Below are 246957 nucleotides of genomic sequence, written 5' to 3' on the forward strand. Positions count from 1 at the left end.
GACTGATGCCTCCCAATCCTGCTGGTCTCCGCTCACTCTGGAAAGGAATCCGGCTCCTCCTCCGACGTTTAAATGAAGAGACTATAAGAGATTTATAATTGAGAACATACTGTAAGCCAAAAGGCGGAAGACTGTTCATGGCAGTCAAAGGTTTCTCCAGCTGCAGCTGCATATATGTCATAACCCTGGTATGACTATCGGTTGGCACGATCTCATGATGAGAAGGAAATGGTTGCCCCCCTTTCTTGTCACGGAACACTCATAGCTGTCCACCTGGAAGAGAAAACAGATGCCAGACATTCAGAAATGCGATGCCAAGCACGCCGTCCAATCATACAAAACCAGACTTGCCCAAAATTTATCACCTTTCGCTTACAAAGATAACACAGGAGTTAGGAGTAGGATAATTAAAGAGTTTTACAACACGAGCTAAGGCCCTCCCTCAGTTTGTTCTACAGGGTTTGATTATACAGCAAAGGAAACAGCCAAGATTGAGCTCGAGTTCAGTGTTAGCTATCCTTAACTAATACCTCCTGTAGTTGTTGCGCTTGGCCAACAACATTGTATCATAAAACAGGGCATAATTGCATTGGGTTTCTTTTCCAGAAACGGGATATGCTGCAATATATTTGCAATTAAGGAATTATTAGTACACTAACCATAAGGGCACCTTTCACCTCAGCCAATTGATCTTTATCTTGTCCTTGTAGCTGTTTCCCATTAGCACAAAAAACAGTGACATCAGCATCGAGCCAACAACCATCTGCTAGCTTAGTTTTTTCAATCTGTGATGGACATTGAAATCAAGGTGCATTAATATTTGTCCAGGTCCTCTAACAAAGATACTGCTTAAAAGGAGGAGAAACAAAATAAAACTAAAAACTAAAGAACTCACATCGGCATCAGCACTATCTTCAAAACCAGTTGTAGCTACAGTATGCTTTTCAGTTTCATTTACTAGTTTAGAATAGCATATATTGTGGGCACCCTTCAAATAACAAAAAATTAAGGTACACACTGGTTAAGGTTCAAACAATGAAGAGGCTACAGAAGATTCACAATTCAGAACATACATTAAGGCAAAAGGCAGAACATCGTTCATGACAGTCAAAGGTTTCCGAAGCTGGACAAGTCATAACCCTGGTATGACAATCAGTTGAGAAGATGTCAAAATCAGGAGGAATTGCTTGCCCCTTTCTCTTCACAAAACACTCATAGCTGTCCACTTGGAAGAAAATTAGTTGCCATAATTCAGAGTAGCGATGACAAGCATGTCGTCCAATCATACAAAACAAAGACTTGCTTGAAACTATCAATGTTTGCTTGTAGAAATAGCACAGGAATCAGAAGTAGAATATATAGTATAGGAATCAGAATTAGAAATAGCACATGACTAAAGAAGAGAGACGACATAGACTGGATCACTGGGCCAACCAATGCCTGCTCTCTCTCGTCCGTTTACGGGCCATGGACACGATGGGCTCAGGTAGGCCCACCGAAATTTTTTCCAAAAAAATAGAGAGAATGAGCCAAAAAAGTAATCCTCGATGGAGAATGTCCCAAAATATTGTGGCCTAAAGACACTGAGATCGTACAAGCAGATGTGGACTTCCCTAAGAAAGAAAGAATTCCTAAGCAAAAAAGAAGGCAGATGTGGACACATAAACATGAATTCCTTATCCATCATTTCCAAAGAATTTGGTGTTAGTAAATCTTGAGATTAACAAAGTCAGCATAGGCAACTCGCTATCGATGGGCATGTTATCTGGCACTAACGAAAACCACTATAAATCCAACAAAATACGAGAACTACAATTTCACCTATTGTTGTTATATGCATGATAATGTGACGATTAGCATAATGATTAGCATGATATAACTAGGTAGATGGAGAGCTTGTATTGCATGTATGTAGATGATAAATAAAGCTAGGGAGCCATGCTCGCTGATCTACATAACCAAACATATACAATAGTACGAAACAAATATTGTGGATGGAGGTGTTCATTCCTATGGTGGTTTCTTTAAGCTACATGGTTGGATCATGCGGGCGTGTGCTTTACTTTATCCTTTGGTAATCATAATTATATATAATCCTTATGCTATATGATTTATCTTTTATCCATACATATGTCAATTATTGTTATTGTTTGATATATCCTGATACAGAAAGCCTACTGATCATATATATGATGGATATGGATCGACATGTCTCAAATACCCCAAGTCTCAAATATCGAAGGATTTTTTTTAATTGACTATCTCTCAGCTAGCTGACTGTCTGGTCTTTATTAATTATACTACGTTCTGCATGTATATGCTAATAATTGGCCTCGCTCACTATTGAGAAATTGGCTAGGAGGGAGGGGAGCACCTCTATTTATAGGTGCTCATGATCATTGTGGTATTGCTATGTGGCAATTTTCACACTCTTCAATATAAAATATCCTAACTCACCCTCCTCGTCCTTATCTAATTTCTTATATTTCTACCATGCTAAGATATCTAGAACTAAAACTTATCTAGATATTGTCCATGTGATGCTACAGTAAATATGTGCTAATCATGGATTAATTAGACTTAATAGATATATCTCATGAATTAGCCACGACTTATGCAATTAGTTTTATAATTAGCTCACATTTTCTTCTAATTTGTATCAAATATCTGATGTGACCGGACTAAAAATTAGTCTCTGTATCCAAACGGGGTATTAGTCCCAGGGTTTTTACCCGAGCCTAAAAACCTCCTTTAGTCGCGGTTGGTAACACCAACCGGGACTAAAGGTGTCTCCACGGACTACAAAATTTTGATCCAGGACTATCTTTAGCCTCGGTTCCAAAATATCCGAGATTTTTGTTGAGGATGGAAGATCATTTTTCTACTAGTGCAACTCTTGCTCATCATGCACACGACATACTTGCTTGTTAGCAGACTACCACTGGCCCATTCGTGTGGGCTTTTTCTGATACAATGCTTTGAATTGCCCCGTTTGTTTATTGCGTTGTACTGCATGCAAAGAAAGTATGCATGCGCAGCAAGCGTGGGCTGCTGGATCGGATAGTGGTGCACGCATTGGAGTTTAGGGAGTGCAAATCTCTAGAATTTTATTTTTTCTCCTGTGCAACTTAGCAAGATTAACGTGGCTTCGCCTGCATGTGCATGCATGGCAGGTAGCATGGGTTCCAAGAACAAGGCGGTGCTTTGCAATTCCCCGTGTTCCACAGGAAGCATCCCTGCTTGGAGTCATCGTCATCGTCCTCCGGGAATTCAATCCATCAAGCTGCATACTTGCTACCGGAGGCGAGCCCTATCGTCGCGAACGATGTGATCCACAAGGACAAGTGGTCATCAGCCTGGGCACCCCTGCCGTCTTCAACCTCGTGACCATCGACACCGGCTCCACCTTCTCGTGGGGGTGCAGTGCCGGAGCTGCCAGACCCAGTGCCACACGCACCTTCCGGAGGTCGGGCCTATCTTCGACTACCTCAACTCCACCACGTACAGCGCGTCGCCTGCTCGACTGCGCCGCCGTCCACGACCGCCTCGGCGTCCTCTCCGGCTGCGTCGAGGAGACGGACACCTGCCTCTACAGCCTCCGCTACGGGTCCGGTCCCCTGGCGCAGTCTCCGTGGGCAGGCTGGGCAAGGACAGGCTCAGGCTCGCCCTCTCCGACGACTACGGCGTCGTCGACGGCTTCGTCTTCGGGTGCAGCGAGGACGTCAGGTTCAACGGCCTTGAAGCTGGCATCGTCGGCTTCGGGAACGAGACCTCCTCCTTCTTCAACCAGGTGATGGCCGCGCAGACCAACGGCTACAATCCCTTCTCCTACTGCTAGCTTCCCCGGCAACCATGGCGCGCAGGGGTTCCTGTCCATTGGCCTGTACGCCAGGGACGGCGGCGACCTAAGCTTCACCAACCTCATCTTTGGATACGACGACGACCGCAGACGATTCGTGTACCCATCTGTCTACGCGAGCCAGATGATGATCGTTGACTCTGGGACTCCGGTCACCTTCCTTTTGGCTCCGCCTTCCCCCGCGCCACGACGGCCAGCGGGGTCGAGGCCGGAGGCGTCGGCGATGATGGCGATGGAGTAGCGCGGCGGGTCCCGGCCGTTATCGACAGAAACAGCGTGGTTGGCGTGATGGGCCGAAGTGGGCCCCCCCAAAGGCCCCGCTTTGGGTCCTGTTCCGGTTCCTGTTGGCACATCGGCCTTGTTTACTCCGCAAAATTAGGAGGTGCCAAATTACTGTTACAGCACTGTAGCACACTGTAGCGTTTCGTTTGTATTTGTGAATTATTATCCAAATATTGACTAATTAGGCTCAAAGATTCGTCTCGCAAAGTACAACAAAACTGTGCAATTAATTTTTAATTTCGTCTACATTTAGTACTCCATGTATGTACCGCAAGTTTGATGTGATAGGGAATCTTCTTTTTGCATAGTGTTAAAGTTGGGAGTTGGAGGTGATCATCCCGCTTCGCGTGGTGAGGCGGACGCTGTGCGATCGTGGCAGGTCCTGTGCTGCCCGTGGCGGTTGTCCCGTTCGTCAACTCCTATAGCATAGAGGGCCTGCGACATGTGGCGCACGGGGGTTCGGTACGCCACCGCCTGGCTAGGTGGCTAGGTCGGGAGGCCTCCTCCGGTCGGGGCATGACCCGACATGGGCTGATGTTGAGGTCGCACGGCCTGCTCCTTGATGAGGACGTGACGGTGAGCAGATGCCACTTGGGGAGCGGTAAGCGCCGTGGGTCCGTAGCAGTTGCCCCTGGGCTCCTGCGCAGCACCAGGCGTGGGCGCGTGGCTGAGGGTCGTGCGTGGTGTGCACGAGGGCACGTTCAACCAGGCGTGTTTACCACCTATCGATGTTTTGATACTATTAAATATAGTTTAATTACAAAATTAATTGTAGGAGTCTAATTCGCGAGGGGAATCTATTAAACCATAATTTGATAACGTGGTGCTACAGTAATCATTTACTAATGATGGATTAATTAGTATTAATAGATTCATCTCGCGAATTAGACTCCATTTGTGCAATTAGTTTTCAAATTAGTTCATGTTTAGTCATCCGAATATCCGATGTAACACTGCTAAGGTTTAGATTGCTGCCATTTGCAAGCACTGGAAATGTCACGTGGAAACAATAATACATCCAACTTATACAAGAGTTGTCTGTTAGGCTATCTGTAGTCTAATAGTTGTGTTTGGTAGCCTGAGCCCCGCCGTCGCCCTTTCGTGAGGAGACCGACGCGAGGCGGTTCCACTTGCTTCATGTTTCGCCATTGCAGACACACCTTCTACAGACTACACATACAGTTTCTTCATTCGCTACTGTCTGTCTCGCCTACGACGTCACTTTTACTGTAATGTCACGTTCATCGACTGCCACGTACTGGCAATTAGCAATTAGCAAAGGTACACAAAAAGCATCCATGGATATTTCTGATATATATACATATATTTGCATTAAACAACCGGATATTAAAAAGTTCATGGACAAGATGGAACTGTAACACTAAACTAAAAGGAACTGATGTTAATGACTCTGCAGAGGCAGGAACTAATGTTACTGGAGGATCTCGTTCAGAACAAGATGACGACACAGCTACGAATTGTAACACTACCAAAAGGAACTTGTAAGCTAGTTCCATGGGCAGGCTTGGAGTTGGAATCCTCGCCTTTTCTGATCAGTAGACGACAGGGCACATACTATCATACACATGGTCGTCGACTGATGCCTCCCAATCCTGCTGGTCTCCGCTCACTCTTTCTATGAATCCGACGAACCGACCCCAACCCCCGTGCTCGTGCTCCGGCTCCTCCGACGCTTCGCTCGTCGCAGACCGCACGTCGTCGTCGGAATACCCGGCCTCCGACTCATCATCCTGATCTGCCACGTGCACGGCGGCACGGCGGCGGAGGTGCACGCCGAGGCGGCACGAGATATATGCGTCGATGGCGGCGTAACGGACCTGCTCCCTGGACAGCTTCGCCCCGTCCCACCTGCTCCTGCTGAGCTTCATCGGCTTGCCCACCCCGTGACGGATCCCCAGCAGCCTGTCCGTCATGTCCGCCATGGACGCTCTGCCCGTGCTGCCGGCGCCGCAGAGTTCCAGCGTGGACTCCACCTCCAGGCCGTGGTGCGCGCGCAGCTTCCGGCAGTCGGACGCTACGTAGTAGGCCGCGAACGTGACGCGGGCATCCGCCAGGAACCGGCGGAGGATCTGGGGCACCGCGCCGCCGCCGCCGCCGACGCGCGCGAGCTGGAAGACGAGGCAGCGGTTGCCGCAGCAGAGCTGCAGCGTGCCCGGCCGCGGCTCGACGCCGGCGGGGAGGCGGCGGGAGGGCGGCGTCCACTGCACGCCCAGGCCCACGGTGAGACCGCCGGCGGGGTGGTGGAGGCGGCGGCGCTGGCGCCACAGGGTGGTGTACAGCCAGCGACGCGCCACAGCCGGGCGCGCGGTCACCGTCGTCTGGACGGGGCAGCCGGCGACGCTCACCGTGCGCCTGGGCACGACGGGGTTGCGGCGGGCAACCATGGGCAAACTGTGACTGGTAGGAGTTGGATGGTCCTCGCGCGGCAGCAGATAGGCGATGGAAGGAGGAGATCGACGAAGAATCGGCGAGGACGAGAGAGAGCTTTTGGCGAGGTGTTTACAACTGAGCCTGCTTGGCCATGTACTTGTAGGCGCGAGCAGAGTCCCGCGTATCCCGATCGAAAAATAGCGATCCCAAAAAAAAATTTTATTAAAATTCCTAATTACCTCCACCAATCCCGAATTAACTACCCCATTACCTCCACTAACACCGAATTACGGGGCCCATAATGCATGCATGTTCACCCACCGGCGCGCGACGGCCGGGTGCGCAGTCAACGTGGCCGGGACATCGACGGGCGCGGCGGCGCTGCGGCCGGCAACCATGGCCAGTGCCTGGTCACTGATACATGATGACAGAGCAACGGCGGTAATAATGTGCGGTATTAATAAAAAGCACGGCGTATAAACTATTCACTAGCACTGAATCATGCAGCTCATCATGATGCTTGCATGCTTTGCAAATCGTGCTCACGAACCAAACAGCCCACATCATCATCATCTAACCGTAGCCTACCATCATCAAGGTAAATGATCACAAAGACCCCAACTTTGATCACTGACCTAAACCAAAGCAAAGCTCAGAATCATAACTGAACAAGTTCATCGTCAGAGATACACTGACTGTGCTGGTATCCTGCATTGTTCAGCTCATCTTCCATCCAAACTCTCACCCAACATCAGAGTGATTTTATATGTGTCGAGCATTGCAGCACCAAAAAAATAAGCATACTCCGTATGCATCAGTGCCAAATGCAAAGCAAGTAACACAAAAACGAGCAAATTTCAAAGGCTAATTACACACAAAAGGAAAAAGAACCAAAATTTCAGGAACCGTGCTGCGAATTTGGTCAACAAGCGTACTTCTGATCATGCATCAATTACAGAGATGAAATGATGTACAACTTGCTCATATATGACCCCACGCATATAGATGCACTGATATCATCAAATAACATGTCATCATAAACCAAACTTCCAATCCTGATATACAAGTGGAACGATGCCAACTAGACTTTGATCGTCGATCGATGAGCTCAAGCACTGAGCTAAGCAAAATTTCATCGTCACGATTTCGCAAATTCATCACACGTAGACCTAATGTGGTATCCTACATGTGTTTATCTCTGAAATTCAATGTGTCACCAACAACAGGCAGACTGATAGTAGTAATAGTAATAAATAGTCTTCAGTACGAAACTCAAAGTAAGTTGCATAAAAAGGACGTAAATAAAAGTGGCATATTTCCAGAAATATTGCAACCACCGATTGAGTTCGGCCGACACCAGTACTCCTTGATGATCAGCATCAGAGATCACAGCAAGTAGAACTCTTCGAACTCATCTTCGTCGTCTTGATCACACCCATAGTCGACCCCCTGATCATACCGATCATCTTGTGCAAGTGCATCCTCCACATTGTCAGGCACCACCTCGTTGTAGCCCAGGTACTCGAATGCTTGATAGCCACCACCGTACTCTTTCTCCATGTTGGTAGTGGTCATTCCCTTGCTGACAAACTCTGCATATCCATCCATATTGCTGGCATCAGTGAGAATTCCAGTCCCAGTGTACTCCTGGTAGCCTTCCTCATCCTCTAGATCATCCCCATCACAGCCTTCCTCACCTTCTTGATCATCCCCATTGCAGCCTTCCTCATTCTCATGACCAAGAGACCCAGTCCCACTGTAGCTCATATAGCCATCGTCCTCGCCTTCCTCATCATCAGTGAACGCTCCAAGCCTGACGTGCTCGAACCCATCTGAAGAGTCCACAATGCCGTCCGAGTCTGAAGCATGTACTCGAATGGGCAGACCATGGGTAGCAGTGATGCCCACGTCGTCGTCGTAGTAGTCAGTCTCGCTGTACATGTCCGACTCAGTTAGGCCGGCGAGCTTGCTGCTGGTGATGGCCGCGCCGACACCCACCACGGCCGGCGCTGAACGTCCAGAGAACGCCCGAGGAGACCACTCGAAGCGAGGCGCCGCGGGAGCAACCACGGGGGCGCGCTGCTGGAAGGGAGGTGCCGCGCGGACATGGGCGGGAGCGCGCCGCTGGACGGGAGGTGCCTGGCGGAAGGCGGCGGGAGCGCGCTGCTGGGCCGGAGGCGCCTGGCGGACGAGGACGGGAGGACGCTGGTAGGCGGGAGGTGGCGCGCGGGGGAGGACCGGCCGGCGAGGCGGTTCGGCGGCGGCGGGGCAGAGGACGAGGCCGAGGTGGAAGGCGAGGTAGGCGTCGACGCAGGCGTACTGGACCTGGTCCGGCGAGAGGCGCGGCGCGTGCCAGGCACTCATGGCGACGTCCCTGGGCTTGTGGATCCCGGGGTAGCCGAGGAAGCGATCGGCCATGTCTTCGAGGGAGGCGTTCCCCATGCCCGCGACGGCGCGCAGCTCGCACCCGCGCGCGACGTGGAGGCCGTAGTGCGCCCAGAGCATGCGGCGGTCGTTGTCGGAGCCGGAGCCGACGAAGGTGACCCTGGGGTCGGCGAGGAAGCGGCGCAGTATCTCCGGGACGGCGCCGCCGGCGTGGGCGAGGTGGAAGAGGAGGCAGCGGTGGCCGACGCAGATCTGGAGCGTGGCGGGGACAGGGGGCACGCCGTGGAGAGGGAGGCGGGTCGGTGTCCACTGGACGCCGAGGCCGACGACGAGGCGGCCCCGGTGGTGGAGGGACCAGTGGAGCCAGCGCGTGGTGGCGACCCAGCGGCGCGCGTCGGCGGGGCGTGCGGTGGCGAGGGCGGCGAAGCTGCGGTCGTAGACGCGGACGGTGTAGGCGTCGTGGGAGGGCGTGGAGCGGCGGAGGCGGATGGAGACGGCGGCGCCGTCCATGGCGGCGGCGGGGGGTGGGGTTTCTCTCTTGGAGTTGGGGTTTTAGACGGGGAAAGAAACGAACGAGAGGGTTGATTTGGACGGTGGGCTAAGATGAGAAACAGCCCAGCCCAACCCAACCCAACACAAAGGATTCGGTAATGGGAATCGTTATGTTTTGTTGCGCATTGGGTTTGGATTTGGTAATTTTCTTAGTACGTAATTTTAAAACCTAAGGATATATTGATTCTTTTATTTCTCAATTATAGATTAATCGCTTCAGTGTATCACGGTCACTCAAGGCATGCTGCACGTGAATGTAAATAGTACTTCTTCCATCCAAAAATAAGTATCCATTTAGAATATTTCATATACATTCATATTTGTAAGAAATGTCTATGTTACTCCTAATAACTCATAATCACTACAAGGAACCTTCTAGTCTATGACGAACCGAAAAATGTCATAAATATATTTTTTGCTTCATAAACCGTCATTTATGATGCTCGAAATACGTTCATCATTAATTGTCAATCGAGCATCACAAACCCGTGATTAGTGACGTTCATTATTTCAATGTGTTGTTGTATCTATGATGCCTACAAAACGTCAACAGAATTGTCATAAATTGGCTCATACGGTTTTTCCACAGTGGACAAGATCTGACGTGGCATCCGATAGCATGACAATTGTGACAAATTATTTCACCATAAAATGAATTTGACCCATTTGTTATTGGATCGAGCTCAAATTTGTTCCCACCGACCAATGTTGTTTCAATAGCCAAAAAACTACGTGATTATCTTGAGGTTTTTATATAAGCCGGCCTATGTGGCTAGAAAAAAAAATTTGTTTATAGTAATTATTGAACTCATAAATAAGCTGGTGAAAAAAGGGAGAAAAACACATATCGTTGGTTGTTAAGAATTTTGACCTCTACGGTCCATAATCTCGCACGCTATAATTGGTGATACTTCCAAAAAAAAACTTTTGATGGTTTTACTATAAGGAACGGTGCTGGCACTCAGTCGACCTACTCATTCTCGAGGCTAGGGTTTGGGAGAGAAATGGGTACATTTTGAGGATATGGTCGATGTTGAAATAAATAAATGGCTTATAACTTAAGGTCAACACAAAGATAAAGGACCAAGAGAAAAATATCGTTTGAGTCATCAAAGGCAGTGAGCATTCGTTGCACCCCCAGTCGGAGCTCGGCCTAGAGGCCCTAATGGTTACAGACTAGCTAGAAGACATCATCAAAGCCCGTTACATTCTCACTTTACCAAGTAAATATTGAATATGGTATTTCAAAAAAAAAATGACAGAATCCAGCCGGCTCACGCAACAACCGATGACTACCGACAGAGATACTAACAACTGTAGCTTCATGCAGTTAAGATACTCCACAACAGAAAATAAAAACAAATATGCACAAGAGATAAAGCTCTCCGTACGTAATCCCTAACTTTATTTGATGCTGGGCTATAAATAAGCCGTACGTGTTCCCTCCCCTAGCACGCAGAGCCAAACTTCTCTCTCGATCAGCTCCTTTCTCAAAGAATAAGTTCACTTTATCAAAGAATAAGTTCATGATAATTAGTTACATTGAACATCACAATGGCATACTTTTCTATGATAGACACTTGATTAGAAACAACTTCATGATATATTAGAGGCCATAACCATTCAAGTATTTGTAACAAAAATAAACATGGGTAGTTAATGGGTTCCTAAGCTAAAGCTGATTAAATATCATTAGAGTTCTCCTAGATTCAATGCTCTCTCTAATCACAAATAAGTTTCGTTTAGCATAGCAACGTGGTCACTAGATACACTACTTTGACTACCAATTACATTAACGTATGCAAAATGTTGAAATATGTAATGCATACTTGGAACATTATAGAAGATTGTGAAGATCTCAAGAGACTAACTTTGCCATATATAAGAATAAGATCATGGTAAGGTAAGAAAGTTCTAGAAAATTGGAGAGAATGCATGAATACTTTAGAACTAGATATTTTAATATGGTAGAAATATAAGAAACTAGATTAGGATGAGGAGGGTTCTAGAGTTAGGATATTTTGTATGGAACAATGTAAAAGTTATCACATGGCAACACCACAATAATCATGAGCACCTATAAATAGAGATGCTCCCCTACCTCCTAGTCATACCATGGCATAAGAGGTTTCAAGTAGAAGATTGCAAGGTAGCCATGTAGTGTAGTGGTGTCATGTTAGTATAGCCACACAAAGAGTGTGCAAGCGAGCAATGTGCTGTCTACATGCCTGATGAAACGGAAGATTTAACACCAGTGACACTGAGTCAGTGTACAGGTCAATTTTGATTGAAAATTTCAGAGAATTCCTACAACCAGATGATAGGAAACAACACCCAAAATGGGATGTGTGAGCTATGGTTGACAGATTACATTAGTTCTTGAGCAAGGAAAAGTTGGTTTGAATGTTAATAAAACCCAAAGTTTGAATCGAGCGCTGCTGAACTCTACTGACGAAACTGAATGACCAAGTTATTGGCCATCCATGTTCAGTAATAAACAACCAACTTTGGCTCAATATTCAGGAAAGTTTAACAAAAGAATGTTGTATGACAACAGGCAAAATGGAATCTCCAGTCTATGGTTAACAAGTTATGCTGGTTTTTGAATTTAGAAAAGTGAATTTGGATATTCAAATCTGAGCTCCAAGTTTGAAAACGGCACTGTTTCAGTCAGGTTCAGAGAGAGCTCGAGTTTTGGGCCCAAATTGAGAAAGTTGTACCTCCAAATCTCTTGATCGATGGAACAAAAGTGATATGAATCACTTGTAGTTGCAGTTGATTCAACCCTCTACAAGTTTTATTGAAGGTTTGAGACAGATAGGTGATCGGTTTGGATGGTTGAACAGACCGGTTTTGAAGATGACCGGTTGAACCCTCGGAGTCTCCAACCTCGAGCACTTATGATGGCCATCGATCGATTGGAACAATAGAAATGGACGAGAAGATTTGGATTAGATAGTTTCGGTTAGTCAGTTCGGATTAGGTGCCTAGCTAGCTAGTAGTTTAGGGAATAAATAATTCTTCGTCCATGCTTATTGGTGGTCTAGGTTTTGGTGTCAAGTGTGTTGACAATGCTGTACTTTATCATCATCGATCAGTTAGAAGAATGGCACACCATCTAAATATATCTTGTTCGTTTGGTTGGTCATCATATACCCACGGGCCAATCTCTTTGTTCAACTATCTTTTCCCTGACCCACCTTAGACCCACACTAGCCAAGCCACTTCAGCTTCCAATCGGCCGACCTTCACCGACCCCTTTTGTCAATCGGCTGAAATAATGTTACTTCAATCGACCAATTCCCAACTGTAGCTTTTAGCTTCCCGTATCGGCTAGTCTTTTCCTTCCTTGACGCCGATTCAAAACACATGTCAAAATCTAGCGTCAACAGAGAGCTAATAGGAAGATTGGTGCAAACGACTACACCGCAAAACACTCACAATTACCACTATGGGTAGCCTCCCTAGATTAACTACAATCAGAGCAACTTCAACAGTCTTCCAAAAAATTCTCCCTCAAAATTATGAAATGGAGGCTCTTCCAAAAAAAATTTTCCCCAAAATATTATCATCCCGCAGCAAATCTTCAAAAACTAGCCTCCCCAATATTTCAAAACAGACCACATCATCACGAATGGGTCCAATCCAGTTAGGCTGCCCTCACCTTCCCCTCACGATCTCTCCCTCCCCTCACGACCTCCAAGAAAAGAGCTCCTCCGCCATGATCAGGCAGCCGGACCAAGCATATCATCAGCTCTTGCATCTCCTGTTCCACGAAGCAAGCAAGCAGCAGCGTGTCCTCCTTCCGTGTCTAATCGAGCAATCATCATGCAATTTTCAGCTCACAAATTCAACCGATACACCAAATCCAACACAATGTGTTACTACTCAATTTAATCAAGCCAACTTGCAACCTTATCTCTCCCGTCAGCACCAAGACCTCTGCACACTCAAGCACCAGCAGTAGCTGCCGCTATCTACGAGCACTCCTTGGCAACCGCCTCACACCCGCGGCACAGACACAAGTGCCGGCACCACAACAGCAGCACGCACCCATCCTCTGCACTGCATGCCCTGCGCCCCCTGGCCATCCCATGCGGCTTGCCAAATACCCTTCCACAATCTCCAAACTTGGCAAGCAGGTTTGGCTTACCAAATGTGCAAAATGGAGAGTGCGAAATGGAAAGTCTGTTGTAGTGCGAAATGAAGAGACTGTTGAAGTGGATGGATAGTGTAGATTTCTAGAGAGGAAACTAACTATTAGGATTTGGAGGGTGGGAAATGGATAGTTTGTTTAAGGGAGTAACTCAATATGAAGAGAAATTTTTTTGACAACTTGGATAGAGAGTTAAACGGAGAGTCAAAAATGGATAGTGTTACGTGATATGTAAAAAAAATCCTACTTAGTACTGTGCAAAAAAAAAATCTCATTTCTTGGAATCCACATCGAACGGAATCAGAATATCTCTAACCGCGTTGGACGGTGGCGTCTCAGTTAATGTAGCGATCGCTGACAGGTGGGCCGGCTCCAGCTCCAGCTCGATTGCTCCGCGTCATCCTCGGTCCACCTCACAGCGTCGCCGCCCCGAGAGAAAGGGACCTATGGAAGGGGAGAAAGGGAAGGCGAATCTTGATACTAATAGCTGTAGCTGCATACAGTTAAGATACTCCGCAACAGGAAATAAAAATAAATACGCGCAACAGATAAAGCTCTATATGTAGTTAAGATACTCTGCAACATTAAATAAAAACAAATACGTGTAATTCAATTTGCTTGAACAAATACGTGCAAGAGATAAACCTCTCCGCAATCTCTAATTCAATTTGCTTGATGCTGGGCTATAAATAGATAAGCCGTACGTCGTTCCCACGCAGGCCCAAACTAGCTTCTCTCTCGAGCAGCTCCTTTCCCATAAGGAAAAAAAAAATCCGATCTGTTCATTCACCTCTCACCATGAATTCTTTGGCCATTAGCTGCTTCGTCCTCTTCTTGCTGCTCAACGGTAAGCTACTCTATTGTCAACATTAGCATTCGCACTGTTGTATCTCATGCATATGTGTATGTGGTGTTGCATCTACTTACCTACGGCTGCATATGCATGCAGGCGCAAGCCGTGTGGCGGAGTCCCGAGCGGTGGCCGCCGGCGACGTGTCGTCCCAGCGGCGCCACCGTCACCACGGCCACCATCATGATATCGATAGCCCCCCTACTGATGATGATGGTGATACCGATAGCCCCCCTTCTGATGATGATGATGATGCCGATAGGCCCCCTGCTGATGCCAAGCCCAAGAAGCTGTTGGTGTTCGGGGACGACTTCGCCGACACCGGCAACGGCGACTCGGACCCCAAACGCGGCGTACTCTCCCGCTCGTGGCGCTCCCCCTTCGGCATGTCGGACACGGCGCACGGCAGGCAGCCGAGCGGCCGCTTCTCCGACGGCCTGGTGCAGCCGGACTTTCTGGCCAAGATCTTGGGCCACAGCGAGTCACCCCCGCCCTACACGTACGACGACTGGGACGACGGCATCGACGCCGCCGGCCTGAACTTCGCCGTCGGCTTCTCCGTCGCGCTGGATACGCCGGCGGGCGTGCCCGCGCCGGAGGGCGTGCCCAAGCTCAGGGCGCAGGTCCAGCAGCTGAGGAACCTGATTAGGGACGGCGTGGTCGAGCGCAAGGACCTGAGGGACTCGGTGGCGCTCCTCACCTACTCCGGCGGCGACTACGCATACGTCGATAACGACGTGAGTAGTATCCTGGGTATTCTTAGATGTAGCTGCTATATGTATATATACATCTACGCTGTAGTACAATATTGATGGATCCCATGCATTTGCAGGCGATGAACGATACGATATCGAAGGTGATCGATGAGGTGGCGAGCATCGTGTCGGATCTGCAGGACCTGGGCGTCCCCAAGGTCCTGGTGAACACGGTGATCTCGTACGGCTGCACGCCGTGGCTGACGAGGCGATCCAGCAACCCCTACAGCTCCTGTGACGACGGCCGCAGCTGGGTCTCCGACGAGCACAACACGGCCCTCCGTGACCGGCTGGGCGGCGAGGAGGACGTGATGCTCCTGGACGTGAACAGCGTGGTGAGGGATCTGGTGGAGCCCAAGGAAGGGTCGACGCTCTACGGGAAGCAGTTCAAGGAGCGCCTCCGGCCCTGCTGCGAGGCCGCCGACGATGACGCCGGCGACTACTGCGGCCTCGACGGGCGCTACTCGCTCTGCGAACACCCGGAGGAGTACTTCTTCTGGGACATTGAGCACCCCACGCAGGCCGGATGGAGGGCCGTCATGCAGCTGCTCCAGGGCCCAATCATGGCGTTCCTCGGAATCTCCAACCTCGAGCACTTCTGATGGCCGTCGATCGATTGGAATAACAGAAATGGACGAGAAGATTTGGATTAGATAGTTTCGGTTAGTCAGTTCGGATTAGGTGCCTAGCTAGCTAGTAGTTAAGGGAATAAACAATTCTTCATCCATGCTTATTGGTGGTCTAGGTTTTGGTGTCAACTGTGTTGACAATGCTATAGTTTGTCATCATCGATCACTTAGAAGAATGTCGCTTCGTTTGGTTGCATACTACATAGTAGATCATCTTTTATTTGCTCAATTTAATTACTTCTGCAATCCTATAATCTTCTTTTTTTTGTTTATTTGCACAAAATACAAAGGACGAACCGCGACGACTTGTTACGAAACAGAACTTTTCTTTGTGAGAGAGATAAGCCAAACCAACGCCATCGAAGAAGTGATTTCTTAATTGCATTCATAGTGCCGCAACAAAAGTCTCTACTTTTCCCGGTATGCCCAGGGGCAACCTTGCAATAGGATTTGCTCCCTTCCTTCCTCCTGTCAGCGTTCATCCCCGCACCAATTAATTAGTAGACCACAAAAACAAAGCAAAGATACAGGAGCTTTGTACGGCTAAACTTTTTGGTATGAACGTCATTAATTTAAAAAGGAACGGGGGTAGTATATAATTTGAGCATTAGCAAAAACTTTAAGGTTGTAAAAGTAATAACTCAGCACATGGAAAAGGAAGATCCTATGGTTTGAACATAGAAGTAAGCTCAAAATATTGTGATGATACAAAGAACACATATCAAAAACTACAAGGAAGTAAGGAACAAGTATTATTGCGTATCAGATTTTGGCTGGGTGGCTAGCTGTGTTCGCGTACCACCACTTACCATCTGCATTACAAGTAGAGAAAACTGTGCCGTCACAACAAGAGCAGCTAAGAACAAAAAAACTATACTATGCTTCTTGACACGCGACATGATCTGATGATATGGAGAGCAATGACTACGTATTGCTTTGTCGTCTGGACCAACGACTTACCTAGTTTGGATTTGTTGTGCTATCTCCTACGTCCTAGTTGTTTATATAGAACTAGAAGAAGGCAGTAGCTAAATAAAATCAGCTATTCGTAAATGACAAAGATATGGTTTGATCTCTCCCGAATAATAGAATTAATAAATGGCAGCCGAAGATATACCGTATCTTTTGTTCACATTTATTAGGAGAGTGTTGGCGCTAAAAATTGACCGATGATCCTTAGCGTCGGACACACGACCCGGGAGAATCTGCTTAACTCCTATTCGGGTTATCGTCCGGGTGCGGTTCACGCGGCGTGCCAGTCAATCTGACCTGTTGATTGACAAGGAAATAAAAGGAATAAATTCTAGGGGTTGCGATCGGCTAGAATTCCGATCTATCTTCAAAAGCGTGTCGGCGAATCGGCCGATTCACTGTAGGGGTAACCTGCTATAAAATAGCCAATACCGCGTAGCGATTGTAAAGAAAAGCTACTAGAGCACACTAAACAACGCTAGAGAAACACCACTTAGGATAGATCTAATCGGCTATATGATAACAGAGAAGGAAAGCAATAAAAGCCGACAGTTCGTATCTCAAGCTGGATAACTGGTGATAAACTAAAATAACAGGTAGAACCTACGATTCTAGTTAGTATCGATAACTAGTGAATAAATCTAAATGAAACAACAGCGATGTGCCCGAAGTTAAAGCTTAGATATTACTCGGTAAACGAAACTTACGGAATCGGTCGGAGATCATGTCGATGCAGCCCTGCCAACCCATACGAACTCGTGAAAGAAAAAGTATTTTGGCAAAGTCGCCGACTTGAAAGTAAATTACGAGGAAAAAGTAGATTGGTTGTATTGATTGATGTGTGTTTACAAATCTCCAGAGGCAGCTATTTATAGCCTGTTACAACTGATTTCCTAACCGACTAGGATCTATCTCTAATTTTAAATGATAACACAACTCGTATCGGAATTGGTCATCATATACCCATGGGCCAATCTCTTTCTTCAGCAATCTTTTTCCCTGGCCCACCTTAGACCCACACTAGCCAAGCCGCTCCAGCTTCCAATCGGCCGACCTTCACCGACCCCTTTTGCCAATCGGCCAAAACAATGTTACTTCAATCGGCCGATTCCCAACTGTGGCAACTGTGTTGACAATGCTATATTTTGTCATCATCGATCAGTTAGAAGAATGACGCTTCATTTGGTTGCATACTATGTGTAGATCATCTTTTATCTGCTCAATTTAATTACTTCTGCAATCTCATAAACTTCATTTTTTTTATTTGCAAAGGACGAACTGCGACGACTAGCTACAAAACAAAACTTTTCTTTGTGAGAGAGAAACTAATATTAAGCTAGAGGTAGAATTATAATACGACGAGAGAGTCTCTAGCCTAGTAGCACCTAGCAGGCTCAGGTTGGATTGTCCGTGGGAGCGAAATAAACGGGTTTGGAATAAAAGAATTGTAAAAAAAGGTAGGGTTACCTTATTTCAGTAAAAAAGAAAAAAATATAAAAAAGGGTAGGGTTTCCTAACTTCTTTTTCGGTAAAAAAGAAAAGGGTATAACACGGTGGTCGATGGAGGTAGATCCTGGAAGTGGTAGTTCGGTTGCACACTTGCATTGCACGCAAGGATCACGGATAGTGATGAAAACGGATGGAAATGGGTGGGAAAACCCCTCTCATTTCCGCTCCCGCATTTCGTTGCAGGAGTAGGAGCGGGACAGCCGGGAGCGGGTTATACAGGTGTACACAAACGAACCAATATGATCAAAAATTTGACGGAAATGGATGGGAACCGGAAATTTTAGTCGGGACGCTAGGAAGGTTGCCAGCCTTTGTACAGGTGCAGACGGCGAAAGGGACAGACGCGAAAGGGACAGACTTGCTCCCTATTCTTGAGGCTTTGGCCATTGCGAGCATGGGATGCCACACCAGCTGCAAGTCCCGTCACCTGCCAGACTGAAAGCAAAAGGTGTTTCCATAAGCTCCACATAGCAGCAGATCGAGCTAAACCATTTAGCTAGAGACTCGAAAGTCGAAACTAGAGAAACCTGCAGGCAAGAACCCAGACGATTTTTAGATCATCTCAAGTAGCAATCCTGTTATATCTCCTGTCAATACATCCAATTAATATTTGATCTAAAGTCCACCCACAATTTCATTAACGTGCTCTACTGTCAGACATTTTACAATCACAATGTGCTCTACTGTAAAACTTCTGTGGTCTGCACTGGGACATGCATGCTTTCAAAGTCATTTCCAGAAGTTCTAGTCACAACAAATGCCTTCAAAGTCACTTGCAGAAGCTTTTGCACAAGTGCTAGCGTTACGTTAGTTCCCTGTCAGGATGTGCAATTGTTGTGCCTCCTTCACCTGTGCAGCTGCATGTGTACGTACTCTAGAGAGAAACCTGGGCAAGTAACAATTCCCAAACAATGCAAAGTTCCCAAAGAAGGTGACACGTTTTTGTGCATACCGAGCCGAGAGGGTCCGGTCGATCTCCTGCGTGTCTACGCGGCATGCATCAAGGGCGGGTACGCACAGGACACCTTTCGGAGCCGATCACGGCACGTCCACACACCGATCTCCGGCATATATTCGTATTTCGTAGCCTCAAGGGCGGCCAATCTGAAGCGATCCCTAGCCAGGGCCTAGGCGCGTCGCGATGGAGGGCGACGCCGCTGCCGACCCGTGCGCCATCTGCCTCGGCGACGTCGGCCGGGGCCAGGCCATCTTCACGGCCGAGTGCTCCCACTTCTTCCACCACCGCTGCATCTCCGCAGCGTCGCGCACGGCCACAGGGACTGCCCGATCTGCAAGGCCGCGTGGCAAGACCTGCCGTTCTCCTCCAGTCCTCCTCCCGCAAGGCGACCGTCGTCTTCTCATCGTCATCATAACCATGGCCCGTACGACGACGACGACGACCCGCCGGTGGCGGATCAGACCGTCGAGGCGTCGCGAGATGCGGCCGACCACGCGGTGGTGGCAGTTAAGACGCACTGCGAGCGACCGGCCGTGGCCAGGGGCGCGTCCAGGGGCAGCTTCGCGGTGCTCGTGCACGCCGTGGCGCCGGGGGCGGCGGCCGCGGGCGCGCGGCGCGCGCCGCTCGACCTCGTGACGGTGATCGACGTCAGCGGCAGCATGCGCGGCGAGAAGCTGCGCCTGGTGAAGCAGGCCGTGGGGTTCGTCATCGACAACCTCGGCCCGACCGACCGCCTCAGCGTCGTCTCCTTCTCGAACGACGCGACCCGCGTGGTCCGGCTCGCGCGCATGGCGGCCGACGGGAAGGCCTCGGCGAAGCGCGCCGTGGAGGCCCTCGCCGCGGGCGGCGGCACCAACATCGGCGAGGGCCTCCGCGTGGCCACCAGGGTGCTCGACGACCGCCGGCACAGTAACGCCGTCACCAGCGTCATCCTCCTCTCCGACGGGCGGGATGGGTACGTGCCGCGTCGGCACGTCGATCTCGTGCCACCTTCTTTCAGGGGCCGCGCGGCGCCCATCCACACGTTCGGCTTCGGCACCGACCACGACGCGGCGGCGATGCACACCGTCGCGGAGGAGACGGGCGGCACGTTCTCCTTCGTCGAGAACCAGGCGGCCATCCAGGACTCGTTCGCGCAGTGCGTCGGCGGGCTCCTCTCGGTCGCCATGCAGGACGTGCGCGTCGCCGTGGCGTGCGTGCACCCGGGCGTGCGAGTCCTGGGCGTCAAGTCGGGCCGCTACGAGAACCGCGTCGACGCGGACCGCCGGGCCGCCTCGGTGGACGTCGGCGAGCTCTACGCGGACGAGGAGAGGCGCTTCTTGGTGTTCGTGCGCGTGCCGGCAGCCGAAGCTACGGAAGAGGTCACCCAACTGATCAAAGTGAGATGCTCGTACCAAGACGCGGTGAGAGGGTGCTGCGAAGACGTTGCCGGCGACGACGCCGTGGTGCTGAGGCCATTGTCCCAAGTGCCCGACGGACTGTCCATGGAAGTGGTGCGGGAGCGCGTCCGCGTGACAGCGACGGAGGACATGGCCGCCGCACGGGCGGCGGCCGAGCGCGGCGAGCACGCGAAGGCGGCGCGCATACTCGAGGGCGGGCAGGAGGCCGTGCGGCGCTCGGCGCCGGGGATGGCCGGGGACCCGACGCGCTGGAGGACGAGCTGAGCGACCTCGCCGCCCGCGTGGCGAGCCGGAGGGAGTACGAGCAAACGCGGGCCGCGCGGCCATGCTTTCCGGCATGAGCTCGCACAGGCAGCAACACGCCTTGTCGGTGGCAGTGCGGCCGCCAACACACTTTGTACGTCCGGGCCGCGGTGCTGGACGTGGGGGTATACTCCGGCTAGGAGGCGGAGCTGCACCGCGGCCGTACGCGACTCCGGCGATGCAGAACATGGTGAAGATTTCGCGGAGCGCGCGCCAGCAGCAACATACGTCGTCGTCCCCGCCGCCGGCCAAGAGGATGCATTTACGATTTGCAGAGTGATCAGCTAACAGATTTTGCCAGATTACAAGCTTTTGAGTAGTTTAATTTGCTGCTGCGACGATTGTCATATACAGTCCATCAGCGTTCGAGAAATCTATTGTTTTGGTACTTCATTTTTTTCGATAATGTTATGCTTTCAGTTTTTCGATATATAATTTCTTATTATATTATCTTCGATCGGGAAAATTCTGATGAAGTCCGCAACAAATTAAAAATGGGACTATGGATGCATCTTCCGAGTGAGGACTAAAAAAGTCCGTTTCCGTGAATGAGTCTAGATTATAATTTTTATATTTGCTAGACAACACCTATGGATTTTTTTTCTCCAAAAAGCTCAAAAAAGGTGTATTCACGGATGTAATTTTGTGCCAACTAAAACTCTAGGGTGCTCAAAAACCTCTCCCCGCAATCTCTAATTCAATTTGCTTGATGCTGGACTATAAATAGATAAGCCGTACGTTGTTCCCACGCAGGCCCAAACTAGCTTCTCTCTCGAGCAGCTCCTTTCCCATAAGAAAAAAAAATCCGATCTGTTCATTCACCTCTCACCATGAATTCTTTGGCCATTAGCTGCTTCGTCCTCTTCTTGCTGCTCAACGGTAAGCTACTCTATTGTCAACATTAGCATTCGCACTGTTGTATCTCATGCATATGTGTATGTGGTGTTGCATCTACTTACCTACGGCTGCATATGCATGCAGGCGCAAGCCGTGTGGCGGAGTCCCGAGCGGTGGCCGCCGGCGACGTGTCGTCCCAGCGGCGCCACCGTCACCACGGCCACCATCATGATATCGATAGCCCCCCTACTGATGATGATGGTGATACCGATAGCCCCCCTTCTGATGATGATGATGATACCGATAGCCCCACTGCTGATGCCAAGCCCAAGAAGCTGTTGGTGTTCGGGGACGACTTCGCCGACACCGGCAACGGCGACTCGGACCCCCAACTCGGCTACGGCTCCCGCTCGTGGCGCTCCCCCTTCGGCATGTCGGACACGGCGCACGGCAGGCAGCCGAGCGGCCGCTTCTCCGACGGCCTGGTGCAGCCGGACTTTCTGGCCAAGATCATGGGCCGCAGCGAGTCACCCCCGCCCTACACGTACGACGACTGGGACGACGGCATCGACGCCGCCGGCCTGAACTTCGCCGTCGGCGGCTCCGTCGCGCTGGATACGTCGGCGGGCGTGCCCAAGCTCAGGGCGCAGGTCCAGCAGCTGAGGAACCTGATCAGGGACGGCGTGGTCGAGCGCAAGGACCTGAGGGACTCGGTGGCGCTCCTCGCCTACTCCGGCGACGACTACGCATACGCCAATAACGACGTGAGTAGTACCTGGGTATTTGCTATATGTATTTCGCCAATATACACATCTACGTATAGTAGTATTGATGGATCATTATATTTAATCCCATTGCATTTGCAGGCGATGAACGATACGATATCGAAGGTGATCGATGAGTTGGCGAGCATCGTGTCGGATCTGCAGGACCTGGGCGTCCCCAAGGTCCTGGTGAACACGGTGATCTCGTACGGCTGCACGCCGTGGCTGACGAGGCAATCCAGCGACCCCTACAGCTCCTGCGACGACAGCCGCAACTGGGTCTCCGATGTGCACAACACGGCGCTCCGTGACCGGCTGGGCGGCGAGGAGAACGTGATGCTCCTGGACGTGAACAGCGTGGTGAGGGACCTGGTGGAGCCCAAGGAAGGGTCGACGCTCTACGGGAAGCAGTTCAAGGAGCGCCTCCGGCCCTGCTGCGAGGTCGACGACGAAGACGCCGGCGACTACTGCGGCCTCGACGGGCGCTACTCGCTCTGCGAACACCCGGAGGAGTACTTCTTCTGGGACAACGAGCACCCCACGCAGGCCGGATGGAGGGCCGTCATGCAGCTGCTCCAGGGCCCAATCATGGCGTTCCTCGGAGTCTCCAACCTCGAGCACTTCTGATGGCCATCGATCGATTGGAATAACAGAAATGGACGAGAAGATTTGGATTAGATAGTTTCGGTTAGTCAGTTCAGATTAGGCACTCCAACCTCGAGCACTTCTGATGGCCATCGATCGATTGGAATAACAGAAATGGACGAGAAAATTTGGATTAGATAGTTTCGGTTAGTCAGTTCGGATTAGGTGCCTAGCTAGCTAGTAGTTTACGGAATAAACAATTCTTCGTCCATGCTTATTGGTGGTCTAGGTTTTGGTGTCAACTGTGTTGACAATGCTATAGTTTGTCATCATCGATCAACTGTGCTGACAATGCTGGCACACCATCTTAATATATCTTGTTCGTTTGGTTGCATACTATGTGTAGATCATCTTTTATCTGCTCAATTTAATTACTTCTGCAATTCCATAATCTTTTTTTTTGTTTATTTGCGCAAAATACAAATTAAGGACGAACCGCGACGACTTGTTACGAAACAAAACTTTTCTTTGTGAGAGAGATAAGCGTTCATCCCCGCACCAATTAATTAGTAGACCACAAAAACAAAGCAAAGATACAGGAGCTTTGTACGGCTAAACTTTTTGGTCTGAACGTCATTAATTTAAAAAGGAACGGGGGTAGTATATAATTTGAGCATTAGCAAAAACTTTAAGATTGTAAAAGTAATAACTCAGCACATGGAAAAGGAAGATCCTATAGTTTGAACATAGAAGTCAGCTCAAAATATTGTGATGATACAAAGAACACATATCAAAAACTACAAGGAAGTAAGGAACAAGTATTATTGCGTATCAGATTTTGGCTGGGTGGCTAGTTCGCGTACCACGACTTACCATCTGCATTACAAGTAGAGAAAACTGTGCCATCACAACAAGAGCAGCTAAGAACAAAAAACACTATACTATGCTTCTTGACGCGCGACATGATCTGATGATATGGAGAGCAATGGCTACGTATTGCTTTGTCGTCTGGACCAACGACTTACCTAGTTTGGATTTGTTGTGCTATCTCCTACGTCCTAGTTGTTTACATAGAACTAGAAGAAGGCAGTAGCAAAATAAAATCAGCTATTCGTAAATGACAAAGATATGGTTTGATCTCTCCCGAATAATAGAATTAATAAATGGCAGCTGAAGATATACCGTATCTATATCTTCGGCTGCCATTTATTAGGAGAGCTAATAGGAAGATTGGTGCAAACGACTACACCGCAAAACACTCACAATTACCACTATGGGTAGCCTCCCTAGATTAACTACAATAAGAGCAGCTTCAAGAGTCTCCCAAAAAATTCTCCCTCAAAATTATATATTGGAGGCTCTTCTAAATTTTTTTTTCTAAAATATTATCATCCCGCAGCAAATCTCCAAAAACTAGCCTCCCCAATATTTCAAAACAGACCACATCATCACGAATGGGCCCAATCCAGTTAGGCTGCCCTCACCATCCCCTCACGATCTCTCCCTGTCTCTCACGACCTCCAAGAAAAGAGCTCCTCCGCCATGATCTGAGGTTGCATACTATGTGTCGATCATCTTTTATCTAATTACTTCTGCAATCTCATATACTTCATTTTTTTTGTTTATTTGCACAAAATACAAAGGACGAACCGCCTTATTTGTGCCTACTCCTTGTTGGGCTGCAAGATAAAATTGCACCGCCTTATGGATGATTAAGGGACTGTTTGGTTTGAGTTGCTTATTATAAGCAACTTTAAGTTGCTTAAAGTTGCTTATTTGGAGTTGCTTATTTTTAGTCTAGCTGTTTGGATACCTTGCTTATGAGATGGACATTGTCATATTTGCCCCTTGTGTTGCTACCCCTCCAATTTGCCTCCCCACCCTTCTTCTTCCTGCACACGCTCGATCACGGGGGCCAGTGGCGGCCGGGAGCGGCGGCGGGTCTCCGCGGGGGCAAGCGGCGGCCGGCGGCAGGTCAGCGCGGGGGCGGCGGCGGCGGGCGGCGGCCGGGAGTGGCGGCGGATCTGCGCGGGGGAGCAGCGGCGGCGGGCGGGAGCGGCGGCGGGCGGCGCAGAGGAAGGGGAGCTGGTGAGTGGTGACGGGGGAGGGGGGAGAGAGAGGTAGGGTGCATTGAATGAGGGCAAGAGGCGTAAAGTGTATCTTTTAGTCTGAAGGACCGAAAGAGCGACCAGAGGGGGGGTGAATGGGAGCCTATACTAATTCTTAACGAAAACAAGGTCTATGTCCCAAACGCAACCCCAAAGCACACTGTGCGTTGTATCGTCAAGATGACGCAAGTCAACTCGTGACAGGCTCACCCTAGGAACGATAAGAAATATTCAATTCACAGCGGAAACAAATCATGAATCGACTCCATCATATTTGCACACAAGAGACAAAATAAAGACACTGCTAATTACTTACTTAACTAGCTAATTACTTACTTAACTAGGCATGCATGAAAGGATTGGCAATTAATTAGATAAACTAAGCATGACTAGCGAGTACTAGAAATAGCAAGCCAAGTGTTAAGATTATAACAGTGCTATCACGTAAGAAGTAATGATAGTCCAATCATTGAATACTGTAGCTAGATAGCAACCCTTTCAAAGCACAACAACGCTACCTGATGCTTTCGTCAATTAACTGAACTGCTAGACCAGAGTTGCCTGACCTGCTTGTGTGCTGCGCTGTTGACCTGTGCCAAAACTACCTGGTGACTGTGCCGTGCTACTTGATGGGCCAGGAAGGAAAAATGGCCTGCTGGCCTCCTGTCTCTCACGCCTTGGGCCGCGAGCTGCTTTGGCAGCAAACTGGGCTGCTGGCTCCAGCACGCTGGCCTGGGCCACTGGCTCCTGCTGGGCTGCCGCGATGCACCCAACCTGCTACTGCCTTGCCTGGGCCAAGTTCATGGCTTGGCTCGCCACCCACTGCTGCACTGTCGCGGGCCTGCTCGCTGCTCTGGCTGCTGTGCATGCTTCCTCCTCCCGAGTGACCTGCGCAAGAAACAGAGACCGAACAACGAAGAACAGGGAGAACAGGAAGAACAGTTCTAAGAACGCATGAATTTCAAATCACGAGAACTCCTTCGATACTCCACGGATCAAGATGAAATTTGAGACAAGGATGTAATACCCCGAGGGCAAATAGATCCATGAGACAAATCCTGAAAAGCTCAAGTATTCATCACTAATCTTGGAGAAAACCGAAACCCTAACTCAACAACACGATTTGGAGGAAATTCAAAATCCAAGCCGGATCCGTGAGAGATTTGGAAGAGGAACGAATCAAAAATGCTCCCTAAGGTCCTAGCATCATTTCCCTTCAACCAAGTTCACATGATTCGGCTCAAACACGAAGAACGAAAATTCCCCAAAAATAGCTCCGAAAATAGGGAAAAAGAAAAACGCTCGGGAATCAAAGATTTAGCACGATTTGAGACAACAAACAAAGCTAAATCACGAGAACATCTTCTATACAAGATGAGGACTAGCCTCCTCCCTTCATCCACCCACTAAAGATGAAGAAATCAAGAGAAAAGAGTAATCACTCTCTAATCTCCTTCTCTCCTCTCACTTTAAGCACATGACTAGCCTCTAAGCAAAATAGATAATGAGTTGCTAAGCAAAGAGGTGCTGAAATAACCAGCCCCCCATCCCTATTTATAGTCCAGGACGAAAGACTATACTACCCCTACAGCTACAACTAAGATAACTACCCACGCAGGGGCATTTTGGTCCAAGTTTTTATCCGTGCATCGGACGGACACGCCGCCTTCACGACTTTGCTTCGCCTCGACGCAAGCTTCGCGATGACGCCACGTGCCCTCCTTCTCGAAGCTCCGGCCGCACCGGGCTCGCCCCCGGTTTTGAGGCCCAAACCGGGAAACCTACCTGCACGGTGGTTTTGAGGCCCAAACCACCCAAACCATCCATTGACGCGTGTCCGGCCTCCGCCAAGCCTCCCGCTTGACTCGACCGACGCCGTCTCCAACTTGTCATGCCCTCTCGCCATTCCGTGCACCATGTGGATCGCCGTGACTTCGCCCAGACTCCTCGGGTCCATCGGTCCAAGCATACTCGCGTTCATCCTTCACCGCCCTTGGTCCATCGGCATGAACCTTTCGCTTGACCTTCACCGCACGCCGTCGACCGCCACGTCGCATCCTACACCTGCACATCACAAGCCAAGAGCAACATCAAACCAACACAACGTTGTCAATCACTCATCATCCAAGGGTGACCACCATTGGTCCTCAATCTCCCCCTTGATGAGTGCATTGACAACACCCCACAAATTCATAGTATTGAAACAGAAAAACAAGAAACTCAAAATAGAAAAATCTCAGTCCCCTAAGATAAGGGCAACGGCTCTACACAACTGAGACAAAATCATGTGATCCCTCAAGAAGAGGCAGAAAACGGGCTCAACACCAATCACATGAAAATCCAAAACCGGCTCCTCAAGAAGAGGTAAACAGCTCAACGCGACCGGTACAAGGGCATAAGAGCATAACAAGAGTATAACAACTCATAAATACTCCCCCTGAACATACGCACTCCCCCTGAAATCATGCATACATGCAAAGTCTCCCCCTTGATAGATGAAAGAGTTTGTGTAGATTTCTCTCCCCCTTGTTGACAATGCAACCATCAAGAAAAGCATGAAAGCACAAAGTGCATGCCATGAAAATGCAGAACCTAACAAGCTTCTCAAATATATCACAATGCACTCTCAAAGGCTACTAGGGAGATAAAGCTTGATAGATCATAAGAAACAATAGCCTCGCCAACAAGATGATATCAAGTTACAACAGTGGAGGTGAAGCAGGTATCAAGTTTTAGCAATGTATAAAAAGATCACCACATGAGCATTCTCCTAGTTAAGAATCACCCAAGCAAGAATAGACTAGTCCATCAAGAGCTCATACTAGGAAAAAACCATTCTCAACAAGAGATCATTGCAAACACCCACATATGCATCTCAAGTCATGTTTAAAGCTTGTTGAAACCAAGTGTCTACTTCTTTTGGTAGACATCTTGTAACAACTAAGCAAGCAATAATATCACATTAAGCACAAACACTTGGTGAATTTAAGAAGTTTTCAGCATATTTCTTTTCAGTATTCACACAAAGCAAAATACATGAAGTGCCTTTGCGGCACAAAGAAGCCATGCTTCCCCAAGGGGTGCATCATGGGCTAAACATTTGCAATGATACCTAGATCTTTGACCCAATTGAAAAGAACATGAATTCCAAACATAAGCTAGATATGGAACCAGTATTCAACCAAGGGCAAACCATAACCAAGCATCTACTCATGGGTGATAAGCAAGTTAATAGAGTAGAATTTAGCATTGAATTTCAAAACAGTTATCTCAACAAGTATACAATATCATCAAGAGCATAACTGCACATTGCATCAAAATCACCAACCACAGCACTACCTCACAAGTAGCATAAGGGAGTACACAAGATATATAGGAGAAGCTCATCTAGTGCAACATGATACAAAATGCAATATGATACAAAATGCATGGAAACTAAGCTAAAATGATACAGATGAACAACATGCCATACCCAAATGTGAACTAAGGTAAAGCATGACATGATGTTCATATGTATCATCCACCACAATATATCACAAAAATAGCATGATAAGATATACATGAAGAACTCAAAGCTATCATAAAAAAGTGGCTATCCTACCATGTTTTGTACAAAAATGATACAAGTATAATACAAGAGAAGCTCCAAAAACCCAACTTAGAAAGGAAAGCAAACACCCAACTCCCCCCGCAAACGAGCAAAAGTGGCTTGATCCAGGGGTTTGGTGAAAATGTCCGCGAGTTGGTTTTGGGTAGCAACATAGCCAAGGTCAATATCCCCTTTCTCAACATGATCTCTCAGAAAATGATATCTCACATCAATGTGTTTAGTTTTTGAGTGGAGAACGGGGTTCTTGGCTACACTAATGGCACTCGTGCTGTCACAAAGAAGAGGTACACGAGTAAAATCCAAACCAAAGTCTCTCAAAGTGGAAATCATCCAAAGCAGCTGAGAACAACAGCTAGCAGCAGCAACATACTCAGCTTCGGTGGTAGACTGAGCAACACTAGATTGTTTGCGAGAAGACCAAGAGACCAAAGACGAACCGAGAAACTGGCAAGTACCCGAGGTAGACTTGCGATCCAAGCGACACCCAGCAAAGTCCGCATCGGAGTATCCCCAGAGCGTGAGTGTCGAGGAGGCAGAATACCACAAACCGAAGTCAGGGGTAAAGCGGAGATACCTCATGATCCTCTTCACTGCTTGACGGTGAGATGTCCTCGGTGAAGCCTGAAAACGAGCGCACAGACACACGGCGAAGTGTATGTCCGGCCTCGTCGCCGTCAGGTACAAGAGGGAGCCGATCATGCTTCTGTACTCCTTCTGGTCCACCGGTTCGCCATCTTCATCCGCATCTAGTGCCGTCGTCGTATCCATGGGTGTGGAGAGTGGCTTAGCATCAGCCATGTCAAACTTCCTCAACACGTCCTTCGTGTACTTCCCTTGGTGCACGAAGGTTCCTTCCTTGCTTTGCTTGATTTGTAGTCCGAGGAAGAAGGTCAACTCACCCATCATCGACATCTCGAACTCCCTGCTCATGTCATCTGCAAACTTGGCAACCAAAGCATGAGAAGAACCACCAAAGATAATATCATCCACGTATATCTGAATAATCAATAAGTCATTGCCTTGCCTGAGGAGAAAGAGTGTTTTATCAACTGATCCCATTTCAAACCCATTCCCAATCAAAAAGGATTTCAATCTAGCATACCACGCTCGAGGTGCTTGTTTTAGGCCATAGAGAGCTTTCTGGAGTTTGAAAACACGATCAGGATATTTAGGACTCTCAAAACCAGGGGGTTGTTTCACATACACTTCCTCCTCTATGAAACCATTTAGGAAGGCACTTTTCACATCCATTTGGAAGAGCTTAAAACCTTTAGCCACAGAGAAGGCTAGAAGGATTCTAATTGCTTCCAAACGGGCAACAGGGGCAAAGGTTTCCTCATAATCTATCCCCTCTTTTTGGCTAAAACCTTGGGCAACCAACCTCGCTTTGTTTCTCACAATCAACCCATCCTCACCTTGTTTGTTTTTGAAAACCCATTTTGTTCCTATAGGATGGCAATTTGGAGGTGGTTCAACTAAAACCCAAACCCTGTTTCGCTCAAAGTTCTCCAACTCCTCATGCATGGCATTAACCCAATTTGAATCAGATAAAGCATGTCCAATATCTCGGGGTTCGAAAGAGGCAACAAATGCAGAATGTGCAAAGTGTGAAATATGCCTAGAGCTGTGCCTAGTGGTGCGTTCATGTAAGTTACCGATCATCTGTTGTGGAGGATGACGACGCTGAATGTGCCGTGGAGCCTCTCGCTCTGAAGTCGCCTCCCCCTCAACAGCAGCTGGATCACTCTGATCTTCTTCTTCTTCATCCTGTAGTGGTACTGGTTGATGGCTTGAAGTAGTGGAAGTAGAGGTAGGGCCATCAACTCTCGTAGTCGAAGTAGAAGGTACAGGTGCAACAGCTGGAGCTCGGTCAATCTCATCATCCTCTTCCTCACCACCATCTACACGCTCTTCCTCTTCCTCAAATATGCTTTGCCCCATTTCATGTTCACCTGCAACTTCAAAGACAGGAGTTGTGCAAGGCATAGTTTCATCGAATGTAATCTCACAAGTTTCCACGATCCGGTTAGTTTCAAGGTTAAGCACACGATAAGCACGACTATGAGAAGCATAACCAAGAAAAATACCATCCGTAGAACGAGACTCAAATTTATCCAAATTTCCTTGCTTGAGAATGAAACACTTGCAGCCAAACACTCTCAGATGACTCACTTTGGGGGAACGTCGATGCATCAGCTCATAAGAAGTTTTCTTCAGGAAAGCTCGCAAAAAGATTCGATTGGACACATAGCAAGCAGTGTTGACGGCTTCGGCCCAATATTTTCTAGGAGTCCTATGCTCATCAAGCATCGTCCTAGCCATTTCACAAAGGGTCCGATTCTTCCGTTCAACAACACCATTCTGAGGAGGGACATAAGGCGATGAAAACTGGTGTTCAAGACCAAAATCATTGCAAAAGGCTTTAAAACGAGCGTTCTTGAATTCTGTGCCATTGTCACTGCGGATAGCTCTCATGGCATCTTTTGGTCGCTCGTTTCTCAACCTCAAGATCAAATCTCGAACAAAAGGAAATGCCTCATCCTTAGATTCCATGAAGAAAACCCATGAATACCTCGAAAAATCATCAACGATCACAAGCACATACCACTTCCCACCGACTGAACAAACACGAGCTGGACCAACAGTGTCCATATGCAACAGCTCGCCTGGATGTTCAGTCATCACCTGATTCACAGGTGGATGGGAAGCAGCAACCATCTTCCCATGTCGACAGGGAGCACAAACAAGATCTTTCTCAAATTTTAATTTGGGCAAACCACGAATAAGATCCAAAGTACTCAAGCGAGAAAGCAAATCAAAGCTCAAATGACCCAATCTCCTATGCCATTTCCAAAGTTCAGAAGATGAGCCAGCCACTAAACACCGAGAGAGACCAAATGACTTGGAAAAATCAACTCGAAACACTTGACCCTCGGGGACGATCATACACACAAGATCGCCTTGAGAGTCTAAAATCCTTGAGGTCCCTTGCTTAAAACGGACCTCAAAACCATCATCAAGCAGTTGCGACACAGAGAGCAAATTGAAACCAAGAGAATCAACTAGAGCAACTCGCTTGAGCATGAAATTCTCACTCACCTTGATAACACCTTCAGACAACACCTTACCTTTGCTATTATCCCCGAAAGTGATGTACTCCTTGGTCATCACCGGGGTGAGGCTGGAGAACCATCTGTGATCACCGGTCATGTGTCGAGAGCAACCGGAATCAATAAGCCACGTGTTCTCCAGGCCTCCGACCTGCTCAAACAAAGGGAGACCAAGGATGAGCAAATGACTCAACACTGGGGTTAGAAAAACAAGTAGAATACCAGTGTCGAACCATTTGCTCAAGAGTGGGGTTATCAAAATCAACCATCTCTCGTCTCACAGGAGGACTACGGCCAACGCTAGGGGGAAAACGTGGTCCGTTGTAGCTCCGAGACTCAAAGCCACGACCATATTGTCCTGGACCATATTGATCATGGCGAGGAGCATGCCTAGCAAAAACACGCGAAGGAGCAAAACGCACACTATCCACACGACGAGGTGGACGAGCTGCTCTAGGCGCATGTACACCATGAGAAGGGTGGTACATGTCCCTGTTGCCCCACTCACGCTCACGCCTCAAAGCCTTCTTCTTGCGAAAGCAAAACTCCTCAAGATGACCCCATCTCTTGCAATACTCACAGTGGAATCTAGCAGGCTGTTTTGGCTGAGGATTCACTCTAGGTTGTGGCTTGTCTTGGGGTTTTGGTGGAGGTTTCTTAGGAGCAATATCTGGAAGTGTGTCAAGTTTGTTCTTGAGGTGGTTTGGCTTTTCCACCCAAATGGCTTTCTTGGGTGCTTTAGGTGGTGTCTCAATGAAAATTCCATCTCTCACACACTCAGACAAGTTTTGCTCACAAGCTGGATTGGGTTGCTCTCTATTTTTAGTGGGTGACTCTCGAGGGGTGTAGTCAATTGGTGGCTCACACTGATTGTAGCTTGGTTTCTTTCTCTCACCACTGTTTTGACCCACCTTCTCACACAACCCATCAAAGAACTTGTGCAACCCATTAAAAAGACATCCCTTCATAACCGACCCAAGCCCAAAACCATCAGCCCTTTTGAACTCCTGAATCATCATGCCTAGCTGAGGTTCCCTACTTGACACCCAACTAAGAACAGTGCGCAAGTAGGAGTTTTCATCCTCAACATGTTGCAAATTAAGCTTGAGTTCAGGACAAACAGTGCAGTCAGGAAGTTTAGATCTAGCAATAAACTCAGACTTCTCTAAAGCACTAAGCTTAGCACATGCATCATCCAACTGAACTTGCAAAGCAGGGCAAGACTTGCATGCACGAAGCAAAACAGGCCTATTCTTGATCTCATCTAAAGCAGCCCTAGTCAAATCCAATTCATCTACCAACAAAGCATGCTTAGATTGTAAAGATGCAAGACTAGCCATATGAACACCACATTCAGCACACTCAACAACATCAGAAATAGTAGAAGCAGATTTAAGCATGTCTATCTCAATCAAGGCACTTTCTAACTTAGCCTTAAGCTCAACTCGCTCTTTAGCAGCCTTCTTAAGCAGTTTATCTTGATTGATTAGGCAATCATTAAGTTCTTCTACTTCTAGAGCAAGTTGTTCAGGAGTAGACTTTACCTCAGTTTCTGTGTCGGAGTCACTTTCCTTGTCATCCTTCTTGGAGTTGAGAGCCATGACACAGTACCCATCGCGGTTCTTGTCGGAGTAGAAGCAGAGGCCATTGAAGTTCTTGCCGTCCTTCTTCTTTGCCTTGCGATCGTCGTCCTCCTCGCTTGAGCTTGAGTCGGTGTGGTCGTCGGTGTCGGAGTCGACGTTGCTGAGGGAGGCGATGAAGGCACGTGCTTTGGCCTTCTTGCGATACTCCTTCTTCTCGCGGTCGGTGTACTTCTTCATCTTCTTGGTGCCGTCCTTGTTCTTGTGCTTGTTGTAGTCGTACTTGCTCTTGGTTTTGTTCTTGTCGGGGCAGTCGGCGGCGAAGTGGTCTGGCTTGCCACAATCGAAGCAGTTGTTGTTATTCCTTCGCCTGTTCTTGCGGTTGTCGTTGAAGCGCATGAATCGCCTCGTGATCAAGGCGAGCTCATCATCATCAAGAACCTCCAGCTGCTCCTCTGAAACAGAAACCAAAGAAGACAAGGCAAACGACATAGAAGAAGAGTTACTCAAAGACTTAGGCTGTCCAGAGCCTGACATGAGAGCCATACTATTTGGATCAGTAGGGCCTCCTTGTTTTGCTCGGAGCCTCTTGTCAACCTCCGTGGATTTCAACTTGGCAAAGAGTTCATCAATGGAAAGTGTTTCATAATTCGGTGACTCGATGATAGAATCAACCTTCGTACCCCACACTTCGTGATCCAAGGCATGCAGGAGCTTTAAAGCTCTATCATGATCAGTGTAGGGTAAGACGGTGATATTTGCTTTCATCTTGTTCACAATAGCCAAGAAACGCTGAAACAAAGCATCGGCAGACTCACCAGGCAAATGAACAAAGTTCTCATACTCACGCCTATAAGTCTCAAAGAGTCTAGCCTTCACCTGACTGTTTCCCTCGTGGAAACTCTGAAGTCGAGACCAAATCTCATGAGCAAGAGAGAGATCTTCGACTCGATCGAACTCAGCACGACTCAGACTCGCAAACAGAATATCAACCGCCTTCCTGTTGGCGTGATACTTATCCCTTTCATCCTGAGTCACACGAGTAGCAGGAATCACATAAGTCACATCCTGAGTGATTTCCCAAACCCCTGCTCCCCTACTATTTAGATGGGTTCTCATGCGAGTTTTCCAATACCGATAATCAGAGCCATCAAAGTAGGGTGCAGCGGTCGAGGAAGAACGCTCAGAGGTCGCCATAATAGGTTTCGAAACCGATTAGGGTATGGAGAAACCTTAACCGGCTCTGATACCAATTGAAGGACCGAAAGAGCGACCAGAGGGGGGGTGAATGGGAGCCTATACTAATTCTTAACGAAAACAAGGTCTATGTCCCAAACGCAACCCCAAAGCACACTGTGCGTTGTATCGTCAAGATGACGCAAGTCAACTCGTGACAGGCTCACCCTAGGAACGATAAGAAATATTCAATTCACAGCGGAAACAAATCATGAATCGACTCCATCATATTTGCACACAAGAGACAAAATAAAGACACTGCTAATTACTTACTTAACTAGCTAATTACTTACTTAACTAGGCATGCATGAAAGGATTGGCAATTAATTAGATAAACTAAGCATGACTAGCGAGTACTAGAAATAGCAAGCCAAGTGTTAAGATTATAACAGTGCTATCACGTAAGAAGTAATGATAGTCCAATCATTGAATACTGTAGCTAGATAGCAACCCTTTCAAAGCACAACAACGCTACCTGATGCTTTCGTCAATTAACTGAACTGCTAGACCAGAGTTGCCTGACCTGCTTGTGTGCTGCGCTGTTGACCTGTGCCAAAACTACCTGGTGACTGTGCCGTGCTACTTGATGGGCCAGGAAGGAAAAATGGCCTGCTGGCCTCCTGTCTCTCACGCCTTGGGCCGCGAGCTGCTTTGGCAGCAAACTGGGCTGCTGGCTCCAGCACGCTGGCCTGGGCCACTGGCTCCTGCTGGGCTGCCGCGATGCACCCAACCTGCTACTGCCTTGCCTGGGCCAAGTTCATGGCTTGGCTCGCCACCCACTGCTGCACTGTCGCGGGCCTGCTCGCTGCTCTGGCTGCTGTGCATGCTTCCTCCTCCCGAGTGACCTGCGCAAGAAACAGAGACCGAACAACGAAGAACAGGGAGAACAGGAAGAACAGTTCTAAGAACGCATGAATTTCAAATCACGAGAACTCCTTCGATACTCCACGGATCAAGATGAAATTTGAGACAAGGATGTAATACCCCGAGGGCAAATAGATCCATGAGACAAATCCTGAAAAGCTCAAGTATTCATCACTAATCTTGGAGAAAACCGAAACCCTAACTCAACAACACGATTTGGAGGAAATTCAAAATCCAAGCCGGATCCGTGAGAGATTTGGAAGAGGAACGAATCAAAAATGCTCCCTAAGGTCCTAGCATCATTTCCCTTCAACCAAGTTCACATGATTCGGCTCAAACACGAAGAACGAAAATTCCCCAAAAATAGCTCCGAAAATAGGGAAAAAGAAAAACGCTCGGGAATCAAAGATTTAGCACGATTTGAGACAACAAACAAAGCTAAATCACGAGAACATCTTCTATACAAGATGAGGACTAGCCTCCTCCCTTCATCCACCCACTAAAGATGAAGAAATCAAGAGAAAAGAGTAATCACTCTCTAATCTCCTTCTCTCCTCTCACTTTAAGCACATGACTAGCCTCTAAGCAAAATAGATAATGAGTTGCTAAGCAAAGAGGTGCTGAAATAACCAGCCCCCCATCCCTATTTATAGTCCAGGACGAAAGACTATACTACCCCTACAGCTACAACTAAGATAACTACCCATGCAGGGGCATTTTGGTCCAAGTTTTTATCCGTGCATCGGACGGACACGCCGCCTTCACGACTTTGCTTCGCCTCGACGCAAGCTTCGCGATGACGCCACGTGCCCTCCTTCTCGAAGCTCCGGCCGCACCGGGCTCGCCCCCGGTTTTGAGGCCCAAACCGGGAAACCTACCTGCACGGTGGTTTTGAGGCCCAAACCACCCAAACCATCCATTGACGCGTGTCCGGCCTCCGCCAAGCCTCCCGCTTGACTCGACCGACGCCGTCTCCAACTTGTCATGCCCTCTCGCCATTCCGTGCACCATGTGGATCGCCGTGACTTCGCCCAGACTCCTCGGGTCCATCGGTCCAAGCATACTCGCGTTCATCCTTCACCGCCCTTGGTCCATCGGCATGAACCTTTCGCTTCACCTTCACCGCACGCCGTCGACCGCCACGTCGCATCCTACACCTGCACATCACAAGCCAAGAGCAACATCAAACCAACACAACGTTGTCAATCACTCATCATCCAAGGGTGACCACCATTGGTCCTCATAGTCCCTATAAGCAACCATAAGCAATCCAAAAGTTGTTTATGTGCTAAAAATAAGCAACCCGATAAGCAACTTATTTATTTATTTTAAGTTGCTTATGCATAAACGTGTGAAACTAAACATGCCCTAATACTTAGGGCCTGTTTGGTTTACCTTTGCTTATTTATAAGTTGCTTATTTGCTTATTGTAGTTGCTTATTTATAAGTCTAGGTGTTTGGTTTGGGTTGCTTATTTGCAATAAATGAGACTGCTATTGACACATTTGCCCCTGCCATCCCATTTCCCTCTACCCTCACATTTGCCCCTGCCTTCACCGCGCGATGAGCTCCTGCATCAGCGACGCCCACTGCTCGCCCATGCCGATGTCGAAGTCCAGCATGTGGATGCGCCCGTCAGGTGCGCGAACTGGAGCACGGGGGAGACCTCGGAGAAGGCCGTGTACGCGCCGAGCTTGAGGACCACGTCGTACGGCGTCGCCACCGCCGGCGCGGGGGTCTCGCCGGTTGGGGAGAGCGCAAGGCGCAGAGCCAATATCTCGCGGGCGCCGAACGCGTCACCGGCGTCGGCAAGCTTGGCCGCCTCGAGGAGCTGGTCCACCGCCGCGGCCGCCTCGTCGTTCGCGGCCTCCGCCTTGGGCTTCATGGCGGGCACGAACTCGCCCGCCGGGGCGGCGGGGCCAGGGAAAGACGGCAGCGGCGGGAGGGCGGCGGCGGCGGCGGGCGCGTGCGGGAGCGGCGGCGGCGAGAGCGACGAGAGGGAGCCGGAGATGCGGGAGAGGTTGTTGGAGATGGAGTCGGAGGACTGCTTGATGAGGAGGATGGAGTCCGCGGAGTCGAGCAGGTCGCGGTAGCTGCGGCCGACGAGCTGCCGGAGCTCCTCCTCCTTGGCGGAGATCTCGCGGCGGGTGGCGCCCTCCGCTGCGGCGGCGGCGGATCTCGCGGCGGGCGGCGGCGGCGGGCGGGAGGGGCGGTGGCGGCGGGCGCGAGCGGCGGCGGCGGCGGGGAGGGACCGACGGGCGGGGTGGGAGCGCCGGGCCGGGGGAGAGAGAGAAGGAGAGAAGGAGAGAGAGAGCGCCGGGCCGGGCGGAAAAGAGAAAAGTGGGAGGAGAGAGAAAAGTGGGAAGGGTAGGGGGGTAAAGAGTACCCTATAAGCAAAATAAGCCACTCCAAACTTGCTTATTTGCTTATGCAAAAGCAACTTATAAGCAAGTCTATAAGCAAGGGTGTTTGGGTCATAAGCAACTTATTTGCTTATTTATAAGTTGCTTATTTATAAGCAATGGTAACCAAACAGGCCCTTATGAAGGGAAGGGTATCCAATTCTAGAAGGCTCTAGCGTCGCGGTCATGGTGGGCCCTGCCCGCCGCGGCGGCGATTTCCAGCCACCAGTTTCTGGAAAAGGGCCCATTTATTTCCAGATGCCACCACCGTGGCCCATTTATCACGGGGTTGGATTTTTACTCGGTCCGCACCCAACGTCGACCTGCCCCTGGCCCACCTGCCTGCGTGCATTAAACGCGTCGCGTCGGCGTCCACGCCTCCTTTCCTCTTCTTCTTTCCCCCACACGGCCACACCCCCGGCCCGCACCCCCACGCCAACCCCCCAACCCTCCTCGCAGCCTCGGAGCCGGAAGAGAACCACCACAAGCACCAGCCATGGGCGGCGGCAACGGCCAGAAGGCCAAGATGGCCCGCGAGAGGAACGCCGAGAAGAACAAGGGCCCCAAGGGTAACAACAACCTCTCCTCTCTCTCTCTCTCTCTCTCTCTCTCTCTCTCTACAGATCCCTTTCCTTTCCGCGTGCGCGATTTCCTCGCCACCGCGGCGGCTGCTGCTGCTGCCGCCGCCTCGGATCCGTTCGCTTCCATCTAACCCTATCGATTCGGGCCCCGATTCCTTGCAGGCAGCCAGCTCGAGGCCAACAAGAAGGCCATGAACATCCAGGTGCGTCCGATTCCCCCCCCCCCCCCCCCCCCCCGGTTTCTTCTTCTGCCTGCCTGCGTTTCCCCGCCGATCTGCCACCCAGGAGAGCGCATGTTATCTATCTCTTGCTGCGATGCGATTTTTGTACTGCGCGTATGGGTACCCGACGGGGGAACTGATTTGATTCGATTTGGGGGTACTCCCCCGAATTGGTTACTCATGGTAGTAGAAAACAGCAATAAGGCCTTGATTGCTCATGATTCGCTCGATCCTAACCTCAAAATCGCCGCGCCCCGAAAAAAATCCAACTCCGTTCCACGCAGATCCACTGGTTTCATCACCAATTCCCATCGCCTGTCCTCCTCATCGTGCTCTGCCGCTTTAGGTGCGTGGACCTGTGCTAGGCATGGTAGCAATGGATTACTTACTCCATATCAAACCCAGGGTATCAGTACCTTGCTTGCTAGCTTCTACTACTCAACCTGTCAAATGTCTGCAGCTGCATTTGATTTCTGGGAATTCGTCATGACCTCATTACACAGGGGGATTTAACTTCAACATCAGGGGGATTCACCGCCTCATAGCCTTGCTGCGCTCATCTATGAGTTTTACATCAGTCCAGAAGCCTTTGCTGCAAACATTATTGGCTCACGCCTATAGTGGGTAGGTAGGTTAGTGGGTAGGTAGGTTAGCTTACCACCATCAGGAGATAGATAGCTGCAACCAGATGTCTTAACCCATGCTGCACACATCAACTTGATTAGCTTAGCGGTGTCACATCAACCGTCACTAATGGTTGAGCTTTGTCCAGGAACATCTGAACGTGACCCAACTGTTCTAGCCTAACCTTGACTGTACGTGGTAGGGATGCAAAGGCCAAGTAGTGGAATGGATAACCCTTTTTTTTAATAAAAAATTACCCCTTTGCAATCTGGAAACTCACTACTGCACTGACTACTGAACGTTTTGGTAATTCTCTGTTTTAGATAGCTCTTGCAAATACTGAGGTAGGTACCTGCTGTGTAATTTCCTCAGCTGGCATTTACTATCTGATGTACCATGCCTTTTCTTTCTGAGAATTTCCTTTACCTGCAAAGAAAAGAATAGCCATCCGTCGCGAGCTGATGATCACATCGAAAACTTCTTCCTTGCAGTGCAAGATCTGCATGCAGACTTTCATCTGCACCACCTCTGAGGCCAAGTGCAAAGAGCACGCAGAGGCGAGGCATCCCAAGAACGACCTCTTCCAGTGCTTCCCACACCTCAAGAATTAGTAAGCAGCAGCATATGCCTGCTCTGACAAGAAGCGTATGCTCTTTCATCAAAACCACAGAGAGGAGAAAACTTTCGTGATCCGCAAGTAGTATTGTCATCATCACCATGTATTATGGGTCTGAACTGCTGTTGCAGCTGCTGCTTCGGTTGTGTTTGCCCCATCTATATGTAATCCTTCGCTGTCAGCCTGTTGCGCTACAACATCGATTGTGTGTGGATTTGTGAATGCCCGTGCTTGCTCAGTAATTTTACTGTCTTCTGTGCTGTGGAACCCTGACATCTTGGTGAAACGATTTTAGAATCCATGAAGCGTGCAGCACACTTTGAAGCCAGATTTTACCAGGGAGGCGTCTTTTGCTTACCTAGCTAGCGTAGAAATATTGTAAGAGCAAGGGTGCCCAAAACACGTCATTTCCTAAGGTAATGCGAGGAAATATGCCCACGAGAGCTCGACGGAGTCCAAACAAAAGATTGATATTCTTTACAAGCTCAATAATACAACAGTACAATCTGCGAACAGATGACCTTTTATGGCAAACACATTACATGAATAATGTTCGCAATCATATCTCAAGCTTACAACCTGAATAAAATTTGCGTTCCTTCTCGATGCGGTTAAGGATAGGCTACAACAGAGGCTGCCCTCGCAATTGTTTGTTTCTGCCAAGTGAGTGACCCAACCGCTATTTGTCTCATACATGACTGAAGCAAGTCATCAATGGAGCGCAGCTCCATTGAGGGCAGCTGATGATCGGTTAGCGCATCTTTGCTCTTGCCTGCTTATGCGCGCGTCCTGCTGTTCTCTGCGGCTCTCACTTGTTGGAAGTATGGGTGTAACTGCAACAATACAAGCAACCAGTAAATGACTTGGCAACGTAAATAAATTATCAAAAGTTGATTGGGCAGCATATTATGAGAAAATCAAATAAATGTGTTGGGCCTTATAAATTTGTGCGCAAAAGCTCTGGCTCCGAAACCAAAATGCTTAGTCAAAAATACCATGCACAACTGAGAATCTGTAGACCTTTTTGTTTCAGTGATGCTATACTAGTAAAATTTCAGTTAGGATGTTTAGACTGGCGAGCAGCCAGTTACATTTGAGCTGTCACACCAAAAATAGCATAGGGACAATTACCATTGCTTCACGTGCAGTAAGCCTGTCCTGGTGATCATAACGCAGAAGCTTGTCAAGGAAATCTATGGCCTACAGACAAAGAAATCAAGTTAGAGCCAAGAACTAGGTAAATTTGATATGCAAGTTCCATTTGTACACACCTCAGGAGATACTAGGTGTTGGTTATCTGCATTAATGAACTTTGACCAGGGTTTCCTGCTATGCCTGCATCCCAAAAGGATGTAAATGTACTTCACATGAATGATTATCTTGCATCAAAGGCTTGGTGAGTCATGATATACTGTACCTTCCAACGAGGGCTTCAAGCTGAGGGTCAAGCTCAATTCTGTACTTGTTCAAATAAGCATTCAGCCCATCTGTTCCGAGTACCTGATAATAAAGGAATGTGACAATAATTAGTGCTGATGCTTCAAAAAGTTCTGCAGATATAACAGCACCAAATGGTATCATGACATTAACAGCGGATATAACCAACAATGTAGCAACAAGTAAATGTGCAAGCACATACTAAAAATAAACAACTAAATTTGTCCATAGTTAAATTGAAAAATAATCCAAACTGTTGCTTCTGACTGCAATCAGAACTAGATAGCAACAGATAAAACGAAGTTGATGGCTACATCACATGGAAAACATAAGCAACATATATAGTTAAATGAAAAAATAAACAAACTGAATTAATACCTTGGCAATCTTAACAAGCTGGTCATGGTTGTCATGGCCATAGAAAAATGGCTCCTTACGGAATATCTGCAGTGGCAGCATACGATCAAATCAGTTATGTCAAATAAATCATCTGAAATATATAATGAAGCTATGGACAATAAATAGGTAGAACATTCATGCGAATAATACCATTCCAGCAAACATGCAGCCAAGACTCCACATGTCCAAAGAGTAGTCATAATCTTGCAAGTCCACAAGAAGCTCAGGTCCCTTGAAGTATCTGAGTTCCGATTGAAAATAACAAAAACGTTGAGAAAGAAAGATCGAGGGAGGTCAAAGTTAATAGGTAAACTGTATGCTCTAGAGTCATGCGAAGTAAGCCATATGCTTCACAGAAAATCTTTCAAAGCAAACTTTTTGTAAATTCAAACAAAAAGAGCAGTAATGAACCACAAGTCGCAGAAATGTGAGTTCAATTCAACTGAAGAAGTTTTGTAACAAAGGCATGCATAAGAATTAAGAAATAAATAGTGCATGGAGTATATTATAGTCTCACTAATTGCGACTTCAGAATTCCACATTACAAAGGTTATGCTGTTAATTAGTCAATGCAATAATACTGAACCAGCTATACAATTGTGAAAGTTTATCTGCAGCTACCTTGAGGCAACACGGACATTATATTCCTTGCCAGGATGATAGAATTCAGCAAGGCCCCAATCTATCAGCCGGAGTTTACGGAGCTCATGATCTATCATAACATTATGAGGCTTCACATCTCGGTGCATAATACCTTGTGAATGGCAGTAATCTAATGCCTGTGCACATAAAGCAGAAACAGTGAGATAACCATAGCCAGACTCACTACAAGTTACTTGATAATCAGATCAAAAGTAACTTGGTATGGTCATTTGTTACATATGCAGAGGTGTTCTCATTTCCTTGCTAACATATACATGCCTTGACAATGCACCCCCAAAAAAGAAACTATTGGGACACTGGAACTCAATAATAGATATAGATAATTCTAAATTACCAAGGCTTCTTTACACAAACAACATAAACCAATGCTTAGTCCAAAGTAAATTGGAGTACCAAGGCTTCTTTAGAGAAGAAAATATATTAACTGCTTACAACATAAGAAAAACATGAGAAAAAGAATCAAACCTTGAGTAACTCGTAGATGTAATAGCGAATGTCATAATCGGTCAATGTTGGGTAAAGCACTTTGAAATCAGTGTTGTTGACATATTCAAAGATCAAGCTGGGTGTTTTTGAATGCTGATCTCTAACAATATCAAGCAGCTTCACGATATTAGGGCCTCCACAAAGATTCTGAAGGATTTTAATTTCTCTTTTGATCTGCACCAGCATGCAAAGTGTAGGTTAAAATCTCAATAAAAAGGCCATCAAAATCTAAACATATGTGCAATGAAAACAGTAACCTGTTATTGATAAACTAGTAGGTTCAGGGGATAACTAAAAAAATACAAAAAACAGGATTCATGTCCACCTTCTTTTTCTTCACAGGCTTGAGGATCTTAATGATGCATTTCTCATTGTTGTTAACATTGATGCCCTCAAAGACTTCGCTGTATTTTCCTCTACCAACTTTCCTGACAACTTCATAGTCATCCTGCTCACTGATCAAAGAGAATTATACTTGTCAGAAACCAATAACTTAACGGGTTGGGCAAACATAACAGCACAGTAGGAAAAAAAAAAGGTTAAAAGCTGACAGTCATAGCATGACTGTCCAAAAGATTGGGAGTGATAACTATTGATATAAAGTAGAATGCTGAAGGATGATAATAGAGTTATCTTCGTGAGGCAGAAATCGTGCAACTGCATGCTAAAAAAAAATCCATGTGCTCAAGAAAATTTCAGTTTAGTTCCCTTTGGGGTGGGCACAGTATTGTTCTTCTGTATTTGGGACTTAAGGTGCAGAGAGAAGAGAAACACCAGTCCTTGACATATTCTAAGGGTGGTATTTCTTTGCATATTTGGCATACCCCGCTCCTATTCTACCTACAGCTATTTCAGGCAAGTTCTGATAACTACATATATGAACATTGGTGCAATAATAAACCATACCAGGCTCATCAGGCAATGACAACAACGATAAAGCAGACAACTGTGAAACTCTATTGTCATTATCAATATCAAGTGTTAATTACGATCTTAAATCAACTCGCTGAGCTAAACACGTTTAGTTATCCAGAAACCATGGGTATTGCAGTAGATTCCATGCATGAACTGGATTTTATTTATTGTGAACTGCTCGACAGAGCTATCGATGGGTTGCTCTGTTTTTGCCTTTAAGACTACGCCGAATCAGCATATAGGAAATATCTATATATGGTCTGGGAACCGAGTTAATAACAATGGAAGCTGACTGCAACTCCGAACATCAAAACCAGTTTAATGCTAGCCAAATCAATCGACAAACTGCAAAACTAAGGAAAGGAACACGCCATCACGCAAGGTCAATAAACCAGCTCAGCTTCTTCATTAAGGTAAATGGTGAAAGTAAATACACTCGCAGTATAAGCATGCGAAGAATCTTCCATTGAATCGCTCTTAAATACCTTTTAGCTCATACATAACGCTTCTAACACAGATAATCAGCGGACGATACGGAGATACACTGGAGGTAGCAATTAATGAGGACCTATGCTATCAGGGAGTCCAGCCTAAGTAGCTCATTACGAAGCGCGTTGCCTAGTACTGTATTGGACATGGTTACCTACCAAATCACACGATCCAATCAAGATAAGCACAGGGACAATCACATCTTTGAACTCCACCTGAACAAACTACTGAGCGCAACCTCACGAACCGACCAAACAATTCGCCACGCGGACATACAGCATGCTTGTAGCGCGGCGAAAACGGAAATCCTGAGCTAGGGTTACGCGCGCCAGGGGGGGCGGAGGATTCGAGGAGGGAGCGACGGAGGGAGGGGAGGGTGGAGAAGAGGAGAGGACTGACCCCCATTGGACGGTGAGCGCCTCGTAGTCCCAGTACTCCTTGGGGCGCAGGACGTTGACGTCGGTGTAGACCCTGGCCTTGGACATGGCGGCGGCCGATCCGGGATCCGACGGCGAGCCGATCGGGCGCGGCGTCGGCTCTGGGAGGGAGGGAGCGCGCGGCGGGGAGAGTCGTGTTTGGAGATATACGGCGGCGGGTCGGGGCTGGGCAGGGCGTTGCACCGGCGGCCACCGCCGGCGGCGAGGCGGGGCTAGGGTTTCGACGAGGAGGGGAAGGGGGGAAGGGAGCAGAGGGAAAGGAATCCCCTTCTTCTCTTTCCTCCTCCCCGAAAATGGATATAGGTGGTGGGGGACAGTGGCCCGCGTGGCTGACGGGTGGGCCCTCAAGTCGGCCGGGCCCCATGCCGGCGAGTGGAAGCCAAAAGGGAAAGGGATGTGGCGGCGGGGCTCACCTGTCGTGACCGGCGCTCAGATTCCCTCCCGCCTGCTCGATGACCACGATGCGTCGAGGTCATCTCCGGCCGACCAAGATGCTGACACGTCTCATCCTCCTCTTCCCGGCACGATTTTTTTTTATTTTTATATTTTTTATTTTAGTATTTTGTAAAAATATATACCTAACAGAAAAAATTGCAAATCTATAATATACCGCCGTTTGAAACAGCTATAGTCAAATGAAACGGCAGTAGGCATACTGTAGCCGGTTCCGGAAGCTCCCTCTCCTCCTAGGTAGTACACTTTTAAAAAATTATATGAATGAACTCGAATGAAGATAAACTTTATATGAAAATTGTAGATCTACAACTTTGTTGTTCAAATATTTTTCATTTGCTATCATTTGGTACTCAAATAATCGACACAAGTGGACCTTCCCATATGCCCCATCTTCTTTACACTAAACTAAACAGCAACAGGCCTAAAATTAAGGTCGTGGCCCATAAGTTGGAAATGGTTTATCATGTCGCTTGGCCGGCCCACCGAAAGCCCACAATTAAGCAGCCCATGGTCCAAGTACATGAGGTCCTTCCCCTTCCTCCTCCAACGCATCGCCGCCGCCGCCCGTCTGCTCCAGTCGCTCACTCTTTCCAGGCTGGGCGGCGCTCCTCAAGATCGACCATCTGATCCGCGCGCTTGCACGCTGAGGTACGATCCATCACCTTCTTCCTCTCGTTGTCGCACTTCTCTATCTCCTTGATCTCAATCCCTTAAAAATATGATTTTTTTTTCACCTTTCATTTGTGATTCTGCAGCCAGTTCGTACAAGGCAGAGTAGATAGTTCAGTCAAGCTGAAGGGGAAGTTAGTTCCAGTCTGAGATCGATCGATCGATCGATCGAGAAGATCCGAGTCTCGAAGGGGAGACGATGATCCGGCGGTTCGTGAATATCGTGGCGGAGAACTACAAGAGCGGCATGTATTCGCTGCATCGTCTCGACGTCTCCAAGCATCTCTTCTACCCATGCATCAACGGTCGAAGCACAAGCGCTTCCGGCGGCACCAGAAGCACTGGCGAACATTGGTGCGGGTGGTGATGTGCCACCAATGACGGAGAGGCTGCCGGAGTTGCCTGCACCGTGCATGAGCTTTCAACAGTCCCCCACGAACACTTGGCCCAGCCACTGAGCCACAGGCAGGCGTTCTTCGGCCTCGTGAGCCCCCGCAGCGGCGAGGGCAAGGTCCTCTTCATCAACAAGGACGGGCACACCCTCCACTACGACGCGGACTCGTACTGTGCAAGCCCCATGCCAAGCCTCCAGCATCCAAAGGGAAGCAGCCCCGTCTCAGCCTCTGTCGCCCGGACAGAATCCAAAGGGAAGAAGACCTCTACGTCATGCATCCAAAGGGACAGCATCCAAAGGGAAGGCCTCTACGTCATTCACAGTACCCCTGCAGGGCTGGATTCAGAATCCTGCTTCAATGTCCTCAGATTTGGCAGTCCTGACATGTACACCTCGAGCTTCCTTCATCGCTGGTACTGGCAGCCTCTTCCATTGCCACCGTTTGTCTTCAGTCCCCAGTACAAACCGTCCCTGATCAGCTCCTACACAGTGGTAGAAGGTGGCCGCACCATCTGCTTGTCTTTGGCCACAGAGGGCATTGGCACATACTGCTTCGACACGGTGAATCTTGAATGGAGGCATGCCGGCGACTGGATGATGCTGCCCTTTGATGGCAAAGCTGAGTACTCCCCTGAGCTCAAGCTCTGGCTGGGCTTCTCCCTCGGCAGCCACCACCAGCACCACCTGTGTGCGACATCGGGCCTCTCTTCCATGGTCAACAAACTACCGGTTTTGCATCATGTCTGGCAAGATCACACTCCCAAGGAGTGTATGGCAAAGGATGAAATTCTGTACATTTAAGTGAAAGGAAGGTAAAAACTTCTTGCCTCTGGTTCGTACAGGATACGTTTGGCTCGCAGCTCGTGCACGTCCTCCTCCGGTCCTCCCGGAGCATGAACATGCTGAAGAGGGCGAGGTAGGAGCAGACGGCGCTCCGGTGGGGGTGGTCGCCGTAGCTGCGGCCCGTGGCGGCCTCGAGCGCCGCCATGTTGACGAGCCAGCACGTCCTTCCATGGGAGCTGGTTCTCGAGCAGCATGATATCATTGTCGAATGTCGATGCAGCCATGGTTGGAGAGGAGCAGTCGTTTCAACAGCGCGGCCAGTACCATATTATTTTTGTTGCAATTTACAAAATTTAAGCCCCCTCTGATGAGGAATCACCTGTTCAGATACAACCACATTAGTAACTTTTGATTCACAGGTGAAACAATTCTTTACCATAATTGTATTTGATACATTTGATGAATCGATGTTGCACCATGATGTGTGTTCGTTGTCAATTTCAGAAATCCATACATGGATCAAAAATAGTGTTAAACACACATGGAAGGCATGGAGGACCAAAAAAGTAGATTGGGGACCAAGTCCAAGTATTCCCAACGTCCTCCACCAGGCCACCACGTCACTTTTGGCCCAAGGAAAGAAAGAGATCCAATCCAACACGTTTTGGCGCTGGATTTGGACTGCAGTTCTACCCCAACTTGCAACGGCCGCCACGACCTCAACCGGACTCCGTTTTGGGCGTTCAAGTACTCCTTGGAATCCTTATGAAGTCTATTTTCATATGGATCCGGACTCATGTCTATATCTATTCTGAGGCAGCCGCAATCATCGAAATACTACCGAGAGGTTTTCTGTCCAAAGGTGCTACGTCGTCTTATTTTGGCCCAATGGGCTGTGTATCAACTTGGGTCCATTAGGGACATGTCCTAGGGTTGGAGCACGACCCCAACACCCCCCTGGTCGTCCTCCTAGGTATTAATAAGGATTAGAGCCGCCACGAACAAATTGGGTTTTGTTTTGATGTAAGTTTAGCCATTGCTACTTCCTTGTAGACGCGTGTGTCGACTAGACCATCCGTTCTACTCGATTCGGAACCCCAACTTTGTGTTTTCAGATTTGTTTCCATCTCTATATTTGCAATTGAGTTGCTTGTTATACTTGTTCTTGCTTGTTCTTCGATTGCTTGCAGGACGAGTGCCCTAGTGGCCGGGTGACGCGCTCCACAAGATCGCGGCAGCCATTGGAGGTGGTGTATCGGTTGCTAAGGCGCAGCTTGGAAGGCTGTAGTCGGGCCGTGAACGTCGTCTCCATCCACCAATCGAGTTATCCACGCCTCTCTCATCGAAAGATCGGGAATCAACCCTAGCGGGTTCATATCACCCCCCCATTGTGCACTGCCCTGAGCTTGGAAGGTGCCCCCATTTTGCACCAACCAAAAACTAGATACAACTTCTATGGACAACAGAAATTCGGGAGAAAGATTATTTGTCGTCGCAAAAACCCAACTGAGCTTGGAATGTACCTGCAACACTTTATGTCCAAGTTTGTATCCCGTCGAGCCATGGAGTTACTTTGGCACGGCCTGCGAAATTGCATACACAAAATCTCTTCCCCGATGGGGCATGAAAACATGCGGTGGAGATGCAGAGGAAGGCGGTTACAATGACAATGCCCAGATTGTTTGGCTCCTTTACTTGCAGTATATGTAGTGGTCACGACGAGAACGAAGCACTGGCGTCTTCTGTCGACATCGGAACCGGACACGCACAGCCTGGAGCGCCTAGTGATTCGTATGCCACACGCCTCGTCGTCTCGTCGATCCATGTCGTCTTCTTTCAAAAAATGGCAAAAATGATTGAATGCGTCCTGGCAGGGCATACCCATTCGAATGAGTATTTTTTCGATGACATGCTAACGTGTTCTTCTTTTATTTTTGTTGGTAGGACGTGCACACGTATTAAGATTCAAACTTTATAATATTTGATCAATAATTTAATTATCATAAAAAATCCTAAGAGGAGGAGTGAAAATAGAAGAGAAAGAACCGGTTGGACGGTTTGAGCTAAACCATGGCGTGCGAGAATGGAGCGCTTGTTCCCAACCTCGTACATACTAGTAGTCATGTGTTGGTTGTAGATGCGTAGTGTGTTATTAGTATCCAACACATGTATATGGTTTCCCAATCTTGAATTTTGAACCCAAGCTACAGTTTTATTCAAATCATCCCATGTGATATTCATTTAATGTGTGCATGACTCTATGTATCGGAGTATGAGATTTATCCACTCCCAACCCAAAAACTATATATAGTGGTTTCTATACACTACAATAAATGTTCCGATTTATGATGAAAATTTTATGACATATGTCAAAACGTCATAAATTTATGACGTTTTTGGCTGAAAACGTTATGAAATTTTGCATCTGAGCAAATTTAGTGACGATGTTACGAAATGTCATAAAAGTTGCTAACGAAGCCAAATAGAAAACGTCACTCACTGTTACACGGTTGTTTAGCTGGAAAACGTTCTCCTCCAGTGAGTCGAACCTATGACCAATCGAACGGATAGTCTTTAACCAACAGCTATGCTGTAGCCACTTGTCAATTTGTATCCTCAACTCTTTTATTATAGTAGATAAGCCCTGCTTACTTGGGTCCCACATGTAAGTGTAAGGTGAATTCCTGCAATATATTTTAATACTTGGCGCGAGCCCGATGTTTCTCTTAAGCAAAACGAATGGGCTGGACCGCTAGAGCATGGAGGTGATGGGTGGGGTTGCACAAGGAAGAAAACAGGCCCAAGGGAATATAGTGATATTAGGGTGGTAAAGACTAACAATATTAGCAAAGCGAACAATAAAATTAAAACAAGCAACAAAATTTGTATTAACTATGGCAACGCACCTGCACTAGCACTACTAGATAAACATCTCCTCTTTTATTTCGAAAAATTAGTCCGAATGACTTTTAGAGAGATTTGAGACCTACCAACCGAGACTAAATGTGAGTTTTCCAGTGGTGTGTGCTACTTGAAGTGCTATATAGGCAAGGCACTTTTTTTTCTCTCGAGGGAGTGTAGGCAAGTCCTTTTCAGATTTCCACCAAAAGATGGAAACTTTTAGCAGTGGAGGCGGCATGGAGTGCAAACAAGCCCAGTTAGTGCTCCATATATCTTTGGAGTGAAGGACTGGACCGCTGGTGCCGTATCGCTATGGGCACATTCGTTCACCTCGCCGAAAACTACATCCACCTCGCTCATCTATACGTGTGCCGTGATGGGTGCCTTTCATGATCTCATCTTCTTCCACTACACCTCGCCGGCCGCCGGCGTGTTCTATATCACATCGTCGTCGCGCGTGCCGCGTTGTCACTTCACTACTTGCACTTCACGAGCTCAGCTCGTCCCACCTTTCTTCATTTTCTGCTGACGATCGATCCATCGATCGAGCCCCAGCTGAATTGGAGGACAAACTAATCAATGGCCACCGGCAGCAGCAGCGTAAGCCCCGCGGCGGCGGCGCTCCTGGTGCTGGCAGCGAGCGCCACGGTGTGCGCGGCGCAGCTCCGGCGCGACCACTACGCCGGCGTGTGCCCGGACGTGGAGTCCATCGTGCGCGGCGCCGTGGCCAAGAAGTACCGGGAGACGTTCATCACGGTGGGCGCCACGTTGCACCTCTTCTTCCACGACTGCTTCGTCACCGGCTGCGACGCCTCCGTGCTCGTGGCGTCCACGCCCAACAACACCGCCGAGAAGGACCACCCCGTGAACCTCGCCCTCGCCGGGGACGGCTTCGACACCGTCATCCGCGCCAGGGCCGCCGTCGACGCCGTGCCGCGGTGCCGGGGCCGTGTCTCCTGCGCCGACGTCCTCGCCATGGCCACCCGGGACGCCATCGCGCTCGCCGGCGGGCCCTCGTACGCGGTCGAGCTCGGCCGGCTCGACGGCCTGAGCTCCACGGCGAGCAGCGTCGACGGCAAGCTCGCGCCGCCGTCGTTCAACCTGGACCAGCTCACCGCGCTGTTCGCCACCAACGGGCTGTCGCGGACCGACATGATCGCGCTCTCGGCGGGGCACACGGTGGGGTTCGCGCACTGCAGCACCTTCGCCGGCCGGATCCAGGGGGCGGCGGCGCCGGACCCGACGCTGAACCGGAGCCTTGCGGCGCGGCTGCGGGAGTGGTGCCCGGCGGGGGTGGACCCGCGGATCGCCGTCACCATGGACGTGGTCACGCCGCGGGTGTTCGACAACCAGTACTTCAAGAACCTGCAGGACGGGATGGGCCTGCTCGCGTCCGACCAGGTGCTGTACACGGACCCGAGGTCCAGGCCCACGGTTGATACCTGGGCCAAGAGCAGCGTGGCGTTCAGCCAAGCCTTCGTGACTGCAATCACCAAGATGGGCCGGATCGGGGTCAAGACTGGGGCCCAAGGGAACATCCGCCGCAACTGCGCAGTGCTCAATTGAGTTGAGCATGCAGGTTGCAGAGGTGCTGCAACATTGCTGCTTAACTAATTGTTATGTTTATATAGGAAAAAAAATAATTTCTATATTAATAATTTCTTAAGGTACGTAGAAAACAAAAAAATATCTTATTTGATATGAAAAATATCCTCTAGTTGATTGTTCATCTTCCTGTTGCTTGTTGTTTGATCTCGGCCGTTGATCGCGTGATTGGACAGTGAAGACACTTGGCAATGCCGCTCAACTATCATTGGGCATGGCATGTTCACATCAGGCGATATACCCACTTGTTCTCGATCTAGCCAAGGCATGCAATGGAAGTGTGGTTGGGACCATTGCATTGCTAGGTACGCCTTTGGATCGGATCGGATCGGATATTCTCAAAACCACTGATGGAGTAGCTTTTCGTTGCACCTAGTCTAGTGGATCATCCAGAATCTGGACTGGCCATGAAGGAGCTAGAGCCAGCTGAGTTGAACTCCAAACTGGTCATGTTAAAATTTAACACTAATTTTTTTTGATGCTATTGTTCACCATGTTGGGGCGAGAGGGGTGCTCAATGCAATGGTCAATTCTGGATTTTATTCAGGCATGGGTCTTCCATCACGAACTATGCCACAACTGCGTGGTCTGCCTACGTCGGAGCGTCCAACGAGCATACCTTCTAGCCAGCCAGCTCTGGTGGCGCCTATCTTCATTAGTCCGCGCTGCCGAGTCCATCGTCCATCTCTGAAGCGTTTCCACTGCACCTCTGAATAAACGGGAGCCACATCCCGATCGACAGATAGAGCTCCGGCGAGGTCGAGCAAAGCACAGGGGAACGAGCGGAAAGTAGTTCCCCTGAAAACTAGTGGCTAGGACGAGTTCGATCTGTTCGTTCCAAAAAGAAAAGAAAAAGTGGCTGAGAGCTGTTCTTTTAGTCCGGCGATGCATGATTCCATTCCATATCTGTGGCGAGAAGTTGAGAGTGGGGTGCGAGTGTGATCGATCGGAGGCAGTAGCTGCTTTAGAGAGTGGAAGCATCTAGTTTCAGTGATGGAAGAGCTGCGGTCTGTCTGTCTAACCAGTGACCCTTGACATGAGAAGGATCAAACTAACTGCAGCAAACCGGCCGGTGATGTCATACTTAACCGGCCGGCAAGAATGGAAGTTGACATGCACGCACATTGTTCTTCTCCATCTTCTGTCGATCGAGGAGAGAAAGAAAGGAAAGAGTGATGGCATTGGCAATGGCATCTGTGGCCAAGTGGAATGCAACCATGTAACTGACGGTTGCAAGAATAACTAAAGAGCCAGGAAGCCCGTTCTTTTGTGCTCCCTTTCTTATCCTGAAAATAAAAGACAGAAAAAGGGCGTAAGAATAATTGAGGGATCTTTCTTATCTGATACAATGCAAACAGCCTTGTCAGGAATCCGAGCCACTCGCTCGCTCGCCCGCGTTTCAGCATCGGCTTCAAGAACACTGCAGCGGCATATGCGTATGCTGCGTGCTGTCTGAAAACTCTTAAGATCGATGCTGAAGACTTCCTGTAGACTGACGCTGTTACTGTTAATTACCGGCTTACCGCGTGACCATGATCTACCCTAGGTAAAGACTGAAGAACGGGGTGTTGCATATTCTAATTGTTATTTAGCAGGATATAATAATGAAGCAATCAGTTGGATAATAATCAGACGCTAATTCATGGACTGATTTCGACTCATGGACAAGCTGACAATACTGTCAATTGACAGATCAATCGAATTGGGGGTCTAAATATCTTTGAGTCAATTCAACATCTTTCGTTAACGCTAACGGAGGGAGTACTAGAGAGGTAATCGGTCACTGGTGTGTTGCTGCTGAAAACTGCAGCCGTCGGTTTTGTGTCAAAAACAAACTGTCAACATCAGCTTGCGCTCTCTTCTTATCTGGCACCTACAACAATAGAAAACTCCATGTCAGACCAGACCATATATCTTATTTCTATGTCAGCATAACAACTGTTATCTGACCCAAATCGATAACTACGTGCCTACAAACATGCACACTAATTTTTCTTTTCTTTTCTTTTCTTTTTTTGCTTCATAGAAGACACTATTGAATCGTGGCTCCCTCACGGCCTCAAGTGCATATGCGCTTGACAATTTTTCATTTTTTTTTTGACAATCAAGTATCGTCCATTCCACCTAGCCAACCGTAACTGTCAGTCTGAAAGCCTGAAACATGCTTAAAAACAAAAGAAAAAAAACAACTTTGCTTCAAATTTGTTAGGTCCAATATGTTGATTGTACTTATGAGGGGGGAAAAAGAACAAATGGTAACCAAAATCAAAAGGGGATTTGGACACTAGAGGACAGGAGGAAAAGAAACGAAAAAGGCAAAAAGGAAAGGAAATGGATTCACATTCACAGGCCGTTGGATCCTGAGTTCCTGACGCGGCAAGGCAGTTGAGTTGAGTTGAGTTGGCCACTTGGCCTGGTCCGCCGTTTGTGCCCCCCCGTGCGCCGGGGGAAGGGAAGGGAAGCGGCGACGAAGCGAGGTCCATCCACGTGCGCGCTCGCCGGCGCCCGCCGCGTCCACATCGGGGCGGACGGCAGGCAACGGACGCCGTCGATCGGCTTCCCTGTCTGTCTTGTCCATCACGCGCATCTCACCATTTCCATCTCATCACCTATAAATAAAGGCACCCCAGTTGCCAACGCTGCAGATAGGCTGAGACAGCTTCAACGACTCCCTCCTCTGTCCTCTCCTCTTCTCTCCCAGTGGTCAGCAGAGATAATCAGCTAGCTCCGGCGAGGTCGGCCGAGCAGAGGATCGGAGGTCAGGGGAGCAGAGCAGAGGAACGATGTCGTGCCTGGGCCGCGCGGCGGTGCCGGTGAAGCGGGTGTGGCGGGGTCTCAGCGCGCGGCTCCGGCTCCGGCGAGCCACCGGTAAGTCGTCATCGTCGTCGTCGAGCTACTACACGGCGATGGACCCCGACGGCGAGGCTGACGGTGTGGGTGCTGCAGGTCTGGGGCGGCTGCGGAAGGAGGTGCGCACGTGCGAGTACAGCGACGTGCACGTCATGTGGGAGATGCTCAGCAGCAGCAGCAGCAAGAGCGCCGGAGGTGGGGGAGGAGCCATGGACGGCGCCACCGCCGCCGCCGGGAAGGGCTCGAGGCGGCCAAGGGTCGGGAGGAAGGCCGCCGTCGCTTGGAGGAGCCTCGCCTCCTACTGCTGCGCGCTCTGATCATCCGAGTTGCTCGTCGGATTCAGAGTTTCAGACAGAGAAGGGGTCCTCTTCTTCTTCTTCTTCTTCTGCTGCTGCTGCCGCCGCCGCCGCCTTGTTGATTAGAAGAACAATTGATGAATCGATCGAGCGCCGCCATTGGAGGCAACCACACAATTTTGGGGACGCGGGGATTTCGTTTCAGATGAGATGAGGCAGTTGGATCCCCAAGTTCGTATATGGTATATAGTCATGTCAGAGCTGTACATACAGAGGCTTCTGTGATGTAATTTTGGTCCATGTCTGGCGCTAGCTATACGTGAGTGTAAAGGCCAATTTTGTCTCTGTCTCTGATGGTTGTTCTCGATCATCCGACAGACCAGTTCCTTGCTGCGGCTCTATGTTTCCATGTGTTGTTATGTACAAAGTTACAGTCTTGCGTAAATAAAAGATGATCGATCACATATTCACAATGATATCTGTGGGCAGAAGCTTGGCTATGTTGTTCAAGTGAAATGTTTCTTTTTTCTTTTTGAGGGCAGAATTCAGAGCCGTTTTCCACTGACGTGCTTGCGTTGAAGCTGTACTGTACACAGGGAGGCTGACCGATCGAGAACAGAACTGTGATGGTATCCGATCATGGACTGGACAGCTCTAGATGAACGATGCATGGTTGGCCGTCAGTATCAGAGGCTGAAACCCGTATTATCCTAAGCATTGACAAACAGAGGGTTGGGAGGCGATTTCTGATGATGGAATATAATGGCGCGCTGAGCCTAGTCTAGTCTCAAAAAACAAAAAAAAAACAAACAAAAGATCTCGGTCTCCAATAACACTCTGAACATACACGCAACGTCTTGGTCAGAAAAAACCAGTGCGGCCGATCCATTGCCGACCGTTCAGAAATTCAACGCGGATGGCGAATGGACAGGGACTGCACGATGCTCAGTAGTCGGAGTACATCATCTATCCATCTGTTTGTTGTTGTCTTCATGTCTTTTGTGATGATCTGATATTAGAATATCGGATTGACCAAAGCTGACGTGAGCGAGCTGCTAACCCTGATCATGCATCCATGGTATCTCTGATGAACAAGCGAGCTGGTAACCACACACAAGTAAAATACACCATCGATCACACACACCTTTTTTTTTTTTGTTTTCTAACGGACGGTGAGAGATTTGCTGAATTTTTATTAGACGAAATGATCAAGCACATGTTTGTCTTGTCGACAGTTTTGCTGATGCGACTGGACGTAAGTAATGCAGACAAGGTGGACAGACTGCAGGAGTGAAGCAGCATAAGCAAACCTCACAAGCTTATTAGAAGCTTCGAGAATTCATTAATCCTGCTGCATGGCGTACGTCAGCTAGCTGTTGCTATCAGGTCGATGCATGTAACCATCAACCTCCGTGGGCAGCCGGGCCCGTCCCAACAGGTGGCCGGGTGCACGGCATTCACCGGTTCATTAGTTGCATGATGATCCATGTCAACATTTATCTCGAGTGATTGTCCTCTCTCTCTTCTTCTGCCAAGGAGGAGGCAGGCCCAAGACAAATGTGACCAACTGGAGCCCGACGATCGGCCCAAACAAAGATAGATAATGGGCCGTGACTGACACCGGGGGAGGAGCCCAGTGCCCAGCCAGGAACAGCAAGTGGGCCAGTACAGGCCGTGGAACGGCACCGGCGGCGTTCGGACGGACGGTCACGCACAGTGATTCTGCTGTGCTAACACGCGTCGTGTGTGGTGTGTTACGGCCAAACCTCATACGGTTTTGGTCTGGAATTAACGCACCCACGGCGCATTACCACATGCCAAGCATGTGACTTACGCCGCGTTAATAAACACAGTAAATTATTGGTGGCCTGGACGTGGACCATATATTCTTCGCATGCATGCATGCTGCAACCAATATTGCACGTACGTACGTACGTGCGTGCGTGCATGCATGGGTACGTCGCACTTATGATCGAGTATACAAAGACGGATACTCTGTCTGTACGCTTGACTGCAACCAATATTGTACGTATTTAACAGGTACACTCAGCTTCTACGAAGAATGCGTGCATGGTACCTAGGCAGCTACGCTACTACGTACCTGGATCATCAGCAAGTACGGTATAAAGATGCTGTACTCCATCAGATATTCTTGGACACCTACGGGGAAGGCACGAAACAACCAACCGCATTCCACTGGTCTCAAATGCTGATTTTAGTGTGCACCAACGCCACGCGACCAAGAAGCTGAGTACAGTACAACTGTCATGATTATAGAAAAGCGCGATAGGTTAGAAAACAAACACGAAAGTATTCGCGCTTCGATCAATCAATCAATTAATTTGATTGATAGAGGGTTTTAATATTGAAAGATATTCGACATGATTGGTGATCTGATTGTTTAGGATTGACCATGATCGATCATTAAACAATCAATCAAATTGATTGGTGGGACAATAGGCTCATAATTGGAAGTGTTTCTACGTGATAGGAAGGGATTGTTCAAAAGTTTAGATGAAGAGATTTTATTTTACTATTTCTTATTTATTAGAAGAAAAAGGTCAAAACGGATTTTTGAATCGGAGGCATATATATCTTGTACACATATTCGAAGCAGCGAAAAATCGAAAGGTATACGTACACTGATACACGCAGCAGAGCATAAATAGTAGCATCACTTCACCTAGGCTGTAGACATGCAAAGCCAAAGCTGCTACTCGTCATCGACGACCGTTGGTTTCAGTTGCTTCGGTTCCACCCGGCCGGCCGGCAGCAAGGATGCCATCCGCAATGGTGGACGCCACCGTCGCCACGCCTCCGCTCGACACGACCTGCGGCCGCCACCGCCCCGCCACGCTCTCCAACTCCAATGCTGCCCGTGTCACCGCCGCGCTCTCCAATGCCAACGCCAATGCCGGCGTCGGCGCCGTCGCCGCGGTGCCCAAGTCCAAGTCCAAGACCAAGACCGTCGCCTCCCGCTACCTCAGCCCCTCCTCCAAACCAACCTCCACCTTCTCCTCCGCGGCGTCCCCTGCACCGAGGACGCCAGCCTCCGCCGAGCGGCCGCGTCCGGCGCAGACCAACGCCGTCGCCACAGATGCCGCGGCGTCCTGCGGGAGCGCCACCACGACAACGCGGACGCTTGCGGTCGCGTTCCAGAGCCCGACCTACTCCTTGGAGACCAGCAGCGCGAGGTCGTCCACGTCGCCCGCCGCGGTGCCGGCGGCCACGCCGGAGAAGAAGAGGTCCGGTACCTCAGGCACGGATGCGCGGGCCAAGGTGTCCGACGCGAGCCAGAACACGTACCGGTGGCCCGCGTCGGCGATCGCGCCGCCGTGCGGGCACGGCGGCCGCAGCGCGCTCGCCAAGAGCGCGGAGCACTCTGCTTCGAACAGGAAGGCGAGCGCCGCCGCCGCCGTCTTCAGCGCCGCGCGGTCGGCAGCGTTCCACGGGACGCCGCGGCGCGCGTCGGTGGACGGCGCGAACGAGTACCTGCTGGCTCTGACCTCCGACGACACGGAAACCTCGTCGTCGTCCGGCGGGTCCGGGAACGGCGGCGGCGCGCCCAGACGCAGCGTCTGCTCTGGGCCGCGCCCGTCGCCGAGGAGCGTCATCATGAGCTCCTCCGCGCGGTTCGCGCGGGACGCCATGGGGACGCGCTCCGAACGCTTCGCCTACCCGGCCACACCGTCGCCGTCACGCACCTCTGCAGCATCTCCATCGCCGGCGCCGGTGAAGAAGAAGAAGAAGTCATTGTTCAACGGGTTGCTGTCTTCGCCGTTCAGCAGGCCGTCGCCGAGCAAGCCGGTGGCGAGTTCGTTCGGGAGGACGGCGAGTCAATCCCCGGCCCGGCGGTCCGCCGAGGCGCCTGGCTCTGCCGCGAACATGCAGGGCAGGGCTTCTTCTGCCGGTCGCGGCTTCGATGGTGACACGAAGTTGAAGCCACCTCCGGCGGTTAAGTCCGAGGAGGAGCACCAACTGAGGCTACTCTACACCCAGCATTTGCAATGGCGGCTCGTGAATGCGCAGGCTGGAACTACGCTTTCTTTGCAGAGCACGGCTGCAGAGGTGAGTGACTGAGTAAGCCTCTCTGTTCCGTCAGAAACGTACAGTGGATGGTGGACAAAACTTGAGACTAAGCTGAAAATTATTCAGAGTAATGTACTGAAGACTGTTTTCTCACCTTCAGTCATAAAGCTAATCATCCCCATGTTCATTACAGAAAACCTTAAGTGGTGCATGGATTGCCATCCTGAGGATGCGCAAATCGGTCGCCATTAGAAAGATGCAGCTACAGTTGCTTCGGACCAACTGCAAACTCATGGCAGTTCTAAGAGGGCAGGTAAGAAATTCCTGTTGATCTAACTAGAGTAATGCAATTTTTGGCAGTTGGGCATGAGCAGAGTAGTACACTAGTCACTAGGTCATTTGGAGACAGATTTCCTGACTGTCCAAATGATTAGCACATGGATCTTTATTACATCTGTTGTGAAGTACTAGATAAAATCAGATCATAAGATCACTAATGATATGGACTTATGGCGTTGTACTGGCTTGCGAACTTGAATGTCACGATTTGGCTCATAAGTACTACTTAGATAAGCTTTAATGCTAGCTTAAAGTCTAAAGCTAGTACACCCTGTTTTGCCCTTCGGACCTGCACGAGCAACTAGTTACTTTAAGACACAAAAGTAATCTTTTGAGTACACGTTCTTTTGGTAAAATCTGATAAACTTACAATATGCAGATGAAATACCTGGAAGAATGGTCGTTTTTGGAGAGGGATCATGCTCATTCTTTATCTGGAACAACACAGGCCCTGAATGCTACCATCCTTCGCCTTCCTGTCTCCAATGGAGCAATGGCTAGTATATCATAAAAACAATGATTTTTTTTACCACATTGCTTCAAATCAAAATATTAAGACTTCATATTTGCAGGCAGATATTCAAGGAATAAAAAAAGCTCTTAGCGCTGCAATTGATGTCATGCATCCTATAGGAAACTCAACAAGTGCTCAACTGCCTAAGGTGCTGATTTTGGTACATGAATTCACTTGCTAGTTTTCTTGGAACCATGTAACATTTGCACAATGCTACCACATTTTCTGCAGTTAGCCCGGACGAATGTGTTGGCGTCCCAGCTCTCCAGAGTATTCATTCAAGAACACATTCTAATAGCGCAGTGCAGAGACTTGCTGTCCACACTAGCATCAATGCACGTAAGCAGTACATCCAGACGGATAGAATCGGTTTTAGTCTGCCAGTATTGTTGATGTTCTCACCGCTCTTTAATGTTGCTGGAACAGGTGAAGTACAGCAGCCTACAAGGGCAAAGGATACAGATAAACCAAAGGAGTCAGCATTTTCAGTAGCCTTCATGCAACATTTCCCAGTCTCCAACTCCAGAATGCAACTGTGGTTGGTAAAAATGAAGCTTTGTTAAGTGCAGCAGTAACAGTTATTCAGTTAGGAACAATGTATTGCTTTGTTAAGCTTTGTTCATGCATTTACAGCCTGAAGATGAAGGGGACGCTGGCACATTTACAGCCTTATTATCAGTAGTAGCACGAATCCTAACAAGGCGTAGACTTGTCTCACTGACAAGCCTTTTCTTTCTGAATTCTAATACTCAATGACATGGTAGCTGATAGAAGATTCAGATGGCAGTTGTTCTATCTCACCAGCAAGGCAGCAAATGATTAGTAAACAGAAAAGTCAGATAAAATGAGTACCTTCTTAAAAAGGAACACACACAAGAGCTGTGTATCGATAATTGAGAAGAGAGACACAACACACAAGATACAAAGTATGGCAAACTGGCAATACACATGTCTGAAAGCCATTTAATTTGTCTGAAACAACAGACAAGAAAATGAAAATAACCAATGCTAATATAACAGCAAGCAACCATCTAAAATTCTAAATACATAGCACAAGAAAGAACTAAACCAAAACTGCAAAACGGGAGTCCGGCCACTCCAGCATTCTTCCAGGCACGCACTTGAGTATATAAAACCACTAAAGCATACAACAGAGACAAATTGCGATTATGTAACAGTTTACAAAATGAAGAACTCTGCAGGACAATATGAGGTTCGAGCAAGTATGGATAATTCTGGAATAAAGATGTAGAGCTTTCCTGGAATCTGCAAGTTCGAAAGTAAACAAGCTCAGTAACGATATATATATGTGACTAGACATAAGACATACTTTGATTTTTCCCTTAAAAGATGTTGTTCCTAAGTACATAGATTTTTTTTTGCAAAACATGACGTTCTTCTATGGAAAAGGATTTTGGAAAATTGCCACTTTCAAATGCAATAAATCTGTAGTATACAAAATGCAATACTGTAAAGTTGCAGAGATAGTCACGCAACTTACATTTCACGCACTTTCCACTTTCCACTCGTAGTTGCCTTGAGCAGGCAAACTAGAGAAGCCACCGTTGCCATGAACGTACATGTGCCCCTCTGTCAGCTTCTTCTTCTTCTTCTTCTTCAATCTCGTGATGGTTCACAGGATTTTGTGTATCGTTAGTGTGAGGCTGGTCAGGCTGAAGACCTTGCGCTTGGTCTTGATGTGCCTTTTGCCCTTCTACATTTTGTGTATTTCCTCTTCTTCTTGCACGAAGGTTAGACGAAGCTTCTTCTTCTTCTTCTTCTTCAATCTCGTGATGGTTCACAAGATTTTGTGCATCTTCAGTGTGAGGCTGGTCAGGCTGAAGACCTTGCGCTTGCTCTTGATGTGGCTGCTGCCCTTCTGCATTTTCTATGTTGTTGGGGATCACAATCCTTGGACCCCTCTCCAGGATACCTGCGTGGGTGAGCAACGCCCACAGGTGTGTTATGAACTCCCCTCCTTTTGCAAGGCACTCGATGTGCTCCTTCACATTGTCTGATGGCGCGAGGTAGATCAGCATCTCCGCCCAGAAATCCGCCAGCACATTCCACCGGGTGCCCTCCTCCATTCCCTCCAGCTGCTTCCCCAGCCTCATGCCCTTGTGGAATATCTCCTCTTTATTTGATTCACAATTCTTTATTGATTCCTCTACAACTGCAATAAACACACGTGATGTGTCATAATGGTGCCCAGGAAGAAGCTTTGGTTCGCTCACCACAAGGTATGCACAGTATTTGGACAGTTTTGTGGCGACGTCGAGGTCACGCTGATTGAGGTCTCCCCTCGCCAGCCCCTCGCCATGTCAAGATGATCTGTGTCTGGTTCTCCTTTTGCTCCGAGCTGCCTGTGCCATAGTGCCTACATGCCCACAAGAGCTCATCTGCCCTGTGAGACCTCAGTGATGACTGCCCATTTGTTAGAACACCCTGGGTACATTCAAGAGACTGAACAAGTGCCTCCTTTACTTCTGCAGACAGCTCTACGGGTTTCCCAGGCTTGCAGGCACTCCGTCGAACAAGATGAATGACCTCAGAGTCTTCAATACACTACTAGAAAACTCGGTATTAGTACCGGTTCGTAGGGTGCATATCTCCTAAAAATGTATTCGGGATTAATCCGTCGAGATAAAAGGGGGGTCTTTTATCACGGGTCCCAAACCAGGATATAAGACCCCTTTTAGTCCCGGTTGGTATTATCAACCTGGAGAAAACGGTCGCCCCGCCAGGGGCTACCTCGCGCCCCTTTTATCCCGGTTGGTATTACCAACCGGGACTAAATGGTTTTGCAAAAAAAAATTTGCAAAAATAAAAAAATATCGGGGGGTCGCGATCTGTGAGATTCGAACCCATGACGCAAAGGCGACCATGAACAACAGGATGATAACAGTGAGCACCACAAATACCTCAATGCGGATCACTGTTACCCTGGCACCCTACCAAAGGTCATTTGCACAATTTGATAAGGTCACGTTCACATCCCCAAGATCAAGATGACCCTTTGCCCTCAAAGCGATGCAATAAGGCAGCTGCAATGGGTAGATGTACAGTAAGGTAATATTAATAACGCCAAAATGATGGGGCACCCATCACCATTTTGGCATGGTGGTAGATCGCAGCTATGCTGTTATTGAGGTCATGGCTTTAGAAGAGCTTATATTAATTTTGGTTCTGTTGGTAAAAGTAATCAATTCTAAATATTAGATAAAAGCATAAATGACAGGGACACCTATTAGGTATAGATGCATAGTGGTAGCATAAGGAAAATTTTTTTAGAAGGACGGGAAAGGAGTCTTTAGGCTAATTATCTCGAAGGTATAAACAATGGACCTTGATTTCTATATAAACCCTATTAATGGTAGTTAACAAGGTTGTGATATCAGAAATAACTGTTTTGGGCACTAAAGTGGCATCCCAAATGTATCTCTCCTTATTTTCCCATATGTTCTCTTTCATCTCCGTGAGCAATCAAGCACAGCACTGGCAGCTCTCTCCTTTCTCTTTTCCTCCCAAATCCGGGCGGAGTACACCAGTGCCACGTTAGCTTGGGGAAATCACGAAGGCTTTTTGGAGAAATCAACACACCTCAGTCAATTTTGAAATAATTTTGACAACAGTATTTATCAGAAAGAGGTCTTCCTAGTTTCATGCTAAAGCCTCCATAATTAACATATACAATTTATTTATTCTACATACGGAAGATGATGGCTTTGGTTATAGAATCCAAGAACAAGTACAACTAGAACAACCTCCCTCATCTTGATGCCAAGCTGCACAGCAAAAAGTCTTTGTATTCTAGCTAGATGAATGAAACGAAAAGATGAGACGTAGTACAGCCACGTCCAATTCAGTGAAATCATACGAGCAAACTAAAATCCGATATGATCTGGATATTATACCAACTGTTTCCCTATGCTATCGTTTGGCTGAATCTATTGAGGCCACCAGGACATGGACCTGGAGTGATGTTAATATCTTGGAGTTTGATCTCCACCGACTCGGTCCAACGACCGAGTCGGACCATATCTCGCGCCTTGATCGGGGCGCACAACCAACTCATAATTCCCACTCGTTGCTGCATTTTCCATATCATTGGCAATAATGATCCTGTCCAGAATGCCAGCGTGGGTAAGCAATGCCCACAAATGTGTGATAAACTCCCCTCCGTTTGCCAGGCATTTGACATGCGCCTTCACATTATCCAATGGCGCAAGGTAGAGCAACATCATATCTCGGCCCAGAAAATCTGCCAGCACCTTCCACCGTACCGGGTGCCCTCCAGTTGCTTCAATTCCCCAGCCTCACTGTACGCCGTCATACACTTGATGCTTCCCAGGGCCATGACAAATGGGAAAAGACATGCCCGAAGCAGTTCGCTCGCCGCAAACAGAAGGAGATGACCGAGCAAAACCAAGTGTGTCGATCAGCAGAGGCCAGAGGGGGGTTTATGGTTTATACATTCACCATCTGCTGGCACAGTTGATCTTGATTCATGGAGGGACGACAGGTTCTGCCTGGTATCAGCCTTAATTAATAAAGAATTATGAGATCCTGAACTAAATACGCAAGGGAAAAAAAATAGATTTGACTATGAGCGATGCCATATATTCTGAACTACATAATACTATGTGACAACAGACAACAAGATTGCCGAGGACAATCTTGACCAAATCGACTAAGCAAAGGGAGTGATAGACAGCTGACAAAGTGACAAGCATAAAGCATACCTTGAACAGAGGCATACCGTCGAATCGGGCGCGGATCCATCAAGTGGAGATGAGCACCACCACCAGGCCCTGGACTCTGGAGTGCTTGTGCTTAACTAATTATTAGCTCCATCCATCTGTGCAAATGGCCGTCCAATAATTTTTCCTGCTCGCAACTGGCCAAGGAAGAAGGAACCCTGCCTGCATCAGAAAATCAGACGATGACGCACGAGAAGATGCATTCCAAACAGCCATAGGAATACGCAATTTAAAATGACCCTCCACGAGGACGACTATGCCTCGTAGGAGCATCATGGTGTGAGAGTGAGCTGGGTGCTCGCCGGGAAAGAGACACGGTTGCAGGGCGAGGCATCCGGGTTAAAAGAAGCACGCATATGAGAGTTGTTTATCATTCATCAAGCAGAGAACAAATGATACAAAGTGCGGCAATACACACGACCAGGGGTATTTTGTCTGAAACAAGTTGACGAATACATGAAAAGAACCAATAATGATATATAGTACAGCGGCAAGCACTGTGAGAAATAGATGGCCAAGGCCTCAATGGTAGAGGTCAACAACACCAGCATCCTTCCAATTAGACTTGCAGTAATAAGAAGTCACTAAAGCACACCAGGATAACAATTATATATCTTGAACAATTAAAAAAGTGAACAAGTGGCAGGTCAATATCAGCATAAGTGATCAGGGCTTGCTGAAAGTTTCCTTTGATGAGAATCTGCAAGTTCAAAAGTAAACTATTATGAGTTATGACTAAGGTGAAGATGGGTTGAACCCATTTTTGAAATTGTGTACCGCTTAAATTTCAGTACCTGAGTTCGAATGATGCAACCAGCAGGATATGTGAAGTGCCCAATATAAATTTCAATGACTGACACAGAGCAATTCAATGGTAGCAACAATACTCACTATTATGATTAAATCACTATGATCTCATCGGGAGCTCGTTCCACAATCCGCACAAGACTTTCCTGTTGAAGGACCATCCCTGCTGGTGAAAAGCAAGATCATCATTAGCTAAGACAATTCTATTGATTGGAGCACAGAAGCCTATATAATACTATTTGGAACATATGTTGAGAGAGAGAGAGAGAGAGAGAGACGCTGATTGATTCCCTCCATTATTTTCTATGTCGGCGACGTCGCCAGGGGTATTTTGTCTGAAACAAGTTGAGGAATACATGAGAAGAACCAATAATGATATATAGTACAGCGGCAAGCACTGTGAGAAATAGATGGCCAAAGGCCTCAATGGTAGAGATGAACAACACCGGCATCCTTCCAATCAGTGAAGAAGTGGCAGGATAACAAGTCACTAAAGCACACCAGGATAACAATTATATATCTTGAACAATTAAAAAAGTGAAAAAGTGAAGAAGTGGCAGGGCAATATCAACATAAGTGATCAGGACTTGCTGAAAGTTTCCTTGGATTTCCTAGAATCTGCAAGTTCAAAAGTAAATTATTATGAGTTATGACTAAGGTGGAGATGGGTTGGACCCATTTTTGACATTGAGTAACGCTTAAATTTCAGTATCTGTTATTTTTATTTTGGATTCCCTGGGTTCGAATAATGCAACCAGCAGGATATGTGAAGTGCCCAATATAAATTTCAATGACTGACACAGAGCAATTTAATGATAGCAACAATACTCACTATTATGATCAAATCACTATGATCTCATTGGGAGCTCCTTCCACAATCCGCACTGGACTTTCCTGTTGAAGGACCATGCATCCCTATTGCTGAAAAACAATATCATCATTAGCTAAGACAATTCCATTGATTGGAGCACAAAAGCCTATATAATACTATTTGGAACATATGTTGATAGAGAGAGAGGACTTACGTTGGACGCGATGCTGGTTGATTCCCTCCATTATTTTCTATGTCGGCAATGTCGCTTTGACCCCTGTCCAGGATGCCAGCGTGGGTTAGCAACGCCCACAGGTGTGTTATGAACTCCCCTCCTTTTGCCAGGCACTCGACGTGCTCCTTCACATTGTCTGATGGCGCGAGGTAGAGCAGCATCTCTGCCCAAAATCCCGCCAGCACCTCCCAACAACGGTCAGCGTGCACATTCTTGAGCTGCTCCCCCAGCTTTAGGCCCTTGCGGTAAATCGTCTCCTCATCCCCAGCATCCCTCAATGCTTCTTGTGCAACCACCGTAAAAGCGAGCCATGTATCGTAGTGGTGACCCGGGAGAAGCTTTGGTGCAAAAGCCACCAAGTATGCACAATATTTGGACAGTCTTGTGGCGACCTCATAATGTTCATTGGTACCTGATGCTGATAATTCCTTGTCGCAGTAGCATGTTGCGATGTGCCAGGTCAGAATAACACACACCTGGTTCTCCTTCTGCTGCAAGGACACCGAGCCGAGCTCGAGGCCTTGGCGAAGCTCGAGGCTGCAAGCCCACAATAGCTCATATGCCCCGCTGGACGACAGTGATAACGCCCCGTTTGTCAGCTTATTACCATGGCGATGGGTGCGTTCAAGGGACTGGACAAGTGCCTTCTTTACTGCTGCAAGCAACTCTGCAGGTTCACCAGGCTTCCGGACGACGCTCCATACGTGACGTGGTACAGCTGGACGACGCACCATACGCTCCGTAAATGGATTAAGCTTGAATGGATTGGAGAATAGCCCCTTTAGAAATACATTCCAGGGCTTGACCATGAACTTGGTAAGCTTGGATTGACTAGAGAAGTTGCTCAGTGATTCAAGCAACGAATACTGCTCGAGCTTTTGCTCGTGTACTGACCAGCGGCAGGTTGACACCCACATACCAATGGTGACAAGAATCTCTTTAAGCCCCATGCAGCGGCCTACCCTTCTGATACGCTGGCAAGCAAAAGATACCCTGCCCCAAATGGTCGTCGGGTAGTACATCACCTGCACCACTTGAAGGAAAGAGATGCACACAAGTATAGCTACGGTGAGATAAACATCAGCTGCTGTGGTGTCCACAATGACAGACCCCTCCATCCCTTCAGAAGGAGGCCGCAGCAGGCCTCGAGCCGTCAGGAAGGCTGTTACGACCGTTAAGGTCGCTGAGACCAGTGGCAGCACATATTGCGTACATAAATTGCCATAATAAATGGCAGCATACTTGGTGAAGAAGAAGTCATACATAAAAGCCAACTCAATCTCAATCACCTTGAAAATCCAGTCATAGTCGATTGCAGCGCTGGCCCCTCCATCGTCATTCTCCTTCTTCTTCTTGGCGAGCAGCCCCTTGAAGACAAGATCACGTGTCTTGGGCTGCGATGATTCACCGCACTCAAACCCAAAGAAACGTCTCCGTAACAGATGGAAAAGGGAGAAGGAAAGGCATGCATCCTTAAGATCAGGGCTTAGATCGTCGTTTCGCCACACCTTGTCTAGGTCAATGATGATTGGATCAGAAGGGCCTCTAATTCTGAACCGCGTTTCATACTTTCCAATATATGTAGACATAGGATCCACGGTGCACTCCACGAGGTAATGGTAACCTGTCATGGTGGCTGGATCGTAATCTTCTCCGCTAATGGTGTGCTCATGATACATGTAATCAGCAACCATTTTATTCAACAACCATGATTCGCTTGCCATTCGACATGCCGCTAACCTTTGCGCAAAATACACGGCTGCGACGGCCAACAGAGAAGTAAGCGGGAGCACTCTGAAAATTAAATAACCTTTGTTATCCAGTGTAGTTCCCATAATCATGAACACGTATAGGTAGCCGAGAAGACATTGGAAGAGCTGTCTCATGAGCTGGCTGTTGTCGGTGAGACTATAAGCTGTGATAGAGTCAGCACAACCAAAGAGGATGTACAGGGATATTGCCCACATTGAGTACATGCCGCTCTTTATGGCCGAAGACTGCATTGAACCTAGTGTGTAGGATACCAGGGAGGAGGACAGGGTGTATGCAGCCAAGACACCTTTCTGGATGAAGAAGTTTCTGCTCCGACGTCGATGGGACCCGCAGGCGATAAGGAATAACTGCAGGAAGACAACCACTACTACGAGTACCTCAATTCGGATCACCGTTCCCCTAGGGCTCTTCCACAAGTCCTTAGTGCAGTTGGACAATAACATCAATGTGGCATTTGCATCACTAATAAGGTCAAGCTCTGTCCTCAACGCCGAGCAGTACTCATGAAGCTGCAATGAGCCAAATAAAGCACTCATGTAATTAAAGCCTGGCGCCAAATAATAATATCGACCACAAAGCTAGATCTAGCGGGTCTCTTCCATAAAAACAGAGCCAAACCGATTCTTGGGTATTGAGGCGCTAAAAAGCTAGATCTAGCGGGTCTCTTACGACACCTCCCTTTTGCTCGCCTCGCGCCGCCACTCGCTCCCCAACAGCAGCTCCCGACTCCCGAGACCAAGCCCCAATTTGTACTCAATCATTGTTGACAACAAAGGCCATTAGATCTAATTTGCTTTCAAATTACCATCCTATGTGTTATGAAATGGCTCTTGAAATAACTCCTTAATTTTTGTGTCTAAGTTAGCCACCTATCCTATTATGAAAAATAACTTAAGTAATCTTTTTAAATCTGCTCTTAAAATTGATAACTAAAAGAATAACTAGCTGGTGGTGTGTTTACGACTCAAACTAAGGTGAGTTCCCATATGCATATCTAGTTAGTGGTGGCCGTTAATTATACTTGTTTGATTAGAAAAAAAAAGCTCTTATGCTAACAAAAGGAAACAAAAGATAGAAAGAATAAACGGCGTAGGCATAATCATGCATGGTTCCCATAGTAATAAATAAATAAAGTTTCGTTATTTAAATCATTGCACATACCGTATGGTTTCCCATTCTGCTGAACCAACTGATGGGGAGTGTTCCTGATTCTCTTCCTCCCCAAGACGCCCGCGGTGCTGCCCAGTACGAACGTGCTAGAATTTCTTCTTCGCAGGCGGCGGTGTGCGTGTGCTGGATGAACTGATGAGCAAGTGAAAATGACGCCAGCCAGCCGATCCTTAAATCGACCCCTCCAACCTCCAAAAGCTAGCTGCAGCTTAATGGCATATTTTGAAATCGGTGTGTGAGGCTGGCCGGCCCTGCATTTGCTAGTATATACGGGAAAAACTGAATGGAGTTGGTCAGTCGGGACCACTCTTGGAATTGTTTTGTTCTTCAACCGGCCTGTTAGTCGTATGTCAAGATCCTTTCCTTAGAATTTCAATTGGCTGATTGGCTCCATCTGTACATGAGAATTTCAATTGGGCGCTATGGAAATATTAATGTAAACCACCCAGGAAGCTACAAATATGATATGGATGGGTGCGTTTGGAAATTTGGAGGTAAAGTTGTCTGTAAGCATTTCGTTTTTTTTTGTCAAGCGTAAATCGAAACATCCAAATAGAAAGGATTAATTTTTGACACACCTTTCCTCCTGAGTACGTGTGAGTGCAGCCAAATGTGCACGGACTGGGTCATTTGCTCATGGACAGCAGAGATATGCCTCCGTTCCTCGCATGGCATCCATATGCTTCTCGATTCCACAAGCAACCGAAGCGTCAAGATTCTGAATTCATTCTGCAGCGCAGCGCAATCAGGATTAAAATTCTACTCCGCCACCAGCAGATATCAACTAGAACTCACAGTGCAGGCTGCAGCTAGAAGAAATACGACCACCACCTTGGCCTGAACCGGCGCGGGAGAGGTGGGCGGACGGTGGATTCCCTTGTTGCTAGCCGGATCCCAGGCACCCTATGGCCGTGGACGGCGACGGAGATACGGGCGCCGCTCAGCCCTCCTCGCTGGCCTCCATGGGCCCTGTTTCCACCCTCCGCGGTGCGTCCATGCCCATGGCCATCGCTGCCACATGCCCGCCGCACACGCCGGTGACGGCGAGGGCGAAAAGGTGTGTTGGTGGTTGCGGGATATTTACATATTTGAGTGGCAAATGAAGGAGTGCCATTTGCAACAGTGGCAAATATGTAAATATCCCGGTGGTTGCAGCTGGCGGCGAGCGAGAGGGCCCTGATCTCGCGATCGAGGTGGGCTTGGGCCATCCTTCGTGAGGGCTGTTTTGTCGTGGGCTTTTGCAGCTTTCAGCTGATGGGCCGGCTCCACAAAACCAGCCTAAAGTGGGAAAACGCTTATGAGTGAACTATTTGGTTGAAAATAATGCCGAAGCTCTAGTTTTCATATTATTTGTCCTTCTGGGAATGAACTGGATTTCTGAGTTTTCACCAGGATGTACTGAATTCTTGCTAGGCATTCAAATATGTACTAACTACTAACCTTTTTTCTTTATACTGGATTGGTTCGAGAATTTGAACATTTGTAGTAACATTTGAATTGATTTTCAGCTTCAGATTGTACATGGCAATCAAACAAAGAAATAAATTTAACTTTTGTTGTGCTCGTCCCCAGTTCTGCTACAATCAGAATTGGAATCCAGTCCAGTTCAGCCTAATGTGGTGTTAGCTGTTTTATGTTTCATCAGGAACATCAGTGAACTAGATAATTATTCAAAATGCATTTTTTTAAAACAAACCAGGCAGGCAGTGGCGGAGCTAGAATTTTTGAGAAGGGTATGCCGAACAGAAATTTATATACGCAAACCGGTAAAATCCATTTAGCAATTCAGTACAGTATCAAAAAAATTGCCTCACAATTTAGTACACAACTACTAAATAGCAGAATAAGTCTTAAATGAAGATAGAAATAGTTCAAATAGCGCACTAATAGTTCAGAATATGCATGATAGAAATTTGACCAAATAAGATTACAACACTATGTTTTGGGCATACGCTTTCTAATAGACATGAAAGTCTTGATTACGTCATCTTCATCTACTTCATCCAAAATATCTTTCTCAATGAATGTGACAAGGCAATCATCTAAGAGATTTTCAGTCATTTTGTTTCTTCGCTTGGTTTTGACAAAATCCATTCCAGAAAATGTCCTCTCAACACTTGCCATCACCACTGGTAGAATCAATACTAATTTGATAAGCAAATAAACCAAATCATAAACTTTGTGTCTATTTGTTTCCACTAGCTTAACTGAGAGGTCAACAAGGTTTTCTAGGCCATTGAATCTATCATCTTGTCTCATAACATCAATATAGGTATCAAGTTACAATTCAAGCTTTAGCAATTCGGAGCCAAATATGTCCTTAGGATAGAATTCAGCAAGTTGGTATACTTTTGTGCATCAAATGATGCAAATGAATTGGATGGGTTGAGGGAAGACATACAAGAAAGTAACTCCATGTTAACCTCATCAAACCGTTTATCAAGCTAAAGATGGGCTACATGTACTCGGCATGTTAACTCCATGTACTCGGCACAGCAAAAACACTTGGCATACATCCTGTTTCCGGTAGTATCTCAAGTGCATTATATTCATCTTCTAATGATCAGTTTACTGGATTTGCTGTCGAAGATGGGTTAACTACTTGGTGATGCAATCACAATGCATGCAAAAGACGTGTTTCAACTTGCACAGCCACCACCTTGCTGATGGTGATTTAGCTGAGTTTCAACTTAAACTTTCAATCTTCCGAAAAAAAAACGCAGGAAGATCGTATCTATGACGCTTGACTCTTTGCACAATACTTACATTTATCTGGTCCTCAAATGGAATAAATTTTGTTTGCATAAAAAGTAAAGTGCCACATTTTCACCTTCATATATATAAGAACTAATAATTGTCTCACTAGATATTTCTCCAATTAATAATCAACATTGTAAAAGACCCCTGCATTGTACAGAGACTATTCTTGTCCAGATAGGATACATACAAGTTGACTTGACGCGCTACCATTTCAAAGATAACCCATCAATAACGAGTCATGGCCACACATTCTGATCACAAAGATTCTGGAAAACGAAAATTCTGGAAGCGCGATGATCACAAATTAAGATCCAAATCAGATTTGAAAACGAAAAATCCAGCGCCGGTAGAGCATTCCACGAGCTGAATTTTATCGTCATCGAAACCGCACGAGACATGTCGTCGCACATCAGCCCGGCCGGCATATCTCTGTCCATTTCCTGCAGAAAAGTACCCTGCGATTCGAGGCTGGACACGCCGCAACAATCTTGTCCAGCTCAGATCAGACAGTGACGGCCGCACTGTTGAAAAGATCGAAGCTGTGAAGCGGCGACAACCGGCGAGTTTGACGGACTCGGGGTCTTCGCTCCAACGCCGGTCAAGCTACGATAAGATCTGATGATGATGATGCAAGTGTGTGGATGTAATACCGCTGTAAGACTGCTTTTAAACCCCTGGGGCCTGACACAGTTGTGCATCCAACTTAAAGCTCACAGCTCATGCATTAGACGCCACCCGGCAAAACAAGGTCGGAAAAACTGCCTTCCTGTACGCTTCAGCCAAGCAGAGGACCAGATCAGGTGCGTTGTTCTATTTCCTCCTGCGATGAACTAGACTATTACTTGAGCAAATTCTTTTGGTTTTATGCTTCTGCTGTCAGTCTTGTCATGCACTTATTGTCTGCAGTGAAATTAGAACATTGACAAAGTTAAAACTACTTGTGCTTCGAATTATTATACTTTATACTGGTTGAGTTTATTTCATTTTCATAATATTATAGTAGTACATGGCTGGAGGGGCACATGTTGGTCCAAATTAGCTCCGCCTGTAAACACAGAATGCTACAATATCTTCCTATTACCTCGTGGAACACTAGCGTCCCCTACTGCAAGTGGAGAGGTATCACCTGTAACCCGAAGAACCATGGGCGAGTTACGGTGATCAACCTTACCAGCCAAGGCTTGTCAGGCCCGATCGCCGCTTCTGTCGGAAATCTGACGTTACTTCACACACTCGACCTGTCTAGAAATCAGCTCTTTGGCCAGATACCTAATCTCGGCAATCTCCAGAAGATGCAAGCCCTTAAACTAAATGAGAATTCATTGAATGGGACTATTCCAGACACGCTTGCAAATTGTTCCAACCTCAAGGAGTTACATCTCTACTCAAACTCGCTTGAGGGTGCAATTCCTCGGGAAATAGGTTTCCTTACTAATCTGGGTCTTCTTGGCCTTTCCCACAATAATCTCAGTGGGACCATCCCGCCAATCGTGGGTAACATCACCCATTTAGAAAAACTGTATCTTGGTTACAACCAACTCGAAGGAAGCATTCCTGATGAACTTGGCCAATTTTCAAAGATTTCTATTATGGACCTTGCCCAAAACAATCTATCAGGTAGTATCCCGGAAAGCCTTTTCAATTTGTCTTCTCTTCAACAACTAGGATTGAATATAAATCAGCTTAGTAAAACTCTACCAAATGATTTGGGCGATCGTCTCTCTAGTCTCCAGCAATTATTTTTGGGCCAGAACATGCATGCTGGAAGGCCACCTACCAGATTCTTTAGGTAATGCTTCGATGCTAGAAATAGTGTCTTTTCAATCTAACAATCTCACTGGCCAAATCCCTAGCTCCTTCGGAAGGCTCTCACGGTTGTCTTATCTGAACCTTCAGCAAAACATGCTTGAAAACTGGGAATTCGTGCAAGCGTTAGGAAACTGCAGTGCTCTACAACGGCTACTACTAGAAGATAATCAGCTTCAGGGGCTCGTACCAAATTCAGTTGGTAACCTACCTCCTAGTCTTCAATACCTTACATTGGGCGGAAATAATTTATCAGGTGCAGTTCCACCAAGTATAGGGAACCTCTCTGCGTTACTTGTACTGGCACTAGATGACAACAATCTCCAAGGTACAATTGAAGAATGGATAGGAAATCTGACACAACTAGAATATCTATATCTTAGTGAGAACAATTTTTCTGGACTAATACCATCCTCTATTATTGGTAACCTTAGTAGGTTGAGTAGGCTCTATTTAGACAACAATGAATTTGAGGGCCCTATACCATAGAGTTTGGGAAATCTTATGAATCACGTACATTCGGATCTTAGTAATAACAATCTCCAAGATGGGATACCTTAGGAGATTGGTAACCCAAAACAACTTGACATCCTCCTCCTGTCATCAAATAAACTAACTGGAGAATTTCCAGTTACTTTAGGCTAATATCCAGTCTTAACTAAGCATCAAATGGACCGAAACATTCTTCTAGGAGATATTCCTATTATTTTGGTCTCTCTAGAGTGCATGGACATGCTAAATCATTCCCATAACAACTTGTCAGGTCACATCCCTTTAAATTTGGCTCTAAGTGATCTACACAGTTCCTTAGTGTGCTAGACCTTTCATATTAAACATCTCGAAGGAGAAGTACCAAGAAAGGGAGTATTTGAAAATGCTACAGCTGTTTATCTTACAGCAATTGGGGACTTTGTGGAGGAGCAAAGGATCTCCATATGCCTTTGTGCCATATTGGTTCACCAAGAACAGAGAATCGCTACTATTTGGTCAGAGCATTGATACCACTGTACTCCTTCATGTCAACCCTACTGTTGATTTACTTCACAAGAAGGGATCAAGAAGGGCATATTTATGGCTGCCAACCTTTGGGAAAAAATTCCCTAATGTTCTTACAGTACTCTAGCCCAGGACACAGAGAACTTCTCAAAGGATAAACACAGCTATTAACATAGCCGATGCATTGGCCTACTTGCGCCATGACACTGGAAGGCCCATTGTCCATTGTAATTTAAAGCCTAGCTAGTAATATCCTACTAGATGTTCATATGAATGCTTACTTGGGTGATTTTGGCATCGCAAGGTTACATATTGATTCTAGGTTGAGATCAGTTGGCGATTCAAGCTCAGTGATCTGTTCAACGAGTGCAAAAGGAACTATAGGATATATAGTTTCCTAAAAAAAAGGAACTATAGGGTATAGGGCTCCAGGTAGAACTTTTATCCATCTAGGATTTTTACAAATTATATTAACATGAACCATATTTTGCGAGTTGTTATGCACTGATTATCACTTTTATGTCTATGATTAGAGTATGCAGGAGCTGGTAATACATCAACTTTTGGAGATATTTTAGTTTTGGAATAGTACTTCTTGAGATGCTAACAGATCACATGTTCAGGAATGACTCACCATTATTAGCTTTGTGGAAAGGTACTTTCCCAATCAGATACTAGACGTTGTCAATACTCATTTGCTAGAAGAATCCAAGGCATTCATCGAAGCAACTGTGGCGACAGAAAATCTTCAGATCTTCCAGTGCTTGTTGTCTTTGCTACGAGCAGCACTTATTTGTACACGCCAAAACCCAAGAGAACGAATTAACATGAGAGAAGTAGCAGCCAGATTAAGTGCAATCAAGATGTCATACGTGGGACTGTGGGAAGAAGAGTTAAGGGCTCAACTTCGTTTAAGAGACTCATAAGTTGGGCTTCTCACAGGAGTTGAAGGAAGAAAATGGTAAAAGTTTAAGCTTCTTCGATACAATAGGGACTCTGCTTGTAGAACCAAATTTGAAGACTTTTGAATGCTTGGGTGAATTGATTGAGTTATACAAAAATAGCTTCACTGGTCAAATTCCTATTTCTCTTGGCAAGCTCAATAGCTTGCGCACTCCATCAATTGGGAGAAACAACCCTTGAAGCAAATGACAACCAAAGCTGGGACTTAGATGCGTTGAAAAATTGTAGCCTTCTACAATATCTCATTCTAGGCAACAACCGAGTATAGGGAGTTAGAACACCTTCGGTTGGCAGCCTAACCACCAATTTTACAGTATTACAATTAAGTTGGAACAACCTTTCGGGAATAGTTTCGCAAAGAATACGAAACCTTTCCAGTTTAATTCAACTAGATTAAGCTACAACAATTTTACTGAACAACAGATTGGAACCCTTAAAGGTATCTAGCTATATCCATTGGAACAACTTTGATGGGCCAATTATTTCTCTACGACGTATTACTCATTTAGAAAGACTCTTACTACAAGAAAGTGAATTTGATGGTTCACACCTAAAGCATTGATCTCATTCATAAGAACATTTAAGCGTGAGTACATAGCCTCGATATTCTCATTATCAAGTTTCTTAAAGCTATTGAGCTTATCAATGAGAACATCGTATCTTTCATTAGATACGTCCTTTGAGTCCTCATTGTTCTCTTTGATAGTCATCCATAGCTTGTTAGTATTTTCACAAGTAAATACACAATTAAAAATACTTTGACTAAGTGAGGACAATATGATGTTCTTGACAATCACATCATATTATTTTCTTGTTGCCCTATATTTTGCATGCCCTCACTAGTAACTCTCCAAACATTTAGACCCTTAGCTTGGAAAAATGCTTCCATGAGAACTTTCCAACATGGATAGCCCGTGCCATCGAAACATGGAACCAAACCTATTGCATCCATCCCTTTCTCCTATCGAGCTAACTCACAAGGCGGTGAATCCTAACTGTTTTCAATGAGTCGGTTTCACAATTTGCCAATAGAATTGATGATTTTTTGTGAAAGATGTGAGTCCTACCTCTGATACCACTTGAAAGTACTCATAGCCTAAGAGGGTGAGGAGGTGAATTAGGCAACTTAAAAATCTTAACCTATGACTTCCACTAGTTGCATCAAAACATAAACTAGATCATGCTATATAGTTGTGCAATCTACGATTGATCTAGTGTAAAACCTCATCCCAAAATAAGTTTTGCAACCTATAGCCAAAACCTATTACGATACTACTCTAGGAAAGTAAAGGCATACAAGTTGCAAGTATGAAATGCAGAAATGTAAGGTGGTGATGAGGGGAAGCAAACTCTTGACACAAGGACCAAACTCTCTGTAGAACTTGAGATAAAAATAGTGATGTGCAATCAACCATAGGGTATTGTTTTATGTTTAGTGATTTTTGTACAAATCAACTGAGTCCAAAAATTTTTACAGTAGCTCAATCATGATGTTAAAAAGCCTCTGAAAATTTTTCATCACCATAGCTTGTCAAATGCAACCGCAATAAATTAGTGAAGGCTAAGGAAATGGAATAAAAACAAATAGTTAATAAGAAGGGTAAATTGGTAAATGCACATCTAGATTGTTAAGAATGTTCAGAAATAGGATAACTTTCCAAAATGAACTTGGTCAACCTAAGGAGGCCCCACTTTTATTTTTAGGAGTTTAAGGGAAATAAACTTAATATAGGTGTACAAAATCGCCATTAATCCATCACGAGGTTTAAATCGCAAACAAACCTTGCTTCACCAGAAATGAACCCACCTTTCTTTATGAAATGCAAGTAAGTGAAATAATATATGTGTACACAATCACCATCAAGATACCTTAGGGTTTAAACCACGAAAACACTTTACCTTGTAAAGAAAGTTATGTTAATGCTTATCTAGGTGAATGTGGTTGTTTCCAACTTGTTTACTTCTACATTAATTTATGAATACATCTTGCTCACGAAATCATGAAACTTGAATGTTTGTATATGCATCTCGTGTAGAAGCGAACCTCGCATACGGGACCTACGAGTCGCTACCTCCTGCGGAGGAAGGATCTGCCGAGCTGCACCACGCAGAGGCCGAGCACGAGATTAGTGAAGCGTCCAACGACCCACCTACTAACTTAGTCCCGGAAGTCAAGCCCTAGAGCATAACCCTATTTTAAAGATTCGTGCAATATCTATGTTCTTATACTTGTACATTTACGTTCATAGGAGTTGATTGAGAACTTAGTTGCATGATGTTAGGTACCTATGGTTGAATACTAGCATGATAGGCCCTTCCATCGTCATTCTCCATCTCCTTCATAAGCAGCCCGTTGAAGACAAGATCACGTGCCTTGGGCTACAATGATTCACCGCACTCGAACCCGAAGAAATGTCTCCGTAACATATGGAAAAGGGAGAAGGAAAGGCATGCATCCTTAAGATCAGGGCTTAGATCATCGTTTCGCCACACCCTTATCTAAGTCAATGATAATTGGATCAGAAGGGCCTGTTCGAAACTGTATTACATACTTTCCATCACTAAGATACACAAGAGGGGAGCCCTCCCCGAGGCAATGGTAACCTGTCATGGTGGCTGGATCGTAAGCTTCTCCGCTGATGGTGTGCTCCTGATACATGTAGTCAGCAACCATTTTATTCAACAACCATGATTCGCTTGCCATTCGACATGCCCCTAATCTTTGCATAAAATAAGTGGCAGCAACGGGCACCAGATAAATAAGTGGGAGCACTCTGATACCAGATAAATATTTGTCATCCAGCATAATCATGGACACATATGCATAACTGAGAATAGACTGATAGAACTATCTCGTGAGTTGGCTGTTGTCGGTGAGACTATAAGCTGTGATAGAGTCAGCACAACCAAAGAGGATGTATAGATGTTGCCCACATTAAGTACATGCCGCTCTTTATGGCTGAAGACTACATTGAATCTAGTGTGTATGACACCAGGGAGGAGGACAAGGTGTATGCAACCAAGACACCTTTCTGGATGAAGAAGTTTCTGCTCTGACGTCAACAGGACCCGCAGGCGACAAGGAATAACTGCAGGAAGACAACCACTACTACGAGTACCTCAATTCGGATCATTGTTCCCTAGGGCTCTTCCACAAGTCCTTATTAGTGCGGTTGGATAATACAATCAATGTGGCATTTGTAGAACTAATATGATCAAGCTCTGTCCTCAACGCAGAGCAGTACTCATGAAGCTGCATTGAGCCAAATAAAGCACTCATGTAATTAAAGCCTAGCGCCAAATAATAATATCGGCCACAAAGGGTCATAGCTAGGATGAACCCTAAACACATTCCCAAACAATTGGGTCCTCTCAGAACAACAGCGAGGCTGTGAGGCCTCGAGCATCATGTATGCATAAAGAGAAAAAGAGCTGACCTATTGGAGATGCTCATGCTCCCCATCCTGTCTCTTTGGGTGTAAAAGTACTAAGGGGCTCTTTGGCAGGGCTCTTCAAACAGCTCCGGCACCGGCTTCTGCAGGAGCCTTGCCAAACGCTAATAAACAAAACGGCTTCGAGGTTGAAGCCCTCGCAGTGCCGGTCGCGCAAATGACCGCGGTGGAGCTGGAAAACAAGCTCCCCGCAGCTTCTCCTCTTGCCCAGCATCAAACCAGCGTGAAACAATATTGATTTACCCTCGAGTTCACGTTATTTATTTACAGCAAAATACCACGCGCATCCCATCCTCACCGTCCCCTTTCTTACCGTCAGCATAGCGGCGTGCAGCTGGAGGAGCAAGCGCCGGCGCGGCCTCGCAGCCCGACGTGGTCGCGAGCGCCTAGCACGGCGGCCCAGCCTCACCCTCGCCTGACAGCTAATGTTCGTGTGGCTGGGGGTGCAGCAGCGGGGAACAAGCAAGCAGCAGCAGGCAAGCAGCACAGAGAGAGAGAGACTTACGTTGCACTTGTCAGGCTGAAGACCTTGCGCTTGCTCTTGATGTGGCTGCTGCCCTTCTACATTTTGTGTATCTTCAGTCAGAGAGAGAAAGAGGGAGGGAGGGAGGGAGGGAGAGATAGAGAGAGAGACTTACGTTGCACGAAGGTTGGACGCGATGCTGGTTGATTTCCTCCATTATTTCCTATGTCGGCGACGTCGCTTTGACCCCTGTCCAGGATGCCAGCGTGGGTGAGCAACGCCCACAGGTGTGTTATGAACTCCCCTCCTTTTGCCAGGCTCTCGACGTCGCGCTCCTTCACATTGTCTGATACTCTGATGGCGCGAGGTAGAGCAGCATCTCCGCCCAGAATCCCGCCAGCACCTCCCAGCAATGGTCAGCCTGCATATTCTTGAGCTGCTCCCCCAGCCTTAGGCCCTTGCGGTAAAAGGATGGCGGGGCTTAACCGCACCATCCTTTCCATATGGACCGGGCCGATAAAAGGATGGCTGCAACTGCAACTAACCGGCCTGCTAAAGCCTTTTCATTTTCAGTAGGGTCTTTAGCGTTGTATACTCCATCTGACTGCAGACCGCTGCACCTCGGTAAAGATGACAGTTTGGTACAACGAAGAAGATTAATGTATTTCAACTAACTTCCTAACTTGGCAAGGAGCCAAGGATGTAAACCAAAGATCCGGGTGTGCTGCCATTTAACCTTATCACCATGGTGAGTAGCTCGGATCAATTCTGATGCTTAATGACATGGCAATAAATATCAGAGCCAAATGGCAGTTGATCTATGTCCCAAGCAGAATATATAATACAACTAGGAAATTCCAGAAATTTTCTAAAGGGAAGACACAATAGAGTTGTGTATCATTCATCAAGTAGCTAGAGAAACACGTACATGATAGAAAAGCTAGGGAATACACATGGCCAAAGGGTATTTTGTCCAAAGAAACCAGCAAGGCTAATACTGACTAAAAAGAACCAACGACAGTACAGCGGCCAGCACTTACCAAAGTACATACATGGGAAACAAGTGGCCAAAGGCCTTGATAGTGGAGATCGACCAACACCAGCGTCCTTCCAACCACACTTGCAGTAATATAAGCAGCAGCCATCATAGCTTGCTAAATGATATCTTGGATGAAGATTGGAGAGCCTTCCCAGAACCTGCAGTATGATGATTCTTCTCCTCCAGGATAAGGCTCGTCAGCCCCGGCATTTTCTATGTCGTTGGGGATCACAATCCTTTGACCCCTCTCCAGGATGCCAGCGTGGGTGAGCAACGCCCACAGGTGTGTTATGAACTCCCCTCCTTTTGCCAAGCACTCGACGTGCTCCTTCACATTATCTGATGGCGCGAGGTAGAGCAACATCTCCGCCCAGAAATCCGCCAGCACCTTCCACCGGGCGCCCTCCTCCATCCCCTCCAGCTGCTTCCCCAGCCTCATGCCCTTGTGGAAGATCTCCTCTTTTGATTCACAAGTCTCTATTGATTCGCTCTGTAGAAATCCAATTGCTTCCTCTACGACTGCATCAAACACACGTGATGTGTCATAATGGTGGCCAGGAAGAAGCTTTGGTTCACTCACTACAAGGTATGCACAGTATTTGGACAGTTTTGTGGCGACGTCGAGGTCACGCTGCTTGAGGTCTCCCCCTACGCTGGGGCAAGGATATGCCATCTTCGCCAGCCCCTCGCAGTAACATGTTGCAATATGCCATGTCAAGATGAAGTGTGTCTGGTTATCCTTTTGCTCCGAGCTGCCTGTGCCAGAGTACTGGTGCATGTCATCGTGCCTACAGGCCCACAAGAGGTCATCTGCCCTGTTGGACCTCAGTGATGACTGCCCATTTGTTAGAACACCCTGGGTACATTCAAGAGACTGAACAAGTGCCTCCTTTACTTCTGCAGACAGCTCTACGGGTTTCCCAGGCTTGCCGGCACTCCATCGAACACCAAGATTATTCATAAATGGAAAAATGACCTCAGAGTTTGCAACAGATACGTACGGGTCAAGTTTTGACAAAGCATGCAAGGCCTTCGATAGAATGGGTTTGTAGCGCGCTGATTCAACTAGCGAGTATTGCCCAAGCATGTTTTGCCAGTAGCATTGGTTTCTTTGAGGAAACCAATAGCAGTATTTGTTTGAAATGAACGAGCGGATCTTGAAAGGAACCGCTCTGAAACTCTCCACTACTCTGAATGCGAGATCTTCTCTTGTCCTGAGTGCCTCTCGCCGTCTGACAGAGTGGCAAGCCAAATGCACTGTGCCCCAAATGGTCGTCCAGTACAGCAACATCTGTAGCACTTCAAGCATTGCAATGCATGCAAGAATCACTAGAGTAAAGATGACATCAGTTGTTGTGGTGGTAACAACAGGTGACCAGTTCCTCACACGGAGGAATCTCGCCAAGGGGCCGCGACTGACTGCTATTGTTGCTGACATAAGTGCATACATGATTAGAGTGAAGCGGAGCATTGTTGAGACAATCCGTTGTTCATGGTAATAAGTGACAGCGTGCTTGGTGAAGAAGAAATCATACATGAAAGCTAACTCAACATCAATCACCTTGAACACCCTGCCGTAGTTTATGGCACCGTTCTCATTCTTGGCAAGCTGCCCATTGAATACAAAATCATGTGTCTTCTGCCGTCGAGATTCACCGCAGCCAAACCCAAAGAAGCGCCTTCTCAACAGATGAAAAAGAGAGAACGAAAGGCAGGCATCCCTCTGCTCCGAGTTTAGGCTCTCGCACCACCATATCTTCTCTATGTCAATGACATTTGCTTTGGTTGTTAGTTGTGTTGCGTATAGTGTGCCAGCTTCCAGCTTTGACTTGCGAAGGGGCCAGTCAACTAGGTAATGGTAGCCTTTCATGCTGGCTGGATCATAAGATGCTCCCCTCCCGGTGTGCTCCTGCTGCATGTAGTCAGCAACCATTTTATTCAAGTTCCATGATCTACTTGCCATTTCACACGCCGAGTCCCTCTGTGCCCATTTCAAAGAAGCAAAAATAACCATATCAAAAAATAGGAGGATACCACCACCATAATTAAAGATGGTAACTGCAATCAACCCCACATAAAACATGCTGAGGAATGACTGATAGGTCCGTTCCATTTCTCGGGAGTTGTCATCGAGACTGTATGCTGTGATGGAGTGAGCAGAGCCTGATAGGATGTAGAGGGATACGGCCCAGAAGGGGTACATGCTGCTCTTTACCAGGGAAGACTGCATCGAACCAAGTGTGTATGTTACTAGGGAGGATGATAAGTATGCGGCCAGGACAAGCTTTTGGGCGACAAAGTTCAGTCTTCGGCGACGCAGAGACCCAAAGGCGGCCAGGAATACCATGCTGGTAGAAATCAACACTACAAGCACCTCGATGCGGACCACTGCTCCCCTTGGGCTCTCCCACCAGTGTTTCGAGGTAGTCCACCAGTTCTTGACGCCATGTGAAAAGGTAGTCCATTCCCCAAGATGGTTAGCAGCCTGCAACATGTCTTGTAAGATATATAGTACGATTAATTATCTTAAAAGTTCAAGAGGCAAACTATTAATCTTTCTAGTATTACTGATTGGAGCATCTACGTTGATCCTCACAGCGTGTGCTAGAGAAAGTGAGAAATTCTTTTCTTAAAAATCCAATCATATATTTTGTATTATCATGCTATTAACTGTTGACAATAATGACCAATGGATCAAATTTATACTCAATCATTGTTGACAACGAAGGCCATTAGATCTAATTTGCTTTCAAATAACTCCTTAATTTTTGTGTCTAAGTTAGCCACCTATTCTATTTCGCAAGGAAATACCCCAAGCTGTATCGAACCCAGCATGCGCTCGCCCGCACCCGCCCCGCCGCTCCCTCAGTTGCACCGGCGCCGGTGCCGCCCACGCTCCTTCGCAGATCTACCGCCTCCTCTCGCGACCCCGTGACCCACTGGTCCTCTCCCTCCGCTCCGTTAGACCATGCGTGCCTATCGCTCGCTCACCGCGCAGATATGGATCTGCGCCGGTGGCTTGCCGCCTCCCCGCCTCCGCCGCTGGAGCTAGGTCGCCCAACATGCAGGAGTGTCTCCGTGGTGCCTGACACGCCGCAAGCGGTGCAGCGCAGCTACGCGGATGCTGTCAAGGCGCCGCGCCCATCCGCCAGGCTGTCGCCTCCAACTCCCCGGAGTTATCCCTGCCCCGCCTTTCCACCTGCGCGAGGGAGGAACAGTAACTCCGGCGCTCAGGGCCGGACGTCCGCAAGGTCACCTCTATAGTTAGAGGGCCGCTGTTGGGACGTCATGCGGTGCCATTACTCCTCTGCTTGGGAGATGCGGCGTCTTTACTCCTACGGCCGTGGGGAGAAGGAGGAGGAGCTAGGTTGGACCTGCGTCCAACGCTGGTGTCGTCCGTCTACGCATCACCAACCGGAGTTTGAGCGCAGTACGGTACATTCAAGCCGTGCACGTCGCCCCACTTCGGCGACGCAGAGACCCAAAGACGGCCAGGGATACCATTCTGGTAGAAACAAACCCTACCAGCACCTCGATGCGGACCACTACTCCCCTTGGGCTCTCCCACCAGTTTTTCAAGGTAGTCCATTCCCAAGAAGGTTGGCAGCCTGGAACATGTCTTGTAAGATATATATATAGTACGACTAATTATCTTAAAAGTTCAAGAGGCAAACTGATTAATCTTTCTAGTATTACTACAATAATGACCAATGGATCAAATTTGTACTCAATCATTGTTGACAACAAAGGCCATTAGATCTAATTATCTTTCAAATTATCAACCTATGTGTTATGAAATGACTCTTCAAATAACTCCTTAAATTTCGTGTCTAAGTTAGCCACCTATTCTATTATGAAAAATAACTTAAAGTAATCTCCTTAAATCGGCTCTTAAAATTGCTACCTTGTGCAATAATACTCGATAGAAAAGAAAATGTAATCAATAAATCTGCTCTTAAAATTGCTACCTTGTGCAATAATATTCGACAGAAAAGAAAATGTAATCAAGCCATGCTACGACTTGTACTAAATAAATTTCTCATGTGACAACTGATCAAACTTCCCACCAACACATCCTTTATTGAAACCATGTATGTGTATTGTTGATTTAGTTTATTAACCATCCTCTATGGCTCGCATTCCACCTTCAGCTCTAGACCGTAAACCGGTGCATCCTTCAAGGGCTCCAAGCCAACAAGAGCTGCTTGCTAGCTATGCTATTCCTCTTCCATTGTACTTACTCAGCGCAAGTTTGGTGGGAGATCTTGCAAAGGCTGGGCTTCACAGACATCTAGTGAACATGCATGTCATTGCAATGCTGTTTGCTCTGGTCCCATAATGGCAACACTGGAAGGAACGCAATGCTATCTTGCGTGTTCAGGTAGGTGGAGGCGCAACTACTCAGAATGATGAAGCAAGAAGGGGACAACTGGATTTCAGTGGGTGCTATTCACCTAGGTTTGTTTGTTTAGCGAGTAATAGAATTCGGATGTCCTGCTGCTTTCTTGGTGCACTAAACGCACTAATATAAAAACGTGGTCCATGAATGTGAAAAATTATCCTAATTCATTAAAATAATTAAACTCCTCCATTTGATAGTCTTATTTTCCAATTAAGTGCGACCCAAGGGATTGTTTAGATCATATATTTTATTGGTAGGCATTGATTACGAGGAAGAGCTATACCATTGCAAGAATCCAGAACTTAAAACAACTTAATTACATTTTGAATGGTACCCTAAAATTGTTTACAAGAAATTGATGATTCAGTTCGTGAAGGAACTCCGTGCATTCTTAACATGGTTTGGCACTACATATGCTAGAGCTAAAGACTAACCTCAAACTGTACACGTTAACCTATACAAGGATTTTATTTTTGGTAGAGAACAAATGAATCAAGTGGACTTACAATTGTAAAATAGCAACAATAGTGGCACCTGCTTAAAAACAATATTACCAATATATCCACATTCCTATTAAACATGTCATATTCGACTTCCAAGTTAAAATTAAACATATACTCTACATATATAATAATGTATTCAAGAATTTTGAATTCAAATCCAAATAGTTTAGAACAATGACATTTTGAAGGCCAAAATCTCACACTAAATGCAAAAAAGATAGAAAAAAATGGCTGCAAGAGGCACAATATGGTCATAGGTGCATACCATCTGGTTACTCATCTCTTCTGGCGTGAACTGAGGAAAATGGACGTCTTCCCCTCCCTGCTGGTGCCCAATGTAATGGTACTCTTGCTTTCAACAAGACGCTTATTAAATAGGCAACAAGATACTTATCTTGCAGGACACTTGTTTAAGAGTTGTGACTCAAGGAACAAGATGCGTGCTTAACTAAAGGAGTGCAGGAAAGGTTTTGGGGAAACGATAGAAGGAAAGAAACAATTGACCACTTTTGCTATATGACCACTTTGTGTATAGGGATGCACATGACCACATGACCACTTAAGCACGTGACCACATGGACTGGCCATCAATTTTCTGCTATATGGATGTCAAGGATCTTACTATTACTAGTTACTAGTAATAATTGGAGACTCCTTTTGAAGCCTCTAGGTGAAGCCACCTAGGATTCCTAGGTGGACACTCTAAAAAAAGAGAGAAATCCTAGAAATTCTCACAAAAAAGCAAAACATCCGGCCATCAATCGACAGATTCAAATAATCATATCCATTAGACCTATTATGTTTTCTAAAAAATTACCCACCAGTACCATTATGAAAATAGCCTAAAGTAACCTCCTAAATCTATATATAAATTACCTATGCCATTATATAAAATAAACTAAAGTAACCTCCTAATCTTCATCAAAATTACACACTTATGCTATTATAAACAATATTTAAAATAACCCCCTAATTTGCAACCCACCACTATTACTTAAAAAACTTAAAGTGACCTCTTAAATTTGCATCTATATTATCCACATATGCCATTATTAAAAATAACATGAGGTAACTCTACGTTTGAATCAAATAACCTTAATTAAAAATATACAACAATATATGATTCTAAATCATCTATATCTTGCACTATTGGTATACGATATAATAATTAAGGTCTATACGCATGATGTGTGTCACCATTTATAAAGATATAAAGTGATGTGAATATAGATTTCTATGTTAAAATTGTATCTCAAACTTAGGGTTCATTAAACAAATTCAAGCGCATACCTGTGATGCAAAGTGAAAAGGTAAAGATTATAAATGTGGATGAAAATATTTTTGAGTAACTACTAACTAAAATCTATCACAATTGGATAAATATATCAAGTATATATCTATATAAGTATTGTGTTCGAATATTTAACAAACGAGAGGTAGCTTATGGTAATAGTTTTGTAGCAATGTAGTCTCCGCATTAGTTCCCACCAGACAAGCTAGAAGAAAGAGACAAATTCTCATAAAAAATAAAAATATCAACACCAATCCTGTAAACTCCAATAATCATAGCCATTGATCTATTATATTTTCTAAAAACTTACCCACCACTATCATTGTGAAAATATTAAAAAATAAGCTCTAAACCAATATCTAAATTACCGAGCTCAACTATTATAAAAATAATCTAAAGTAACCCTATAATCTTCATCCAATTTACTAATACATATCATTATAAAGCATAACTTAAAATATCATTCTAAAATTTTATAATTATTACCCACGTACGTCGTTATTAAAAATAACCTTAATATAATTATCTTCATGTGCATCATACGTCAAAAAGTAAATTAATATATGATTCTAAATTACCTATTTATGTTATTATTAATATAAAAATACTAAGTTAAAGTATATTTTTTTTCAAAAAAATTGGCAGGAGCGGTGCCTATTCAAAAGTTAAATTATATACACATGATGAGTCCCACCATTTAGACCATTTATACATGTATGTAAGGAATCGGTGAAAAACATTGATTTGTATATATATGCTAAACATAATGTATGGAGGATTGGAGGTGCGATACAAAATAGAAAACGTATGAATATAGATGAAAAAGTGCATAGAGTAATTATTAATTAAATATCAATCACAACTAGATAAAGATAGATAAAGATAGGTACATATCAATATAAGTATTATGTTGAAGTATTCAAAAAATAAGAGAGTAGTAGGTAAACAATTTTGATGATTAGCTAGGAGTTTAATTTCTAAATAATTTTTAAATATAATAGCTTCTAAAAACATTAGTACATGCGGGAGCACGGGTTGGTTGGTGGTCTAGTTTATTTAACCAGGATACACGCATCCATCAATGACTACATGTTCGCTTCAGCTTATAAGCCGACTGAAAAGCTGAAACGGCTGATTTCTTATGAAAGGAAAATACTGTATAAACCGACTGAAAAGCTGAAACGGCTGATTTCTTATGAAAGGAAAATACTGTTTGGTAGCTGATAAGCCGGCTGAATAAGCTGAAGCGAACCGTGTGACCTTCTGGGTCGCTTCCGATCCTCAGCACGCGGCTATTTCCCCTCAAAGCAGCGCGAACATATATACCAGCTGGCCATCATTCCACCCAACATATCACGTAACTCGTACAGGCATAAAGCAGCAGCTTTGTACGAAACCAACAAAATACTAGCTACGTGGTACGTAAATATTGATAGTGAAATGGTGGTCCCACACCCACTTCATGCCCAGCAACTTAAGCAAGATCCCTGTGCCAAACTGCACCTCCCGACTGCACCTCCCGACTCCCGAGACCAAGCCCTAATTTTTTTCTTTATGATTTTCATACAAATGATGGAGTCGCTAGGGGCGCTTATCTATTCCTCCTGTACAATCTTACCGTAAATATTTTTATTTTTATCCTAAGTCTTTTAATTTTCTTCTTCACTAGCACAAATACCATACACTTGCGGGAAGCTTTTCCCACCCACGAGCCCCGCGCGTTAATTAATTATCAGGTGAACACGCCTTTCCCAACAACCAACGCGCTTACGCGGTCGCCAACAACCAACGCGCTTACGCGGTCGCAAGTGATGGAGCCCCTTTTCTCACAACTCGCTTATGTGTTTCTTTTTAAAAAAGAGCATACCCGGATGATTTTTTTTCCTTCTAATTTGCCTACTTGGTAAACATTTTACTTGGTTGAAGACAAAACTGTAGATAATATTCTGAAGACTCTACTGAAAAATTGAAAGGCCTTAGCCGTGTTTGGAGACAGCAGCTATCGGCTGCAGATCAGACAGGGAGCTGGAATATATGCTGGATTATTCCCATCTTGCTGCTTGCACTGATTTGCGTCAGTGACGCGAGAATGATCATCAACACTCTGAATTGAACTACTACAAACACTAGAACAACCAACAAGGTGTTGGTGGATGGCGGTGCAATTATCTTGAGAGCTGATCGAGGCACCAGGAATTCTTCTCTTTTCGGATGGAATCGGAAGGAGAACCGGCATGAATTGCTAACTGCAGAGAGTGAAGGGCAATTTCTTTACCAAAGAGATAAAGGGTATTTCAATCTGTCCGAAACTAAACTGAAACAGACATGAAAAGAAGCAACGGTGGTACAGCAGCAAGCACTGACCAAAGTACGTACTTGCGCACACTTGAGCATCCTTCCAAGCACACACTTGAGTAATGAAAAGTCACTACTGACTTAAGGTCTACTAAATCACACCAGGATAACAACTGTCTTGAACAATTAAAAGGCCGAAGAAGGAAGAAGTTATCAGGGTTTTCTGAATGTTTTATTGGATCAAGGTAGCAGATCTTTCCCAGAATCTGCAAGTTTTCCAGAGTAAATGGGTTCAGTTGTGATATATATGTGGCAAAATATAACACAACTTATGACTGCACCTGCTACTATTCAATCACCCTTGGAGCAGTGCTTTTGCATTGGGAATTCCTTCCACATTTTGCACCGAGTTTGCCTGTTGTTGGACCATCATCCCTGCTGTTGAAAGGAAAGAAAATGATGGTTTCAGTTACTAACTAAAAAATTAGCAGTAGATTTAGGGAACATGAAAATTACTTGCAAATTCACTTCAGCCTCTTTGGAAAAGCTAAAGGGGAAACACTTACTAGTTGCCGATTGATTTGCGGCATAGGTGGCCGGGGTAGCCCGGGTTGTACATGGGCTGCTGTATGGTGATCCCTGTCCAGGAGAAGCTAGGCTGGCCAGACGTCTCTGCATTTTCTATGTCCAATACATTCCTTTGATCCCTGTCTAGAATGCCAGCGTGGGTGAGCAACGCCCACAAATGTGTGAGAAATTCCCCTCCATTTGCCAGGAATTCGATATGTTCCTTCACATTATCTGATGGAGTAACGTAGAGCAACATCTCCGCCCAAAAATCCGCGAGCACCTTCCAACGCTTGTCATCCTCCATCTCCTCGAGTTGCCTCCCCAGTTTCACGCCCTTCCGAAAGATGGACGTCCCTGTCGATTCAGGCAAACATTTCATGGCCTCATGCTTGTCTTCCGCTTTTCGCAGAAACCGCGCTGCTTCCACTGCTACTGCGTCAAACACAAGGCTTGTATCATAGTGGTGCCCAGGAAGCAACTTTGGTGCTGATACCACCAGGTATGCACAGTACTTGGATAGTATCGTGGCAAGTCAAGATGTAACTTGAGTTCTCCCCCAGCTCTAGGAGAAAGACATTTCAATGTTGCCATCTCGCAATAAGATGTTGCAATGTGCCAAGTCAAAATGATGTGCGTCTGATTCTCCTTACCCTGGTAGCAGCTGATTCCCGAGTCTGACAGCATATTGTGCTTGCAAGCCCATAAGAGGTCATGTACTCGATTGTACACTAGTGACAATTCTCCATTTTCTAGAACACCCTGGGTACGTTGGAGGGAATGGACAAGTGCATTTTTGACCTCTGCAGGTAACTTGACAGCTGCAGGTTTCCCATGCCCCTTGCGGATATATCTTGCATGAATAATGTCTTTGTTGCTGGTACAAAGGTGCTCAAAGTCTGGAGCCAATAGAAGGCCGCAATTTCGTTTCATAAACCTACTAAACCTTAACCTACAAGGAAGGTGATTGTACTTGTTGCTCACTGATTCAAGCAAAAGGAGTACTGCCCAAGCTTATTTTTGTAGTAGCATTTCCTTGACCTTGAGGTGGATGCACCGATAATCTTAGTAAGAATTATCTTCCTGAATCTACAGATTTTAAAAAATGTTTCGTGCAGATGCTTCCCCTTGAATTCACTGCTTGTTCCCGAACATAATGGCAAACAAAGTATATTCTGCCCCAAATGGTGCTCCAATATAGCAACACTTGGAGAAACTCGAGCAAAGCAATGCATGCTAGTATCAGTACAATGATAACAACATCAGCTCTTCCGGCGTGGATGGAATCGGATCCATTCCAATCGTAGGAAATGCTTGCTGTCAGCTGGTAGGCTGTCACAGATATCAATTTCAGCAATCGGCATATTGCAACATCACTCACTTTATTTAATCTGTTTGATCGCACTTGGAGCCGTGCTTGCACTGGGAGTTCCTTCCACATTTTGCGCCATACTTTCATGTTGCTCGAATACCCCTGCTGCTGAAAAACAAGATTATTACGACAATTCCATAACGACTACATGACAGAAGACCTTATATAATTAAATATCTGGAGCTGATAGATGTTGGTTCACTAACTAAAAAATTAGCAGTAGATTGCAGTGAACATGAAAATCTCTTTCAGATCCACTTTGGCCTCTTTTCTTTGGAAAAGAGAGAAAGCAGGAACACTCGTCGTGGTAACACTGGCGGGTGCCGGCTGCCAGTCGTCTCCAACACTGCACCGTGTGCAAGCACGGGATCCGGGCAGCGGCAAGTCAGCAACCAGCGATGTCTGCAAGAGCGGAAGAATGCATCCATCCTAATAACCAGCTTGAGCATCACCATCGAATCGGGCGGATCTATCGAGAACCACCACCACCAAGCCATGTGCAAATGGCCATCCAATAATTAAGCAGGCGGCTATCGAGCAAATAAAGCTGCAATTTTTCCTGCTCGCAACTGGCCAAGGAAGAAGGAACCCTGCCTGCATCAGAAAATGATGGGACGCCGTCAGATCCGGCGGGCTTGGCACCGGCAACGAGAGCAGATTCCGTCGAGATGGAGATTCACACCGCACTCGCCTCCTGCGCGCTTCAACCACTACTCTAGCTACACGCAAAGGTAACAGACCGTTCCAGTTTCAGTATGTTCATCGTTGTGGAATCAGTATGTTCTACACGCAAAGCCTAAAGTTCTAGATGCCATTCTAGCAAAAGAAATAATTTACAAGTCTGATCTGCGCCCATTCTGATGCCATACCAACCCAAAAAAAAGCACAAAAATATGCACAAAAGAACAGTAGGCATATGATTAACCTAGCTTGCTCTATTGGAGTTTCTCATGTACTTTGGTCAATGCTTGCGGCTGTACTATATATCATTATTGGTTCTTTTCATGTATTCGTCAACTTGTTTGAGACAAAATACCCCTGACCGTGTGTATTGCCGCACTTTGTATCATTTGTTCTCTGCTTGATGAATGATAAACAGCTCTCATGCGTGCTTCTTTTTACCCGGATGCCTCAATTATTCTTTTTACTCTCGTGATGAACAAGAATTCTTGTTTTTGCCTACATGGGAATCAACCCTCTGAACTACCGAAACAGTAGAACCAACAAGCTAGGTCTTCTTGGATGGCTTTGGTCTGGTGGGGCAATTCTGGAGAACTGAGACACCAGGAATTCTTTCCCTTTCGGGAGAAGAACCGGAGAAAGGAAAGCTACTAAGGGCAAATTTCACTGGTGGGTTGGTCGGCCAGATCAGGCATGTAGGCCATTACACATGATAGATGCAGGAACCAACGAATTACTGTTGATATCCACCAACTGAAGCATCCAACCGAAAGGGAAAAACATTTCAGGGGATGCCAAGGAGGCGATAAGGATGCCAAGGAGCCGCAAGCATTAACCTAGCTTGCTCTATTTGGAACATATGCTGAGAGAGAGAGAGAGAGAGAGAGAGAGAGAGAGAGAGAGAGAGAGAGAGAGAGAGAGAGAGAGAGAGAGAGACTTACGTTGGACGCGATGCTGGTTGATTTCCTCCATTATTTTCTATGTCGGCGACGTCGCTTTGACCCCTGTCCAGGATGCCAGCGTGGGTGAGCAACGTCCACAGGTGTGTTATGAACTCCCCTCCTTTTGCCAGGCACTCGACGTGCTCCTTCACATTGTCTGATGGCGCGAGGTAGAGCAGCATCTCCGCCCAGAATCCCGCCAGCACCTCCCAGCAATGGTCAGCCTGCATATTCTTGAGCTGCTCCCCCAGCCTTAGGCCCTTGCGGTAAATCGTCTCCTCATCCCCAGCATCCCTCAATGCTTCTTCTGCAACCCCCGTAAAAGCAAGCGATGTATCGTAGTGGTGACCCGGGAGAAGCTTTGGTGCAAAAGCCACCAAGTATGCACAGTATTTGGACAGTCTTGTGGCGACCTCATAATGCTCATTGGTGATGGCACTACCTGATGCTGAAAATTCCCTGTCGCAGTAGCATGTTGCGATGTGCCAGGTCAGAATAACACACACCTGGTTCTCCTTCTGCTGCAAGGACACCGAGCCGAGCTCGAGGCCTTGGCGAAGCTCGAGGCTGCAAGCCCACAATAGCTCATATGCCCCGCTGGACGACAGTGATAACGCCCCGTTTGTCAGCTTATTACCATGGCGATGGGTGCGTTCAAGGGACTGGACAAGTGCCTTCTTTACTGCTGCAAGCAACTCTGCAGGTTCACCAGGCTTCCGGACGACGCTCCGTACGTGATTTGGTATGACTCGGCCTTGTAGGACAAAACCTTCCATCACTGAAAGCCAAAATAGAAATGCATTCTGGAGAATGACCAGGAACTTGGTAAGCTTGGATTGACTAGAGAAGTTGCTCAGTGATTCAAGCAACGAATACTGCCCGAGCTTTTGCTCGTGGTGGTGCCAGCGGCAGGATGACACCCACAGACCAATTTTGACAAGAAAATCTTTAAGCCCCAAGCAGCCTTTCCTTTTGATGCGCTGGAAAGCAAAAGATACCCTGCCCCAAATGGTCGTCCAGTAGTACATCACCTGCACCACTTGAAGGAAAGAGATGCACACAAGTATAGCTACGGTGAGATCAATATCAGCTGCTGTGGTGTACACGATGACAGAACCCTCCATCCCTTTATTAGGAGGCGGCCGCAGCAGGCCTCGAGCCGTCTGGAAGGCTGTTACAACCGTTAAGGTCCTTAAGACAAGTGGCAGCACATATCGCATCATAAAACTTCCATAATAAATGGCAGCATACTTGGTGAAGAAGAAGTCATACATAAAAGCCAGCTCAATCTCAATCACATTGAAAATCCAGTCATAGTTGATTGCGGCGCTGGCCCCTCCATCGTCATTCTCCTTCTTCTTCTTGGCGAGAAGCCCCTTGAAGACAAGATCACATGTCTTGAGCTGCGATGATTCACCGCACTCAAACCCGAAGAAACGTCTATGTAACATATGGAAAAGGGAGAAGGAAAGGCATGCATCCTTGAGATCAGGGCTTAGATCGTCGTTTCGCCACACCTTGTCTAGGGCTTAGATCAGAAGCGTCACTTCTAAAATGTGTTACGTACTTTCCATCACCAATATACGCACGACCAATATATGTGTTGTACAGCCTGCACTCCACGAGGTAATGGTAACCTGTCATGGTGGCTGGATCGTAAGCTTCTCTGCTCATGGTGTGCTCCTGATACATGTAGTCAGCAACCATTTTATTTAAGAACCATGATTTGCTTGCCATTCGACATGCAGCTAATCTTTGTATAAAATACATGGAAGAGACGGACACCAGATAACAAAACGGGAACACTCTGAAAAATGACCCGCCATCCAGTGTAGTTCTCGCAATCATGCACACGTATGCGTACCCGAGAAGAGACTAGAAAAATTGTCTCATGACCTGGCTGTTGTCGGTGAGACTATAAGCTGTGATAGAGTCAGCACAACCAAAGAGGATGGACATGAATACTGCCCACAATGAGTACATGCCGCTCTTTATAGCCGAAGACTGCATTGAACCTAATGTGTAGGATACCAGGGAGGAGGACAAGGTGTATGCACCGAATACACCTTTCTGGATGAAGAAGTTTCTGGTTCGACATCGACGGGACCCGCAGGCGACAAGGAATAACTGCAGGAAGACAACCACTACTACGAGTAACTCAATTCGGATCACTGTGCCCTTAGGGCTCTTCCACAAGTCCTTAGTGCGGTTGGACAATAACATCAATGTGGCATTTGCATCACTAATATGATCAATGTTCCTCAACGCGAAGTAGTACTCATGAAGCTGCAACGAGCCAAATAAAGCACTCATATAATTAAAGCCTAGGGCCAAATAATAATATGGATCACAAAGGATCACAGCTAGGATGGACCCTAAACCCATTCCCAAACAGTTGGGTCCTCTCAGAACAGCAGCGCTACGGAGGCTGTGAGGCCTCGAGCATCATGTTTGGCAATGGCTTCTGCAGGAGCCCTGCCAAACGCCAATAAACAAAACAGCTTCGAGGTCGAAGCCCTCGCGGAGCCGGTCGCGCAAATGAACCTCGGTGGACCCCGCAGCTTGCCCAGCATCAAACCAGCGTGAAACAATATTGATTTACCCTCGAGTTCGCATAATTTATTTACAGCAAAAATGCCACGCGCATTCCATGCTCACCGTCCCCTTTCTTACCATCACCATGGCGGCGTGCAGCTGGAGGAGAACCGCCGGCTGGCCTGGGTGCAGCCCCCAGCCCCGGCAAGCGCCGGCGCAGCCTCGCAGCCTGACGTGGTCGCGAGCGCCTAGCACGGCGGCCCAGCCTCACCCTCGCGTGACAGCTAATTTAATGTTCGCGTGGATGGGGGTGCAGCAGCGGGGAACAAGCAAGCAGCGCCTCGCGTGGCTGCAGGAGCAGGGACGGAAGAAGGGATGCAGCAGGGGGCAGGGGCAGAGGAGAACTGTCTCGCGTTGGCGTGTTGATTGAACTATGAAGTAGGATGGCGTGTGTGGTCGTGTGGATAAGGCAAGGAAGCAGTAGAAGAATGGATAAGTATTGAAGAGAAAAATGGTGATAAAAAGAGAAAATAGAAAGAGGAGAAAAGGACAAAATAAAGAAATGAGAACAAATATTAATTTAATTTATACTTTATTAAGTAATCTATTTGATTTTTTAAAAATTTTAATGAATTCAAATTATAAACTAACGTTTAACATTCAACTCATTTATTCAAACCATCCACACAGTCAAGAGCATATATGACATTTGACATCTTGTATCCATTTCTAGAAATATAGGAGAAACTGTTTTGTCAAACACTTTTCAGAATACCTTCAGCTCCACTAGAGAAGCTGTTCCACTAGAGGAGCTACAGCTGGAGCACAACCACAATCCTGCCAAACGAATCCTAACTTTGATCCCTTATATAAAGTTTGTGAGGATATATCGACATCAGGAATAGGCACTCCAACAAAGTAGAATCAATCCATCGACATCAGGAATAGGCACTCCAGCAAAGCAAAGTAGAATCAATCCATCGAATCTGAGTTGAAATGTTGAATACCCTGTCGATTGGTCGGATCCGTCGGGCGCAGCAGGGTATGAAAAGCTGCTTCACTCCATCATCTGCGGTGGTGGCGCATGACGGCGTGGAGTCATCGAGCCATCGAGGGGCCATCATATCACTTAAGGTGAAAAATCAGCACCTGTCCCCTCAAGAAAAGTGCGTTCGCAGCAGCCCGACCAGCAGATCGCACGCGCTGCAGTCGACCAGTTATCCATGAAAAGTTGTTTTACACATGCATGCAACAACAGTGGGTAGTCCAAGGAGAGAGAATTGCTTGCATGTGGTTGTTGATGACATAGCACACCTCAACACGCACGTCTCCGTCCTCATCCAAGCTGTGCATGCAGGATCGTGGACCATAGGCTACGCTGACACACCGGGAAATATTACTAGGCCTTGTTCTCTTACCTCCAAACTCCTAACTTTGGCACTATGCAAAAAGAAGATTCCCCATCACATCAAACTTGCGGTACATGTATGGAGTACTAAATGTAGATGAAATTAAAAACTAATTGCACAGTTTTGTTGTACTTTGCGAGATGAATCTTTTGAGCCTAATTAGTCAATGTTTGGACAATAATTCACAAATACAAACAAAACGCTACAGTGTTGCTACAGTAATTTGGCACCTCCCAAATTCCCCAAGTAAACAAGGGCTAGGCCGACTTGCTACTATGCGTACGCCTTCAGCCGACAAACGGACTATCATCGCATGCGATGAATAGTATTCGCCGCATGGTGGAGGATCAACGGCGGCGGCCACCACCCATCTGCTATCCTTCCCATCTGGACCGGGCCGAGCCGTCCAAAGGCCGATTGCAACTACTGCTAGCTTGCTCCGACCCGGTAAAGAGTAACTACTCTCTGGCCGGCCAACAACAAACCTGAAGAAATTGCCCTTCACTCTCTGCAGTTAGCAATTCGTGCCGCTTCTCCTTCCGATTCCATCCGAAAAGAGAAGAATCCTGGTGCCTCGATCAGCTCTCAACCGGCCTTGGCGCGCTGGAAGTATTTTGTTCTTCAACCGGCCTGTTAGTCATATGTCAAGATGCTTTCCTTAGATAAAGATATGCCAAGATCATGTGCTGTGTTTTCCTTAGATAAAGATATGCACATCCTTAGTCTAATTCGCGAGACGAATCTATTAAGCCTAATTAATCCATCATTAGCAAATGGTTACTGTAGCACCACATTGTCAAATCATGGACTAATTAGGCTTAATAGATTCGTCTCGCGAATTAGACTCCATCTGTGTAATTAGTTTTGTAATTAGACTATATTTAATACTCCTAATTAGTATCCAAACATTCGATGTGACAGATACTAAACTTTACGAGCTTGTATCCAAACAGACCCTAAGCTACACGGCCGGTTGATTAACCAGCTCGTCACAGTGAGTTACTGCACGTAATAATTCATTGCATGGCCACAGAAACAGAGACAATGAATGAATCATCAGCAGATAGCGTTCCTCAAAAGAGACAATGAATGAATCAACAGATAGCGTTGATTCCTCAAAAGAGACAATGAATGAATGAATCAGCAGATAGCGTTGAATCATCAACAGAGACAATGAATGAATCAACAGAGACAATGAATGAATCATCAGCACAGCAGCAACATCCCTGGCACAACAGCCTCCTCTTCTGTCCTTATCCGGTCATAGTGAGCTCACAGGTAACTGTTCCCGTGCTCATCCCCTTTTTGCTTCATTTCACTTATTTTATGAATGGGGTTGAATGCATGATGAGTAAGGATGTGCATTGGTTCCAGTTTCGCTCCTGATTACATTGGCAGATTATTTCAACACGCAGGGTTAATATTTTTGTCATACCTGAGCACTTGTCTATCTGTTCGTCTCAAGCAAGTAGGGGCTTAAAATGTATGTCTACTAAGCATGATAAATGAGAAGAAGAATGGTATGGATGTGTTTGTTGATTTGAGGTGAATAGCATGAAGTTTAAGATGAAATCACTTAAATAACATGCTCATAGGACATGCACACCATGTGCTCGATAGTTTGCCTACGAGGGCTGATAGTTTGCCGGTGGATGGCTAGGGGGCCGGCAGCGGACTGGAGGAGGAGGGCACGGATAGCGGAGGGAGGGCCAGCGGTGGATTGGAGGAGAAGCGCACGGGTAGGGTGGGTGGATAGAACATGGAGGGACTTTTTTTAAAATTGTCAAGACATATTCTAAGGACTGCGGGTTGATTACGAAAAAATTGAGGAACTTTTTTGCAAAATGAACATGATGGATGGAAGAAATAACCGCACTTTAATATTAAGTATAGATATATCACGCTGGTCTAATCCTATGGAGGGCGCGCCAGCGCCGCGCTAGAATTTCTAGTCTTGACCTCCGAGGAGACGGGCTCGCAGTGACTCCGAGGAGCCCCAGGACCTCGAGTTGCCAAGGAGGCGTGCGAGACATGATTCGGAGGATCCTCTAGACCTCTTGCTGCCATGGAGGCGTAGACATGATTCGGAGGAGCCCCAGGACATGCCGCCACCACGGAGGCGCATGAGGCATGACTCGGAGGAGCCCAAAGGCACATCCCCACCTCGGCGACCGACACGGCATGACTCGGAGGTGCTAAAAGATTTATCACCACCACGAAGGAGGAAGCACCAGGGTCGCAAATTTGCATCAGATGATTTATCTCCTCCTCGTAAGGAGAGAGATCTTTCTCCCCCAAGGAAGGGTAAAAAGGAAGGAGCCCCAAAACAGACGACGAAAGCTGGACTGATGACAGCAGAGGAAGTTCAAGAGGACATCAGAAAGATTAAGGAGGATGAGATGCTCAAGTAAGTGGTGACTCACATCTTTATCAAAAAAAAAAAGTGGTGACTCACATCTAAGAATTGAGATGCTTGCCTATTGGTTAAGATTTGTAATATATTTGTTTATTATTTTTTTATTAGGTTTGCAGCGTAGGATCCCTCACTGGTTGGGAAAGGGGCAAAGGCTGGAATGTATTCCGAGATAAGGAAGGTACGGAGTATGCAGTATGCGCAGCTTGTTTTGGTTATTTCACTAGTAGAGAATTGGGCTTTAGTCCCGGTTGGTAGGGTGCAAAGATCCCGAAAATGCATCCGGGATAAACCAACAGGACGCACGCCGCAAGTCACAAGTCACGCGATTTTTCACGCGAAATATGCGCGTGCGCGGTTCGTGGGATTCGAACCCACAACCTCCAGCCTCGCGCGTAGCTTCCTTGCCATCCCACCTACACACCACATCTGACTATGTAGGGGATACTATCCTTTTGTATTAACTCATGGGGGACCCTTTTATCCCGGTTGGAAACACCAACCGGGATAAAAGACCCCCTTTTATCCCCGTTGGTGTTTCCAACCGGGATAAAAGGGTTCGAGGATTTAATCCCCTTCCAGCCACCTTCCAGTGACCTCGTTGGGGGACCCTTTTATCCCGGTTTGAAACACCAACCGGGATAAATGACCCCCTTTTATCCCGGTTGGTATTACAAACCGGGATAAAAGGCTCTTGACCCTTTTATCTCGGTTGGTGTTACCAACCGGGATAAAAGGGGGGATCTTTTATCCCGGTTGGTGTTTCAAACCGGGATAAAATGCCTCTCAGAGTCTTTTTTTCCCACTAGCCTTTGCAACCGGGATAAAAGGTCCCGGTTGGTGAGCCCCCCATCAGTGACCGAGTTTTAGTCCCGGTTGGTGAACCTTTTGTCCCGGGTCAACTTTAAACCGGGACAAAAGGGGGCGGATGGAAAGTCGTTTTTCTACTAGTGTTTTATTGTCTGTTTATAGCCGTGCTAGTTTCTTGCGCTAACATCGTGATGTTTTCCAGGGAAGCGGATAAGTGAAGAAGAGATGCGCAGGGCAAGGAATCTGAGAAGCCGAAGGTAGATAGCTGTTCTTCTTGAATCTCTATTCTAGTCGTCTGTGTCCTATCTTCTGAAGTATTCTATGGTGCATGGAATTTCCAATGTGATTCTACCATAGTGTATAGATTAGGGACCACAATTTCCACTAGTTATCTGTCTTGAGCCTTGATATTGTGTTAGGTAGGACATATTTCTGACTTGCTTTTTTTCCCTGAGAAAGTGAATCCTGTCAAGAAACTTATCTTTCCTTCCACCCCTACTGCGAAGTGCAATTTTTATGAGCACGAGTATTAAGTAAGCTTTAATATGAGAGAACCTATGTACAATAGGATATCCAATTACATATTAATCAACATATTTGTACACCTACTGAACCTAGTACATATAAGTGTTATAGTTAGAACAGACTCGAAGCTTCTTGCTGGTGTTATGACAAATTTGTCCTCTCCCATACTAGTTGTAACTATGTCTAATCAAAAGCAAGTTCCCGCTTTTAGCTTTCAATGAACGTTGTTGTACTTATTGGCAGGAAATACATATAGAATGGGGTAAAGGATTGGTGCAGAAGCGAGAAGCTAAGGCTAGAATAAAAGAGCTTGAAGTGGAGAAGAGTAAACCATTTGCTCGAACAAGGTACTCAGCAGATGGTGCCACTTGTGTTTTTCTCAATTCTTTGTGTAATTAGGTGTGTTTCTGTCCAAACTTATCTTGCATGTATTTGACGTTGAGCTTGTTCTCCTTCTAGGGATGACCCTGAGCTTGACTCTATGCTAAAAAACAGAATCCGATGGGGTGATCCTATGGCCCATCTTGTCAAGGTAACTGCAGTAACCAGTAATGCAGCTTTTGATTGGAGTGTCTTGGTTGAACCTGTCAAACACTTTGTTCATTTCTTCTGGATAATGGCTGATATTTGTGCTAATGCATGGCAGAGGAAAGATCCAGGATTTCTTATAGAAGACTTGGGAGATGATGAAAACATGAAAGAATCTGGCTTCATAGTTCCACAGAATATACCTAGTCACAGCTGGCTGAAACGTGTGGAGTGGATCCTCCTCCAAACCGTTATGGCATAAAGCCGGGTCGTCATTGGGATGGTGTGGATCGCAGTAATGGTATGTACCTTACACTGTCAGTAGTTTGGGCTTCCCTTCATGCTTCTGTTGTGACTTCTCGTGGTATTTGAGGTTGTAGTTTTCCTGGTTGCATTTTACGTGTAATGATAGGAGAAAATTCATCAATTTAACCTGCCCAACAACCAAATGTCATGTGCCAGGTTTCTGTTTCTTCATACAAAAATCTGTTCATCCATTTGCATATCTCGTGGTTATATCAACCACTTGCCAGTATGATTCTATCCACCGGTTTTTGCTAGCCTTGGGCAGAATATGGCATCGACTAGCTAGATACCCATATAAGAAACGTGTGAGTTTTGAGCTTAACGCAAAATCCTTACGATTTTCAAGAGTGTGCATGCCAGAGTGTTATAACTTACGGAACTTATGGCCACTGACACAACATTAAATTCCAAGCAAGATATGTTTGCCTGCAGTAGTTGTTTAAAACTAGATTTTGGCTGTAAATGAATGGATGAACATGGTAAGGAGGAGTGAAACTCAAAAGACTTTTACAAATGTTTCCCTTGTTCTGTCAAAATCTTCCACTTTCAATATGCCAACTTAGTCTTGTTATATTTGGATTTTCACAGCATATGTTGTGTGTATTTTCAAAATATTGGTTTTCTAGCTAATTTGGTATCACTAGTGGAAAATGGACCTTTAGTCCCGATTGATAGGGGTCAAAGATTCCGAAAATCTATCCGGAACTAAATTTTCGAGATAAAAAGGGTTCTTGAGGCCCGGTCCCAGATCAGGACTAAAAATTTTCAAAAACATAAAAAAAAAAGATGGACCCCGCCACGCTGGTCGCGCCACCCGCCCACCCGCGCCGCGCGACCGCCCACCCAAGGCTGGCCGCCCACGCCGCCCACCCACGCACCATCCGCTCTGCATGGAAAAAGGGGAGAGGAGGAGAGAAATAAGGAAGAAGAGAGACTGCTGCAAGAGATAAGGGAGGGGAGAGGATAAGTGGAGAGAGGGGGCGCTAAAGATCCCTTTATCCTGTTGGAGTTAACAACTGGTAACCGGGATAAAAGGGAACGGTGTCGGTATGAGTTTTTATAGCCTTTACAATCTGGACTAAATGGGGATTTTAGTCCTGATTGAAAGGCATATTTTTGATTTGGAACTAGAGATACCTTAGTCCTGTATCGAATATTAACACGACGGACTAGATGGAAGACGATGAGTTCTACTAGTCCCAAGCAAGCCCATCGTTCGAGTTGGAGGCTCGCAAGTCGCAAGCGGAGAACAAAGGGGCCACGAAGGCAAGGGCGGTGGTGCCGGCGCGAGATCGAAGGGATCCCCCGCCCCACCCCACGCCGACGCGACGCCGTTCGAGGGCCGAGCCGGATTCCCCGCCGCCGGGGCCGGAGCCGAGGGAGGACCGAGATGGTGAGCGCGCGCGTTCTTCGTGTTCTGCGGGTGCGTGGACCAGGCGAGCGTGGCGGTGGTGGAGAAGTGGGGGCGCTTCGTCCGCCTCGCCGAGCCGGGCCTCCACTTCTTCAACCCCTTCGCCGGGGAGTGCGTCGCGGGGTCCCTCACCACCCGCGTCCAGTCCCTCGACGTCCGCGTCGAGACCAAGACCAAGGTTCGCCGGTTTCCCCCCACATTAGTGTCGGGCTGTGAGATATTGGAAGAATATTGTTAATCGCATATGCCACCTTGTGTTGGGCCAGCTGTGTAGCCTGTTGACAGATGAAGTGAAATATTTGTCTATGATGCTTGTTTCATGTTGAATCAACTGATGACGTCCTTCCGACCTTCCCCTTTGCAGGATAATGTCTTCGTCCAGCTGATTTGCACAAATTCAGTATCGTGTTGTCAAGGAAAATGCTGATGATGCATTCTATGAGTTGCAGAATCCCCAACAGCAAATTCAGGCCTACGTCTTCGACGGTGAATTATTAATACTGAACTTAGTTATTTGGTACTGTTTCTCTGAAGTATAAGCTGACACTTTTATTTTTCTGATAAATAGTTGTTCGGCCCATAGTTCCAAGAATGAATCTGGATGATCTTTTCGAGCAAAAGAATGATGTGGCAAAAGCTGTACTGGAGGAGCTTGAAAAGGTAATTTCAAGGCCAGATTTTACTTGTAGTCTGGGATGGGCTCAAAACATAGATTCTGGACGCATATTACTGCAGTGACTCATCTGGCCATTGTTTTTGTTTCACTTGTTTACATGTATTGCTGGCATATGTGTTGCATAGTTTCATGGATTCAATACATTCTGATGATACTCTGCTTTTAATTAGCAATCGGCTCTCTGACCATTGACCACTGTAGCAGTATTTATGTGTATGCTTGCAGTTTGGCTTTGGTTCAGTACATCCTAAACATGCTATTCTGTTGCCTCTGGCCCATTTTATTTTCAGTATGGGTTTAATATATCTGTCAAAAGGAGGATAGTTCCATAATACCATTTCATGAAACTTTGTTGTGTGACAAGTGCTGCAATGATTCTTAGATGAACCACATGCTTAATGATTCTCAACACTATGCTTGTTTCTGATAAAATCGGAACCTTATCTGGTTGATATTTACCCTATGTTTGATTGGATTTGTATTCTTTAGTTTCTCTCAAACATTGTTTCCTCTGCATCATTTAATGTTGAAAGTAGTTTGAGGTCAATCCAATGTTCTTGTATGCTGCATCCTGTTCTATCTTTCTTTGCATATCAATAAATTCATGCTATTGTTCAGGTGATGGCAGATTATGGTTACAGCATTGAGCACATCCTCATGGTTGATATCATCCCTGATGCTGCTGTGCGCAAAGAATGAATGATATAAACACAGGTATTGGTTTTTATACATGTAGAACTGCTTCTAGGTTATACAGCTTGGGAAATGCTTACTGAACACTGTTCATGAAGTTAAAACATATTGTTTTTGCTATGCGTGTATGCTATCTTTCTTTAGGCATGCTTTCAGTTTTCATTTAACGTCCAGCTTTAAGTAGCATTCTCTACCATTTGCATTTGTGCTCACTTAACTGATCTACTTCTATCAAAGCCCAAAGGCTTCAGCTGGCAAGCGTCTACAAAGGAGAAGCAGAGAAGATTCTTCTGGTGAAGAAGGCCGAAGCAGAAGCAGAGGCGAAATATCTCTCTGGTGTTGGCATTGCCAAGCAACGGCAAGCTATAACCGACGGCCTCAGGGAGAACATCCTGAACTTCTCACACTCGGTGTCAGGCACCAGCGCCAAGGAAGTCATGGACCTGATCATGGTCACGCAGTACTTTGACACCATCAAGGAGCTCGGGGACGGCTCGAAGAACACCAGTGTTCATCCCCCATGGCCCGGGCCACGTGAAGGACATCAGCGAGCAGATCCGGGACGGCATGATGCAAGCAGCCTCAAGCAGCAACGTGTAAATCACTTTTTACATGTGTGCATACGAAAGCTTCAGCTTGGGATGAGTCTTGAGCTAATCTGTTTATAGTATCATTATTAGGTTGTTAGTGGTAAATAACGAGCGCTAGGACTTTCGGCTTGGCATCTGGAGTTGTATGTGGCCCTGAAACTAGTGTGGATGAATTTTTGTATGACATAATGTTCAGGCCGTACGTATTTTTGCATGTTCTTTCTAGCTACAAGTCATATAGTGTCTGCCCTTTTAGACAATGTGTAAAGTGTGTGGTTGAACTGATTATACGCGGGTGTGAATTTTTATCTGTGCAGACAGAATGCAAGAGCATTGAGGTTGGAATGTGTTTACATGGCTCAGGTCCAGTAATTTTGCATGCAAGAGCATTAAGGCAGAGGCACAGAAGAGACTTTTAAGATTTGGTCGCTCTGGGGATGGTCTGCTCGTCTCACAGTCTGCAACACATTGCTGGCTGTGCTCATAGTACCAGGGCTGGAACCACGGATTAAGCAAAATGCTGCCCTTATCAGAAAAGAAAAGCAAAACGCTGCGCCGAACCACCAAGTTAACGCTGAATTTGCATGACCTGCATAAGATTTGAACATCTGACACGACAGGAGCCGTTTGTATTTTCTTTTTTTTGATTTTTTGTTTATAATCTCTTTCTCATTTTTTCTTTTTCCCTCTATTTTTTCTTTCTTCCAATTTTCTATTCTACTTCTTTCCCGTTTCTTTTCTTCCGCTTTTTTCCGTATAGTGTCTTATCTTTTCAATTTTTCTATTCTTTTTTAATATTAGTTCTTCTTGTATTCATTTTCCTATTAATTTCTATTTTAATGAATTGTAATATTTATTTTATCGATTTACTTCTTAATGTATTAGTGAATAGGAACTCGCGCTCACCAGTTTCCTCCGGAAAAACTCGCACATATTCGCGTGGAAACCATCCGATATGCTCGGTGTCCCGTGGGAACTGGCTGAGCACTCCTTAGACTTGAGCAAGATAGCAAGCAAAAACTTTGACACTTCGTCCAAGATCGCATGGAGGCCATTAGGGTAGAACTTAAATTCGGGAGGCACCCTTGACCGCCTTATATAGGCTAATGACCTAGGGCTACTAAATCCAACATTATCAATAAGAAATTTAATTAAAAACACAATTTAAGACATGGTAATCAGATCACTAATCACTAATCAGTAAAAGAATGTTAACAATGAGAACCGAAACAATAACTGTAGTAGCAACAATCTCTAGGATAGTTCAGTGGAAAACCAACTTACAAAGACTACAAAATATAATCCCTTTTGTTTTAACCTGCTATGCATACATGTTCTGATGAAGAACCGGTCAGATACTGACTCTTCATCTTAAGTTCCCGGATGCATCCACAAGCGTCTGAAATATTCCAATACAAAACATAATTTCAATTGGTATGGATCATGCCGTGCTTTCCTTCCTTTCAACCAAACTGTAGTCAAACAGTCAGGGCATCATCACTACATCACTTACCAGGAAATGAAACATATATCCACATTGACAGCAGCTATATGCCTATAATCATCACCACCATGGCCAAACTTGATAACGGATTTGGTTAAAAAACAGAGATACTAAATCCTCAACAAAGTAATAGTGGAGTTTTATATAAAAGATGAATGATGAATAAACATCTATCATAGGAACCTACATCAATGCATGGATCCATGAGGAAAAATTTAGGGACTGCATCTGTACAGGATGAGTTTATATGTAGCAGGTAGTAGTCTTACAATCACAGGAAGTGTGAAGCTTATTGTGCATCAAGAATCATTTTTTTCTTGTGTCAATAGACTACTAAATCCAATAATATATTATTTATAAACGAATCACAACATGGAAAAAAATACATCACATATTCAAATTAAAAATAAACTGTCATTAAAAGTTGCATACTTATTGCCAACTGAACCATATATTCGGTTCACTCAATCATATATAGCGGGACCAATAATCCTATAAATCCACACAAATAAGATTTGTGCTAATGACAACATCATTGGCAACGGTAAACTCTACTTGAGGAAGCAACATGCCATGCCCTCCATTTCACATAATTCCATGCCAAAACGTTATAGTATGATATCATACCTCAACAAGCAGGTCACCATGTCGTGCGTCCATCCTCCTTCATCCATATTCTCAACAAATCATCACCATCGAGTCCATTTGACATTGAACCGTGTTTGCCATATCTCCAAGCAGAACACGATGGTCCATTACTGAAGTTGCCTTGAGATTCCATATATATTAGGTTGCGCAAAGGTAATGTAAATTAAGCACATAGGCCTTACCCTTTGGGGAAGTATCCACATATGGTTAACCCTGGATATCCAAAACATGACATCTTGATTAGCAAATAGGAGGTTCCATATTTCTAGTTCTCCGAGATAGTAATACGTAATTATTTCTAATCTAGGTACCGGAAAGTTCTTGTTGCACATTTAGTTCTCCAGGCTGCTATGATTGGAAGCCACTGCACTTTAAAATCCAACACATACAAAACATTATGTCGAAACCAGGAAACCCCTCTGCATCCAGCCAGCTTTAGACAAAGGATGATACGGATTATTAGTATCTAAAAGCTTGAATCAACAAAAAGAAAATCAGCAGCACGTATCATCATTGTTTCGGATGCTACCGATCCACACTAGGCCACAGCAGACAGGCATGCCACCACACCATGGAGAAAGGTACCTGGGAATGAGATAGCCAAATTCTTGTAACAATATTGCAGCAAAGAACAATATAGAAATCAGCCTATTTTAATCTTTGAAGTTGCATTTCATCGAGCAGCTTGCAGGCAGTCCAGCAACCTACAGCCATGGATCTCCATCACTGAAGGCTCAAAATCCAATCCCCAGCAGCAGCTTCTATCTATATCTTCAAACCCTCTGTTTCTACTTCTCTTCTTCCCTATCGAGATGCAGGAATAGAGGGATGTGTCCCGTTCATCTCTCATCTCCATCACGCCACCTTCATGTCTATCAGGTGGAAGAGTAGGGAGAGATGAGAGATGGCACGGGGGATGGTGCTGGCGCCGCAGGGGAGGGATGGATGGAGGCTGCAACGAAAGCGACGGAGGTTGGCCGATTGAGGCATGGGAAGGGCGAGCAGAGAGAGGCCAGCTTCGGAAAGGCGATGGACAGGAGTACCTGTGTATGAGAAGTAGGACGCCTTGCCTTCCACTCCTACCGGCCTCCTTGCTCCTCCTTCGCCGCCGTCGCCGCCGGCGATCCGGTCAGTCGGTCGGCACAGGCGCAGCCGCGGCGGGGCCTCTCCGCCTCCGCCAGGTCGGGTGTGCGCGTGGCGTCGCCGTCTGATTGAACACGCCGGGGCTGATGTCCTCCGCGCCGCCGGCTGGCTGCCTCCTCCCCACTCTGGGCGATGAGCCCTCGGCCGCACGCCGCCGGTTGCCGGCCCCTTCCCCGCTCGGGCCCTCGACAACGCGCCGCCGGCCGCCGGCCTACTCCCAGCTCGGGCCCTCGGCCGCTCGTCGCTGACCGCCGGCTGCGCAGGGCCTGTCGCGACGCCGCCAAATCACCGACGATACGTAGGCTTCCTCTTTGGCTCGTCGGTGGCATGGATGGATGACGAGGACGGGAGCGGCGTCACAGGCGGCGGGGAGGGAGCGGACCTTGCGTGTGTGTACGTCGGACGGGGAGTGACGAGCGGGGCCGGCGGGTACACAGGGTGAAAAATACGATCGATGGCAGCGCCATGACGACGACCCCTGGGAGGTGCTGGCGCGTCTCTGGGTGCAGATAGGATGCTCCTCTACGCCGCGGCGTACGGCGATGTGCAGGCGCACTTGCAGCGCCTGTCGTGTCGCAGGGCGGCGAGTTCATCACCCACTTGCTCTCTACCACCTCGATCGGCATCGACATCCTGAACCGGACTACCGGAGAGGCATCCTCTCCAGTCTCCATGAGTGAACCAGCAAAGGTACTCGATCAAGTTAAAGGTACTCCAGTCTCTGTTCAATTCGGCCAAGTTAAAGGTAACTCGATCGTATCAATGATGACTAATCATGCACGATCAATCATGACCCCATTACTGCCGGCGGCGACCGTTTCGTCCTTATCGAGGACGATGGCCCATTGGATTCGAGCGCTTCGGTGGCCGACCTGCATGCATGCGCCGCCACCCTCCGATCCGCCGCCCGCCGAGGTCCCCCGAGCCACGTGGCGCGTGCGCACCCCCCCTCCGTCCCGTCCCGTCCCGTCCCGTTCGCTAGCAACGCCACGCCACCAACAAAAGCGCCCTCGCGCCGCCATGCACCATGCGAGTGTGGGCCAGCTGGTGGTCGCGTTCTCGGATGATGGCTCGGATGTTCTGGTGGAAGCGCGGGGGCAGAGGCTGCCAGCGAGGCTGCCTGGGCGCTCGAGAAGCTGAGAGCGCTACGGACAAAAACGTCATGGACCGTTCGATCGTGTTGGGATAGATAGGATCGATCCATCGTCATGCGCATGCGTTTCTTGTCTCTTCCCTATCATATACCGGGGGCCGCCTCAGAATTCTTCACACTATGATCGTTTTTCATTGTAAATATTTTTGTGACAAATAATGATCAAGTATATATACTCCCTCCGTATAGGAAAAGAAAGTCGTTTTGGACAAGGTTTGGGTCAAACATTGGGAATATAAATCATGAATAACTTTTAAGTTGTTGAGTTTGAAATGCGAGAGCCATATAAATAGATTTATCCTGAAAAATACTTTCATAAAAATATACGTATATCACTTTTTAATAAATATTTTTATAAAAATAAGGAGTCAAAGTAATGCTTTGGAGACCGTGTCGCTGTCCAAAACGATTTCCTTTTCCTATACGGAGGGAGTAGTAACTTTAAATGAAGGGATTACCCTACAGCTCGCAAACTAAAGTCCAGCTAAAAGAAAAAACAAAATCCTAGCTTGTTCCGCGCTCTATACACACTCCTAGCCATTTTTTTTTCAAGCAATTATGCACTGCCCTTTTCCGGTAAAGCGTTATAATTCGGAACTACTCTATTGATGCTTCCATATTCTTAGTAGTATATAAATTAATATTATTTCCGGTAAATCACAGCCAAAAGAAAAATGAACTCCTTGTTCCTCGCTCTACACTCCTAGTCACCTTTTCAAGCAGTTATAAACTTCCTTTTTCGATGGAGCGTTTCGATTCCGAACTGCTCTGTTAATGTTTCCATAATTTTCAGAGCATGTATTGACATGTTCCTAAAGTGTCTATGAAACATTTAGCATGTCCTATGCATGAGACACATGTATCATGTGTAGTTTTATGAAAAAAAAAATTAACATGGTAGGGGAAAAAGTGCCAAATAATGAGAGAGAAACTAATTAAGCACTACCCCACTCGCACACCTAAAGGTAGATAGCATTGCTACTTGGTACATGCTCGAATGGGAAGTACAATAAAATGTGAATGGAAGTACAGGAAAATGTTTGGTGCGAGTTCAAAGTTTAAACGAAAGGCACAAGCCAATACGGTGGGCCCGGGCGGCCATCCCTGTGGGCCCCGGGGTAAGGAGAAGAGGTTGGCACGTAGCAGCCGCACGGGTGCAGTGCCGGAGTGGCAAGCAGGCCAGGCCCACTACCCCTAGAGCATAGCCTCGTCTCCATCACCTCATCAACCCTTCTCCTTCCTCCTCTGCCGTCTCCGCTTCCGCGTCTCTGTTCAGTTGCTGCTCGATCGATCCATCGTCCTCTCCATACATCCAGCAGACCTTTCATAATTACTGCCCCCCCCCACTATCCACTTCCCTGAGCAGCTGAATCGCCTGCTGCCCCGAGCAGCAGGATTCACACCGCACCACCTATATATAGAGACTGAGAGCACCTGGCAAGCTGCTTGTCACGTGGAGCGCCAGGGTCAGCAGAGGACAGCGAGAAGCCGCCGGTCAGCAGCAGCCCAACATCGAGCGATTGGTTCGATGGCGGCGGTGGCGCCGGAGGACGACGCCGGCTCGGCCGCCGTGGCGGTGCGGGAGTTCGACGAAGACCGCGACACCGCCGCCGTGGAGCGGCTGGAGCGCGCATGCGAGGTTGGGCCCAGCGGCGGCAAGCTCTGCCTCTTCACCGACCTCCTCGGTGACCCGCTCTGCCGCGTCCGCCACTCGCCGGCGTACCTCATGCTCGTACGTGCTCCTCAGTCTTCTGGTCCCCGATGGCCGATGATGGGAGAACGATCGGCCACTCAAGTACTCAACCCATCATGAAGTGGTGTGAACTGTGAATGCCAGGTCGCGGAGGCTGCGGGCGGCGGCGCGGCGGCGGAGGTCGTCGGAGTCGTGCGCGGCTGCGTCAAGACCGTGGCGTGCGGCCGCGGCAACCTCTTCTCCAAGGTGGCCTACCTCCTCGGCCTCCGCGTGTCCCCCGGCCACCGGCGCCGTGGCATCGGCCGCCGCCTCGTCGAGCGGATGGAGGAGTGGTTCCGGCAGGCGGGCGCCGAGTACGCCTACGTCGCCACCGACCGCGACAACGAGCCCTCGGTGCGCCTCTTCACCGGCCGCTGCGGCTACGCCAAGTTCCGCGCCCCCTCCGTGCTGGTGCACCCTGTGTTCCGCCACGACCTCGCGCCGTCGCCGCCGCGTTCCCGCCGCCGGGTCGCCGTCCTCGAGCTCCCGCCGCGCGACGCTGAGCTCCTCTACCGCGCGCGCTTCGCCGGCGTCGAGTTCTTCCCGCGCGACATCGACGCCGTCCTCTCCAACCCCCTCTCGCTCGGCACCTTCCTCGCAGTCCCCGGCGGTACGGCGTGGCGCGGCGTGGAGGCGTTCCTGGCCACGCCGCCGGAGTCGTGGGCGGTGGCGAGCGTGTGGAACTGCAAGGACGCGTTCCGCCTCGAGGTGCGCGGCGCACCGAGGCTGTGGCGCGCCGCGGCGCGCGCCACGCGCGCCGCCGACCGCGCGCTCTCGCCGTGGCTGCTCCGCGTCCCGTCGGTGCCCAACCTCTTCGAGCCGTTCGGGATGCACTTCCTCTACGGCCTCGGCGGCGCCGGCGCCGACGCGCCGCGGATGGGGCGCGCGCTGTGCCGGCACGCGCACAACGTGGCGCGCGCCGCCGGGGCGCGCGTCGTCGCCACCGAGGTCGGCGCGCGAGACCCGCTCCGCGCCGGCGTGCCGCACTGGCCGAGGCTCGGCGCCGAGGACCTCTGGTGCATCAAGAGGCTCGCCGACGGGTACGGCGATGGCGCGCTCGGCGACTGGACCAAGGCGCCGCCCGGCGACTCCATCTTCGTGGACCCGAGGGAGTTCTAGGCGTTTCAGCTTCGCTGGAAATCAGTTTTTAAGTTAGTTTTTGCCGTCGATCTCGGATCCGATGGCCGAGAGCGTTTCGTCTTGTTTTTTTGGAGGACCTGTCCATAGTTATTTCATCTTCTTTTTTCTTCCATTTTCTCATCAGGGTGTAATGATGACGTAGACAAAATGAGTTTTTTTAGCTTTAATTAAGTATGATTAGTGGACAGGAAAAAACTTATTGTTTTTTTATGTAACTTGTGCCCTGCCTCAATCTGCAACCGTTGTGTCCACTTTGCTTCCTGTGACCTTTTGCTAACGAACTGGAATGTTCCTAATGTTTGCTTGCGTGCTTTGCTCCTTTTACCGGGAGTTCGATCTTTTAATATGACAATTCATGCTGATCATAATATCATTGTCAATATTTTTTCAAAAAAATTATAGAGAGGTTGACGTATACATATGAAGATTGTATCATTTACATTCTTATTTTACATTCTTATTTATTATTAATTAATGTGAAGTAGCAAACTAATTATCATTTTACATTCTTATTTATTATTAATGCGACCATAACTGATCTTGCAGCAGTAACTGTGACAGATATAAGAAGCTAGGAAAGGAAGAAGAAGAAGAGAGTAATTTGACAGGAGGTGCTGTGTAGTTGTTATGCCCCTGCACACTGCACAGAGCAATCATCGATTTGAACCTGAAATAGACCCTTGACCATTCGCCATCAAGTTTGATGGATGTCTTGTTGCTGTTACAGGTGGTGCTGTCATTGCACAGCACTACTGTTAAGTTGGCTCGTAGCAACGCATTGGTACGTTCAGTTACATCAGAGGAGAAGTTTCAGTATGCAACAGTACCACAAACCATCATCAGTTTAATTAGCTTCTATTTATTATATATTGTGCATTAATATCCACCTTTTCAATTAATGTACACCTAATAAAACATTCCAACAACTTATTTGCAGAACATAAAAAACTCCTTGTGTTCAATCATATATTTAACTAACTTGGTTATTGGAATGCTATTTATATTAACATGGCAAATATAATCCTGTCAACTTACTAGCTGCAGTCATTTGAGTCATGAAATGTGATTTGTGTTAGTTTGTGCCGTCCATTATGGTCCTCGATGTTCCATCTCAACATCTCCATCAGGAGAGGCGGCAGCGATGTAGAAACGACGACTACCATTTGATTGACATGGCTGTGATTGGATTTTAGCCATGACAACTGAAAAGATACCACGGACTATGATAGGTTTGGACAGGATGATGAAGCATATCCGTACAATGACATTTCGGCATGTAATTAAACACCATATTGATGTGCATCAGCAAGCATCGCTCAATAACATACCGGATTAGATCGAGGGCAACAGTACTAGAACTTCTAAAAGAAGTTTAAGTTACAAGACTGTTGTCATCTATAGGGTCGCCCTCGTGTCGTGGGTCCCTTAGTAGCGTATGTACGACAAGATGTTCAAAACAAGAGGAGGAAATCTAGCTAGCTAAACACCATCCTTACATATATTTGTTTGTTGTAATGGTGACTTAAGCAAATTTCCTCCATCAGATGTGTGTGCACCTTTATGGCTAATCTATTGCCATCAATCATCGTGCTTGCATTGAAATCTGCAAATCTTGCATCCATGGTGCTCATGCAAGTCTAGAAGCAACAAATGCTGTGGCCGCTTAACCTTTTCTTTTCCTTTTATAAAAGTGGGGGGGGCATCCAATTGGAGCCGTTGCTGTCTAGCAGCACTGGCAAAAAAAATCCAGCATGGAGATTGGAGTCCATGCCGACACTTTGTCGCTCTGGCCCTGGCAGACAATCTGCTTCGTCCCAATCATGATGTCCTGTAGAATGTCGTCGATGGAGCACTGAATTTTTAGTAACAGGTTCTGAACACTTCTCTTTTTGTCAGTGCTGAACATGAACAACGAGCAGCAGGGATTCGTTAGACGACTGTTTGCTGATTCTGTGCTCCCTGCTGTCTCTTCGCAAAAGTGGTATCCTCAACAGAAATGCATGTACAGGAACAGGACAATAGTACGGTGTACTTGTACTGTTACAGGTAGCAAGAAGTAACGTGTGACTTGACCGGATTTGGCTCTATGTGTATACAAGGACCTGCCGGCTGCCAATCATTGGCTTACTTTTTGTAGAGTCAGTTACAACGTCACATACAGATACAGCTGCAATGTTCAGGGGATGGAATAGCTTCTGTTCGTGGAGTACTTCTGTACGTAGAGTACACTCCACTACCATTAGAAGCAGGCAGTAGCAGTGTACCTTTTTGCCAAACAGTAGCTGCTAGAACCCGAATTCGTGAAGGAAAAGAAAAAGAATTCCGAGGGAGTATCGCTAAGGAGCTGTTTGGATGCCAAGGTTAAAATTTAGCTGTTGTTACGTTGAATGTTCGGATGCTAATTATAAGGACTAAATATGAGCTAATTATAAAACTAATTGCAGAAGCTTTGGGCTAATTTACGAGACGAATCTATTAAGCCTAATTAATCCACCATTAGCAAATGGTTATTGTAGCACCACATTGTTAAATCATGAACTAATTAGGTTTAATGGATTCATCTCACGAATTAGCCTCCATCTGTGCAATTAATTTTATAATTACTCTAGATTTAATACTTCTAATTAGTATGAAACATCCGGACAGCCCTTAAAGATAATTGCGGATTCTACGATGTCCTTTTCCTGCAGTCCACAAACTGAAAGAAGATTCCAAGGTCTGGGCCCACAAACTGGCCTGGAACTACACCATGGTGGCCCACGTATATCTGTGCTACGATAGAGCAGCCCATGGGCCCCCGGCTGTCTGCCACCTAGTCCAGATATCTGATATCTCCCTCCCATTTGTGGTAGTAAAACAAAGCAGTTACGATATGTTGTCCTCTGCACAAAAAGTAGACCTACTTTTCTTGCACGATATGTGATTACTTTGCCATCCTGTGACACTGATAAGTTTATTGATAACCCCAATTATTGCTCATGGTTAATCGCCTTTGTTAGTGCTCTTTTTTTGTTATTGGACATGATAGGTGTTAGGTATTTGATTTGGATGCGGCTAAGATTATTACTCCATTAGGATATGCAGATGCTTTTATGTATTGCTGTTCAGACATCAAACCCTACATTTGTGTGCTTGTTTTTATTTTAGATTCGGACATGACAGCGAATCGGTGGAAATAGGGTTCTTTTTTGAAACATTAGCCGATAAGTGGAGAGCTACTGTTTATATATAACCAATTTCGAGAGGCTGCGGTGTCATGCCTTGGTATGATTGCTCAACCGGATTAAATGATGTGTGCGAGCGGTGTCGTGTCCTTCCTTGAAAGCATAATGTGATGTTTCTAGGTGAAAATTTTGATCCGATTTATATTGGATTGGATGGTGATGTCATGTCCAACGTCGCTTTTCGCCTTGGAGGCATCGTCGTTGTGAACTCGTTGTAGATCTCCACCTATTTGTTGGTGCGGTGGAGGATGGAATTTGGCTTTGGATGCTTTGGGGCTAGCTTATGTTGAGGTAGGCTTGATCATTTGATTTTGTTTCATTTGGTTAGCCCAGAGGTCATTATCACCGGCTTAATTGGCTGCCATTAATATATGCCCATGTATGTTTTCCTCGTAAAAATGTGGGTTAAGGATGGACTTCGAGTGAATCATCAAGATCCTACTCTAGTCAAAAGAATGATCCTCACAGTGGCAGCAAACATCCAGTGTGTACAGTGGTTCCCAGCTGAATAACCAGTGGATGAATGGAACAACTTTGTGCATCCTCGACGTATATTGGAGCTCCAACTCTATTATTTTAAAAACTATTCAAATCAAAATCTACTTGTATATATAGCATTCTTTTTTTGAAATGATTTTTAAACTATATATATATAGCTATATATATATATAGCATTTTTGATCCTATCATTTTTGATTAGGTCCCTAGTTTACTAGGGAATGAGCCATCAGTATTGGTTGGGAGCACCTTTAATACCGATTTCGCAATCAGTACTATTAATTTACTAAGGGACCCTTTAAGTACCGGTTGATTGAAATAACCGGTACTAAAGGGGTATTAAAAATTAAAAAATAGATTTTACTCATTACATGATTTTACTGATGATTCTACCGCAGATAAGTTTAAAAACCTCCCATGTATTTTACTCATTACTAGATTTCAGATGGACACTCAACTCCATAGAGCTCAGCCCAATTCCAAAGCGCCAACTGCTGGGCTAATGATGCCTGTTTTGCGCAAGGGTAGTTTGTGTCACATCGAATATTCGGAAGCTAATTAGAAGGATTAAATATGAGTTAATTATAATTACACAGATGATGCAAATATTCGGATCGTGATTATTAGTCGCGACCCGAATCAGGGATGTTCCGCGCCGGCGACAGAGCACCCAGCGAAGCGGTGCGCTCGCCGCCGGCGACTTTCCCCTAGCCACCGCAGCCCAAGCGCCGAATCAGCACGGACAGGGCTTGGCAAAGCAAGAAAGGATCAAGAGATGGAGCGACAGAGAGGGATCGATCGGGAGGACGAGCAGGTATCGCCGGCGGGCGTCGCAGCCAGGCCAACTGAGCACGGCGGGCCTCGCCGGCAAGCATCGATTTGCTGGCTCCCCAGTCCCCACTGCCGGCTGTGGATTTCCAATTTCAGTCTTCACTTCCAGGCTTAAGGTATTCATCCATGCTCTCCAAACATTCCCACCTCCTTTTGTAATTTACTAATTTTACTCCACCAAATTTCACTAAAGTGGGATATGTTAGTTGAAAAGAATCTAAATGAAGTTCAGATGTCAAAATGTGCCGGAGGCTGCTTGAATTTTTTAGTACTTCCAAAATCTCAATATTTGTACTAGTGCAGTAAAGTTACCAACTCTCCTATCAGGTGCATCGTTCAGGGAAACAGGTATGTGATTGTGATGTATGGCTGGCAAAATGTACGAGGGTGATTCTGCAGGAAAAATGTCCAAGAAAGAGAGGGATCAAGTAGCAAGTTCACCCATGCTTGCCGAGATGACGACTGTCTCCAATGTTATCAATACAGGTGAGATTCGAGAGCTGAAGGGAGCGGCTGGCAAGAGAAAGCATTCTATGAAATGGCCGCTGTTATGAACAGATCACCACTGTTTCTGAAATGGCCAGCAACAATTGGAGATTGACCTTTTTCCCTTACTACACAGGAATACAAGCCCAAGTGGCTTTTGCTGGGCCATCTGGAAGGCCAGAAAACACTTTTGCTTTGAAAACAAGAGAGTGAAATCTCCTACTGAGATTGCCTGCTCTGCCTGTTCCTTCATTTTGTATCTGGCAGGTATGCATGCCCAGGTGAACTGCGAGCTTCAGAAGGATGGTGCGGACAGCAGAAGAGCTCAAGGAGGCAGCAATCTGCTACCACAAGCATGTTGCTGAGCACGACAAGATGGCGGCGGCGAGAGCAATCAATGGAGCGTGGAGGAGGATCCGTGAAGGAAGCTGGAGAAGACGGGCATTTACTTATTTATGTGCTCCGGCGATTTCTTTTTGGACCTTGCCCTGTGTGGTGGATGATTTAGTTTCTCCTTCTTTACCAAACTTTTTAGGCATGGTTGGAAAACAGTAGTGTGCAATTTCATTACTTTACTGAGGCCCTGTTGGGGAAGGGGTGTTAAAGTTTAATACTCCACTTTTAACACTTTTCTATCCAAACACTTGTATTAAGTTTAATACCCCATTTTTCATAAACACATGGAGGGGGTGTTAAAACTTACTAAAGGTGTTAAAAGTGGTTCCCTAGTCCACTTTTTCCCATGTTACCCCTTCTCTCTCCTCTCCTCTCTCCTCCCCGCCACCAACGCCGGCCTCCTCCTGCTCATCCTCTCCGCCTGGCCGGATCCGCCGTGCCGCCCTCCTCCCTCCTCCGCCGTGCCGCCCTCCCCCCTCCTCTGTCGCGCCGCCACGGATCCGACCAGATCCGCCGCGTCCTCCTCCCTCCTCCCCGGATCCGCCCGGCCTCGCCGCCTCCGCTCGGCACCGCCGCCAACGCCGGCCACGCCGCCTCCGCCCGGCACCGCCGGCCTCCTCCTCCTCCTGGCGCCGACGCCATCCTTGTCCACCTCCTCCTCGCCCCCCTTCTCTGCCGCCTTCCCGTCGCCGCTGGTGGCGTAGGCGGGGCCTCGTCCACCGGACTAGCGCGCGCGGGGAGGGAGGCGACGTAAGCTGCGTCGTCTTCGCCCTCACCCGCCACCGCCGTCGTGGATCTGGAGGAGCGGGGAAGGAGCGGCTGCCTCGACTGCGTCATCTTCCTCCGCGGGGAGGACGCGGACGCCACTCGCATGGCGCGCATCCTCGCCCGCCTTGGCCACCTCCTCCGCGGGTACCCCGCCGCAGGCGTCTCGCATGCCCCGCCGCCTCTGCTGTGTCCTACGCCCGGCCCACCACGGCCATGGCCGCTGCCGCTGCCACCACCCAACGGAGGGCACTGGGCGTTTGACCTCTCCGCTGTAGCAGCAGCCGCGGGGAGAGGGCAGGCCCTGCCGGTGTCCGACGAGGGAGGCGGCATGATGTCGTTGTCCAAGGAGGACATCGAGGGTGGCGCGTCCGGGTCGGCAACGGCCATCGCCGTGGCGGCTGCGGGTGGTACCGCAGGGGAGCAGAGCTGGAAGGTTGGAGCATCGCAATATGCTTGATTTTTGCAGATTAGGCAAATTAGGCAGAGGGGTATTTGGCAATGTGTTAAACTTTAACACTCCTTTTCAGGCTCTGAGTAATGAAATCTGGGCGAGGTCCCTGCTGTGGAGAAACATAACTGAATATCATAACTGGAGGACAAGCAAAGATTCTGTAGATGTACTCCATGACCAATGTTTCAGTAAACACAGTTTCCAATGTGTGTACTAATCTGCTGCTGCATCTTTGCCCAACAATTGTTCAGTTGTGCTACGATGATGCAGTGGAGGGGCTCGAGAGTTTTTGGTTGTCTGATTGTCTCCCTGCAGTGCCAGTGATGACGACAAAATCGAGCAGGAATTTACAGGAGGACAGACGCAGATCGAAGCTGCCACTCTTTTCAGCTGGCGCAAATCACAGGGCTAATCTCCCCGCGCTTCGTTAATTGGTCGGTTGGCTTCTTCTTCGCCGCCGGCGAGATGGGACATGTTTTTGCTGACCGGCCGCCCGGTGCTGACCGGAGATGTTTTCGTCTTGGTCTGGTGCCGGCCGGGAATCCGACGATTCGGTAGAGGCGAAGTGGAATCCGTCGTGAGGGCTGTTGCTCTTCCGGCTTGGGTGCAAGGAGGAGGTGGCCGGCTGCCGGCGGCGCAAGCGCCGGAGGACGAGCCGACGGGGGCCAGACAGAGAACCAGGCCAGGGGGGATTTTATAAATTTCCTATCCGAATCAGGGGGGTATGGGCATATATTCGGATTGCGATTAATAGTCGCCATCCAAATAGAGGGGTATTTGCATATATTCGGATCGCGGGGCGCTCCGGGCCGGCGACAGAGTACCCGGCGAGGCCGTGCGCTCGCCGGCGGCCGCCTCCGCTAGCCCCGTCGCAAAGCATCCGCGCTCATCTCCGTCACACCCACACGCATAGCCGCTGCCTTGGCTGAGCAATGCAAGGTAAGATTCATTCTTTTGCCATTCAGAGGGAGACAGAGAAAGGAATCGGGAGACAGAGGGATGGCGGAGGACGAACAGGCATCGCCGTAGGGGGTAGCAGCAAAGACCAACGGAGTGAAGAATCAACTCGGAGTGGAGAATGCAGCCCGGGCCGGCGGACGGCGGCGGCGCCGACGCTCCGTTTTGCGCGCGGTGGAAGATAGGGGTGGGATGAGCGAGATAACTCGATTCAGGCAGGGTGGACTGTCCGAGGCGGAGGAGCTCAATCCGATGATGTGAGAGGAGCTCGATTTGCTGATCTCCCCGGCAAGGTTCGATTTGATGTCTCGCCGTTGCCGGCGTCAATCTTCACCTCCAGGTACTCGTCCATACTCTGTAAACTGCAATCATCTCTTGGTTTGCCCCAAGCTGTCGATTCCAATCTGAAGAGCAATTCTGCCTTCCCTTGTGTATAATAATCTACACCACCGTTAATTCCTTTTCATCCCATCTAAATTTCGGTGAAATGGGATTCGCTAGTTGCAAAGAAATCTAACTGCAGTTGAGATGTCAGAAATTTTGCTGGTGACTGCTTGATTTTTCTGCGAAGGGGCATCTGTTGCTTAGAATAAAGTTTCCATTACAGTTTGCAAGCTGTCACAAACTTCTGATAAACTCTATCTGCGGGTGCCAGGATACATGGGAATTTTGGAGGCAATAGCATGGAAATCTAAAAATCCCTCTGTACTATTTTCTCGAAAAAATGCCTCTGTGCTATTGGAGTAGAGGTACTTGTTTATACTGTCAGATACAAATGTCTGCTTCACTTCAGTTAGTCTTACTTGTCAAGTATTTATGTTAAAAATAACATATTTTCATGCTAGAACAGGTAGATGGAGAAGGCTATGTAAAAGCCTACTAGGCTACTAGCACAATGTTTTCATGTACAAGTATGATGTACAGTAACAAGTAACAGCCAACAATACCCTCACCCTTTTTGGCTGTGCAATGAGTCTTCTTAGACCCTTCTCTTCTTGTTTATATAATTCTATGTAGCTCTCCTTTGTGTTCAAGAAAAATAAAACAACCTACAATATCACCATCTTAGGGAAACAACATGAATCGCAATATGGTTGCTAATCATGTACAGAAGATGTAAATAAACCAACTTGAATCTTCCTCTTATGACCCTGCTTATTTCCTGGTAACATTACAATCAAACTCAACAATCTGTGAGCTATATATGTACTTCTGATATGGAGGCAGTGAGATTCCCAAACTAGGATGTCAAATGTGCCATGGGGTCTGACACTTCCAGTCCCAGTAAGAATACCATGCCAAAGTAATTTTGTGTGCTTCTTCGTTCACATGTGCTTTCCTGTCTTGGCTGTGAATTACACAGCATTGGGTAGAATCAACTGCTCTCTGAAGGAATATATAATCATTGTCTATTCTAAAATCACTTGGACTTTTACTAAATGCAGGTTCATTTTGCCTTTGCCTTATGTTATCCCTTAAGCATCCAATAATCCTGTTTTCTGCACATTAAAACTATATTTTAGGCTCCTAGCTATTTGTTTTAAAAATGAAAGGTCCAGTGAATGCATTTTATACGCCTTGGTCAAAGTCGAAGTACTCATCAAATATTGCCTTTGCTACGGATGCCAGCTTTTGTTGTTCTTCAGGATCTGTGCTTCCAAATACAAGCTTTTGTTGCTCTTCAGGATCTATGCTTCCAAATACAAGCACCCTAAAGAAGTACCAATATGCCTCTCATAGTTGGTTCTCGGTGGAAAGTTGAACAAGTCCAACTTCATTCATAGTCGTCAATGACGGGTAGTCACTAACTGCTGAGCCTTGGCGTATGTATAAATATTTGGTTTGCGGTTAATTGTCGTGATCCAATCAAGGTCCTCTTTGTAAATATTCCAGGCTGTGGAAATGGCACAGAGGTCGGCTGCTGCTGGTGATCTCCGCTAGCACCGTTGAGAAGGAATGGCCTGTTTAGAATGCTAGAAGGAAAAGATGTAGTAGCAGGAAACATGCATGCCATGTTTCAACTTTCGAGTACTTATTGAGAAGAAAGGACTGCACTCCTTACAGGAAGGGACTGCAATGGAGAAAGGATGACCAACATGTGCATTTCATTATGTGAAAAGCGTAAGTAGTGTTTGATCAACTCTCCCATTCATCGCACGGCTGCTTTGCAGTGCAGTCTGCACAGATGGTGATGGCTCCGGCTCTGGGTCCGTAAGCAAAAGTTTGAGAGTAAAGATCTCTGTACCTTTCTCAGCTGGTAGTGCTACTCATTGACAATGATGGCAGGAAATTTCAAAGATGAAACATCTCGTGCATGGACTATTGTATTGGACCAACCTTTATGTCTCTCTCACTTGTTCTTACATTCTTGATGTCCTCAGAGCCTTAAGCCAGAGGCATCTCATGCTATTTATCCAAAGCTCCTTTTATAAATTATCTCTTCCGCCGGCTGGGTTATCTTCCTGAGGAGAGAATTCCCTAATGGAGATTTTTCTTTCTGCAGTCCTGGGTGAACTAGCCTCTAGATCCATAAATTTCTTCATCAGCAAAAGCTCCAAGCCAAGGGTGCTGGATGTGGAGGACAGCCTGCAAAGGGCTCTCCTCCAGGCGCAGGTTATCATCGATGAGGTTACAGGACGCCACATCACGAACCAAGCTATGCTCCAGCAGCTGGACATGCTGAGAGATGCCATGTACCAAGGCTGTTACAAACTTGACACCTTCAGATACCAATCCCACGATGAGAAGTATGCTGAAGATCAGGTTGTGAGTCATTCTTCTTCTCTGTTGAAACTAAATTCCCTAAAAGGAATCTTTTCGTGCAAAACAAAGACACAGATTTTGGAACAGCTGGAAGATGCCCTTGACAATTTGAGCTCTATGATCCTTGATGTGAAAGAGCTGGTTGTGTTCTTGACGGGCTACCCTCGCCTCTACCACCAGCCATATAACATGCATCTACTGCTGAGCAACTGCATGTTTGGCCGCCAGATGGAAGCAGAGCTTGTCCTCAACTTCCTATTACACACACAACCTAACGGTGTTGAAGAATTGGAGGTCCTGCCAGTTGTCGGTCCTGGCAAAGTTGGCAAGAGCACCCTTGTGGCACATGTTTGCAGTGATGAAAGAGTCCGTGATCATTTTTCAGAAATTGTGTTCGTGAGTGACCATGATTCCAAAGATGAAGAGTTAACCCATCTTTGGGAAAGATGTGTGAAGAAATGTCAAAATTCCAGGCCAAGCAAATATAGGAGAACGCTAGTTGTTGCTGAGGTGGCTGGAGACATCAATGAAAGCGAGTGGAAGAGGTTGTATGCTGCTTCCAGACGGTGTATGACAATTGGCAGTAAAATCATAATCACAAGCCGGTCTGACAAGATCGCAAAGCTTGGAACGACGAGGGCAGTGACACTGAAATATCTATCAGAGGAAGCATACTGGTACTTCTTCAAAACACATGCGTTTGGAAGCACAGATCCCACGATGCACCCAAGGATGGCATACGTAGCCATGGAGATAGCCAGGATGTCGAATCGATCTCTCCTTAGTGCAACAATCACTGCCTGTTTGCTGAGGGACAACTTTGACATCCACTTTTGGTGCAAGCTTTTGGCTTTTTTGAGACGTTTCATCAAGTGGCATGCCTCCAGTTTTGGTGAGCATCCAGGTGATGCTCTGAACCAAAATAAACCTGCACATCTTTGGAGTATGGTTAGAACTTCTAAAGAGATAGTGGTTCATCATCAGTATGATTGCTCTTCACAAGAGGAGGTCCCAAAGATATCATTGGCGAGTGTGATGTATGGAGGCGTTAAGCCTCCTTCTGGGAAGTTTGAAGCCATAGTATGGAGGTCCCCAATACCGCCCTGCTACAACTATATCTATACTTGTGAGGTTCGGAATCTGAAAACTGGAGCTGTTAAGAGGAAGCGTTCTTAATTCTGTCATTTGCATGTAGGTGAATATGTCACACCCGGTTTTAAGGACAAAACCAAGTGCTACCTATATGTATGCCAGGATCAAGTTTCATACATATAGTGACATCATAAGTGAATAACAGCAACAGTATCACGTGAAAAGATACAGATAGAGACTTACGAAACCATCAGAGATATACAGCTTAATTATGGAAACGGAGGCTCCAAACTTCACAGGCAATCGACTGGGGGTTGCGTGCGCCTAGAACTTAGCACCATCTTCACAACAACTTCATAGCAGCTTCTTCTTCTGAGGAACGTTGTTTATAGCAAGGGTGAGCACTTGTCGTACTCAGCAAGTGTGAGGAGAATATGAATGCAAGGGTTAAACAAGGAAAGGCTGACCGGTTTACTGCATTAAGCATTTTTAGTTGGTCAAATTTTATTAGCACCTGATTACTAAGGTATAAGTATATACCAACCCACAATTAATATAAACATAAATATAAGCCATAAGCATATGGCACAACCATAACCATAGCATAAACCACAATTTAAATCCATCTTCAAGTATATTACTCATGTGAGGGTCCAGGCCGCTCTTAACCGTGAGTACGGCTGATCGATCAGTTTTACACTCTGCAGAGGTCGCACATCTTTACCCACAAGTCGCGTAAAAGCTCAAAAGAACTTTAGACCCAACCACGCTTGTGCTGATCAGGCACAATACCACACTTCCGAGGTGTGATTGCATAGGGACGCTACGAGGCCTTTACAAAGATTCATTAGTCAGTGGTAACCCGCTAAGGTTTCGGTGTCTGGCGTGCACCACCCATCCCAGGTAAAATGCAACGACTCAGTCCCCCCTCTTGCCTCATCATGAGTAAGGTCACCCCAGACTAAGGTTTCTAATTAATCAGCCAAGACCAGAGCCATTTAGTCTTGTGGTAGCACTGTTTTCCTGGGTGGTCGCTCCATGTTCCAATTAAATATTGTAATCTTGTATTAACAAAAGGTATATCATAAATAGAATAAGTTCACCATGTTGTTCATTAGAACCACCATAACCCAAGTATAGCAGCTAAGCATAGCTACCCAACAGAAAGGTAAACCCAGGTTGGCAAGGAATAATCATAAAAACTAGGCAAACCTTAATAGGACCCAACAAATTTAATGCAAGCATATGCAATAGTGATTAAATAAAGTTATTAGGACAAAAGCATAAGGACACACTTGCCTTTCTCCAGCGACAAGTTACTTCTTACTGCTCTTCGGCTCTTGCTCTCTTGAAACTCTTAATCTTCAAAGCTTTCGAACAGCGATCCTTCTACTCGAAGCAATCACTGGCACAATCATACAAGCAAACAAACAAATACAACTAAGAGCAGTACACCAAAACAAAAGAAAAACTTTAAAAGAGCGTACTAACGACAAGGCTCGATCTAAGGTCATGCGAACGTAAGGAACGCTTAAAACGGAACTATGGTTGAAAAGATAAAGCTATCGAGAGTTTTGAATTATAAAAGAAAGATAAGAGCTACAAGCTTTATTTATTTTAGTTGAGAAAAGCAATGTAAAGATATTTCAGAGAAATATCCTTAGTTAGAATTAATCAAGTCATATTTATATTTTCATAAGAAAAGACGGTGTAAAGCTTACTCCAATTTTATTTATAAATATTTGAGTACAATTTATGCAAATTAAACATTTAATTTAAAAAAAATAAGATACATGTAGACATCTAAGCATATAGCTTTACATCTCGAGTTCAACTAAGTAGATTAAATTAAAAACACATTTATATTTATATTAGCCAAATTAATATTTAATTATGAAAACTCGAGATATAACCTATACAGATTTTATTTAGAAAACAAATTGAATAAACATTAATCAAATTGAATTTAATTTATGAAACGCCGAGGTATAACTCTTAGTGGCTTTTAATTGGAAGAATTATTTAGATAGGTATTAACCAAATTAACTTTAGTTTATGAAAAACCGATATATAACCTAATTAGCTTTTATTTAGAAGAGGGTATGAAGTAGTCATTAATCAAATTAACAATTATTATGAAAAACGATGTTTAACGCTAAATAGATTTTATTTAGAGAAGAACTCGTTTGTCAGGCATTAATCAATTTTAATATAAATTTTATTTTCAAAAACATGTGTGAAGGAAAACATTACCACTAATGTGTAATTTACATCATTATGAATCTAACGCAACTTGAACGGATTAAAACGGAGCTAAAACGTAGAATCTATGGGTTAAACAACGTTGCAGGGGTCTAAACGTAATTAACCGTAGACCTCAGGGGTTAGCAAGGAAAATTTGCAAGACACCAGGAATAGTGCTCGCAAAAAGGCTAAAGAACAGGGTTAGATTTGCAAAACAGCAGGGGCTGGACCAGATCTAGGGAAACTAATAGATCCAGGGGGTTATCTGCTAGTTTGCCAAGACACAAAGGAAAGAGGAAAAATTACAAAGTTCTCCAGGGGCTAAACCGAAAAACAACACTTCATCTTCTTCCTCCCTCCAGGAGCATGGCGCAGCTCCTGGTCGGCCCGGTTCTGCCGGCGGCGACGGCCGAGGCCGAGGCAGCTTGCGCGAGCGGCGGGTGGATGCGCCAGCAGGGAGGCTCGGCCGGCGGCTCCGGCGGCGCACAGGCGGCGGCGCAGCGTGCAGGCGGCGGGCGGACGAACGGACAGGCAACGATGGCTTCAGTTGCGTACAGAAAGAAAAGAAACAGGAGGGAGGGAGAGAGAGAAGGAGGGGCAGGTGGAAACGAAGTCCGATCTCGCGCATGAACGGCAAAATGGAACGATATCGACGAGGCGAACAAGATGGTGTGCTCACCTTCGGCAAGAGACGAACAATGGCGGCGGAAAAGCTCGCCGGAGTTGGGGAAGACGACGGAGCCGACATCGGATTCATGCAATCCACCACACCACGGCGTAGAGCTCGAAGAGAGGAACTCCATGGTGGTGTCGGTTTTCGCCGGAAGTCCACGGTTTCGCCGGAAAAGCTCGCCGGAGTTTGACGAAGACCGAACTTTGACTTCAGATCTACGGAGTTAGGAGAGGTAACTCGTGAAAAGGTTTGTAGATCTGAAATCCTCGCGTCGAGACGAACGCGGTGATATATATATATAGGCCACACTCGGAAAATGATATTTTGGAGTTGACTTTTTATTTTCGGAATTTCTGATTTTATTTATCTGCGCGAAAACAATTCCAGAAATAGCTGGACTCATTTTCTAAAGCGAGAAAAATACCTAGAAAATTCCGAAAAATCTGAGATAAATCTCAGAGATGGATTGGGATGCAAGGAATCCAAATAAAATACTTGGAGCTCGTGAAAAGGATTTTAGAACCTTCCAAAAATTGGATTTAGCTCTAGGAAAAGGAGAATAAATTCCAGAAAAAGATGAAAAATCCTCACAAGGGTCTGGGCAACGTCTAAATGTATTTTCAAACTTTTGCACTCAAGAAACACCAAGATGCAGGGACATGAATGCACAGACATAGAACAACATTATTTAATTTAATAAAAGCAAACAATTATTTTTCCTATACTAAATTTCCTGTAAAGAAAAATAAATGTTGGGAAAATTTTAAAATTATGAGAAAATTATTGTTTATTTATTCTTTTTATTCACATCCTGAAATTCGGAAATTTCAGGGTGTGACAGAATATCTGTTGCATGGTTTGATTGGGCCTCACTACTCATCACAAGTTATAATTATATAGTAAACAATAATGGTCTTGCCATCTGTTTGCAAGTTACAAGTGATTGTTACCTGAATAAATTATGAAATTAGCATAAAGATTTTCGTGGTGTAAAATGAATCGCTTGTCAACGGTTTTACCCCCAGACAAACTAAGTCTTCAGACTTTACATCGTGTTCAATATACTTTACATTCAACATAGATTTGTTCTTGGTCCATAATTTAGATCTCAGTTGGGCATTTGGCTTGAGGGTGAAATGCACTTTTGCTCATCTGCGAAGGGACTACTTGGATGCCCATTTTGGTTCAAGATTCTGAGAAGCAACTCATCATATCTCGTTCCAAAGCACGAAATCTTCAGGAGGTGTATCCATGTTTAGACGTGTGCATCTATTTTTTTGGTTCAAAAGACCAAAGGGATTGTCAGCAGATTTGTGCACAAGTCAAGAAGATGTTAAGTGTGATTATTCGGTTGTACGATGATGCATTGATGAGTTACAACATCGACTCTCAAGAGTTAGAGTTTGTCAGCAACATGTATTGCCTCCCTGCAGAGGACAAAACAGAGACAGGCCGAAGCTGCCATTTCCCACAGAATGCGCTGCGCATGGCAATCTTTTCAGCTGCCGTGCCCTCGCGCGTTCATGTCTCATTGGTTTGGTCGGTTGGCTTCTTCTTCACCGCCGGTGATGTGGGCCCAAGCTTTGTTTTTGTAGACCTCACCTGCTCAACGTTGGACGGAGATTTTCTCCGCCTCGTCCGGGAGCCAGCGAGGAATCCGGAGACTCCAAAGCAGGGAGAGGAATTTCAAAATCCACACGTACAGGCTTGGGAAAAGCAAGGAAGGATCCAGAGAGGGATCGGGAGGACGAGCAGGCATCGCCGGCGGGCGTAGCAGCCAGGCCTACTGCGCTCCGCTCGGACTCTCCACTCCAAGGCGAGGAGCAGAATCCGACGACTTCGGAGGAGCGCGATTTCTGCTGCTCGGGTTCGATTTGGTGCCCTCGCCGGCAAAAGCTTCGATTTCATGGCTCCCGACGGCCGGCGGCCGATTTCCAATGTCAATCTTCACCTTGACGCTTCAGGTATTCATCCACACTACGAAAAATCTTCACCCTTTCACGTTCTGATTTTCCTTGTGAAATTTACTCCACCAAGTTTCACTGAGATGGGATACGGTAGTTGAAAAGAATCTAAATGCAGTTCAGATGTCAAAATGTGATGGTGGCTGCTGAAAAATATCTGCGTACTAGTGCATTGAAGCTACTTGTTCTCCTGTCACTTACATAGTTCAGAACAAATATCTGTGTACCAATGCCGGCTATCGATTTCCGATGTTAATCTTCATCAATTATTTATCCAAATACTCTGAAAATTCCAATTATATTCAACTCCAACCTGAAGCATAGCTCTGCCTTTCCTTGTGTAATTTACACCTCCTCTAGTTATTTTTCAGCCAATCTATTTCATCGAAAGCACCAAAATGCAGTTCAGAGCTTCAGATGCCATAAACGCTCTCTGGTGAGTGGTGACTGCTTGATCCTTTTTTCCTAGTGTTGTTGCCAAGAACCACGGTACATGGGAAAATTGAGGCAATAGCTTGGAAATCTCAAAATGCCTCACAACTATTGCACTAGAGTTACTTGTCTTGCTGTCAGATATACATAGTTCAGAATAAATACCTGCTTCACATCAGTTAGCCTTAGTTGCCAAGCATACATGTTCAGAGACCCATAGTTAATGCTATAACAACTGAAACAAAACGGTTACTTAAAAAAAAAAGGTACATAAGGCATATGAATGCATGATAACCTTATCTCAATACAGAGAACACAGAAAAACTAGAGTAAAGAACAAAGGAAAGAAACTGAACAGAAAATGCATATTTATGTACGTTGTACGCTGCACGGTAGAAATCTACAATGCCAACATTTTAGAGAAACAAGATAAAGTGCTGTATGCTGAAAATTAGCTTGAGATCTTCCTCTTCTCACCCTGCCTTTTCCTGGTAACCTTACAATCACGCTCAAGAATTTGGCAGCTATATATGTACTTGTGATATGGAGGCAAGTGAGATTCCCAAACTAGGATGTCGATTTTTTCATGAGGTCTAACACTCCCGGTCCCATCAAGAATGTCATGCAAAGTTATTTTGGGAGCCTCTTCATTCACAAGCGCTATGCGGTCATGGTTGTGAACTACACAATATTGACTAGAATCAACTACTCTCTGAAGAAATATATGATCCCTGTTCATCCTACAATCACTTAGGCTTTTCCTGAATCCAGGTTCATTTTGCCTCCTGTTGTCCTTGAAGCATGCAAGAATCCTGTTCCAGTTCTGTGCATTAACACTAGATTTTAGACCCATAGCTGTTTTGTTTAAATATATGAAAGGTCCAGCAAATGCCTTATATACGTCTTGATCAAAGTACTCATCAAAAATCGCCATAGCTGTGGATGCTAACCTCGGTTGCTCTTCAGGGTCTGCGCTTCCAAACACAAGTGCCTTAAAGAAGTACCAATATGCCTCCCGAGACAAAAAAATTCAAGTTTAGAGCTTGTGTTGTTCCAAAATTTATGATATTCTCTGACCGATGTGTCACTATAACTTTACTACCCCTTGGAATTGTACTTTGTGAAGCAGAGCGCAACCTTCTCCATGCGCCCTCATCAATATTCCCAACTAATTCAATAATAACTAAAAAGACCTCTTTATCTGAGTCACCACGTTTATGTTTGATTCTACTTCCATCCCTTATTTTCAACTGCTTTTCTTCTCTGAAATCATCATCGCTTAAGAAGATGACATGAGAAAAGTGATTACGCACCCTTTCATATGCTCAACAAGTGTAGTCTTCCCAACTTTTTCTGGACCAACAATTGGTAGGACGCCAAATTTGCAATGAACAGGAGGTTCTTCATTCAGTAAGAAGTTGATAACCCGTTGCATTTCCATTTGGCGACCAAACATGCACTTCTCCACAAACAAATACGTGTTGTATGGCTGCCGAAACATAGGAGGGTAGTTCCTCAGGAAAATTAAAAGCTCACTCATACCAGCAATGGTGATCTCTAGACTTTCAAGCATTTATTCTAGGTTGTCTGTGCTATAGTTGCTACCAGCAGAGCATTTAGCAGGACTGAATTTAAATAGGGATAAGGAGCGACTCATGCCATGGCCTTTTTTGCCCTTCTCTTCTTCAGGGGCATGACATCTGAAGGTATCGAGCATGTAGTAGCCTTTGTACACCACTTTTCTCAAGATATTGAGTTGCTGAAGCATTGCTTGGTTTGTGATGCACCTCCCCTCTGCCTCCTCGACAGTGAGACGAACCCGCAGCAGCATCCATTGCAGTCTTTGCATGCCTTCCTCCTTAGATGTTGCTGGCTTCAAGTACTTATCAATCAATTGGGAGAGGGATCTTGTGGCAAGTTCACCTATGATTGCAGAGATGGCTGCATCCGTTGGGCCAAACTATGGCTGCAATACGGTGTAGCGGATTCATGAGAGCTTATGGGATTTATAGTGCAGATTGGGGTAATGTAGCATTTGGTAATACGATTTTTGTGGTTAAGGCGGAGTCTGGACATTAGATGCTACCAGAAGAGGGGTGTGGCGTAAACCATTTCAACAGGGACAAAGAGTCAAAAACTGACAAGCCCGATGGACTTGTGTTTTGCTAGCATGCATGCTCTGTCTTGCTGTTACTGCTAGTGCCCATCACTTTCATGGCCAAGGGAAATCCAAAATTCATATGAAGTGCCTTATCTTTACCCTTAGTGGAAGCATAGAAGGGAATGTTCAGGGTAGCTTTTGAAATAGACGGTCACTAACGATAATGGGAGTTTTATTTTCAATTAATGAGCTGCCGCATAAGCAAAACTGATAATATGGGCATCAATTTAATGCAGAAACATACTCCTATGAAACAATATCATGAAACCACGTTTCATTCAGCAATATTCTCTGCTTATGTGGAAAAATAAATCTGAAACACCCCATGGGATTGGTCTAAGCAAAGACTAGATAGTCAATAGCTGTACCTTTCTCAATAGCTGTACCTTTCTCAATTAACCAAGCAAAGACTAGTCAATAGCAAAGACTATGACAATTAGTTTGACTGTTTTCATGGTTAAACAAGTAACCTCTCTCTGCCTCTGCTGGAACAGGGGCTATTGTTCTTAATATGTTTCCTGCTCATACAGAAACATTAATCCTGTGCCATTCCACAGCTCACTGTCTATTCTTTCCTCCACCTGCTCTGTTATCTTCCTGAGGAGACAGGAGAGTCGCCAAATGGAGATGCACCTTTCTGCAGCTCTCCAGGTATTCATCACTTTTCTCTGCCTCCTCAAGGATGAGATGAACCTGCAGCAGCATTCATTATAGAATTCATCTCCTTTTAAGGTGGTGCACAATCTTCATTTTTCTTTGACGAACCTTCCCGACCCACACAGCTGGAAAAGCTATTACCTGGCAGGTGACTTGGACTACTGGAGTGGACTGACTTGACCAAGTAACCTCTGGGAAGGCGAAAAGAACCCAAAAGACGAGTCATCGCCTGACTATTACAGTCCATTCAACAGCTATGGTGATGGCTCCGGCTCTGGGTCCGTAAGCAAAGGTTTGACAGTAAAGATCTCTGTACCTTTCTCAGCTGGTAGTGCTACTCAATCACTGACAGGCAGGAAATTTCAAAGATGAAACATCGATCTCGTGCATGGACTATTGTATTGGACCAACCTTTATGTCTCTCTCACTTGTTCTTACATGCTTGATGTCCTCAGAGTCTTAAGCCAGAGGCATCTCATGCTATTTATCCAAAGCTCCTTTTATAAGTTATCTCTTCCGCCGGCTGGGTTATCTTCCTGAGGAGAGAATTCCCTAATGGAGAGTTTTCTTTCTGCAGTCCTGGGTGAACTAGCCTCTAGATCCATCAATTTCTTCATCAGCAAAAGCTCCAAGCCAAGGGTGCTGGACGTGGAGGGCAGCCTGCAAAGGGCTCTCCTCCGGGCGCAGGTTATCATCGATGAGGCCACAGGACGCCACATCGCGAACCAAGCTATGCTCCAGCAGCTGGACATGCTGAGAAATGCCATGTACCAAGGCTGTTACAAACTTGACGCCTTCAGATACCAACACCACGATGAGAAGTATGCCGAAGATCAGGTTGTGAGTCATTCTTTCTTTGTCTCCAAAGTAAATTCTATGAAAGGGATATGTTCTTCAAAGAGAAAGACACAGATTTTAGAACAACTGGAAGATGCCCTTGACAATTTGAGCACTATGATCATTGATATGAAAGAGCTGGTTCTGTTCTTGACGAGCTACCCTCACCTGTACCGCCAGCCTTATAGCATGCACCTACTGCTGGGCAAGTGCATGTTTGGCCGCCAGATGGAAGCATACCTTGTTCTCAACTTCCTATTGCACACACAACCTAATGGTGCTGAAGAATTGGAGGTCCTGCCGGTTGTTGGCCCCAGCAAAGTTGGCAAGAGTACCCTTGTCGCACATGTTTGCAATGATGAAAGAGTCCGTGACCATTTTTCAGAAATCATGTTCTTGAGCAACCATGATTTCAAATATGAGAAGTTAACCTATTTGAGGGAAGGATGTGTGAAGAAACATCAGAATTCCACACCGAGCAAATATGGGAGAATGCTCGTTGTTGTTGAGGTGACTGGAGATTTCAATGAAGATGAGTGGAAGAGGTTGTATGCTAGTTCCAAGCAGTGCATGGCAAGTGGTAGCAAAATCATAATAACAAGCCGGTCTGACAAGATCACAAAGCTTGGAACGACGAGGGCAATGACACTGAAATATTTATCCGAGGAAGCATACTGGTACTTCTTCAAAACCCTTGTGTTTGGAAGCACTGATCCCACGATGCACCCGAAGATGGCATATGTGGCCATGGAGATAGCCAGGATGTTGAATCGATCTCTCAATGCTGCAACAACCATTGCCTGTTTGCTGAGGGACAAATTTGACATCCACTTTTGGTGCAAGGTTTTGACCTTTTTGAGAGGGCTCATCAAATGGCACGTCTCCAGTTTTGGTGAGCATCCAGGTGATGCTCTGCGCCAATATAAACCTGCACATCTTTGGAGTATGGTTAGAACTTCTGAAGAGATAGTGGTTCATCATCAGTACAATTGCTCTTCACAAGAGGAGGTCCCAAAGATATCATTGGCGAGTGTGATGTATGGAAACGTTAAGCCTCCTTCTGGGAAGTTTGAAGCCCTAGTATGGAGGTCCCCAATACCGCCCTGCTACAACTACATGTATACTTGTGAGGTTCGTGATCTGAAAACTACAGCTGTTAAGAGGAAGCGTTCTTAATTCTGTCATTTTGAAGATTATATTTATATATGTACATTTTTCAACTGGCAAACAGTACTACTACTAGCTTCTTGCTGTGTGTGAGTTACAAGTGTTCGTTACCAGAATAATGGATGATATTATAATTAAGATACGATTTTCATGGTTCGAAATGAATTGCTTGTCAATGGTCTTACCCCAGATGGACGGGTCTTCAGACACTTGCATCTTTTTTTAATATACTATGCACTCAATATATGATCTGTTTTTGTCCGTAATTACTAATAATATTGTGGCTTAATTAGAGCACAGACAGATACTAGGCTCGAGTAAAGTTGCTCTTCCATTTCAACCTGAATTTCCGTATCCATTGCGCTCAGCCCAACCCCCCACATACAAGCAATTCATCATATCTCATTTCAAAGTGCAAAAATTTGGTTCAAAAAGATCAAATGGATGCTCACCAAATTCATCCTCCAGGTATTCATCCATACTTTAAGCTCTAGTTTCCCCTGGATCTGAACTCCAATCCGAAGCATGACCCTGCCTTCTGTTGCATTTTGCTCTGTCATCAGTTCTTTTTACCCCATCTAATTTCACCACTTTTGTGATATGATAGTAGAATGTAAAGTCAAAACATTTTAGATGGCATAATGTGCTAGCGACTTCTTTGATACTGTTGGAGCAAGGGATATTCTTAAATCCTAATGCTCAGGTAATGCTTGCAGAGGACTATTGTTTTGGAATAATATTTAAAATTTTACTGTTAGCGGTATCAGCTAAAACGAGACAGCTATTTCCTTTCTTCTGAATTTTGGTGCAAAATCTGGGCTATACACAACTTGTGTTTGATCAGTTAGCCAAAAAGTGCATCAGGAGCACTACTTTCATAAACAGAGTACAGTCTTCTAACTTCTAAGTGTAATCTCATCAACATTCCCATTTACTTCAACAATAACCATGTATCTGCTGGCTTACGCCCTGCAAGAACAGGGTGCTCACTGAACATTTTTTTCCCTCCAGCTATTCATCCATACTTAAGGGTCTGTTTGGTAGAGCTCCATCTGATTTGGATTCTCTATGGGAGTTGATTCTCTAAGAGAAGTGATTATGTGGCTGAAAGTGATTCTCTAGCATAAACTCTTAAAACTAGGACGGAGAATCTCTTCACAGAATCAGGAGAAGCTATTTTTTTTTCAGCTCCCAGCCTCTTAGTTCATTTCAGAGAATCACTCCACGAAATTAACAAAGAATCACTTCTCTTTGAAAAACTGTTTGGTAGAGTTTCTACTATAATTAGGAGAGAATCACCTCTGGGAGATCTGCCAAACGCACCCTAGCTCTAAGCTCTAGTTTCCCCAGGATATGAACTCCAATCTGAACCATGACTCTGGACTTCTGATGCAAGTAGCTCCGTCATCAATTCTTTTTAGTCCATCTAATTTCACCACTTTTGTGATATGATAGTAGAAAGTAAAGTCAAAATATTTTAGATGGCATAATAATGTGATGGTGACTTCTTTGATACTGTTGGAGCATGGCATGGGATATTCTTAAATATTGTTTGCAGAGAAATATTGTTTTGGATAATATTTAAAATTTTACTGTTAGCAGTATCAGCTAAAACGGGACAGCTATTTCCTTTCTTCTGATTTTTTGGTGCAAAATCTGGGCTATACTGCTATAGACTAACTTGTGTTTGGTCAATTAGCCAAAAAGTGCATCAGGCCAGCAATGGTTATTATAGTTCTTAGCTGATACAAAAAAACACACATAATTTCTGGGTGTCATGCAGTACTGCAGAGCAGAGGAACCATTAATTTCCACACCATGACTTCCTTTTTTTTTAATGTTCTAAGTTCAATCTGCATATCAATTTGTGAGCAGAGCCTCACGATCATGATCAGCGACTTGCATATTCTTGCAGCTACTGCAGTATGCCTTTTTTTTTGGGTGATGCCTGCTCCCCTATTTCTCCTTGATGATGACATAGACGGATGGACCATGCAACCACCCATCCGGTTCAAGTATCTGGCCATGCTGAAAAGATATGGATGGAGACCAAGGTTTTAAATCTCCGGCTATGGCGAAGCTATAGCTATTTGAGGCTGATCAAGCTATTTGTGTTTATGTACAACTTAGCGGCTAGAGCCCGCTATAGCCTCATTTAGCTCCGCTGTAGCTGTTTTAGAGGTTATCCGCTAAATACCTTTAGCTGGAGATTTAAAACCTTGATGGAGGCATGGAGTGACAGTCCCCATTGATTGCAGATATGGTTACCCCATTTTGGGCTGGTGTTGGAGAAATTCAAAGAGTTACCGCTTTGTTAGAATTTTCAGTGAAGCACGGAGAAGCACTTGGATTTTGTTACTGATGACCTGTGGAGGAAAAAGAATTTTGTTACTGATGACCTGTGGAGGAAAAAGAAGATAAGCTCGTTAAGAGAGCAATGCTGCCGTGGGTTCTTGTTAGGATCAGAGCAAGGTCACATCTCCCTGATGACTCGCAGCGAAGTTAAGTCTCTGACAGCGAAGGAAATCTACAGGTGGCCCCGAGACGGTGATGGCCGAAGCTGCCATTTTTGACGGTGCGTGTCACAGTCAAGAATCACTTCAGGAAAAATGTTCATCAAGTGTAGTTTTTCCAACATTTCCTGGACCACAATTGGTAGTGAGGACGCCAAAATAGCTTGGACAGAGCAACTGCACTAGGGTTGAGAGAGTATGGATAAGTTACCTGGAGGTGGAAACTGGCAGCATATATTTGCATGAAGACCCCCTGGTTCGGATGTGGCTCATGTCACCGGCGGCGGCCACAGCCGCCGTCCGCCCTGGTCGGAAGCCGCAACTCCGTCACCAGCGGCGGCCACAGCAGCCCGGGTTGAGCCCATAAAACTGCGTGTAGTTTCACGTTTTATGCTGTATAAATCGATCCATATAGCATCAAATCAGTCCATTATCTCATTGTAAAATGAATTTGCCTTGATCCAGCCCGGGTCCGGCTGCAGTTATGGCTCCGCCCTGACCATCACCCATCGCCCTGCTGAGAGCCTGAGACCACAGCCCCAACCAGTCAGTCGTAGCCGTCGTCGACTACGAGTCGATGACTAGCTTGGACTTGTTCATGCCATCGTGTGAATTTTCCCCTCTTTTTATTTCTGTGAGCTAAACAAGCCCAGCAACCTAGCTAGTAGCTCCTAGCCTCTAACTGCGCCGTTCAATTGTCCTGCTGGTCAAATCAATACCCAGCAGCCAAACATGGAGGCAGTTGTCTCGGCGATCATCGGCGACCTCGCCGGTAGATCCATCTCTTTCCTTGTCGACACATACCTCAACCTGACGGCACCAACGACCGGCGACGACGACGAGAGGCTGCACAGGCTGCAGCAGCTGCTGCGTCGTGCCCACGTCATCGCCGGGGAGGCGGAGCGGCGGCGTGTCACGAACCACTCCATGCTGCTGCAGCTGAACACCATGAGAGAGGAGAAGTACAGAGGGCACCACGCGCTGGATCACATGCTGGCCGGCCGCCGAGCCCGCAGCAGGGACGACGACGGCGACCAGGATGACCAGCGACGGCACGCCGACGACGACGACGGTCCGGTGAGCCATCATCATCCCTTCGCCATGTCTCAGTTCAATCCTGCCAAGCGTGCCCGCCTGGTGATCCGTAGCAGGGATGGTCATCGTCAGAGCGAGAAACGGATGCAGCAAGCTCTGAAGCGCCTAGAAACCATAATCACTGACGTGAAAGATGAGTTCGTCGTGTTCTTGACCGCTTGTCCTCCCTTGGGGCGCCAGCCATACAGCTCCTACATGATCATCGACAAGTGCATGTTCGGTCGCCAAATGGAGATGGAACGTGTCGTCACCTTCCTACTACACACTACGGGAAACCTTGAATTTGCCGAGTGTAATTACTTCGCCGAGTGTATTATTTCGGGCACTCGGCGAAGGACCAGTTTGCCGAGTGCAATACCAAAAATACTCGGCAAACATAATACACTCGGCGAAGGACCGGTTTGCCGAGTGCCACCACAAAAACACTCGGCAAACACCCACGAGGCACTCGGCAAAGATGGACACTCGGCAAACTGACGAGCACGTGACTTCCCCGTGCCGCCGCCGTCGCGACTGTGTGACGGGCGTTAGGCTTTGCCGAGTGTCTACGGGGGGCACTCGGCAAAGCCACTAGTTTGCCGAGTGTCGTGATGGCACACTCGGCAAAGTGGCGAGTATGCCGAGTGCTAGGGGGAACACTCGGCATACTATAGGGTTTGCCGAGTGTCTTTTGACACACTCGGCAAAAGTAATTTTTTTCCCCTCCTCCACCCTCCAAACGTTTTACACTCCACATGTATGGCATTTGGCACTGCATGGTAGATGGTGGACTATTTTTTGACCTGTTTGCTATATTTAATCAATTAATTTCATTTAGAGTAATTTTTTGATTTAAGTCAAATTTGAACTGCAGGTGGTTGGAATAATGGAATAATATGAGTGGAAAAATCATATTCATGTTAGTGAGTCCAAAATGAGGTCTCACCCAGAAAATGAAAAGAAATTTCGAACATTTTGCTAAGGAAACACGACTACGAACGTGTGGCCAAATGATTGTTTAATTCTCAAAAATACAAACGAAGTTTGAAAATCATGAGATTTTGCAAGATGCTATGATTTCATATGCAGAGGCTGTGGTAAAAAATTGACAAGGTTTCGCACAAGTTTTGACATATGATGTTTAGAATTCGAAGCATCTCCCGAGAGGATTCGTAGAAGTTGAAAGGATCCGGTAAGATTTTGAGACGAATCGATACATGTATTTCTCATTGAGTCCAATTTTTTTTATAGGCTATAGAGAACATAGATTGGTTCATGTCAAATTTTGGGAATTTTTCAGATCCGTTTGATAATTTTTATTCATTAATTGCACGTATATGAATTTAATAGATATAAATTTAATATGAGCTATAAATCCATGAAATGATGGAACAATATTACTTAAAAAATGAAATACGCAATGTTTAGTGAATTTGACTAGGTTTTTGCAAACTTTACAATCTTTTAATTAATAAAACTAGTTTGACATGAAATAATAGTACTCATTTGCTGAGTGTCAAGGTATGGCACTCGGCAAAGAGCCGATTTGCCGAGTGTCAAACTTGGGACACTCGGCAAACATCGCCGCGGTCCACCTGCCAGTCGCACTCTGAAATCCGAAAAAAAAATTGAAAAAAAATGTTTGCCGAGTGCTTGTGATCAAGCACTCGGCAAAGCCTTTGCCGAGTGCTAGATCACAAGCACTCGGCAAACATCGACGCGGTCCACCTGCCAGACGCACTGCAAAATTCGAATAAAAAAATTAAAAAAAAATGTTTGCCGAGTGCTCCTGATCTAGCACTCGGCAAAGGCTTTGCCGAGTGCTACATCATAAGCACTCGGCAAAGTGGCCCTATCCACACTTAACGCACCGCGCGCCTGACGCCTGGCCACACGCACGCCAACAGCCACGCACGCACACGGCCGCGCCCGCAGCCGCCCGGCCCCCCGCGCCCGCGCCGCCGCCGCCGCCGCCGCCCGGCCCCCCGCGCCCGCGCCGCCCGGCCGCGCCGCCGCCGCTGCCCGCCCGCGCCGGGATAAGGCGCCGGCCGCCGGCCCCCCGGCCTCCCCTGCGCCGCCGCCGGCTCCCCGGCCTCCCCTGCGCCCCCGGCCGGCCTCCCCTGCGCCCCCGGCCGGCCTCCCGCGCCGGCCCCCCGCGGCCGCCCCCGTCCGGCCGCCGCACCGTCCGGTAAGTTGAAAATGTTGAAAATATTAGAGAATGCATGGAATTAGAAATTAGAAATTAAATGTTGAAAATATTAGAGAGGTGGTAGGATGTGGTAGCATTTATTTTAGAAATTAGAGGCATGGATTTAGAAAGTTCGAGAAGAAGGAAGAGTAGAAATTAGAAAATGTTGAAAAGAATAGAGGTGTGGTTGGTTGTGGTTGTGGTTGTTGGCCATCGTGCCAACTCTTTGGTGAGATTGTGGTTGTCGGCTATCGTGCCGTTTATTATGTTGCAGGTTTTGGAAACCTCCCCGTGCAGGGGAGTTGCTGCCAAAATTTTGACTTAAACAATGCTTTGTTTCTTTTGTTGCAGGAGAGGCTTACAAGGACCGTCCTCGACTCGTCACTTTGCAGGATAGCAAGGTGAGGCATGCTACACCTCTCTTTCCGTATAATGTTCGTATATCACGTAACCTAGTTAGGCGTCTCCCGTTCGAAAGAGATACGGTTGGAAATATGCAGATCTTTGCATATCTATAATCGTATCTGTTTTGAATTGTCCACGTTTTTTGGACAGCCCGAGGATGTGTAGGTGGGTTTAGTATCCATGGTCTACTCCGACCCGAGATAAAATTTCGGCAGCACCTCCCTGTTGTTCTCCAGATACACAATCTCCTATCAAGGACGTGTATTTGGAGAACAGCGGGGAGGTGCTGCAGAAATTTTATCTCGGGTCGGAGTAGACCATGGATACTAAACCCACCTACACATCCTCGGGTGGGATTAGGACCTATCTTTACCTAGTAGACAATATAGGACATGCATTACGAGGCGCGCATCCAGGCCATCATCGAATTCAACGCTCAATATAGACATATGAAGGTTAGAAAAGAGGAGGCAAGAACAATGAACATGACTAAGGACCAATTCATGAGGGTAAGTAAAGAACGTTGATGCTTACTATTTCTGATTAATTAGGCTTATTTTCTTGTTTCATATGTCACACGCTTGATGATGTAGGTGCCTCCGTGGTGGTGTCGTGCGCATATGCCGTGCTGGGAGAGGATGGTCGACGTGTGGTTGGAGCCCGGGTGGTTGGAGAACCACCTTGCTTGCCGGCAGCGGCGTTTGCAGATGCCGACTGCACCACACCATCAAGGCAGCCTAAGCCTTGATGAATATAGAGAAAAATGGGTACGCAACTTCAATTCTTTATTGTAACGTTCAGTGCTACGTAATTTTTAATGATTTTGTATTTTGCCGCAGTCGGCGTCACATGATGGCCGACCTTGCTCCCAGCTCAAGGCATGGGTCCTCTCCAAAAAGGGCAAGGCGACGGCCGATATAGATTTCAACCCAGACGACCCATCCGAGGCGTACAGCCACCCTAGCATACACAGCCGCGTCAGCGAGTATACAAAGATGGCTAGGGAGGTTCACGGGCCAGACTTCGATCCGAGCTCCGAGGACATTGATGGAGAAATCGTGATGAGGGTGGGAGGAGGCAAGAAGCATGGCCGATATTGGATTGGCGACGGCGTCATCGACACGGCCTCTACTCCCACTCTCTCCCAGATCCGAGCTAGGAGCACGGACTCGAGCCTGGCGGTACGGCCACGACCCACCGCTGCACAGTTCCAGATGGAGGCTCTACAGGTTCTTTCTCTTCCATTCATCGTTCGTTTGTTGTTATACTTTAGCTTTGCATTATAACATTGCAATGAAATATTGTAGGCCCAGGTGGAAGAATCAAGGAAGGCACAAGAGGAGATTAAGGCGCAGATGGAGGCGCAGATGGAGGAAATGCGGCGGAGGATGGAGGAGGAAAACCGGATTAGGATGGAGCAGATGTTCCAGTACATGCAGAACTTTGCTTCGAGCATGGGACAGTCTTTGCCTCCGCCACCGCCGATGATGTTCCCTCCGTCTCAGCCACCCACGACTACTCCTGTGTGTCACTTGACACATTGTGCTTAAGATTCAATAGTTTAAATTTGACAACTTTAGATGTCACCTCAGAATGTCCTATCCTATGTGCAGAATCAATCGGCGGCTTCGAATAATGAAGATCAAGATTTGTCGCAGTGGTCTCCTTGGCCTCCACGGAAGTAGACTTGGTTGTGAACAATGTGGAAACTAAATTGTGAGAAGAACTTGGATTTATGGATTATTTCGTGCTTATGTTGAACTATGCCTGTGGTGTTTATGAATTATGCCTGTGGTTGTGAATTATCCATGTGGTTGTTTATTACAAATGCCTATGTGTATTGTGAATTGAGAGGGGTCCGTTATACGTGGCAAAATGTTGAAAGGGGGGGGGGTTCTGGTCACTTTGCCGAGTGTAACACTCAGCAAAGAGGGGCCTTTGCCGAGTGTTTTGGCCTTAACACTCGGCGAAGGGGCATTTCCCAGGTGTCCGAAGGCTTGTTTGCCGAGTGCTAGGGACAAGGCACTCGGCAAACAAGGGGTCTTTGCCGAGTGCCAGGCGGGAGGCACTCGGCAAAGGCCCTAATTCCCGGCCACGCGGGCAGGGGTCTTTGCCGAGTGCCCCCCTAACACTCGGCAAAGGGACCGTGTTTGCCGAGTGCCAGGCGCGTGACACTCGGCAAACTCCCGGTCTTTGCCGAGTGTTGGCACTCGGCAAAGACCCGGTGTTTGCTGAGTGCCTCCCGTCTGGCACTCGGCAAACCCGCCGTTACCCCGACGCCATCAGCGCGCATTTCACCGAGTACATTTTTTCGCCGAGTGTTTTTTGGCTGTCGGCAAAATGTTTGCCGAGTGTTCGAGTTTTGACACTCGGCAAACTAGTCTTTGCCGACACAAAATTTGCCGTGTGCTCTTTGCCGAGTGTTACACTCGGCAAAGCCTTTGCCGAGTGTTTTTAGGCCTTTGCCGAGTGCCCCGGGCACTCGGCAAAGCTTCTGTTTCCCGTAGTGACACGACGACGAAGAAGAAGATGATGATGATGATGGTGGTGGTGCTTCGAAGCTAGGTATCCTGCCCATTGTAGGCCCCAGAAAAGCCGGAAAGAACACCCTTGTCGAGCATGCTTGCAACGACGAGAGGGTGCGAGATCACTTCTCGCAGATAGTATCTTTCACCCTTGGCGACCTTGTAGATGAAAACACACTGACCCTTAGAAGAGGCCGAGTGATCAGGCATCGGCGCTGCCCCTCAGATGAAGGCAGGGTATTGGTCATTGTTGAACTGGATGGAGATAGGAATTCAAGAGGTATGGATTGTACTATCATGGAGGATTTGTTCAGAAGACTGCGATCCATCAGCAGAACTCGCGTCCCGTGTGTAAGTAAAATCATAGTCACAAGCCGATCCGACAAGATTGCGAGTCTCGGAACAACGGAACCTCTTAGGTTAGATCATGTAGCTAAAGAAGCTTATTGGTACTTCTTTAAGGTGTGTGCATTTGGAAGCACAGACGCCTCAGAGCACCCGGAACTGGTATCAATAGCCATGGACATGGCAGTGGAGATGGATAGGTGTTTCGGGCTCCTGGACGTATTTGCTGGACGCTTGAGATCAAATTTCAATGCTCGTTTTTGGAGGTTGATGCTGGCGGTTGTAAGAGAATTCAAGAAGAAGAATCTCCTCATGAACGATGCATGCCATAGTGATCAAAACCGGGAGGTGACCGAGCCGGCATCATTTAACCCCAAAAGAACCCATGATCAGTTTGTGTGTCATGGCGACTATGAACTAACAGGCTTTGTGGACGGAGAAGTTCCAATGATATCATTGCACGATCTCATTTTTGAAGGCACCAGGCCACGAGGAAATCCCGCACACCACCTTACTACAGCCACGCGTACAGCTTCGAGATACTGAGGCCACAGTGTATGGCCATCACTCAGCAGGAAGAAGACAGCAGTTAAGAATATTGTCAGCTGAGCCGATGATAATTTTTTGTGTGTGTTTAGATATGTTCAGTCATCTGTTGAAGTGTATACTTGACATTTCTGAAGGGCAGAGCCTATTGTAATTGTGTGATGCAAGGTACTATGATCCCAGACTCATATCTTTTTGTGGTTACTTAATCAAGTCTGTCCTTTCCAGTAGTCCAAGTCACCTAACCGTGTCATAAGCTTAGTCAAAGAGAAACGAAGACCGGCACGCACCACAAAGGAAGTCTAGAGATCAACAGTTCTGGTATTAATGAGCTTGTAATTTCCTCATCTGGAACTACCCTCCAGCCATACACATAGAAACGAAATTGAGGTCAATTTCCACTCAGAGTTGTACCCCCCACCTCTCGTAGAAGGCCTATCTGTCATGACAAAATGCACCCAGATGTGACGACGAGGGGAGACCGATTTCGTCAACACCCAGATGTGATCGTCAAACACTACTTACGCTTTTCACTTAATGAAATGCACATGCTAGTCATCCTTTCTCCATTGCAGTCCCTTCCTGTAAGGAGTGCGGTCCTTTCTTTTATCAACAAATGCTCGAAAGTTGAAACCTGGCACGCGTGTTTCCTACTATTGCATCTTTCAAAGTTAAGCTGTAGTAGTTTCTAGTCTAGCGCTTAGTCACCAGCTATTTTCTAGCTGCTCTGTATTAGGTCGGTAAAAGCTCCTTATGTAATGCTCAAACTCTTATGCGTGTGTCCGATTGGCCAAGGGCGACAGCCAACTAAAACAACCAAGAGAAAAGGAAACGGAGGAACTTGAGGCGTTAGAGCATAGCTTGGTTTGTGATGTGTACGTTAGAGCAGGGTCCAGCAGAGCCTGAGTGTGGCGAATGAAAATGGCCAAAGGATCCTGAAACATGCAGCGTCTCTAGCATATTTACTCTCTCAGTTTAAGTTTTCTAGAAGAAACAAATGCCATACATGAATTGTCACATGATCTGGAGCAAAAAATAGAAAGCTATCTGCCGTCTAGAGCAGACATTGTGATATCATTAACACTAGATGGCATAACAGCTGTTGGCGCCTCTGCATTTCTCATCCTTACATGGAAATATGCAGGGTGCTTAGGCTCAGGCAAGGCCATAGTCTCGCTGCTTAGCATCGCTACGACATCTGACATGGTGGGTCGCTCAGCCGCATTCTCTTGCACGCACAATAGTGCGATGTTAATGCATCTCATGATCGATGATGTGTGGCACGCAACAACTAGTGATGCATCCACGAGTTGAAGCCACAATCCGTCTTTCCATAACTGCCATGCCTGCAATGAAAGAGCAATTATCTCACAGCACAACAAGGTTAATTGGTTTCGCATGCAGTTGGCTGCACGCTTCAACCTCTGGCCAAGTGGGTTGTGGATTTTCCTATTCAGGAGCAACTTTTGTAGATGAACGGAGGGGAAGAGCAACCGCGCGCCTTTGAGTTCTGTACAAGAACAGCTTTATTCCTGAGTGTAATTTCGATTCATTTCTCCCCGAGTGTTCTTGGCAAACAAGATAAAGTCCTAATTTCGTTAAGGAAGTTAATTCGGTTTCTAGAGGATTAGTAGTTCTGCAGTGACTACATTATCTTTTGCCCAACCACCACATTTAGTCACCTATCTCGATCATATTTATTAGTTCACTTGTACTATTTCAACAATGAAATTGGAAGACTTACATGACCAATAAGGTTGATGAACTCCCCATTTCGATGGAAACTTGATGTTCTTTCTCCACTGATGATCTCAAGAGTTAGCACGCCAAAGCTGAATACATCAGATTTGATTGAGAAAAGTCCCTCTGATGCGTACTCAGGAGCCATGTAACCACTGGAAAAAAGTGTATAACAAATATAGATGTAAAGGTTCCATATTTGGCAGCTTCTCAACACAGTTTGGATGGATTAATTTGTAAGAAAATCTTACTAAGTGCCAACAATCCTTCTTGTGTTGCCTTCTATATCATCTGTGCTAAATGTCTTTGCAAGCCCAAAATCTGAAATTTTTGGGTTCATTTCACGGTCCAAGAGAATGTTGCTTGTTTTAAGATCTCTATGAACCACTCGTAACCGAGAGTGCTTGTGCAAATACAAAAGTCCTTGAGCTATCCCCTCTACTATCGCTAGGCGTTTTCCCCAATCTATTAAAGCACTTCTTGTTTTGTCTGCAGATTGGTCAAGCATAGATATATTACAAAGATACCAACAGTTAGAGTTAATCATTTGTGCTATAAAGTTTCGAGAAGTAATACCAAAAATGAAGAAGTCCAAGCTTTTATTGGGCAAATATTCATAGACTAGTATTCTCTCCTCTCCCTGGTAGCAGCAACCCAAGAGCCTGACCAGATTTGTGTGCTGCAGCTTGGCTATGAGTTGAATTTCATTTCTGAACTCTGTGAAACCTTGCCTTGAATGCGAAGCAAGTCTCTTAACTGCTACTTCCAACCCATCAGGAAACTGGCCCTAGAGAAAGGGTTCAAAAGAAATTTGAGCAGTGGTGCTATTTTGCAGTAATAATTACTGTGTTTTGGCACTTAGTATAACCTGATCAAGATAGTGAATAGAAGTACAATTACTTGCCTAATATGTAAGACTACTTGTCAACATGGCTTGATGATTTCTCCATCTTACCTTGTATACATGACCGAAGCCTCCTCGCCCAAGTTTATTTTCTTCTGCAAAATTACCTGTAGCCTCTAGTATTTGCGAGAAATCATATATCTTGAGTTCTGAACCCCTTCCTTCTAGTCCCCAAATCAGTGCTTCATCTCTATGCAAATTCATCTTAGCCTTGTCCGCTCGAACTTTAGTAAAATTCAGAGTTTACGCGATCCTTTCAGTCAATTAACATTATACGCTCATACACATAGCATCTGAACAAAAAGAAAAGGAAACTCAACAGATTTTCCTATTTAGGTAGCTGACCTTTTATGTGCCTTCTCATGAATCTGAAGGAAATGATGACGCAGATAAACAACGCAAGTAGTGGAGAAACCAAAGCAATGACCAAAACTTTGGCCGTGGGCTCTATCAAGCATGTTGCATAAATACAACAGTTAGTTACAAAGTCTGACACATATGGGCAACACAATTACGCAAAACTATGGTTGTTTATGCTAAAGTGTAAGTGAATTGCCCATTTTTTGGCTTAAGCATTTAGGTCAACCGTAACTATATGTAGCGTGCATGCACCTTAATAATTTTATACTTCATAGAAATAAGTCAAGATAACCCCCTGAGCTACTGAAGGTTGGATACTTGAACCCCTAACCTTCAAAACCAGATGTTCTACCCCGTTGAACTATCAGAAACTGTTGAATGTCCATGTCCACGGAATATCCCTTTGAACAAGTATGATGAGCACCTTCTGAGGCAGAATATTTTCCACAAATTTAAAGGAAGAGCCGAAGAGAGCAAGCTGGAATGAATATTCCACCTACGTTGACGTTCCATGCTGATTCAATGAATAGTTCCCTGGGGTAAAATAATCATTTTTATAGGTGAAATAATGGGTTAAGCATCCAGCTAGCCTTCAAAGTTTTGGAGGTTATGTGTGTAGTGTAGACTTATTCCTATTCCACGATAACTGCAAATAAGCCGATGGAAACATATATAGTGGAAGAAATGTAATTCTGAATAAATTGATTAATAATGTTATCCTAACAGAATTGATTCATGAGACGCTCGGAAGAGAGGCTGTGCTTGATGTTTTGCTTACTCTTGCGTTGACGATGCGTGGGCGGCAAAACAATCGGCGTCGGCGGGAGCGGGGCTGGCTCCGGTGTCGGCGATGGTGGCGGCGTGGCGGGATTCAGTGTCCCGTCGCCGTTGATCCACGTGAAATGGCTGTAGAACTGATACTCCTCGTACCTCAGATTACACCGCAATCCAAGAACCCGTCCCGCCCGTCTGCCGATGTTCGCCATCGCCAGGTCACTGAAATTCTGGAGGCAGTAATGGCAGAGATCATCTGTCAAGTCCGGCGCGCACTGCGCGTAGGCGAAGAGCGGCATGATGGTGTTGCTGCCATCGATGTCCCCCAGTCGGCCGGTTGCCGCGTAGCGATTCGCCGTCGTCGTGGAGCTGAAGAGCTGCCGCACCGTGCCGTTGAGCAGCTTGTTTACCTGCTGGGCGATGAATGCATTGGAGCTGTAGCCGTCCCAACCGGTCAACGTGGCTTCCGTGGGCATGACCGGACGATCCACCGCTACGGCCAAACCATGGGAACGGTTGGAGTAGTCCAGGCCAAGGAAGTCCTGGTCGGAGAAGCGGAGGAGGCACGTGTCGTAGAAGACGGTCGCGTCCTTGGTGAGCGCGCACCGCCGCCGCGCGCCCTGGAACGCGTCGGCGACGCAGGTGCGGCAGGCGGAGGCGTTCAGGTCACCCCGGCAGAGCACGAGGCCGTGGACTGCGTCCGGGGCGGCGCCGGCAGAGCCCTTGGCGAATAGGCCGGTGGAGGAGGCATTCGACGGGAGCGCGGCGGACAGGAGGTCTAGGTTGGCCTGGTAGGTGCTGCCGGCCGCGTACTTGCCGGTAGTGCCGCAGACCTCCCACGGCTGTGCGGCGACCGTTGCCGCCGAGGTGACAATGAGCAGGACCATGCCGATCATGGACATGTGGTTGCCTATCGTAGGCGGCTTAGATAGGCTTGGAGAATTATCTTTCAGCTCTTTCATCCCGCTTCTGCATGCCCCTCACCTCACGGCACGGCACATGCAGCATCGACCATTGACTGACCGGACCCACTGGCGCTGGCCGGTCGACCACCGTGACTTGGGACGGCGCGCAGCCTGTGGCTCCGGGCGATCCACGGCGCGTTAGGCGAACCGGCCGGTTGACCGCCAGCGCCAACGACTACTGCACGAACCAAATTCATGTTTTTTTAAACAAACCGCACGAACATAATGCGTGTTTAATTGATATAGCTGAAAAATACAAAGACTATAGTCATGAAGGCTATAGTTAGGAAAAAGAAAAGAAAACAAAACAAAAAAGTTGTCCACTTAGATTGGGACGTCAACGCGGCTAACCGCACAACTCAAACTGTCACACCCGACCGGTTGGATTGAGACGTCAACACGGCCTCTCCACTCCACTCACCGCGGCAGCAGAACCAGAGTCTTTATCACGGCACCCACCAAACATTTGCGGCACCCACCAACATTCACCATCATATATTTGCCGAAACCTCTATGTGTGGTCCTGCGTCGACAGGGAACCTGAAGGAAGCAGACCGCACCACACCGAGAAGGCCACCGCCATGCAGGACCCTTCGCTGAAGTACCGCTGCAGACACCACACTCCACCTGACAAAGTGATACCATTGAATCCAGACCTCTCGTAGGCTGCCTCATAGTCGCCACCACGATAACACAATGCGCGGGGGTCTCGCCACATCCGCCGTTGGACTCTACCTCGCTCTCGTCGCCTCGAAGAAAACACCTCACATGGGGGTCTCGCCACGCCCGCTCCAGTACTCCATGTCACGGATCCGTTTCTTTTGTCGCCGTCAGGGTGGTGAGCAATGTTGCCCCGTTTCCCCAGATCTCCAACAAACAGCCGAGCCGCTGCCATAGGTTGGCCTCTTCTCATTGCTTCACCCGCGCGCATAGCCTCCGCCGCCACGTCAGCGAGCCAAATCTGCCGCTTGCGCCGTCTTCCGATGATGTACCACACCGGATCGCCTAGGCAAGCTTAGGAACTTGCCGCGGTCCGCTGCAAGCCTAGTCGTCCCATGGTGCCGTTGCCGCAAGCGTTGTCCTCCGACGCAGTCCCACACCGCACTGACTGTTGCCAAGCAACGTCAGCCACCACGGTCCGCTACAAGTAGCCAAATCCGACAACCATGCGACAACCCCTGACCGCCACCATATCTGCGATTGCCACCATGTGAGCTTGGCAACCCCTTCCAGCTGCCACACGACAGGATTGCCGCCACCAGCTATTGCCGCCCATGACCAATGGATCCGCGATGCCAAGCCGAGTTGGGTCTCTAGAGACGCAACCTCCAAGAAGGGCACCATGCCAATGGCGCCACTGTCGCTCGTCCAGGACCTAGACAAGGTTTTCACACAAAGGAACCCCGTGTAGCAAGGTTGTAGCTCCAACATGACGCCTCCAATGGGGGAAATGATGCCCTAGGGCACTACCGTCATCTCCTAGCACGAAGGCCGGCGAGAGCTTTCACCTGGAGCATCCCAATCCCTCGCTGCACACTCACAGCTCAACATTCCCAGACCACAGTCACGGCAGCTCAGCCAGATGGTGCCGCCGCCGCGCCTTCACACACCACGCCACCGGACCTCCACCTCCGCGCCGCCGTCATTCACGTCGATGCCTCCGCCGCGCCACTATTCTCCACGGGTTGCCGCCAACCGCCGCACCTCTCCCCGTCTCCTCCTCTGGCGCCTCCTCCGCATCTCCTCCTCTGGCGGCCCCTTTGCGTCTTCTTCACCATTGGGCCACTGCTACCGCGCGCGGTTTCTTTGCCCCATGCGCCGCCTTCCGCTGCCTCTGCCTCGTGCTCTTCACTAGGTCCCGCTTCTGACTTGCCTTCCTCTCTGACCCGGCCAGTGCCTACTCCGCGCCGCTCTCTTCCTACGGCAGTGCGCTCTGCTGCACGCACATCACCAGCCTGACGGCCTGCTTGCAGCGCAGCTCGTGGTGGGTGCCTCCTCCCTTATCCTCTTCGTCGCCGCTGGCTTCCGCCTGTGATCGCACAGGCCACGCACGCCATCCTCTCCGCCTGCTCCCTTCCTACCACGGTGCGTTGTGCCGGGCGCACGTCGCTGGCCCGACCGTGTCACCTTGACCACCGCCGTCCCACCCGGACTGCCGCCGCACCTCACCGCCACCAATATGACAATCACCTTGCTGGGATGTGTCAGGGGTGGCGGATCCGCCCACGGTAGGGCCGGATCCAGGCTACTGCCGCCCCGACGTGCCGCCCGGCCGAGGATATTTGCGCCATCCCGTCCCGGTGTAGAAGCCCTGTACGACCAGTGCCCTGCTGCTGCCATCCTCCAGAGTCGGACAGACTTCTGGCGGCGGCGAGGTGGGAGGAGAGCCGGTTGGGGGGAGGGGGGGTTGGTGGCGGCGGCTGGGGTGCCGCCCTCCAGGGGAGCGACGTGGGGGCACGGGTGACTTTCCTTGGACTTTGTATTGGACTTTAAACAAATGCATGTTACTATAACTGAAAAAAAACAGTGCCCAATCTGAATATAGGCAATCACAAATGATTAAACAATGCCGTTCCAGTAAAATGCCTTGACAAAATGACTAGCAGAGAGCTAAACAAGAACAGAAACAATCCTCAGGCGGCTAGCTGGAGTTTAACCAACAAGCAATTCATGATATCTCATAGCCTCGACATCTATCATGCATTATTCTGCTAATGCTAGACACCTGACAAGGTCGTAGCAGGCGAGGGTAGCTTGTCAGAAACCTAACTAATGAGGTAACTGCATGCTCAGCATTCGCGCTATCTCCATGGCCAGCTGCACAAGCTTTGGGTACATCTCGGGATCCATGCCTGTGACTAAGATTTTACTATATTGCTTGGCATGTGCTGTTTAGAAGCAGAATACAACCTATTCCTTTCATCTTCATTAAAATCCCCTGCTACCTCAACAACAAGTAGCAATCTATATCCTCCTTGCTCGAGTTTGATAAGCGATTTTGATATTTCATTGCACATCTTTTTTTCTGAAAAAAGTGAGCACATCATGCTCGCGCAAGAACTTGATTTATTATGAAAAATGATCACGGACTCTCTCATCATTGCAAACATGAGCAACAAGGGTACTAGCTCTTGCACATCTAGGATAATGGAGCTCAAATTGGCAAGGGCCTCTTGCAGTTGTTCCAAACTCTGTCTGTTTCTTTAAGAGGAATAGAAACTTTCAGAGAACATAATGGAGAGACAAAGAATTACTCGATCGCAACCTGATCATTAGCGTCCCCCTCATCGCAAGATTCATATTTGAGGGTGCCGAGTGTGTAATGGCCTCGGTGCATGGCGTCTCTCAGCATGCCCAGCTGCTGGAGCATAGCTTGGTTCATGATGTTCCGTCCCATTGCCTCATTGAAGATGATCTGTGCCCAGAGCAGAACTCCAAGTCCAATTTCACTGATGAGGAATTTTACAGATCTAGTCGTCATCTCACCCAGGAAAGCAGAAAGACAAGTCCCCATTTGGGGATTTTTCTCTTCAAGAAGATAACACAGCAGTTGGAAGGAGAAAATGAACAATTAGCTGTGGAATGGAGTGTGATGTCTCTGAGTAACAGAACTCTGATATTTCTTGTTCATTCACGTTTATGGAAACATGAAGAAGAATGCTCGATATGCTGTAGACAATTAGCTGTTGAATGGACTGTAGTAGTTAGGTGATAACTTGTCTTTTGGGTTCTTTTCGCCTTCCCAGAGGTTACTTGGTCAAGTCAGTCCACTCCAGTAGTCCAAGTCACCTGCCAGGTAATAGCTTTTCCAGCTGTGTGGGTCGGGAAGGTTAGTCAAAGAAAAATGAAGGCTGTGCGTGCACGACCTTAAAAGGAGATGAATTCTATAATGAATGCTGCTGCAGGTTCTGTTGAAATAATGGGCCTAGCCTATTGTAATTTTAGAATTCCAAATAAATCTCAAAGGCCCGGGTGGGCATGAGCAAGTGGTTGGAGACTTGGAGTGGTGCAGACCTTAATCCCACGTTGCTACTGGAGGAGCAGGATGGCCAACTTAAATATGGAAGTTGTCTCCACTCCACCAAGCTATGTGTCTCCATACATCACACTCGCCAATGATATCTTTGGGACCTCCTCTTGTGAAGAGCACTCATACTGATGATGAACCACTATCTCTTCAGAAGTTCTAACCATACTCCAAAGATGTGCAGGTTTATTTTGTCTCAGAGCATCACCTGGATGCTCACCAAATTTGGAGACGTGCCAGTTGTTGAGCCTTCTCAAAAAGTTCACAACCTTGCACCAAAAGTTGATGTCAAAGTTGTCCCTTAGCAAACACAGAATGCTCATTGCATGAAAGAGAGACCCTTTCATCATCCTGGCTATCTCCATGGCCACATATGCCATCTTCGGGTGCATCATGGGATCTGTGCTTCCAAACACAAGGGTTTTGAAGAAGTACCAGCATGCTTCGCAGGACAGATATTTCAGTGTCACTGCCCTCGTCGTTCCAAGCTTTGTGATCTTGTCAGACCGGCTTGTTATATTATTATGATTTTGCTACCACTTGCCATGCACTGCTTGGAACTAGCATACAACCTCTTCCACTCATCTTCATTGAAGTCTCCAGTCACCTCAACAACAACGAGCATTCTCCCATATTTGCTCGGTGTGGAATTCTGATGTTTCTTCACACATCCTTCCCTCAAATAGGTTAACTTCTCATATTTGAAATCATGGTTGCTCAAGAACATGATTTCTGAAAAATGGTCACGGACTCTTTCATCATTGCAAACATGTGCGGCAAGCGTACTCTTGCCAACTTTGCTGGGGCCAACAACCGGCAGGACCTCCAATTCTTCAGCACCATTAGGTTGTGTGTGCAATAGGAAGCTGAGAACAAGGTATGCTTCTATCTGGCGGCCGAACATGCACTTGCCCAGCAATAGATGCATGCTATAAGGCTGGCGGTACAGGTGAGGGTAGCTCGTCAAGAACAGAACCAGCTCTTTCATATCAATGATCATAGTGCTCAAATTGTCAAGGGCATCTTCCAGTTGTTCTAAAATCTGTGTCTTTCTCTTTGAAGAACATATCCCTTTCATAGAATTTACTGTGGAGACAAAGAAAGAATGATTCACAACCTGATCTTCGGCATACTTCTCATCGTCAGATTGGCATCTGAAGGTGTCAAGTATGTAACAGCCTTGGTACATGGCATCTCTCAGCATGTCCAGCTGCTGGAGCATAGCTTGGTTCGTGATGTGGCGTCCGGTGGCCTCGTCGATAATGACCTGTGCCCGAATGAGAGCCCTTCGCAGGCTCTCCCCTACATCCAGCACTTTTGGGTTGGAGCTTTTGCTGATGAAGAGATTTATGGATCTAGAGACTAGTTCACCCAGGACTGCAGAAAGAAAAATCTCCATTAGGGAACTCTGTTCTCAGGAAGATAACCCAGCCGGTGGAAGAGATAATTACAAAAATGAGCTTTGGAGAAATAGAATGAGATGTCTCTGGCTTAACACTCTGAGGACATCAAGGATGTAAGAACAAGTGAGAGAGAAAGAAACAAAGATATTACTACTTCAAGTCTGGAAAAAGTCAATCCAATACAGTAGCTAATGCACAAGATGTTTCATCTTTGACCTTTTTCGTCTGATTCACAATTTGTCTCCATCATTGTCATTGAATTGAACTACCAGCTGAGAAAGAAAATATTTCTTGTTCAATTCACGTTTATGAGAGCATAAAGAAGAATGCTCGATGTGCTGTAGACAATAGCTGTTGAATGGACTGTAATAATTAGGTGATGACTTGTCTTTTGGGTTCTTTTCGCCTTCCCAGAGGTTACTTGGTCAAGTCCACTCCAGTAGTCCAAGTCAACTGCCAGGTAATAGCTTTTCTTAGTATATCCAGAGATGAATTCTATAATGAATGCTTCTGCATGTTCATCTCATCCTTGAGGAGGCAGAGAAAAGTGATGAATACCTGGAGAACTGCAGAAAGGTGCATCTCCATTTGGCGACTCTCCTGTCTCCTCAGGAAGATAACAGAGCAGGTGGAGGAGAGATATTGCCTCAATTTTCCCATGTACCTCTAGTGCAATAGTTGTGAGGCATTTTGAGATTTCCAAGCTATTGCCTCAATTTTCCCATGTACCTTGGTTCTTGGCAACAACAGTAGGAAAAAAGGATCAAGCAGTCACCACTCACCAGAGAGCGTTTATGGCATCTGAAGCTCTGAACTGCATTTTGGTGCTTTCGATGAAATAGATTGGCTGAAAAATAACTAGAGGAGGTGTAAATTACACAAGGAAAGGCAGAGCTATGCTTCAGGTTGGAGTTGAAGATAATTGGAATTTTCAGAGTATTTGGATAAATACCTGATGAAGATCAACATCGGAAATCGATAGCCGGCATTGGTACACAGATATTTGTTCTGAACTATGTAAGTGACAGGAGAACAAGTAACTTCAATGCACTGGTACGCAGATATTTTTCAGCAGCCACCATCACATTTTGACATCTGAACTGCATTTAGATTCTTTCCAACTACCGTATCCCATCTCAGTGAAACTTGGTGGAGTAAATTTCACAAGGAAAATCAGAGCCTGAAAGGGTGAAGATTTTTCGTGGTGTGGATGAATACCTGAAGCGTCAAGGTGAAGATTGATTGACATTGGAAATCGGCCGCCGGCCGTCGGGAGCCATGAAATCGAAGCTTTTGCTGGCGAGGGCACCAAATCGAACCCGAGCAGCAGAAATCGCGCTCCTCCGAAGTCGTCGGATTCTGCTCCTCGCCTCGAAGTGGAGAATCCGAGCTGCCGCTGAGCGCAGTAGGTCTGGCTGCTACGCCCGCCGGCGATACCTGCTCGTCCTCCCGATCCCTCTCTGGATCCTTCCTTGCTTTTCCCAAGCCTGTACTTGTGGTTCTTGAAATTCCTCTCCCTGCTTTGGAATCCGAGGCGGAGAAAATCTCCGTCCAACGTTGAGACATGAACGCGCGAGGGCACGGCAGCTGAAAAGATTGCCATGCGCAGCGCATTCTGTGGGAAATGGCAGCTTCGGCCTGTCTCTGTTTCGTCCTCTGCAGGGAGGCAATACATGTTCTTGCTGACAAACTCTAACTCTTGAGAGTCGATGTTCTAACTCGTCAATGCATCATCGTACAACCGAATAATCTTCTTGACTTGTGCACAAATCTGCTGGCAATCTCTTTGGTCTTCTGAACCAAAAAATAGATGCACACGTCTAAAAAATAGATACACCTGAAGATTTCGCGCTTTTGGAACGAGATATCATGAGTTGCTTCTCAGAACCTTGAACCAAAATGGGCATCCAAGTAGTCCCTTGGCAGATGAGCAAAAGTGCATTTCACCCTCAAGCCAAATGCCCAGCTGAGATCTATAATTATGGACCAAGAACAAATCAATGTTGAATGCAAACTATATTGAACAAGATGTAAAGTCTGAAGAAAATCTTTATGCTAATTTCATCAATTATTCAGGTAACAATCACTTGTAACTTGCATACAGATGGCAAGACCATTATTGTTTACTATATAATTATAACTTGTGAGTAGTGAGACCCAATCAAACCATGCAACAGATATTCACATACATGCAAATGACAGGATTAAGAACGCTTCCTCTTAACAGCTCTAGTTTTCAGATCCCGAACCTCACAAGTATAGATATAGTTCTAGCAGGGCAGTATTGGGGACCTCCATACTAGGGCTTCAAACTTCCCAGAAGGAGGCTTAACGCTTCCATACATCACACTCGCCAATGATATCTTTGGGACCTCCTCTTGTGAAGAGCAATCATACTGATGATGAACCACTATCTCTTAAGAAGTTCTAACCATTCTGACAAGATGTGCAGGTTTATTTTGGCGCTGAGCATCAGATGGATGCTCACCAAAACTGGAGGCGTGCCATTTGATGAGCCCTCTCAAAAAGGTCAAAACCTTGCACCAAAAGGGGATGTCAAATTTGTCCCTCAGCAAACAGGCAGTGCTTGTTGCACTAATGAGAGATCGATTCAGCATCCTGGCTATCTCCATGGCTACGTATGCCATCCTTGGGTGCATCGTGGGATCTGTGCTTCCAAACGCAAGTGTTTTGAAGAAGTACCAGTATGCTTCCTCTGATAGATATTTCAGTGTCACAGCCCTCGTCGTTCCAAGCTTTGCGATCTTGTCAGACCGACTTGTGATTATGATTTTACTGCCAATTGTCATACACCGTTTAGAAGCAGCATACAGCCTCTTCCACTCGGTTTCATTGATGTCTCCAGCCACCTCAACAACAACTAGCGTTCTCCAATATTTGCTTGGCGTGGAATTTTGACATTTCTTCACACATCTTTCCCAAAGATGGGTTAACTCTTCATCTTTGAAATCATGGTCACTCACGAACACGATTTCGGAAAAATGATCACGGACTCTTTCATCACTGCAAACATGTGCCACAAGGGTGCTCTTGCCAACTCTGGCAGGACCCACAACTGGCAGGACCTCCAATTCTTCAACACCGTTAGGTTGTGTGTGTAATAGGAAGTTGAGGACAAGCTCTGCTTCCATCTGGCGGCCGAACATGCAGTTGCTCAGCAGTAGATGCATGCTATATGGCTGGTGGTAGAGGCGAGGGTAGCCCGTCAAGAACACAACCAGTTCTTTCACATCAAGGATCATAGAGCTCAAATTGTCAAGGGCATCTTCCAGCTGTTCCAAAATCTGTGTCTTTGTTTTGCACGAAAAGATTCCTTTTACGGAATTTAGTTTCAACAGAGAAGAAGAATGACTCACAACCTGATCTTTGGCATCTTCCTCATCGTGATATTGGTATCTGAAGGCGTCAAGTTTGTAACGGCCTTGGTACATGGCATCTCTCAGCATGTCCAGCTGCTGGAGCATAGCTTGGTTCGTGATGTGGCGTCCTGTGGCCTCATCGATGATAACCTGCGCCCGGAGGAGAGCCCTTTGCAGGCTGTCCTCCACATCCAGCACTACCCTTGGCTTGGAGATTTTGCTGATGAAGAAATTTATGGATCTAGAGGCTAGTTCACCCAGGACTGCAGAAAGAAAAATCTCCATTAGGGAATTTTCTCCTCAGGAAGATAACCCAGCCGGCGGAAGAGATAATTTATAAAAGGAGCTTTGGATAAATAGCATGAGATGCCTCTGGCTTAGGACTCTGAGGACATCAAGGATGTAAGAACAAGTGAGAGAGACATAAAGGTTGGTCCAATACAATAGTCCATGCACGAGATGTTTGATCTTTGAAATTTCCTGCCCATCATTGTCAGTGATTGAGTAGCACTACCAGCTGAGAAAGGTACAGAGATCTTTACTCTCAAACTTTTGCTTACGGACCCAGAGCCGGAGCCATCACCATCAAACAAGTGAGAGAGACATAAAACAAATAGCCATCACCATCAAGCAAAAAGAAATATTTGATGAGTACTTCGACTTCGACCAAGGCGTATACAATGCGTTCAGTGGATCTTTCATTTTTAAAACAAATAGCCATGAGTGTGAAATATAATTTCAATGTGCAGAATACAGAATTCTTGGATGCTTAAGGGATAACATAAGGCAAACTGAACCTGCATTTAGTAAAGTCTAAATTTTATTTGGTTCCTTGAGCTAAAGTTTAGTCTGTATCACATCAAATCTTCGGAGGCTAATTAGGAGGACTAAATATGAGTTAATTATAAAACTAATTACACAGATAAAGGCTAATTCTCAAGACGAATCTATTAAACCTAATTAATCCATCATTTGCAAATGGTTACTGTAGCAGCACATTATCAAATCATGGACTAATTAGGCTTAATAGATTCGTCTCGCGAATTACCTCCATTTTGTAAATAGTCTATATTTAATACTCCTAATTAGTATCGAAACATTCGATGTGGCAGTGGCTAAACTTTAGTCCTGGGAACCAAACGGGGCTCGAAGTGACAATGATTATATATTCCTTCAGAGATCAGATTCTACCCAATGCTGTGGAATTCACAACCAAGACAGGAAAGCACATGTGAACGAAGAAGCACACAAAATTACTTTGGCATGGTATTCTTACTGGGACGGGAAGTGTCAGATCCCATGGCACATTTGACATCCTAGTTTGGGAATCTCACTGCCTCCATATCAGAAGTACTTATATAGCTCCCAGATTGTTGAGTTTGATTGTAATCTTACAAGGAATAAGCAGGGTCAGAAGAGGAAGATTTGAAGTTAGTTTATTTGCATCTAATGTTTTGTACATGATAATCAACCATATTGCAATTCATGTTGTTTCCCTTAAATGGTGATATTGTGGGTTGTTTTTTTTCCTCACACAAAGGAGAGCTACATAGAATTATATTAACAACAAGAGAAGGGTCTAAGAAGACTCATACGCACCCAAAAAGGGTGAGGGTGTTATAGGTTGCTAGTTGTTATTGTACATCATACTTATACATATGAAAATATTGTGCTAGTAGCCTGGTAGGCTTTTACATAGCCTTCTCCTTGTACCTGTTCTAGCATGAAAATATGGATCTTTGAACATAAATACTTGACAAGTAAGACTAACTAAAGTGAAGCAGACATTTGTATCTGACAGCAAAACAAGTACCTCTACTCCAATAGTACAGAGGCATTTTTTCATCTGACACATCCTAGTCCGACCCAATGGAGGAGTCCGACTCCCAATCAAGGGCGGCAGGCGGCTGGTGGACTCGGTGATCGGGTGGACCTTGGGTCGTTGTTGCTCGGCCCCTCTAGGAGGTGGTGCCGGGCAAAAGAACTCAAACTCGTGGCTCTGGTCAATCAACAAAATTCGTTAGGGACACACAAAAGGAAAATAGGAATGCCAAATCCATGTAGTTAAGATCATACCGGGTCGGCCGACCTCTTGAGGGAATACGCCTTCACTAGTAGAGAACTGACTTTCGATCCTCCCCCTTTAGTCCCGGTTTAATTTAGGTCTGGGAGAAAAGGGGGTGCGTCACGGTAGGCTGGAATGGGCGCACCTTTACTACCAGTTCTTGTTTGCAACCGGGACTTAAGGCCACCCTTTTATCCCGGTTGTAACGGCTAGTTTCTGGGCACCGATGGCGTCACCCTTTTATCCCGGTTGGAGCCTCAAACCGGGATAAAAGATCCAGCCTTTTGTCCCGGTTGGAGTTACCAACTGGGACAAAAGATTTACTCCCGGTTGGTAATAAAAGGCTGGATCTTTTGTCCCGGTTGGAGGATAGAACCAGGAGTAAACTTAAACCGGGACAAAAGGGGGTCTTTTAAACTGGGATAAAAACTCATCCCACCATTAAAAACGAAGGTAGAGGCCTTTCTTCCTCCTCCAGCCCGAGCCACTCCACAAAGACGCTTCACCTCCTGGCGCCGAAGAAATCCTAGGGGAGGTCCTGCCAAATTTTTTTTCCTCATTTCTATAGGGATTTCGGTCATCCAAGGTGTTGTGAAGGTTAGCTACTTCATCGTCCACTCATTTATTGTTGTTATGCTTTGTTTTATGCTTTATATATAGAGAGAGGGAGAAAATTGAGTTTTCTTTGTTAGAAAGAGAGAGAGATTGAAGAGGATTTGTTTGCTTGATAGAGATGGATAGTTTGCTTGATGTGTAGAATGGTGATATATAGCTTGCTTGATGTGTAGAATGGTGATGGATATATATAGCTTGCTTGATGTGTAGAATGGTGATGGATATATATAGCTTTCTTGATATGTAGAATGGTGATGGATATATATAGTTTGCTTGATGTGTAGAATGGTGATGGATAGTTTGCTTAATGTGTAGAATGGTGATGTATATATAGTTTATTTGCTAGAATTTTTCATAGAAATTATGGAGAGTTTATCTTGTGATATCATGGAGAGTTTATCTTGTGATGGATTTTAAGGTACAATGTGAGTGATATCATGGAGAGTTTATCTTGTCAAATTCAATATGGTTTATCTTGTTAAATTCAATATGGAGAGTTTATCTAGATGGTTTATCTTGTCAAATTCAATATGGTTTTTCAAATCCGTACATTTGTTCAACTTGCACGTCCTGCAGGAATGTCATATAGAAATGTACCTATCCTCGAGGTATCATGTCCTGCAGGAGTTCACTTCCCCACTCCCGGTATCGTCCTACCAAAAGGCGATCCAAGCAACAGACCACTTCCGAGCATAGTAATGTTATTTGTTTCTTCTAATTGGTTTTGTACTACACATGAATAATTCCTAATTCTACTTACATACAATGCTTAGACAAGTTGTCACAGAGCTAGGTGGTACCACTCCTAGAGTGCGACAAGATGTAGTTGCTCCAATTAGATGCCTGCGCATCTCTTTTCAAATACCCATTCGAGGAGCACCAAGAGTACAGCCCAAGCCGATGGTTGCAATTGATGCATCGGGTCAACTATCCACAGATACGACAAAATATGAAATGACCGCTGTGGCGGCATGCCTGCGACAACTAAAGCGTCATGGTTACAGGGTGCCAGACTACTCGTATTTTAAAATAAAGGCGCTTGAGCAGGGAATCAGTAGTGTGATTACGACGGCTGAGAGGCTATGTAATCTGAATCTACATGACATGGTATGGATCTAATCATCCTTTTATCTTTAATTACATTACATCTTTTAAATTTCATGATAATGTTATTCTCTTCTTTTAGGATGTCTATAATCGAACCTTTGCGGCAATAAGCTTTGAAGCGATTCTAGAGCAAGTCGTGGAAAGGTTGGGATATAGACACAACGTTGGATTACCAGACTAAGATCTCTTTCTACAAGGCATCTGAAGCGACGGACACACCATTGTTTGAGATTTATGGTTGTCCAAATGGATATCATTATAAATCGCTAGAGAGTGCACTAGTTCATGCTCTAAATTATATTGATCACGTTCTAGACTTTAAGATTAGGGACATCAGTTATGGTCTATATCTTCATAAGCAAGCCGGACTAGGCCAGTGGGATCCATGGATGTAACATTTGTCTTATGTAATTGAACTTCTCTCTAAGACAAGTAATGTTGTATGAACTTAAGTACTTACTTTTTCTTATGTATTTGAATTATTATCAGAAGTGGTTCTCTCTAAGCTTTGTGTTGTCTTATCCTTACAAAATTTGTGTTGTCTTATCTTTACAAAATTTGTTTTATCCTTACAAAATTTATCTTATCGTTAGAGAATAGATAGGAAACACCCTTAACTTAACCAAATGAATCATGAAACATCTTCACCAAGCGAGGCATGAACCTTGATTAAAACAAGAATAACATTCCTCATACCTTAAGTGGAGCATGGGCTGACATTAATTCACACTACTTGCTAATTTAATATATATTTGCATGGTCGAAATATGTAAAGTTCTTATTTTTTCTTTAACAAACCAGTCAAAAACTTATATGAGTTTGTGTGTTAAAATTAGTTAACCACATACATCAATTGAAATTTTTGCATGGTGAAATTATTCAATTGAATAATTATAGAAGCAAAAAGAAATAGTATAGAATTTATGACTCATTCAAACTTATTGTAAACAAACTTGCTAATTTAATATATTTTTGCATGTTTAAAATATGTAAATTTTTTATTTTTTCTTCCTGAAATCCACTAAAAACATAAATAAAATCCATTTCCAAAAAACAGGCGGGAGATGAAAAATGGGAGAAGGCTCCCCATTTATCCCGGTTAGAAAGTGGAACCGGGATAAAAGGGTACTTTTCGATTCGCGCTTGAAACTACCCATTTATCCCGGTTCCACTTTCTAACCGGGATAAATGGTGGCCTTTTATCTCGGGTGAGCATAAACCGGGATAAAAGGGTGGGCAACCGAGATAGGGGGGCTTTTATCTCTCGGGTGAGCAAAAACCGGGATAAAAGAGGGGGCCTTTTATCCCGATTACTAATTCCAACCGAGATAAAATGCCCTTTAGTCCCGGTTGCAGCTACAAACCGGGATAAAAAGGGGGTTGTATAAAAGTTACAACAGTCTTCTACCCACCCCCCACGCCCAACGCTTAGCATTTTTTCACTGTCATCATCCTCGTTCCGCTCGTCCCGCCCGTTTCGCCTCCCTCGTCGCTGCCGCCATGCTCTTCACCAGCCTCCTCCGTCTCTGTCACCGCCATCATCATCTTCACCGGCCCCTCTGTCCCCGTCGCCGCCTCATCGCGTGCTGGCATCGCCTCCCCCCGTTGTAGCCGTCCCCATCGCCACGGCCTTCGTCCCCGTCGCCGGCCGCCTCATCGCCACCTCCCCCGTCGTCGCCATCCTCATCGCCACCTCGGGAGCTAGCGCGAGTCCCGGCCGTCGCCCCCGCCTCCGTTCACGCGCGATATTGTATACATTCAATATAATTTTTATTACGTTACTAGATTTATACTATTATTATTTAGTATAAATTAATTCTTATTAAAATTTTGTATACATTTAGTATAATTTTGGTAGAAATGCTTAGAAATTAGTTGAAATTTGGTAGAAATACTTAGAAATTAGTTGAAATTTTGGTAGAAATGCTTAGAAATTAGTTGAAATTTAGTACATTTAGTATATTTCAAAAATTAGTACATTTACTATAAATTTGGTAGAAATTCTTACAAATTAGTAGAAATTTCGTAGAAATGCTTAGAAATTAGTTGAAATTTCATGGATATTCTTATAATTTTTTTTCATGGTTGTTTTATGATTTCATGTACAAAGTAGTTGAGATGGCAGATGACGAGGCTAGAAGGTATCTAATGGAGCGGATTATTGCTGGTGGTAGTAGCTCCAACCTTCCCATAACGTACACCGATGAAAAGGGTAGCTCCAACCTTCCCATAACGTACACCGGTGGCAATGAAGAGCTCAAGCCCCAGCAAAATGTTGCCGTGGCAGAAGGTTCCGGTGAGGTATAGATCATATTTTAACCCATCTATAATGTCTTATTCATTATTTGATTCTACTATGCCTACAATTGAATCTATCAACGAATTGCTAGTTCTACCCTTTTCTCGTAGAGGAGGGCCGAAACAAGGCTCGCAAAGGTCTCGGCTTCATGTCCCTCTCCTCTCTCAGCTGGTACAGCTTGTGCCTGAACACCAGCCTCTGATACCTACGCACAGCATGACACAACCACACGCATTAAACCCAAACCCTAAACCAAGTACACCCCACCACCCTGCCCCGAAAGGAGGTGCCCAAACCAAACCACATCGAGAATCCAAGAGACCCACAACGTCTGGGCATTGGTGGCGAGCCCCGAGAGGCCGATGTAGAGCTTGTCATGAACCTTGAACACCCTCTGGAAGTCGGTGGTGATCATCTGCAGCTGGACGCCAAGGCGGCGGTCGTTGGCAGGGAAGGGTGCCAGTGGCGGGGAAGGGAGCCGGCGGGGGCACCGGCAGAGGGGAGCGGGAGCTGGGGGCCACCGGACGTTGCCCCTCTCCAGATTTCGAAAACGGGCAGCGACGTTGAGGAGGATGGGAGAGAGAGAGATCGTGCAGTTTTTTTACACGAGAGACAATGTGAGGGACTAATCTGTAGGATTATTTTAATGGGTTGAGACTTTGCATGATCCAGCCCATGTAAGATCTCGCTTTAGATACATTTTCTTGATAACGTGTCAACAAACGTTTCTAGTACTGGAACCGCTTAAGATGTAGATATGCTTTCAAAAATATAGCAAAGAAAACATATCTAGAGGGGTTTTTTCTTGTAGTGAGGCATGCCTGCTCGTTGACCCTTGCAATAGTGTTGGATTCCCCTGACAGCCTCACCGTCCCGCTGTTGTCGCCAAGTTGCTGGGTGAAGGGCACGCCACCGCCTCCGGCCTCCCTGCCGCTGGCGGCCATAGGAGTTACGTTAGAATCGATTGAGAAATGAGCACTCTCTATGTGTGTGGCTGTGATGTAGTGGGGGAATGCCCGAATGGGTCAATTGGGCTTTGCGAGGAATTGGGCCAACAGTGAGGAAGAGAGAAGAGAGAGGATTAGTTAGGTGTCCAGGTGAGCTTCTTTTTTTGTTTGGATTGAATGTTAGCTTGTTTATTTTTATTTTTTTATACATATACATAGAAAAATACACTATATACATAAAATTTTCTTGCAAAAATAATGGGTATTCAGTAGAATACATTGAATACATGTAGGGTGTTTTTGGTTGGGCTTTCTAACTTGCTTAGCCAAAAGCCAACCAAAGGGTTTAAAAGTTATACGTGCTTTTGCCCAAAACCTATTTTTGCTCTAGTACAAAACTAAAAGCATCTCCTCCCTTACTTTTAAGTGCTTTTGGGGTAAAAAATTACCCGTCTACCACCGGTGGTAACGGTTGTTTTTTTTCTCCCCCATCTATTTCTCCCGGTCGCGAGTCCGCTGCACGCCGACCCAGCCGCCCGCCGCACCCCGCCCCCGGACGGCCGCCGCTCGCCTCCCCCGGCCGCCGCTCGCCAGCCCCAGCCGCCGCCCTCCGTCGGCCGTCGCATCCCACCGGCCGCAACCTCCGAGGTTTGAATCCCTTTTCAGTGAGGTCATCAGTCGTAGCTCACACCGAGCCCCTTCTTCTACAGCAGTTAGCTCTCCACCGGTGAGACTGCCATGGCCAAGCTCGCCATGCAGCTCAAGGACAAGTTCTTCGACCTCTTCAGCCGCATCACCAGCTGGGGCCGCGCCCACAAGGACGCCGGTAAGCGCCCTGACTCCGTCCTTGAACTGGCAACAGATCGAACATCTAGGTGTGTGTGTACTGGACACATCTGCTGATGATGCTTCCTGATCTGTGTCTTGCACTCTTGCTATGTTTCTTCAGATGGTGCGGCGGAGCCAAAATCGGTGGCATCTCAGGTCCATCTCTAGTCTAATCTCTTGCTCGAGATGTTGCCGGGTTAACTGACCGATTTGGTCATTTCTTCTTTTTTATTTCCTTCACATATAACTCATATTTCGTGTATAGCTTAAGCTTTTTGATATGCATATAACGATTGTTGTTGCTCATTTTTCAGCATGTTGAGATCAGGTCGAGGGGAGGTCCTCCAGGCAGCGTGAATGGAGGGTCCAAGAGCATCAACGATGTTGTCATTAGAGGAGGAAGATGAAAAGCTAGCTAGTATAGTAGCAGCTAGCCCATGGATGGTGATTCCTCCTCAATCCCAAGCGTCGAGCATCCTGTAACAAATCATCAGTTGCTCGGTCGTGTTGTTCCTTCGTGTCACTACTAATAGCTATCATTTTCAGTTTCTAGTAGTTGTTGATCTGCTCTCGATCTGTTCCAGGCTATGTTGCGTCGTGGTGGTATGGTACTACTGTAATTCTCTCTGAGTCCTTCATGTATTCATGTCAATGGTGTGTGGTCTTTTGCAAAGCACGTGGATGGTGCGTTGTGACAAATTTTTTGATGGATATTGTTATAAATAGCCTAATTACTTTGACGGATGAAGAACATATAAAATTTATTTTTTTTTCTTTCTAAAATAGTCGTTTACATGCGAATTAGTGAACACATTATTTTATAAGAGCAATTTGCATATAAACACACCCACGGACCTTTAGGGGTATTACATGTATTTGTTACATAGCCTGCAGTTTCACAGCTGCTCTAACCAAACGGTCTTCTACTTTTCCCACAACTCAATTGCTTTCTCACAGCTGCTCTTTCACAGCCCACAGCTCACAACAGCTTTTCCAAAAGCCATAGCCCAACCAAACACATCCGTAGGCCCGCCCCTAGCTTTAGGCCCTTCTTGCCAGCGCACATGGGAAGGAACAGAGGGATGAGCGGGGTCCGTGCTGGGACGTGATGACGGTGGCGTCGGACCCAACTCCTCCGCCTCGGAACGCACGGGAGCTCGCAGAGAGCGTCGCGGCACCATGGCCGATCGGCCCGAGCCTAACGCGCAAGAGCTCGGAGGGACGTAGCTCCGGGAAGGCGGCTCCGGCGAAGAGCAGGACAATGAGCCGTGGGTGATGTCGGGGCAAAGAACCGCGGGGGAAGGAGGGTGTCTATAGCCCGGGGCCTCCAGGCTCTGGTGGCGGGGGCGTGGGGTGCACGGTGGTGCGCCTAGCGAAGAAAGGCGTGCCCATGAACACAGGGTGCGCGCTCCTCGTGGCACGGCTGCGACAGACCGGCACGAGATGGGATCATGGTAGGGAAGGAGAGGGTACATGGGTACAGGGGATACAGGGAATTAAGGGGTTCCATGCATGTTTTCGCCAACACATGCGCCACGATGACATGATCTGTCAGTGTTGGAAGCATACGGAAGACCGAACAAATAATTCCCAGCAGCAATCTTCCATATCTCTGTCGTCTCCATGTTGAGCACAAAGAGCATATTCCGCAGTCGAAGCAGCGTGACGCTGCTCATCATCTGATCCCCGATGCTCTGCAGCTCAACGCCGTCCTCCTCCTCCTCCCACGGGCCCGATAGCGACCGCAACTTGGGTGCCATATGTCTATCTCAACGCGCGGCGACCAACAGCCCTCTCCCGACATTACCCACAAGGATAACGTGAACCCGCGGACGGGGCCAAACAGGCGCAGATCTCCGTCAGGCGTCGATCCTAGGCCGCACCTTTTAGCGGCGGGTGACCTTGCAATCGCCGGGGAACTTTATCCTCCCCACCGTCGCCGTGCTGACGTCGTAGGTGAGGACGTAATCATGCAAGAGCCAGTAGACCACGCCACCAAGGACGACCGCGACGTCGTAGTGGTCCCCCGTCGAGGCCAGGGCAACGCGGCAGACGCGGAGCCCTAGCGACGATCACCGGGCTCCACTCGCCCCCCGCGTCCGACGACACGGTCTGCACACGGATGCACCTTGCGCATGAGCGGGCTTGGTGGAGACCGGCCAGGTCAGCGGCGAGTAGCAGGAAGGAGCAGCCGATGCCGTCGGCGGCTCGTACACGCACATGTCGGAATCGCTAGGCCCCAGGACGACAAGCCCACCGCGGGATGTCACGGCCTCGTACTCCTGCTCGAGTAGGTCGGCGGCACGACGCCGTCCGGCGCTCTGCAGATGCGACGGACGAACGCAGGGCTGAGGATCTCGCGCCAAAAGAGCTTAGCTTGCTCGCCGCCGTGCACCAGAAGAGGGTGGCGGCATCCAAGGACCCACATGTCGTACTAATTAATAATTAGGTCCACATATCAACAAGATTAAGTTGGAACAAACCAAAAAAGTGGGCAGAAGCGGTCCGCACTTTATAAATAGGTATAGATTGCGCTCGTTAGGATTCAAACTTGAGACCTCTGACCCTGATATCATATTATTAAGTTGCATGCACTAGTCCGTTCAACCCAAAAGCTTAAACTGATGGGGAGAGATGGACAATTCACTTATACTCCAACAGTAGCATTCTAGAGCAGCAAGGGAGAAAGAAAGTCAGTAAGAACAATAAGGTGAAGGCGAAATGAGCCCCAAACGTCTAACATCGCGTGCGTGGATTACTGGAGTGAAAAACTGACCTTTTGCATGTTTTGAACAAGTAATCTGTCTAGAGCAGGGTACTCCTATTCTTAATACATATCCCTCTCCTTTTCTGGTCGTTTTAAATATTTTTCGTTGACTAACCTAGTTTCCCAAAAGTCTGCATAGCCCAAATCCGTTCTCAAATTCCGGTGTTATTTCTAGAGCAACGTGGGAGAAAGTCACTCAGAACAATTGGGTCCAAAGAAGACCCAAATGTCAAACATCGTGCGTGGACTACTCGAGTGGACTGACCCTTTTGCATGATGCGAACAAGTATCTCTCAGATGGAACATGCATGTACTATTCTTAATTCATTAGTCATTATTTTTGTAGTATTCACTCACAGGCATTCCACGCCATTCAACAGCTTATTGTTCGCAAATCCCGGTGTCATGATATACTCTATCTTGCATATCACAAATCAAACTATATATGCTCCGATCCCACATCTGAAAGCGCTGATGGAAGCCATGCATGTTCTTAAGGCTGTTAGATACTTGACACCTTGAAATGTCACTGTCTTGAAAAGTAGTTTTACAATAGTGTATAATTCTTCCCGGCTAGTTCTGCCCATCCCGTCCCACATCGTCCAGCACAAACCTGTTTTAGCTGCCAGCAAAAACGTTTTCTGGCCTAGTGTGAAAGAGAGCTAGCTACCAACGATGATTCCTCCCAGAAAGAAAAGCTATGGGGATCTTTGCATTGTGTTATATTCCTATTGCGTACGTATTATATATACTAGGCTAGTTCTGCCCATGCTGTACGTCCAGCCGCCTTGCATATATTTCTGCCTTCTTCACCTCTCTATCTAGCTAGCTAGTCTCTATACTTGCGCGTTGTTAGCTAGTGTTCACGCGATGCCGAGAGCTCTCGCCGCCGCCGCCGGTGGTGTTGCGTCCGCGGCCGGCTTCGGGCCGATACTTGGCGTGGCCCTACTCTCCGTCTGGGTCATCTCGCTCGCCGTCCTCCTCTGCGGCGACAGCTCGGAGGAGACCCCTGCCCAGAGGGCGGAGCGCCGGAACGCGAGAGCTTCCGGCTCTGAGGAGACGACCCATGCCCAGAGGGAGCGGCGGAAGGCGAGACCTAAAAGTTCTTCCGGCGCGGCTATTGGCGCTAATGGCTACGCTTCCGCCATGTCGTATTCTGCTGCTGCTGATGCATCAGCTGCTTCTAACATGATTGCTTCTTTTTCCTCTTCTAATTGTTCTGCTCCGACCTGCAGCGCACCTAGTTATTGCTAGAGAAGATCGTGCCGACTGCGTCTGCATACATACATGGGGCTGCGCTGCTTTTTCTTAATTTCTTGGTAAACAATAATAAACGTCGGTTAATCAACTTTGGATCAGGTTATCTGGTGTTACAAGTGTCTGTTTAGCCCTTACGCAAATTTAAGATTTGTTTTTTTCCTTCTTTTTTTCTGTTGTTTTTCTAGTGTATACGTTAGTGTTTTATGATGTCTTGATTATATGTTTTTGGATCATGTATATACTTCCTCTAATAATCATGGTTTGATGCATTTTCCGATCGAAAAAAGATGTAACGTTTCCACTGTCAAAAAAAAAAAAGAATGCCCATGTCAACTGCTTTTCTGGTTCCATCGGCTGGCGTGCGCATGGGCCGTTTCCTGTGCAATGTGTATGTGTGTATAATGTCCTGTTTGGGGAGCTTAAGCTTTTCCAGAAACGCTACGTGGAGAAGCTCCCCTTGCTTCCCCAAACATCTGTACGTATAGCCCAAATCTGTTCTCAGATTCCGGTGTTATTTTTAGAGCAACGTGGGAGAAAGTCACTCAGAACAATTGGGTCCAAAGGAGACCCAAATGTCAAACATCAAACATCGATCGTGTGCGTGGACTACTGGAGTGGATTGACCTTTTTCCATGATTTGAAGAAGTAATCTCTCAGATGGAACATGTACTACTCTTAATTTATTAGTTGTTATTGTTGTAGTATTCACTCAGCTCACAGGCATTCCACGCCATTCAACAGCTTATTGTTCGCAAATCCCGGTGTCATGATGTACTCTAGCTTGCATATCACATATCAAACTATGCTTCCACATCTGAAAGTGCTGAGGGAATTGAAGCCATGTTCCACGGCTATTAGATACTTGACACCTTGAGATGTGATGTAAAAAAATATTTTATGTTTTACAATAGTCGTATAATTTTTTCCTGCTCGCAAGTATAACACAGCAAAAAAAAAAATGAGTCAAAGTTGCATTTTGGAGATCATGTTGATGTCCAGAAAGTCACTTATTTGATGTTTCTGGAGAGAGTATATATGTCACACCCTGAAATTTTCGAATTTCAGTATGTGATTAAAAAGAAAAAAAAATCCCATAATTTTTAAAAAAATTCAACATTTAGTTTTCTTTACAGGAAATTTCGTATATGAAAAATAATTGTTTGTTTTTCGAAATTTAATAATGTTGTTCTATGTCTGTGCATTCATGTTGATGCATCTTGGTATTTTCATGAGTGCAAAAGTTTCAAAAATGCATTTAGACATTGTCCAAACCCTTCTGAGAATTTTTCAGCTTTTTCTGGAATTTATTCTCCTTTTCCTAGAGCTAAATCCAATTTTTGGATGGTTCTAGAATTCTTTTCATGAGCACTAAGTATTTTATTTGGACTCCTCGTGTCCCAACCTATCTCTGGTATTTTTTCTCGGATTTTTTGGGATTTTCAAAGTATTTTTCATGGCTTAAATAAATTATCTAGATTTTTATTTACACGGGAAATCGATTTCTGAAAATAACCAATCCTTTTCCAACGGGCCGAGCCTTGGGCCCGACCCGCTTCGACCAGCCAAGCTACAGGCCCGCTCTAGCTCATGAAAGCTCATTGGGGCTCGTGGCTGTGGCTCCCAGGCCAAGCCAACCATGGCCGCGGCTGAGTCTCGGTGTGCGTGCCATGCATGCTAGGGCGCGTCTTGTGCGCTGTGCCCCAGCGCTGTGACTCCCTGCCCCAGTGCTGCGACTCCCTGCTACCAGTTCCCATCGCTGCCGCCGAGAGGAGCTTCGCTGAGCCAAGTGCCTCCGCCAGTTTCCACTCGCCCGATTCGTCGTCGAGGAGCACCAGGACGAGCTCCGCGAGATCCAGCCGCACTCCCACCGCCGTTCGTCGTTGTTAGCTCGCTGTTGGAACGGTGCCACCGCGTGGAGCCCGAGCTGCCGCCACCCCCAAATTCCGATCGTTGCCATCGTCCTCCACCGCCGGTGAGCGCATCCTCAATCTCCCCTTGACCTCCTCTATCCATCGCGCTGCTTCCCCCTCACCATAGCTGGCTAGAGCGCCACCTATTTTGGCCGGCCGAGTCGCCATCCACCATGGGAGCAAGCTCATGGAGCTTTTCAAGTAACACACCGTCCTCCAAAGCCACACCACCCAGCTTTTTCGAGGGGCGGGCACGCGTACACATAGCACCCTACTTACACTTTCGTCATCGCTTCGTGTAAAAGGGTTAACCCGAAGATGTTATGGCTAGTTGAGAAAGGCTTATAAGTTGGCTCCACCCTTGCTCAACTAACAAGGTGGTATTAAACATACGCACCTGCGCTCGTAGGCTACACTGGACCAACCAAATTGGGTCGGGTGTCACAGAGTAATTAATTGAATATTAATTAGAAGGCCAGCAAACACTTTGTGTATATATATATGGTCCGCACCTAACCTTTAACTCACAATCTGCACAGTTGTTACCTGGTAGGCTGGTAACGAAATTAATGTTTCAGTTAACTGAGGTATGTTGTTTTACTAAACTTCTTTGGCTTGTACAGCTTAGCTTCGAAAGATAATGGCTCGGCCTGTTTAGAACGATGAAGGGAAAAGATACAGTAGTAGGAACACGCATCCCAACTTTTAACTTTTGAGCACTTGTCGATCAAAATATGATATGGCGGTTGTGGTAAGTTCCTTCTGAAGTATTTGAATGCTGTGGCATATACATGACATGGTGGTTGTGGTAAGTTCCTTCTGAACACTGCACTCCTACAGGAAGTTACTCTACAATGAAGAAACGATGACCAGGGTGTGCATTTCATTATGTGAAGGCATACATGAATAGTTTGTTTGACAAAGTCTCTCCTTAAATTTGAACAAGACTAGAAAAGGGGGGAACAAGGAATTCATGGAGATTACGAACCACATGTTTCAGGGTAGCTATGCAGTAGTTGGTGATGCCTGTGGCCTCTGGGTCAAGATCCGTACCTTTCTCAGCTGGTAGTGCTATTGCTTGACAATGATAGATAGGAAATGTGAATCAGTCTATGGAAAAAGAAGTTCCAAGGGTCAGAGATGAAACAACCCGTGCATGGACTATTGTATTGGACCGATCTTCTGCATGTCTTGAACTTGAACTAGTAATCACTCTCTCGCTCGCTCTCACTTGCATTTAATAACTCCCTGATCCCTCAGAGTCTTAAGTAATAGACATCTCATGTTGTTGCTCCAAAGCTCCCTTTCGTTCTCTCCACCGCCTGCTGGGTTATCTTCCTGAGGAGAGATCCCTAATGGAGAGTTTTCTTTCTGCTGTCCTGGGTGAGCTGGCCTCTAGATTCATAAATTTCTTCATCAGCAGAAGCTCCAAGCCGAAGGTGCTGGAGGTCGAGGACAGACTGAAAAGGGCTCTCCTCAGGGCTCAGGTAATCATCGACGAGGCCACAGGACGGCACATCACAAACCAAGCTATGCTCCAGCAGCTGGACATGCTGAGGAATGCCATGCACCAGGGCTGTTACATGCTCGACACCTTCAGATACCAATATCATGGTGTGGAGGACGCCAAAGATCAGGTTGTGAGTCATTCTCTATCTCTCTCTAAAGTAAGTTCTCTGAAAGGAATTGGTTCTTCCAATAGAAAGACGCTGCTCTTAGAACAATTGCAAGAGGCCCTTGAGAATTTGAGTTCTATGGTCCTTGATGTGAAAGAGTTGGTTGTGATCCTGCTGAGCTATCCTCGCCTGAACTGCCAGCCTTATAGCATGCATCTCCAGCTGAGCAACTGCATGTTTGGCCGCCAGATGGACTCTGAACTTGTGATCAACTTCCTGTTGCACACACAGCGTCATGGTTCTGAAGAACTGGACGTCCTGCCAATTGTTGGCCCTGGCAAAGTTGGCAAGAGCACCCTTGTTGCTCATGTTTGCAAGAATGAAAGGGTTCGTGATCATTTCTCAGAAATCTTGTTCTTGCGCGACCATGATTTTACAGATGATAACCTCTCTATATTCAGAGGATGTGCAACAAGACAACAAAATCGCACATCGAACTCGAATAAAGATAGGGGATGGCTAGTTGTTGTTGACTTAGTTGGTGATCTTAATGAAGATGCATGGAATGTGTTATATTCTTCTTGTAAACAGCGAATTCCAAGCACCAGTAAAATCATAATTGCAAGCCGATCTGCCAAGATCACGAAGTTTGCAACAACACATGCTCTAAATTTGAAGCATCTGTCCGGTGAAGCGTTCTGGTATTTCTTCAAGACAGTTACATTTGGAAGCATAGATCCCAGGATGCACCCGAGGTTTGTGCATGTGGCGATGGAGATAGCCAATATGTTGGACAGAGGCATCATTGCTGCGAACATGGTCGCTCGTCTGCTAAGGGACAATTTTGACATCCACTTTTGGTGCAAGGTTCTAGCCTTCTGGAGAGGGCTCGTAGAGAAGCGTGTGTCCAAATTCGGTGTTCATCCATCTCATCTGACTAACCAGAATAAACCTGTCCATCTTGGGAGATTGGCTACACCTTTTGAAGATCTTATATTTTATTGTGAGCATCAAATCTCTTCACAAGAGGATTTTCCAAAGATAAGATTAGAAGATGTGATGTATGGAAGTGTTACGGCTCTTGGGAAATTGGAGTTCCTTGCATGGATTTCTCCAATACCGCCCTACTATAGATATTATGTTACTTGTGAGGTGCGAGAGTTAAAACGTAGACCTGCCAAGAGGAAACGTTCCATAGAAAATGGAAAGACTCTTTGTTAATTAGATGCATTGTCAGGAATATCTTTGTATGTTTTGGTAGGGTGTCACAAGTTACAGCATAATAGTAATGTCACAGGTTGCAACATTGTGTAACCGTACTTCAACTACCTTTAGTTTTTCACTAGTCCATCAACCCGTGCTCCCGCACGGGTTAATTTTTTAGAAGCTATTGTATTTAAAAATTATTTAGAAATTAAACTTCTAGCTAATAATCAAAATTGATTACCTACTACTCTCTTAATTTTTTCAATATGTCGACATAATACTTATATAGATATGTACCTATCTTTGTCCAATTGTGATTGATTTTTAATTAATAATTACTCTTTGCACCTTTTCATCCATATTCATACTTTTTCCATTTTATATCGCACCTCCAATCCTCCATACATAATGTTTAGCGTACAAATCAATATTTTTCATCGATTCCTCACATACATTTATAAATGGTCTAAATGGTGACACTCAACATGTGAATATACTTTAACTTAGTATTTTTATATTAATAATGAAATAAATAGGTAATTTAGAATCATATATTAGTTTATTTTTGACATTTATGTATGATGCACATGAAGATAATTAGATTAAGATTTAGATGTTTAATTTAGGTTATTTTTAATAAAAACTTACATGGGTAATATAGATAAAATTTTAGAATGACATTTTAATTATGCTTTATAATGGTATGTATTAGTAAATTGGATGAAGATTATGGGAGTACTTTAGATTATTTTTTATAATAGCTGAGCTCGGTAATTTAGATATAAGTTTAGAGCTCATTTTTGAATATTTTCACAATAATAGTGGTGGGTAACTTTTTAGAAAATATAATAGATCAATGGCTATGATTATTAGAGTTTACATGATTGGTGTTTGATGTTTTTGATTTTTATGAGAATTTCTCTTTTTGTCTAGCTTGTCTCATGGGAACTAATGCGGAGTCTCCAATGGAAAAAAAATGGGACTACATTGCTAAAAAATATTACCATAAGCTACCTCTCGTTTGTTAAATATTCAAACACAATAGATATATACTTATTATCTTCATCCAATTATGATAGATTTTAGTTAGTAATTACTTTATAATAGTTTAATCCACATTTATAATCTTTAACTTTTCACTTTGTATCACAGGTATGCGCTTGAATTTGTTTAATGAACCCTAAGTTTGTGATACAATTTTAACATAGAAATCTATATTCTCATCACTTCCTCTATATCTTTATAAATGGTGACACATTATGTGTATAGACCTTAATTATTATATCATATACCAATAGTGCAAGATATAGACGATTTAGAATCATATATTGTTGTATATTTTAATTAAGGTTATTTGATTCAAACGTAGGGTTATCATGTTATTTTTAATAATGGCATGTGTGGGTAATATAGATGCAAATTTAACAGGTTACTTTAAAATAGCGGTGGGCAATTTGGTTGCAAATTAGGGTATTATTTTAAATATTGTTTATAATGGCATAAGTGGGTAATTTTGATGAAGATTAGGGGGTTACTTTAGTTTATTTTATATAATGGCAGAGGTGGGTAATTTATATATAGATTTAGGGGGTTACTTTATGCTATTTTCATAATGGTATAGGTGGGTAATTTTTTAGAAAACATGATAGATTTAATGGCTATGATGATTTGAATCTATCGATCGATGGTCGGATATTTTGCTTTTTTGTGAGAATTTCTAGGATTTCTTTCTTTTTCTATAGTGTCCACCTAGGTGGCTTCACTTGGAGGCTTCAAAAGGAGCCTTCAATTAGTAATAGTAAGATGTGCAAAGCGTTTACTAGCTATTAACATTTAACAGAATAATGCATGATGCTGAGGCATATATTCTTCATGATATGATGAATCGCTTGTCATTGTGTTACTCCAGGAATATAGTATAACTTACCAGCCCGATAATATGGGCATCAGGGCGTTGATATTTTGTTTCCTTTATGTTTTCAATTAAGCCCTTCATACCATTCTGTGAGCAGAGGTTCAAGATCGGTGATTCGTCAGTGCAGCTGCCGCAGCGTGCCCTGTGTTGGCTTATCTGTCATATTCACCATTGCCGGTGATCCTCCGCTGTTCAGCAGGGGCACGCTGAACAAGTCCAAGCTGCATTCAAGCAATCTGCACTACTTGAAATTTGACCTCTCGTCCCTAGCATTTGTACCGGTCACATTTATACCCGGTACTAATGTTAACTTTATACAATTTTGGGAGTCCCCGGAGGCCCTCTGGTACCGGATGGGGGCTCCATCCGGCACCAGGTGTCACCCTCTACCTCTAGTACCGGTTGGAGCCTCTAACAAGTACTGGAGGGCTTCCCGACACATCGATCGTAAAACTTAGAACTTTTTGCACCCCGGCCCTCCCTTTATCCTTCCTTTCCCATCTGTCTCCCCTATCTCTATCCTCTCCGCCTCCCCCTTCTGTCTCCTCTCTCCCTATATCTCTCTTGATCCTTCCTCTTCCTCCTTGTGTCGGCCGCCCCCTTCCTTGCCTCCCCTCCCCTCCCCCCTCTGCCTCACCGGTGGTGAGGAGCAGCGGTGGGGCAAGGTGAGGAGCAGTGGTGGGGAGTGGAGTGGCGGAGGAGCATATCTGTGGCGGAGGAGTGGAGAGCGGCGGGGCGGAGTGTGGCGGAACCACCTCGGATTAGCTTGATTAAACAGGGTTGAGTCGCCTAACATGCGACACTCCTGCCTAAACCGAGTTAATACGAAGTGCCGTCGGATTTCATCCGATTTAACCACTTAAACAGGATCGCGTTCAGCAAACCCACCCGAAGGTGAGCGGTTACAGAGAATACAACAAGTCCACTGAGTTTAACCAGTCTTACTCAAGAGTTCGGTCATGAAAATTTAACATCAGAGTTTTATAACGAAAACAACAGGAAAACACTAGCGGAAGACTTCGTCGGGGTCGGACATCCGGGCGAGGCCAGCCAGAACATCACTGAGTCCTCTCCTCGCCGTCCGAGGAGGGGTCCCACTCGACCGTCCAGCCTGGCGGGAGCTGGGGCGGCCAAGCACCAACAGAGGAGGGGTCGGAAGCTGCAACTTCACCTGAAAAACAGGAGCCACAACAAGGCTGAGCTACTAAGCTCAACAAGACTTAACCGGGGAGGAGCCAACTATTCTCCCAACCAGACATGCAAGGCTTTTGGCTGAGGGGTTTGTTTTGCCAACAGCGCTAAATAACCTATTTTCAAGTTTTAGCTCCGGTTCTAGATTTACTTACCAGTCTAGGTTGTGCAACCTATTCTGAGCAAACATCGAGCCAACAAGTGTGTATATAAAACAACAACATTGCCATCATCAGATTCCTCATTTACTCAGGGTGACATAGCGATCAAGAAGTCTCAAGCTGTGAGAGGCAGACGAATCGATTCGAGTTCTTTAACCATGCATGGTGAACCTAGCCCCACGACATCCGCGCACCCGGAGGTCGCTTCCTGTGTCGGCCTTCCCCATCGATCCCCTAACCCGTGTCGGGCCCATTTCCTTTGGTGCAAGGTTCCATAGACCCGACCTCTGCCGTCCTGTGACCACGCTTTGCCACCACGTGCGACAACCAGCAGGGGAAACTCCGTTCCAAGAACAATGGGGCGACCGCTCACGTCTAGGTTCAATCAGGTACTAGGCTTCCTCATCCCATACTAAGTATGAGGCTAGTACTTTCAAACACTTGATCACGAACACCACCACTGTCGGGCCTTAGTAAGTTTTCATAGACAGACGGGGCCATCATCCGACCACCAAAGAGTTACCAAACCCTGCCCCGTCCATCGTCCTTATAGTTGTAACAGGAGAGTAACACATGCAACTCCTACAACTCGCGAGTGACAGGAGATCACTCGGCTTTTACCGTTTCCTATTTAAGCAATGCAGCTACTCGGTCCAACAGCTAGTGTTCAGATCATGGGTGACTGAGTCATGCATCTAGGGTTTCACACAACTCCTAAACGTAAATGCACAAACATGCTATTCAGAAGGCATGTGCAAGTTTGACAAGAACACACAGGGTTTCCATGCAACCGGGGCTTGCCTGCAAACAAAGGGGGCGGAAACTGCTCGACTTCGGGGGCGGCTTCGACTTCAGCGGGCGGAAACTCGGCTACAGCTTCTTCTTCGGGCGCCGGGTGCAGCTCGTAGAAGCCGTCAGCGAGATGCAGCTCTACACGGATGCAATGCAAAGGTTAGCTTAAACGTTTAAGTCGACAGCAACACTGGCTCTCCTGAGCCCAGAAACTTGCGACAAAGAGCAGGAGTGGGAGGCGGTTGGAGAGAGCTGATGATGATCAACAGGTAAGGGTAGGGAAGAAACGAGTGGTCCGATCCTCGAACTAGAGGGTGTGATAACTGGGATCCTCAGACGTAGGCGCTGAAGGGTTCCCACGTTTTACACTTACACCCTTAAGTTGAAGAAAGGATCACAGCCAGACCCTCGGGCGAGGCAGACAAAGGTCGGCAAACAGACAGGGTCGGACGAGGCGGAACTGGGGTCGGGCGGATAGGAGGGGTCGGTCGAGGCGGACTTAGGGTCGGCACTCACCTTCTTCCTGAAAGGAAAGCTTGGGGTCGGGAAGAGGCAGACTTGGGCACGGAACTAAAGCTTTGAGCAGGGACTAAAGCTGGCGGTGCTCCGGCGGCGGTGCTTCTTGCAGATCGTAAGAGAGCTCTTGCGCAGCACAAGAGGCACGCTGCTGGTGACTTGGATGAACTGAAAAGGAACTGGGAGATGAACTTCTCAAGGTTGGGCGGAGGGCGCTAGGAGCTTGAGCAGGGAGCTAGCTGAAACTAAGGGCAACAAAAGCGGAGGGGACTCCGGCGACGGGGCATTCCTTTTTATAGCTGCGGGAGCAGAGGAACGGAAGCGTCGCGGAGAGAGAGAAGGGAAGCGGCGCGAAGGCCGGGGAGAAGCAATGGAGTGCTCTGCCGTGGCGGCGATTGAGCAAACCGGGCGGTGCAGCAGAGCTCCGGGGGTGACGCCAGCGATCATTGCGCTACTCCGTCAGGGCGGCGTAGGCGCGGGTAGACCGGTAGTTGAGATTTGGCGGAAAGCGGGCGTCGCCGTGCGGAAGAGGTGATAGAAGCGACCGGTTAAATGGCGCTAGGATCGAGGGCGCACAGGTGGGAGAACAAGCGGACGCGGCGCGGGGGAGAGCGCGGAACAACAGATTGTCGGGCGGCGTCTGACAGAGCGGGGAAAGGGACTGTCGCGGCCGCGATCGGGGTTGGCGGTGGAGGAATCGTCGTGTAGCGACGACCGGGCGGCGCAACTGTTGCTGGAAAGGACGGAAAAGACGGGCGACATCGGTCTCCGGGGCCGAGATCTGGTATCGTGATGATGGGCGCGGGGAGCGAGGCTCTGCAGAAAGGGGCGCAGAGGGCTTCCGCTGCTATTGGGGAAGAGGGCGCGGGAACCCACTCGGTCGCTTGCCAGAGACAAATCTGAGCGGTGGCGTCGGAGAAGGCGAGCCACGCGGCAGGAAGGCTCTGAGGCAGCCATGCAACTCGAGTGCGGCTGACGCGGGGGATCTGGAAAAGGATCTCACGGGTCCACCGGGGAAAAGATCGGACGGGTGAGGAAGATTTGACAGGATCCGACAGATGGCTTAACTCGCCAGGGTCGGGAAAAGGATCGAAGCAGCAGGGGTCGGATCCCAGGGGTCGGAACTGGCGGAAACTGAGCACTTGAAAATGATCAGCAGAACAACTGACGGAGGTTAAGGGCTGAGATCAAACCTAACCGGGAAAGATTAGGGGTCGGTCGTTACAGCCTACCCCCCTTAAAAAGAATCTCGTCCCGAGATTCAAGATCAAGGGTGTGCTGTTCTTACCTCCTTGATGGGGTAGAAAACCTGGAAAACGCTTGTTCAGATATTCTTCCGTCTCCCATGTTGCTTCATCTTCGGTGTGATTTCTCCAGAGGATCTTGTACATCTTTACCATGTGGTGTCGGGTGTGCCTTTCCTTCTGGTCAAGAACTCGATCTGGGTACTCGGTGTAGGTCAGGTCAGGTTCTACTTGAAGCTGTTCTTGTTCTAGGATTTCTGCTGGAACTCGGACACATTTCTTCAACTGAGACACATGGAAAACATTATGTATGGCTGACAGCTGCTCTGGGAGTTGGATCCTGTAAGCGACGGGTCCACAGATCTCCACAATCTCATAAGGGCCGATGTAACGGGGAGCTAACTTGCCCTTTATTCCAAACCATTGCACTCCTTTGGTTGGGGAGACTCTAAGGTACACATGGTCACCAAGGTTGAACTGCAGGGGTCTTCTCCGTTGGTCAGAGTAACTCTTCTGTCGAGATTGGGCAGTCTTAAGATTTGCCTGAATTACTCTTACTTGCTCTTCGGCTTCTGCCACTAAGTTAGGGCCATAAACCTGTCTCTCTCCTGGTTGGGACCAGTTCAAGGGTGTTCGGCATCTTCGGCCGTACAGGGCCTCAAACGGTGCCATCTTCAAACTGGCTTGGTAGCTGTTATTGTAGGAGAACTCTGCTAAGGCCAGGCACTTGTCCCAGTTCTTGTCATAGTGAATGACACAAGCTCTTAACATGTCTTCAAGGATCTGGTTGACTCTCTCGGTTTGGCCATCGGTTTGGGGATGGTACGTTGAGCTTCGAATGAGCTTGGTGCCCATGGATGCTTGTAGTTGCTCCCAAAATCGTGCCACAAACTGAACTCCTCTGTCTGAAACTATGGTCTTGGGTACACCGTGTAGAGAAACGATACGGTCGAGGTATAACTCTGCATATTGCTTGATGGTGTAGGTGGTACGAACAGGCAAGAAGTGTGCTGTCTTGGTCAGGCGGTCCACTATAACCCAGATAGAATCATACCGTTGAGTTGTAAGGGGTAACCCAACTATGAAATCCATGCTGATGTCTTCCCATTTCCAAGAGGGAATAGGTAGCGGCTGCAAGGTTCCTGCTACCTTCAAGTGACTGGCCTTGACACGTCGACAAGTGTCGCATTCTGAAACATAACGAGCTATCTCCGGTTTCATCCCACTCCACCAAAAGGTTTGACGAAGATCATGGTACATCTTGTTGCTGCCAGGGTGGATGGAGAACTTGGAAAGATGAGCTTCATCCAGGATTTGCCTCTTTAACTCGGGGTCGGCGGGCACTACTAGTCGATTTCCATAGTACACACCTCCTGTTTGGTCCTGCCGGAAAATTTTATACCCTTCGTCCTTTACCGAGATCTTACTGATGATCCGTTTCACTTCTTCATCCTTTGTTTGTGCTGACCGAATCCGGTCCTCCAAAACTGAATCAAGGGTGAGGTGATCAAGGGTTCCATGGGGAACAAACTCTAGACTTAGCTTTCCCATCTCGTGACACAAGGTGTTGGTGAAGGCTGCTGACAACAAGCAGTTGCAACGGGGTTTTCGACTGAGGGCATCGGCCACCACATTGGCCTTGCCAGGATGATAGTGCACGTCCAAGTCGTAATCCTTTATTAACTCCAGCCATCTTCTCTGACGCATGTTGAGGTCGGCTTGCGTGAAGATGTACTTGAGGCTCTTGTGGTCGGTGTAGATGTTGCAGTGAGCTCCCATTAAGTAGTGCCTCCATATCTTCAAGGCATGTATCACTGCTGCCAACTCAAGGTCGTGTGTCGGGTAGTTCAGCTCATGAGGTCGCAACGCACGTGAGGCATAGGCAATGACTCGGCTGTCTTGCATAAGAACACATCCGAGCCCAGTGCCAGAGGCGTCACAGTATACGTCATACGACCTAGAGGGGTCGGGCTGAGCCAAAACTGGGGCGGTGGTTAACAAGTGCTTCAAGGTTTTGAAGGCTTCTTCGCACTTGGCGTCCCACACAAACTTGGCCTCTTTCTTTAACAACTCGGTTATCGGCTTGGCTATCTTGGAGAAATCCGGTATAAAACGCCGATAGTATCCTGCCAGTCCGAGGAAACTCCGGATCTGGTGCACCGAGACAGGAGACTTCCATTCCATGACCTCTTGCACCTTACTGGGATCTACGGCAATACCGTTCGCGGAGATAGTGTGTCCCAAGAACTTGACACTATCCAACCAGAACTCACACTTGGAAAACTTTGCATAAAGCTGGTGATCTCTCAGTCGCTGAAGAACTATATGGAGGTGGTTGGCATGCTCTTCCTTGTCTTTTGAGTACACTAGGATGTCATCAATGAACACCACTACAAACTTGTCCAGCTCGGGCATGAACACCGAGTTCATAAGGTACATGAAGTAAGCGGGTGCATTGGTGAGTCCAAAGGACATGACTAGGTACTCATACAATCCATATCTGGTAGAGAAAGCTGTTTTGGGCACGTCACAAGGTCGAATCTTGATTTGGTGATAACCAGAACGAAGATCGATCTTGGAGAACACTTTTGCTCCGGTTAACTGATCGAACAAAACATCAATGCGGGGTAGTGGGTACTTATTCTTGACTGTTACCGCATTGAGGGGTCGGTAATCCACACACATCCGTAAACTGCCGTCTTTCTTCTTCACAAACAGGGCGGGGCACCCCCAAGATGACGTACTGGGTCGAATGAAACCCTTTTCCAATAGGTCATGCAACTGGGTCTTCAACTCTGCTAACTCAGCGGGTGGCATCCGATAAGGTCTCTTAGATATTGGAGCTGTGCCAGGAACTAACTCTATAGAAAACTCCACTTCTCTGTCAGGTGGCATGCCTGGCAAGTCCTCTGGAAACACATCTGGGTACTCACAGATAACAGGGAGGTCTTCTAAACGGGTTCCCAAGAGAGAAAAAGCACAAGGGGTCAAAGACTCAGGGTGGGTCAAGGATAGGATAGCACTGCCATGAGAGGGCGAGCTGATGGAAAGAGATCGGGCTGAGGTATCTAAAACAACATGATGTCGGGTCATCCAATCCATGCCAAGGATGATGTCTAGGCCTTCGAGGTCAAGGATGATAAGGTTTTCCTTGAAGAGGGTGGGGCCTAGCTGGAGAGGTACCAGAATAACGACCTGATCCGACGTTATCCTTCCTCCAGGAGTGGCGATCACATAGGGTTCCTTGGTGTGACCTACACTTAGCCCACACCTTTCCCTTGCCTTACTCCCGATAAAGCTATGGGAGGCTCCCGAATCAAACAACACCACAACAGCTTGTTTTAAAACAAGAAAAGTACCCGTCATTACTGACGCACCTTCGGAAAGTTCGGTCAGGCTGGTGTAGTTGAGTCGGCCTTGTCGGACTTGTACCTTGGGCCTTCTTCCTCTGGCTGCCATGGGGTTCTGGCCTTGCTGTTGAGTCTTGCTCCTGGGGCAGTCCCTTGCAAAATGTCCCTCATTGCCGCAGGTAAAACATCTGTTACTGGCTGCCGGACGAGGTGGCGTCGGCAGGGTCGGCCGGGGTACTTGTGGTTGGAAGCCTGGAGAACTGGGCATTGTTGCCAGCGGGGGTCGGGCGATCCATTTCCCTGACTGTTGGGGTCGGCCAGGGGCTTGTGGAGGGATCATCCGAAATCTTCGGGCTGGCGGGCTCGGAAGAGCCACAGAGGCTTTCCTCTTCTGGTCGGCCTTGAGAGCTTGCATGCAATCCTCCTGGGAGATGGCCAGATTGACCAGCTCGTTATAGGTGTCCACCCGGATGGGGTTCAGCCTCTCCCTGAGCTCCAAGCTCAGTCCTCGGCGGAATCTGTCCCGCTTCTTCTCATCGGTATCCGCGTGATATCCCGCATAACGGCACAGGTCGTTAAACGCCTGGGCGTAGTGCAGCACATCCCTAGTTCCTTGGGTGAGGGCCAGAAACTCGTTGAGCTTTCGCTCCAGGAGACCTTCAGGAATGTGATGCGCCTTGAACGCCAGCTTAAACTCGTCCCAGCTGACTATGTGGTCAGCAGGTAGCATGGCATGGTAGTGGTCCCACCAAAGCCGTGCGGAACCACGCAGCTGCTGAGCTGCGAACCGCGCCTTATTGTTGTCAGGGCATGGAGCGGTAAGGAGCTCGAACTTAGATTCGATCGTCCGAACCCATGCATCAGCGTCAAGCGGTTCCTAGGTCTTTTGGAACAGCGGGGGCTGTGTCCCCAAAAAGTCCTCATATCTTGCGATATGCTGCTGCTGTGCTCTACCACCATGTGGCTGCTGTTGTCCTTGCACCAGATGCCTGAGTAGCTCGGTTTGAGTTTCTAGGATTGCCTCCAATGGCGATGGTGGCGGGGGCGGGGGAAGATCCTGGCGCTGGTCGCTGTTGCTGGGCATAGTTCCAGACCTCGTGCGGTGCGCCATCTGCAAGAGTTAACGCCCCATTAATCTCATAACCTTAGGTGTATTCCAACGAATGGGATCGTATGAATTAAATCCTTTAATGCGACTCTTGCCAAAGGTACATCACACGTCCTTATAGAGGAAGCACATTCCTCCCATTTCATCACAGCTAGCCCTTACTTGCCCCGGCACTCCACCTCAGTTAACCACACCACAAGCAGACTCTTAGGGTCGGGTCCACTCGAACCAAGGGGTCGGATACGGTCCACACTCACAGAGGGTCGGACAAGGCGGTAACTGTCTCAAGGGTCGGCGCACTCTGGTTCGCAAGCTAGGGTCGGCCAACTGAACAGGCTCCCCGAAAGCAACACAGGGTCGGCACCAGTTACTTAGCCTTAGCATCCACATCATACGAAAAAGATAGAACTGTACACTGCACTGGATTGACTTTATACACAACGTCGTTTCAACTCAGGAAGTACTCAACTCAAGGCTAACCTATTACAACTTTCCAAAACTAGGCCGCCGAGGAGTACAACAAAAGAAAGAAGGTTCCCCGAGAACCCTCAAACTACCACTGGACACTATGAGTCGGAGAAGGGACGCCATCTTCTTCTATGTCCATGCTGGACGCTCCCTCGTCTTCCTCAGGGTCCTCCTGAGCTTCAAGTTGCATGTTGAGGGCATGCATGTCCTCAAGCTCAGCTTGGTGCTCCTCTAGGTGGGCATTGGCAACGGCCAATTCCATTTCCACCTCCATTTTCTCCTCCGAGAGCTCGATCATACCATCCACAAGGTCGGCAACTTCTCCTTCCAGCTCGGAGATCCGGTCTTGCATGTCGTGGATCTGAATTCCACGTTGGATCAGCTGGTAGGTTTGGCCTACCAGATCTCTTCTAGCTGCTTGGAGGTACACGTGGGTGTCCGTAGCAGTCCGAGCAAAGAGTGTCATGGCCCTTCCTTGGAGCTCGATCAGCCGATAGAACGCAGCCATGCATCTGACGTTGGAGGAGATGGTGAGCGTGGCGCAGGTAGCGGCCAACACTTCAAGGTTGTCGATGCGGTCCAGCCAGGCCGGGTCCATCCGACTTCTGACAGGAAAAAGACCGATCGGGTCCAGGGTGATCTCCACAGGGTGGAACTGACAGAACTGCGTGAGCAACTGGAGGGCAGCGGATTCCCATGTATCTTCCGGAGAAAGACCGTAGGCTATGATGCCCAGAGAGGGCTAGTCGGGCCGCACAAAAGGGGGTGGCACCAGTGCTTGCACCTGGCACGCCTGGATGCCCTGCTCCACATATAGCCGCCCAGAGTATAGGGGTGGGGACTGATACCCAAACCATCTCAACGTATCCCACAAGATCGCGGGAAACCCCTCGAAATGTAGACAGTTTGATTGGAAGGTACCGTCCGCTCCAAACACCACATGCCCGGGAGCAGCCATCTGGAACCAAGAAAACCGAAGCCACGTGAGATAACTCCGAAGATCAGGGGTCGGATAGAGAAGCAGAAGGGCTTAACCGAGAGCAACTAAGAGGAGCCAGAAATCCTTAGATCCAAAGGAACTCTGCCGGACAGGGTTGCTGTTGAGAAGGAAACATTACCGATTTCTGTATGACGCATGCACGGCCTACCGTATTCTTAACCAAAAACAACTGCCCGAATCTTGGGTCTTACGCGGTTAGCGCCGGTGACAAGGCAACAATACGTCTCTCCCTATATTATCTAGTCGGTTCTAGCAACGTCTTAACGAACGCGGTTAGCAACCTGCAGAAAAACACACACCCGAACCTTTCGTGCCAGCACCCACGAAAGCGTTCCCAAACATTACCATCCTCTATAGGAACGGCACCCATGCGTTTAAGGCTGCATGGATAGCACTCAACCGTGGAAAGAGGTTCCTTCCGAATAGAACCACATAACCCTTCGCATACTCGTGATACGGCATCGGCACACGTATGATAGACGTGGCGAAACAACCGTGCCAATAGGTTTGTTGGAATCGAACCATATCAGCCTTCGTATGGATCACATACGGAACCTGCGCACGTATGATAGACGTGGGCGAAAACAACCGTGAAGATAGGGTCCCTTGAATGGAACTCCCTATCAACCCTCGCATACTCGTGATGCGGAATTCGGCACACGTATGACAAACGTGGCGAAGTGCTAGAGGAGTTAGTAACATAACCAGATACTTATTAGTCACCTAAAACAACCCCAAAATCCCCTAGGGCCTCTCGCACTAAGTCATCCTTAACGTTTGTACGAGATTTTCGAAAGGTTCTTGCAACTTTTACATTTCCAAAGAAGTGTTTAGGGCTCCTTGGGTTCTCTGATATGCTGAACTCGGCTCTGGTACCAAGCTGTGGCGGAACCACCTCGGATTAGCTTGATTAAACAGGGTTGAGTCACCTAACATGCGACACTCCTGCCTAAACCGAGTTAATACGAAGTGCCGTCGGATTTCATCCGATTTAACCACTTAAACAGGATCGCGTTCAGCAAACCCACCCGAAGGTGAGCGGTTACAGAGAATACAACAAGTCCACTGAGTTTAACCAGTCTTACTCAAGAGTTCGGTCATGAAAATTTAACATCAGAGTTTTATAACGAAAACAACAGGAAAACACTAGCGGAAGACTTCGTCGGGGTCGGACATCCGGGCGAGGCCAGCCAGAACATCACTGAGTCCTCTCCTCGCCGTCCGAGGAGGGGTCCCACTCGACCGTCCAGCCTGGCGGGAGCTGGGGCGGCCAAGCACCAACAGAGGAGGGGTCGGAAGCTGCAACTTCACCTGAAAAACAGGAGCCACAACAAGGCTGAGCTACTAAGCTCAACAAGACTTAACCGGGGAGGAGCCAACTATTCTCCCAACCAGACATGCAAGGCTTTTGGCTGAGGGGTTTGTTTTGCCAACAGCGCTAAATAACCTATTTTCAAGTTTTAGCTCCGGTTCTAGATTTACTTACCAGTCTAGGTTGTGCAACCTATTCTGAGCAAACATCGAGCCAACAAGTGTGTATATAAAACAACAACATTGCCATCATCAGATTCCTCATTTACTCAGGGTGACATAGCGATCAAGAAGTCTCAAGCTGTGAGAGGCAGACGAATCGATTCGAGTTCTTTAACCATGCATGGTGAACCTAGCCCCACGACATCCGCGCACCCGGAGGTCGCTTCCTGTGTCGGCCTTCCCCATCGATCCCCTAACCCGTGTCGGGCCCATTTCCTTTGGTGCAAGGTTCCATAGACCCGGCCTCTGCCGTCCTGTGACCACGCTTTGCCACCACGTGCGACAACCAGCAGGGGAAACTCCGTTCCAAGAACAATGGGGCGACCGCTCACGTCTAGGTTCAATCAGGTACTAGGCTTCCTCATCCCATACTAAGTATGAGGCTAGTACTTTCAAACACTTGATCACGAACACCACCACTGTCGGGCCTTAGTAAGTTTTCATAGACAGACGGGGCCATCATCCGACCACCAAAGAGTTACCAAACCCTGCCCCGTCCATCGTCCTTATAGTTGTAACAGGAGAGTAACACATGCAACTCCTACAACTCGCGAGTGACAGGAGATCACTCGGCTTTTACCGTTTCCTATTTAAGCAATGCAGCTACTCGGTCCAACAGCTAGTGTTCAGATCATGGGTGACTGAGTCATGCATCTAGGGTTTCACACAACTCCTAAACGTAAATGCACAAACATGCTATTCAGAAGGCATGTGCAAGTTTGACAAGAACACACAGGGTTTCCATGCAACCGGGGCTTGCCTGCAAACAAAGGGGGCGGAAACTGCTCGACTTCGGGGGCGGCTTCGACTTCAGCGGGCGGAAACTCGGCTACAGCTTCTTCTTCGGGCGCCGGGTGCAGCTCGTAGAAGCCGTCAGCGAGATGCAGCTCTACACGGATGCAATGCAAAGGTTAGCTTAAACGTTTAAGTCGACAGCAACACTGGCTCTCCTGAGCCCAGAAACTTGCGACAAAGAGCAGGAGTGGGAGGCGGTTGGAGAGAGCTGATGATGATCAACAGGTAAGGGTAGGGAAGAAACGAGTGGTCCGATCCTCGAACTAGAGGGTGTGATAACTGGGATCCTCAGACGTAGGCGCTGAAGGGTTCCCACGTTTTACACTTACACCCTTAAGTTGAAGAAAGGATCACAGCCAGACCCTCGGGCGAGGCAGACAAAGGTCGGCAAACAGACAGGGTCGGACGAGGCGGAACTGGGGTCGGGCGGATAGGAGGGGTCGGTCGAGGCGGACTTAGGGTCGGCACTCACCTTCTTCCTGAAAGGAAAGCTTGGGGTCGGGAAGAGGCAGACTTGGGCACGGAACTAAAGCTTTGAGCAGGGACTAAAGCTGGCGGTGCTCCGGCGGCGGTGCTTCTTGCAGATCGTAAGAGAGCTCTTGCGCAGCACAAGAGGCACGCTGCTGGTGACTTGGATGAACTGAAAAGGAACTGGGAGATGAACTTCTCAAGGTTGGGCGGAGGGCGCTAGGAGCTTGAGCAGGGAGCTAGCTGAAACTAAGGGCAACAAAAGCGGAGGGGACTCCGGCGACGGGGCATTCCTTTTTATAGCTGCGGGAGCAGAGGAACGGAAGCGTCGCGGAGAGAGAGAAGGGAAGCGGCGCGAAGGCCGGGGAGAAGCAATGGAGTGCTCTGCCGTGGCGGCGATTGAGCAAACCGGGCGGTGCAGCAGAGCTCCGGGGGTGACACCAGCGATCATTGCGCTACTCCGTCAGGGCGGCGTAGGTGCGGGTAGACCGGTAGTTGAGATTTGGCGGAAAGCGGGCGTCGCCGTGCGGAAGAGGTGATAGAAGCGACCGGTTAAACGGCGCTAGGATCGAGGGCGCACAGGTGGGAGAACAAGCGGACGCGACGCGGGGGAGAGCGCGGAACAACAGATTGTCGGGCGGCGTCTGACAGAGCGGGGAAAGGGACTGTCGCGGCCGCGGTCGGGGTTGGCGGTGGAGGAATCGTCGTGTAGCGACGACCGGGCGGCGCAACTGTTGCTGGAAAGGACGGAAAAGACGGGCGACATCGGTCTCCGGGGCCGAGATCTGGTATCGTGATGATGGGCGCGGGGAGCGAGGCTCTGCAGAAAGGGGCGCAGAGGGCTTCCGCTGCTATTGGGGAAGAGGGCGTGGGAACCCACTCGGTCGCTTGCCAGAGACAAAACTGAGCAGTGGCGTCGGAGAAGGCGAGCCACGCGGCAGGAAGGCTCTGAGGCAGCCATGCAACTCGAGTGCGGCTGACGCGGGGGATCTGGAAAAGGATCTCACGGGTCCACCGGGGAAAAGATCAGACGGGTGAGGAAGATTTGACAGGATCCGACGGATGGCTTAACTCGCCAGGGTCGGGAAAAGGATCGAAGCAGCAGGGGTCGGATCCCAGGGGTCGGAACTGGCGGAAACTGAGCACTTGAAAACGATCAGCAGAACAACTGACGGAGGTTAAGGGCTGAGATCAAACCTAACCGGGAAAGATTAGGGTTCGGTCGTTACACGGAGGGCGAAGGAGGACGAGGCGGCGGGGGTGGATGGGGCCGGCGGGGAGGGCGGAGGAGGAGGGGGCGGCGGGGTGGAAGGGGTAGAGGAGGAGGAGGAGGCGCCGACTCTTCAGGCAGCAATGCCAAAGATAATGGCTCGGCCTGTTTAGAATGATGAGGGGAAAAGATACAGTAGTCGGAACACGCATAGCAACTTTTGACTTTTGAGCACTTGTTGATCAAAATATGGTATGTTGGTAAGTTTCTTCGGAAGTAGTTGACTGCTGTGGCATCTCCATTTTGAACACTGCACTCGTGTAGGAAGGTACTACAACGGATAAACGATGACCAGGGTGTGCATTTCATTATGTGAAGGGATACATGAATAATTTGTTTGACAGAGTCTCTCCTTAAATTTGAACAAGACTAGAAAACCGGGGGGGGGGGGGGGGGGGGGGGGGGGGGGGGGGGGGGGTGATAAGGAATTCATGGAGGTACAGAGAACCCCATGTTTCAGGGCAGCTTTGCAGTAGTTGGTGATTCCTGTGACCTCTGGGTGAGGATCTGTACCTTTCTCAGCGGGTAGTGGCGTAGTGCTATTGCTTGACAATGATAGATAGGAAATGTGAATCAGTCTACGGAAAAAGAAGTTCCAAGGGTCAGATATGAAACATCCCTTAGAGTCTTAAGTAATAGACATCTCATGTTGTTCCTCCAAAGCTCCTTTTCATTCCCTGCACCACCTGCTGGGTTATCTTCTCGAGGAAATTAGATCCCTAATGGAGAGTTTTCTTTCTGCTGTCCTGGGTGAGCTGGCCTCTAGATCCATAAATTTCTTCATCAGCAGAAGCTCCAAGCCGAAGGTGATGGAGGTCGAGGACACACTGAAAAGGGCTCTCCTCATGGCTCAGGTAATCGTCAACGAGGCCACAGGACGGAACATCACAAACCAAGCTATGCTCCAGCAGCTGGACATGCTGAGAGATGCCATGTACCAAGGCTGTTACAAACTTGACGCCTTCAGATACCAATATCACGATGAGGAAGATGCCAAACATCAGGTTGTGAGTCATTCTTCTTCTCGGTTGAAACTAAATTCCTTCTGAAGTATTTGAATGCTGTGGCATACATGACATGGTGGTTGTGGTAAGTTCCTTCTGAACACTGCACTCCTACAGGAAGGTACTACAATGAAGAAACGATGACCAGGGTGTGCATTATATTTCATTATGTCAAGGCATACATGCATAGTTTGTTTGACAAAGTCTCTCCTTAAATTTGAAACCACATGTTTCAGGGCAGCTTTGCAGCAGTTGGTGATGGCTCCGGCCTCTGGGTCAAGATCTGTACCTTTCTCAGCTGGTAGTGCTATTGATTGACAATGATGGATAGGGAATGTGAAGCAGGCTAAGGAAAAAGGAGTGCCAAGGGTCAAAGATGAAACAATCTCGTGCATGGACTACTGTATTGGACCGACCTTGATGTCCTTAGAGTCTTAAGTTAGAGACATCTCATGTTGTTGCTCCAAAGCTCCTTTTCATTCACACAACCACCTGCTGGGGTTATCTTCCTGAGGAGAGATCCCTAATGGAGAGTTTTCTTTCTGCTGTCCTGGGTGAGCTGGCCTCTAGATCCATAAATTTCTTCATCAGCAGAAGCTCCAAGCCGAAGGTGCTGGAGGTCGAGGACAGACTGAAAAGGGCTCTCCTCAGGGCTCAGGTAATCGTCAACGAGGCCACAGGACGGAACATCACAAACCAAGCTATGCTCCAGCAGCTGGACATGCTGAGAAATGCCATGCACCAGGGATGTTACATGCTTGACACCTTCAGATACCAATATCATGGTGTGGAGGATGCCAAAGATCACGTTGTGAGTCATTCTCTGTCTCCCTCTAAACTAAGTTCTCTGAAAGGAATTGGTTCTTTCAATAGAAAGACGCTGCTCTTAGAAAAATTGCAAGAGGCCCTTGACAATTTGAGTTCTATGATCCTTGATGTGAAAGAGTTGGTTGTGATCTTGCTGAGCTATCCTCGCCGGTACCGCCAACCTTACAGCATGCATTTCCTGCTGGGCAACTGCATGTTTGGCCGCCAGATGGAGTCAGAACTTGTCATCAACTTCCTCTTGCACACACAGCGTGATGGTTCTAAAGAATTGGAGGTCCTGCCAATTGTTGGTCCTTGTTTAGTGGGCAAGAGCACCCTTGTTGCTCATGTTTGCGAGGATGAAAGAATCCGCGATCACTTCTCAGAAATCCTGTTCTTACACGGCCATGATTTCACAGGTGATGATCTCGCTGCGTTAAGAGAAGGACGACATGCAATGGAATATCAAAACCATGTAAACTTGAACGGAGATAGAAGATTACTGGTTGTTGTTGAGTTAGTTGGTGACCTCAACAAAGACGCCTGGAACAGATTGTACTCTGCTATGCAGCATGTGCCAAGCGGTAGTAAGATCATAGTCACAAGCCGGTCCGACAAGATTACGAAGCTTGGAACAACACAGGCACTAAGGATGAAGTATCTGTCATGTGAAGCATACTGGTGTTTCTTCAAGACCCTCACATTTGGAAGCACAGATCCCGAGATGCACCCGAGGTTTGCACACCTGGCCATGGAGATAGCCAGGATGTTGAACGGATGCCTCATCGGTGCAAACATGACCTCTTGTATGCTGAGGGACAACTTTGACATCCGCTTTTGGTGTAAGGTTCTGGCATTCCTGAGAGGGCTCATGCAGAAGCATGTCTCCAGATTTGGTGGGCATCCATTTGAAGTCATGAACCAGAATAGACCCGCTCATCTTCGGAGGATGGCTGCACCTTCTGAAGACTTGGTGCTTTATCATCTGCACCAGCACCCTTCACAGGAGGAGGTTCCAGAGATCAAAATCCTAGATGTGCTATATGGAAGCGTTAAGCCTCGCGGAAAATTTGATGTCCTAGTGTGGAGGTCTCGCATACCGCCCTACTATAGCTATTCCAATACTTGCGAGATCCGAGAGCTAAAAGTTACAGGTGCCAAGAGGAAGCGTGTGTAAAGTACTAGTGCATCATTGAGTTTGATCTCCGCCCTTCTCTTCTGACTTAATGTATGATTGACGGTGTCGATTATCGAACATGTGGTAGCCTACTAGCCTGTGTACATCGAACAATTTGTCATTTCAAGTTTGTCAGGAGGAAATTGAGTTGTCCAGATAGTATACAATGCCAAGATTTTACAGGAGACTGAACACACACCGTTGCTTTGGGCACCATGGCCTCCTTTGCAGCAGAACCTGCAGGATATCGCCTCTGCAAGAGACAAGCCATCTACAGGATGGCAGAGACGGCAATTTCGCTTTCCCTTGTCAGTCCCCTTCGTCTTCCTCTCAACACTCTCAACACCCTGTCCGGCGGCCGGTTCAGGTCCTCAATTCACCATGTCCGGTTGCCCAGCAAAAACTACAGAGTGCTGGTGCAAAACGAACTCTCTCTCTCTCTCTCTCTCTCTCTCTCTCTCTCTCTCTCTCTCAGTCTCTCTCTCTCAGTCTGAGCTAGGCGATGAGTGGGGTGGGGTCCGCGCTTCCGGCCGGGACAGAAGCCGGCGGTGGCGGCGGTGCGACGGCCGGAGAAGGAACCGACAAGGGGGGAGGCAGAGCCAAACCAGGGGGTTCTGCCCCCTCGGATTCACGCCCCTTCTGCTGTCTCCGGCCTAGCGCCCGGGCCGCTCGAGGCCCTAGCTCCTCTGCGGCGGCTGGCTTGAGACGGCGAGGGAGCCCAACGCCTCCGTCCGGTGAGGCGGCGCCACCGTGGGCCATGGGCGGGCAGCTCTGCTCGCCGTCGCACCGCAACAACAGGCTGCGCCCTGCCTGCACATCTCTGCCTCCAGGTATTCGTCCATACTCTGAACTCCTTTTTGCCCCTGTTCTGAAATCCAATCTGAAGCTTGGCTCTGCAATTTTGTTGCCATTGACTCAGCATTGATTCTTTGTAGTCGATCCGATTACTCTGATTTGCGATATGATAGCTGAAAATAACATAAATTCGTTTAGTAATGCACTGATGACTGCTTCATTTTTTTTCGTACCTGCCAAAGAAATTGTTCCAATAAATCCTGTCTGCAAGGCTTGGAATGGAGACTGATACCTTGGAGATCTCAAGTACCTCTGTATTATAGCAGTGTAGCTACTTGGTTTGCTCTCAGAGTCAAGAACAAACTGTTGCTTGTATTCATCATGTCATAGTTCTTCAGTGACCAAATATGCACTTTTCATCATAATACCATATTTAATTTTTGAGAATGGAAAATACTACTATTACAAGATGGTGTAAAAATACTACTATTACAAGATGGTGTAATGGGTGGAAAATACTACTATTACAAGATGGTGTAAAAATACTACTATTACAAGATGGTGTAATGGGTCAAAAATTGACTCAGAGGAGTTATATAATGTAGAGCCCTTCTCCTTCTGTCGTGGTGGATGGTCTTCGTTTTTCTTTGACTAAGCCTGCCACACAGCTGTCTGTAGAAGACTAGTAAAGCTTTTGCAGCTATGGTCCACATCTTATGAAGCTGGACTCCACATGAGTTGGTACTGCAATGGAGAAGGGAGGAAAATGGGCTTTTCATCATGTAAAAACTGAGGTTGTGTTTGATCAAGTCTCTCCTCAATTTGATCAAGATCGGAAAAAGGGACGAAACTAAGGAACTAATGATGGTGATGGCTCACTAAACATAGGCTCCAGAGTCAAGAGCTGAGGTGGTACTGGCAGTATGTCTTGACCACGTGGGAGAGGAAAAGCCAATCAGAACAACAAGGCGAAGACAAAAGAAGTTCGGAAGGTCAAAGCTTTATTATAACTGCAGAAAGAAGTTCGTGCCATTCCAGAAGCGTTGTTCATTCTCACATCCACCTCTTGGATTTCTCTTCCAGAGAGAGTCCCCAAATGGACATTCTCCTTTCTGCAGTTCTGGGCGAGCTGACAACTAGATCAATAAATTTCTTCATCAAAAAAAGCTTCAAGCCGAAGGCACCGGACGTGGAGGATCGCCTCCATATGATCCTACTCCGGGCACAGGTCATCATTGATGAGGCCATGGGACGCCAGATCACAAACCAATCTGTTCTCCAGCAGCTGGATATGATCAGAGACGCCATGTACCGAGGCTGTTACACCCTCGACACCTTCAGATACCAAGTTCACATCAAAGAGGAGGCTAAAGGTCAGCTTTTGACTCACTCTTTGTCTCTACCCAAAATAAATTCTCTACAAGGTTTGTGTTCGTCCAGTAGAAACCCACAGATTTTGAGACAGCTAAACAAGTATCTTGATGATTTAAGCTCCATGATCCTTGATGCGCAAGAGCTAGTCGTGTTCTTGGCAAGCTATCCTCGCCTGTACCACCAACCTTATAGCATGCATCTCGTGCTGGGCAACTGCATGTTTGGCCGTCAGATGGAAACTGAATTTGTCATAAACTTCCTCTTGCACACACAACCTCATGGTTCTACAGAACTGGAGATCCTGCCGATTGTTGGTCCCGGTAAAGTCGGCAAGACCACCCTTGTTGCTCATGTTTGCGAGGATGAAAGAATCCGTGATCGTTTCTCAGAAATCTTGTTCTTGCGGGACCATGATTTCACAGGTGTTGACCTCGTTACAGTTAGAGAAGGATATGCAATGGAAAATAAAAATCGTGTGTCAAACTCAAACAAAGATGGAAGATTGCTAGTTGTCGTTGAGTTAGTTGGCGATCTAAATGAAGATGCATGGAATAGGTTGTATTCTGCTGATACACGGGATGTGCCAAGCGGCACTAAAATCATAGTCACAAGCCGGTCTAACAAGATTATCAAGTTTGGAACAACACGGGCACTAAGTATGAATTATCTATCCCATGAAGCGTACTGGTATTTCTTCAAGACGCTCACGTTTGGAAGCACAGATCCCAAGATGCACCCAAGGCTTGCATGCTTGGCCATGGAGATAGCCAGGATGGTAAAAGGATGCTTCATTGGTGGGAACATCTATGCTTGTTTGTTGAGGGACAACTTTGACATCGAGATGTGGTGCAAGGTTCTGACCTTCTTGAGAGGGCAAATCAACGAGAACATCTCCAACTTTGGTGGGCATCCATTTGATCTTGTAAACCAGAAAAGACCTGCATATCTTGGGAGAATGGTTACACCTTCTCAATACATTGTGCTTCATTATGAGAATGAATACTCTAAACAAGAGGATCTACCAAAGATAAAACTCCAAGATGTCTTGTATGGAAGCATTAAGGCTCAAGGGAAAGTCGAGATCCTAGGATGGAGGTCTAGGATACCGCCCTACCATAGTTTTGTGGATATTTGTGAGATTCAAGAGGTAAAAAATACCTCTAGCAAGAGGAAGCGTTCTGTACAAAAGAGTCACAATTAGCTAAACTCTCTATTGCTAAGCTTACATAGAAAGATATGTGAATATGTTTTTATAGGAAGATATGTGAATATGTTTTGATAGGGAGTTACAACATTGTCATGCTCTAGTACTACCTTATCATGTATAAAGTTTGTTAACTGTTAACAGAATATTACCTTGTGTTGAGGCATGGATTTCCATGGTATAATGAGAGCCTGTTTGGGATTGCTCCACTCCGAAAAAAAACAGCTCCACTCGATGAACTCCACCTTTTTGTAGCTCCACTCCACCAACTCACAGCATACACATCCAAACATGAATTGGTATTTGTCACCTCGTTCGATTCCAAGTGGCAATTTCATCCACATCCAAACAACAGATTTGGTATTGTAACACATTTCCAATACGAGTCTGCTTTGAGCCCTCCAATATCTATATCCAAACAGACTCTACGTGTTTTACTCTTCAGAGAAATTGATGACCTGACGTCCTAACCTTTGTCCTTCTCTTTGGAGAATGACCATATATTGTGAAGGCGATCCTCCGCGTCTGGTGCTGTTTGTCTGTAATAAGTCAGGACTGCAGAAAGAAAAGAAAATCTCCATTTGGGGACACTCTTTCTTTTTCAGGAAAATACCAGCAGGTGGACGAGAGGAGGACAGAAAGGATACTGGGTCAGTCAAGTCAACTCCAGTGGTCTAAGTCACCTACCAGCTGAGAAAGGTAACACCTCTTGACTCTCGAAGTTGGAAAAATGACTCTCAAATGTTGACTAATTAATGATGATGAAGGTAATGGTCATTGTGAGTTTGACAAGTTCTCCTGAAGTAGCTGACAGCAGCTTTTCCACGTTGCAGGCTGGAAGCTGGACTCCATATGAGTTGGTACTGCAATGGAGAAGGTAGGGAAATGGGCTTTTCATCATGTGAAAACAGAAGTCGTGTTTGATCAAGTCTCTCATCAATTTGATTAAAACCAGAAAAAGGGAGGAAACTAAGGAACTAATGATGGTGATGGCTCACTAAGCATAGGCTCCAAAGTCAAGAGCTGAGGTGGTACTGGCAGTAAGGAAAAGCCAATCAGAACAACCAGGCCTTCGTGATCATCATGGTATTAGACGAAACACTGTTTTTGTCTTACAAAGGTATCAACACGTTCGCAAAATCTTTTGCCCGTCTTCCAAGATATTTCCAACACGTGTGAAAGGCTTAGTCAAACAAAAGAATGAAGACCATGCACCACCTGAAAGGGAGAGACTACATTATATAACTCCTCTCAGCTTTGTTTGATCCCCAAACCACCTTGCAACCGTGTTATTTCCCAAAATGGAGACGATCATCTCTGTCGTCATGGGTGAACTTGTTACTAAATCAATCTCCTTCTTGATTGACAGATACTTGAAGCCTGCAGCATCATCGAAGGGGAAGAACAGAGAGAGGTTGCAATGGATGCTTATGCGTGTTCGTGTCACTGTCGAGGAGGCAGAGGTGAGGCGCATCACAAACGAAGCAATGCTTCAGCAACTGAAAATGCTAAAAGAAGTGATGTACCAAGGTTTCTACATGCTAGACACCTTCATACTGCAAGCCCAAGAAGAAGAGAAGGGCAGTGACCATGGTGCGAGCCACTCCTTATCCTTGTCTAAATTCAGTCCTGCTAAGCGTGTTCGTTTCTCTTGCAGAAGTAAATCTGACATAAAAACGATAGAAGATATGCTTGAATGTGTAGAGATGGCCATTGCCAGTATGAGTGAGTTTGTTATTTTCCTGAGAAACTACCCTCCTATGTTTCGCCAGCCATATAGCGCATATCTGTTTATTGAAAACTGCATGTTTGGTCTCCAAGAGGAGATGGAACGGGTCATTAACTTCTTGCTGCATGAAGAACCTCCTGTTGATGGAAAAATTGGCGTCCTACCAATTGTTGGTCCAGGAAAAGTTGGAAAAACTACTCTTGTTGAGCATGTTTGCCGCGACGAAAGGGTGCATAATCACTTTTTTCGTATTATTCTCTTAAACGATTATGATTTCAGAGAAGAAAGGCAGTGTTCCTTAAGAGATCAAGGAAGAATCAAATATCAAAATGATGACTCAAATGAAGAAATATTTCTGGTTATTGTTGAATTAGTTGGGACTGTGGATGAGAGTGCATGGAGAAGATTGCACTCTGCTTATCAAAGTAGTGTTTCAACCCGCAGTAAAATTATAGTCACAAGCCGGTCAAAGGATATCATAAACTTTGGAACAATGCAAGCTCTTAGCTTGAACTTTTTGTCACAAGAAGCATATCGGTACTCCTTCAAGGCACTTCTATTTGGAAGTGCAGACCCTGAAGAGCAACCAAAGTTAGCATCCATAGCAGTGACAATACTTGATGAGTACTTTGACCAAGGCATATATACACCGTTCGCTGGGCCTTTCATAAATTTAAACAACTTAGCTAAACTGTTAAAGGCTATTCCTGGTGCTCATAATTTGCAGAAGGTTCTTGAATGCATCAGCGAGAACAGGCGGCAAAATGAACTTTTATCTAGAAGAAGCCTAAGTGATTTTGGAATGGAAAATGATTGTATATTTCTTCGCAGAGTAACTGAAACTATTCAATATTGTGTTGTTCATAACCAATATCGGATAGGGCTTGATGGTGAAGAGGCTCCCAACATAACTATGACAGATATTGCTTCTATGAAGTTTCCGCCTCGTGGAAAATTTGAGGTACTACTTTGGAAATCCCACTTGCCACCATATCACAAACATATACATAGTTGCGAGATTTTTGAGTTTGAGGGCTATGTTATCAGGGATAAGGAGGGTCGGAAGAGGAAAAATCTGAGTTAGTTCTACTACTGGATAACACTCTGTACATGTGAATCAATCATAATGCGATTCATGTTTTTCTCTCAAATGTAGGTACTGTACTGTAGGGTGTAATTGTAGGTTATAAGTGTGCGTTTTTTTCTACTTCCTTACCTACCTTTGTTAAGATAATGGAATGACTGATTCAATAGTTTTTGTTAAGTTTAATGTGGGCCACATCTATCTACTGAATCTTTTCTTGTTAAATGCTATGGAACGACCGTCCGGAGCTGGAAACAAATCGGACGCGCACGTGGCATCACATCCTCCACAAATTTCCACTGCATATTTCTGTCCACTCATTGCTCCCACCACACATCTATCTACTACTGCCCCAAGCATACCTATGTACTACTACTCTCCCTTCTCTCATGCCTTATCTCTTCTCCAAACATGCAACGATAATCCACCACCAAACCACCATGGTCGCCGTCTATTGACCTACGTGCTACTCTTGCTTCAATGCCGGTAGCCACGCACACTACTGTTCCTGCTTCTCACGCAGTAGCGCCAGCCATCGCGCAAGAGTGTTGCTCCTTCAATCCCATTCTGCGCTCGCTACCGTGCACATCTGATGCTCTTTGCTCCCTTGTTTGTCAACCATGGATGAGCTCCTCCTCTTCCACACACTCCATGTCAGCCACAATCCTCTCCTGCGAGGCTGCGCCACGGAGCAGAATTAGCACGTCCTACGGCGGTTGTGACCTGGGCGTGCTCCACCGCCTGTGGACCCTCTCCCGGTGCCTGCAGCAGCAAACCCATCTCCCCACCGCCGCCGCTCCTCCCGCCCTGGACGCCGCCATTGACTGCGGGGCTGACGGCTCAGACAGCGGTGAGCCGTTGGAGATCTGGCGCTAGCTTGGGCAGGGCCCCCAAGCGCAGCATCGAGCTTTTCCATCGCCTTGGTTCGTGCTCATTGATGGCCATGGAAGGAGCACAAATGATGCTCGATTCTACATCTGAAAACAGTTCTTCTCGTCGAGCATGTTGCATTAGGTACCCCATGATGTTGCAATAGAGGTTTTTGGATGTTGCAGGTGTTATGGATGTTTGCTGAGTGTTGCATTCATCCCTTCTTGCATACGTATGTGTTGCAATGAGCAAATCTATCTGTTGCGGTAATATTTTCTTGATGTTGCAGTAGATTTACCGGATGTTTCAAGAGCTAATCGAATTGTTAATAGATTTGTGTGAATGTTTCATAACTGAGTCCAATTTTTGTTATGGATGGATGGAGATTGCAATGCCATTTTCAAGGTTACAGTAGGATTTTATGGATGTTGCAACTACTTTTTTCAGTTGTTTCACCATATTTTTATTGATGTTACAACGCTAAGCTAGTTTTTTTTATGCTTGATGCTACAAAGTGGTTGATCCGGAGGGGGAATTCTATTCTTTGGAGGAGATGCGACATCTGCACCCCCGGCGGCGGATCTAGGGGCACGGCCTCACTTGGAGCTCGCCCCTCCCCGAGCCGTGCGAAGAAGATGACGCCCAGAGCCACTTGTGTCTCGTGAAAAATTTTCTGGGTGGTCTATGTTGCATGCAACACGCAAACAATGTTGCGGTGGGAAAATTTTCTAGTTCATCCGACAGCTACGCTTCACCCAATTGGAGGGTTGTGCCTACGTCCGACGCTAGCACCTGGATCGGACGTCCGGGCGCTAGCAGCATTTTCATCTGAAAGGCTTAGTGAAAGGAAAACGATGAAGATTCTGTACACTGTAACTCTCAGCCTTATCTGATCCACCAACTGAAGTATTTCCCAAAATGAAGACAATCATCTCTATAGTTAAGAGTGTTCTGAAGAATCAAATGAAATCAGTCTCGAATCTCAAATATCGAAGTCCTTGAAGTACAGCTCTGAACGTTGCTGTAGAAATCCTTGATGGATAATATAATACAGCTGAACTGCTACAGTGCAGAGGCGTTTGAGACCACTAATTTCACATGTATCCTGAGCAACATATGTTCTTTAACAATAACAAAAAAAAAGGAAAAAAATGCAGCAGTCACCCGCACATCATGGCACTAGAAGTACATTGTGATTATTATCAACTAATATCTCACAAATTGGTGAAACTAAATTACAGAGGAAATCAAACAACCAATTACAGAAATCGAGTGGCCTAGTAGTCTCTCCCAGTTGTAAATGACCCAGTTGCTTAAATCCAGCAGCAACCCAGAGTTACATCTACTGCTTGATCTCGGCAACAATCTGAGGGATTGTGGACAATGTTGTAACTCCCTATCAAAACATATTCACATGTCTTTCTATGTAAGCTTAGCAATAGAGAGTTTAGCTAATTGTGACTCTATTATACAGAACGCTTCCTCTTGGCAGAGGTAGTTTTTACCTCTTGAAACTCACAAATATTCACAAAACTATGGTAGGGCGGTATCCTAGACCTCCATCCTAGCATCTCGAATTTCCCATGAACCTTCATGCTTCCATACATGACATCTTGGAGTTTTATCTTTGGTACCTCCTCTTGTTTAGAGCATTCATTCACACAATGAAGCACACCATATTGAAATGGTGTAACCATTCTCCCAAGATATGCAGGTCTTTTCTGGTTTACAAGATCAAATGGATGCCCACCAAAGTTGGAGATATTCTTGTTGATTTGCCCTCTCACGAAGGCCAGAATCTTGCACCACATCTCGATGTCAAAGTTGTCCCTCAACAAACAAGCATAGTTGTTCCCACCAATGAAGCATCCTTTTACCATCCTGGCTATCTCCATGGCCAAGCATGCAAGCCTTGGGTGCATCTTGAGATCTGTGCTTCCAAACGTGAGCGTCTTGAAGAAATACCAGTACGCTTCATGGGATAGATAATTCATACTTAGTGCCCGTGTTGTTCCGAACTTGATAATCTTGTCAGACCGGCTTGTGACTATGATTTTAGTGCCGCTTGGCACATCCCATGTATCAGCAGAATACAACCTATTCCATGCATCTTCATTTAGATCGCCAACTAACTCAACGACAACTAGCAATCTTCCATCTTTGTTTGAGTTTGACACACGATTTTTATTTTCCATTGCATATCCTTCTCTAACTGTAACGAGGTCAACACCTGTGAAATCATGGTCCCGCAAGAACAAGATTTCTGAGAAACGATCACGGATTCTTTCATCCTCGCAAACATGAGCAACAAGGGTGGTCTTGCCGACTTTACCGGGGCCAACGATCGGCAGGATCTCCAATTCTTTAGAACCATGAGGTTGTGTGTGCAAGAGGAAGTTTATGACAAATTCAGTTTCCATCTGACGGCCAAACATGCAGTTGCCCAGCAGGAGATGCATGCTATAAGGTTGGCGGTACCGGCGAGGATAGCTTGCCAAGAACACGACTAGCTCTTCCACACAAAGAATCATGGAGCTTAAATCATCAAGAGAGTTGTTTAGCTGTGTCAAAATCTCCAGGTTTCTACTGGACGAACACAAACCTTGTAGAGAATTTACTTTGGATAGAGACAAAGAGTGACTCAAAACCTGACCTTTAGCCTCCTCTTCGCTGTGAACTTGGTATCTGAAGGTGTCGAGGGTGTAACAGCCTCGGTACATGGCGTCTCTGAGCATATCCAGCTGCTGGAGGACAGATTGGTTTGTGATCTGGCGTCCCATGGCTTCATCAACGATGACGTGTGCCCGGAGTAGGATCATATGGAGGCGATCCTCCACGTCCAGTTCCTTCGGCTTGAAGATTTTTTTGATGAAGAAATCTATTGATCTAGTTGTCAGCTCTCCCAGAACTGCAGAAAGGAGAATGTCCATTTGGGGACTCTCTGGAAGAGAAATGCAAGAGGTGGATGTGAGAATGAACAGCGCTTCTGGAGTGGCACGATATATCTCTGAATTGAGTAACTGACTCTGGAAATGCAAGAGAGATTAACTGCAGAAATCCATTTATACTAAAGGTTTGACCTTTCAAACTTCTTTTGTCTTCGCCTGGTTGTTCTGATTGGCTTTTCCTCTCCCACGTGGTCATGAAATACTGCCAGTACCACCTCAGCTCTTGAATCTGGAGCCTATGCTTAGTGAGCCATCACCATCATTAGTTCCTTAGTTTCCTCCCTTTTTCCTATCTTGATCAAATTGAGGAGAGACTTGATCAAACACGACTTCAGTTTTCACATGATGAAAAGCCCATTTTCCTCCCTTCTCCATTGCACTACCAACTCATGCGGAGTCCAGCTTCCAGCCTGCAATGTGGTATTTTCCTGAAGAAGAAACAGTCCCCAAATGGATATTTTTTTTTCTTTCTGCAGTCCTGGCTTACTATAGACAAACAGCACCGGACGTGGAGGATCGCCTTCACAATATCTGGTCTTTCTCCAAAGAGGAGGACAAAAGTCAGGTTATCAGTTTCTCTGAAGAGTAAAACACGTAGTAGAGAATTTGGAACCAGTGTGAAAGATGATTGGCGTTTTAAGATGAATGGTCCTTGGCGTGGAAGAGCTAACCATGCCCATGATGACGCCTAGACTGCAAGAGCACGTTTTGTTGCTCATGTTTGCAAGGATGAAAGGGTCCATGATCATTTTGGAACAATTGATTATGTTCTTTGTGTGACCTTGGCTTTGCAGATGGTGAGCTAGCATTCAGAGAAGGATGTTCCATGAAACATCAAACTCGTGTATCAAATCGCTTTGCTCTGTTTTCATCTGTACGCTTGGCTACTTGCATGAAAGCATTGGGATTTTGTTGACCACCTCTCATCTGATGAGAATGTAATTTGATCGATTTCTTTTCCATAGTCAGCAGCAGAGAAAATAGTAAATCACACTTGTTTAAATTTCATCTGAAGATGCTGCTCGCCGTCAGTTTAAATTTCACTGCAAGGATCTCAATGCATTTCATATGCTATAAAAGCCTCATCAGATTGCTTGATTTCTTTTTCTACTGTCCAAGAACTTCAGTTTCAAACACACCTTGAAATCTCAAATACTCCTACCTCTGTACAGTAGCAGCGGAGCTACTTGTTTTGCCATCAGATACAGAGTTACAGAGATGACTGTCTCCATCAGATACACATACACACTTGGTCTTCATTTTTCCTTGACTAAACCTCTCACAAGTGGTCGACTGTCGTCATCTCTGGATGGATCTTATTGCCCGACGCTGAGGTCGGTGATGAAGCCGACGAGCCGCTCCAAGTGTGACGCCGACGAGCCACCTGGGGCGACGTCCACCCTGAGCTGCCGCGCCATGTCCTGCGCCGCCGCCCTGATCTCGGGGTCATCCATGGCCTCCCTGACCATCCTCGCCACGACGCCGCCGTCGAGCACGTCCTTCATGTCGAGCCCCGTCTTCCACACTGCCCCCACGAAGCGGCTGACCGTCTGCTGGTCGGCGAAGTAGGGCCAGCACACCGTCGGCATGCCCTCGGCGGCGGCCTCCAGCAACGAGTTCCACCCGGCTTGCGTCACGAAGCACCCCAACGCCCGGTGCCGCAGCGCGCGGTGCACGTCACGGTGTGCCGCCCACTCCACCACCAGCACCTTCTCGCCGGCCGCCGCCGCCGCCTCCCGGACGACCGACTCGTGCCCGACGCCGCAGTCAGACACCATGTCCGGCCGGAGCACGCACAGGAAGGGGTACCCGGCGACGGCGAGGCCGCGGAGGAGCTCGGCCAGCTGCTCCGCCGAGATGATCGTGAGGCTCCCTAGGTTTAGGTACACCACCGACCGGTCGGCGTGGCCGTCCAGCCACGCCGCGCAGCCGCCATCGTCGTCGTCACGCGCGGCGGGTTCTACTTCTACTCCGGCGGGCCTAGGCCTGGCGTGGAGCGGGCCGACGGCGAAGACCTCGCCGCGCACCCGCTGCACGATGCGCGCGACCGTCTCCGCTTCCAAGGACGCGGCGGTGTTGACGATCACCGCCCGTGACTCAGCGCAGCGGGCGGCGGTGCCGGCGACGGCCAGAAGTACGGGGACGGGGTCGGCGTCGGACGACGGCGCTACGCGCGGGAGGTCTCGCCGTCGCAGGAAGCCCTCCATCCCCGGGACGCCGCGCACCGGCTCGTCGGAGGCGGCGGGGATCTCGCCGAGCTCCAGGAGCCAGGGCACGGACAGGTAGCACAGGAAGCCGCACGCGCTCTCCGTGCGGAACGCCAGCGCCGGGACGCCCGCCTCTTCTGCGGCAGCGATGGCGAACGGCATGGTGCCGTCGGCGACGACGCACGTCACCGGCGGACCACGGGAAGACGCCTCCGTCTCCGCCCGCAGCAGGGCGCAGAAACGCCGCGCATCCGGCCGTGCGCATGGACTCGAAGAGGTCCATGAGGCCGGCGACGGAGCGGGGGTGGTCGTCGGGGAGGCCGTCGGGGACGGAGAGGACGCGGAGGCGCGGGTGGTGGGGCGGCGCGGGCGCCCCGGCGAGGGCGAGGCGGCGGAGGTTGTGGTCCGTGTGGAGGAAGGTGACGCGGAGGCCGGCGTCGAGGAGGGCGGAGGCGAGGTGGAGCATCGGGTTGATGTGGCCTTGCACCGGCCACGGGAACAGCAGCACGTGCGCCGCCGCCGCCGACATCGATCTCTTGCTCAGTATGGAATTCTGGATGCTGTCGTCTCCGGGAGGCGGTTGCCACTGCCATTTATGGTCGGTCTCGGCTCCACCGCCGTCGAGCTTGTCGTCAATGCTTTGTCGTCTCGGTGGAGTGGTTCGTGGTTGCAATGTCTTTGTTGCTATTCTGGATAAGCTTTAGGCTGGCTTCAGGGGCGGATCCAGAACGGGATTGCGCCCCAGGCTGAGCTGTTGAATCACACCTAAAATAGTCTAATTTTGTCTCCTAAACCTCATTTTATTAGGCTAAACAGCACATAGGTTAAAGGGACTTCATGGTCTCGCCCCGGGCTGCAGCCCGGGCCCTGGATCCGCCCCTGGCTGGCTTCATCACCTTTTCTGTGCTTTGGAGAGGGTACATCAGTAGGTATCAACGGCACGCATATTTATGGTGATGGTGATGGAAACCAAAACTGCCGTGCATGCATGGACCGGTCAATATTGTCTGTTTCTACTAAGATCTCCTTTGGTAGAACTTCTCCAAGTGCTTCTTCATCGATTTTTTGAGAGGTCTTTTATAGTACACAATACTACCTTGTACTACTGTTCGAAAAGAACTCATATGTAAGGATCCGACGGTTGAGATTAATTATATACTACTAAAACCTTAAACTGTAGTATAGATAGTATGCATGAGTAGTATATGTGGTATAGGGGTATGATGGGAAAGATACGAGCTCTAGTTTGGTCTCCACTCTACCGCCAGAGATCGGCAGCCTCAGTAACCTCGACTTCGTCGACCTCTCCGGAAACTTGCCGGCGTCCTTCGTTGGGATGCGAAAGATGCGGGAGTTCGGCGTAACGTTCAACAATCTCACCGGCGAGATCCCAGGGCGCTGTTCACGGGCTGGCTGGAGCTCGTATCGGGATGGATCTTCTTCTTCTCGGACCACGTCGCCGGCGCGGTGATCGTGGCGGCCGACATGCCCCGCGAGGGCCAGATCACGCTGGCGTGGCTCTACGACGCGCTCAACGTGCTCCAGGGGGTCAGGCTGCTCGCGTGCAGGGGACACTACACCGTCGACCTCGGGGCAGGGATCCTCTTCGACATGATCGCCGGGTGGTACTTCGACGTGAAGAACAGCGACGGCAAGAACGCGCACTGTCGCAGCTGCCAGTGCCACAAGGCTCTCCTCTCGCACTAGCTATCACTGATGTGATTACGTTTTGGCACTTCTCCAAATGCCAACCATCGATGGCCAATTGAGGATTAGTTCATCTCAAATCCTTTTTGAGTTTTTTGCAATCCCAAATAATATATGTTGTGCTAATTACAATTTTACCCATACCAATAAACAGTCTATATTTTATATTACCACCTAGTAGTATTGTGCACCGTAAAAGAGCTCTTTGAGAGGTCCACCATAGGGGTAATTTCAAGCTGGAGAGAAGCCGCAAAACAGCCTACATAGCAGAGGAGACAAAAAAGTAGCTTCATTGGCTTCTCCTCTCTCTTTAAGCATTAAATTATCATACCCATATTGCCATTGAGACGCCATTTGCCAAACGTTTTGCAAAATAGCTTTAGCTAAACTAGAGAAACTACTCCACCAAAGGAGCTGGAACTGTTTCGGCAGGAGCGGGGGTCTAATTGACGGTGCCTTCGTCGTTGCCTTGAAATGGAGTCCATCTGTGTAAAACTGTAAACAGCGCTATACTGTTCACTCTTTCTTTTTAGGTGGTGCATCTCCTTCATTGCTTTGGCTAAGCCTGTATCACATAACTGAATACCAATATACCATAACTAGAACACAGGGCGAAGATAAGGATTTCGTGGAAGGGGAGAACACTGCCGTTGCAGGGCAAATTTGCAAACAATTTACTGCAGAACGGGGGAACAACGAATCTGTTGGGAAGTGGTTGATCCAATTCCCAATGGACGGGTTTTCCTCCATCTGAAGCTACTCGGGAAGAGTTTTAAGCTTCATTCAGCTTCGTCAGAGTTGAGGCCACAAGTCCTGATGCATGCTTCCTCTGTTTCCATCTGATGAGAATGTGGTTTCATCCATTTCGTAACCATGGTCAGCAGAGCAGAAGTTAAATCACACCCTTCTAATTCAAAGGCGTGTGCGTATTATTGGAAGATGCTAAAATTTGAGTGGATATTCAATCATGGAAGAAGAAGAATGTTACGCTAAGATTAGAGGGTGCACATGCTTGAAGCTGAAGGTTTCAGTATGACGGTCGCTGACGAAGAAGGTTTGGGAGACAAGGGACATGGAGTCAAGCGGCGCATCCGGGAGCTTACACCACGACAAGGCGGCGGAGGGCTGGCCAGCAGCGGCTGCAGGTCGAGGAGCTCCATGGAGAACTTGACGAGCACGAGCCAGTCGCCAATGGGATGAAGGCATGAAGCTGAGGCTCCCGTCGTGGACGTCGAAGCAGAGTCATGGATGCCCCTACAGTCCTGCAGTCTTCCTTGGGACGCATGACCAGGATCTTGGACCCATGAAGGTGGCAGGGAGGCAAATCAGGGGTCTATGTGCAAATAATCGCGATCCAAATAGGGGGCTCCGTGCAAATACGCAAGGCCTGCGAGATGGCGCCCGGGAAAGCGGCACCGCCGCCAGCGAATGCCGAGACCCTTCCTGCCAAGCACTCTGCCCTTGCCGCCGCCAAATCCACGCCACGACCGCTGCTTCCGGCCTCGAGCACGGGCTCCGCTCATGGCCCTTACGCCCCTACCTTCTCCGCCGCAGCAGCGCTGGCACTCTGCGACCGCAGGTGGCTTGAGACGGCTTCGAAGCACAATCCCATGCGACGGCGGGGAGGCTGGCCCACTTCCGGCGAGGAGCTCTGCCCGCCATCGCCCCGCAAGAACCGCCCCCGCATTGCAAATTTCCACCTCCAGGTATAATCCATACTCTGAAGTCTGAAGTCTGCCTCGTGTTCTTCTGCTGGCTTGTTCTCTGATGCGCCTCTTCGCCCCCTCCATGGCCCTGCGCACCTCCTCCGCGCGCCTCTCCTCCTCCTCCCGCGGCTTTGGCGGCGGGTGCGGGCCCCAATTCGGTAGCAGCGCGGCGGGTGCGGGCCCCAATTCGGCGACGGCGTGGCGAGGCCCCGGCCTCCCGGCCTGCGGTGGCGTGGCCTCCTCCCGGCGGCTTCGACGGTGGCTGCGGCCTCGTGGCCTCCTCCCGGCGACGTCTCCTACTTGATGCTCTCCGACGCCCACCTCCACATCAACGCCCACTTCACCTAGATCCAGGCCCTCGGCATCCGCTTCAGCAGCCGGCGTTGGCGGGGGCAGGGGTCCCCGGTCGGCCTGCAGGCGGATGGAAGGGGCCGGAAGCTTCTGTGGGCGGCGGCTTCGGCGGGTTCCGGAGGACTATGCCGGCGTGGAGGTCGCGAAGAGGGCGGCACGAGAATTGCTGTTGATGGCCGGCGACACGCCAGCACAATGGCTTACTATGCTGGTGGACGAGCACATACCCCTATTTGTGCTGGCTCATGGTTGCTGGCGGGTGCAGAACCCACCAGCACATTGGTGTTTTGACCGCCAGTAAAAACGTTTTTTGGCGCAGTGTTTAACAACATACGACCGATTAGATTGCGACATCAACACGCACCGAACTCAACACATCTCAAGCGGCAGCAGAGCCGAAGCCTTTCCACGGGACCCACCAACATTCACGCTCATGTATTCGTTGAAACCTCCAGGTGTAACCCTATATCGATAGGGAACCGATAGAAGCAGACTGCACCGCACCGAGACGGCCACCGCCCATGTGGGACCCTCCGCTGTATTGCCGCTGCAACACCACACTCCACCTGATAGAGTGATACCACCGAATGCAGATCTCTCACAGGCTGCCTCACAGTCGCCACCACGATAACACAACGCGCGGGCGCCTCACCATATCCGCCATTGGACTCCACCTCATTCTCGTCGTCTCGAAGAAACGCCACGCACGGGGCCTCACCATGCCCACCACAATACTCCTTGTCACAGATCTATTTCTTTTGTCGCCGTTAGAGTAGTGAGCAATGTTGCCTTGCTCCATAAGATCTCCACCAATCAGCCAAGCCGCCGCCGCCGTAGGTTGACTTCGCCTCGTTGCTTCACCCGCACAAAAACCTCCGCCGCCATGTCAACAAGCTAGAGAAGTCACTTGCGCCATCTTCCAGCGATGTACCGCACTGGGTAGCCTAGCCAAGCTGAGCCACCCGCCGCGATCTGCTACAAGCCTAGTTATCCCACGATGTCGTTGTCGCAAGTACTGTCCTCAGACGCAGTCCCACGCCGCACTGACCATTGCCAAGCAACGTCAGCCACCGTGATCCACTGCAAGCAGCCAATACCGACAACCATACGACAATCCCTGGTCACCACTATAACTGCGATCACCTTCACGTGGCCTCAGCAACACCTGTCCAGCTTGTCACGCAGCGGAATTGCGCCATGAGCTGCAGTCGCCTAGATGAAATGCCATAAACCGAGATAGGTATCTAGAGACGACGCCTCCAAAGAGGGTACGACACCAATGGCTTCGACGTCGCTCGTCCAGGATCTGGACAAGGTTTTCATCTAGAGGACCCCGTGCAGCAGGGTTGTAGCTCAAACATGACGCCCCCAATGGGGAGAATGACACCCTAGGGCGCCGCCGTCATCTCCACCAGCAAGAATGCCGACGAGGGCTTTTGCTCGGAGCATCCCAACCTCTCGCTACACACTCACGACTCAGCACTCCCGGACCACAGTCACACAGCTCATCAAGGGCAGCGTTGCCTCCGCGCCTCCACGCACTATGCCGTCGTACCTCCACCTCCGCTCGCTCATTAACTGTGCTGTTGCTGACCTGCAAGACATTGGCCAAAACTGTTCTCGCCTTGCTCAAGTCTCTGGCTGACCGCCCGTGCGAGGAGAAAGGTGGTGCTAGGGCTGGGATGGCCGGCGGTGCTAGCGGCGGGGGATGAGCCGACATTGATGGTAGAGACAAAACCAAACTAGGGGCAGTATACATATTCCTCATCTGGAACAGGGGTCTATATGCAAAATATTGGATTGCGATAAATAGTCCTAATCCAAAAACAGGGGTTATTTGCATATATTCGGATCACGATTAATAGTCGCGAACTCGCGATCCAAACTGGTCTTTTCGCAACTGTTCCTAGCCGGCGACAGGATACCTGTGAGGTCGCACGCTCGCCGCTGGCGATCTGGGACCTCCGCTGGCAAGCTGCGCACGGCGGCAGCTTCAGAGTGGAGGATGCCGAAGGGGGCGTTGCAGTTGCGCGGCAGATGAGAAAGATGGCTCAATTCAGGTGTGGGGGACTCGATCCGCGGCGAGGAGCCGGGATTCAGGCGCAGAGGACCTCAATCCGATGACGTGGGAGGAGCTCGGTTTCTTCTTCTCTGCCTCTATTAGGTCTCGCCGGCAAGCCTCGATTTAGTGGCGCGCCAGGCACTGCAGGTGCCAATTTCGGGTCTGAATCTTCACTTGCAGGTATTCATTAATGCTCTGAAAACTCCAATCACCTCTGTTTTGCCCAGGGATCTCAACTCCAATCTGAAAGCATAGCTCTGTCTTTCCTGGTGTTAGTTTCACCACCCTTGATTCGTTTCAGCCCATCTTTGTATTCACCAAAATGGGATATGCAGTGGAAAAGAATCCACACCAAATATTTGCTTTGGATGAGCCATCCATTACTAACTAGCAATGAATCCTACCCGTGAGAACATAAGGGAAATTGGTGGCAATACCTTCAAATCTCAAATGCTAGTTAGCTATTACTTGTTTCCCATTTGGATACAAATGATGGTTCTGTTAATCTAGTTAGTACTAGACTTCTATTTGTCAAGTATATATGCTCAATCATCCCATGTTTCCATGCTAAAAAAATTATTTTTTAAAGCACTATATGAATGTAGGATTCTCTTCAGAGCACAAACACAAATAAGAGCGAAAATGTATAGGGAAGAAAGTAGGAAAGGAAATGCCCGTATACATATGCTGTACAATAATAATTTACAGTACCTAAATTCTTAGAGAAAGAACATGAATGCAGAGATATGGGTGATTCTTGTCGCCAGTAAGCTAACTTAAAATCTTCCTCTTCTGACCCTGCTTACTCCTGGTAACCTCACACTCAAGATCAAGAATCTCACTGCTATATATATGGTTATGGTATGGCGGCAACTGAGATTTCCAAACTAGAAAGTCAAAATTTCCATTCGGTGGAACACTCCCAGAAAGAACTTCTAGCATAGTTAGTTTGGGAGTCTCTTCATTGTCAAGCGCTATCCAGTTATAATTGTGAACAACACAATATTGAGTAGTTTCAGCTGCTATCGGAAGAAATATATGATCATTGTCCATCCCAAAATCACATAGGATTTTTCTAGAGGTTCATTTTGCTTCCTGTTCTCCCTCGTGCATTCAAGAATCCTGCACCAATTCTGCATGGCAACACTAGATTTCAGAAGGTTTGCCATGTTGTTTAGATCTGAAAAAGGTCCAGCGAATGGTGCATATACGGCTTGGTCGAAATACTCCTCGAATATCATCCTCACTGCTATGGATGTTAGATTTGGTTACTCCTCAGGATCTTTATTGGTTCCAAACACAAGAGCTCTAAAGAAGTACCAATATTGCACACGAGACAAAAATTTCATGTTAAGGGCTTGTGTTCACTGGTAGAAAACTCGGTATTAGTCCGGTTGGTAGGGTGAAAATTTCCCGAAAACCAATCCGGAAAACACAATAGAGACAAAAGGGGTGCCTTTTGTCCCGGGTCCCTGAACTGGGACTAAAGGGTTTGCGACGCCAGGTGCCGGATAGGCCCCCTTTTATCCCGGTTAGTAATACCAACAGGGATAAATGGTTTTGCAAAAAAAATGCAAAAAATAAATCCCCGGGGGGTCCCCCACACGTGCACGCCGCAAGTCACAAGTCACGCGATTTTCACCTGAAATATGCGCGTGCGCGGTCCGTGGGATTCGAACTCACGACCTCAAGCCTCGCGCATATCCATCCCATCTACACACCACATCTGACTATATAGGGGAGGAAATTCTTTTGTACTAAATCTTGGGGATCCTTTTATCCCGGTTTATAATACCAACCGGGATAAAAGACCCCCTTTTATCCCGTTGGTATTACAAACTGAGATAAAAAGTTTTGAGAGATTTAGTTCTTTTTTAGCCACCGGGATTAAAACCCCCTTTTATCACGGTTGGTATTACAAACCCGGATAAAAAGGGTACGAGTACTTTAATTCTTTTTTAGCCACCCGTGGGGGACCCTTTTATCCCGGTTAGTGTTTTCAACTAGGATAAAAGATCCTATTTTATCCCGGTTGGTGTCGTGAGCTTTAGTCCCGAGTGGTAACACCAACTGGTATTAAAATGGTGACCTTTAATCTCGGTTGGTCTTACCACCCGGGACTAAAAGGTCCCTCACGGGTAGCTGATTTTTTCACTCGGGACTAAAGAGTCCCCCACGGGTGGCTGATTTTTGATCCGGGATAAAAGGACGCCTTTAGTTCCGGTTGCAAATACTAACCGGGAGTAAAGCTCCGCGCACCTCCTTGTCTCTCGGGCCTACATTAAACCGGGATTAAAAGGGAGCGCATCAAAAGTCAGTTCTCTGTTAGTGGTTGTTCCAAAGTTTATTATATTCTCTGACCGACTTGTTATTATAACTTTACTGCCTCATGGGATGCTACTTTGAGAAGCAGAATGCAACCTTCTCCATGCACTCTCCTCAATATTCCCAAGCTCAATAACAACTAGAAAATTTTCTTCATTCAAGTCACCAGATTGGTGTTTACTTCTACTTCCATCTCTTTATTTGCACTGCTGTTCTTCTCTGAAATCATTATCACTTAGGAAGAGAATATGAGAAAAGTGATTACGCACCCTTTCATCGCAGCAAACATGCTCAACAAGTGTTGTGTTTCCAACTTTTCCTGGACCCACAATTGGTAGCACGCCAAAACTGTAACCAAGGGGAGGTTCTTCATGTAGTAAGAAGGTGATTACACGTTCCATTTCCAATTGGCGACCAAACATGCATTTTTGCATAAAAAGATATGTGCTGTATGGCTGACGAACACAGGAGGGTAGTTCCTCAGGAAAATTGCGAACTCAGTCATATCAGTAATGGTGGCCTCTAGATTTTCAAGCATCTCTTCTAACTTTTATTCGCCATACTTGCTTGCAGCAGACAAACAAACTCGTTTAGCTGGACTAAATTTAGACAGGGATAAGAAGCGGCTCACACCATGATCCTTTTTGTCTTCTTCTTCAGGAAGTAGCTGTATGAAGGTGTCGAGCATCTGTACACCACTGTTCTCAACATATTGAGTTGCTGAAGCATTGCTTTGTTTGTGATGCATGCACCTCCCCTCTGCCTCCTCAACTGTAAGACGAACCTGCAGGAGCATCCGTTGTAATCTCCGTATGCCGTCCTCCTTGTGTGGTGCTGGCTTGAAGTATCTATCGATCAAGAAAGAGAGGGATCTAGTGGCAAGTTCATCAACGATTGTAGAAATAACGGTCTTCATTGTGGAAATTATACTATTACAAGATGATGCAAGGGGTTATAAATGGGCTCATCGGAGTTGTATTGTGTAGAATCCCTCTCCTTTTCTGGTCGTTTTAATTTTTCATTGACTAATCTAGTTTCCCAAACATCTGCATAGCCAAAATCTGTTCTCAGATTCTGGTGTTATTTTTAGAGCAACGTTGGAGAAAGTCACTCAGAACAATTGGGTCCAAAGGAGACCCAAATGTCAAACATCATGCGTGGACTACTCGAGTGGATTGACCTTTTTGCATGATTTGAACAAGTAATCTCTCAGATGGAACATGTACTATTCTTAATTCATTTGTCATTATTTTTGTAGTATTCACTCACAGGCATTCCACGCCATTCAACAGCTTATTGTTCGCAAATCCCGGTGTCATGATATACTCTATCTTGCATATCACAAATCACTATGCTCCCACATCTGAAAGTGCTGAGGGAAGCCATGTTCTAAGGCTGTTAGATACTTGACACCTTGCATTGAGATGTGACTGTCTTGAAAAATAGTTTTACAATAGTATAATTTTTTCCGGCTTGCAAGTATAACACAGCAAAAAAAACATATGAGTCAAAGTTGCATTTTGGAGATCATGTTGATGTCCAGAAAGTCACTTATTTGATGTTCCTGGAGAGAGTAATTAATTGAATATTAGAAGGTCAGCAAACAGTTTGTATATATGGTCTGCACCTAACCTTTAATTCACAATCTGCACAGTTGTTACCTGGTAGGCTGGTAACGAAATTAATGTTTCAGTTAACTGAGGTATGTTGTTTTACTAACCTTCTTTGTCTTGTACAGCTTAGCTTCGAAAGATAATGGCTCGGCCTGTTCAGAGTGATGGAGGGAAAAGATACAGTAGTAGGAACACGCATCGCAACTTTTGACTTTTGAGCACTTGTCGATCAAAATATGATATGATGGTTGTGGTAACTTCCTTCTGAAGTATTTGAATGCTGTGGCATACATGACATGGTGGTTGTGGTAAGTTCCTTCTGAACACTGCACTCCTACAGGAAGGTACTACAATGAAGAAACGATGACCAGGGTGTGCATTTCATTATGTCAAGGCATACATGCATAGTTTGTTTGACAAAGTCTCTCCTTAAATTTGAAACCACATGTTTCAGGGCAGCTTTGCAGTAGTTGGTGATGGCTCCGGCCTCTGGGTCAAGATCTGTACCTTTCTCAGCTGGTAGTGCTATTGATTGACAATGATGGATAGGGAATGTGAAGCAGGCTATGGAAAAAGGAGTGCCAAGGGTCAAAGATGAAACAATCTCGTGCATGGACTACTGTATTGGACCGGCCTTGATCTCCTTGGAGTCTTAAGTTAGAGACATCTCATGTTGTTGCTCCAAAGCTCCTTTTCATTCACACAACCACCTGCTGGGTTATCTTCCTGAGGAGAGATCCCTAATGGAGAGTTTTCTTTCTGCTGTCCTGGGTGAGCTGGCCTCTAGATCCATAAATTTCTTCATCAGCAGAAGCTCCAAGCCGAAGGTGCTGGAGGTCGAGGACAGACTGAAAAGGGCTCTCCTCAGGGCTCAGGTAATCGTCAACGAGGCCACAGGACGGAACATCACAAACCAAGCTATGCTCCAGCAGCTGGACATGCTGAGAAATGCCATGCACCAGGGATGTTACATGCTTGACACCTTCAGATACCAATATCATGGTGTGGAGGACGCCAAAGATCAGGTTGTGAGTCATTCTCTGTCTCTCTCTAAAGTAAGTTCTCTGAAAGGAATTGGTTCTTCCAATAGAAAGACACTGCTCTTAGAACAATTGCAAGAGGCCCTTGACAATTTGAGTTCTATGATCCTTGATGTGAAGGAGTTGGTTGTGATCCTGCCGAGCTATCCTCGCCTGAACTGCCAGCCTTATAGCATGCATCTCCAGCTGAGCAACTGCATGTTTGGCCGCCAGATGGAATCTGAACTTGTGATCAACTTCCTGTTGCACACACAGCGTCATGGTTCTGAAGAACTGGACATCCTGCCAATTGTTGGCCCTGGCAAAGTTGGCAAGAGCACCCTTGTTGCTCATGTTTGCAAGAATGAAAGGGTTCGTGATCATTTCTCAGAAATCTTGTTCTTGCGCGACCATGATTTTACAGATGATAACCTCTCTATATTCAGAGGATGTGCAACAAGACAACAAAATCGCACATCGAACTCGAATAAAGATAGAGGATGGCTAGTTGTTGTTGACTTAGTTGGTGATCTTAATGAAGATGCATGGAATGTGTTATATTCTTCTTGTAAACAGAGAATTCCAAGCACCAGTAAAATCATAATCGCAAGCCGATCTGCCAAGATCACGAAGTTTGCAACAACACATGCTCTAAATTTGAAGTATCTGTCCAGTGAAGCGTTCTGGTATTTCTTCAAGACAATTACATTTGGAAGCATAGATCCCAAGATGCACCCGAGGTTTGTGCATGTGGCGATGGAGATAGCCAATAAGTTGGAGAGAGGCATCATTGGTGCGAATATGCTCTCTCGTTTGCTAAGGGACAATTTTGACATCCACTTTTGGTGCAAGGTTCTAGCCTTCTTGAGAGGGGTCGTAGAGAAGCATGTATCCAAATTCGGTGTTCATCCATTTCATCTGATTAACCAGAATAAACCTGTCCATCTTGGGAGATTGGCTACACCTTTTGAAGATCTTATATTTTATTGTGAGCATCAAATCTCTTCACAAGAGGATTTTCCAAAGATAAGATTAGAAGATGTGATGTATGGAAGTGTTACGGCTCTTGGGAAATTGGAGTTCCTAGGATGGATTTCTCCAATACCGCCCTACTATAGCTATGTAGTTACTTGTGAGGTGCGAGAGCTAAAACGTAGTGCTGCTAAGAGGAAACGTTCCGTAGAAAATGGAACGACTCTTTGTTAATTAGATGTATTGTTAGGAATATCTCTGTATGTTTTGGCAGGGTGTCACAAGTTACAGCATAATAATAATGTCACAGGTTGCAACATTGTGGAACCGTACTCCAACTACCTTTAGTTTTTCATGTGCAAAGTGTTTACTAGCTATTAACATTTAACAGAATAATGCATGATGCTGAGGCATATATTCTTCATGATATGATGAATCGCTTGTCATAATCTGGGCATCAGGGCGTGGATATTTTGTTTCCTTTATGTTTTCAGTTCAGCCCTGCATGCCATTCTGTGAGCAGAGCCTCAGGATCGGTGATTCGTCAGTGCAGCTGCCGCAGCGTGCCCTGTGTTGGCTTATCTGTCATATTCACCATTGCCGGCGACCCGCCGCTGTTCAGCAGGGGCGTGCTGAACATGTCCGAGCTGCATACAAGCAATCTGAGTCGGCGACGACCGCTGAAGTGATGCCGCCATAGACTTTGGAATGGAGAAGACGGACCCTCTCGTTGAATAGCCGAAAGCATCGGAGGCCCAAATGGAAGCACCGAAGCAGTCGTTCCTTTCGTCTTCCTTGCGCTCGTGTTGCATGGGGGAGCTGGATTCTCGACACAGTTCCGTGAGGCGCTGCCACCGCGGGCAAGCGGCTCTGCTCAATGCTCATCGCCTGTCGTCACCTCCAGTATTCATCCATACTCTTTTTTTGAAATGAATGAGAACCGCCGATTATATTAAAAAGAAAATGAAGTCCAGACGGGACGAAAATAACAAAAGAAAAAAAACAACACAAACACCGACATGTTGGATTGGATCATCAACACATGCCGCACCATGCATTGCACTTAACTTAACAACACATAGCCGATTGGATTGGGACATCAACACGTACCGAACTCAACACATCTTAAGCGGTAGCAGAGCCGAAGCCTTTCCGCGGTACCCATCAACATTCACGCTCATGTATTCGCCGAAACCTCCACGCGTGGCCCTACGTCGATAGAGAATCGATAGAAGACTGCACCACACTGAGACAGCCACCGCCATGTGGGACCTGCCACTGTAGTGCTGCTGCAACACCACACTCCACCTAATAGAGTGATACCATCAAATCCGGATCTCTCGCAGGCTGCCTCGCAGTAGCCACGATGATTCCTCGTTCTTAAGTTTTTAATCTGCTTTCTATTGAAACTATCGAACTAACATCCAGGTAGTGCCTGTTTGTATTTTAATATTTTACTCTCTTGGTTAATTTATAAAAAACTTGCTATTCACACATGGAAAATTTCATGGTCAGGATGAGCCTGTGGCAAGGATACTTGAGCTCTGCATTCTCCATATTGCTATGGCAGAGATGACATCAAAAGGAACACCTCACAAAGTTGTCATTAACGAGGTTCTTATTTACCCCTATCAACTTTTGCAGTATATAAAAGAAGAATGGTGCTTTCTTGTAGCTATATTGGGGTACTTGTAGAATGAATGTCTCTTCATACGCCTTATTTTTCAGGTAGTAGATCTGGCAAAACGATTTTGTGACGGTGGTGGCCCTCGTGTAATTAATGGATGCCTGCGAACATTAGTAAAGGATCACGTCGACGTCGACATTACAGGTACTAATCAAGCAGCTGAACCAAAAGCGTGAAGTTTTGCAAATACCATGTATGGTACATCAGAATGGTGACTGAAGTAGAGAAGTATGGAGAAAACATGGCTCTTCTTAGAGTTCAGGCGAAGTCTTTTCGTCCTGATCGAAGAAACCAAACATGCTGGGCTCATCAAGGAGCCGGAAATATTTCAGTCTTACTGAATATTAGAGCATTAGGTGAAGTATACAGAGGCAGAGCAACTGGTGATGCACATTCATGATCCATCTGAAACAACTGGAGGGTACTACTTCTGATAGCCTATAGCCCTGCTGATTAATGTGGTCAGATACTAAGATGAATTACAAGTTCTGTAAAACTTGATGTAAATGTAGAAGGTAATGCTTGGCACTGGCTCATGCTCCGAGAGACTGGGATGTTTCAATTTTCATAATGTGATGCAATGAACGTAGATTTATTTTAGGATAATGAATTTTTGTGTGTGCTTATCAGTTGAGCATATAACGATATCTGTTGGCACTGGCTCGTTGCGATATTCGTTGGTACTGGCTCGTTGCGATATCCGTTTAGCATATAACGACGACCCATATTTCGTTGCGATACCTTTTAAGCATGTCGCAACGCCATATTTCGTTGCGATATTTCATTGAGATAGCATGTTAGCATATTGTAATAGCATAAGCCTTGTATTGCAACAACATTCTTGCGTTGCATTAATGCTTGTTTGCAACAACGTAATATCATTGCAATAGCCACTATTGCAACGACAATGGGCACTGTAATATCCACTTATTGCGACGACACACGTCATCGCAATAATGCAACCTTATTGCGACGGCTGCCTGTGTCGTTGTAATAGCATATTCCAACGTCTTTTTACGCGACGACATGATTTTTAGCACCATGACACGAAATCGTTGCAATAGACCCCTATTGCAACGAAATGACCCCTATTACAACGATTTCGTACCGTTGCGCTAGTGACAAAACCTTGTAGTGAATAATATCTCAAATGTAATATTAAAGATAAATACAACTTTATATGTATTAGCGTATTAGAACTAGTATATGTAAAGGAAACAAATATGAAATATGAATATAGAATAAAGAAACATAAAAGAAAATAAGAAAATGAAAAAAAATAATTAGTACCGGTTGGGAGACCAACCGATAACCGGTACTAATGGGTTTCCAACCGGTACTAATGATTTCCCAACAGTGAATGCTCATCGCCTGTCGTCACCTCCAGGTATTCATCCATACTCTGAATTCTAGGTAGCTTGCTCTGAACTCTGCATTCTGTTGCTATTCTAGTTTGAAGGATTTTTTATATGACAAGAGGATAGGGGAAAAGTCTAGAAGTCTATTGCTTCTTTGTGTCTCTTGATACATATACTATACACACAGTCACACACCGACATAGCTCTTGGGCTCCAAGCCCATGGGCCTAACTAAGCACTACACAGTTCAACAATGGTTGAAACTAATCACAATGCATTTCAAATGCGATAATGTGCTGGTGACTGCTTGATTTCTACTGTTACTGTCAAAGAAAATATGTTGCTCAGGATACGTGGGAAATTGCTGCCAATAGCTTGAAAATCTCAAATACCTCTGACTGTAGCAGTGTAGCTGCAGAGTCCAGAACAAATGGTTTTTTGACTTCAGTTAGCATGATTCTCTTCGTAGCACAAGGACAAACTATTCAAGTATTGATTCTATTATCTTAGACAAGAGCATATGAAAGGAAGTAGATAACTACTTAAAACGTACAATCAAAATATCATTAATTCTCATGTACATAACACTAAAAAATATTCCCTTGAGAATCTGTGCTTTCAAGCAGAAGTTCCTTGAAGAAATAGCAATTTTCCTTTCGGGACAAAAAGTTCAAACTAAGAGCTTGCAATGTTCCATAGTTTATGATATTCTTTAAGCAGCTTGTCATTATAATTTTACTGGTTGTTGAAACTTGAAACACTACTCTGATAAGCGGAGTGCAATCTTCTCCTATTACTTGAACAATACCCAGAATTTTTTCCTCATTGGATCATTTTGGCGTTTGATTCGACCGCCATCTCTTAATGTAATCTGCTATTCTTCTCTGAAGTCATAATCACTACAGTTGCAAGATGGTTGGTTGGTCAAACAGGCCTGAAAGGAGCTATAAAGTGTACAGTAGAGTCTTTTTTTTAAAATCTTTTTCAGGTGGTGCATGGTCTTCATTTTTCTTTGACTAAGCCTCTTATTGGTACAGCTTACCATTCTGGTATTAGTGGCTTTGAATCCTGGAAGAAAAGACATAGAAGTAGGAAAATTGTGTTGACTACTTGTCACTAGTAGAGAATTGGCTTTCCATACGCCCCCTTTTATCCCGGTTTAAAGTTGGCCCGGGACAAAAGGTTCACCAACCGGGACTAAAACTCGGTCACTGGTGGGGGGCTCACCAACCAGAACCTTTTATCCCGGTTGCAAAGGCTAATGGGAAAAAAAGACTCTGAGAGGCCTTTTATCCCGGTTTGAAACACCAACCGGGATAAAAGACCCCCCCTTTTATCCCGGTTGGTAACACCAACCGAGGACCCTTTTATCTCGGTTGGAAACACCAACCGGGATAAAAGACCCCCTTTTATCCCGGTTGGTGTTTCAAACCGGGATAAAAGGGCCCCCAACGAGGTGACTGGAAGGTGACTGGAAGGGGATTAACTCGTGGGGGACCCTTTTATCCCGGTTGGAAACACCAACCGGGATAAAAGGCCAACCGGGATAAAAGGGTCCCCCACGAGTTAATACAAAAGGATAGTAACCCCTACATAGTCAGATCTGGTGTGTAGGTGGGATGGTAAGGAAGCTACGCGCGAGGCTGGAGGTTGTGGGTTCGAATCCCACGAACCGCACACGCGCATATTTCGCGTAAAAAATCGCGTGGCCTGCCTGGGAGCTCGGGAATTTTTTTTTTTTTTTGGAAGCGTCGGCGCTCTCGACCCTTTTATCCCGGTTGGTATTACCAACCGGGATAAAAGGGGGTCTTTTGTCCCGGTTGAGTGACCCGGGATAAAAGACCCCCTTTTGTCCCGGTTGGTTTATCCCGGATGCATTTTCGGGATATTTACACCCTACCAACCGGGATTAAAGCCCAGTTCTCTACTAGTGTGTTGATCATGAAGGTAATGGTCAAGAGCTGTATTGTGTCTCTCTCAGGTGGTCTACATTTCTTGACAACGTGGGATGCGAAAAGCCAACCAGAACAATAAGGGACAGGCAAAATCTGAAGGTCAAACATGGTGTACATGAACTTTATATGAGTAATCTCTCTCCCTTGATTCAGAGATCTCATGCCATTCTTCAAGTTCTGTTCATTCTCCTATCCACCTCCTGCATTTCTCTTCCAGAGAAAAGAGTCCCCACATGGGAACTCTCGTCTCTGCAGTTCTGGGAGAACTGGCAATTCGATCCATTAATTTCTTCATCAGAAGTACCTTCAAGCCAACATCACCGGACGTGGAGGATCGCCTGCGCAGGATCCTTCTCCGGGCACAGGTCATCGTCGATGAGGCCATGGAACGGCAGATCACTAACCAAACTGTGCTCCAGCAGCTGCACATGCTCAGAGACGCCATGCACCGAGGGTATTATATTCTCGACACCTTCAGATACCAATCTCACAACAATGAGGAGGCCAAAGGTCAGGTCTTGAGTCACTCTTTATCTCTGTCAAAAGTAAATTTTCTACAAGGTATGTGTTTACCCCGTAAAAATACACCGATATTGGAACAGCTTCAAAAGTCGTTTGATGATTTAAGCTCCATGATCCTTGATGCGCAAGAGTTAGTCGTGTTCTTGACAAGCTATCCTCGCCTTTACCGCCAACCTTATAGCATGCATCTCCTGCTGGGCAACTGCATGTTTGGCCGCCAGATGGAGTCAGAACTTGTCGTCAACTTCCTCTTGCGCACACGATCTTATGGTTCTAAAGAATTGGAGGTCCTGCCAATTGTTGGTCCTGGTTTAGTGGGCAAGAGCACCCTTGTTGCTCATGTTTGCGAGGATGAAAGAGTCCGTGATCACTTCTCAGAAATCTTGTTCTTACACGGCCATGATTTTACAGGTGATGATCTCGCTGCGTTAAGAGAAGGACATGCAATGGAATATCAAAACCGTGTAAACTTGAACAGAGATAGAAGATTACTGGTTGTTGTTGAGTTAGTTGGTGACCTCAACAAAGATGCCTGGAATAGATTGTACTCTGCTATGCAGCATGTGCCAAGCGGTAGTAAAGTCATAGTCACAAGCCGGTCCGACAAGATTACAAAGTTTGGAACAACACAGGCACTAAGGATGAAGTATCTGTCATGTGAAGCATACTGGTATTTCTTCAAGACCCTCACATTTGGAAGCACAGATCCCGAGACGCACCCGAGGTTTGCACACCTGGCCATGGAGATAGCCGAGATGTTGAACGGATGCTTCATCGGTGCAAACATGACCTCTTGTATGCTGAGGGACAACTTTGACATCCGCTTTTGGTGTAAGGTTCTGGCATTCTTGAGAGGGCTCATGCAGAAGCATGTCTCCAGATTTGGTGGGCATCCACTTGAAGTCATAAACCAGAATAGACCCGCGCATCTTTGGAGGATGGCTGCACCTTCTGAACACTTGGTGCTTTATCATCTGTACCAACACCCTTCACAGGAGGAGGTTCCAGAGATAAAAATCCTAGATGTGTTATATGGAAGCGTTAAGCCTCGTGGAAAATTTGATGTCCTAGTGTGGAGGTCTCGCATACCGCCCTACTATAGCTATTCCAATACTTGCGAGATCCGAGAGCTACAAGTTACAGGTGCCAAGAGGAAGCGTTCTAAGAAAAGCAGAGTGATGGTTTGTTAAATTTTTTTTTCCTATTGTTAGGCTTGTGTAGTAAGATAGCTGAACATGTTCCTTTCTATTGATAGGATGTTACAGGGTTACAACATTGTTCAGATTCATCACCACTACTACTACCTTGTCATGTGTAAAGTACTCAGTGAGCCCAGTGTGGAGAGAATGATGCATTATGTTGAGGCATATATTTTCACGATGTGTAAAGTACTAGTGCATCAGTTTGATCTTTGCCCTTCTCTTCTGACTTGATGTGTGATTGACGGTGTCGATTATCGAACATGTGGTAGCCTACTAGCCTGTGTGCATCGAACAATTTGTCATTTCAACGCCAAGATTTTACAGGAGGAAATTGAATTGTCCAGATACGAGTCTGGAACTGTACCAGATAGTATACAACGCCAAGATTTTACAGGAGACTGAACACACACCGTTGCTTTGGGCACCATGGCCTTCTTTGCAGCAGAACCTGCAGGATATCGCCTCTGCAAGAGACAAGCAACGGCAATTTCGTTTTCCCTTGTCAGTCCCCTTCGTCTTCCTCTCAACACTCTGGCCCGCTGTCCGGCGGCCGGTTCAGGTCCTCAATTCACCCTGTCCGGCTGTCCAGCGCCGGCCCTCGACACTCTTTAGCAGAGTTGCAGATCAGAGTTGCAAAAACTACAGAGTGCTGGCGCAAAAGGAACTCTCTCTCTCTCTGCTGCTATAGTCTGAGCTAGGTGATGAGTGGGGTGGGGTCCGCGCTTCCGGCCGGGACAGAAGCCGGCGGTGGCGGCGGTGCGACAGCCGGAGAAGGAACCGACAAAGGGGGGAGGCAGAGCCAAACTAGGGGGCAATTCGCTTATTTCATATCCAAACCGGGGGTGTTTGTGAAAATATATAATCGCGATCCAAAACGGGAGCTATTTGTAAATAATCAGATCGGGACTATTAATCGCGATCCGTTTGACTGCATTAAGCATTTTTAGTTGGTCAAATTTATTGTTTGGATGTGGATGAAATTGCCACTTGGAATCGAACGAGGTGACAAATATCAATTCATGTTTGGATGTGCATGCGGTGAGTTGGTGAAGTGGACCTACAAAAATGTGGAGTTAGTCGAGTGGAGCTGTTTTTTTTTGGAGCAGAGCAATCCCAAACAGGCCCTCATTATACCATGGAAATCTATGCCTCAACGCAAGGTAATATTCTGTTAACAGTAAACAAACTTTATACATGATAAGGTAGTACTAGAGCTTGACAAAGTTGTAACTCCCTATCAAAACATATTCACATATCTTATCTTACTATGTAAGCTTAGCAATAGAGAGTTTAGCTAATTGTGACTTTTTTATACAGAACGCTTCCTCTTGGCCGAGGTAATTTTTACCTCTTGATCAAACTCACAAATACCCACAAAACTATGGTAGGGCGGTATCCTAGACCTCCATCCTAGCATCTCGAATTTCCCATGAACCTTAATGCTTCCATACAAGACATCTTGGAATTTTATATTTGGTAGCTCCTCTTGTTTAGAGTATTCATTCTCACAATGAAGCACAACATATTGAGGAGGTGTAATAACCATTCTCGCAAGATATGCTGGCCTTTTCTGGTTTACAAGATCAAATGGATGCCCACCAAAGTTCAAGATATTCTTGTTGTTTTGCCCTCTTGTAAATGCTAGAACCTTGCACCACATCTCGATGTCAAAGTTGTCCCTCAACAAACAAGCAAACATGTTCGCAGCAATGAAGCATCTTTTTGACATCCTGGCCATCTCCATGGCCTGGCATGCAAGCCTCGGGTGCATCTTCGGATCTGTGCTTCCAAACATGAGCGTCTTGAAGAAATACCAGTACGCTTCATGCGATAGATATTTCATACTTAGTTCCCGTGTTCACTACGGGAAACTTTAAATTTGCCGAGTGTTTTCTTTTTGCCGAGTGTTTTTTTTCGGACACTCGGCAAACAAGCTCTTCGCCGAGTGCCAAGCCAAAAACACTCGGCAAAAAAAAACACTCGGCAAAGCCCCCTCTTTGCCGAGTGTCAAAAAAAACACTCGGCAAAGAGGGGGGTTTGCCTAGTGTTTTTTTTGACACTCGGCAAAAAAATAATTTTTTTTCTCTTTTCACCATGAAATTTTTTCTACTCCCCACATACAACATGTGGTACTCCATGTTAAAATTTGGTATATTTTTGAATTTATTTGCTATATTTAATTAATTAATTGCATTTCAAGGGATTTTTGGTATAAGTCAAATTTGAACTGCAAGTGATTCAAATTATGGAATAAAATGAGTAGAAAAATGATATTCATGTTATTTGGACCAATTTGAGACCTGACCCATGAAATGAAAAGAAATTTCGAACATCTTGTTCAGGAAACACGACTATGAACGTGTCGCAGTAGTATTTTTAAATTGTCAAAAAAACAATCAAAGTCTGAAAATCTTAAGATTTGTCATGATGTGATGATATAATACGTGGAGGCTGTGGAAAAAAATTGAGAAGGTTTTGCACATTTCATCATGTACGATGATTACAAACCGAAGCATCTCAGAAGAAGAATAGTAACTTTAAGAAGGATTCGATAAAATTTAAAGTCGAAGTGACGGTCGAGTTCGGTTTGACTACAAAACTTTTTGTATAGTCAGTAGAAAACCTATATTGGTTCGTGTGAAAATTTGGTATTTTTTTGAAACTGTTGGATATTTTTTAAATTTTTTTCAAAAAACGTTTGCCGAGTGTCCACGTAGGACACTCGGCAAATGCCCGGCCCCTCAATAAGTGCCTCCCAGCCCCCCTCTCACTCCCCTCACTCCCGGCCCCCCCACTCACTCCCCTCACTCCCTCCTCTCTCCCTCCCGCCGCCGCCCGAAGGACCCCGCCGCCGCCGGCCACCCGGCGCGCCGCCCGGCGGTCCATGCCCCGCCGCCCGCCGCCCCGCGCTCCCGGATCCGCCGCCGCCCGGCCCCCGGCCCCCGGATCCGCCGCCGCCGCCCGCCCGGCGCCCCCGGATCAGCCGCCGCCCGCCACCCAGCGCACGGCGCCCCCGGATCCGCCGCCGCCCGCCCGGATCCGCTGCCGCCCGCCCGGAACCGCCGCCGCTCGCCCGGCGCCCGGTCCCCGGCCCCCGGATCCGCCGCCGCCCGCCCGGCGCCCGGCCCCCGGCCCCCGGATCCGCTACCACCCGCCGCCCGGCGCACGGCGCCCCCGGATCCGCCGCCGCCCCCCCCGGCGCCCGACCCCCGGCCCCCGGATCCGCCGCCCGCCCGTCCCCTCCACCGGATCCGCCGGCGCCAGGGCCTGAAGAGAAGAGGAGAGGATGGTGGCGGCGGCGGCGGCGGTGGCGGCAGCGGAGCAGTGGCGGTGCATGATTTTTTTTTATTTTTTCAATAATTGTTCGCCGAGTGTTTTCTGGGCACTCGGCAAAGTCTTTGCCGAGTGCCCGACACAAAACACTCGATATTTGCCGTGTGCCGTTTGCCGAGTGTTACACTCGGCAAACGGTTCACCGAGGGTATTCTGCCCTTCGCCGAGTGCCCCTGGCACTCGGCAATTTGCCTGTGTCCCGTAGTGGTTGTTCCAAACTTGATAATCTTGTCAGACCGGCTTGTGATTATGATTTTAGTGCCACTTGGCACATCCCGTGTATAAGTAGAATACAACCTATTCCATGCATCTTCATTGAGATCGCCAACTAACTCAACAACAACTAGCAATCTTCCATCTTTGTTTGAGTTTGACACACGATTTTTATATTCCATTGCGTATCTTTCTCTAACTGTAGCGAGGTCAACAGCTGTGAAATCATGATCCCGCAAGAACAAGATTTCTGAGAAATGATCACGGATTCTTTCATCCTCGCAAACATGAGCAACAAGGGTGGTCTTGCCGACTCTACAGGGACCAATGATCGGCAGGATGTCCAGTTCTTTAGAATCATGATGTCTTTTGTGCAAGAGGAAGTTTATGACAAATTCAGTTTCCATCTGACGGCCAAACATGCAGTTGCCCAGAACGAGATGCATGCTATAAGGTTGGCGGTACAGGCGAGGATAGCTTGCCAAGAACATGACTAGCTCTTTCATACCAAGAATCATGGAGCTTAAATCATCAAGAGACTTGTTTAGGTTTTTCAAAATATGTGGGTTTATACTGGACGAACATAAACCTTGTAGAGAATTTACTTTGGATAGAGAAAAGGAGTGACTCAAAACCTGACCTTTAGCCTCCTCTTCGTTGTGAACTTGATATCTGAAGGTGTCGAGGGTGTAACAGCCTCGGTACATGGCGTCTCTGAGCATATCCAGCATCTGGAGAACATATTGGTTTGTGATCTGACGTCCCATGGCCTCATCAATGATGACCTGTGCCCGGAGTAGGATCATATGGAGGCGATCCTCCACGTCCAGTGCCTTGGGATTGAGGCTTTTTTTGATGAAGAAGTTTATTGATCTAGTTGTCAGCTCGCCCAGAACTGTAGAAAGGAGAATGTCCATTTGGGGACTCTGTGGAAGAGAAATGCAAGAGGTGGATGTGAACGGCACTTCTTCTTTTTTTGATACGAACTAGGCAGGAGAGCTGCTGATTATAAATGTACAGCGCTTCAGGAATGGCACGATATATCTCTGAATTGAGTAACTGACTCTGGAAATGCAGCAGAGATTAACTGTAGAAATCCAGTTATACTAATTAGGGTTTGACCTTTCGAACTTCTTTTGTCTTCGCCTGGTTGTTCTGATTGGCTTTTCCTCTCCCACATGGTCAAGAAATACTGCCAGTACCACCTCAGCTCTTGACTCTGGAGCCTATGCTTTGTGAGCCATCATCATCATTAGTTCCTTAGTTTCCTCCCTTTTTCCAATCTTGATCAAATTGAGGAGAGGCTCGATCAAACACGACTTCAGTTTTCACATGATGAAAAGCACATTTTCCTCCCTTCTTCATTGCAGTACCAACTCATGTGGAGTCCAGCTTCCAGCCTTCAACGTGGAAAAGCTGCTGTCAGCTACTTAGAATTTGTCACAAACTCACACTGACCATTACCTTCATGATCATTAATTAGTCAAGATTTGTGAGTCACTTTTCCAACTTCTTTGTCTTTTCTTATGGGATTCAAAGCCACTAATGCTAAATGTTAATCTGTACCAGTCATGTTGGTGGAGGACTGGTTTCTATTCTTGATAAAATTAAGTATCTAAAAGTGGATACTTGATCAAGCACTACACTTCTCTGGGTTGCTGACATGGTGGCGGAGGTTTTTGCGCGGGTGAACCAACGAAGCGAAGTCGACCTGCGGTGGCGGCGGCTTAGCTGATCGATGGAGACCTTGTGGAGCGGGGCAACATTGCTCACCACTTTGACGGCGACAAAAGAAATGAATAAATGATATGGAGTACTGTGGCAGGCATCGGGAGGCCCCCGTGCGTTTCTTTGAGGCGACAAGAGCGAGGTGGAGTCCAACAGCAAATGTGGTGAGGCCCCCGCACATTGTGTTATCGTGGTAGCGACTGCGAGGTAGCCTTCGAGAGGTCTGAATTCGGTGGTATCATTCTATATGGTGGAGTGTGGTGTTGCAGCAACACTACAGTGAAGAGTCCCACATGGCAGTGGCCGTCTCGGTGCGGTGCAGTCTGCTTCTATCGATTCCTTGTCGGTGTAGGGCCACGCCTGGAGGTTTCGGCAAATACATGAGCGTAAATGTTGGTGGCTGTCGCGGAAAAGCTTCGGTTCTGCTGCCGCTTAAGATGTGTTAAGTTCGGCGCGTGTTGATGTCTCAATCCAATAGGCCATGTGTTGTTAGGTTGAGTTAAGTGTGATGCATGGTGTGGTATGTGTTGAAATCCAACATGCCGGTGTTTGTGTTGTTTTTTTTCTTTTGTTGTTTTCGCCCAATCTGAATTTCATCTTCTTTTAATATAATCGGCAGTTCTCCAACCTGATTCGTTTCGGAAATCGTCTCAAATACCTCTGACTGTAGCAGTGTAGCTGCAGAGTCCAGAACAAATGGTTTTTTGACTTCAGTTAGCATGATTCTCGTCGTAGCACAAGGACAAACTATTCAAGTATTGATTCTATTATCTTAGACAAGAGCGTATGAAAGGAAGTAGATAACTACTTAAAACGTACAATCAAAATATCATTAATTCTCATGTACATAACACTAAAAAATATTCTCTTGAGAATCTGTGCTTTCAAGCAGAAGTTCCTTGAAGAAATAGCAATTTTCCTTTCGGGACAAAAAGTTCAAACTAAGAGCTTGCAATGTTCCATAGTTTATGATATTCTTTAAGCAGCTTGTCATTATAATTTTACTGGTTGTTGAAACTTGAAACACTACTCTGATAAGCGGAGTGCAATCTTCTCCTATTACTTGAACAATACCCAGAATTTTTTCCTCTAGAGCTTGCAATGTTCCATAGTTTATGATATTCTTTAAGCAGCTTGTCATTATAATTTTACTGGTTGTTGAAACTTGAAACACTACTCTGATAAGCGGAGTGCAATCTTCTCCTATTACTTGAACAATACCCATATTTTTTTTCCTCATTGGATCATTTTGGCGTTTGATTCGACCGCCATCTCTTAATGTAATCTGCTATTCTTCTCTGAAGTCATAATCACTACAGTTGCAAGATGGTTGGTTGGTCAAACAGGCCTGAGAGGAGCTATAAAGTGTACAGTAGAGTCTTTTTTTAAATCTTTTTCAGGTGGTGCATGGTCTTCATTTTTCTTTGACTAAGCCTCTCATTGGTACAGCTTACCATTCTGGTATTAGTGGCTTTGAATCCTGGAAGAAAAGACATAGAAGTAGGAAAATTGTGTTGACTACTTGTTGATCATGAAGGTAATGGTCAAGAGCTGTATTGTGTCTCTCTCAGGTGGTCTACATTTCATGACAACGTGGGATGGGAAAAGCCGACCAGAACAATAAGGGACAGGCAAAATCTGAAGGTCAAACATGGTGTACATGAACTTTATATGAGTAATCTCTCTCCCTTGATTCAGAGATCTCATGCCATTCTTCAAGTTCTGTTCATTCTCCCATCCACCTCCTGCATTTCTCTTCCAGAGAAAAGAGTCCCCACATGGAAACTCTCGTCTCTGCAGTTCTGGGAGAACTGGCAATTCGATCCATTAATTTCTTCATCAGAAGTACCTTCAAGCCAACATCACCGGACGTGGAGGATCGCCTGCGCAGGATCCTTCTCCGGGCACAGGTCATCGTCGATGAGGCCATGGAACGGCAGATCACTAACCAAACTGTGCTCCAGCAGCTGCACATGCTCAGAGACGCCATGCACCGAGGGTATTATATTCTCGACACCTTCAGATACCAATCTCACAACAATGAGGAGGCCAAAGGTCAGGTCTTGAGTCACTCTTTATCTCTGTCAAAAGTAAATTTTCTACAAGGTATGTGTTTACCCCGTAAAAATACACTGATTTTGGAACAGCTTCAAAAGTCGTTTGATGATTTAAGCTCCATGATCCTTGATGCGCAAGAGTTAGTCGTGTTCTTGACAAGCTATCCTCGCCTTTACCGCCAACCTTATAGCATGCATCTCCTGCTGGGCAACTGCATGTTTGGCCGCCAGATGGAGTCAGAACTTGTCGTCAACTTCCTCTTGCGCACACGATCTTATGGTTCTAAAGAATTGGAGGTCCTGCCAATTGTTGGTCCTGGTTTAGTGGGCAAGAGCACCCTTGTTGCTCATGTTTGCGAGGATGAAAGAGTCCGTGATCACTTCTCAGAAATCTTGTTCTTACACGGCCATGATTTTACAGGTGATGATCTCGCTGCGTTAAGAGAAGGACATGCAATGGAATATCAAAACCGTGTAAACTTGAACAGAGATAGAAGATTACTGGTTGTTGTTGAGTTAGTTGGTGACCTCAACAAAGATGCCTGGAATAGATTGTACTCTGCTATGCAGCATGTGCCAAGCGGTAGTAAAGTCATAGTCACAAGCCGGTCCGACAAGATTACAAAGTTTGGAACAACACAGGCACTAAGGATGAAGTATCTGTCATGTGAAGCATACTGGTATTTCTTCAAGACCCTCACATTTGGAAGCACAGATCCCGAGACGCACCCGAGGTTTGCACACCTGGCCATGGAGATAGCCGAGATGTTGAACGGATGCTTCATCGGTGCAAACATGACCTCTTGTATGCTGAGGGACAACTTTGACATCCGCTTTTGGTGTAAGGTTCTGGCATTCTTGAGAGGGCTCATGCAGAAGCATGTCTCCAGATTTGGTGGGCATCCACTTGAAGTCATAAACCAGAATAGACCCGCGCATCTTTGGAGGATGGCTGCACCTTCTGAACACTTGGTGCTTTATCATCTGTACCAACACCCTTCACATGAGGAGGTTCCAGAGATAAAAATCCTAGATATGTTATTCGGAAGCGTTAAGCCTCGTGGAAAATTTGATGTCCTAGTGTGGAGGTCTCGCATACCGCCCTACTATAGCTATTCCAATACTTGGTGGGATTCAAGAGGAGGTGCCAAGAGGAAGCGTTCTAAGAAAAGCAGAGTGATGGTTTGTTAAATTTTTTTTTCCTATTGTTAGGCTTGTGTAGGAAGATTGCTGAACATGTTCCTTTCTATTGATAGGATGTTACAGGGTTACAATATTGTTTAGATTCATCACCACTACTACTACCTTGTCATGTGTAAAGTACTCAGTGAGCCCAGTGTGGAGAGAATGATGCATTATGTTGAGGCATATATTTTCACGATGTGTAAAGTACTAGTGCATCAGTTTGATCTTTGCCCTTCTCTTCTGACTTGATGTGCGATTGACGGTGTCGATTATCGAGCATGTGGTAGCCTACTAGCCTGTGTGCATCGAACAATTTGTCATTTCAAGTTTGTCAGGGGGAAATTGAATTGTCCAGATACGAGTCTGGAACTGTACCAGATAGTATACAATGCCAAGATTTTACAGGAGACTGAACACACACCGTTGCTTTGGGCTGTTGGGCACCATGGCCTTCTTTGCAGCAGAACCTGCAGGATATCGCCTCTGCAAGAGACAAGCAACGGTGTCTCAGTCGCCGGAGGAAATCTACATGATGGCAGAGACGGCAATTTCGTTTTCCCTTGTCAGTCCCCTTCGTCTTCCTCTCAACACTCTGGCCCGCTGTCCGGCGGCCGGTTCAGGTCCTCAATTCACCCTGTCCGGCTGTCCAGCGACCGACCCTCGACACTCTTTAGCAGAGCTGCAGATCAGAGTTGCAAAAACTACAGAGTGCTGGCGCGAAAGGAACTCTCTCTCTCTCTCTCTGCTGCTATAGTCTGAGCTAGGCGATTAGTGGGTGGGGTCCGTGCTTCCGGCCGGGACAGAAGCCGGCGGTGGCGGCGGTGCGACGGCCGGAGAAGGAACCGACAAAGGGGGGAGGCAGAGCCAAACCAGGGGGCAATTCGCTTATTTCATATCCAAACCGGGGGTGTTTATGATAATATTCGGATCGCGATTATTAATCGCGATCCAAAACGGGACTATTTGTAAATAATCGGATCGGGACTATTAATCGCGATCCGTGCATTTTGCAAGTTTCCCGCGCCGGCGAGATGGCGCCCGGCGAGGTCGCTCGACCGCCGGCGACCTCTTCCAGCCCCGGCGACAAGCATCCAGTCTCTCCTCCCTCGGATTCACGCCCCTTCTGCTGTCTCCAGCCTAGCGCCCGGGCCGCTCGAGGCCCTAGCTTCTCTGCGGTGGCAGCGCCGGCTGGCTTGAGACGGCGAGGGAGCCCAACGCCTCCGTTCGGTGAGGCGGCGCCACCGTGGACCGTGGGAGGGCAGCTCTGCTCGCCGTCGCACCGCAACAACAGGCTGCGCCCTGCACATCTCTGCCTCCAGGTATTCGTCCATGCTCCTCTGAACTCTAAACTCCATTTTGCCCTGTTCTGAACTCCAATCTGAAGCTTGGCTCTGCATTTTATTGGCATTGACTCCAGCATTGATTCTTTGTAGTTGATACGATTACTCTGATTTGTGATATATGATAGCTGAAAATAACATAAATTCGTTTAGGAATGCACTGATGACTGCTTCATTTTTTCGTACCTGTCAAAGAAATTGTTCCAATAAATCCTGTCTGCAAGGCTTGGAATGGAGACTGATACCTTGGAGATCTCAAGTACCTCTGTATTATAGCAGTGTAGCTACTTGGTTTGCTCTCAGAGTCAAGAGTCAAGAACAAACTGTTGCTTATATTCATTATGTCATAGTTGTTAGAGACGTTCTTTATGCAGTAAGAAGTTGATGACATGTTCCGTTTCCAAATTGGTGACCAAATATGCACTTTTCCATAGAAATGACTGTATGGCTATACCGAGACATATGAGGGTAGTTCTTCAGGAAAATTATGAACTCACTCAAACCAAATCTCTAGGCTTATTCACTTATTCTAACTTTTCTGCATTATATTGCCACCTACCGAGAAACAAACTCGTTTAGCTGGACAGAATTTAGACAAGGACTTCAGAGAAGCTGCGGCTCATGCCATCATCATTTTTGTCATCCTCTACTTTAGTACTTAAGGGACTTGTATGAAGATTGCTGAACATGTTCCTTTCTATTGATAGGATGTTACAGGGTTACAACATTGTTTAGATTCATCACCACTACTACTACCTTGTCATGTGTAAAGTACTCAGTGAGCCCAGTGTGGAGAGAATGATGCATTATGTTGAGGCATATATTTTCACGATGTGTAAAGTACTAGTGCATCAGTTTGATCTTTGCCCTTCTCTTCTGACTTGATGTGCGATTGACGGTGTCGATTATCGAGCATGTGGTAGCCTACTAGCCTGTGTGCATCGAACAATTTGTACCAGATTTTACAGGAGGAAATTGAATTGTCCAGATACGAGTCTGGAACTGTACCAGATAGTATACAACGCCAAGATTTTACAGGAGACTGAACACACACCGTTGCTTTGGGCACCATGGCCTTCTTTGCAGCAGAACCTGCAGGATATCGCCTCTGCAAGAGACAAGCAACGGCAATTTCGTTTTCCCTTATCAGTCCCCTTCGTCTTCCTCTCAACACTCTGGCCCGCTGTCCGGCGGCCGGTTCAGGTCCTCAATTCACCCTGTCCGGCTGTCCAGCGCCGGCCCTCGACACTCTTTTGCAGAGCTGCAGATCAGAGTTGCAAAAACTACAGAGTGCTGGCGCAAAAGGAACTCTCTCTCTCTCTCTGCTGCTATAGTCTGAGCTAGGCGATGAGTGGGGTGGGGTCCGCGCTTCCGGCCGGGACAGAAGCCGGCGGTGGCGGCGGTGCGACAGCCGGAGAAGGAACCGACAAAGGGGGGAGGCAGAGCCAAACTAGGGGGCAATTCGCTTATTTCATATCCAAACCGGGGGTGTTTGTGAAAATGTTCGGATCGCGATCCAAAATGGGGGCTATTTGTAAATAATTGGATCGGGACTATTAATCGCGATCCGTGCATTTTGCAAGTTTCCCGTGCCGGCGAGATGGCGCCCGGCGAGGTCGCTCGGCCGCCGGCGACCTCCTCCAGCCCCGACGACAAGCATCCGGTCTCTCCTCCCTCGGATTCACGTCCCTTCTGCTGTCTCCAGCCTAGCGCCCGGGCCGCTCGAGGCCCTAGCTTCTCTGCGGCGGCAGCGCCGGCTGGCTTGAGACGGCGAGGGAGCCCAACGCCTCCGTTCGGTGAGGCGGCGCCACCGTGGACCGTGGGAGGGCAGCTCTGCTCGCCGTCGCACCGCAACAACAGGCTGCGCCCTGCACATCTCTGCCTCCAGGTATTCGTCCATGCTCCTCTGAACTCTAAACTCCATTTTGCCCTGTTCTGAACTCCAACCTGAAGCTTGGCTCTGCATTTTATTGCCATTGACTCCAGCATTGATTCTTTGTAGTTGATCCGATTAATCTGATTTGTGATATGACTGCAAGGCTTGGAGACAGATACCTTGGAGATCTCAAGTACCTCTGTATTATAGCAGTGTAGCTACTTGGTTTGCTCTCAGAGTCAAGAGTCAAGAACAAACTGTTGCTTATATTCATGTTCTTGATGCAGTAAGAAGTTGATGACATGTTCTGTTTCCAAATTGGTGACCAAATATGCACTTTTCCATAAACATGACTGTATGGCTACCGAGACATATAAGGGTAGTTCTTCAGGAAAATTATGAACTCACTCAAACCAGATCTCTGGGCTTATTCACTTATTCTAACTTTTCTGCATTATATTTGCCACCTACCGAGAAACAAACTCGTTTAGCCGGACAGAATTTAGACAAGGACTTCAGAGAAGCTGCGGCTCATGCCTACCAGCTGAGAAAGGTACAGCTCTTGACTCTCGAAGTTGGAAAAATGACTCGCAAATGTTGACTAATTCATGATCATGAAGGTAATGGTCATTGTGAGTTTGTGACAAGTTCTCCAGAAGTAGCTGACAGCAGCTTTTCCACGTTGCAGGCTGGAAGAGCTAGACTCCACATGAGTTGGTACTGCAATGGAGAAGGGAGAAAATGGGCTTTTCATCATGTGAAAACTGAAGTCGTGTTTGATCAAGTCTCTCCTCAATTTGATCAAGATAGGAAAAAGGGAGGGAACTAAGGAACTAATGATGGTGATGGCTCACTAAGCATAGGCTCCAGAGTCAAGAGCTGAGGTGGTACTGGCAGTATTTCATGACCACGTGGGAGAGGAAAAGCCAATCAGAACAACCAGGCGAAGACAAAAGAAGTTTGAAAGGTCAAACCTTTAGTATAAATGGATTTCTGCAGTTAATCTCTCTTGCTCTTCCAGAGTCAGTTACTCAATTCAGAGATATATCGTGCCACTCCAGAAGCGCTGTTCATTCTCACATCCACCTCTTGCATTTCTCTTCCAGAGAGTCCCCAAATGGACATTCTCCTTTCTGCAGTTCTGGGAGAGCTGACAACTAGATCAATAGATTTCTTCATCAAAAAAATCTTCAAGCCGAAGGCACTGGACGTGGAGGATCGCCTCCATATGATCCTACTCCGGGCACACGTCATCGTTGATGAAGCCATGGGACGCCAGATCACAAACCAATCTGTCCTCCAGCAGCTGGATATGCTCAGAGACGCCATGTACCGAGGCTGTTACACCCTCGACACCTTCAGATACCAAGTTCACAGCGAAGAGGAGGCTAAAGGTCAGGTTTTGAGTCACTCTTTGTCTCTATCCAAAGTAAATTCTCCACAAGGTTTGTGTTCGTCCAGTAGAAACCCGCAGATTTTGAAACAGCTAAACAACTCTCTTGATGATTTAAGCTCCATGATTCTTGGTGTGGAAGAGCTAGTCGTGTTCTTGGCAAGTTATCCTCGCCTGTACCGCCAACCTTATAGCATGCATCTCGTGCTGGGCAACTGCATGTTTGGCCGTCAGATGGAAACTGAATTTGTCATAAACTTCCTCTTGCACGCACGACCTCATGGTTCTAAAGAACTGGACATCCTGCCGATCGTTGGTCCTGGTAGAGTCGGCAAGACCACCCTTGTTGCTCATGTTTGCGAGGATGAAAGAATCCGTGATCATTTCTCAGAAATCTTGTTCTTGCGGGACCATGATTTCACAGTTGTTGACCTCGCTACAGTTAGAGAAGGATATGCAATGGAATATAAAAATCGTGTGTCAAACTCAAACAAAGATGGAAGATTGCTAGTTGTCGTTGAGTTAGTTGGCAATCTCAATGAAGATGCATGGAATAGGTTGTATTCTGCTTATACACGGGATGTGCCAAGCAACACTAAAATCATAGTCACAAGCCGGTCTGACAAGATTATCAAGTTTGGAACAACACAGGCACTAAGTATGAAATATCTATCCCATGAAGCATACTGGTATTTCTTTAAGACGCTCATGTTTGGAAGCACAGATCCGAAGATGCACCCGAGGCTTGCATGCCAGGCCATGGAGATGGCCAGGATGTCAAAAAGATGCTTCATTGCTGCGAACATGTTTGCTTGTTTGTTGAGGGACAACTTTGACATCGAGATGTGGTGCAAGGTTCTGGCATTTACGAGAGGGCAAAACAACAAGAATATCTTGAACTTTGGTGGGCATCCATTTGATCTTATAAACCAGAAAAGGCCTGCATATCTTGGGAGAATGGTTACACCTTTTCAATATATTGTGCTTCATCGTGGGAATGAATGCTCTAAACAAGAGGAGGTACCGAAGATAAAACTCCAAGATGTCATGTATGGAAGCATTACGGCTCATGGGAAATTCGAGATCCTAGGATGGAGGTCTAGGATACCGCCCTATCATAGTTTTGTGGATATTTGTGAGATTCAAGAGGTAAAAACTACCTCAGCCAAGAGGAAGCGTTCTGTATAAAAGGGTCACAATTAGCTAAACTCTCTATTGCTAAGCTTACATAGAAAGATATGTGAATATGTTTTGATAGGGAGTTACAACTTTGTCAAGCTCTAGTACTGCCTTATCATGTATAAAGTTTGTTTACTGTAACAGAATATTGCCTTGTGTTGAGGCATGTATTTCCATGGCTTAATGAGGGCCTATTTGGGACTGCTCCGCTCCAAAAAAAAACAGTTCCAGTCCACCAACTCCACCTTTTTTAGCCTCACTCCACCAAATCCACCAACTCACTGCATACACATCCAAACATGAATTGATATTTGTCACCTCGTTTGATTCCAAGTGGCAATTTCATCCACATCCAAACAGCAGATTTGATATTGCAACACATTTCCAATACCAGTTTGCTCAGATTGTTTACTGTTAACAGAATAATACCTTGTGTTGAGGCTTGGATTTCCATGGCATAATGAATATCCACAGTCCCTCAGATTGTTGCCAAGATCAAGTAGTAGATGTAACTCTGGATTGCTGCTGGATTTAAGCAACTGGGTCATTTACAACTGGGAGAGACTACTAGGCCACTCGATTTCTGTAATTGGTCGTTTGATTTCCTCTGTAATTTAGTTTCACCGGTTTGTGAGATATTAGTTGATAATAATCACAATGTACTTCTAGTGCCATGATGTGCTGGTGACTGCTGCATCTTTTTTCCTTTTTTTTTGTTATTGTCAATGAACATATGTTGCTTAGGATACATGGGAAATTAGTGCTCTCAAACACCTCTGCAATGTATTAGTTCAGCTGTATTATGTTATCCATCAAGGATTTCTACAGCAACGTTCAGAGCTGTACTTCAGGGACTTCGATATTTGAGATTCGAGACTGACTTCATCGGATTCTTCAGAACACTCTTAACTACAGAGATGATTGTCTTCATTTTGGGAAATACTTCAGTTGGTGGATCAGATAAGGCTGAGAGTTACCGTGTACAGAATCTTCATCTTTTTCCTTTCACTAAGCCTTTCAGATGGAATTAAAAATTATAACAAGCAAAGATTCAGTCGATAGATGTGGCCCACGTTGAACTTATCATAAAACCCAAAAACCAATGTTCCAGTTAACACGGTTCCTAGTGTTTCACTATTCTGCTGTGTGTGCATCATGATGATCATGAAGCCAACGGCCATTGTGGTGGTAAATTCTCTTAAAATAGCTGACAGTCGCATTTTCAATATATCCCAGGCTGGACTCCTCACAAGAAGGTGCTGCGATGGTAAAAAGTTTGCTCAGTGACTACGGATGCACATAGCACAAACACAAGTACACAACAAAAACTATTCAATCAATCATTCCATTATCTTAACAAAGGTAGGTAAGGAAGTAGAAAAAATGCACACTTATAACCTACAATTACACCCTACAGTACAGTACCTACATTTGAGAGAGAAACATGAATCATATTATGATTGATTCACATGTACAGAGTGTTATCTAGTAGTAGAACTAACTCAGATTTTTCCTCTTCCGACCCTCCATATCCCTGATAACATTGCCCTCAAACTCAAAAATCTCGCAACTATATATATGTCTGTGATATGGCGGCAAGTGGGATTTCCAAAGTGGTATCTCAAATTTTCCACGAGGCGGAAACTTCATAGAAGCAATATCTGTCATAGTTATGTTGGGAGCCTCTTCATCGTCAAGCCCTATCCGATATTGGTTACGAACAACACAATATTGAATAGTTTCAGTTACTCTGCGAAGAAATATACAATCATTTTCCATTCCAAAATCACTTAGGCTTCTTCTAGATAAACGTTCATTTTGCCGCCTGTTCTCCCTGATGCATTCAAGAACCTTCTGCCAATTATGAGCACCAGGAATAGCCTTTAACAGGTTAGCTGCATTGTTTAAATTTATGAAAGTCCCAGCAAACGATGTATATATGCCTTGGTCAAAGTACTCATCAAGTATTGTCACTGCTATGGATGCTAACTTCGGTTGCTCTTCAGGGTCTGCACTTCCAAATAGAAGTGCCTTGAAGAAGTACCAATATGCTTCTTGTGACAAAAAGTTCAAGCTAAGAGCTTGCGTTGTTCCAAAGTTTATGAAATCCTTTGACCGGCTTGTGACTATAATTTTACTGCGGGTTGAAACACTATTTTGATAAGCAGAGTGCAATTTTCTCAGTGCACTCTCATCAACAATCCCAACTAATTCAACAATAACCAGAAATATTTCTTCATTTGAGTCATCATTTTGATATTTGGTTCTGCCTTGATCTCTTAAGGAACACTGCCTTTTCTTCTCTGAAACCATAATCGTTTAAGAGAATAATACGAAAAAAGTGATTATGCACCCTTTCGTCGCGGCAAACATGCTCAACAAGAGTAGTTTTGCAACTTTTCCTGGACCAACAATTGGTAGGACGCTAATTTTTCCGTCAACAGGAGGTTCTTCATGCAGCAAGAAGTTAATGACCCGTTCCATCTCCACTTGGCGACCAAACATGCAGTTTTCAATAAACAGATATGCGCTATATGGCTGGCGAAACATAGGAGGGTAGTTTCTCAGGAAAATAACAAACTCACTCATACGGGCCATCTCTACACATTCAAGCATATCTTCTATCTTTTTTATGTCAGATTTACTTCTGCAAGAGAAACGAACACGCTTAGCAGGACTGAATTTAGACAAGGATAAGGAGCGGCTCCCACCATGGTCACTGCCCTTCTCTTCTTCTTGGGCTTGCAGTATGAAGGTGTCTAGCATGTAGAAACCTCGGTACTGTTAGACTATTGTAATTATAGTATGTATAATTATAGTAGTCAGCCCTTGATTTTAGGCATATACGCCTGTGCGGTTGGCTTAGAGCCACCCCGGCCTCCATATGTATACACGCACATTGCTATGGAATAGATTGATTTTATTCCCACAATTACTCTTTCATGGTATCACACGCGGTTCGCTCCTGCGGCCGCGCTTCCGCAAACCCTCGCCGCCGCTGATTCGTCGCCGGCTATCGTAAATCCCAAGACCGACGCTGTCCTCCGGACGCCGGTCCTTCCTCACCGTCGCTGTCCAGCGGACGCCGGCTCTTCTTTTTTTTTTCTCCTGCCGCTGATCTCTCGCCAGGACTTCACGTTCTGACGTGACCCAATTTGCTTCCAATCCAGCGTGTGCTTCCGATCGCTGGCCTCATCGTGACTTCGTCCGCTAGTCTGGTCGCGACTCGCGAACGCCCAACCGTCGCGTCTCCCTCCCGATGGCTGACAACGACGACGCTGCAGCCGCCGCCAAGGCCGCGGAGGACCAGCGCCTCGCGGCTGAGGCCGAAGCCCGCCGTGCCGAGGAAGCCCGCCTCCGTGCTGCTGCTCTGGACGAGTATGAGCGCGCCCATGAGGCCCTCTGGGCGCAAGCCACTGCCGTCGTCAACGTGAAGGCGCTCATCCCTGTCATCCTCGATCAGGCGACGAACAACTACACCAAGTGGCGCGGCATGTTCCTCACCGTCCTCGGCAAATATGCCCTGACTCGTCACGTCATTGAGGACGAAGCTTTCCCGTCGCGCCCAGCATGGGTTCAAGCTGATTGCTGCGTCCTGACTTGGATCTACAACACCGTCTCCAGCGACCTGCAGCAATCTCTAATGATGCGGCCGGGCCCCGCTCGCGGGGCGTGGTGCTATCTCGAGGACGAGTTCCTCGGCCAAAAGGAGTCCCGGGCGCTTCTGCTCGAGACGAAATTCCGCAACTTCTGCCAAGAGTCCCTGAGCATCACCGACTACTGCCGCCAGCTCGAGTCGATGGCGGCTTCCCTTGCCGAGTTCGGCGATCCCATCGGCGATCGGCAGATGGTGCTCACGCTCCTTCGCGGCCTCGGTGGCAAGTTCCGCCACATGGTGTCCATCCTCAAGATGCACAGGCCGTTCCCCACGTTCGCGGAGGCACGAACGCACCTACTGTTGGAGGAGTTGGAAATCGACGCACGTCCTCCGTCCCCGCCATCCGCACTCGTCGCTGCAACGCCACGGCCTGCAGCTCCCGGGGTTCCAGCACCTCCACGTTCGGGGGCGCCTCCTCCAGCACGCCCCCCGGCGCCAAACGGCCAACGCACCGGCCGTCGTCGCGGCCGCGGTGGACGCAACGGCCAGCAGCAAGGCCAATCGGCGCTCCCTGGTGGCGTCCCTCCAGCTGGACAGGGAGGTGCACCCCCCGGCATGCATCCGTCCTTCACGCACCCATGGGCTGGCACTGTACGGCTGTGGCCATATGACCAGTCCGGGCGCCCACCACCGCCGCCAGCGTTCAGCGCCGTTCCACAGTACAACGGTTTTGGCGCCAGCAGCTTTGGCGGCGCACCCAGCGCCTATGGCGGCTTCTACGGCACTCCATCCCCTCCGTACGGCACGTACTACGGGGGAGCTGCACCCCTAGGCTTCCAGGCGCCCGCACCGGCGTACCAAGCGGCGCCCTGGAACCCCACTCACGGTGGTGCATGGCATCAGGATGCCCTTGCACACTCCTTCAACACCATGACGCTCAACCCGCCGAACGCTACTTCCGAGTGGTACGCCGACTCCGGTGCAGGTTCGCACATGACCTCGGACGCTGGTAAACTCTCCACCACTTCCTCGCCCACTTCATTCACTCCTTCATCTATCATTGTGGGAAACGGTGCCTTGCTCCCTGTCACAGCCACTGGATCACATACTTTTTCTTTACCGCATCGCAATTTAGTTCTCAATAATGTGCTGGTGTCTCCCAACATTATTAAGAATTTAATTTCTATTCGTCGCTTTACCACCGACAATAATTGCTCCATTGAGTTTGATCCCTTTGGCCTTTCTGTGAAGGATTTGCAAACCAGGAACGTGATCGCCAGGTGCAATAGCTCCGGTGACCTCTACCCATTCTATGCACCCTCCACCACCACCTCTGCGTTCCTCGCTGCACCCACCTCCCTTTGGCATCGTCGTCTCGGTCATCTTGGGCGTGAAGCTTTGTCCAAACTTATTACCTCCAGTGTCATTTCCTGTAATAAAGATGATGTCAACCACATATGTCATGTGTGCCAACTTGGTCATCATGCACGTTTGCCGTTCAGTTCATCTACCTCGCGAGCTTCTCATAATTTTGATTTAATACACTGTGATTTATGGACCTCCCCAATTGTTAGTGTGTCGGGCTATAAATATTATTTAGTAATTCTTGATGATTGCTCCCACTACATTTGGACGTTTCCGCTCCGCCTAAAATCCGAGACTTTTTCCACCCTTGCCAGTTTCTTCACTTTTATTCGCACACAATTTGGCACCACCATCAAGAGTGTCTAGTGCGATAACGGCCGTGAATTTGATAATTCTCAGGCACGCACGTTCTTTCTCTCCCACGGTGTTGCACTCCGCATGTCGTGTCCATATACTTCTCAACAAAATGGTAGAGCAGAACGTTCCCTTCGCACCATAAATAATATTTTACGTTCTCTCTTGTTCCAGGCGAGTCTCCCTCCGGTCTACTGGGTCGAAGCCCTTCACACTGCGACATACCTTGTGAACCGGCTCCCCACTAAAACCCTCGCCTTCTCAACACCATACACCTCCCTCTACTCTACCCAGCCCTCCTATGATCATCTTCGAGTTTTTGGGTGCGCTTGCTATCCCAATATGTCCTCCACAGCACCCCATAAACTCGCTCCCCGCTCATCCCTATGCGTCTTCCTCGGCTATTCCTCGGAACACAAAGGCTATCGGTGTCTCGAGCTCCAGTCAAATCGCATCATTATTTCTAGTCATGTCATTTTTGATGAGTCCTCTTTCCCCTTCTCCGACATGTCTACCACACCAATGGCCCCTTCCACCTTGGATTTTTTAATTGATGAGCATGATCTTACCACTTCAGTTCCAGGAACCCGTTTCATTCATGCAGGTACTACTCCATCGGCTCCTCATGCTGTGCATGGTACTGTACCCGTGCATGGCACTGTAGCAGCACCTGAGCTCTCCCAGGGGTCACCGGACCTTGGCGTTGCTGCACAGATTGCTCCTAGCAGCGCCTCCTCCACGCCCGTACATCCTGGTGCTGCTGCCCCTGTACACCGCGTGCAGGTTGTTGCCAGTAGCACCACTCCCATTGCGCCATCGAGTACAGCCGGTACCACTACGTCCACCTCGTCGACCGCCCCAGCCGGTGCTGCTGCCCCCGTGTCTTCCGTGTGGGCAACTGCCAGCAACACCACGGCCACCGGTCGTACGGCGGCCACGAGGCCGGTCTCCATCACCCCCGTCAACAATGCGCATCCCATGCGCACGCGCGGCAAGGCCGGTATCGCACAGCCCGTGGATCGCCTCAACCTCCACGCTGTGCCCATGTCGCCACTGCCCAGCTCTGTCCGTGGTGCTCTGTCCGATCCAAATTGGCGCTCCGCTATGCAAGCTGAGTACGACGCCTTGATTGCCAATGACACCTGGAGTCTTGTGCCACGGCCTCCTGGTGTTAACATGGTCACCGGCAAGTGGGTTTTTCGTCACAAACTACTTGCAGATGGTTCTTTGGATCGCTACAAGGCCCGCTGGGTCCTTCGGGGTTTCACACAGCGGCCTGGTATTGATTATGATGAGACGTTCAGCCCGGTGGTCAAGCCCGCGACAGTCCGAGTGGTTCTTTCTGTGGCTCTCTCTCAGGACTGGCCCATTCACCAGTTGGATGTAAAAAATGCGTTCCTGCATGGTACTCTCACAGAGACGGTGTACTGCATTCAGCCCACAGGTTTTGTGGATTCTTCTCGTCCTAATTTCGTTTGTCGGCTCAACAAGTCTCTATATGGTCTGAAGCAAGCTCCACGTGCTTGGCATCATCGGTTTGCCTCTCATCTTCTTTCACTTGGATTTGTTGAAGCAAAGTCAGACACTTCACTCTTTATATATCGACGAGGGATAGACACAGCTTTGTTGTTGCTTTATGTGGATGACATTGTTCTCACTGCTTCCTCTACCAGTCTTCTGAAGCAGATTATTGGGGCTCTCCAGTGTGAGTTTGCTATGACTGATATGGGTCCGCTTCACCATTTTCTGGGCATTTCAGTGACACGCTCTGCCAGTGGTTTATTTCTTTCTCAGCGACAATACTCTCAGGACATTTTGGAGCGAGCCGGGATGAGTGAGTGCAAGCCTTGCAGCACCCCTGTCGATGTACACTCCAAATTATCCGCAGATGGACCTCCTGTCGCTGACTCCACACAGTACCGTAGTCTCGCTGGTGCCCTGCAGTATCTGACATTTACCCGTCCGGATATTGCTTTTGCTGTTCAGCAAGTGTGCCTCTACATGCATGACCCCAGGGAGCCCCACCTCGCGGCTCTCAAACGGATTCTACGGTACCTACGAGGCACTCTTTCACTTGGTTTGACTATGCGCCGCTCGTCACCTACAGAGCTCATCGTGTACACGGATGCAGACTGGGCTGGATGCCCGGATACCCGTCGCTCCACCTCTGGCTACGCAGTGTTCCTAGGTGACAATCTGGTGTCCTGGTCCTCCAAGCGTCAGCACACGGTCTCACAATCCAGCGCTGAGGCCGAGTACCGTGCTGTGGCGAATGGCGTAGCTGAAGCCACCTGGCTGCGACAGCTACTGTTCGAGCTTCACCGCCCTCCTCGCCGAGCCACTTTGATCTATTGTGATAACGTCAGTGCAGTATATCTCTCCAGCAATCCAGTGCAGCATCAGCGAACAAAACATGTAGAGATTGATCTCCATTTTGTTCGAGAGAAGGTCGCCCTCGGTCACGTTCGGGTTCTTCATGTTCCTACGACATCACAGTACGCCGACGTCTTCACCAAGGGCCTACCCACCTCGTTGTTCCAGGAGTTTCGATCCAGCCTGACCGTTAGCGATGCTCCCGATTAGACTGCGGGGGAGTGTTAGACTATTGTAATTATAGTATGTATAATTATAGTAGTCAGCCCTTGATTTTAGGCATATACGCCTGTGCGGTTGGCTTAGAGCCACCCCGGCCTCCATATGTATACACGCACATTGCTATGGAATAGATTGATTTTATTCCCACAATTACTCTTTCAGGTACATCACTTCTTTTAGCATTTTCAGTTGCTGAAGCATTGCTTCGTTTGTGATGCGCCTCACCTCCGCCTCCTCGACAGTGACACGAACACGCATAAGCATCCATTGCAACCTCTCCCTGTTCTTCCCCTTCGATGATGCTGCAGGCTTCAAGTATCTGTCAATCAAGAAGGATATTGATCTAGTAACAAGTTCACCCATGACGACGGAGATGATCGTCTCCATTTTGGGAAATAACACGGTTGCAAGGTGGTTTGGGGATCAAACAAAGCTGAGAGGAGTTATATAGTGCACAGAGTCTCTCTCCCTTTTCAGGTGGTGCATGGTCTTCATTCTTTTCTTTGAGTAAGCCTTTCACACGGTGTTGGGAATATCTTGGAAGACGGGCAAAAGATTTTGCGGACCAGTGTAAGACAAAACCAGTGTTTCGTTTAATACCATTTTTAATTTTTTACTATTCTGCTGTTGTGCATGATGATCACGAAGGCAATGGTCATAAGTGGTGAGCTTGATTCTCTTAAAATAGCTGACAGTAGCATTTCCATATATAATGCAAGCTAGACTCCTCATGAGAAGGTGCTGCAATGGAGAAGGGACATGCAGCGTGTGCTTTCCGTTTATGTGAAAACTGAAATAGTGTTTGATCAAGACTAGAAACAAGGATTTGATGGAAGTGGAGAACAGCAGTCGCAGGGCTGATTTGCAAAGAAGTTACTCAGATGGTGATGGGCTCTGGGTGACTAAGGGGGTGTTTGGATACACCCCGCTAAAGTTTAGCACCTGTCACATTGGATGTTTGGATGCTAATTAGGAGTATTAAACATAGACTAATTACAAAACTAATTGCACAGATGGAGTCTAATTTGCGAGATGAATCTATTAAGCCTAATTAGTTCATGATTTGACAATGTGGTGCTACAGTAACCATTTGCTAATGATGGATTAATTAGGCTTAATAGATTCATCTCGCGAATTAGCGCAGGGTTGTGCAATTAGTTTTATAATTAGCTTATGTTTAGTCCTCCTAATTAGCATCCAAACATCCGATGTGACACTGCTAAAGTTTAGCACCTTGTATCGAAACACCCCCTAAGCCAAAGACTCGAGAGTCAAGAGCTGTACCTTTCTCAGCTTGTAGGTGACTTAGACTACTGGAGTTGACTTGACTGACCCAGTATTGTCACCCGATTTTAAAACAAAACTAAGTGCTACCTATATGTATGTCAGGATCTAGTTTCATACATATAGTGACATCATAAGTGAATAACAACAACAGTATCACGTAAAGGAACACAAATAAAGACTTTAAAACCATCAGAGATATACACCTTAAACTCTGGAAACGAAGGCTCCAAACTTCACAAGCAATCGACTAGGAGTTGCATACGCCTAGAACTCGGCATCATCTTCTCAACAACTTCATAGCAGCTTTTTTTCTGAGCAACATTGGTTATAGCAAGGTGAGCACATGTCGTACTCAGCAAGTGTGGAGAAAATATGAATGCAAGGCTTAAACAAGGAAAGTCTAACTGGTTGACGGCATTAATTACTTTTAGTTGGTCAAATTTTATTAGCACCTGATACTGATTACTAAGCTATAAGTATATACCAACCCA

At 46.9% G+C, this 246957-nt stretch overlaps 26 protein-coding genes, 5 long non-coding RNA genes and 7 pseudogenes across 40 annotated transcripts; 25 read left to right on the forward strand and 13 right to left on the reverse strand.

The window, feature by feature from the left end:
• Positions 1–5574: 5574 nt before the first annotated feature.
• On the reverse strand, positions 5575–6546 carry LOC117842519 (uncharacterized). Its single transcript, XM_034722994.2, has one exon. The coding sequence runs from the start codon at positions 6544–6546 to the stop codon at positions 5695–5697; it is 852 nt and encodes a 283-aa protein (XP_034578885.1). The 3' UTR covers positions 5575–5694.
• A 7734-nt stretch (positions 6547–14280) lies between these two features.
• Positions 14281–16074, forward strand: LOC117846299 (GDSL esterase/lipase At5g03600). The gene is made up of 3 exons (XM_034727444.2): positions 14281–14472; positions 14575–15212; positions 15308–16074. The coding sequence occupies exons 1-3, from the start codon at positions 14424–14426 to the stop codon at positions 15830–15832; spliced, it is 1212 nt and encodes a 403-aa protein (XP_034583335.1). The 5' UTR covers positions 14281–14423; the 3' UTR covers positions 15833–16074.
• Positions 16075–19452: 3378 nt separating this feature from the next.
• Positions 19453–21281, forward strand: LOC117842521 (E3 ubiquitin-protein ligase WAV3-like; annotated as a pseudogene).
• A 477-nt stretch (positions 21282–21758) lies between these two features.
• LOC117843383 (GDSL esterase/lipase At5g03600) lies at positions 21759–23831 on the forward strand. Its single transcript, XM_034723964.2, has 3 exons — positions 21759–21880; positions 21983–22602; positions 22705–23831. The coding sequence occupies exons 1-3, from the start codon at positions 21832–21834 to the stop codon at positions 23227–23229; spliced, it is 1194 nt and encodes a 397-aa protein (XP_034579855.1). The 5' UTR covers positions 21759–21831; the 3' UTR covers positions 23230–23831.
• Positions 23832–38491: 14660 nt separating this feature from the next.
• Positions 38492–40381, forward strand: LOC117843596 (uncharacterized protein At2g23090). Its single transcript, XM_034724245.2, has 3 exons — positions 38492–38666; positions 38841–38881; positions 40015–40381. Exons 1-3 carry the CDS (start codon positions 38594–38596, stop codon positions 40132–40134), a joined length of 234 nt encoding a protein of 77 aa, XP_034580136.1. The 5' UTR covers positions 38492–38593; the 3' UTR covers positions 40135–40381.
• Positions 40382–40590: 209 nt separating this feature from the next.
• Positions 40591–45144, reverse strand: LOC117843595 (casein kinase II subunit alpha). The gene is made up of 10 exons (XM_034724244.2): positions 44928–45144; positions 43450–43579; positions 43104–43298; positions 42597–42754; positions 42126–42216; positions 41955–42020; positions 41557–41639; positions 41411–41474; positions 41271–41339; positions 40591–40972 (listed from the first exon to the last, which is right to left on the reverse strand). Exons 1-10 carry the CDS (start codon positions 45011–45013, stop codon positions 40916–40918), a joined length of 999 nt encoding a protein of 332 aa, XP_034580135.1. The 5' UTR covers positions 45014–45144; the 3' UTR covers positions 40591–40915.
• Positions 45145–46456: 1312 nt separating this feature from the next.
• LOC140222019 (uncharacterized) lies at positions 46457–48381 on the forward strand. The gene is made up of 2 exons (XR_011897508.1): positions 46457–46897; positions 46975–48381. It is a non-coding gene; the product is annotated as an uncharacterized lncRNA (long non-coding RNA).
• A 1982-nt stretch (positions 48382–50363) lies between these two features.
• Positions 50364–51897, forward strand: LOC117843129 (peroxidase 51). The gene has a single exon (XM_034723690.2). It carries the CDS (start codon positions 50748–50750, stop codon positions 51732–51734), a length of 987 nt encoding a protein of 328 aa, XP_034579581.1. The 5' UTR covers positions 50364–50747; the 3' UTR covers positions 51735–51897.
• Positions 51898–54400: 2503 nt separating this feature from the next.
• LOC117842634 (uncharacterized) lies at positions 54401–55395 on the forward strand. 2 transcript variants are annotated; one of them, XM_034723125.2, is made up of 2 exons: positions 54402–54641; positions 54720–55395. In XM_034723125.2, the coding sequence occupies exons 1-2, from the start codon at positions 54557–54559 to the stop codon at positions 54938–54940; spliced, it is 306 nt and encodes a 101-aa protein (XP_034579016.1). In that variant the 5' UTR covers positions 54402–54556; the 3' UTR covers positions 54941–55395. The 2 variants fall into 2 exon arrangements, with proteins under 2 accessions (XP_034579015.1, XP_034579016.1); XM_034723124.2 differs by having other exon boundaries at positions 54401–55395.
• Positions 55396–57628: 2233 nt separating this feature from the next.
• On the forward strand, positions 57629–60580 carry LOC117842631 (uncharacterized). Its single transcript, XM_034723122.1, has 6 exons — positions 57629–58987; positions 59142–59261; positions 59667–59787; positions 59864–59949; positions 60033–60140; positions 60228–60580. Exons 1-6 carry the CDS (start codon positions 57698–57700, stop codon positions 60291–60293), a joined length of 1791 nt encoding a protein of 596 aa, XP_034579013.1. The 5' UTR covers positions 57629–57697; the 3' UTR covers positions 60294–60580.
• Positions 60581–63556: 2976 nt separating this feature from the next.
• LOC117844662 (uncharacterized) lies at positions 63557–70483 on the reverse strand. 2 transcript variants are annotated; one of them, XM_034725403.2, is made up of 9 exons: positions 70189–70483; positions 69936–70086; positions 69349–69751; positions 66394–68696; positions 66201–66289; positions 65647–65986; positions 65453–65531; positions 64544–64723; positions 63557–64341 (listed from the first exon to the last, which is right to left on the reverse strand). In XM_034725403.2, the coding sequence occupies exons 3-5, from the start codon at positions 69361–69363 to the stop codon at positions 66217–66219; spliced, it is 2391 nt and encodes a 796-aa protein (XP_034581294.1). In that variant the 5' UTR covers positions 69364–69751; positions 69936–70086; positions 70189–70483; the 3' UTR covers positions 63557–64341; positions 64544–64723; positions 65453–65531; positions 65647–65986; positions 66201–66216. The 2 variants fall into 2 exon arrangements, with proteins under 2 accessions (XP_034581294.1, XP_034581292.1); XM_034725401.2 differs by having other exon boundaries at positions 64544–65261; positions 65356–65531.
• Positions 70484–72485: 2002 nt separating this feature from the next.
• LOC117844666 (uncharacterized) lies at positions 72486–79344 on the forward strand. Its single transcript, XR_011897509.1, has 2 exons — positions 72486–72917; positions 78879–79344. It is a non-coding gene; the product is annotated as an uncharacterized lncRNA (long non-coding RNA).
• LOC140222015 (uncharacterized) lies at positions 73876–74971 on the forward strand (annotated as a pseudogene).
• On the forward strand, positions 75189–76347 carry LOC140221757 (receptor kinase-like protein Xa21; annotated as a pseudogene).
• A 1331-nt stretch (positions 79345–80675) lies between the features above and the next one.
• LOC117844663 (uncharacterized) lies at positions 80676–86093 on the reverse strand. The gene is made up of 2 exons (XM_034725407.2): positions 86007–86093; positions 80676–83321 (listed from the first exon to the last, which is right to left on the reverse strand). The coding sequence occupies exons 1-2, from the start codon at positions 86019–86021 to the stop codon at positions 80952–80954; spliced, it is 2385 nt and encodes a 794-aa protein (XP_034581298.1). The 5' UTR covers positions 86022–86093; the 3' UTR covers positions 80676–80951.
• A 4848-nt stretch (positions 86094–90941) lies between these two features.
• On the reverse strand, positions 90942–95884 carry LOC117844665 (uncharacterized). Of its 4 annotated transcripts, XM_034725411.2 has the most exons (3): positions 95562–95884; positions 92889–94571; positions 90942–91860 (listed from the first exon to the last, which is right to left on the reverse strand). In XM_034725411.2, exons 2-3 carry the CDS (start codon positions 94337–94339, stop codon positions 91797–91799), a joined length of 1515 nt encoding a protein of 504 aa, XP_034581302.1. In that variant the 5' UTR covers positions 94340–94571; positions 95562–95884; the 3' UTR covers positions 90942–91796. The 4 variants fall into 4 exon arrangements, with proteins under 4 accessions (XP_034581302.1, XP_034581305.1, XP_034581304.1 ...); XM_034725414.2 differs by having other exon boundaries at positions 90942–91371; positions 92889–95882; XM_034725413.2 differs by having other exon boundaries at positions 90942–91374; positions 92889–95882.
• Positions 95885–98934: 3050 nt separating this feature from the next.
• On the forward strand, positions 98935–101645 carry LOC117842541 (uncharacterized; annotated as a pseudogene).
• Positions 101646–102814: 1169 nt separating this feature from the next.
• On the forward strand, positions 102815–105129 carry LOC117842545 (hypersensitive-induced response protein 4-like; annotated as a pseudogene).
• Positions 105130–105947: 818 nt separating this feature from the next.
• On the reverse strand, positions 105948–108926 carry LOC117842967 (uncharacterized). Of its 3 annotated transcripts, XR_004637585.2 has the most exons (3): positions 107980–108910; positions 107248–107888; positions 105948–107149 (listed from the first exon to the last, which is right to left on the reverse strand). It is a non-coding gene; the product is annotated as an uncharacterized lncRNA (long non-coding RNA). The 3 variants fall into 3 exon arrangements; XR_004637586.2 differs by having other exon boundaries at positions 105948–107521; positions 107980–108926; XR_004637584.2 differs by having other exon boundaries at positions 105948–107888; positions 107980–108926.
• Positions 108927–110237: 1311 nt separating this feature from the next.
• LOC117843312 (probable N-acetyltransferase HLS1) lies at positions 110238–112364 on the forward strand. Its single transcript, XM_034723882.2, has 2 exons — positions 110238–110964; positions 111070–112364. The coding sequence occupies exons 1-2, from the start codon at positions 110761–110763 to the stop codon at positions 112081–112083; spliced, it is 1218 nt and encodes a 405-aa protein (XP_034579773.1). The 5' UTR covers positions 110238–110760; the 3' UTR covers positions 112084–112364.
• A 9330-nt stretch (positions 112365–121694) lies between these two features.
• On the forward strand, positions 121695–124167 carry LOC117844656 (putative disease resistance RPP13-like protein 1). Its single transcript, XM_034725393.2, has 2 exons — positions 121695–121836; positions 122219–124167. Exons 1-2 carry the CDS (start codon positions 121803–121805, stop codon positions 123652–123654), a joined length of 1470 nt encoding a protein of 489 aa, XP_034581284.1. The 5' UTR covers positions 121695–121802; the 3' UTR covers positions 123655–124167.
• On the reverse strand, positions 123635–126770 carry LOC140222020 (uncharacterized). The gene is made up of 3 exons (XR_011897510.1): positions 126494–126770; positions 124870–124975; positions 123635–123942 (listed from the first exon to the last, which is right to left on the reverse strand). It is a non-coding gene; the product is annotated as an uncharacterized lncRNA (long non-coding RNA).
• A 1148-nt stretch (positions 126771–127918) lies between these two features.
• On the forward strand, positions 127919–141690 carry LOC117844655 (uncharacterized). 2 transcript variants are annotated; one of them, XM_072292003.1, is made up of 9 exons: positions 131552–131695; positions 131827–131993; positions 132279–133669; positions 139832–139881; positions 140331–140394; positions 140479–140652; positions 140725–141114; positions 141193–141408; positions 141499–141690. In XM_072292003.1, the coding sequence occupies exons 3-9, from the start codon at positions 132434–132436 to the stop codon at positions 141568–141570; spliced, it is 2202 nt and encodes a 733-aa protein (XP_072148104.1). In that variant the 5' UTR covers positions 131552–131695; positions 131827–131993; positions 132279–132433; the 3' UTR covers positions 141571–141690. The 2 variants fall into 2 exon arrangements, with proteins under 2 accessions (XP_072148103.1, XP_072148104.1); XM_072292002.1 differs by lacking the exons at positions 131552–131695; positions 131827–131993 and adding an exon at positions 127919–128451.
• Positions 141691–144237: 2547 nt separating this feature from the next.
• Positions 144238–148021, reverse strand: LOC117842733 (cysteine-rich receptor-like protein kinase 15). The gene is made up of 7 exons (XM_034723236.2): positions 147084–148021; positions 146291–146392; positions 145997–146169; positions 145618–145828; positions 145293–145530; positions 145046–145196; positions 144238–144647 (listed from the first exon to the last, which is right to left on the reverse strand). The coding sequence occupies exons 1-7, from the start codon at positions 147979–147981 to the stop codon at positions 144345–144347; spliced, it is 2076 nt and encodes a 691-aa protein (XP_034579127.1). The 5' UTR covers positions 147982–148021; the 3' UTR covers positions 144238–144344.
• A 3890-nt stretch (positions 148022–151911) lies between these two features.
• Positions 151912–155805, reverse strand: LOC117841982 (disease resistance protein RGA2-like; annotated as a pseudogene).
• LOC140222021 (putative disease resistance RPP13-like protein 1) lies at positions 155506–157281 on the reverse strand. The gene has a single exon (XM_072292004.1). It carries the CDS (start codon positions 157137–157139, stop codon positions 155892–155894), a length of 1248 nt encoding a protein of 415 aa, XP_072148105.1. The 5' UTR covers positions 157140–157281; the 3' UTR covers positions 155506–155891.
• A 7147-nt stretch (positions 157282–164428) lies between these two features.
• Positions 164429–165455, forward strand: LOC117845701 (uncharacterized). The gene is made up of 3 exons (XR_004638118.2): positions 164429–164713; positions 164837–164871; positions 165030–165455. It is a non-coding gene; the product is annotated as an uncharacterized lncRNA (long non-coding RNA).
• A 5887-nt stretch (positions 165456–171342) lies between these two features.
• Positions 171343–173596, forward strand: LOC117845804 (putative disease resistance RPP13-like protein 1). Its single transcript, XM_072291743.1, has one exon. The coding sequence runs from the start codon at positions 172008–172010 to the stop codon at positions 173487–173489; it is 1482 nt and encodes a 493-aa protein (XP_072147844.1). The 5' UTR covers positions 171343–172007; the 3' UTR covers positions 173490–173596.
• A 16216-nt stretch (positions 173597–189812) lies between these two features.
• On the forward strand, positions 189813–193374 carry LOC140220042 (putative disease resistance RPP13-like protein 1). Its single transcript, XM_072292008.1, has one exon. The coding sequence runs from the start codon at positions 190816–190818 to the stop codon at positions 192271–192273; it is 1458 nt and encodes a 485-aa protein (XP_072148109.1). The 5' UTR covers positions 189813–190815; the 3' UTR covers positions 192274–193374.
• Positions 193375–193526: 152 nt separating this feature from the next.
• On the forward strand, positions 193527–198660 carry LOC117846499 (putative disease resistance protein RGA1). 2 transcript variants are annotated; one of them, XM_072292006.1, is made up of 5 exons: positions 193527–196345; positions 196480–196523; positions 196602–196766; positions 197016–197239; positions 197304–198660. In XM_072292006.1, exon 1 carries the CDS (start codon positions 194165–194167, stop codon positions 195641–195643), a length of 1479 nt encoding a protein of 492 aa, XP_072148107.1. In that variant the 5' UTR covers positions 193527–194164; the 3' UTR covers positions 195644–196345; positions 196480–196523; positions 196602–196766; positions 197016–197239; positions 197304–198660. The 2 variants fall into 2 exon arrangements, with proteins under 2 accessions (XP_072148107.1, XP_072148106.1); XM_072292005.1 differs by having other exon boundaries at positions 197016–198660.
• A 1843-nt stretch (positions 198661–200503) lies between these two features.
• LOC117846500 (putative disease resistance RPP13-like protein 1) lies at positions 200504–202691 on the reverse strand. Its single transcript, XM_072292007.1, has one exon. It carries the CDS (start codon positions 202257–202259, stop codon positions 200796–200798), a length of 1464 nt encoding a protein of 487 aa, XP_072148108.1. The 5' UTR covers positions 202260–202691; the 3' UTR covers positions 200504–200795.
• Positions 202692–203315: 624 nt separating this feature from the next.
• LOC117846501 (myricetin 3-O-rhamnoside 1,2-glucosyltransferase UGT709G2-like) lies at positions 203316–205365 on the reverse strand (annotated as a pseudogene).
• Positions 205366–214591: 9226 nt separating this feature from the next.
• LOC117845713 (putative disease resistance RPP13-like protein 1) lies at positions 214592–216577 on the forward strand. Its single transcript, XM_034726776.2, has one exon. The coding sequence runs from the start codon at positions 214992–214994 to the stop codon at positions 216471–216473; it is 1482 nt and encodes a 493-aa protein (XP_034582667.1). The 5' UTR covers positions 214592–214991; the 3' UTR covers positions 216474–216577.
• Positions 216578–221396: 4819 nt separating this feature from the next.
• On the forward strand, positions 221397–223148 carry LOC117843375 (putative disease resistance RPP13-like protein 1). Its single transcript, XM_072292010.1, has one exon. It carries the CDS (start codon positions 221473–221475, stop codon positions 222949–222951), a length of 1479 nt encoding a protein of 492 aa, XP_072148111.1. The 5' UTR covers positions 221397–221472; the 3' UTR covers positions 222952–223148.
• Positions 223149–226230: 3082 nt separating this feature from the next.
• LOC117842555 (putative disease resistance RPP13-like protein 1) lies at positions 226231–227726 on the reverse strand. Its single transcript, XM_034723028.2, has one exon. The coding sequence runs from the start codon at positions 227424–227426 to the stop codon at positions 226317–226319; it is 1110 nt and encodes a 369-aa protein (XP_034578919.2). The 5' UTR covers positions 227427–227726; the 3' UTR covers positions 226231–226316.
• A 2127-nt stretch (positions 227727–229853) lies between these two features.
• On the forward strand, positions 229854–231715 carry LOC117845838 (putative disease resistance RPP13-like protein 1). The gene has a single exon (XM_072292011.1). The coding sequence runs from the start codon at positions 230016–230018 to the stop codon at positions 231483–231485; it is 1470 nt and encodes a 489-aa protein (XP_072148112.1). The 5' UTR covers positions 229854–230015; the 3' UTR covers positions 231486–231715.
• Positions 231716–232203: 488 nt separating this feature from the next.
• LOC117843336 (putative disease resistance RPP13-like protein 1) lies at positions 232204–237470 on the forward strand. The gene is made up of 2 exons (XM_072292012.1): positions 232204–235248; positions 235384–237470. The coding sequence occupies exon 2, from the start codon at positions 235813–235815 to the stop codon at positions 237274–237276; it is 1464 nt and encodes a 487-aa protein (XP_072148113.1). The 5' UTR covers positions 232204–235248; positions 235384–235812; the 3' UTR covers positions 237277–237470.
• A 3056-nt stretch (positions 237471–240526) lies between these two features.
• Positions 240527–242154, forward strand: LOC140221765 (uncharacterized). The gene is made up of 2 exons (XM_072291714.1): positions 240527–241874; positions 242117–242154. Exons 1-2 carry the CDS (start codon positions 240527–240529, stop codon positions 242152–242154), a joined length of 1386 nt encoding a protein of 461 aa, XP_072147815.1.
• Positions 242155–246957: the final 4803 nt, after the last annotated feature.

The sequence above is a fragment of the Setaria viridis genome, chromosome 2 (assembly GCF_005286985.2).
Source record: "Setaria viridis chromosome 2, Setaria_viridis_v4.0, whole genome shotgun sequence".
In the NCBI taxonomy this organism is placed as follows: Eukaryota; Viridiplantae; Streptophyta; class Magnoliopsida; order Poales; family Poaceae; genus Setaria; species Setaria viridis.

Bases quoted from the DNA above. Each gene is read 5' to 3' on its own strand.
- LOC117845838 (XM_072292011.1), top strand. From the start codon at position 230,016: ATGGAAACTCTCGTCTCTGCAGTTCTGGGAGAACTGGCAATTCGATCC.
- LOC117844662 (XM_034725403.2), bottom strand. The intron at 66,290-66,393 runs GTAAGTCCTCTC...ATTGTTTTTCAG, and splicing joins CAACCAGCATCGCGTCCAAC to CAATAGGGATGCATGGTCCT.
- LOC117842631 (XM_034723122.1), top strand. From the start codon at position 57,698: ATGCCATCCGCAATGGTGGACGCCACCGTCGCCACGCCTCCGCTCGAC. The intron at 59,262-59,666 runs GTAAGAAATTCC...TACAATATGCAG, and splicing joins TGGCAGTTCTAAGAGGGCAG to ATGAAATACCTGGAAGAATG. The intron at 60,141-60,227 runs GTAAGCAGTACA...TTGCTGGAACAG, and splicing joins CCACACTAGCATCAATGCAC to GTGAAGTACAGCAGCCTACA.
- LOC117843596 (XM_034724245.2), top strand. From the start codon at position 38,594: ATGGGCGGCGGCAACGGCCAGAAGGCCAAGATGGCCCGCGAGAGGAAC. The intron at 38,667-38,840 runs GTAACAACAACC...GATTCCTTGCAG, and splicing joins GAAGAACAAGGGCCCCAAGG to GCAGCCAGCTCGAGGCCAAC. The intron at 38,882-40,014 runs GTGCGTCCGATT...TCTTCCTTGCAG, and splicing joins AGAAGGCCATGAACATCCAG to TGCAAGATCTGCATGCAGAC.
- LOC117843129 (XM_034723690.2), top strand. From the start codon at position 50,748: ATGGCCACCGGCAGCAGCAGCGTAAGCCCCGCGGCGGCGGCGCTCCTG.
- LOC117843595 (XM_034724244.2), bottom strand. From the start codon at position 45,013: ATGTCCAAGGCCAGGGTCTACACCGACGTCAACGTCCTGCGCCCCAAG. The intron at 42,021-42,125 runs GTATTATTCGCA...CTGCCACTGCAG, and splicing joins GCTGCATGTTTGCTGGAATG to ATATTCCGTAAGGAGCCATT. The intron at 41,640-41,954 runs GTATTAATTCAG...CTTTATTATCAG, and splicing joins AGCTTGTTAAGATTGCCAAG to GTACTCGGAACAGATGGGCT.
- LOC117843375 (XM_072292010.1), top strand. From the start codon at position 221,473: ATGGGAACTCTCGTCTCTGCAGTTCTGGGAGAACTGGCAATTCGATCC.
- LOC117846499 (XM_072292005.1), top strand. From the start codon at position 194,165: ATGGACATTCTCCTTTCTGCAGTTCTGGGCGAGCTGACAACTAGATCA.
- LOC117844656 (XM_034725393.2), top strand. From the start codon at position 121,803: ATGACCAACATGTGCATTTCATTATGTGAAAAGC. The intron at 121,837-122,218 runs GTAAGTAGTGTT...TTCTTTCTGCAG, and splicing joins CATTTCATTATGTGAAAAGC to TCCTGGGTGAACTAGCCTCT.
- LOC117846299 (XM_034727444.2), top strand. From the start codon at position 14,424: ATGAATTCTTTGGCCATTAGCTGCTTCGTCCTCTTCTTGCTGCTCAAC. The intron at 14,473-14,574 runs GTAAGCTACTCT...ATATGCATGCAG, and splicing joins CCTCTTCTTGCTGCTCAACG to GCGCAAGCCGTGTGGCGGAG. The intron at 15,213-15,307 runs GTGAGTAGTATC...ATGCATTTGCAG, and splicing joins ACGCATACGTCGATAACGAC to GCGATGAACGATACGATATC.
- LOC117842733 (XM_034723236.2), bottom strand. From the start codon at position 147,981: ATGTCCATGATCGGCATGGTCCTGCTCATTGTCACCTCGGCGGCAACG. The intron at 145,829-145,996 runs GTAAGATGGAGA...CCCTTTCTCTAG, and splicing joins GCTTCGGTCATGTATACAAG to GGCCAGTTTCCTGATGGGTT. The intron at 145,197-145,292 runs GTAAGATTTTCT...ACTTTTTTCCAG, and splicing joins AGAAGGATTGTTGGCACTTA to TGGTTACATGGCTCCTGAGT.
- LOC117842634 (XM_034723124.2), top strand. From the start codon at position 54,557: ATGTCGTGCCTGGGCCGCGCGGCGGTGCCGGTGAAGCGGGTGTGGCGG.
- LOC117845804 (XM_072291743.1), top strand. From the start codon at position 172,008: ATGGAGAGTTTTCTTTCTGCTGTCCTGGGTGAGCTGGCCTCTAGATTC.
- LOC117844655 (XM_072292002.1), top strand. From the start codon at position 128,394: ATGGCTCCCGACGGCCGGCGGCCGATTTCCAATGTCAATCTTCACCTT. The intron at 140,395-140,478 runs GTAAGTAAAGAA...TTGATGATGTAG, and splicing joins CTAAGGACCAATTCATGAGG to GTGCCTCCGTGGTGGTGTCG. The intron at 140,653-140,724 runs GTACGCAACTTC...ATTTTGCCGCAG, and splicing joins ATGAATATAGAGAAAAATGG to TCGGCGTCACATGATGGCCG.
- LOC140221765 (XM_072291714.1), top strand. From the start codon at position 240,527: ATGGCTGACAACGACGACGCTGCAGCCGCCGCCAAGGCCGCGGAGGAC. The intron at 241,875-242,116 runs GTAAACTCTCCA...CTTTCTGTGAAG, and splicing joins GCACATGACCTCGGACGCTG to GATTTGCAAACCAGGAACGT.
- LOC117846500 (XM_072292007.1), bottom strand. From the start codon at position 202,259: ATGGACATTCTCCTTTCTGCAGTTCTGGGAGAGCTGACAACTAGATCA.
- LOC117843312 (XM_034723882.2), top strand. From the start codon at position 110,761: ATGGCGGCGGTGGCGCCGGAGGACGACGCCGGCTCGGCCGCCGTGGCG. The intron at 110,965-111,069 runs GTACGTGCTCCT...TGTGAATGCCAG, and splicing joins CGCCGGCGTACCTCATGCTC to GTCGCGGAGGCTGCGGGCGG.
- LOC140220042 (XM_072292008.1), top strand. From the start codon at position 190,816: ATGGAGAGTTTTCTTTCTGCTGTCCTGGGTGAGCTGGCCTCTAGATCC.
- LOC117845713 (XM_034726776.2), top strand. From the start codon at position 214,992: ATGGAGAGTTTTCTTTCTGCTGTCCTGGGTGAGCTGGCCTCTAGATCC.
- LOC140222021 (XM_072292004.1), bottom strand. From the start codon at position 157,139: ATGGAGATTTTTCTTTCTGCAGTCCTGGGTGAACTAGCCTCTAGATCC.
- LOC117842555 (XM_034723028.2), bottom strand. From the start codon at position 227,426: ATGGACATTCTCCTTTCTACAGTTCTGGGCGAGCTGACAACTAGATCA.
- LOC117844665 (XM_034725411.2), bottom strand. From the start codon at position 94,339: ATGTTACATAGACGTTTCTTCGGGTTTGAGTGCGGTGAATCATCGCAG. The intron at 91,861-92,888 runs GTAAGTCTCTCT...TTTCTGATGCAG, and splicing joins CAACCAGCATCGCGTCCAAC to GCAGGGTTCCTTCTTCCTTG.
- LOC117843383 (XM_034723964.2), top strand. From the start codon at position 21,832: ATGAATTCTTTGGCCATTAGCTGCTTCGTCCTCTTCTTGCTGCTCAAC. The intron at 21,881-21,982 runs GTAAGCTACTCT...ATATGCATGCAG, and splicing joins CCTCTTCTTGCTGCTCAACG to GCGCAAGCCGTGTGGCGGAG. The intron at 22,603-22,704 runs GTGAGTAGTACC...TTGCATTTGCAG, and splicing joins ACGCATACGCCAATAACGAC to GCGATGAACGATACGATATC.
- LOC117842519 (XM_034722994.2), bottom strand. From the start codon at position 6,546: ATGGTTGCCCGCCGCAACCCCGTCGTGCCCAGGCGCACGGTGAGCGTC.
- LOC117843336 (XM_072292012.1), top strand. From the start codon at position 235,813: ATGGACATTCTCCTTTCTGCAGTTCTGGGAGAGCTGACAACTAGATCA.